This window comes from Cyprinus carpio, chromosome B2 (assembly GCF_018340385.1).
Source record: "Cyprinus carpio isolate SPL01 chromosome B2, ASM1834038v1, whole genome shotgun sequence".
In the NCBI taxonomy this organism is placed as follows: Eukaryota; Metazoa; Chordata; class Actinopteri; order Cypriniformes; family Cyprinidae; genus Cyprinus; species Cyprinus carpio.
The window spans coordinates 16,931,217-17,219,574 of NC_056598.1; the positions used below are offsets into that span (position 1 = coordinate 16,931,217).

Below are 288,358 nucleotides of genomic sequence, written 5' to 3' on the forward strand. Positions count from 1 at the left end.
TTGCAGGTCATCACATATTAATTGCTTAGCTGACTTGCTGCAAGTGAAGATTGGATTAGGAGTGACGTAGCCCTGCCTACAGCCCGAGACACTTGGCTAGACTCCATCATCTCCACCATCCTACAGCAGTTTGGAAAATAAATGGATCAGTGGATGGATGGCAAGCCTGTGGGATGGATCATTCCTAAAACAATTAACTTGAGCCCACCTTTCTCATTCCTCAAACTGAACTCTGGCTTTGCTAATGGCACTCTTGGGGATGAAGAAGAAGTTGACATGATTGTTATTCCATTTATAGGAAATTATAAAAAAAAAAAGAAAAAAAAAAGTAGAGGATATGCAGCATTTGCTAGCTATATGTCTTGAACAAAATACTATGGTCATGTCTTATTACCTTTTTTCTCCTCACAAGTGGTGTCACAATAAGCAGCTTGAGGAAGGAGACATGCAGTATATTCTAAGCAAATCCAGTGTACACTCTTCCGGTCTTACTCAGGGAAGTCAGGGTGGCCTATTTTGACCATGACACAGCTACGGCAGTTCATCCAGAGAGGAGATAATGAGGGCTCTATTTTATCTTGTCTATGACATTTATATTACTGTGGCTAATGGAGAAGAAACACAGGAAGGACTATAGTGACACCATCTACTCCCTGGTGAACTCTACTTGCCACTGTGCCCTTTCTTCTCTCACAGAGCTGAATACAAGCTGGATTTACTCAGCTATCTGTCTCCATGGCTAAGCTTTGTAAAAAAAAAAAAAAAAAAAAAAAAAATCAATAACCCATAAGCAGGTCTGTAGCCCATAGTCACTTACTTCCTTTCACCATCAGTGTGCCTCCTCCCTCTGCACACACACACACAATGTAAGTACAAAGATCAGTCAAGTGTGTATATGCGTGTATATATACCCTTTGGCTCCTAGCAAAGGCAAACTAAATTAAGAGGAAAACTCATTTCCTGATAACTTACTTAGACAATCAGGGACGGAGAACTGCCTGTTCTCTTTAAACAGAGGAGAGGGAATGAACTCAGAGTCATCATGGAAGACTGGTTCAGATTTAAAGACAGGAAATAAGATGTTCTGTAGTTAGGCATGTTTGCCTGAAATTAACAGGTTGTTGAATATATGCACAGGGTGGACAGAAGTCTCTCAGCCCTGAAGTAACCCCCAAATGATCCAGTAAATCTGTAATGTGCCTCAATGAACTTCATAATTGTGATGATGTCTTTGTGGCCATTTTGTGTTTTGCTTAACCCACACAGAGTCTAAACATCAGTAAACAAACTAGAACGCAATGTCTTGACACTTCAGAGCTCCTACTACAACAGAATATTCTTCTTCTGCACCTGCATACTAATTCATAAGAACACTGGTCTGTCAAGATTAAATTTGATTTTTTAAATAGTACTGACCGAAGAGTATATAACCAGTTATGTATAATATAATACAGTGTGGTCAGCTCCGACTCCTTTAATATGTGATGTACTCCAATCTTCAAACAAAAGGAATTGAATGGGTGATCTGAGTGATGTCAGTTCACAGTCTGACTTATGTTGCTGCCTGGAATTAAACCACATTGGTTCATTATGCCAGAGGAGAACTGGATGATGACTAAGCCTGGTTTCTCCCAAGTTCTTTTCTCCATTTCTGTCACAGATACAATTTGGGTTCCTTGCCACTGTCACCTTTTGGCCTGCTAAGTTAGGGGATACTTAATATTTGGCAATATTATCAACTTGTTTGCACAGACATTATTGGATGATGGCATCACTGAATCAATAATGAACTGACTTTAACTGAATTATGATATAATATAATATGATATAATATAATAACATTTTAGACACTTAAACATTTTATAATGGATTATAAATATATGATATTACAAGATATAAACTTACAATTTAGATATACTCAACATTTTAGAATATGATACTTTTTGCTCTGCATTGAAAATAGTTCAAAGCCACAGCAGAATATATTGCACCAAGCAACACACAGTAGTAAAGCCTTTTCAACAAATGGGTCGGGTGAGTGATTCAATGACTCATAAAAATGAATCATAAAAACTCTCGTTTAATTTCTGAATGAATCTGCTTCACCGATAAAGAATTTACTACCTGCTAATATCACAATGTAACCTATAAAATAAAATAAAATAAAATAAGCTTTTTACAGAAAGGCATGTGAATCTTAAGAGAAAAATACAGTGTGTTCAGTGTCTCTCAATGACCTCTTCCTATCCCACATGATATATGATAAAACCAGACACCAATTTTTGTTCTCATGTGACAGCGCTGACAGTGGAGTTGATAGGTAGTCTGTTCTGGCAGGACTGCTGAATGTGTGCTTTTCAATAAAATCAACTCCAGACGCTGTAGACAGGCTGACAAGTCAAACTGTCATAAGACAAGTATACACCTAAAGTCTAGGATCCTGTGTTCCTACATGTCTGTTATAGCTTTCATTCTTTAGACCTCAGGCCTGCTCTCATGTGAACCGAGGGTGGGCTGAAAATAAACACCTATTAAAGCCATTTTATTCCTCTTCTTCAGAGAACCATGACAGCATGAACTCTCTGGACCATGTGCTTGGGAGATATTTTTGGCACAGATTAGAGCACAGTAACCCATGACAGACACAAAAATATGCTGGAGGGGGCAGTGAGACATGGGCATCACTTAATTGTTATGACCACAACAACATACTTTAGTGCATCTGTGAGTCTGTCTACACATAGATGTTTTATGGCTATCACAGAGGAGAATGTGGATTGTCTTTCTTTTAATCTGAGAAACAAGACATTGTGTGGCTTCGGGCCATGTTGGTTGTGAAATGGCCATGATATGGTGTACTTGCATGTCCTATTACAAACTGGAAATGTTTGCTTTTGACCAAAATGCCCTTTTATAACAGGCAGTGTTTGACAAAAACAGCCAGATGAACTGCAGAACAACATCTCTAAATCCTCCTGTTGTAATTAGTTAGGGTATGTTGTAATACTTGTGAACTCTCTAAACAATCAAAAATACATACTTATATAGACAGACCCTTATATACTCCTATTAGTGCCATAGCAGAGCAGTGGTTATAATAATTGTATAGGTTTCATAAACATGCAATGCACTCAAATGCACAGAAGGTTAATGACTTTACAGAAGGCATATCTCACTGCACATGTAAACATGTGCATGTGAACAGACCTCACTTGAGCAGTCATCCCAATTAAATACGCTATCTCAAGCTATCTAACTCTAAACATACCATTCATGAATATGAATTGGTTCTGCACTTCCCATAAGAGCAGATAGTTCTTGTTAAAGATCCTCTCTTTCCTCACAGGCTTTGCAGCATGATCAGCAATCTCATCACTCTTCTCCATCCCTTGTTCTGGTTTAGTTTAGAGTCACTCCGGAGGGGAATGGGTGAGACTAATAGCCTTAGTAGGAGGAATGCTTTCTTTGCCTCAACATTAATTGTTTTGAGTAATTGACATTTTTTTCTCAGTAGGTGCAGATTCTTTTTGTTTTTTAAAGTGTTTAATGACCAGCACTGGACTGTAACCTTACTGAATAGTGTTACAGTCACTCAGTTACAGTAGCTTTAAAATAATTTTCCCCTCAGTTTTCGATTCATAGTAACATGGTCCAGATGGTGGCAGACTTCCATCAACATAAAATGAGTGAGAAAATCAATTATGAACCTTCTATCTTGGATGTGTGGAGAGATATTATAAAAGTTCAAGTTTAGAGGTGTAAAGCAGAGTCAGTGTCACATTACCTCCCATTATATTTCTGGGTAAGCATTAACAGCACTATTTTTAAGTGTGCTAAAATGAAATAGATTTTTTCTGTTTGGGTAAATATAGAGTACCCCACAGTGGGGATCTGTGCACCTTATTTGCAGAGTAGTGGTTTGACTGATCACACTGTTCATTGAAGGAATCAAAAATTCACATACAGAGATTTCTTTCATTTTTTTCATGTTTCATGTTCTATTTTGACGTACTGTAAACCTGAATTAAACTGCTTCTTGAATGAGAAAAAAACTGTAGGGCAGGATATAATTTGGTCTATTCTGAATTTATTGGATCATTGGTTCATTGTTATCTGCTCTTGCTGGAATCTCATGTGAGTGACAGGTTCAGAGGGGAGAGGTTATTGTCCCGCCCTCAGGCTAGTCACCACATCATCAGAGAAAAAATGTTGTTACAAGAGGGAGTTATTTTGATTAAAGGGGTCATATGATGTATTTGTTGTAATGAAATGGGTTTATGCGGTTCAAAAAAACATTATTTTCCACATACTGTACATTATTGTTTCTCCTCTATGCCCCGCCTTTCTGAAACACGTTGTTTTTTTACACATCTCATCAGTCTGAAAAGTGAGGTGTGCTCTGATTGGCCAGCTATCCAGTGCATTGTGATCATCCGAATGCCTCAAGCGTGTGACGGAAATGTTAGGCCCCTTGCCATACTGTGATGTATGTCCTGGTCAGAACACCGGTGCTATCAGACAAAAACAATAAAACCCACTACAAACGAGGCATTTGTTGCATCCAGTGGGAACATAATTACGGATTATAATGACTTATACTGTGTTTTACGTGCTGCGTTGCATCGCGCCATGTAAACATAAAACCATGTCTGCATATGTGATCGGAGAAACGACAAGCTCTACTCTACACCATAGACTGTATAAAAACATGGACGTAGTGTCCATGACATCACCCGTAGATTTCTGAAGAGCGTTTTTGAAGCTCAAAGTACAGTAGGCAGAGGCAGCCGTCGCAAGCTTGGCAGCGCATCACCGCACGACAATCCCCAATCATCGAAAATAGGCAAAAGGCGGGAGCTGGTTGTTGAAGCCACACCCACCTAGCTCGACGGTAGTGTCAGCAGCGGCAATCCACCTGTCACTCAAGTGTCCACACCCTTAATTATGCAGAAGGCTAAGGCTTAATATAATCTAAATGGATGAGTTATAAAAAAAAAATCACCCCCTCACAGTTTTCATGTAGGCCAAAATTAGCTATATAGACCAAAACAATTTTTTGTACCAGGCTGTAAACATGTTTTTTATTGCTGTAAAGTTGGGCATTTTAACATGGGGAGTCTATGGGATTGACTCCCTTTTGGAGCCAGCCTCTAGCGGCCAGTCGATAAATTGCAGTTTTAGTCCTTCCATGTCGGCTTCACGAGAGGGAGTGGGAGGTTGCCGCTTGCTCTACACCAGCGGTTCTCAATTCCAGTCCTCGCGCCCCACAGCTCTGCATATTTTGCACGTCTCTCTTTGTTAACACACCTGATTCAGATAATCAGCTCGTTAGAAGTGAGCTCAGTGCATGAACTGTGTTCCCATTGACATGGTCAACCTACACAATGTTAATTGCTCCCTACTCCCTGAGCAGGGGAAATCTTTTGAAGTTACCTCACTTCGGAACATTCATTCACGGATTTGTGCTGCGCAACATCTTCACACACGGACAAGTGTGGCATCATATACCTCTGTAAATAAATACAATTAAAATTCACGTCTCGCACACTTCAATGCACTTTGAATGGAACATATACATTTGCTTCGAACTGGAATCATGGCGGAATATCATGTTATGTCCACTTCACAGGGCACTTATGTTATGCAGAGCAGAGGGGCGCGAGGACTGGAATTGAGAACCGCTGCTCTACACTGCTTAAAACTGGCGTTTGAATCATCAAATCCTTTACATATGTAAACTACAGACTGTGAGTCAGAACAGCCAGCATTGTAGTCTTCTCTCCCAGGATCAGGAAACTGCCCTCCATAAAATGTGCTGCACACATCTGAATATTTGGGTTGAGCTGTTCTGGAACAGTGTACAACTTACACTGACTAAGTTGTAAGTTGGGATGTAGTTGTGTCCTATTTTGGAAGTCCAAACAAAGTTTTTTTGGCTTTCAAAACGAAACAGCGTCTTCACATCATGGCAGCAAGAATCAAAGGTTACGCCTTCTTTCTTTGCATGAACATTTGGGCGGCATTATGCAAATCTTCCCACATCATGACGTAGACATGTGGGGGCTTGTTTAAAAGAGCCATTTTAGGAGGGAGTGGACGAGTCTTAGCTTTTATAAAGAATTTCTCTTTGGGTTTGAGACTTTAGTTTTTGCAACTTTACAGATCTTCTTTATGCACCAAGAGCTTGTAACACTCCAAAGAGAAAGGAAAACTTGAAATCGCATCATATGACCCCTTTAAAGATTAAGAGAGCACATGAATTTAAAATATACAGTGGGCTATTTATATATGTATGTGTGTGTGTGAACATTTGGGGCGGCGTTATGTAAATCTTCTAGATAGATAGATAGATAGATAGATACTGTAGTTTACCTGGGCGCTGATTACTTCAGTGCAGTACAACATTCCTGCACTAGCTAAGGTGGGGAGGGAGGATACAAGAGCTCTTAGCCTATCACGACCATGCACATGGGAGTAAATCTCTCTCCTCTGTATCCCTTCTCTCTCTCTCTCTCTTTCTCACTGCCCGAGTGTGACTTAGCTGTGGCTCTGGTCTGCATGAACAGCAGTAGGAAGCCAACTGACACACAGTGATCATCTCTGCTGCCTCCCTGGTTTAATCTGCATGGCGACTTAACACAGAGATTACATCTGCAATAAGAGCACTGTGTTTGACCAGCAACTACACAAGTAGATTAGATGCCTGATGCTTGCCTGGTTCTGAATTATTAGGTGGATAATTTCTCCGAAGCGGGAGAAGTAATTAGACATCAGCATGCTGTGCATTTCTGCATAGCGAGAGAGTTTAACAACCTCAGCTCTTTCAGTGATTCAGTTCTTCAAGTGTTCAGTTGTGTCCTCACTGTGGTGCCGCAAGCTGAGCAGATGGATCTCTCCAAGGACTCCTCAACTGGTTTCACTCTCCAGTATTCGTCAGAGCAACAATGAATATTAGCAGAGAAGGATAGCAAATCAATTAGGTGGATGTCAGGTTATCTGCAAAGTTTGCACAGGTGAAGGTGTGTGCAGTTTCAGAAAGAAGGGAGAACTTTGGAAAAATCCCTTACCAGTGTGCTCCAGGAGAACTTGGAGAGATGTCCAAACCTTCACGTCTGGTCAAACCCTCCAAGCAGTCCCGAAAGGAACCTCCAGGGAATCGCTCACACATGCTGGTCGTCGGGGAAAGGTTGATGAGGGCTGGCAGTGAGGGCAACCTGGTGAGATCCAGACCACCCCAGAAGCCTTCTGACACCAATCCAGTGGGTTCCAATCCAGGTATTACCCTTCCTAAATTTGATTGGTGTTAGCATTATCTTGATTAGTTGATTAGATATTTGTGTCACACTACAAAATATTAGACATATAACCACACACACACATACAGATATGCTTACGGTTCTGCCATGAGTTTAGATCCGCCTGTCTGAGGAGCTTTTGTATGATATTCCTGACTGCAGCACATGAGTGCGCTTGTATAGTTTGGCTGATGCCTTCTCTATATGGGGGGATTAAGCCAGGGGTATGACCCTCACTGTTCACTCTGCTGATTAGCTACATTCCCTCCTCTTCATCAAATTATCTCACATCACTTGATCTCATTGGTGCTAATCAAACCAGCAACTCTCAGCTAGATTCACTAAGAGTTACACATGTTTTTAAACAGTAACTGAATAGGTAGCTAAACACATGGTTGTATTTATAATACTGATGTAAGCATAAAATGATTTGAAATCATTTATGAGACAGGAGATTCTATCAACCTATGCTCTTTCCGATTCATTTTTATGTATTTTTACACTAGTTGACTTTATATTCTCTGCAAAGTTCTATTTTAAGAAATTAACAATGGCATCTGTGTACTTGTGCATTGTGTAATAGTTACAAAAAGACTGGAAAAATGTTCAGAGAGAAGAGCAGTGATGGGAAGCTCCCTCAGTTGATGTCAGCAGTTGACTTATAAGTTTTGACAGCGCGGTTAGGCAAAAGTTTTGAAGAACTGTCACCGCTCTAATTAGGTCAGTTTAGAAACCACATGGTAGCTAATGGGTACAGGGACTGAGGCTTCTCGAATCAATTAATATTTTATCAGACACCTTCCACAAAAGACTTTCTTGTGGTTCATTACTGTAAACACACACATACATGCTGGTATTCCTATCATTATGGGGACATTCCATATATGTAATGGTTTTTATACTGTACAAACTGTATTTTCTATACCCTTACCCTACCCCTAAACTTTCCCCTCACACAAGATTTCAAAAAACATCAATCATTCTTTATGATTTATAAGCTTGTTTCCTCATGGAAACCAAAAACAAACAAACAAACAAAAAAAGCCCCCACAAACTCCAGATTTATTGGTACTATACTTGTGGTGACATTTGGTCCCCATAATGTAGTGAATACCAGGTACACACACACAAGTAAAAATAACACAAACACAAACTATTTCAAAACAAGGCTAGTTATCAGGTACTACATTCTTTGTAATACAAGATCCATAATGGTAACACAAACAGCAAACATGCAATTTAAAATCCAATTCCAATAGTACACTTAACTATAAATATGCAAACTCATTTTGCTCATTTTTGCAGAATATAACAAACTCAGTAAGTTACACAAACACAAAGCATGCTGGGTAATGGGTGGTGTTACATTACCATACAGAATCTTTTTTTTTTTAATTGCCCTTTGAAAATAGAAAATTTTATTATTTAAATGACCCACCTGAACACACATTACTATTATGTGTTTTATTTCCATGTAATCTATATCATTTAAAAGTTTGGGGTCAATAAGATTTTGAAGTAGTAATACAAATATTTTTTTCATCAAGGATGCATTAAATTCAAAGTTCCAGATTCTAAGTGACAGTGACAGTTTTACTTGATTACTAAAGAAAAATATTTTAAATTAATACTGTTCTTAAAAAATCAAATAATCCCTAAAATATGCTTCAGGGATTCCACAAAAAAAAAAAAAAAAAAAAAAAAAACAAGAAGCACAAGAGTATAGAGCTTATTTATGTTATCAGTCTCCAGTGACTTCCAAATGCCAAAATAGTTTTCTTTCACTTCAATGATTTTTACTCACACTGCTTGGAGAGGTACGAGATTGAAGGCACAGCCTTAGAACCACTGTCCCCTGCTGTCCCCTATTCCCTCCGTCAGGTCTATTAAAACAGAGATTTATCCTAGAGACAGCACCAATCCTGCCACGCTGCTGCAGATACAGTACATGACATTTCCACAGGCACAGAATCCAACACCGCATGGACTCTTAAAGTTCTTTCTATCCTCAGAGGCTCCAAATGGGCTGAAAGAGATTCCTCGGAAAAGCCTGCAGCCCCAATTGCCTCCATGAACTGACACCTAAATTTAAAGCCTCTTTTCTTGTGGATATGTGCAACGAACTGCAGTTCATGTTTATGAAAAATGTATTTTTTCCTATTCAGCTGAACTCCAAAATGTATTTTTAGCAAAAAGTGCACCTGAGATATCACACCTGTTTTTATGACAGCCTAAAGCTATGTAACTAGCAAAAAAAATAAAAAATAAAAAATGGTTGTCACATCAGTTTGACTGCAACAGTGCAACAGTCAGGTTTTGGAAATAAAAATTCCATTCATTTTCTCTGTCAAGGGATTGATTTTAAACAATAACTTATGAGACAGACCTACTGTGAGCTACAAAGTTGTTAATCTATGATATATGCTTATATATGCTTTTGTTACTTTTTTTATCTAAAAAACTTTGTTCAACAATAGAGTTACCCAAGATTACCCAAGAAAAATAAAATCTCCACCAATCGAAACAAGTAAATTACACCAAAACTCTTAGTGCCCTTAATGAGAACTCTTAATGTATTGTTTCTACATAATCTTTAAATCAAAAGTTTTATACTTCTCTCTCATTTTTAGTCAATACCATTAAAAAACCTTTGTCTTTTTGCCCAATTTTCAAATACTTTTTCAAAACATAATTTATTCATTCATTCATTCACTACCAACTTTTGTGACAGTTACATATTAGCGTAGCTTTTCCAGTAAGGAGGTTTTTTTTTTTTTTTTAAGTAGAGGTACTGTACAGCACAACCAGTTGTTACATAGTTTTTTTTTAAATAGGCAAATAATCAAACACAATTGCCAAAATGTTCCTCTCTCATTCTCTTTTATTCTAGCAGATTGGTTCGTTTTAAAACAGTCCTCTCAACAGTCTACTGTGTAGCATTAAGGATTCATTCTAGTGAAACAGTTCATTTGAATAGTTCATGTAAGTCTTCACAATGAGATGATTTACCAATTCATCCCCTACTATATTTTTTTCTTGCTTATGTAAATTAGGATGTTTTTGTTGTATTGTACATTTACCTTTTCAAATTTGATACCTTAACTGAGATTTGTTTAATTCAAAACCTGTAACTGTTTTAGTGCCAGCAGAAATACTGCTCTGATTAAACAATTACATCATTTGATAAATATATCCTTTTATATATAATAAAAATCACTGTTAAGTAACTTCAGTGTAGTTATCTTTTTTGTAGCTGCTTCAAATCATCATAAGCTTGCACTGTAGTTTAAACCTGTGCTCATGCTTTTTATATCACCAAATATGTAGTCTTTAAAATAGTGACTCTTTGATTTTGTGCTAGCTTAGGGAAAGGAATGAGAAATATGTTTCAAAAGCAAGTTACATTAATCATAATTAGGCTACAGTGGTGTAGCGGGTGAGGAAATGCTTTGCTAGGTTGGAGATAATTTGGGCCTCTCTTTGCTAAATAGTGTGATTACATTCGCCTACTCTGCAGCTGTATGGGAAAAATTGAAAGTTCTCAAAAAAGCGTTTGGAACAACAAATTGTTCTCTTTATGACAGAGTTAATGCTTATCGCACAATCAAACCCTAAGAAAAACAGGATGCTTTTTTTAAAGCAACACACTCCCATTAGGAAATGTCACTTTAGTGACTTTTAACCTACATGCAAAATGTGTATACGTTTTATCGTCAAAGCTTAACATTTCACTTAATCATCCTACTAAACTGCTTATTGTACACAGAAATTAAATATGTCTTCATCTTGCTAGTGAAATTAACTTTAATGCTCTGCAGTTATATAACCTCTCTGCATCTGCCACTAAAGCACTAATGTAATACAGGAATTAGCCAGATCTTCATGTGCCATTGTGTCAGCTTAATCAACAGGAAGCAATATGGTTTGACATCAGTGTGATCTCACACAGGAAGTGTGCCTGTCTTATCCCATTCCTCTCTGCTGCCCTGTCCAACCTCATTTTTGTCCCTGCCACAAGCTTAGCTCTATGGCATTCTCACAGCTTTGAACCAAACAGTTCAGAAAACATACAGTATGCAGAGCACAACAACCTAAAAAAAAAAAATCAATGTTGGAAATTATGGAGCTTATATTTTTTCCAAGATTCAATCCTATGTCCACATTAACATTCCTGTCATTCATCAGCACATTCTGCATGGAAGAACTGCAGAAAAGTGGTTAATACACTGACCAATGTGCAATTTTCTGATAATGATTTGGAGCTTAAAGCTGCTGTGAGCATGCGTTCAGTCTAATCTCCAATCAAGTCCAGTTTGTCTGGTTATGTAGTAGCTGAGCCCAGGAATATCAGTGCTCACTGTTGTCAGAACCACACTACTTCAAAACCTGAGCGGGCCAAGATCCACACTGCAGACTGCTTAGCTTGGCCTCTTCAGACAAAGTTATTAAAGATACACATTCCCCCCACACAATGAAAACTGTCTATAATGAGACTTAGAGGTGACTAGAGGGAGAAGACGCTATCCTTCTTCTCAGAGAATTGATTTCCTACTCATTATAATCAGGAAAGACAATTCATTACAGACCATTTGGCAGCTGGAGTTAGTCTGTTTAAAATAATAATTCTGTAGAGCTGTTGTCAAAGTTTATGTTCTATTTCAGTTGTTAGTCAAGCCACTGAATTATCACATTTTATTAGTATTTTATTTAAAGCCTGAGATGTGAGTAAAGCCAATCTGGGACTATCAGTCATTCACAATGTAACAGGTTGAAGTGTTGTAACTGGCAGCAGTGGTGGCAGAGAGCGTTTCCTGAGGTTATCTATTACCATATAGGTGGAGGTCATGTATTATTTGAAAATGGCATGGTTTGGTTTCTCTTTCTCCATAGTTTATGTTGTTTTTTGCTCTGCACACATATAGAGATTCGAAAGGAGATGCTTTCTCAAAGTATGTATTTTTTTTGGTTTACTGGCTAGCACCAGATAGCTGGTTTTACTATTTTTAGAGTATTTTCAGGTTCCAGTCATGCAAATTTAGCAAAAGTTACAGTGAAAGTACCTACAAACTTTAAATAGGTGACAGGGGACCCAGCATAAGGAGACATGACAAGCATACTAAATGCAAAATGAACATAGCAAACTCAAAACTAGCTTTTTCCTGGAAGGTTAAAACTTATGAAAATATTAGAAAAATATTATTTAAAAAAAAAATAGGCCTTAACACTTTAATTATGCCAAATAAACTACGGATACTGGACAGTAAGTTATGAAGTCTGAACAAAACTAAAACTGTTATTTATTTTTTATTTTTTTTGCAAATATAAGTTAATGAACTGAACATAATGAAATTATGTTCCTTTTAACAAATAACCTGTACAAGCAGCAAAAAAGTTGTTTTTTCCTCCAAGCAAAATAATTGGCAAGCCATGTATTCATGAATGAATGTAGATTAGTAGAAGTAAAAGGCTAAATGTATTATAATGTATTACAATGTATTTTGTACTTTAGTCTATACAATTTTTGTACATTACACAATTAGTACAATGTACACTTTTTTAGTCATTTATTTATTTATTTTATTTTATTTTTTGGAGGAGGAGACCCTATTTGATGTCTATGTCAAAAAAAAAATATTAAAAAAATTATATCTGATGCCATTTTAATCCAACTACAGGTTGGAATTGGAATATGATGAATTGGAGTTTTGGCAGTGATAAATTACTTACAGGTGCATAATGAGCCAAGAACAGACTAATGCACATAATTTGAACTCTTTATTACTACCGAGGCCTGTACACATTCTTCAAATATGTCATAGTACAGTTTATTATGTGCATTCTCATTTGAAGATTTTTTTTAATAGCTGTTATTGCACAGCACTGAACACAGAATACATCATCTTTATGCTTGACTGAAACTGTCCTTTTAGATAACTCTAACAGATGCTGTCAAATCACAGAAGCATCTTGTAGCTGTCATACAAGGACAACACTACATTTCCAAATGCTTCAACTGCTGCCAAACAAGCCAGATCTAACTGATCAAAAGCCACTGTCGTGAAAACGCTGCACTGTTTCTCTTTATCGGTGTTTGGGTTCTTCATGCCTTGTCCTTGTCTCGACTTCCAGTAATGTTTTGAGTGCTTTTTCATTTTCTCATATAATTCTCTATATCTTTGTAACCAACTGAATCATAGAAGTGAATTCTGTAAAAGTCCTTCTGTTTTAAAACAAGTCTTATATGATGAAGCTGAATCCATTGTAGCATAATATACTTTATCATGGGCATTTCAGCCAGGGATAAATTATGGATTTAGATTAGATTTGTCACTGGTTAATTAATAGACAGCCCAGAATGGCTGGTAACTTGGTATACTGCCTAGTCCAAATGCCACTAGCTATGATGTCATGTTTTTTACAACAGCAAAAAATAAAAGAGAGAGAGAGATTTGTGTCCCTTATTCCTGCTCTCTCTTACCCACCTCACCATGGCTCCCCATCTCTGTGCTTGTCTTTGCCCAGCCAGAAGCTCTAAATAGGAGTAAGCAGCAGAGAAGGGATCCTTCTCAGGACCATAATGAATTTCTCCTCCTCTCATCTGTGCTGTTTGTGATGTGCGCTTTACACACTCACTGAGAGTGTAGTGCACCATTGCAGCATGACAGTCCAGAGGACCCTGCTTCAGGGCACAAGTGAACTAGATCAATCAGCTTGGCTTTGTCAACCCACCGTTACAGCTGTGTCCCTCCATGCACTGTGCTGCTCTTAGGTGCCACATCCTTTTGGCAGCCTTTTTGTTTTAAATCAAAACACTGATGGAGACAGTTCCTCAAATACATCCTTTATGTCTTTTACAAATCAGTGCATACATAGTTTAAAATAATTATGATTGTGTTTTTTTGTTTGTTTTGTTTCGTTTTTTTTTACAAGAAGTCTCTTATGTTTACCAAGACTGCATTACAGTAAAAACAGCAATACTGTGAAATATTATTAGATGTTTTTATGTATTTTTATTGTAACTTATTCTTAATGGCAAAGCTGAATTTACAGCAATTATTACTCTCGTCTTCATTATCACTCTAGTCACATGATCCTTCAAAAATCATTTTAATATGCAGATTTGGTGCAAAAGAAACATCTCTTATTATTATCAGTTTTAAAAACAATTGTGCTGCACATTATTTTTGTGGAAACTGTGATAGACTACCATTTAAAAGGTTGGGGCATAAAAAGATTTTTAAAATTAAAAATAATACTTATTTCCAGCAATACTATGATAATACTTTTATCCATCAAAGACACATTAAAAACTGATCAAAGTTTAGAGTAAAGACATTTATAATGTTTCAAAAGGTTTCACATAAATCCTGTTCTTTTTAGTTTTCTGTTCAACATCCTGAAATCATTCTAACCATGATTATCATACCCATTATTAATAACTGGGCAACAAATCAGCATATTGAAATGATATCTGAAGGATCATGTGCCACTAAAGACTGGAGTAAAGGCTGCTGAAAATTCAAAAATTTTAAAATATATTCAAATAGAAAAAAGTGGTTGTAAAGTGTAAAAATAAAAAATACTTTTTCTTTTAAAAAATCTTACCGATCCCAATCTTTTAAACGATAATATACTTATATTGTTTATCTGTTACCTGCTTTCAAGTTGATTGCAATTTTTGTTTTAGACTTGTTCGATTTATAGAACTACTGTAAAACAACATGTACACACATGTACATTGACACTGAACAATGCTGAGTGATGCTGACTTGCAGTCAATTCTCCTCAAGTCCAAAAGAGTTTCAGAAGAGTGTCTTGTATCCTAGAGACCTGGTGTATTTATACCCTCATTATGGGTTAGCTTGGAAACAGAATACCATTAGTGAAGATCTTAGAGGTGTAAACTTGGCTGCGGCAGTGCTTAAGTGTCTCATTGGTTGAATAAAGCTGACCTGCTCAGGGACTTTTATCTGTGTTGTTGGTGTCTGTCTAATGGTGCTGAAAGAGGAATGACTAAAAATATGATGTCCTCTGGGCAGCCCTTCATATAAATGTCAGTTTTGCCCATTGGACTGTATAGTTGGTCTTTTGTTATCACTTTGTTCTCAGTCTTTCTTTTAAATGTTAAAAGTGGCTGGAGAGAGTGGATTTTGATGTGAGAGGAAAGTTACATGATATAAAAAAAGGCAAAATGCTGGACATTTCAAAACAAGTACACTCTCAGAATAAAGTTCACAAGCTGTCAGTGGGGCAGTACCTTTTAGGTACTATTAAAGGAACCAATATGGACCCTTTAGGTACAAACATGTTCCTTTGAAAAGGAGTGCTGTGAAAATGGTATGGTTCTCACCATCATTTGTTTTTATGGTCATCTTATGAGATGTAAAAGAAAATAATAATAATATATTTATTTAAAATAATAATTAAAATATTAATTTAGAAACACATTAAAAAATATTAAATTGTATAATGTAGACTGTATCATTGTTTTCAAAATTGATAATAATAAAAAATGTTTTTTTCAGCACCAAATCAGCATATTAGAATGATTTCTGAAGGATTATGTTGCACTGAAGACTGGAATAATGGCTGCTGAAAGTTCAGCTTTGCATCACAGAAATAAATTACAGTTTAAAATATTTCAACATAGAAAAAACAGATATTCTAAATTGTAATTATATTTTAAAATATTTTGTTTTTCCTGTTTTTACTGTATTTTCGATCAAATAAATGCAGATGAGACTTAAAACATTAAAACATCTTAACAACTCCAAACTTTTGAACAGTACTGTATAATAAAATAATGTTTTTATCTCATTGTATAGTATAGCCACTGTTGTTTTGGCTCAATGCCTTGATGATTCTTTTTTTCTCACTCTATCGGTGGATGAACAGGAAGAGAGGGTGGAGGAACCAGCGGAAATTAGTTATTAACTGCAACAAGCAAAATCTTTTCCAATTCCTGCAAACAATGGGCAGGTGTTGGAAACATTATATGAAAAACAATGAGGAGTGGAATTTTTAGCATCTTCTGAGAAACATCTTGCTCTCCCAGGATAGTGAGAGATGTAACAGAATCTGCCTACTAATCTAAGCTTTGTTAAAATGCTGATTGTTGTCTGTTCAGGGTCACAGGTAGGGTTTGTTGCTGAAAAACGAACCCCTTGCTGACAGAATGAGAGCTGTGCTTTGAAACGTGAAGGATAGCTCTTATTGGCTTTATTGTGTTCTTTGTCTTAAACCTCTGATGCCGCAACCTGTGTCCAAACACTCTGGAACCACAAACATAAACACTTCTTAACTAATTGTCTAGGCAGTAATCTCTCTGTCACCACTGTCCTATGCTTGCTGATAGTATACAAAGGTGAGGTTTCAGGAACAGGAGTGCCATTAGTCTTACAATAGACCCTCCTTTCTGCTGCATTTCCGATTCGCACACACTCTAACTTACATAAACTTCAGCTCAGTAGTGCAGAGAGTAGAGCAGTGGTTTGAGCAGTGGGAGAGACACTCATATATTTAATAGAGGGAGGCAGTGTGAGCCTCACACCGAACAGGATACACATGCAAACTGACTCGGAGAACATTTAGAGCTGGTGAGTTTTTTGTAGGACTGAATTACCCCTATAAATGTCGAATCATTTATGGGCACACATTTCATAAACAGTGCTTTGGGATGCTTATGTTTTATGTTTGTATTGCTGCTTTAGAACTCCTTGCAGATATTGAACTTCGTCATTGAGATTTATACTGCATGTTTTAACAACCAGAACCAGACTGTTGTGTGTGGTGATTTAAAGTGCTGCAATTATGTGGACTTGAGCATTTTTTGCAAAGCTATTTGTCACTGAACCAGTGTAAAGAGATATTTCAGATTTTGAGATATATAATTTTTACATGACTAGTATGTTGATGGTGAGTGTGTTAGACTTTTTTATTATATACAGCAATACCTGACTCTGTTGTACTGTTGTATTTAAGGTAAATCCTTACAGTAGCACCACAGTATGCGAGTATGATTCATATTCAGGTTATTAATGTACAGGAATTGGGCAGTTGTATCAGTCCGGCAGATTAATTAAATAGGATGATCGTGGAATGAAAAACTGGCTTCACAGTTTCATTTCATGGAGCCAAAAGTTTTGACGATATTTAATGTTGTGTGTGGAGCAACTATTCACACCTTAAAATTCAAGAAATGTTTTCTTGTTCCTTTTCTCAGGAAATGTTTTAGTCATGCTTTATTTTGGCAGACCACATGTGTGCTTGTATGATTTAATAAGAGGAACAGTGTTTCAGCTCCATCTGCTATGCTTTGAAAAGACTGACACTGGCATAATGAAAGTGTGAAATGTACAAAGGGGAGTGTTGCTCACCTCATTTGCAGTCAAGATGTTATTTTTGTTATATACTCTCAGACATGCAGGCCAAGTGATCATTTCTTGCATAACAAAGCAGTCACATCAATTTAATAAAAAGTTTAGTCCTCTAGTAGGAAATAAAATGTCTGATAGCTTTACGGTCCGTCAAAAAGCAACGGAACTACCATGTTCAAGGCCCAGAAAGGTAGTAAGGACGTCAATAAAGTAGTACTCTCATGACATGGAACAGAGGAAATTGCTTAGTTAAGTAGTTATTTTTGGTTTTTTTGCACGCAAAAAAAAGTATTCTCGTAGCTTTATAAAATTAAGGTTGAACCCCTGATGTCACGTGGACAATTTTAATGATGTCCTTACTACCATTCTGGACCTTGGACGTGGTAATTCCATTATGTAAAGGATCAGAAAGCTCTCGAATTTCATCAAAAGTATCTTAATTTGTGTTCCGAAGATGAACGAAGGTCTTACAGGCTTGGAACGACATAATGGTTCGTAATTAATGACAGAATTTTCATTTGTGGGTGAACTATCCCTTTAAGTTAAGAGAACACATAGTGTCAACACCCTTACAATTATAATAGTTCACACAAAAATAAAAATTTGCTGAAAATGTACTCTACCTTAGAACATCCAAGATTTGTATGAGTTTGTAGATTTGGAGAAATTTAGCACTGCATCACTTGCTCACCATTGGATCATCTGCAGTGAATGGGTGCCGTCAGAACAAGAGTCCAAACAGCTGATATAAACATCACAATAATCCAGTAAAGTAATGCACTTACTTCATTTGACCAATTAACATCTTATAAAGCAAAAAGCTGTGTGTTTGTAATAAACAAAATCATCAGTAATATGTTTTGAACTTCAAATTATTGTTTCCTAGCTAAAATATGAGACAGCTAGGCCTATCGATAATATTGCTTTCTCCTGAATCTTGTTTTTTGCTTTCATTTTTAGGTGTACTATTCCTTTAACTTAAGAGGTTTGTTCTATTCAACTGCAGTGTTTTTAACAGACTACTCAGCAAAGTATGCTTCTTTCCTCAGAATGTTTAAAGCTACACTATTTAACTTTTTGCCCTCTAGGGTTTGAAGCATAACACTGTAAGTTACGTGCATTTTGGTAATGTGAGTTGGGCTTTGGTTTTGCTCTTCTACGTGTATGAATCTGATGTTTTGAAGTGTACCAGTGTTTTTAATAGATAATCATATTATCAGAGCAAATGTCACATGTTGGAAGTCTCTCCGCTGCCCCTTTCAATATATATAAAGAAATCCAATGGTTATAACTGGATGTGGGCGTTGCACTCAAAAATAAGCAGACTAAATGACTGTTTGACTGTTTGAGGTCAAAAGCATTCATGGATGAATCGTTCACACTACGATCTATGACATGCATTTAGAAAACAGTTGCAGGTAATGTTCATGAACAGACAGGTAATGTTCATTTCATGCCGAGTCTAAAGTAAAAATCTCTTCAAATGAACCAGATGATATTTCAATATAAAAACAAAGTATAATGTTTTTATCAAAATAAAACAGGATGCCATTTCAAATGCTCTGCATAGTAGCAAGAAAATGAACCAGCAGTTACAGGTACATAAATAATGGTATCAGTAAAGAGTTGGCTATGCCAGAGTAACCCGCAGACAGTGTGAAATCAGTACTGAAATCAGGGTTCAGATATTTGTGATACATCAACAGAGATTTGAGTCCTAATGGAGTAGAATGCAGGGCTCTACTGTGGGCCAGCTAAATGGTCTATGAAATAGCACTGGTTGATGAGGCTTAATTGTTGTTGAGGTCTGCTGAAATGCTAATGGCAATGCATCAGCCCAAATCTTTTGAGCCGAGGCATTTGTGTGAGTGGGCGCTGGATGGGTTGCATTCCACTGCTTTGCTGACTTAGAGAGGATTTGTATTTGACGTGATTGTGCCAGCACTGAGTTAGAGAGCAGGGACGGCACATTCAATATTTTCAACAACAGGTGTGGGGTTTATACTGCGACTGTGGGTGGCTGAAAGCATCAAAATGTGGTTGTGAAATACAACTGAAGTCATTTGAATTAGCTGTTAATTATACAATGTTAGTATGTTAACTGTTAAGATGCAACAGTGTGGCATGTGTTTGTACAGGAAGCATTTAACAGCACATTTTTTTCTTTCTTCATTTTATTAAAATTACATATGTTATTATGAGGAACTATAACAGTTTAGATCAGGGGTATCTGTACTTGCATTGTACATGTTGAGGGATAGATAGAGAGAGAAAGAGAGACTGCAAACTGCATACTATAAAATGGCCTGTAATAAAATGTGTATAGTGTGCAATATTAATGCATTTACATACTTTATGATGTTTATACTGCAATGCCATTACAAATATTCATTACTGATGTAGAGTTTTATACTTGTGCATTGCATTTTAATTTTACTTAATACATTTTAATGTGGGAAAGACACTGAAACATAGTTGAGTATATTAAGTATTTTGGATTAATTTTCACTTTTTCTTACAAAAATGACTTTAGTATCAAACAATAATTCCTGGACCCTCTGTAATTCTGCTCATAATCAAACTCATCTACATCTTAGATGGCCTGAGGGTCATTTTTCAGCAAATTTTCATTTTTGGGTGAACAATCTTTTAGATTTCACAAGATCTTTAAAGATTTGCCACTGCAAAACATGTCTGTTTAAAGAAGGAAATTACTTGCACTACATGCTTTGGTATAGCCTAGCACCCTTAAAAAAAAGCTGCCCGGAGACATTCGGAGTTGTGTTTATGTGCCATTAACTTAATGCTATTGATCATGCACTCTTTCGGTTCAGATGGAAACCTGCTCTCTTCTCAATAAACAATGAAGTAATGAACACTGAAACCCATAGCATTTTATGCAGTGCATCACATGTGTAGACACTGCACTGGCCTGCTCACATTGCTTACACAGTATGTGATGTACTCTAATGAGCTCTCTCTCTCTCTTTGCACATGTCCATTTGTATTCTGTCATGCTCTAGGACCCTGGTTTAACTCAGCTGAAGTTCACATACCAGTATTTACACTCCTTCGACAATCTAATGCAAGCTTGACTCATGAATCATGCATGTTTGAGAACAAGACTGTGATTTGTTCTGAGCTTGGAGGGAACAAGATATACTTTTTAAAACATCAACTTCACCATCTCCTCAGCACAGCAGAAGTACTGGTAAAACGATGAGCTTGCTGGAACGGTCTGAAGTCATTCATGTTGAGTTGCTAAGTATTATCAGCTGAGGAGCATTTTCGCCTGTTGTCACTTATCCTGCTTAGAAAAACTGGGTTGGAATAAGGTTTACTCACAAGATTTAATAATTAAACTAATTGGTCTGTTTACAGCATAGACAATAACTATAACTAAAAAGTCCACACCATAATTATAATGATAACAACACAGAGGAAGAACATCTTTGGAATCTTTTTCAAAACTAAGGACATCAATAAAATAGTCCATGTGACATCAGGGGTTCAACTGTAATTTTACGAAGCTATGAGAATATTTTTTTTTCTGTGCATTTATTCAACAATTTCTACTTTAATATTAATTAACACAATTTGTGTATTCACAAATTTGTGGGTGGGTTGCAACTGTAGCTCTATAGCAAAGGGCAAAGTATAGTGTTGCAGCCATACATCATGGTGTTTTAGTTTTAGATGAGGAGAGTTGGCTTGGGTTTATTGTTAGTCTGTGTAAATTACAAGGGGGCAGGAAAAACAGTCAAGGACAAATAAATGGAAAAGGCTATGCAAGGGGAATCTGGGCTGGGTGATATTTCCTGCCTGTGTTGATTCTGGTGTCCTGCTAAGTGTAGTACCAAGTTAATGGAAGATTCGTATGCTCTCCACTTATAGAACAGCAATGAAAAAGGGGACTTTATTTATTTATTTATTTATTTTGAAGAGACTAGGGTAACTCAACTTTAATATTTATCTATATTTGAGTCCATTCCAGACACTACATTTCTAGGCTTAGATAAACATCCATTGGTCTTGGTATAGTCAATACTCTAATGATACGTTCCAATCCTTGATGGAAAGCAGAGGTGAACAGCCTGAAGTTGAGTTTTCTCCGTTTTTTTTTTTTTTTTTTTTTTTGGCTTGCTAAAAAGTTCAGTTTGAACAGTTTGGTTTAAATATGCTGTTGCTACCCTGAGACGCTGATACTCTTGGCTATTAAAGCACTGTACAGGTTTCTATGGACACTACCTACTTTAGACTCTGAGAGGGGCTCCCAAAATAATTGCAAGGTCATGGAATATGTTTTACAAAGGAGGTACAGTACATTCCTCTCAAAGTGTGAAGCTCAAAGACTGCCAAGAAAAACACTCACACAGACTCCTACCATATTAATAGATACTGTTTTTTTTGAGACTGTAGCTCGGCATATATATATATATATATATATATATATATATATATATATATATATATATATATATATATATATATATATATATATTTAACTTTTTCCATATTTCTTTTTCCAGGTTTGACCAATCATAACATCATTCTTAGTAAACACTAGATGGCACTGATACATTATATTAAAGACATTTGTAGTAAACCATTTAGTCATCCAACCTGATTCCAGGGATTAGCTTCACCATTTGAATGTTGTATTGTTGTTTGGAACTTGTGCTTTGTACTTTGTATAACTAAGGATCTGTTCGAACAAGCCCGGGAATCATTGTCAGCAAGTTAGTTGATGAGAATGATGGATGTGTTGGTTTTATTTCATTCACACAGCATCCCTTCAGTTACATAACACTTCAGAGCATTTATTGCTGGACTATAAACGAATGCCAAACACAGTTTAGGATTTGAAAGATAAAGCAATTTTCCCATAACAGGACAGAGAGGGAAGTATGCAAAGCTGCTTATCATGGTTAGCACAGGCACCAACACCTATAATGCAAGCGCTGTAGTGAAAACTGATTGAAAGCAAGTCATTAAAAAGTCCCACATTTTATGACTATTCAGTTTTACATAATACTTCAGGATTCTCAGCTGAAGACAACACACTGAATACTAATCGCAATACACTGCAGTCTAAACATTCAAGGTATGGCAGATGGCAGACACAAAATACTCTAAGCATGCCAGATATGTCAAATGCCATAATTAGGACATTCACAATGCCAGTTAGAAGTTGATTTGCAGTGAGGGAATGTTTTCCTGGTCACAATAAAAAAACAAACAAAAAAATCTTTCCCATCAGAATGGGAAGACAAATAATGGCCTTGCCTGGAAAATCATTGTCTCACTGTGGATCTCATGACTAAGCTTGTTCTGTAGATGTCCTTTCATCAAAGTTACACTCAATATTTGTTTACCAACTAACTAATATTAGATATGTATTATTAAATACTATTAAATAATAATAGATATATATTAATTTCCAAGTCTCTTATGCTCATCAAAGCTGCAATTATTTGATCATATAAACAGTAAAAACAGTAATATAGTAAAATTATTACTTTTATTTTAATATATTTAAAAAATGTAATATATTACTGGGATGACAAGGATAAATTTTCTGCAGCCATTTCTCCAGTTTACATTGTCACATGATCCTTCAGGAATCATTCTGATAAATTCTAATAGATCTAATAGATTTCAATTAGTCAGAATCAGAATTCTCTGATAAATAAAAAATGGGAAAAGCCAAAAGAAGAAAGAAATATTGCTTTTTTGTAACAATGTTAAATTCTTTAGATAAATTTAATGCAAATTGATTTTTTTATTTTATGCCATCACACTCTTGATCACAGTTTAAGTAGGTGAAACAACTACTACTGTAACGTTGTCCTTATTACATTAGATGATTCCATCAAGTTTTGGTTATTTCTCATATATGAGGGGGATTTCCTTTTTTTGTTATATAGCAGTTATGCATCTATAGATTTTGTGTGTCTACATAGCATGTGACAGCTACACCTAATTTTCAAGCACACAATTCTCATGAAAGAGGCAGAGGAATCAACATTACTTCATTTTGAGAGGAAAGCAAATACTCATGATGCCAGGCCCGCAAATCCCAAAAACCTCTTGAAATCATCCACGCTTATATCTTAGTGTGGATGATGAGACATTAGTCAAACACAGTTTGACGTCCTGTATGTAAAACTTCAGATTAAACGTCAGAGTGAGACTTTCAAATGTGTTTACAAATGGCTAATGTTGTATGGCTGTGCCTCAGCATATCCACACCATAATGCCTACGTTTTGGAGATACAGGTTTTTTATCCAGTCCCACATACATAAACAACATCTGTGAGTGGAGAGAGGATATCCTCTCCATAAAGTGACCTCACATGCTTGGAGAATGACAGACAATACCTGGATTTTCTCCAGTGGTCTGTTTTACTGAGGAGAGTTTTCCGAGGAAGTGAAAGGATATAGGGGAAGGTTTTTAATAATCCATACACTTGGAAATGGATAACATTAAAAGACCATTAAGGGGAGAGTTTTACTGTGGAATAAATTAGATGCAAACATAGAAAGTTACCCAGAGGGCTTTGCAAGACCACTGGAGATAATGTTGGCTCATCTTTTGTTCATCTGAAGTAATTAAAAGGCAATAAAAATATAATGTAGATGATAAATGGATGGATGGGTGAATGGATAGATGGATAGATACAAGATAAATGGTTCAACAGTTTTAACAGATTTAATCAACAGCTCACTGTGATACAACTGTCTATAACACAAAATGTCATTTATTCATTGTCACACACATCTTCTAGCACACATTTTTGTCAAATGTAATGCTTCAATATACAAAATGTTATGTTATGTTATGTTATGTTATGTTATGTTATGTTATATGTTGCTTATTTATTTGTTTATTTGTTTATGTACAGTCAATTTATTTATTATGTACAGAATTTTTTTAATTTATCAAAAGTCTAACTGAAGACATTTGTAATGTTACAAAATCAACACTGTTATTTTGAACTTTCATCAAAGAATCCTGCAAAAAGTATCACAATTTCCATATAAAAACTATTTTCAATTTACAATAATAAGAAATGATTCTTCAGCACCAAATCTCCACACTCAGGATCTTGGGCTTGACTGAGGCCTGGATTCGTCCAGAAGACTCAGCAACCCCAGCTGCTCTCTCTAACAATTTCTCTTTCTCTCACACACCCCGTCAGGTTGGCCGGGGTGGGGGCACTGGTGTGCTCATTTCTAACAACCGGAAATACTCAACCCGCTCTCCCCTATGCAATTATAACTCATTTGAATCTCATGTGATCACTGTAACAGCTCCTATAAAACTCCAGGTTGTGGTAATTTACCGCCCTCCTGGGCAAATTCCATCCACCTTCCTAGAAGAGCTGGATGGGCTGCTGTCCTCATTCCCGGAGGATGGCAGTCCACTTTTAGTCTTTGGCGACTTCAACATGCTACAGACTTCCACTCACTCCTTGCTTCATTCGATCTCAAACGACTTACCACTACAAGTACGCACAAATCAGGCAACCAACTTGACTTAATTTACACACGCAATTGTATTGCAGACAACATTCTGGTAAAACCCCTACATATCTCTGACCATATTTTCATTACATTTAAACTACATTTTGATACCTGTGTGCCACCAACCCCTATACCAGCTACTTTTAGACAAAACCTACGCTCCCTTTCCCCCAACCATCTTTCCTCTGTAGTATCCTCCTCTCTTCCCTCACCTACCCATTTCTCGTTTCTGGATGTGAATGCAGCAACTGACACTTTATGCTCTACTTTAACCTCTTGTCTAGATAATATTTGTCCTCTCTTCTCCAGGCCATCACAGGCTGCCCCTTCTAACCCCTGGTTTCGGGGCAGCAGAGAGAAAATGGTGCAAATCAAAAGATCCATCAGATCTGAGTATCTATCAGTCTTTGCTTTCATCTTTCTCTGCTGAAGTCCATGCCAAATCTTCATACTTCCACAACAAGATCAGCAGCGCCCCAGACACACGTAATCTCTTCAAAACATTCAATTCTCTCCTCTGTCCCCCTCCACCACTTCTATAACAGCCGATGATTTTGCCACATTCTTTACAGACAAAACCAGAACAATCAGTAGTCAATTCTCAGCCCAACACACACAAGACCTCAAACCAACCACATCCACTGCTAAAACTTCCCTCTCCTCATTCTGCCCCCTCACTGAGGCAGAAGTATCATAATGTCTCTTCTCTAGCCACCCTACAACCTGCCCCCTAGACCCAATCCCCTCACACTTTCTCCAAGCAATCTCCCCTACACTCTTACCAGCACTCACACACATTATCAACACATCTCTCCACACAGGCACCTTCCCCACGCCATTCAAGCGGGCTCGGGTAACCCCACTGCTCAAAAAACCTACATTAAACACTTCACTTACAGATAGCTACAGACCTGTCTCTCTCCTTCCATTCATAGCGAAAACCCTCGAAAGAGCTGTTTTTAACCAGGTATCATTGCTTTTCTCACAGAACAACAAACTGGACACTAACCAGTCAGGTTTTAGGAGTGGCCATTCAACTGAGACTGTGCTACTGTCAGTCACGGAAGCCCTGCGGATTGCAAAAGCTGATTCCAAATCATCAGTCTTATTCTGCTAGATCTATCTGCTGCTTTTGACACTGTGAATCATCAGATCCTCCTGTCTGCCCTCTCATCACTGGGCATCACATGGATTCCACTTCGCTGGTTTGAATCCTATTTCACTGGTAGGTCTTTCAAGGTGGCTTGGGGAGGGGAGGTATCCAAAGCACATCAACTCGTCACTGGGGTCCCACAGGGATAATTTCTTGGACCCCTCCTCTTCTCCACATACACGACATCACTTGGTCCCATCATACAGGCACATGGCTTCTCCTAGCATTGCTATGCTGATGACACACAGCTCTATCTCTCATTTCAACCAGATGATCCAACGGTAGCTGCACAGATCTCAGCTTGCCTGGCGGACATCTCGGCATGGATGAAAGAATATCACCTACAGCTCAACCTGGCAAAGTCTGAGCTTCTTGTCTTCCCTGCCACTCCAACTCTACAGTATGATTTCTCCATCCAGCTAGGTTCTTCTACAATTACCCCATCAACATCAGTCAGAAATCTTGGTGTAACCTTTGATGACCGGCTGACCTTCAAAGACCACATTGCAAAGACTGCCCGATCTTACAGGTTTGCATTGCACAACATTAGAAAGATCAGGCCTTTTCTAAAGGAGCATGCTGCACAACTTCTTGTCCAGGACCTTGTCATTTCTAGGCTGGACTACTGCAATGCTCTTCTGGCTGGACTTCCATCAAGCACAATCAAACCTCTACAAATGATTCAGAATGCAGCGGCATGACTGGTCTTCAACGAGCACAAAAGAGCCCATGTTACACCTCTCTTTATCTCCTTGCACTGGCTACCAGTTGCGGCTCGCATCAAGTTCAAGACATTGATGCTTGTATATAGAACAGCCACAGGCCTAGCACCCGCCTACTTCCACTCACTATTACGTATCTACATGCCCTCCAGAACTCTGATATTCACAAGTGAGTGACGCCTAGTGGTACCATCATAGAGAAGTTCAAAATTACTTTCCAGAACATTCTCGTTCACCATTCCTGGCTGGTGGAATGATCTTCCCACCCCTATCCGGAATGCGGAATCCCTGACAGTTTTCAAGCGACAGCTGAAAACTCATCTCTTTCGAAGCTATTTGACTTAATCATAAAAAAAATGAAAAAAATAAAAATTGTCTTTCTCTTTATTTATCCCTTATCTTTCTAGCTCTAGCGTACTTATTTGAACAATGTCTAAAACTTGGTATTACAAGTATTTCCTGTGTCTGTCTGCCTTTAAGAAGAATCGCTTTATGTATGCCCCAATTGGAAGTCGCTTTGGATGAAAGCGTCTGCAAAATGACTAAATGTAAATGTAAATGTACTGTATATTTTGTAAATTTCCTGCAGTAAATATATCAAAACGTAATTTTTCATTAGAAATATTCATTGCTAAAGACTTCATATGGACAAATTTAAAGGCGATTTTCTCAAATCTTCTCAAATCTTTTAGATTTTTTGGTGTCCTTAGATTCCAGATTTTCAGATAGTTGTATCTCAGCTAAATATTATCCTATCCTAACAATATTTATTAAGCTTATTTATTCATCTTTCAGGTTATGTATAAATCTAAATTTCAAAAAAATGACCCTTATGACTGTTTTTTGTGGTCACAAATAAAGCCTTTAATGATAACGTGTATAGTGTATATTTTTACATTTACAAAACCACTATTTATAATATTCATTGTATATCTTAGATCATGAGAAATTCTACATTAAAAAAAAAAAGGTATTATAAAATCTCAACCTTACATCAAAGATCATTTGCAAAACAGCTGCTAAGGATGTGCATAACAACACAAATGTCCTTCACGTTCCTCAGAATAACTGCAGTAGTATACTGTATCTATCTGTAAGTATGACAGCTCTCAGAGGAGTGTGAATGTTTGTTTGGTCCAACAAAACGCACCATTCATACATAATCACAACAGGAACACCCAGCCATCATCAGTTATCTACAACCACTCAGCAGCATTAACCGCGGCCTTCCTCTCAGGGCCGTCCAGATGCCTGATGTTGATCACACACACATCAAGCGTGTTTTTTTTTTTCTCAACTAGGTGGTAAAATGTAAGGAACATCTCTTTTCTAGTCAGAAATGAGAAGCATAATTTTTCTTCTAGACTAGTACAGATGTACGTTATCACTCAATCTCAACATACCTCATTCACAATGTGTGACACTTTCTGCACAAAAATGAGAAAAAAATGATTTATATTCTCTCATGCAATGGGCTATGTTTTATGGGGAATAAGTGCAAAGGCATGCAAACTGGAAACATTTTCATCTTCATCGGTCTGACCCTCTTCAGTCTTGTTGACAGTGTAATTTTTCTTTCACAATGTCTCTGTGAGGAAACAACTCTTTCGGTGTCCATTTTTTCATAAGTGAGCAATGGGCTGGAGATATGTCAGGTCAGGAAGGGCTTCAGCAGACTGTTACTAAATAAATTTTCACTAAAATGACACCTTAGCCGTTGGACAAAGACAAGGCCTGTAGATGGGCAAGTGCTGGTGGACGATGACCGTGATTTCAGCAAGTACAACATGTTCCTGGATCAACATCCTTGTTGATCCTGGAACAACATTCCAATTAACCAATCAGAATTGAGGGATAACTTTTCAGGAAATATCTGTTTTAGGCTTATAATCAGGGTTAGGTGCTTCTACACCCTTGTTAATCAGCTATCATTTCACACTGACGCGGGTAGACACTCGTGTCGTGTGTGTGCGGGATGCGAGAGAATAAAATGATTCACGGGAGTCCCACAAAATAGAAATATCTAAACAAAGTTTCTAAAACAAACAAATTGTGATTCATCTATCGCACAAAAGCAACATGAACTAATATAAAATATATATGATTAACAGGTGCAAGATTATGCAGAGTTTCTATTTAGGCTATAAAACGTTTTTGCAGAGTTGAGCAACGCAGTGCTGAAATTTGCGTGCTCATGAATCCTCTCATTATAACACAGGAATTGTAGACATTATGTAAGATTCACTATGCATATATTTATTGTGTTATAACAGAGATTTGTGAGATTGCGATGAACTGAGATGTCTTTTAGAGATTATAAATGCAGCACTCTCTGCTAGCTTTCTGCCATGCCAAACCATGCACGCAGCAGTCGCTTGCTTTAGTTAAAAATAACAGTGTTCTTTGAATGTTGATGCTTTAATAACAAATATTTATCGGGAGTGTGTATACTGGGATTTCATAAATTTTGTGGAGAAAAAAGTAACGTAACTAGTAATGTAACTAATTACTAATTACTTTTGAAATAAAGTAATCAGAACAGTAATTTGATTACATTTTCAGAGTAACTTGCCCAACACTGTATCTGAGTAATAATGCTAAAAGTACAGTAGCCTATATAAAACTATGACTCACTGCTTTGTAGAAATGTGATGACTCGTGATGCTGCGCAGTGGTTTGACTCCCCACTGGAGGGCCTCAATGCCATGCAGTCAGCCCGGGCTAATAATGAGCCATCACACTGAGTGGTCTGAGACCTCTTTTGGCAAGGTGCAAGCTGTTTGTGGGAAACAAATTACCTGTTTGTAGCTTTGCTCAAAAGTCATTGCCTTTACTGTGTTGCTTATCACACTAATTAATTGCAGGACTCAAGCCAAGTACAGCCACCCACTGAGTGTCCCTATCTAATCTGTATTCCTTTGTATATTTTTTATGCCTTTAATCAAAGAGCCAGCGAGAAGCAACCAGAGGCTGTGCTCCCATGAGGATGTGGACAGCCACAGCAGAAAACAAAGCAGTGCAGATGAGAGTGAGCAGTCAGACCCCTGGTCCCCTCGCACCGTGCCAAGGAGACACACAGTAGGAGGGCCACGCACTGCTGGGGACGTGATCGTCATGCAGTCCTACAACATGGACCACAAGAAAGAGGCCTTTCTTGAGCATTTGAAACAGAAGTATCCCCATCATGCTTCTGTCATTATGGGGCACCAGGAAAGACTCCGAGACCAGGTAAGCTCTGAAATATTCAAATCAGCTATTGGTAAAGCCTTTTTTTTCCCACTTAGACTAAATTGGGTTTTTAAATATAAAAGTCAAATCAAAATGGCAACATCAAAAACAGATGGAAGCATAGGCCTAGGCTATATGGTCAAATAAGATAACAGCACAAAAAAAAATCCATTGGTTTCTATGTAAATCATTAAATTGTGTTACCGTAGTCAATTAAATTCCATAACATGATATTTCAATAAGCCGTTGATCCAAACCTTGCAAAAAAAAAAAAAAAACTTTTACAGTTGGTTGAGCCCCACACGTTACCATTCATCTACATAACACACTGTTACTTTACTCTGATCTACACATGTATCAAGTGACTCTTGACAGATTAAGGAACATTGACATTTTTTATTGCTGGTATAGTTTCCGCTTGACATTTTCATTGTATCTTTGCCGGATGGATAAGTTTGAGTGGACTGTTGCAGGTTTATTTGAATGCCTGAATAAACAATTAAATTAATAAAAAGTTAGGTAAATGTGAATTGTTTAACGTAGTCTACACCTAAAATAAATAAATAAGGTAGGCTAAATTATAGCTAGGCTATGTCACCTAAACATAAGATGTGTAGACTACAGAATGAATACCATGCCTTCTCCAGATGACTGCGCTCCCGTACAGATAGGACATCCAGCTTCATACCATCAGTAAGTTGCCTTCAAAGGAAGCAGGTATACCGCAGAACATACAGCTGGAGTGTGGAACACGGAATCTAAATAAAGAGCGTTACCTGTAAGCGCTGTTGCCATTGGTCGATTACTGCCGACAGCAAATTGCCAGTTCTCCAAATTCTCCAAAACTAGATTAGAACTACATTTAAATGTAAGAATTACAGATAGGGTTATATGTATTTATTATTATTATTATTGTCATCAACTTTTAATAAATTCTGATTTGAGTTGAAATATTTTATTTTATTAGTATACAAGTAGACAATACTGCAGAAAACAGCTATGTTGGAAAGGTTCTCGAAAAACGTTCATTTACATTACCAGTAATCATTCGCGATTGACCAATCAGAATTATTCCAGAGAGTTGCGTAATATATTTTAATAGGCCTGTTTAACAATAAATATCCTCACCAATATTTTCAACACTTAATGTCGCTAACTTGATTTAAGTTTTAGTAAACAAGAAGGCGATGGAAAGGCACATTTCGCAACTTCCTGGCTTCAGTACATTTTTGTAATCCAACAAGTCTTTCAAGTAAATTCATATAGGTGGGTGTGTCTGTGCAGACGCTGATGTCACGGCTTTCAAAGATCACTTAACTGCAGAGTGCAGACAAACTTCTGCAGCGGTCTACATCAGACACACTACCGGTCTTGCTATTGACATTTACTATTTATTATCTGGAATATGTCCTTCTTAGTGTGAAGAATCAAGGTGGAGGTTTTGCATCAAGGTATTGTAAATTAAACTATGTCAGCAAGTCAGTCTGTGCAAACAGTAAGCTTGTATTAACTCGTTGAGTAAAGAAAATTATGTTTGTCTTACTTATATTGTATAGGTTTTTTAACTTATGAATCAGTGCATTGTCTTGAAATGGATGTGTAAACTGAAGGTGTAAACAGGGAAGTCATCATACTGGTTCTCTTTTGGATCAAAATACTTAAAGTTAAGCAAAACGATGTACCCAAAATAATTATGGTAGCCTAATATGTTTAAAAAAAAAAAAAAACATGTAGGCTACCATGGTAATATTATTGTATTTTAAAGAGCCTTGGAGTACCAGGTAAATACCATGGTAAAAAAGTACCATGTACCAGCATCTGATTCCATTGTATGTGAACTGCCAGAGTACTTTTTGTAAGTTTTTTTTTTTTTTTTTTTTTTTTTGTGTGTGTGTGTGTGTGTGTGTGTGTGTGTGTGTGTGTGTGAATCACTTGTTCACACAATAGCTGGTTTCTTTTAATGCAATGTATCAGTCTCTTGATTTTTTTTTTTCTCAGCATAGTTTTGGTATGTTTTTTTTCTGTGGCTGGGTACAGCCGTGAGTAATATCATATCATGCCCCTGGCACTGAATAAAACTGAAGCCCATCCAGCAGGAGGGAGTGTGTCTTTCATCCTCCTTTAACTCTTTCGTTCTTTCTTTCTTCAATATTCTCCAGACCCAGAGAGAATGAGGTATGATTTATCTGACCCTGCCAGTGCGTTCAAAGACCTGGCATTAGACCAGCTCAGATGAAGCATGGTCTGTGGCCATTCATCTGCCTGTGATTAGAGGAGAGTGCAGTGAACCGTGAGAGCTGCTCCCCTCAAGCCCACCCTTATGCTTTAAACTGCTGTTTTCAGGCCTCTCTCGATTTCCTGGCATTCTGCAGGTAACGCATTCTGACAATGCCTGAGTGTGAGCGTATGTTGGCACGGCTTGCTTATGCATGTGGAATAGGTGTAAGTTTGATACCTGGTCTGCAGGGTGCAGTTGGGACATCTGGATCTGGATAATCAGAGTAACACTTTCAACAAGTGTTAAGTACATCCGCTGTTGTTGACTACTATTTATTTTTTTTCAGGGTTATCCTTAAGCAATCTTAAGAATGTGGTCATATTTATTTTGTTTAATATTTATTTTTTTTAAGGGTTTTAATTAAATTTGTGTGTGTGTGTGGGTGTGTGTGTGTTGTGGGTGTGTGTGTGTGTGTGTGTGTGTGTGAACCCAATCATGTTTAACTTACAGTTGCATTATGCATGTCTTAAATAATCCCAGCTGCCAGTTTGATACATTTTTTTTTTCAAGTGAACATAAAAGCCTATTATTTGCTCTTGCCGCGTCTGTGCACACCGGAGTGATTGTTAGTCGACTCACAATGCAACACCTGTGCAAAGATAACATCAAACTCATATTCACCACCTTCAGTTCTCAGCCTGGACCTTCAGAATGAAAGATTTTTGGATATGCCTCCTAGTGAATTGCCAGAGCACTGTTTTCCGTCAGTCAACATAGTTTTTGAGGTTTCTGGTATTGCCTGAATAATGGGCAAGTTGAGCCACCTCCATAAAAGCCATAGAAAACAATTTGTGCATTCCCTAAGAATAAATTCAGTGTAGGGATATGAAGATGTGATGAGTCTGGTGTCAGTGCAGCTGTAACATAAGCAAAAAGTGAAGCTGAAGTTGACCTCTTGGATTCTTAAGGGACGTTCAAACAGAATGCGTTTTTGTATTCCACTGTGCTGCTTTTCCATTGTTTTTGTATGTAAAGATGCTCTAGATAGATGTCTTTGACCATTGGGTTTGTGTCTTGTGCCTTTTGTAATCTCGCTCATGACATAATGTTCTAAAAATGCATTGCCCAAGTTTTAATTACAATTCAGTTACATTTCCCAGAGTCTCACATTTCGCATTCCACAGCACTGCTTTTTCATTGTTTTTCTATAAAAACATGCATTGATGGATGTATTTGACCGTTGTGCTCACATTTTTTCCGATGTCTTGTGCATAATACAGTGTTCTAAAAACATGCCTCTCAAGTTAAAATGTCAACTTTTAAAAAAAAATATGTCTCTAGACTTTGAATGTTTCCCATTGTTTTTCTTTGAAAATGTTTTAGAAGTGTTTGACTGATTCACTCACATCTCGCATCTATTGCAATGTTTTGCACATTACACACAACTAAAAACGTGTTTCAATTAAAAATGAAAATTAAAAAAGTTAAATTGAAAGATCAACCTTTTAAAAATGTGTCTCTAGACCTTGTGCATTTTAAATGTCCACTCCCCTGCTTTTCACGTTTTCACATTCCGTTGCACTGCTTTTCTGTTGTTTTTCTATGAAAACATGCACTAAATGGACTTGTGTGACCGTTGCGATGTTGTGTCGCGCATAAAATGGTGTTCTGAGAACCTTCTTGTATTATCCTCGGTTCCATTGCTCTGTGTCTCACATTTTTAGACACAAAACCCTTTTCAATCCCTTTTTAAAACGTAAAGGTACAGTCAAAGTCCCTTTAAGACAAGTCATGTCACTCGGTGGCTATCTTTGAAATGCCTCTCGGGCATCCAACTGCAACTCCTATCTCTTTGAATGGGGAAACATCAAATTCTACAAAACTGTTCACTAGGTTTGAAATTATATTTCATATTTGAAATCACCAAATAAATCTGATCATAAATGTTGGTACTTTTGCTCAAATAGCATTATAAAAAGCTTATTATTCAGGCTAGATCAGCCAGTGCGCATGCGCAGTCCTGAGCGCACATCTTAGAGTGTTGACTGTTTCTATAGCAACCAGGACGCTTCTAACGGCAGCTGCAGTGAAGCGCTGACTTTAATGATTAGCGATTGGCTCCTTCATTCAGAAGGCGGGGCTTCCTGCGATTGAGTGGCCATATTGAGCATTGCATTTTCCCCATTCAAAACTATACAAGTGATATGTCTTGGGTATTCTATAGTCTTTGGTACAGTTTACATGGAACACATTTTGCATTCATACTTTTTCATTGTTTTCTATGTAAACATTTGCTAGACGGATGTCTTTGACCGTTGCATTTACATATTGCATCTTTTGCAACATCTCGCTCATGACTCACTCAGGTTCTTCAGGTATTTTTTTAAAAAGTAGTTCAATTTCTCTGTGAAAAGAACACATTCTGTGTGAATCACCCCTTAGGCTGAATCAGTTATGACCTTTCTCTTTAGTATAAACTTGCATACAGCATGTCATAGAGATTTTTTTTTACTGTCAGCAGAGATCCTCCCAAAGGTACAATCATATATTTTTAGATTTGCATAACATAAGACCTCAGATCGAAAGTCTCTGGGTTATACTTTGACTAGCGCAATGGAGCATTGTTCTGTCAAAACACATTTAGAGCTCAAACAAATCTGTGGGGATGCACAAAAACTTCATAAAATGTACAAAAGAATGGTTTGATTTAAATATAGTTCTGAAAAGGTGTTTACAGAAATGTTTCGAGATGCTTTCGGAAATGCTTGTGTCTAAGGTGTAATTGTTTGGCTCTGTCCTGACCTCATAATTGCATTGTCACCAAAACCACAGAGGAAAATGAAGCAGCGCAGTATAGAAGGATTAAGTTCCTTGGGGTCATGCAGGGTGGTAATCTGGCAGGTGTGCATGTCAGGGCAGGTCAGTGTGCATGCTGCCGTTACGAAGAGACGCAGTCTGACTCAGTATCTGTGGCCTTCTGCCTGTCGCTTCTTTCTGTTGCCGAGAAGAGAGAAATGATTTCCAGCCTCGGGATGAAAACCCATCCTCTGAGAACGTAATACATCAACTTTGTCTGCTGTCTGTATAGTCCCTAAAGGTGTTATTGTTAGGACAACCATGTAGATGCACTTTGGTTTTTGAATATAAATAGGCTACAAAGGATTATGTCTGTTCCAGAGGACAGTAATTGGTCTTTGTGCTTTTAGTTCTTTTGTGTCACTGGAGATAAATCACTCCATTTTCTTTTTTAATGTGAGCTAAATTATAGGACAGAGCTGTAATTAACTTGAAGACGTGTTGACGATTCTATGTCCACGTGTCGTGAAACAGAAAAGGAGTCAGATGACTACCTTCTTTTTATTTGGTAGTCACCCTTGTCATCAGTAGATCATTGTTTTTAGTTAATCTCTTTTAGGCACATAAATGGCAAGTGTGGGTGAATAATAAATGAAAGATTTTAATGACTTTTTTTTTTCTCGGGTATTGATTGTTTACTGAATAGAGTTGTGTCTGTCTATTTATTATCTCTCTACAATTCCTCGCTGACCTTTCTGTGGCCTTTTATTGAGCATTAAAGTTTATACGATGGTACCACAGCTGCTCACAGCTTGACATTCAGAATGCACAGTTAATAAATTTATAAATATTTTCTAAATGTTTTCCAGTTCAGATGCTACCCAACTGTGTTTTTAGTGCGTAAACTAAAACTAAAATCATTCATTGAAATAGAGCTGAAATAAAATAAAATATAAATAAAAAAAAAAACCTTTAAAAAATGAAACGAGAATGATAAATGTTGCCTTGGTGATGTTGAAGTCCAAGTACTAAGATTACTAAAACTGTAAATAAAAAAAGAAATATAAAAAATTAAAAAACTAATGAAAATAGCAAAAACACATAACAAAATTACTAAAGATAAAATTTAAATGTAAACTAAAAATATAAAAATTAAAGCTCATTCAAAATAATAAATACAATAAATAATACTAAACTAACTTAAGGTTAAATTATTCAGACAGAAATACTGTCTTTAGTGAAGTGCTTGATGTTAGATTCTGGTTCTGAGTGATCTGTTTAACCTCTTCTTTGATCATTTTGTGGTGTGTTGTAGATCAGGAGTTCTGGGCACACTGTAACCCCTCAGTCTGCTGTAGGGGAGTTGGGGGAGCATCTCTCTTTGGCGTCCCTTGAGTCTTTGGAGGCCATGTCGGAGGGAGAAGCCCCGTCCGCCTTCACCCGAGGCAGCCGCTCCCGAGCGAGCCTCCCCGTGGTCAAGTCAAATAACCAGACCAAGGACAGGTCATTAGGTAAAGTACTGAGTTTTTAACTTGTGGGTGTGGTTTTGATTTATTTGTCTTTCTCAAATCATTGTCAATCTATATTATGAAGTAATATTAATGAGGTTACAAATCAAGTTTGTCGATATTAAGTCAGGGTTGGTGTTAGTCAGATAATTAAGAGAATTTTGTTGCACATTTAAAGGTATGATCAATATATCCTTGTTGTCAACCAAATATTTGAATATTATAATTAAAATGTTCCTTAAAAACTTTACAGATTTCTTAGTTAAACAGTATGTTTTATAAATTCTAACACATTGTGAGAAAGTGCCAACCCTTGGGCATGTCAGACCAAAGGGCCAGCTGGTCTTTTGCAGTGATTTTTTTTTTCACAAAGCAAGAATTTCATGAGTAGTAGATACCAGTGTAGTACACAAATGATATATAAATGTATGCATACAACTGTTTCAAATAGACTTTTAGGATTTCACTTAAAGAAATTTAACTTTTTGGAAACATTCTTGAGGTGAATGTGCAAAAACTGTGCATTCTTTCACTTTAATTGGTAAATTTATTAATGCAGATATACTTTATTTTTTAATAAAACCTCTATATCTGTTCATATGTTTAAACACCTGGTTTATGTTACAGCTAGAGAGCAAATTTAACATTTTGCTTCAAATATCTCAAGTTATATGGCAAGAAAATGCTTACACCGCATTCTTCCCAGATCCCATTTGGGCTGTCTGAAGAGAATCATTAAAGGGATACTCCACCCCAAAATGAAAATTTTGTCATTAATCACTTACCCCCATGTCGTTCCAAACCCGTAAAAGCTTAGTTCGTCTTCGGAACACAATTTAAGATATTTTGGATGAAAACCGGGAGGCCTGTGACTGTCCCATAGACTGCCAAGTAAATAACAGTTTCAAGGTCCATAAAAGTTAAGAAAGTCATCGTCAGAATACTCCATCTGCCATCAGACATGCAATCTGGGTTATATTAAGCTACAGGAATACTTTTTGTAAGTGAAGAAAACAAAAATAATGACTTTATTCAACAATTCTTTTGTCAACATTCTCCTCTGTGTCTCTCCATATCACTGTATGCTGCGTATGCTCTTCTGTATTCACGCCACAAGGATGATACAGAAGAGCAGACAGTGATATGGAGAGACACAGAGGAGACTGTTGACAAAGGAATTGTTTTCTTTTTTGTTTACTTACTTTTTGTTTACTTACAAAAAGTGTTCCTGTAGCTTCATATAACCCAGAATGCACGTCTGATGGCAGATGGAGTATTCTGATGACGACTGTCATACCTTTTATGGACCTTGACACTGTTATTTACTTGGCAGTCTATAGGACAGTTTAATGACTGATTAATGACAAAATTTTCATTTTGGGGAGGAGTATCCCTTTAATGGAGGGTATGGGCCAGAATGCAGTTGTCACCATTTACCACTGGTACCCTTGTTAGCCTATATGCTCTACTGTATGCATTTAAGATATATTTATTAGGGTTGGGCCGATAGACAATGCCATCGTCCATCACCGATGGCTGACAGACATCACAATGTCAGCTTAACATTCTAATTCTACAAGATATAATCGAGATATACGTGATATACTTTTTCTCGCAATTATATCGTTGGGTAAGTAGGCCTATAGGCGGCTTTATATAAATTGCGGGCATCAGGGAGTCGCTATTGAAACAGTGTTCGATTGCGCACTCTCGTTTACTTTCACTTTTGAGAATTGCTATCACAAGGACTCTGTTCTATGGAGCGGCAGTACTTATCACACATCTGACAAGATTAGATGTTTGTCATTGGTGCTCAGGATCTGCAAATCATTTCCATCGTCCTATCAGACTATTCTCCTAACTTTTGTGTAAGTGGTAAGTGAACTTTAATGTACTGTAATGCAACAGGCTAGCAAGTGGCTAACCTTTTAGTGGCTCCGTTGAATGCTTCAGGCACACCCCTAACCCCGCCCCGCCTCGCCCTCCGATGTCATAGTCCATCACGATGTTTCACTGTAGACATCGCCCAACCCTAATATTTATACAGCTTTTAGTCATTCCATACTTAATTCACCTCCAAAGTACTGCAGAAATCTTATGTTTTACACATTGTGCTGGTATTAATCTCTTATATTTGCTTTATATTTAGGTGTCCTCTACCTGCAGTATGGAGAAGAGACCAAACAGATCCGAATGCCCAATGAGGTGACGGGTGCAGACACCATCAAGGCTCTGTTTGTCAGTGCCTTCCCTCAGCACCTCACTATGAAGACACTGGAGTCCCCCAGCGTGGCTATATACATCAAAGATGACATGAGGAATATGTACTATGAGTTGACTGATGTCAGGTGTGTGTCTCTTGTCACTGTCAGGCTTTTTTTTTGCATGAATTATATCATGAATTTAAAAAGTGTAACATAAAATGTACAAAATATTTGATGTTAAATATCGCATAAATGCCACAGCCTTTCCCGTTAACAGTGTGCTTGGATTTAAGTACAGAAAATTGCAGGCAGTGCTTGATTTTAAGTGCGTTCAAACTGTTGGGTGACTCCCTTTTCCACACCCTACTCTTCGTTGGCCTGCGGCTTCCTAACAAGTCAGCAGGAATAGAAAGAGAGCATGATCAATCTGTTTTTCTCTGTGTGTGTGTGTGTGTGTGTGTGTGTGTTATTCGGCACAGGATGGGCTTGGTTTTTTAACAAGCGTTATAGTTATGAGGAGCTTGTGTTGACACGCTTCTAACCTTTATGTCGCAGTGAGCTGCAGCTCATTGTAGTAACGCTCTGTTCAGCCTCATTGAACCTGAATTTTCAAGTGTTATTTACTCCACAACACTTTGGACTTCACATCAAGAAAAAATATATACACCAACATTCAAACGTTTGGGGTCAATATATAATTTATTATATTTTTATTTTTTGAAAGAAATTAACCATTTTATTTAGCAGGGATTGATTACATTCATCAGAAGTGACAGTGAATATTTAAATGCTCCAAAAATTGTATTTCACTTAAATGCTGTTCTTCTGAATTTACTATTCATCAAAAAAATCACAAAAATATTAAGCAGCAGAATATATATATATAAATATGTTTTCTTTGCAGGAACATCACATCACACTCTTGCCTGAAAGTGTATCACAAAGACCCAGCCCAGGCCTTCAATCACAACGCAAGAGCCAATAATGGAGAAATTAGGGTGAGTGACAAGAGTGTGACCACAGTACAACTGAACTGTCCCATTATTATAGCTCTTCGTGTTCAACTCAAAAATCGTTAACTGAAAAGGCTCTTCTGCTTTTCAACACTATTTGCAGCTGGTGTTGACAGCTGGCAGGACCCTGAAGGTTAAGGCTCTGCATCTGTTATTACAGCTCAGAATTTGAAGCAAATACTTGCCACACCCATTGATTTTGGCAGGGGCCCCACTGATTGCTCTGCCCACTGTTGCGCAATTATAATTGGCGATCACCTTTAGCAAAACAGGTCAGCTCTGCTGAGATCTTTACAGTATGTCAAAGGCACAATAGTATTCGGCACGCTGCATTAAAGTGATTTGTTTGTCATCAGGAATGTAGATAATGCAGAATTATAGCAGTGTCTCTGGAGACCAGTGAAGCTATAAATACATTTAAAAAAGCCAAACAATGCCTGTTCCTTATCTCATTATGCAACAAATGGAATTCGATTTTAATTGGAACCAAGCTCTAAGCATCTTGCTTTCTAATCAAACCCATCTGCTTTCCATGAATCCATGCATGTAAATGTATGATACTGACCTACAAACATACAATCGGATAATGTTATTCATGTTTAATATCATTTTAGCTACTAGATGCAGTTTTGAAAAGCATAAAAGTACATAAAAAAATTAAAAATATTAATTTCAGGCCAGAAATTTACTCATCGCATCTTGTCTCTAACAGGATGTATTACACATTTAGGGGCTGTTCTGCTGTGGTGTAATTTGCTTTATCTAATTATAAGCACTTCTGGAGAAGACTGCGCTGTCTCCAGCTATCTCATCCATATCTTGAGTTCAGCGGGCCATGGAGGATTGGGAAAAGGATAATTTTAAGCCAGAGCTGAAATTCCTGGGCCGGGTGTGGAGATGAACTGAGGTCAAGCTCTCAAGAGAGCACGGCAGCGGATGCGTCTGACCTTGTAGTTCTCAGCTCTAATGAGAGTGCAGAAGGGACCAGCTCCTGTCTGCACCACCACACCACACACATACACATAAGCCTAGCTAAACAGCAGGCTGCTTGCGTTGTGTTTAGCTAGGCTTATGTGTTCTTCATAACAACATCTATTGCGGAAAACAGTAGCTAGATAATACACAGCTATATCAATAGAACAGACCCACTTCAAACCCAGTGCAGTTACCTGGATTTTGGATTTTTTTGGGGAATATTTTCTTGAGCATAGTTTGTTCAGAAGAATGAGTCTAGACTAGGGATGTGCAAAATTGACTAATCAGCAGTTGGTCTGAACAACTAGTCCATTAGTAAGCCCTCTATGATTTGGGTGGCTCAGGGTTATGTCCACCTGACTCCAGTAAAGCGTTTTTTTTTAAATAGGAAAAATAATAACCGTATTGTTATTGCTACAGAAATTGTCATCAATTGAAATTAGCTGAAATAAAATATAAATATCTTTATAAACTTTGTAAATGTATAAACGTGAATGAAAATGAGAAATGTTGCCGACTGACTTAAAATGCATTAAGTACAAAAAATACTTTAAACTTACTACATCTGTTATAATTTAATTCTAAGTAGAAATATTAAAAACTAAAGAAATTTTGTATTTAATCTAAATTTTAAATGAAAGCTAAAAAGCTATTTCAAAATAATTTAACACTATAAATAGTATATAAATAATACTAAAGTAGATGGATAGATATTCTACAAAAAATGGTTAAATAACCATAACTTTCAACATGGAAATATTTTAAACAGTGCATTTTAAAAATTGTGATTTTTAAGGGGTGGAAAATTGCTGAAATCTTTAAAAAGTCATTAAAATTTCTGTAGCAAATATATTTAGCTCTACATCATTCAATCTCTTTGGGAGTTTAACCTCAAAAAGTGTGAAAACCCGAGGCATAATAACAGGAACATTGTTCACAGTAGGAGATTTGAGATTTAATAGAAATGCATTACATTTAATGAATTTGTTTTATAAGTGATGCATTGCTGGCTGGAGCAATAAAAGTTTAAAGGGGATGAATTTATAAACATATTTCACAGAGGGTTTTAGTATTATGACAGTTACAGTTTGCACATTAAAGCTAAAACAAAATCTGCAACATGTTGGATTTCCAAATTTAGTCCCTTTAAAGCACTGCCACTAAATATATTAAAACTAAAAAATATATAAACTAGTCAACCTAGACAAGTTGACCAACTCACTGACAGAAGGAAGTGCCTATACACATGTTCCATTTTCCTGTCTTTCACAGCTGGAATCGCCAACCTGCCATTCCCATTTTATCTCTACACAGTGTGTTTGCATGTGTTCATTTGAGTTCATGGGACAATAAGGTCTGTGCAAAAACACTGCGCTCTGCCCACGTGTTGTGGTATTGGGCAACCCTCTACCCTGCTAAACCAAATTTTAGATTAGTGGGATGATAGGAACCAGAAAAACAAATGGATGTGTAAAACAAGTCCTCTGAGAGCATGAGAAAGCAAACATGCACAGACACGTTTGTTGATGTGATGCGCTTATTTTGAAGGATTGCAAAAATGGACTCATTTTCTCTAATGTTTGAGCCTGATGATATATTGGCCTTTCATTTCAGCTGTTTATCAATGCTGTAAATCTCTTGAAAGTTGAAGCTTGTCCTTCATACACATACTTTATAGACCCATGTACAGTGGTGCTCCGTGAATTCACTTTCCAGGTGCTTTGCATCACTTCTGACATGTGGCAAACTAAAGGTCCTAGACTTTTGCGAACATGCATGCATGTTTGTAGTACATTTGGTTTCTTGTGGTCGCATGACAAATATTAAGCTAATTTTATGGAGGTCTTTATGTACCATTGAAAGAAGACACCTATTTTGAGCTTAGATAATACAATAATGAAACGATGGCTGCACCTGTTTAAACATGCCTGACACAATTTGGGTTGTTCTTTGTGAGGACTTTGTCTATTTCTAACAGCAAACTTCTTTAAAGAAATCTTTAAGAAGCAATGACAGACAGACTTAACTCTTAGGTATTTTATTGAAGCAGCTTGTATTGTCTTGTCATTCATTTGATACAGTTTTCAGGATATAACCATTCAGCCAAATCATCAACAAGATACATTAAGGACAATTATAATTTTCTTGGTTCGTCTTGTTAATGTGGTCTGAAACTAGAGGTTATAAGGAGGTTATAAGGACAGGTTTGGGGAATGTTGTTCATCTTTAGACCAATGCAGAGGGTGTTGGTGCTCTGAATGGTGGATAATTCACCTGCTCGCACGCTCTGTCTGTGGGCTTTATTACTGCACGCTTAAGCATGACCACTGTACAAAGACAGGTCTGGGCAGGGCTATTGTCTGTGCTTTTGCACTGGTTCTATCTTTTGTTCATATCTGTGCACTTGTCTAAACATAAATCATATCAACACAGTCATACAATACAATTTTTGTTTTTAGTTTCCTGCTTTGAAAATGTCTCTGTGAAGATTAATCATTTTCGTGACAAATATGTAATAAAAAGCTCCTTTTCATTAAATTCAAAGGTCCTTTCATTATTGACTTTCTTTGAGATTTGTTTACCAGCAGTTTTCAACTGGTGGATGGCGTTCTGAATAACATGGTCACGGACAGCCAGAGGAAACAACAAAACACTGCAATCTAAATAATAAAATGCAACTAACCATATAATCCTGCACAGTTATAGCAAAATATATAGCTTTTCAGCTTTTAAAAGGGAGGGAAAACTTTTTTCTATACATTTTGTTACAGGCATCAAAGGTGGTGGGAACAGTTAAACTTTACAGTATTTTGACACAAATGTATCTGTCACTTGGTTGAAACTGACTGATTCCAAAAACTGTGAGCAAAAAGCCATGAGCAATAGTATAAATCTAAGATAAAATAATTTGATAAATCAAAAGATTAAAAAATAATAATAAAAAAAAAGCTTTAAACTTTATTTTCAGTTTCAATTTTCAGCTAAATGAAAACTTTTTTTTGGTATTTGTAAAAAAAAAAAAAAAAAAAAAAAAACATTTTGGTGCATCACTATAAATATATTAAAAAGAAATTAAAAACAAATTAATAAATAATTGTGAAATTTATATTTATTTTAGTATTAAATAATAATACATTTTTTATTGTTTGATTTTAAGGACATTTTTATTGGTACTTTTTGGTTGCCACTTGTAGCAAAACCAGTTGATAACCATTATTTTACACTTTTTCTTTCTTACAAATGTTACATATTACTTAAAGCATTTATTTATAATGCATTATAAAACTAGTTTTAATGCATTAATTATGCATTAGGCCTATAACACTTATCAATTAATTGTCACACTATGCATTTTAAATTTGGTTATATATATTCATGACAAGATATAATGTACTGTATTACAACACACATTATGAATAATTATGATGCATTATACCCTTTAATAACCCTTTATAATGCATTATACACAAAGGCTTTAAGTAAAGTTTTACCACCTTTTTTTTAACCCAAATTCTCTCTGATATGCTTTTTCATTCTATCCCTAGATCACAAGAGAGAGGCTCTACAGTGGCAGACAGCAGCCGGGAGGCCAAAGCCCAGTGCACACTCTGCCTCACAGTCCCATACATTCAGTCCAGGGCTCTCTGTCTCCTCCTACACCTCGCTCCATGCCCTCATCTCCTTCTAGGATCCCTTTCGGCCACTCTGTTGCCATGCCTGGTGGTGCCACCTTACCCAGGGACCGTATGTCCAGCGCACCCCCAAGTCGGTCTATCACAACCTGCTCCAGTGCCATCCTGGAGCGACGGGACGTGAAACCGGATGAGGATCTGAGCAGCAAGAGCGTTCCTTTGTATTCAGAAGCGTACGCTTCACCTGAAGCCAGGCTCAGCGTCTCCTCATCACAAGGCAGCCATACTGGAGACGTCCCGGATGGGGCGGCGTACATCCAGCACCGCTCCTCCGTCAAGTCTGTCGGTGCGTACGCAGATGGCCAGGATCTACAGCACTCCCTCTACAGACAGAAATCTCGCAAGTACAGTGAGAGTCAACTCGCCTCCATGGGTTCCAAAACTCCGCCTGCTTCTCCTCACAGGGTCAATGAGGTCAGAATGATTGACATGCTCCCAGGCCAGAACTCCCACATGCCCTCACAAGGTGTGGCAGCGGAAAGAGCATCACCTGTGCGTAGATCTTTCCGCAAGGACAATAATGGGGCCGTGGAGGTGGCGACCAGGGTGAGAGCCAATGTGGCCTCCCCTGTTTTCACCGACCTTCAGCCCTTTCAAGGACACGTGGCAGCCGGAGATCCTCAGAGGTGAGACTTTTTAAATTCCCTGGAGCTTATTGTGTTGTGAGATAACACAAAATGTGTTTCAGACACATGGTGCTCATGTGTATATTCTATTATTTTCTATTATATTGAAACAAGGATACGGTGATAATACTTCCCTTTCCCTCCCTTATGATGTTGTTATTTGTTCAAATGATTAATCATGCATGAGTAATCAAGGGCTGATGGGGAAAATAACACAATAGTCATGTTGTGTAATTGAGAAAAAGACAATAGTTCCTTTGGGCAAAGCCCAAAATTTATAATATATATATATATATATATATATATATATATATATATATATATATATATATATATATATACATACTGCCATGCCTTGAATATCAAAGTTCATCACAGTTTTGCCCTCAGGAACAGAGAAAGGCAATATCATTAGCTGGTTCCCCCTTTAGCATTGTTTGATACTCCTTTGATCCACAGTTGAATAGTATGTGATCATTTATAGAATGTGATCTTTCTTTATTGAAGTGAGTCATGTGACCTTTGTTTTGCAGTGAAAAAATAAAGGCAATGGAGCAGCAGATAGCCAGTCTTACTGGACTCGTTCAACACGCTCTTATGAAAGGGCCAAATACAAGTGCCAAAGAGACTTCCAGGTGGATGTTCACAGAAACATATAATGTGATTCATAAATAGCATGAATCTAAATTGTATTAGTATAATGTGAAAATTAAAACTTTAAAATGAAGACTTACTGTTTTGTCTTTCTCTATAGTGAGAAACCAGTAAAGATGGAGTCTTCGGCACAGAATGGTGGTCAGCAAACGTTCAGTTATTGATTATAATGATGCTTCCTTTATCATTCCTTCTTGATCCCGTGAATCATGGATCTGAATTTAATCTAAATTTAACCATATTTGTGTTGTTACCAGGACAATAACTTCATAAATTGGTGTTTTTGTCCAGGCGTCTGTACTGTAACGTCAACTAAAGAGCCAGTTGTGCAGGCAGACAGTATTTCAGCACAGGTTCAGCCTCCTGTCAGAGACCCTGCTATATGCTCAATCCTCTCCACCTTCAGGAGAAACGTCTCTGACCTCAGACTGCAGCTCCATCAACTCAAACAGATGCAGGTACACGTGAAATTCAAACTGAAATGAGGTTCTGTCCAGGGCATCTGATCTTTTTAAATGCTTGTCCTACAGTATTAGAATGTCTTATAATATTATTAATGCCATCAATCAAAAAAGTATTTTGCAGTAGTTATGCAATAATTTAGTATTTCACATATTTCATTGCTAAATAATACACTACTATTCAAAAGTTTGGGGTCAGTAAGATTTAAAAAGAAGAAGAAAAGAAAAAGGATAAGCAATCCATTAAATTGATCAAAGTAAAGTCATTTTTATACTAAAAAGTTTCAAGTAAATACAGTTCTTTTGAATTTTCTATTCATCAAAAAATCCTGAAAAGAATAGTCGCTGTTTTCCCTGATAATACTTAACATTGCTAATAATAAAAAATGTTTCTTGAGCACCAAATCAGCATATTAGAATGATTTTTTAAGGATCATGTGATACTGAACACTGGAGTAAGACTCGAAATTCTCCTTTGTCATCACAGGAATAGATCACATTTTAAAATGTATCAAAATAGGAAACAGCTATTTTATATTTTAATTATACTTCACAGTATTACTCTTTACAGTATTTTTTAATCAAACAAATACAAAATTGGTGCACATAAGAGATTTTTTTACAAAAACATTAACTCTAACCCAAACATTTGAATGGTAGTATATACAGTAAACACACAAACAGATAATATAATTACAGTAATGTGATGTAGTGTCATAATAAACAGTTGGTCAGAAAACATATGTGCTGATAGAGCTTTCCCTGGAAATATACAGCTGCAAAACCAGGATGCCATGAGGCAGATGCTGCGACAGGCAGAGCAGGAGATCTCAGAGAGGTTTTCAGACGTTGTGCTGCACCCTGAGGACCCCGTTCATAGACAACGAGTCCAGGTGGAAGAAGAAAGACACAGATATCTGGGCATGGAGGAGAGGGTTCTCATACAGCTCGGGTAACACAATAGGACAGCATCATTTTTATGTGACTACTGATCCTGTTAAGACCTAGACATTAATTACCCATGAAGAATTCATTATGGGCTGGTCATCTGTAGAATGTGAGAGACAGCTGTAGACGAACAGAACAAATGCTGCGATCTAGAGGGGAAAATCAGCGCACTGATTAGCCGCTGCAAACAAGCCAGATTTGATGCTGATTAACTGCTCACGTCTAATCAAAGCTGAATTCTCGCTGATCCCCCGTACTAATTCATTATAATACCATGTCTCCAGTCAATGCTGAATGCACACTTTAATAAACAAAGATCAGTGTAGGTTTGTAATAGATGTGAACAGAGGGGGTTTTTATATCGTTAGTGCTATACTGAGTATTTTACTGAAGCCCATTTGCTGATGTACACCTTGATTAAGTAAACTAGTCATACCTTCATTGGGTGGAGATGTGCAGTGAATAATCCACCGTCCCAACCTGTCTCAGAAGAATAAGGCTTGTGAAAATTTCTACATGTTTCCTGTCACGATGAATGTGTGCTGTCCTGAAGGGGAAATCTAAGTCAGATTGCTTCAGAAATTAATCTGTGTTTAGTCATGAAACCAGTTTTGCTATTCAGTTGTTAACTAAAACTAAAGCGCTATAAAATATCACTAGAAAAAAAGCAAGAAAATTACTTAAGCTATTAAAAATGTATATGTTAACTGAAAAAAGGGACTGAAACATAATATTTAGCACCTAACTGAAATTAAAAATATGACTTAAACTGAAATAAAAATAGATGAAAGCTAAATAGAAATATTTCAATAATTATAATAATGACAGATGCACAACAAAATTATTAACACTTATTAAAATGAAAGCTAAAAATATAAAAATAAAAGCTAATTCAAAATATGAATAAATACTGTTTTAGTTAAAATTACACTGCATTAAATATGCAAAGCATTTTAATCCAGTGACCAACAGATATCAGGTCATAGAAATAATAACAACCAAGAAAAGTTGTTACTGCCTTGCGTTAGATTATGCTATGGTGAGAAAGATAACAAAAAGCAGGACTTGAGATTGTGCATGGGAAAACCCTTAAGACACCCCTCTGGTAAATTACACAAAACACAAAGCATTTCCCACAGGGATGATGTTAAACTATGATCTCAGAGCATGTGTACTGGCTTGCAGATTCCTGCTAAAGGCTGTTATGTGCAGGTATAACTCATGATGACCAGCTTCAACAGTTCACACTTTGTAACCATTGCAAGACGAATGAAGTCAGAAAATCTGAGAAAGATGTATGTTATGATGATCCTCTAAAAGTATTTGGCTGAGGGTAGACTTTTGTTGCCAAGTTTGCTTACACAGCCAAGCTTCTCTGTATGTGAACTCTCAGTCAACAAACAAAACTAATTCATGTTAAACAGGTTTCAGCAACTCACAGTCAAGACTTGCTTATTGCATAGCATTAAGTGTCGCTAAATGCTGGATTAAATACGATTGGAAAATATATAAACAGTGGCATCCAAATGTCTGAGACTACATTGGAAATATGGGAGGCTTTTTTTTTTCAGTTCAGGTTTTACATTGTAGAGTACATGCAGCTTGAGCTAAAAAAGCAAAGAAAAATACTTGTTATATAGCATTAAAGTGACAGTTGTGCTAATAAATGACAAATCCTTGTATCAATGTCACAGAGAGCTGGAAAACTATGTGGAGATGCTCAAGAAAGAATCCACCTGTGCCATGAGCAATCGACCAGTCACTCTGAAGGATGTGGAGGAAGGGGCGGTCAACTTACGCAAAGTAGGAGAATCTTTGGCCACACTCAAAGGTGATTGCATTTGTATTTGTCCTCCCTGTGGATTTATTAATTATTATACACTACCATTTAAAAGTTGAGGTTTAGGTTTTTTTATAAAGATACTTTTATTCAGCAAGGATGCCTTAAATTGATTAAAAGTGACACTAAAGACATCTATAATGTTTTAAAAAAAAATGTTTCAAATAAACTTTGATCTTTTTGAACTTCTTAATTATTAAAAAAGACGCATCACAGTTTCCACAAAGATGTTAAGCAGCACATCCTCTTCTAATCTTGATAATAAGAAGAACAAGAAGGTTTCTTGCGCACCATATCAGCATATTAGAATCATTTTTGAAGGATCATGTGACTGAAGACTGGCGTAATGACTATTTCACAATATTGACATTTCTTCTGTATTTTTGATACAGAAAAAAAAAAAACTCTTTCAAATGGCGGTGTAGATCTTTCTCTTGTATAATAATGAATGTCTTTTCAGGAGAGTTCCCAGCCCTGCAGATGAAAATGCGTTCCGTGTTGAGGGTGGAGGTGGAGGCGGTGCGCTTCCTGAAGGAGGAGCCTCACAAAATGGACAGCTTGCTGAAGAGAGTCAAAGCTCTGACTGACACTCTCAGTGGACTGAGAAGGTAAAACACATGTACCATTTGAAATATTAAATTCCTTTAGAGCTTTGGCAGGTTCATTGTTTAGGGTTTCTGTTTGTTGTAGATACACCACTGAAAGCCACAACCATACTTCTGACCCAGTCCAAGTGAAGGCGTTACCAGCTGATTCAGGTTCCTTTGTGGAAGAGTACAGATCTCCAAAACCTGTTTGTGAGTCCCCCACCCCACAACCAAGATCACCTGCCAAAGTCAGCTGCTCAGAGCCCGTGCCCTCTTCTCCAGTCACTGTGCACCGCATTCAGACGACTCCCATCAGCACACACCACCCCAGTCCCCCGCTCACACCCACCCATGGCAGGGACTCCCCCACTGTGGCGAAGGTCAGTCCCAGGAGCAGAGAAAACAGCCCTGCCCTGCAAAAGAGAGCAGCTCCGCGGGGCCAGGAAGCTGTGCCAGCAACGGCTGTCATCAGCACAGCTGGATCCTCCTCACCAGAGGAGATCTCTGTCAACACAAGCAGGCCCATGCCTGAAGAGGTGTGGTTCATCTGTGACTTTCACTTGTGATTGATTAAGATTCGTGGATTGGCATCAACACAAGAATGTCTTATTTCTGTAACTCTGTGTTTATGTGCACACTCTTAAAAATAAATGTTCTTAATTGGCATTGACGCTTCCATGAAGAACCTTTAACATCCAAAAACCTTTCCATTGCACAAAAGGTACTTTATTATGTAAAAAGGTTCTTTAGATTATTAAAATGTTTATTATAGACCTTTTTCCTGAGTAAATGAATTCTAGGTTCCGACTGGATGCTCTTCTGTTCTGGTCTCCATAGGAACCCATTCAAATAGTGCCCATCTGATTTTAATGTTGCTAAAGTCGGCAGCTTCGTGTCATCTACACACTCATTAAACTTTGAGGATTGAGGCAATGACAAATGACGGTCATTGTGACACTGAAAAGTAATGGCGCTATAGAGCCATGTGCTTTTTTAAAGCATTTTAATAGGTTTAACATTAGATGATCAGTTTGGAATATACACTAATTTGACTAGAAACACTGGAGACTGGAAATGCAAAGCATCCTTCTGGTTAAGAGTCAGGTGTGACTTCCGCGTTCAGGAAAAACATCTAAATTAAGTGAAAATGTTCATTTAAGAACTGTTTTCTGAAAGGTTCTTAAGGGAACCAAAAATGGTTATTCTGTGTGTTATTTCCAACAAACAGTAACTTCTGTCGGGTTCTCCACAGGTTTCAAAACAGGCAGCAGAGGAGGACAAGGTTGAAATGGAGAGGATCCTTCAGCAGACCCAGGCCAGCCTAATGAAGGCCATACCTGACCTGGAAGTGAGCAAACAGGTGGACAGCACCCCCTCCCAACCACCCAGCATCTTGCCAGATGAGGTGGACTTTCCACTTCCTGTGTCTCCACTCCCTGGTATGCCTGTCCACTGATATGAACCTGCATATTAACAATTCATTCAGATTGTAGGACATATATATGACATATAAGAGTGTACATAATAAAAAGCACATCTTAGAGATGTGTTCTTTGTATTCAAGTTGGTTTCATGTTTTTTGTTTTTTTGTTTTTTTTAAAACAAATCATGCTCAAGAAAAGTTTAAATGTAATGACTTTTGAAAGAATTTAATTAAATTTGAAACTTAAGCAAAAATCACTGTTTTGAATCCAAACTATGTCTTTTTTGTGGTTCGTGTTGTTTTTCTGCAAAAATATTAGCTCTATGGTTAAACATTTGAGAGCTAAAACAGCCATTAATATAATTAGGATAGTTTTTACTGTTGTTCTGTAAAATAAATGTATATTATTATTATTATTATTGTTTAGTCACATTGAATGGGTAATAAAAAAAAATGATTGTGGCCTGAGACAGGGTAAAAGAAACCCACTGGGATGGGGGGTCACATCTTTGTCAGGTTTTTTTTTTTTTTTTTTTTTTTTTACCCCTGATGAGTTTGCATCCCCGTAAATGTAAAAAAAATTATAAAAATATATACACGCGTTTTAAGTAAAAAAGTTTATTTTTTAAATTATTGTTTATTTTTAAATATTTTTAAGTTTTGGGGTCACACTGCATTACAACCTGAAATATTCTATGATATTTTTATTATAAGAAATTATTTAATATTTCAGAAGCCTTGACACAGTCATTAAAGGCTGCAGGGGTTCTTTCTATCATTTCTTGTTTTATGTTTTTTCTTCATGCTGGTTTGATCAGACGTTTTTTGTCTGACAGTTTTTTGTTTGTTTGTTTTTTATTACAGTACGCCTTGTTATTTTATTAATAAACCCAGATTAGCTGGTTCAGATCTAACCTCTGAAGGATTTATTATTGAGGCACTCTTTATCTAACTTCAAACAGAAGCCGCACCACAGGATGGACCCAAAGCAGATAAACCAGTCCAGACCAGTTTGGAGAGGCCACAGAAGCCCCACAGGGCCAGTGTTGACAGAGTACAGCCCAACCCTGAAACGGCCAGCAAATCGCCTCCCCCTCCCCCTCCACGCAGATTCTACCCTTCTGGAACTGGAGTCACCACTGGACGTTCAGGAGAGGTGATCTACACCACCCGGAAAGAGTCCACTAGCACACAGGTGCTTGAGTCATGCTTTTTCAGCTTCCTCTAATTAAGATCAAATACCATTATTCATCTGACTTAGGCCTTGCTGAGCTGCATTCCCAGACAACATGACAATTGTCATTATTATTATTTGATAACAACACATTGTACAGTGTACACCTACTACATGTAGAAATGTCATTGTGTTATATTTTGCCTGGGTGTGCCGTGCGCTTCATATTGTGTCCTTGTTTTTGTGAATAATAATGACGGGAATTCACGGTAGAGATTCCAGCTGCTTTTGTTGATTTGAAAGACATAATGGAGGGTGAGGGTGGGTCACACTCGGCTGGTTGTTTTGGCTATAGGAGGGTGAAGAGGAGGCCCCGAAGCCCAAACCCTTGCGTGTGCCCCCAGAGGTCAAGCCCAAGCCCCGCAGTCCTCCTCCTGTCAACACCTCCACCTTACAAGATGAAGAGGATGAAGGAGATAAGATCATGGCTGAGCTACAGGTAAGCAAACCACCATCGTCCTCACACAAAGACATAAATGCACACTTATTCTTTTACAAACACACAGGAAGTCTGAGACATGTCAGAGGTGTTAAGGGACAAATATTGACCCCATACAATCTTCAAACGGCCACATCAGTGTCAACATTTACACAAAAGTATCAAAATGAGGAGACTATGGCTCTCTTAGAAGTTTGACTTGTGCTGCCCTCTATTGTTGAGAATGGGTAAATCTGTGTCATCATGAATTTGATTTTATTTTTATTAGGTATAAAAGTAATAAATCAACAGCATAAAGTGGCCTCAGAAAGTGTTTGTAAACGTCACACTGAAAAATGTTCCTTTAAGAAACAATAAAAAAAAATAATCAAATAAAATGCTCTACAAAAATATAATTAGAGAGATAAAATCTATTATAATGTTTGAAATAAATTACTTAAAAAAAGACAAAGTAGTGTGAATAGGATTATGTATATACTGTGCGACAGAAGTATTGAATAGTGATTATATATGAATGAATGATTATACATTGACATGAAATTAATAAAACTGAATGAATATATGTACAGTATATGGGCTTATAGTGAAATAAAGTGTATGTATTATTGATATTATTATTATTATTCAAATTTATAGATTTTTTAATAAGATTACTTGATTAGATTTTTAAAAATTAAAAGTTAAGTTCTGAGAAAAGAAACAGCATTTTATTATATTTGCAGGTGCCACTTGTATCTAATGCATCTAATAAATGACATTTATATGTATTATTTTTAATTTATATATATATATATATATATATATATATATATATATATATATATATATATATATATATATATATTAGGGCTGTCAAATGATTAATCACGATTAATCACATCCAAAATAAAAGTTTTGTTTACATAATATATGTGTGTATACTGTGTATATTTATTATGTATATATAAATACACACACATGCATGTATATATTTAAGAAGAATATGTTATGTTTATATATTAAATATATTTATATATAATATAAAATATAAGAATATAAATATATAAATGTATATACATGTAAATATTTTCTAAATATATAATTTATGTGTGTGTATTTATATATACATAATAAATATACCCTGTACACATACATATATTATGTAAACAAAACTTTTATTTTGGATGTGATTAATCGTGATTAATCATTTGACAGCCCTAATATATATATATATATATATATATATATATATATATATACATATATGTGCTTTTAAGTGTGTAAATACAATAATCAATCAACAATAATAGTATATTCTGGGAACATTTCCTGTACCGTGTTCAGTTCTGTTTGACATCTCAAAATTGCACAACCACTGGACAGAAAGCTCACCCATACACAGCCACAGCACCTAATGGCCGTACCCTTACCCCTCTTCAGGTGTTTCAGAAGTGCACAAAAAAAGATTTACAGCCCAGATATATTGTTGATCTCACATCCCGTGAGCCCTCAGACATTGAGATGGAGCCAGGGCTTTCCCTGTCTTACCACACAAAGGTAACGGATGTGATGTGTGCTAACTCCTCATCGCAGTTTAACAGCAGTGCTCACATGAGCAGTCAAGTCCCATAACCTCCCGCTCTACTGACACTAATACGCAACACCCATACTGATGTACTGACATACTGATGCACGTCAATGCCTGACCGTAGCCCCTCATCAAGAGAGGGCGTAATACGTTTGAATGTGTCTAACACTGGTCTGTCACTCACACTCTCCTGCTGAATGCTAATAGATCCAGCTGTAGAAGATGGGGTGGGTCAGAGTGACTGGAGCGTTGGAAAGACCATTCAGCGCTCTGACTTCTGACCTTTTCCTTTTTTAGCATTCAGACTTCACTTTGAAAAAGGACCGGAATGTCCACCATAAGGAGATATAAAGATATAATATTACTGATTTTTAAACAGAGCTAAAATATGTATGCAGATCCTAAACATTACATATTTATTTATAATGTTTTATAAAAAAGAAATATTTGTAATATTAATATTTGTAAAAATTATATATATATATATATATATATATATATATATTATTATTATTTTTTTTTTTTTTTTTATATGTGTCTACAAACATATAAATGATATGTAATATTTTCATATCTGTGCATGTTTTAATGTGCAATGAATGTATATTGTTGTGATGTATATAATCTTTTTAGTCCTACAGGTCACCAGTGTCAGGGTTTTCAAAACTAGAATAATATTTCTATATTCTGGGTCATTGAGTGTCTATAAAAAGACTAGATACAAGTCACTTTCTCCATTAAAATATTTTACATGGAAAATGCTATGCATACAGTTTCAGTGCTCCCTCACTATAAATACATTATTTTGAAGCAATGCTTGACAACATACAGCAGTCCTCAGTAAACTAAGGATGAAAGCTAAACTAAACTCTAGATGGCGCCAATGATCTTAATGTTTCTCTCTGCATTGTACTGACTAGCTGGATATTAATTTGAGAATGTAAATAAAGGTCTCTGTGCTAACAAACTGTCCTAGCAGACCTCCTCTCACCTATCTGAAGAAGGAGCACTATCTGAAAGTAGGGAAGATAGTGCAACACCTGGTTCACCTGGGGTAAATATAATTAGTTTTATGTATGATTTAAGAGCATGTATGCACATTGTATTCACTTTGACTTTAATATGTTATTTGAAGTCCAAAGAATTCTTGATTTCTTTGTCAGGTCATGTATTATATCACTGGAACATCAAAAACATCAAGGCAGAGCACCTCTAGACCAGATGACCTAAAGGAACCCAAGGAAGCAACTTTTTCTCCTTCAAAGGTTGCACCTGAGAATGCTTCTGACATTTCCCAGCAGCAAAAATTGTTAAAATCAAATGATTTGTCTGTAATTTCACTTCAGCCAAGCCAATCAGTCAAGGAGGTCCAAAGCAAGCTAAATAATATTTATGAGGTGCCATCTGGCCCATTTACCCTTTTAAGGAACAGCACAGAAGCTGAAAAAGGGGCATCGCTCATTAATCCCAAAGAGCTCAAGGCTGAATCAGTGCTGAAGTCCCTAAAGCAGGTGGTTCCTACACCTTCTGAGAAAGTTTCACCTGTTGAGGGGAAGTTTGAGCAGCAGATACTGCATACATCCTCTGATGCACCTGTTCTGGACAAATCAATAAAGCATGGACATCGCACAACCACTGTTCAAGTTACACTTGTTAGCAAGTGTCCACAAAGTGCTGAACTTCAGGTTCACTCACCAGTCCATCAGCCCAACACCGATGCCTCATTTTCAACACAACCAATTAACCATGACAATGAGCACGATGTTACAAAGAGATCATCTGAAGATCAGGCCAAATACACTGAGGAGGCCAGTCTAAGTCCAGACCTCCCAGGAGACGAAGGTCCTCCTCCACCAAATAACATGGCCTTCAGGATCACTAAAACCAAGGTACAGGCTCTATCAACTGGAGAGTACCAACAGCTGGTAAACAGTAAAGGCACAGATGTCCAAACTGTTAAAGTGGGCTCAGAACCAACCCTGTCTGCCCCTGAGGACTCTGGATTTGACAAGAAGCCGGTTATCATCATTTTTGACGAGCCTATGGATATCTGTCAGGCCTACAAGCGACTGTCCACCATATTTGAGTGTGAAGAAGAGCTGGAGAGGGTGTTATCAGAGGAGAGGATAGATGAAGAGAATGAGGAGGAAGTGGAAGCCAACTCAAAGAGTCAGGTCGGTCAGATAACACCTACAGATAATCTAGATCAATGCAGAACTGAGAATAGGGTAAACAATCAGAGAAGTAGTAGCGTCCCACTGCCTCTACAACAGCAGAGTTCCTTTGAGAGTCCTGCTCTTTCTGTTGAGGAAGGAGACAAGACAGAATCTCCTAAAGATGCGAAAAAGAAATTCAAGTTTAAGTTCCCCAAGAAGCAGCTTGCAGCTATTGGCCAAGCTCTTCGTACGGGGACAAAAACTGGCAAAAAGACACTGCAGGTAGTTGTGTACGAGGATGATGAGGAAGCAGATGGAACCGTGACGGAGCTCAAAGAAGCTAAAAGGTTTGAGATCAAGTCCAAGGCAGACGCTGATTCTACCACCCCTAGGACTTTATGGCAGAACCAGACCACAACATCACAGAGCACCAAAGACAGAACTGAGGAACTCCGTAAGACTACTTATCAAACATTAGACAGCCTTGAGCAGACCATTAAGCACTTAGAAAGCACCATAAGTGATATTGGGCCTACATTGGTTTCGGAAGTCTCCTGCAAGGAGGAATCGAAAGCAAAGAGAATGGCCAGTGATGCAGAACCGGAGGGCAGTCCCACAAAAAAGCCAGCACCTCTGAAACCCAAACCCCACAAGTCATCTCTGCAAAAGAGATCTCGATCCTCCTCAAGCACGTCCACTTCCTCCAGTTCCTCCAGCAGTAAACAGGTCTTTCTCAACTCCTTTGCACCCTTCTGCTGGTGGCTTGGGTTTGCTTTAAAAGCCTGACTTTCTAAACACTGACTTGAATCAACTTTAAATGTGTTTCATAGGTGTCTTCGGGTGAACGCACTTGGGAACGCTCTGTTTTGGGGGCTCTGTGTGATTTCAGTGGACATGATTATGGACTTGAGTGTTTTTCTCTTTTAAACCACTGTCTACTTTCACTGTTAAGACTTTCAATGAGGTTAAATCCACGAACTGTTTCTCTCTCTAGTGCATGTACTGTGGTTGGGATATTGGTGGTACACTTGAGCATGCTGCCTATATCTTTCTCTTCCCAATCATGTCTACAATTGAGAAATCTTTAAAAGCTTTGTCCTCATTCTGTCGTGTACTTGTCAATGGCCTCAATCCATCGCTGATGTTGTTTCCTTATTGATCTTTTCAGAACTCTGGTGACTCGCCTGCTTCGAGTCGGATTTCCTCACCCAAGTCTCGCCAGCAGCCAGCAGAGAGTGTGGAAAAACCCGGAAAACCTCAAAAGCTCCAGGACTCCCAGAGGCAATTCCGGCAGGTAGTTTTACTGTAGGACAGTGTTAAGGCATGAAGACAGATGGAAATGTCTTTGAGTAGTTTTATTGAGGACACACAGGGATCCAATATGACGATCTCTCTTCCCCTGCAATTCATCAAAACCAGCTCCTTGTGCATGTTTATCATTTACACATAGACACTTTCAAGACATGCTTCTTTTTTTTTTTTTTTTTTACCAACCCTTGCGCTCCCTGGGAATCGAACCTGCGAACTTGCTGTTGTTAGCACTTTGCTCTACCAATTGAGCTATATGGGAAAACTGCATGGTTGTTGTTATCCAACAGTCAATCATAAGAGCAAACACTAGGAACTACTGTGTTGGTTGGGGAGTGCTGGTTTATATTTCCACTTCTTTGGATTATGAAGATATTTTGAAGAACCTGGTGCCCAAATTTCTGCTTTTATTCCTTCTTTTCTCTCTTTACTGCTTAATGTGTGAAATTAACTGTGAGAGAAAAGAAAAAAGTATGTCTTTTGTTACAAGAGTAATATTTTTGTTGGTGTTGTACTGTAGAATATTTTTATGGAATATATATTTTCATGTATATGTGTCATCATCCTACTTGACTTTCCATGTCTTCCGGCATCTTTGTTCGCAGGCTAACGGGAGTGCTATGAAAGCTGGTGGGAATAGTAAAGATGCTTTCCTTGCTTCTAAGATCCCAGCTTTTATACCTAGCTCATGGAAACATAGCTCAACCCGTGCTGCTCGTTCTAGGCTTACTAACCAAACCTCTTCCTCTTCTTCTAAGTCCTCTATCCCATGTCTCAGCCTGATCTGGCCTAGCTGTAGACCTCTCTCGTCCTCTCAGCAGCCTGAAGGTCAAAACCTAACCCTTCCTCCACAGACTCAAAATGGCAAGTCCTGCTCCTATTCCTACTCATCCTCCTCATCCTCTAGCTCATACTCTTCCTCCTCCTCTGTCTCTCTGAACTCTACTTCCTCTTCCTCGTCCCCTTCCTCTCCATCCCTCCTGTCTCCCACTGCCATGTGCCGGGGAGGTGGAGCTGTACACATGCCCAGCTTCAGCAGCCGCAAGTCTCTGAAGGCCAGCAGTGATCAAGCCGCTATCACACCAGCATCCTTTACCGGGAACATGGCATGAGCTGTCCATTTCTCTCTTTTGCTCATTCTGTTTGCACTCATTCTGGTGGTATATAAGGTGTAGCAGAAATACTGATTTAGTTATGCTGTGTATTTGGGGTGGTGTTTTGTCTTTGTGCACTTCCACTGAAATCCATAAGTGGTTCAGAATATAGAGCCGCATATTATGGATTTTGATTTGGTATATGTGAGGGATTAAACAGTGTTGGCTTTTTATTTTATAGAAGTGTGTTTGTTTACCTACATGAACTATATATAATATGCATTGCTATTTTAGTGAAAGGAAATTAGATGAATATATGATACTATAGAGTATTTTGTTTTTAAGTTAGCCGTATATTGTGGGATCCAAATGTCTGTGGTGATTTTTTTTTTTTAGGGTTTTTTACAAAAAAATTTTTTTTGAATTCTGCTATTCTTCTGTCATTAGAAGCAGATGACTGGGTCAACAAAGCATATTTGTAACTTTGTACACATTATCAGATGTTCATGCTTCTGTTGAAGCACAAGGTGCTCTGTGGATCATCTCATATCATGCTGGAGAACATGATTATCAGGTTTTACACAAACTTTAATCATAATTTTATGTAAAACATGGTGTATTAAATATTCAAAATGCAGTTTCACCAGATGTTTCAGACCTTTGGAGCCCACTCTGTCTATCAGAAATGGTTTAACAGGTTTGCAGTGGTTGATTTGACAGTACGAAAGGGATTTAACCAAATTTAATCTGAATTGTTGTTTTTTGCCTCCTAGTTTTAACAATATGCAGTTTGTAGTGTTTTGCGATAAAACCAAAGTTTTGTTTTTCATTTAAAAACAAAGGTGTATACAGTAGTGTGAGTGGATGATGCACAAGCATCGTAGTGGTTCTGTAGCCTAGTTTTGTGTTTCTTTATTCTTGTTCACCATCAAATAGCTCAAATGTCAAATGCCAAACAATATAGTGATTTACATGCTAAATTGCTAAATATTATTCTCAAAAAATATTGGCTATGAAAATTATGTTTTAAAATGCCAAATTTTACTCCTGTGCATGCTTTTCAGAATTTAACCATGGATACTGCAAGGGTAAATGCTGTAAATATTACCTCTGATTTTGTTATCCTGTATAAATTGTACAAAAAATTGTTTGGAAGAAAATGCTTGCCAGAGATGTTTATCAAATAAAGGGCTTCCAGTGTATTGTCATTTATTTTTTCGTGTTTTTATTTAAATGCTGTGCATATAAATGTGTTAAATATCTGCCAAATGCATATTTTAAACAAGGCTGTCTCTCTAGTAAACATAAATCAGTTTAACCTGTTTCAAGGCCTGATTAAACAATTTGAAAACTGATGACAGTTTCTATCACTTCAATATTCAACTGCAGAGGGCAGCACTGACTTGCAGGACTTTTCAGTGAAAAGAGACATGCTGTAATAATCTTAAGATCAATTGGAAGAACCTTTTAGTATTTATTAATTGTTGATTTCGTATTTGTTGGAATCTTGTTTTTGTTTTTTGGCAGAGGTAGAAAAATATTGACTCCATTAAAAAATACTGACCCATAAAAACCCAGCAGCTGACAATCGTTTTTTACCATTTGAAGTAATATGCCTTACTATAATACTTCGGCCCATTACTTCGGATGTGATGCTGCCAGAGTAGCCCATTACTGTTCCAGACCTTTAAGTAACAATTTAAGAAAGGCTATATTGAGATATCAGATAAACTGAAGTGGGGATCTTAAACAAAAGTCTTTAAAAATGGGTTTCAAAAGCCATTTTAGAACTGTGCCTATGCCCCTTAGCAGTCATTTCATTATATGAGACATGAAAGCAATTAATACCTGATTGATGTAAGAGTCATATCTATTATGTGGACAGCAAAACTCCTCTGAGACAAATGATTGGCACATCTATTAATTTGGACTTCTCCTCCGCACTTAGATATGCATTACTTTTAATGGCAAGTTCAATTCAGTCTTAAAGAATTAATTTAGAGTACCTGTTCAGACACATGGTGCAGTTGATCGTCAGCTTTAAACACTAGTTTTATTGTTGCCATTCACATACTAAGCACCATGAGATTCACTCAAGGGCATTTCTGATAAATAATACCAAAAACAATCGTATAAATTAATTTTCAGATTTTATCCGTTTTTCCAAATGTATAGGGTTAAACAATCCAACGTTTAATTAGAGATAAAAACACTGTCTGGACAAAGGAACGCCTGCTTTTTCCATTTCCAGGTCCTCCATAAATTTGTAATTAGCACGTGTTAATGAAAGATAATTAGTTCATATGCAAATTTTAGAATGACTGAATCCCTAAGCTTTGCACCATCTAATTAGCATGTAATTTGTATATTATAATACATTTACCATTAAGAAGTGAGGAGTCCAAATGCTACAATGCTATAGAGAGGAGGAGAACAAGAGTAATTAAAACGCAAGTCCTTTTAGCATTTAAGATTAATTATTGTGTCTCCTGATGTTTTATGGTACAAGAGCATCAACATCATAAATCTTTGAGGACATTAACAAACCGACAAGGAACTTGTGTAAGTTAATCAAAGATCTGGTCACTAATTTGCATTTTTAATTCATTGCAATTAACGGGGGTTTCAATTGAATAGGAAATTAAGAAGGCTGCGATAGCTATTCAAGCTACTGCTGTTTGCTTATACAATTTCTTTGTAATCCTATTTATTGTGCCTCTAAAATAGGAAAATCACTTTTATGCTTCTGCTAGAGCTTATTTACTGTAACATATCCAGATAACCCAAGATTAGAAACACATTTTGTCACAATAGAACCATGAACGATGAATGTGTTGAGTAACACACAACTACAGATTCAAGGTTTTTGTAGCTACATAGAAAACCACCTCAATGGATTCATGTTTTAAGCTATGTAGTGCAGTTATACAGTTGTAAGCATTCCCTGATGCAGTATGTTAGACTCTAAACAAAAAAGCATTGTGAAGACACTCTTAGCGTAGATGTAGCGATCAATATTTCCACACCAGAGTGGGTGATCTCAAGCTCTGGGCGAACCACCTATTGTTTCCCCTGTTGCATTTCTGGCACATGACCTTGGCTGGGTAAGTTTTAATTTATCCCATTTTAGAGGGCATTACTGCCAGCTCCACTCCACAACCCAGCTCAGGAGCCATGGGATCACCCCGGGCGAACTGTCTGACAGCACACAATTGCCTTCCACCGGTAAGTACTCTAACACTTCATTAGCATTTAATTAAATTTTGTCTACCAGGAATAATGCTTTTAAGAGAACAGAGTACCCTGTGTACTCCCAAAAGTATTGAAGAGACGACATGATTGGGAGTCATTGTGTAAATACGTTTTGCGGCCTGCCAAAAGTAGTTGTATGTTTGTTTTTTTAAAACCATTTTAGGTCAGCGCCAATAGCCTTGTGGTTAGTGCGACCCGAGTTCGAAACCCGCCTCGAGGTCCTTTGTGATCCCGCTCCCCTCTCTCCACTCCAATACTTTCCTGTCATCTCTCCACTGTACTCTCAAAATAAAAAGCACAAAAATCCCATAAATATAACTTAAAAAAAACAAAACCCATTTTAGTGCATAAAAGCTCTGTCATTTAGACAATCATTATTTCTTCTAGACCTGACATTTATAAATACTAGTCAATGTCTCCAGATCCAGAATCAAATCAGACCGATATACTGACAGATTCACTATTTAAAACACAATCAAATTCAGATTTTATTGCAAAACCATAAAAGGGGCAAACATTTATCACAGTAAAAACTTAGCTTTGCCTTCATTTAAAACAACCATTACAAATAACAGTAATTTATTTAGATTCACCGTTACTTCGTTTACAAAACTGGTAACAAATTATTTATTAAATCAAGTAATAAAATACAAACATTGAAATATAACATGACTGTACAATAAAATTTAATAAGTAACCTTTAGCGTTGATCCAGAACAGGGCACCAGCAGTCATATAATATTCATGTCCTTACAAGGACATCAAGTGAATTTATATGTGAGATAGTTAAGGAGCATAATAAACCATACATATATAAATCAATAAATACATTAAAATGTATTGCAAAAAAAAGCTTAAAATGTGTAACAACATGATGTCATATGAACTGAAGAGCTTAACAAAGAGTAATTACACAAAACAGTTATTGCTTCATTTCTCTCAGATGTTGATTCAGAAATCATTCAAAAGTGATTATTTCATGTGTCTGTTAAATATTGCATGCATTTTAAAAGGATATGATTCATAATCCAAGGTCTGAGTCAACACCCCCGTCAATATGAGCTCAGCAGTGTAAACATCTGAAATGAAGACATCATCAAAAAAAAAAAATCATTAGATTGTGCTTGACTGATGGCTGATTGAAATGTGTACACGTTAGATTTTCCTATTAAAGTGGTTTTATATCATACAGAGAGAAACGTCAATTTTGAGACGGGAACTGGGCCTGAAGGATATGCCCTCTTACCGATGTTCTTCAGGAAGTACTCTCGACACAGATGAGAGTCATTTTCACAGGTTATTAAAATGATCTCCGGTAAATTCTAAAACAAACATGAATGATACGAGTGTCAGATATTATTACACAGACAAACACCAACAGAACAAACTGAAATGCCACCCAGCTTGCGTTGTTATTGACCATCAGTTGTGCTGCTTACTATTTTTACAGGATTCTTTGATGAATAGAAAACTCAAAAAACAGCATTTATTTGAACTAGACATCTTTCTGCAATTATTAGTGGGTTTAACTGTCACTTCTGATCAATTTATTGTGTCCTTGCTGAAAAGTATTAATTTTTCAGAAGTCGAGTCTGACTCAGCATCCTCATCAATACAACAGCCCCACACGTCTCTATATTGGGGATCTGATTAGGGTACCTTGTTTTGCTTGTGCTCCATGATCTTGCGGTAGGAGGGCTGCTTGGACAGCACTTTCCCTCCGGCACTCTCCACTATAACTTTCATTGTGCTGAGGCTCGGACAGATTCCTGGAGTTATATAGAAATACTTCCCCTGTAAAAGAAGAAAGAGACAACTGAAGACACGCTTCCTTGTGATATCCAATTAGGCCACATGTCAGTGCAGAGATATATAGTTGTTTGGCATATGTTCTGCAGAGTAACATAAACAAGTCTGATTGAGTGGAAGTAGATGCACTAAAGTGGATGGACACTAAATATCCCAAAGCTCCTAACCTTGAAGAGCGGAGCCGCATGAGCTCTCTTCAGTGACTCCTCCAGACTGAAAGAGAACAGCACCTCTGCCTCTGCATCTCGCAGCATGTAGCTCTGCTCATCTACAAACACAAAGAGGAACAAATCAAATTAGCATTATGGATGGGCAACACAGCTGTATCTACTGATATAATCTTCTCAAAGGGATACTTAACCACATGTTATTTCAAACCTGCATGACTTTCTTATGCAGAAAATGTTGCAGAAAATGCTGAAAAACTACAGTTTTGGTGACCAATGACCAATGAAATGTATGGAGAAAATCTCAAAATGTCTTCTTGAAGTTCAATGTTCCACAGAAGAAAGTCATACAGGTTTGGAATGACATGGAAGTAAATGACACACTTTTATCTTTGGGTGAAATATAGCTTTAAATTACAGCCACTGGTGTGGTTGACCCATTACTCGAAGCAGATCATATCATGCCCTATTTTGCCCCAATTTTTGTAAATTAGTTGTAACATTCAAGAACAGAGTTTATGGAAAATACACTACAAGACTGATTTCAAACGTAGAAAGTTTGGGGGGGGAATTGTTTTTAAAATACATGGAGAAATTTTTTAAACCAATTTGCATAGAATGTAAACAAGACAGAATAATTACCACTTCCTCCTCTTACACTCTTTGGTGTTCTGGCAATTTCATTCTATGTTGTCAGCTGTTTTCTTGTTCTTTGGGACAGTGCTCAACCCTGACAAGTGGTCAGATTTCAAACCAGTTTGAAATATTCAAAATCATCCCAAACCTGTCTGAAAAATTTGAAACAAACCTAAAATATTTCAGGGTGACAGGTTGGTCTTCTTGTGACACATGTGAGCTTGGCATTGGTGTCAAAAAAATGGGCAGTACCAATGAAAATTTCCACACCAGCACATTCCTAATAGGTACAGAAATGACTTAACACCTAAGTCGGAGGTGGGTTGAGATTGCTTGTCCATTTCTATGGAAACTGCTTGTGAACTCAAGAACCAACTATATACAAATCCATTTTTCATTACGTAACATTAATATTTAATTTTTTAATCACAAAACATTCCTTGCTGGAATATGAAGCATGGCTCATTAGAGTGTCCATGAATCAGTAACAATCGATTGAAACAAATTAGACTCCACACTGACTCACCCACAAATTTCTGGCTTTTCCAGCTTTCCTCCAGCCATTCTGGAGTGACTATGTGCTTGACTACAGATACGGCAGTGAGGAACTTCACAGTTCTTGTCACTTTGTTAGCAACCAGATGAGTGCACTTCTGAGCGCTGTCAGCCACTTCCCCTCCAAGATCATACAATTTCTGCAGCCAAGGAGGAGAGAGAAAGAGAGATGATAAAAGGATGCAGGGAAGGGCGAGCAGAACACCATGAGGGTTACTTACTGAAGCGCATCTAAATGGAGCAATATATTTCTCAGTGCTCTCGTACAGTTCAGAGGAAATGAGCTCATGACCATTTTACAAACATGTTCGTTTTCAGAGCTTTCCAGCAGCCTTGAGAGCTGCCAGCCAGACACAATGCGACTAGAGACATTTTATTACTTCTTAAAACTAGGTCAGTGTCATTCATTTTTCGTTACTGCTTACAAAAAGAGTGCATGTGTTTAGTAACCTTTATGTACTGCTGTGCCTGCAGAGGTTCGAAGCCTGTGAAAAGCACATAAGGTGTGGACTCGGGTGAAAGCTTTTTAGTAGGTGTTGGCAACTCTTCTAACCTGCAAAAGAAGAGAGAGCGTTATTTGTCCAACATTCTGCTCCGGAAATTTTTTATGGTACTTAATAACACTTTTTTAATCCTCTATTTTTATCCTTTTTGTCCCCAAGCTAGCATATGTGCATGAAACAAATTTCATCCTCACCAGAGCATGCGCATACATGTTTCTCTAACTGCGCATGCCCTGTACACTCAGCTCACAAATGCACCTTTAATGTTTTATAATGCACTTTTTTTATGCTACTGTGTGCATATGGCAAGGTATGCTTGTATGTCCTCCAGGAGATTTGAGTTTTTCTGCCAGGCTTTGCTGAGAGTAAGAGCTTGTTCACGTAATAATAAGTCTCACAGACATTATAGAGACATACAACAGAAAATTCTGGGGAAAAACTGGATCTGGAAATGGTACAGTTTGGATTCTACCATACAGCTGTAACAATCTTTCACTGTTTGAACTCACTTGGGCCTTTTGTTGGGCGGCTGTGAGCCGACATCAGCCTGTTTCTGTTTCAGCTGCAGACGTAAGCTCTGTGTGAGGCGACAACAAAAAAGATGACTGTGAGTCTCAACACATACACCTCTGCCCAGACATGCTGTTACATGTGTATCCGATGAGGACTTTCACTGCGAGGCTCAAGGATCACAAACGAGAGCAAGCAATCAGAGTGTGTCCGTGTGAGAGCCCACTCACCGCCAACGCCTCTGGTGAGATCTTCACAGGGATACGCCAAGCACCTGACCACAAAAATGAGAGCATGTTATGTTATACCTCCTCAACAGCTTTGAAATCTGGCAGCAATAGCATCGCAAAAACTCCAAATTACATTGCTGTTTGGAATAAAGCTTACTCAGAAGGTTGTGCACAAGATGAGGGTTGGGAGCCAGCGGTTCAGGCAAATTGAACTGGGAGTATCTGCTGTGCTGGATTTGCCGCAGAGCTTCAAAGTGGCCCAGTAGGATGTCGCACAGCCATTGGGCGTTCACACAGGGGATCCTCCACTCCTTTGCCTTCTCGTATTTAAGCCCACTCGGTCTGATGTCATTGAAAGAGGGGGCATTGCATATATAAATAATAAGACTGAGCTTTCAGAAAGATATGAAACAATTAATGTGATTTGTCGTTTTTAATATATTTACTCAATTGTTACTGTAAAAACTTTAATAACTGCCTTATAAGAGAATTCAAAATTAAACTGCCTTGGGAGAGGCTGTGTTAAAAAAAAAAATAGTAAATGACATTAACCACTGAAAGGAAACAACAGTTTACTATACTTCTATAAAAAAATTCACAGTGAGAAAAAGACTCTAGATTTACTACAGAAAGAAACAGGGAAGGAAAAAAAAAAAGAAAGACAAAAGGAAAAAAATCTCCAGAAGTGAACCAGTTGAAAAACGGCAACAAATTGAGACTGCACTGGATCTTACTCTTTACAGATGAGTACAGTGTTGCTACGACAAAGATAGCCTGTGTATCGGGCTCCCGCTAGATAGGCCATGAGCTTCAAATCATCACGATCACTGTCCACGAATCCAGTCACAGAAATGATCTGGTACAACAAAAAGTAAACACAGTTTCAGATAATGACACTAAAGTTCATGTATACACTAAGGCTGTGCGATATGGGGAAAATATCAAATTGCAATTTTTTTTGACAGATATTGAGATTGCAATTTGATTTGCGATTTTAATTTTGCCAAGTATGACTGCAATATTGTCAATAATGTGCAGCACAGTATGAGTATCATTACCCTGCTGAAAAAAAAATCAGAAATTCTTAGTTTCCATTAAACCATTACAAAATTCCTTTTTGTTTTTGCCATTATTCCTATATGAACACTGTAAAAAATGGCCGTGATTTTAACGGTAAAAAACTGTGAAAATGCTACAGTATAAACCTGTTAAATGGTTAACGGTAATTTTCTGTAAAATTTACAGGGAAAAAACGTAAACTTACGTTCCCAGAATTCTCTGCGTTGCATTTCAAATTTTGTTTGAATTTGATGTTTTTTCTTTGAAATAACTGTTTCTTCTTATTTTTTTCTTAATTGTTATGTTTATTAGGGTTGTATGTTACATATATTGTTAAATTAATGTTTATTGAATATTTTAGATTAATGAGTCTCACCATGATGGTGTTTAGTGCTTGAGTGAATGACTGTGCACCTTCTATGTATGTTATTATTTAAAAGCTGCTTGTGATGAGCTTCGGTTCATCACATGACTTTCTCATCACCACCTGCATTTGTTGGTTATCAGTGTATTACAAAGGAACAAAACTTTCAGTACTTCAATAGGTCGGTACATTAACAATTTATCAGTTAATGAAATTACGGTATTTAACTAAATTTAAGGTAAAACCTAAAACGTTGGTACTGTATTTTTTTACGGTAGAATTCTGGCAACCACAGCTGCCGTTTTTTTACCGTAAATTTTATAGATCTTTTTTTTATAGTGAATTACTGTTGTTCTATTGGTTGCCATCTGCCATATTACATCCCACCAATAGAATCCATCAAATAGACACCATTATAGTTTACATTAAAACCAGTACAATTCCCATTATAACCCTGAAATCCAATACATTTTCAATTGTTTTGTGAGAGGTTCTATATATTTTTTGTTATTTATTTTTTTCAGCAGACAAGATTATAATTGTATAACTACTTTTACAGAATTAACTTAATTACTGAATTTCACTGGAAAGATTATTTTTTTTTATAAACAAAGAACTGTATTTCTTTAGACAATTATTAAAGTATTACATATGTTACATTTTAAGAACAAGTGGAAAATGTGCTGAATGTTTCATTTCATCCACGTGAAATTATCAAGCAGTTAGAGTGTATTTACATTCATTTTAAACGCGGAGCCAGCTAGTCGACACACGCGTGCGTCAAGCCTCATCCATACTGCCACATGCGCTCGTGGAGATTTACGGTGCAGGGCCACTCGCGAATATAACCGAAGGTTACGAAACAGGCTGCGTGAGTGCGGCAAGTGTGAACGGCTCGTCCATGACATGGGATTCACACCGCGTGGGGAAGAGAGGAGCGAGTATGAGAAGCATTCAGGGACACAGGCTGTGCGTGCGGTCTTCTGAATTGGGAATAGCGAACATGCAATAAGGGATGCTTTTGATATGCATTGTGACGCAGCTCTTGCAAATTACCTTTTTTGTTCGTTGTCTGTCGTTTCGAAGCTTACATAACGTTTTTCTTTAGTTTTAATTTGCCTTACTATTGATATTGGTCCTTTTTTTTTTTTTTTTTTTTATGGTGGGCGTTTATGCAGTTGGCTAGAGCAGTGCTGATTGGGGAGAACGGAGGTGCACTCACTCTATTGGTTAGTAAGGCTGCCGCTCAAGGCTGGCAGTCATGCATATGCTCTGGATCAGAGTTATATCACGTCCACATCACAGGCTTTCGCGATTAGCAAATCGCAACGTCTCAAATCGCGATTTCGATTCGATTTCGAGTAATTGCACAGCCCTAGTATACACTGCTCAAATGTATGATAAACTGAATAATAGCACATGATTGGGTATTGGCTCTAATTTTCAGATTGAATTTGACTCTGCTTCTTGATATTGAATCAATACAAACACAAAGTTCACACACTAAAAAGTGTGAACATATATGTCTTAGATGTAAGTTTTTAATATAATCATCAAGAATACTTGAGTATTATTCAAAATAATGTGATTATTTAAAATCAGGTAATTGTTTACCATTTAAAAAAAAAGAATAAAATATTATATATATTAAATATTAAGAGTTTTAATTTCAACAACGTCAATATTAATAATAATTTCTACTCATCCTATGACAAGCAGGTATAGATTAGTCTAATGAAAATTAGTTCTGTTCTAATGCCGACAATTTTTTTTTTTTTTTACCCAGCCCTAAATTAATATGATGTTGAACTACAGCCACTGAACAGAAAGGACTGGTTCTTACATGCTGCGAGCAGGGCTTGGCCCCTGGAGGAAAGATGAAAGGAAGATGAAGGGTCCTGTGAGGGGGAACCATCCTCTTCTTCTTTAGAACAGTGTTAAGCCAGTGAGCCGTCACACAACGTTTTCCCTCTCTCAGAGCCTGGCACAGGAAAAACAGTTTAATAACAGATCATTAGTAAATGTCACAACTAAGAGTAACCTTCAGACATAACATTCAGGACATTTTCCCACCAATTAAGCCACTATGCATTTGAACAGACAGTAAGGATAATGTATAATGTATGCTTCTTTTCAAACAAGCTTTTATGTTTACCTGGACATAGGTATTGCTGGCTTGACTCTCACAAAGTAAATGAGTGCAGCGGCTGAGAGTAGAGTCCACAGTTCCTCCATTTGCCTGAATGATCTGTGTGCAAAATAACAATGTCTTATTTGCATTCTGCCAGAAAAAAAAAAAAAAAAAAACTAACAGGATGTTTAAGTAAGCGGTGGATTTCAAACATATCCCTTTCTACTGATATTCTAAAATACTATTTCATAATTAGGGCTGCCCCCTAATAGTCGACTAATCGTTAGTCAACCAGAAATAAGCTTGTTTGACCAAAAGTTTATAAGTCACAGAGAAAAAAAAAAAAAAAACAGATCGCTAACAGCTGGTCTATGTGGTAATACAGTACATCGGGCAGGAAATCCAAACGATCGCCTATCATTCATTGACCTCAAATATGGCTTATCATCTGAAATATGTAGCCTAAGTATTAGTAACTTCGCATGGCCACTCAATCTAATGTTAACCTAGAGAAATGTGCGCTGTTCAAGTGTCTGTGCGGAGTGTGTAAGCTGAACAGATGTCAGGTATGTTTTTGATAATGTGTGTGTATGTGCTGTGGGGTAGTATGATACTCTGTAATTTTTGGTCATACAGATAAATGCAATACTTTAGAATCTGTAAAGACTCTACGTTTATTTGTGTGTGTATTTGTGAGAGCACAATACCGCGCTTTTGTAAAATACTGAAAGCGAACAGGATTGGCTTTCTGCCGTCTCGGTCTGTGAACTTCAATGCGAAACTCCGTGTATATCTTTGCCTTACAGACATTAAAAATATATCAACAGAGATTGAAATGTCTACTTTCAAATGAAATAATTCAAATGGAAAACAAATTCTCAGATTATGGAATCCGTGTGAAACATTGCGCATCACTACTGCAGAGATGACGAGTCATTTTTTTTTGTTTGTTTTTTTTTTTTTCATGAATTTTCCTGGTCTAAAATTAAAATGTTAAAATTAAGCTAGCTCAAATATCAAATAAATTTTTTTTTCAAGACAATGGGACTCCTGGTACTTACTAAGTTTAATTAAAAACCCATGTAAAATTATAAATATTTAGATTTTTAGTTGTTTAGCTTATTTTCATTCACGTTTTGTCTTATTTTATGTCATACTGGTTGAGAACCACTGCTCTAAGCTTCTGAATACTGGACGAAAATTTGGTCTTAAAGTACAAGTATGGAAAAAACAACATATTTTGGAGTGACAAATTCAGGATTGTCCGAGGTACGGTGGAGTCACTTACCCTTTTCCATGTGGCCAGTAACTGTTTATCAGCCATCTGTTCTGGATAGTCTGCAATTGCAAAGATACAGCCAACCAGGAATCCCTCTTCAGGGACTGAAAAAAAATGCATGATGTTAAATTCCCCTGGCATATTGTAAGTCAATCCATTCAGGAGAAATCACGGTTTCAGTTAGCTCAAATTTAAGACTCCGCATACATCTCAATAACAAAGATTATTTCTATTTCTATTATAACTATTTCTATTGTGCACGCCTGTGTTATCGCAAAGCAATAGCCACTGCACTTACTGTCTTGGCCAGGCTCATGCCCGAACAGCTGCGCAGACATCACTGCAGGTTGCAGCATGGTCTGGGTCTGATGCTGAGTAACCTGCTGGTTCTGATGTTGTAGAGACTGCTGGTTCTGCAGATGCTGCTGTTGCATTTGCTGCTGTTGTTGCAGCTGTTGCATGTGCTGCTGTTGGAGTTGCTGTTGTAAGAAATGTTGTTGCTGCTGCAAATGTTGTTGGTGCATCTGCTGCTGGTTTTGGTGCTGTTGTTGTTGTTGCTGCTGCTGTTGCTGCTGCTGCTGTTGTTGTTGTTGTTGTTGTAACTGCAACTGGAGCCTATGCTGCTGCTGTAACTGCTGCAACTGTTGTTGCAATGCATGTTGCTGCTGCAAGGGTGGTCTTGGGAGCTGCTGTGGTCGTATTTGTTGCTGTGGGAATGTGTGTTGTTGTTGTTGTTGTTGTTGTTGTTTTTTTTTTGCTGGTGTTGTTTTTTTTTTTTTTTTTTTTTTTTGTTGTTGTTGTTGTTGATGCTTCTGTTGATGCTTCTGTTTCTGTAAGAACTGATGCTGTTGTTGGGGTATTTGAGGGAAGCCTTGCTGTGGCGGCTGCTGTGGCGGCTGCTGCTGTGGTTGCTGCTGCTGCGGTTGCTGCTGCTGCTGATGGTGGTGCATCTGCATGACCTGTGGCAGCATCATAGGATGCTGTTGTGCCATCTGTTGCGGGTGCTGCTGTTGCGGTAGCTGATGTGACTGTTGCTGCTGTATTAACTGCTGCTGTGCTTCAGGCGGTAGTTGCTGCTGGGTCTTAACTGAATTAAACAGAAGCTGGTTGGGAACACCAGGCTGGCCTTGATTTCCCAGGTGCTCCACCACACCTTTAGAGGAGGCTGAAAGACTCTGGAGGATCTGAAATTAAAGAATTAAAAAAAAAAAAATTAGCTTTACAATATCAGGAATAAACTGCATCTTAAAATATATTAAAACAGAAAAAAGGTTACTTTAAACTGAAATAATATTTCACAACATTATAGTTTTTTTCCTGTATTTCTGAACAAATAAAATGAAACTTCAAAAAAGATTTTAATATTAAAAAGCCTGCTAAGATTTGAGTGCTGTTGAGCAGATTCTGAAACAGCACTGATTGGTCAATGCGTTCACGCGCTTAACAAATATGACTGTGATTGGCTACAGAAGCACACGGGAGTGTTTGAAAGCCGCGCTGCTTCCGTGTGAGTGCTCAGTGAAGAGCGTTAAGCGATTATTATTGTAGCGAATCAAAGTCATATCTGTTGAGCACGTGAACACAATGACCAATCAGCGACGTATAAGAATCTGCTCAACAGCGCTCAAATCTTAGCGTGAAAATTTCAGCACCAAACAGTATGGCGGTTGGTACTTTTGACAACACTACTACATTCAAAACCAAGCTTCTTACATGTGCCACATTGGAGGGTCGTGAAGCCTGTTGCGTGTCTGTGTTGTTAGTAATGTTCCTCAGAGTCCTAGCAGCTGGATTCCAACCACCCATGACATCTGATCTCTCCACCCCTATAGGCACACCTCCACCTGCGCCAACCAGCCGAGCATCTGGAGGCCCAAAGCCTCCAGGTACTGGTGGGACATTGGCACAGAGATTGATCAAACCAGTTTCTTTGCCAGGTTGTAGTCGACGCTTGGCAGGGCCAGGCTGTGGCACCTCAGCTGGGGTCCAGTTCAGGTTACGGTCCTCCTTCTCTGGGGACGAGTCATCAGAGTCATCAAACATTAACTCTGATTTGCGCTCATGTTTCGATGAGGGTGAACGACTACGCCTGCCTACTGGGGAAGCATCACGGGATGATGTAGGGCTTGACCGCCGGCTGTGAGGTGAGCGTCTGTCACTGTAGCTGCCTTCAGAACGTGAGCTCCTTTCATACTCGCTGCCTTCCTCTTCTGGTGCCTCATACACTGTAAGACGTGGGTGATACAGAGTCTCATCCTTCCTGTTCTTTTCTTTTACTGAGTCCAAAATCCATTCTGGAGTTACTATTTTAATGTTGCTATGCCGCAAAGCACATTCATACTTGGCCTGGAAAAGATAGAAAATCATTAGAAACAAATTACACTAATCAAAACTGAACACTAATCAAAAACTGCAATACTGCCCAGCGCGATTATCAAATCACAAAGGTTGCAATTTAATTAAATAAATTATATGAACTGTGGTTCACAGAAAAATGTTGTTCCAGATTAAATCATTTCTGCATCTGCAACAAGTTTGGGTTGCTTATAATGTGCATTTGGGAGCACAAAATTCACCAACCATCTTTCCAAACTTGTAAAGAGAAGCTCTTATAAACTGACTGTTGTCGACAAAAGAGAAGCTTTAAGGGCTTCATACTGTTTTCTGCCAAAATAAAAATAAAAGTTATACTGTAAAATAAATGTATTATTTTTTATTATATGTTCAATTTTATTTTACAGTGAAATATGAAAAAAGTAATATTACACATATTGTTTAATATTAATACTATTTTAATTTTACTATTATTATATAATCATATAGCTATAAAAACATTTTTGGCCAGACCTACAAACAAACCTGGAGTTTTTATTTGTATTAATAATAATAATATTAATAATAATTTAAATCACAAACCATTTTTATCTGAAAAATTGAAGCCTTACATTACAGCATGAGAGTGATAAAATATTGTGTTTGACATATTAATGCATGCTGAAAAATCCACAACATCACTGATCACTACAGTGGTTATATATTTTATATTGTTGAAGTACACAACGGTTTTCTCAATATTATGAGTTAAATCAGAAAGGTTTCTGCAAGCTCACTAGATAATACCAATGAAATTTGTTTGGTTACTAATGGCTCGTTTCCACTGAGCAGTATGGTACAGTACAGTACGATGTGTTATGGGTAACCCTGATCCAGCTTGCGTTTCTACTGCCAATAGTACCCTTCTTGATAGGCATGGTGTATGCCAGAAAGTAGCGATCAACAATAAAGCGCGACAATAAGCACAACTCTGCCTCTTTTTGTTAAATGTCAGTTTTTAATGAACAATATTAGCCATTATTAAAGTATAAGTAAAAGTATAAGAGGCTTTTATAAGAGTAAATAAAGACAAAAGCAAACAATTCAGTCAAACGTATGCTACAAAGTCAGCGCTGTACTGCGGTAAAGTTCAAAATAAATATATAAAGTTAAACGTAAATTTGTGCTCAGCCAAAACGATATGAACAAGAATAAATAATAGATTCATGAGACCATGAATGCCTATTAAATAAATTTTCCTGTTGCGATTAATTGCTAATGCTTTTATCATGGTATACGGTATTACCACAATATTGAAATTTAGTTTAAAAAAAGTGAACATAATACAGTATAACAAGTTAAATAACTTTTTTCTTATAACAAAAATAACACAACATTTAAATACAATAAAGCAATAAAGAAAAATATATAAAGTTAAAAGTTTTACACAGATTAAGGTGCAAAAGAACTATAAAGACCCATAGGTATCACTTTACAATAGGACCTCATTAGTTAACCTTAGTTAATGCATTAACATTCACAATGAGCAATAGCTACATTTGCTACAGAAGTTATTAATCTTTGTTAAAAAATATAAGTCTTAGTTTATGTAAGCTCATTAAATAACACGGTTGCAACATTCGATTTTAACAACGTGTTATTAAATATTGGAATACCTAAGATTAATGAATGTTCAGAAGAATTTTAAATTTGCAGTTTATGTTAACTAATGAATTAACTAATGTTAATTAATGGAGCCCTAATATAAAGTAGGACTGGACAATAATTCAATATCAATCTGTACTGCGATTTAATTTTTTTCAATAACGGTGATATGATTTTTAAACACATTTCCAATATTTCGATACATTACAGGTGTTTCCCATACATTGATTTATTTTTGACGTTTGACTTCAAACTGCTCTGATGTAAACAAGCACACATGAGAAGCACATGGGGGAACACGGCACTTTTACTCTCTGACAGCAGATGGCGCTAAACTGCAGAACCACCTTACCCTGGAAACCCCATAAATAAAGCAGCTGCCCTACTTTCTAAAACATATTGAAATAATTAAAAATAGCCATTCAGATTTGTGTATTCGCTATGGTTTTTATCACAGCGGCAAATACTTAAAAGGCTTGAAAATAAATAGCCTATTAAGTCTAAATATTTAAGTATTTGGCGCTGTGATGAAAACCATAGCGAATACACAAATCTGAATGGCTATTTTAAATTATTTCAATATGTTTTAGAAAGTAGGGCAGCTGCTTTATTTATGGGGTTTCCAGGGTAAGGTGGTTCTGCAGTTAAGCGCCATCTGCTGTCAGAGAGTAAAAGTGCCGTGTTCCCCCATGTGCTTCTCATGCGTGCTTGTTTACATCAGAGCAGCACGAGCATCTTTCAAGCAGCACACAGTGGTGTTGTGCATTTTGACCAGTTGATGGGAATAGTATTACAAATTCGGAATAATTTGTAATATATAATTATACACTGTATTTAGAAGTGTCCACCATAACAATATCGTGCATTTTCATTACTGTGATATATTGCATTACCAAATACCGGCACATGTCTAATCAACACTTTATCCCCTTGTATCGTGCAAAAGTGATGATTCTAGTCAACCAATCAACGTTCTGCAGTGAGTTTAGCTCCACCCTTTTGGTACCCTTTGCTTTACTAGGTACCCCAACAGAAGGGTACCAAAAAAGTGGTACGGTAATGTTCACTATTTTGGTACCATTCACAACTTCTGACAGTGGAAACGGAATTAATTGCATACCGTACCGAACAGTACCGCTCAGTTGAAATGAGCCATAAGAATAGCCTATAAAAGGCAGCCTTTGAAAACCTAGATGGTTGAGATGGTGGGTTATAAAACTGACCCTTTTTTGAATACAGCACTCAAACCTCAAAAACAGAACCAATAAAATAAAGCCAGCAATCTGATTCCATGCCTCAACTGATCCAATAGCAAACAACCCACAGACATAAACCAAGACTGAGTCTTCCAGATAGCAGCTGTTAAAGGCAATCTTAGTCGTAAACTTTAATTGAACACCTCCCCCACTTTACCTTGGTGAGAGAGTGAAGCATAAGACTTTGTATTGATGTAATATGCCTTATTGCGCACCATGCATTCAGTATTAGTAAAAACACAACAGCCTAACCTGACTGACATCTAACTACCATTAGTAAACATTGATTATATGCATTAAAACAGACATGCACTTACCCCCTTTGGTTCAGGCACAACCAGATGTGTGCACTTCTTGTTGAAATGGAGCTGACAGTCACCTCCATAGAATGTTACAAAAGCCCAAAGTGTGTTGAGATCCTCTGACAGCTATAAAAATGACAAGCCCATTAAATACTTAAATCAATCCTGCTGCCTGACAATGACAGATGATAATATGCAGATTTGAATGAATTGGCAGAATATGCAGGCACAACTTACATGTGGCAGACAAGCTGTAACACCAAAGAACACTTGTCCTGACTCTGGGGAAAATCCTGTAACTCTGATTGATTACCAGTCAAGATAAATAAACATCTAAACAGCATGCTATTCATCTTTAACTAGTCATCAGTTGCTAAATTGCATTAAGATGATGCATGACATGTCAGGTGCAAAATAGAAATCACAACTGCGGACTTTCAAACCCATTAATCATGGAAGGATACGGTAACAGGTCTCCACATTTGACAGACAGGATCACCCAGCTCGGCTGAAACAGAAAGCATTGTCAATGTTCAACATTGCAGCACATTTTCATTAGTAACAGTAAGTGATCACATCTAATACAAGCAGGAGATCAGTCTAAATTATTGCCAATTGTAAATGTCTTTAAAACCTTTCAATATTATATGTGTATAACCAGTGCAATATTATGTGTGTTTACCTTCACAACAGGCAAGTCAAAGACCTCTCTGGATTCCCCGACCTCTGGATTGTCCCCATCTTCTGCTATAATGTGCGTGGCGAGGGCATTGTAAGACACTTCTTTTCCTTTCCCAGCTTTCAGAAGTTGTACAACCTATCAGCAAATGTCAGGAATTGATCATTAGCATATCAGTCAAATACCAGACATTTATAAAATAAAACATTATCTGTTTGTGCTAGCTCTTAATTGATGTACCAGGAACTGTATACAAATCATGCAAGAATGTAATCTAGATATAAATGAAAACTGCACAAATCCCAATAAGACAACTAAGAGCAAAGATCCATAATGAAGCCAAAAGACACTATGATACACACAGAAAGGAGGGCTACATATGCTAACGTTATTTTATTTGTTCGACTTCCTATTTAAGATACAAGATAGCTACCATTGGCAAAAATTGTTTACACACACTTAAGGGGCAGGATCAATCACAAAGTCGCAAATAAATCGCTAAAACAACTCAAAGATGAGCCCAACGTGAGAAGTGTCGCATTGTTGTCACTGACAATGGCTAACATACTGAAGACAGTTCTTTCGCTAACAGCAGATAAAGGCACCAGACATACGAGAGCGGGCGACTTGAATAAATAAAGCTAATTGTATTTAAGAATAACATTAAATACAATTTGTCCATGGGTATCCTCTAGGTTTCCCCATGTTATTAGAGTTGCTGTGGATTAGCCTTCGTGCTAACACCAGTCAGTATCCTGTATTAGCCAAAAGGCTAAATGAATAGCCTATTGCTGTTAAATGTACCTTCTGATCAATGTCTCCCACCACATAGAACTTCACGTCCTTGAAAAGCTCTTCCGGTACTTTTAACTCGTCTTCCGACATTGTTTTGACTGGTTTAATTAATTTTACAGCAGAAAGTAAGCATTATGTTGCTGTCAGATTAGCGCACAATCGGCCTCATAGGAAAAGGGTACAGAAGCGCCAAAGAGGATTCGGCGGGCTCCGGACCCTTACATGTCTTTCGTGGGGGGAGATCAATACCTTTATGCAACTACGTCTGGTAAATACATAATATACAAGCATAACTTTATAAATTCTTTTATCAGAAATAATTATTTTGTTTTGTTTTGTATTTTTGGACTTGAATTATGCAGTTCTTTTAAACGAAATATACTGCTTATTTCATAACACCCCTATATTTGTGCAATATGTCACATTTGTGGGCGGCGTGTCATCTTTTACGCGCTTATTTACATAAATTAAAGCGCCAAATATGAAACGATTTTATCTGTGTGTTGACTGTTTCATCTGCATAACCACCAACACATTTCAAGTAAAAAGAAATGTAACTTTGGCTACACAGTTCTACATTTAAGTCTTTTTAATTTTAACTTGAAGTAATTCATATTTTAAGGTCATATACATCTGTTTAGTTAGTTAAGGCATCAAACACTTTTTTTAAAACGCTATTAACAAGATCAATATGATGTAACAGGGTTTACAGTGACATATAACCTAGTGAAACTTCAAGCAACTCAAGTTACATAAAATATGTTTACAAAAATGTAACAAAAACAATAAAACAATCTTTCATTTCAGTGCGCTGGCTGGCAGGGACAGGCCAGAAGACATCTTTATGCATAAAATAAGTATAAAAAATAGGGAATTTTGTTGGTTTTTAGAGAAAAATGACTTACATTCATATAAAGTGTAAATAAATAGGCTAACTGGGAACAGAGAAAGAGAAATACAGATCCTGTCTTTGCAAATGCTTTTTAATAATAATACAACCAACTAATGAGGTGTTCTGTGTTTGTGTGTGTGTGTGTGTGTGTGTGTGTGTGTGTGTGTGTGTGTGTGTGTGTTTGCTTATTCCCTTTCTCTTGTCTGTACATGTAGGCCTATGGCTGTTTGTGAGAGTTTGGTTTTTTTTTTTTCATTTGAAAACGTCTTAAAAAATATTTAAAAAATACTGTGAAGTTCGCCTCACATTTTGAAATGCTCGAAAATCCACATAATAAATAAGCCTACTAATACCGCTTTGTTCTAATGTCAACAGGTGAGGGTGAGCGAGGGTTATGTGGGTGCAGAGTAAATATCATGAAGCTTAGTTAGAAAATCATTTATTAGTGGTCCTCACTAATAGGCTATAGCTTCAGGTCTGTGCGTGTTTGTTTGCTTTTCGCATGCTGAAATAGCTGCCTCAGTGAATGTAATTTCTCCTGAAGGCTACAAAAACTGCAGAGAGCTACAATCAAAACTGGAAGAAACAATGTACACACAGCTACGCAACGTTTAACTGTACATGAGAGCACAGCTCAGTGCAGCTGTCTATCTGACTGAGATTTGATGGTAGTTCTTAACCTTGCATGCATGTGGTCTGCGCTGAAGCGGTGCGGACGCGGCCACTCCTCCGAGCACGAGATCCAGACTGACAGACAAGATATTGTTTTCTACCGAATGGGGTGATACTGCCTTCGGTGAAGCAAAACTCTTCTTCCCTAAAGGTAAGTGGGAAGGGGAGGAAAACAATAACCAGCTGTGGCAAGATGCCGTGAATATGTGCGCGTGTAAATCTCTCAGAGTAACGTTATGTGAATGATTCTGTATATTGAATGATGCTGTATTCGCGGAGATATAATAGCCTAGTTGAATTAATGTGAATGACACGTGAAAGTACTAGTCTTTCCAATTTATTAGTGGGCTAAGTTTACTTGTATTACCAAAATATTGCGAATCATAACTACAACTTTACTGACTTTATGCAACTTAGCTGTCACCCATAATTTTAAGAAAATCCTTTAAGATGCCTCCAATGTATATACGATATATACTGTATGTATATATAATAACTGCGTGAAATAATGTTACAAATGTTTCTATGAGTCGCGCGATGTGCAGAATTCAGATTTTTTGCATGCGCATGCACTTACATCTCTTCTAATTGCAGGGCAGCTTGACAAGTAACAGTGATGCTTAGCATATCAATGCACAATAAATTGCCTTCACAGAGCAGTTCAGTGCACAATGTCGGCTACCTTTTGATGTAGTTACTTTGGCCATATGTTGGATTTAAAGTGTACAGATGCACTCGTGTTGCAAATGAAAACATTTTGCAAATGAACTATACTTTTGAGAAATATCATTTAAATGTAGATTTGCAGAAAAAGCTGTTTTATGACAAACAGAGTGTTATGTTTTGCTTTCATGTTGAGATCACGTGACCAGCCTAATCATCCAATTTAGTTAATAATAATTACTAGTGTAATAACAAAAACAATATTTTTTTTTCTTTATGCTTTCAGTCAGTGCCCATGGCTGATGATATATGAAGAATGAACATAAAACTACATGTAAAGAAAACATCAAATATAACAATAACACATCAAAGTCTAGAGTAGGTTAATTAAGGAGAATAGGGACATTTTTCCCAGTCATCCTAATGGGAAAATGTGTCCCAATTTACCTGAAGCCACCTCTATGGATTAGCATGTGCACCAGACAGTTCAGACAGAATGAGTACAAGTGTAGATATAAAAGTCCAAACAAACAGTCTCTGTTGCCTGGAGTGATTAAACAAACTGTGACGGCCAGCAGCTTCCATGTCACAGATCAAGGAAAAATGCCTCCATTCAACACACCACAGGGAAGAGAACTCACGGCAGTCTGATCACAGTACAGAGCAGCAGCCAGACTGCCTATCAGTATGAACCTCCAACAATGCATAAAATTAATTGGCATTGAATCCAATATAGATGTATGTAGCATGAAACAAAAATAGCAAAACAAACATCATGCATCAACAGCAATAGGTGTCTTTAAGTCCAAAACCATACAGGCACAAATTCAAAACTCACTTTAAAAGTGAGAACTAATAAAGTGCTGTAGGTTACATATGCATACAACACAAGACATTTGGTGGTTTATAGAAACAGTTTGAAGGAGCCTTGTGTTACTGAGCAGGTCTGTAAGTGCACTGAAATGAACCCTTGTCACCTTATGTTTGAAGGAAGTGGCAGTGTGATTAGGATGAGCCCTCCACCGCAGCACTGTTTTAACTGTCATTAAAGTAATGATTCAAAGATGAGGGCATTAGCTATGTGAGAGCGGATCACACAGTCTGTTGAATGTCTCATATTTGATTAAAGGAAATTATGTGGTTTATGAAAATCCTAACTTCCCACACATGCATTTCATTTATAAAAGACTGTCTGAAAGAACAGTTTGACACTTGGAGCTGATGTTTGATTTAGACTGTAGACCAATAGAATAAAATATTGATTGATTTATTGTGTATTCAAGCTGGAGGTGTTATGAATATTTTAATGTTTTACATACAACATATTGGGCATATATCAACCACTACTTGTTTTTCCCCTGAAAACCTTATACCCTTAAGGCATGGGAAGACAAGAAGGGCTATTTTGGTCAACAATCTGTCCATATTTCACCTCTTCTGTTTGACATGTTTATTGTTCCTGCTTGTGGACTTCCCCAAGCCATAGATGAATGCTTAATCAGTTTGGCCAATTTTCACTCAGACATTGTTCGAAAGCGCAATTACGTTTTCAAGCAATTACATCTTGAACAGATTCCAGTGGCAGATTCATTATGCAGTCACAAAGCATGATGGAACTATAGTGTCATGAAGGAATACATGTTCTAAATATTGATGTAAGCACCTGTAGTAAAATATGGATTTAAGCTTTTCGCTCACATTAAATATGAATAAATTATCAAAGACTTCATTAGATTTCGCTCCCAGCAAGATGCACATCAAAATGCAAACACTTTGATCATTAAAACAGAGCAGTTGAAGTAAGGATCATTTAACAGTCCAGAATCCAATTTGTGAAGGAGAAGTGTTACAAGCAGTGCTATATTTTACATCTAATTATCAGCACAAATGGTTGCAGAAAATAGTATGTTTCTGAAGACGTCTTATAGGCTGCTAACCCTGGGCAGACCGGGGAAGAAATCAATTAGATCTTTCCTGATTGAGAAAAAAACTATTTCACAATTGTAACTCTCTGCCAGTGGGCTGTAACATTTTTACTAAGTTGAAATGTTACACAGGACTTTTCAGGAACGTTGACATGTTTCCAGCCTGAATCTACCTTTTAATGTCAGCCCTGCCACACCAGAGATGACGAATGGCATATTTTCTCTGGCATGTCATTTCAGCTAAAAATATGTTTTATTACACAATGTCTACTGACAAGAATCTGTGGTAAATGTCTTTTTCACTGTTTTTCTGGGTCATCTACATGTGGTAATTCCAGCAGACTGTACAGTGGTCAGATATTTTTTAATATTTGTGCCATCAGCTGTTGGCATCGCTGTATATGGGCAACTGAAACAGATGCTACTTTCATGTCTCTTGTATCGCACCTCGAGTGAATAAGTTTCACTTCACAAAAAGGCTATGTATAATGACTTTTATTTAATTTGCTAGTAGTCCACCTTTCTGTGATGAAAGGCAGTGGGCTCTGGTTCACTGCTCAGGAGCCGTTCACACAGAACACATTTTTGTATTGTTTTTACCAAGGCGTCTTGCATCTTTTGCAGCATCTCGAGCATGACACAACCTTATAAAAATGTTTAAGGGCATGTTTACACAACAAAGATTGCACTAATAATGGAAAAGTTTTCTTTGCATTTTTAAAAAGTTTCACGTACAAATGACAATGTTGATAAAATGATCCCACATGGATCCACAAAAAAATTAAATACATTGTATTATGCTTGCCAAGGCAATACTTGTAAAGAAACACTTACGCACATGTGCAGATATGAATTTGTTTAGACAGAACACATAATAAGCATGTGTATGACGTAACCGTTTTCACTCATTTGCATTTTCGCAGTTTCGTAGACAACACTTTGAAACCCATTTTCAAAAGTTAGCATATTCAGGCTCCCAAAACACATTCGTTGTGTAAATAAACAACCAAAATTTTCAATTCTTAGTTGAAAACAGTGTAATGTAAACACTCCCTAATTAAAAAAAAAGTTCATTAAAAAAGTTAATTTAAAGAAAATGACTCTAGACTAATTTTTAAATGTAAAACCACATTCTGTCACAAAAAAAAAAAAAATGCTGTCTCTGTGAATTTTAATGCTTGAGCACTGGGTTTTTAAAATGTGTGTCAAGTTCAGGTAAGAGAAGTTCTCTTTCCATTGCATTTTCAAAGCATTTTCCATTGTGTCTCGGGGTTTTAAAGTGTTTCATTGTAGCCTGGACATCACTTTTTTATTCAGCTGACAGCACAGAATATCTGTAGAAGCTAAATTTTTTTGTAAATGTCTTTTTTCTCATTTTTACAGCTGTTGCAGTCCAGTGAAGATCTTTCTTGTTATTGTGTAGGTGGTGTAAAACGGACAAAAGAGCACTCAATATCATGGCTGATGGCAGCCAGAACAGCTCCTTTAATCAGAGCTCAGAATATGGAAATGTCTACAGACCACAGACAGTGTTCAGTGTCTTGACGTTCACCCTGCTGGCCATGCTTATGGTGGCTACATTTTTCTGGAACATGCTCGTCCTAGTCACAATTCTCAGAGTCAGAACGTTCCACCGTGTGCCCCACAATCTGGTGGCCTCCATGGCTATATCTGATGTTATGGTGGCTGCTTTGGTGATGCCTCTCAGTCTAGTCCATGAGCTGAATGGTCGTCGATGGAAGTTGGGCCAAGTTCTCTGCCAAGTCTGGATTTCCTTTGACGTCCTGTGCTGTACAGCCAGCATTTGGAACGTGACCGCAATAGCCCTCGACCGTTACTGGTCCATAACTCGCCACCTGGAGTACACGCTGAAGACCCGAAAGAAGATCTCCAATGTGATGATAGGCTTGACCTGGCTGCTGTCTTCTGTTATTTCCCTCTCCCCTCTGTTTGGCTGGGGTGAGACGTATTCAGAGGAGGACATGGAGTGCCAGGTGAGCCAGGAGCCGTCTTACACCATCTTTTCCACATTCGGGGCCTTCTATCTGCCTCTTTGTGTTGTGCTGTTTGTCTACTGGAAGATATACAAAGCTGCTAAGTTCCGTATTGGATCAAAGAGGACCAACACCATCACTCCAGTTGCAGAGGCTGGAGAGGTACAGATGATATGTTGTGATATGCTTTCTTTTTAGCTACTTTTTAGGTTCTTTATCCCGCACACACCAGTGTACTGGCATTTTAATACTGTACGGTGCAGAGAATTTATTTCTCAAGATTGCTGAATGTAATCTATTGCTTCAGATCAGACTGTTCCTATTTTATCTGTCATTATTTTACAGAATGTTACTAGACAGCAGTTCAATAGTTGATTGAACTTGAATATCCCATTATGTTGCTCCATTACCTTGAACAGCGTGGTATAATCTCTGAGCATGTCACAACACTTTAGCGAATAGTATTCCTGACACCTCCCTTAGATAAGATCTACATTATTTTCCACTCTATTACCATCCTGTTCTACTTCAGTGGGTTTAAGAGGGATTGTCAAAGGTTTGACACAGAAACTTTAAGGGTTTAAAAGCTTACGATTAAATGCATTTTTATATTATGTTATCGTAAACCTAGAAAGAATGACTCGAAAAAACTGCATGCATGGGCAGGGTCAAAATCTTTGCATTGGATTCAGTAGCTTTTGCTATTCGTTTTTGTTTATTTTCATCTATATTATCAGTGTAATAAAATAATTTAAGAATTTCATTATATAAACACTACCATTTAAAAGTTCACTAAGATTTTTTTTCAGTATTATGTAAATTAATGCTTGTATTCAGTAAGGATACATTACATTCATCGAAATGACAGTAAAGATATTTCAAATTTTACACAAGATTTCTATTTTAAATAAATACTGCTCTTTTGAACTTTCTATACAACAAATAATCCTAGAAAAAAATACAATCATGTTGTCCGCAAACAGATACTATTAAGCAGTAACTATTTTAAACATAGATAATAATAATAAATATTTACGACAGAGCCAAATGGATCCTTAAAATTATTTTTGAGGAACCATGTGATAGTAATGATCACAAGAATAAATTTCATTTTAAAATATATTACAATAGAACATTTATTTTAAATTGTAATAATATTTCCCAATATTACTGTAGTTTTGATCAAATAAATGCAGCCTTGCTGAGAATAAGAGACTTCTTTCTAAAACACCTATACTTTTAAATGGTAAATGTACTGTACATTGCTGATGCTCACATGTTATTTATGAGGAATACATGTAATATTGCATAAATAAATTATTTTATTGAAAAAATCTGAATAAAATTACACACGGTAGGGATGTACATACAGGTGCATCTCAATAAATTAGAATGTCGTGGAAAAGTTAATTTATTTCAGTAATTCAACTCAGATTGTGAAACTTGTGTATTAAACAACTTCAATGCACACAGACTGAAGTAGTTTAAGTCTTTGGTTCTTTTAATTGTGATGATTTCGGCTTTCATTTAACAAAAACCCACCAATTGACTATCTCAGCAAATTAGAATATGGTGACATGCCAATCAGCTAATCAACTCAAAACACCTGCAAAGGTTTCCTGAGCCTTCAATGTGGTCTCTCAGTTTAGTTCACTAGGCTACACAATCATGGGGAAGACTGCTGATTTGACAGTTGTCCAGAAGACAATCATTGACACCCTTCACAAGGAGGGTAAGCCACAAACATTCATTGCCAAAGAAGCTGACTGTTCATAGAGTGCTGTATCCAAGCATGTTAACTGAAAGTTGAGTGGAAGGAAAAAGTGTGGAAGAAAAAGATGCACAACCAACCGAGAGAATCGCAACCTTATGAGGACTGTTAAGCAAAATCAATTCAAGAATTTGGGTGAACTTCACAAGGAATGGACTGAGGCTGGGGTCAAGGCATCAAGAGCCACCACACACAGACGTGTCAAGGAATTTGGCTACAGTTGTCGTATTACTCTTGTTAAGCCACTCCTGAACCACAGACAACGTCAGAGGTGTCTTACCTGGGGTGAGGAGAAGAAGAACTGGACTGTTGCCCAGTGGTCCAAAGTCCTCTTTTCAGATGAGAGCAAGTGTTGTATTTCATTTGGAAACCAAGGTCCTAGAGTCTGGAGGGAGGGTGGAGAAGCCCAAGTTTATATCATAGCCCAAGTTGCTTGAGGTCCAGTGTTAAGTTTCCACAGTCTGTGATGATTTGGAGTGCGATGTCATCTGCTGGTGTTGGTCCATTGTGTTTTTTGAAAACCAAAGTCACTGCACCCGTTTACCAAGAAATTTTGGAGCACTTCATCCTTCTTTCTGCTGACCAGCTTTTTGAAGATGCTGATTTTATTTTCCAGCAGGATTTGGCACCTGCCCACACTGTCAAAAGCACCAAAAGTTGGTTAAATGACCATGGTGTTGGTGTGCTTGACTGACCAGCAAACTCACCAGACCTAAGAATCTATGGGGTATTGTCAAGAGGAAAATGAGAAACAAGAGACCAGAAAATGCAGATGAGCTGAAGGCCACTGTCAAAGAAACCTGGGCTTCCATACCACCTCAGCAGTGCCACAAACTGATCACCTCCATGCCACGATGAATTGAGGCAATAATTAAAGCAAAAGGATCCCCTACCAAGTATTGAGTACATGTACAGTAAATGAACATACTTTCCAGAAGGCCAACAGTTCACTAAAAAAAAATTTTTATTGGTCTTATGAAGTATTCTAATTTGTTGAGATTGAGAATTGGTGGGTTTTTGTTAAATGTGAGCCAAAATCATCACAATTAAAATAACCAAAGACTTAAACTACTTCATTCTGTGTGCACTGAATTTATTTAATACACGAGTTTCACAATTTGAGTTGAATTACTGAAATAAATTAACTTTTCCACAATATTCTAATTTATTGAGATGCATCTGTATGTGTTCTAGGATTAAAACTAAATACCGTGGTATGTTTGAGCTTAATCTATGCTTCTGACTGATCCACTCACAGCAGTGATGCTCAGGACACATCTGTTCCCTCAGGTGAAAGAGGCCTCCAGACAACAGCCTCAGATGGTGTTCACGGTACGCCATGCCACAGTGACATTCCAGACCGACAGCGAGACGTGGCGAGAGCAGAAAGAGAAGCGTGCAGCTCTGATGGTGGGCATCCTCATCGGAGTGTTTGTCCTGTGCTGGATCCCTTTCTTCCTCACCGAGCTCATCACCCCGCTGTGCTCCTGCCACATCCCGCCAATATGGAAGAGTGTCTTCCTCTGGCTGGGCTACTCCAACTCTTTCTTCAACCCGCTCATTTACACAGCCTTCAACAAGAACTATAATAACGCTTTCAGAAATCTCTTCTCTCGACAGCGCTGAGAGATATCAGAAATCTTGGCCGTGCCACAAAAGCCAGTTTAAGCCACCCTTAACATTTGGGAAAGTGTGGTTATCTGAGTTCTTCAAAAAGCACAGATTCACAAAGAAATGGCGCTCAAGTATGGACGGAATGATGTCTGGGCTTTTACTGTCAGGCAAAGTGATTTGACCCAGTGTCAACAGTGAAGAACGCTCAGCCAAAATGTCAGTCTGTCCCCTGCATTAAATGAATATAGACCATGTCTGGCTTTTAGCAGTCAGTTTATGTGTTTATATAATATATAAATACATAACTTAAACTTGAATAAAACCATGTTATTAATTAATTAATTAACACAACTTCAGACTTGAGATTTGAGAATACCAATGTTTTTTTCTTCTTGGAAGGTTATATGGTATACTGTCTTATTTAGGAGAGAAAACATCCAAAAAGACCCAGAATTATGGACAGTAGTTGGTAATATTCCTTTGGTTAAGATGATTTAGGCTTTCTCCTATAGCTCTGTTTTAGAATTTGGATACATTTTCATTTACAAACACATAGTACATTTTGTGTAGGCTGCCTTTTTGCACATGGTAACCTTAATGTTGTTCAGTGTAGATCATTATTGTTCCTAATTACAATGCTCAGACTCAAACGAGTGGTACAGATGATTTGTGTTGTCATTGTTTATTACCCTGAAAGATACAGCTTCTTATAAAAAATAAAAAGTAATGTCTCTGTTTTGAGGAGAGTGAACATGGGATTGATGTATTACAGCTCCACTGCTGACTTATATGAACTGTCATTTTACATGGGTTAGTGAGAATTAGATTCTCATAGTGGTAGATTTTAAGGAACATGCTGATGACCAAGCCAGAACTTTTCCACCTGTGTAATTAAGACTTTGACTGAAGTCATCTCTGCTTCTGGAAATTGAAAATGATGGATTAACAGCACTATCATGTCAGTGAAAATTACACTGAGCTACTTGACATTTTAAAAGTGCCTAGTTTTTCATTCACTCCCATCTGTGTATGACGCTCCCACTTGTATATGAAGTGTTCGTCATTACGAGAGGAAATAGCAATATCAATAGAAGCAATCTTGATCAAAATACTGAAGAACAGATGAAGAGCTGTAGATATACTGCCTAATATTTAGGCCTTAAAGAAAATAATTCAGCTGTTGAAGGGATTTGTCTCTATTCAAGTCCAATACCATGCTCTTGTTCACTTTCAATGAAGATGCTTTAGACTTCAGGCTGATTCATATTAGGATGTCTCTGTGAATCAACCATACCTTATTTGATTTATCTGTTCATTCTATCGCGCTGCACTTAAACATGTTTTGAAAGCCATGAATACACAGACAAGAGACTGACAGACCAAAGGCTCAGTTGGCTGAAAATGGAGCTCTGTAGAGTGCTTTTAAGTGCACAACACACAGCAACAAAAAAAAGAGACATTTTCAGGGCTAATTGAAGTGAAGTGTCAGGTAAGAAATTTGTTGGTGGAGTGGAAACATGAATAATGGATGTGACACCTGCCTAAATAGCACCTTCCCCTTTAGTAGAGATGGAAAGGGATAGAAAGAGACTCACTGAGGAAATAAACAGATACATGATCCTTTTTTTCCTATTGCAGGTACTCTCACACATTATGTAATAAATTATGGTAATGATCAAACACAAGAGATCACAGGTGAACAAATTATTTTTAGTAGTTTTCAGTGTCTGGCTCAAATATTTGAATGCTTTCATTATTTTGTACCTGGGGGGAAAACTCAAGCAGATGAAAATGAAATGAGCTGTATGTAAGTAATACAAATCTATTTTTGAACTAATGGTGTGGGATAATATTTATTGGCGAATTCCTGTTGCTTTACCAAGGACAGATGCACCTAATCATTTGTCTTTTAGAAGAGTGACAGACCACCGCATTTTAATATCCTTTTCAGAGCTCTGTCGTGATTTCAGATCAGTGAGCTGGGACTCATGGAATTCAGAAATTAACTTTTCATAATGTTCATATTCTTCAGCCTTTAGAAATAAAGAGACAACACAAAGAGATGGAAGAAAATGCCTTTGTGGATGGTAACCAGGGAAACGGTATCTGCTTCAACAAATATAAAGCATATTTTATTGAATGATGAGAAAGCAACAAGGAATCAGATCCATTTGTTGAAATAGCACATCTGATATTCATTCACTGCAGTTTATGTGTCGGAAATAAAGGTTATTTAATGGGATCTATAACCTTTATTAAGTGAAAGTCAATAAATCCAGGTCTTGTACAGATTTTCTGTGTTTTGCATTGACTCTCTACATAATAAATTGACTGCAGTAAGTAAAAATATTGAAGCAGACCACAGCTGCGTGGTTTATTGCTTTAGAAAGCCATTCAATAAAACAGGTTAGTCATACATACACAGTTGATATTCTTTATTCTCACATGACAGAACACATTTACATGCAGAGGACAGGAAGGATACTTATAAATAAATTTAGAAGAAGAAAACAATTTTTTCTACAGTAAATAGTTGTTTAGGGATAATTTTAGAATTAACAGAATGATCTCATGAATCATTTTGTTTCTCAAGTCAAGTCTGCTTTATTGTCAATTCTTCCACATGTACAGTACATACATACAGAGAATTTAAATTGCGTTACTCTCAGACCCTTGGTGCATACAGATAACACTAACACGAGAAGTTTCTGACACAAAACTCATATTCTATGGTGCTCTGTGGGTTATGATTAATCTGGATCTGATTTGGATTCATAGTCTCAATAGTTACAGTTGCATCAGCTGTGTTTATTTGTTATAACATTTCTGCTCTTGAACAGCTTTTGAGTTATATTCTGATTTGGCAGGGATAGTGTATTAAATTGGCACGAGAAGATACAACTGATGCACAGGTAGATCCAAAATGAGAAATATTGCCAGATTTCCTCATTTTCTGAATTGCATATGAGATGGAAACTTTCAGAAAGAAACTATCACAAAATAAACAGTGTATAGATTATAAAGTGTGTTTCAAAACAGCATTCCGGTCAAGAGGAATCAGAAAACGTTTGCTCTCATTCTAACTGCAATGTCATTAAGTGTTATTTCCCTGCAGATATCAAGCAATTAATTTTTCAATTATTATCAAAGCATTCTTTTACAATAATTTTTGATATTATATAGCTTGATTAATGAGAAAGATTCTCTAGGTTTTAAATTTCATTCAAGAACAATGTAATTGATAAGTGTTTGACTCCCATCTATTGCTCAACTGTCATTTGATTGAATTTTTAACTACTCTACAGAACTTTAATAAGTTAATGCAATATAATTGTGTGACAATCACAAAATTGATTCCCAATGATGTACCCATATTATTACAAGCACAGATTGCCTACCCAGAACTTTGACTGGAACATGACCGTGAATGTGCAATTCAAAGACATATTCTTATATTCAATTATGTATTATTATTATAATTTTTATTTTATTTTTTTGCAAAGCATTCTTCACAACGTTGTTTAGCTGTTGTCTTATGCAAATCTGCCCCCTGGTGTACAAACATGGGAAATACATTGCCTGAGGATTAAAGATTCTCTGTTGGTCAAGAACAAACACAGCACAGCACAGCAAGCAGTCGATATGTACAGTTCAGTATACATTATTATATACAGTGAAGGCACGTATAGCTGACACTGCTAAAGCACAAAGCTGAAGACAGAAGGCAAGTACATATTAAGTAACACAACATAATACTACAACAAAGGACTTGAATTTGTGCATTATGCAGCATATTTTGTAACTAATTATGTACAATATTTAATATAGTGCAGCAATATTTAATACAGTTATTATAATTAGTGGTTTACAATAATTTATGTTTGTCTGAGTTTCAGTGACCAGAAAGACTAGTTGTCACATTTTTTACATAAATACAGTGACTAAATCTCTATAGGTTAATGTTTGAAAGTCAATTTATATGTAAGTTGTTACTGTAAATGTGTAAACTATGTTCTTATAATAACACATATTTTAGATGTTTGTTATATGTTGAATATTGTCTACGTTACATTATTGTCTAGGCTACACTATGTCATGCCATTGTGTAAATGTAATGTAAATCAGCCTCTATATGCTGTTGTGGATTAGTTCCCTTCCCATGTAGTTATTACCTGTTGTCTCCTTTTTGTCCTGGTGAGGGCAGACTAGACAGCAAAACAACAGACAGACAGACAGACAGACCCTCCATTATATCAAACAATATCAAAGACTTAAACGCATGCTATGTTGGAAGTACACTTACATAGGATATATTTACCATGAAATGGTATTAATATTAATATATACACTCAGGAAAGAAAAGTATAAAAGTTGTCACTGGGGTGTTACCCTTTCAAAATGTACTAATATGTATTCAGGTACTATTATGGACCTTTAATGTGTGCACCCTTTAGAGGTAAATTGAGTCAAATGGGGTAAATTTGAAAGGGTACCACATCAGAGACAGGTTTTGTAATTTTTTTCTAAGAGCGTAAAGGTATACTTTCTGTTTTTATCCCTCTGAATCCATATAAAGATCTCTCAGGGTATGAATGGTTATAGATCATATGGTCAAATACATCAACATTAAAAGACCTTGACAAACTCTGAAACGCGTCCAATCGGAAGCATAATTAGATCATTTAATTGACAGCTAGATTCAGTGCAGGGATGGGACCTTGTGACCTGAGAGAATTAGGCATTGGCATCCCTTTACCTGACTGTCTGACACAGCGTGACAGGCTGATTAAGACCAATTTTACCCATGTGGTCACATTTGCCACTCGCTTTTCAGGTGTAGCCATCACATCTGTGTACAAGCTTTGATTTCTGGACTATATGCCGCATGCTACAATTGGTGTGAAGGGTTTCATTAATTTATAGGCAAACATCCTGAGAAAGATTCAGAATCTTTCATTTTATATCATGAAACGGCCAGTTGATGTCATATTCGACTAAAACGGGATCCTTGGAAAATCTAATCTAGCTCCAGAGCCTCCATCAGCACAAATTAGTCATGATTAAAGGTTAACAGCTAACGAAGGACAGATCAAATCACTTGGCAACACAGCAGAATATAACACACTATGACATGATGAATTAATTCTGATTCGGATTACTCACAGAGAGGTGTTATGCTATACCTCTGCTCTGACAGCCAATAAGCATTCTGACATTTCAAGCAGAATGGTAGCCTATATGATGAATTCATTACTGCCAAAAGTCATTTGTTTTCATTTGTTCACACTTTCCATGACAGAGATGATCTGTTTTGGCTTAGTGCACCAAAAGATGTTAATTCAATATCTTCATTGATCAATGAAGACAGATTACAGAATTTGAAGCCACCTTGCTCTGTAGTTGATTTGGTAGCCTACCGAAATATGTAAATGTGTTTATATAGCCTTAGGGATAGTTCACCCAAAAATGAAAATTCTGTCATCATTTACTCACCCCTCATGTTGTTCCAAACTTGTATGAATATTTTGCAGAATGTTGGTAACCAAACAGTTGCTGGTAGCCATTGACTTCCATAATATTTTTTCCCCATACTATGTAAGTCAATGGCTACCATCAACTGTTTGGTTACCAACATTTTTCAAAATATCTTCTAGCGATAATATTGATTATCTTTCTTACCTTTTTATAATCTGAAGAACCTTATTTCACCACAAAGAACCGTTTGTGAAACAGAAAGGTTCTTCAGATATTAAAGGTTCTTTATGGAACCATGTAGACAAAAAAAGATTCTTCTATGGCATTGTTAAGCACCTATATTTTAAAGAGTAAAATATACATACATACATACATATATACAGTGTACACACACACACACACACATATATATATATTAGTGCTGTCAAACGATTAATCGCGATTAATCGCTTCCAAAATAAAAGTTTTTGTTTACATATTATATGTATGTGTGCTGTGTATATTTATTATAAACATATAAATACACACATATATACTAAATGTGTGTGTATTTATATATACACCATAAATATACACAGAACACACACATATATTATGCATAGACGATATTATGCAAACAAAAACTTTTATTTTGGATGAGATTAATCATGTTTAAGTTTTTGTGCATAAAAAGTGCCTTTAAACAAACACATGCCTGCTCTCACCCATATACTTACATACATACTACATAAACATATGAAAGCATGTGTTTTACACACACACACACACACACACACACACACACAAACACACATCCTTCACAGCATTTCACCTTGTCACATATCTTTACAGGCTTATTTTATAAAATTATATGATGATACCTCCTGCAATAAGCTATCAGTGTAATCAATACACATACATTGTCATTGCTCTCTCCCTTTAAGTTACTCTCTTTCTCACTCCCTCCTTTTCTCTATCTTGTTAAAGCACAGCAGAGTCGCTGGCATACATCCAGCTCTCTCAGTGTGCCCAGACTGCCGCTGGGATTAACGCAGTAACCTTCAAGGAAATGTATTCCGGTGTCATTGGCCGGACTCCGTGCCTCTGTTTGCAGACAGAATACAGAGGTGCCCATTCTAGGCTTCATGGGAACTCCCACCATCCTTTGCATCTGTGCCTTCACCCACCACCAACCAATTATGTGCGAAAACAAAAAACGGGGGGTAGAAAAGAGGCAGTGCACCCTCTGAGGAATGAGTCTCTTCATTTCAATATCAGAGCCAGAGGATGAGCATGTTGGCACATTGAGACCAGGAGGCCAGCATTCAGTATTCTGTCTTCAGTCTCTCCGCTGAAACATTATCTCAGTCAACCAGATCACTAAATGCTGATTTAAACTCTTCATATACTGCCATCAGCTTTATATTGAAAGTGTGACATGAGTGTCATGATAAAATTAAATGTTATTATTTTATTTTATTAATTTGGTGTCATTTATTAGTGATAGGATGAATCTCTCTCTCTCTCTCTCTCTCTCTCTCTCTCTCTCTCTCTCTTTCTTAAGACCTATATATCATTAACATTTTGGAATCTTTACAACATCTTGTATTACTTAATTACTTTGTTTTTGGCAACACCAACTGCTAAACAGAAGAGAGATTTATGATATTCTGACAACATTTAAATCAGAAAAGCATGCAGCAAAATTGGACTTGGAACAGAACCACCTTCATCCCTAAAGCATTTATGCATCAAATATTCATTTCTTGGCATTCATGAGATATTACTCTGAATAACTAGACACAAAGCAATAAACACAAGTGGTGTATCAGGGGATTTGACAGACAACAATTACATCAAATTGACTTTAATTAAAAACTGATGAAAATGTCATGTGATGCCTACAACCTCGGATTCAGATATATAAGTGCATGCTTGTGATTTACCAGAGATGTGAAAGCTATCTGACCTCAAAACAAAATATGAAAAATAAATATTTTAGAGTACTCATATTATAAATATTCAAATGCCAAAAGGGCCAAACATATTTTTTAACTTACTCTATTACTTACTATTCTTATTTATTTTAATTTGCAAATGCCATATACATTTTTGCCATATATACATATATTTGTATATTTTTTTCCAATGTTTTGCGCAACATTTACATCTGTGCATTTCATTGTGAAAACATCATGCTTGTCAATAAATTTGAATACATTTTATTCAATACTGTGGTGCTATGGAAATGACTTGTGTGTCTGAATGTCATTGCTGTGAAACACCATCGCCCGCATCCCTCCCATTTCCCCTGTCCCACCCCTCACAGGCCAGACACTGTTCTATCTATTTGCACACTGTCAGTCTCAAAAGCAAGTGGCCCTCTCCTCTCCTCTCCTCCTGGGCAAGTCCCTCCTGAGAGGCGGCCATTCCTGCCTGCTGGGATACTGACAGTTAACCTTTCGCTCAGAGATTTCTGGGAGCTCTGCCAGATTTTCCCACCCTGAATAGCTTTTTAAGAAAAGCTGCAAACTTAACAGATCACACATCCCGGGCAGTGCACTTCCTCTGCTATATTAGCTAACCTACAGAGATAATGAGCCTGTTAGCAACCTCTGCTGGAGTGAACCAAGCTGATGACCTCCCCATCCTCTTTTATTCTTATGTGCAGTGTATTGCTCTTCTTTAAAGTTCCAAATACCCCCACCAAGGCATTCCATAAGTTTGAGCTCATCATAGTTGGCATTAACTAGAAACTAGTTACATGAAACAATATTAAACTTGAGAAAAGGTATTGCACATTTTGTAATACTGAAAAAGTAACGCACCATACTTTCTCTGCTCCTGCTGTTCACCTCCTGCAGACAGCATCAGTACAATGGCATTAGTATGCCAATGGACACATGAATGGATATCCTGTCATACATGACATACATCATAAGACATCTCTGAACTTTTGATCCCCTCCAAGTCTTGATAGATCTATTGTGAAGCCATAGATTTAGGGAACAATGGTGTTTGACGCAGGGAATCTGGGGTACAGTACTGGTGTCTGTAGCCCAATCTGGTAATTAAGTGGGGTTAAAGCCAGGAGGGGCTCAGCGGGGGCGACGCCTGGTAGGGGTGCTTGAGTCACTGCAGGGTATATAGGAGATCACAGAAAGACAGAGACAGACACCCCACCAGGAGACCAGGCTGGCTTCTGACATGCCAGGAGTGCAGAGGTGTCACCATTCGTGTGTGCAGATTTGAGACTGTCTCTCTAATTCATGAGGCCAAATGAAAAGAGTTCCAGCACGAATAGAATAGAATAGAGTAGAATAGAAGTAGGTATAGGAGTAGGTATAAATAAATAAATAAATAAATAAATATCTGTGCACAATTCTAGATATTTGGTCTTACCATTGAAAATGTTAAAATATTGTTAAAAAACAGGATAATGAATCTATACTAATTACTAATTCTTGCAGAGCTGTCTTCCCTTTCTCACAATACAGCTGTGAGAAACTACATAGAATGAGCTTCAAAATAATTAATTCAAATAAATTAAAGAGATTACTATCCATAGCAATTATGAGCCATTAGGTCAGTTTAGCAATGTTGTTTCTCGAAATTCTCAGTTTGCCCTAATGATAACTAGCCAAGCATTATTATTATTTTTTAATACATTAATTATAATGAGTTGATCAGAGCCGTTTTCTCTTTCTTTTTAAGTGACACTTAAGTTTTAAGTTCACATTTGTCACCACACAAAGATCTTTAAAAAAAAATATGATGGCAAATTAGTGTCTTTCATTTTCTCTTTTTTTATTATTAATTGCTTTTCTGCACAGACACACATATATTAAAATTAATCTGATTAGATATGAAAATGTTCTCTTTTTCTTAAAAAAAAAATGAAAAAAATTTAAACATCACAAGGAAAAACTATACAGGGTCTTCAGGTTCAACAGATTTTGAAAATTAAATTAAGGGCTTGCTCCCCAAAGAAATTGAGATCATATCATTAGGACTATTATACTTTAATAATATGACATTAATTGAAAACCAAAGAGTGACCTGCTGGAACAGACTTTTTCTCAGCAGTGCCTTTAACTAAAATGCCCCTTGGGTTGATTTACAGTAGTACTTACATTGGGAGCTAATAAGTAGAGTTAAATGAAAAAACGGGGCAACGTTTTTAATTAGGCCAGTCATCCCTAAGAACAACATACTTCAAGTTGATGAGTGAGATTATCATACCCAGACTGCAAGGTATTATGCTGGTTTTGACCTACAAAAATGACTCCATGTAAGGTCAAGGTCAAGAATCATAATGTCCTGCTGAGTGTCAAAATTAGGATTATTTGGAAAAGAGTCACACAGAAAAGAAATCATTGTCAGAGAAGACCATCTGGAGCAACTTGTCCTAATTCGATACACAATTAAAATCAAAAGCTATTTAATCAATCTAAAACTATTTTAAACAGCATTTTGCTAATTATTATGCATGTAAGCTTTAATTAGTTCATATTAATTGAGGAGCTATGGAATATTTGTTCTTGTAAAAAAAAAATCATTTGCCACAATGCAGGATAATTTAAAAGTAATAAATGAAGGCAAAATAAATAACAAAAATTGTGGAAAAACATAGGCTATAGGATAAGAAACGGTTAAAAGAACTATACTTTCCTTAACACAAATTTTAAAGTCTTGACACTAATTTAAAAAAAAAAACAATTATGTAAAAACCAACATATATTTAACAATGCAAGAATTCTTTCTACACTAATAATTAGAACATTAGGCAACATTTTGGAGTTTTTTTTTTTTTTTTTTTTTCAGTAAAACATTTGCAGAGGGCTATTACCCAAATCCTCAATTGAGAGGGTTCTTAAAGAGCTTAAGGGCCTTGCGTCTCATAAGAGAGCAGTCTAAAGAGCGCGTTCAGCTCCGCTGAGCCTTTAATAAGTAAGATACATCCCTGTCCCTCAGTGCACCTCTTCTTAGCTCACATTTCAGTCATGCCTTGAGCGGGTGGCACTACCGAAAGTAGGGTGAAAAGGTCTCCTTTTCTTTGTACACAGCTGAATTTCAATGTCCTTCCAAAATTTATAAAACAAAGTAGTATAGCTAGGCCACCGATCTCATGCGAGAAAGACGAATTCGAATGTTTTTGTGCTATTATTTTCAACCGTCCACATTTAAATTTCAATTTCAGTTCGAATTTTCAAAACGTTCTAGTGTAACATTTTGTATTGACACAAAGACGCAACATTTGTCCAAGTTTGACATTTTTTGACACCATGTAAATCTAACAGGTGAAATTCACAGAAATAGGTCTGCCTTTATAATTCCACGACTATTACAAGCAGATCATTTACTTTAATTGCCTAATAGTGCTCTCAAATATGTACTTTTTTTCTGGACGGAAAACAAAAAAACAGAAACGAAGTCAGATTCAGAACGCAGCATACTTTGAGAGTTGGGGTTTTACAGATGAGAACATCGACCCATATGGTCGTGAACCACCAATGAACATGGCTACATCCCTAAATGCACAATGTCAGTTTAAAACAAAGGAAAATGAAACCGACGCACCGCTGATGCGTTTCCCTGCAGCTGGCAAATATCATGCTCAAGTCACTGAAGTTACGCTGTCTAATCACGCTAATTAGGTTGAAAACCAAACTTTAAATCCTTGCTTTTTTAAAGCTAACTTTCTATCAAAAGTTACAATTTATAAACGTTCAGTAAAATGGAAGAAATGTGGAGTAGCTACTGAAATAAATTTTTGGAAAAACGGAAGAGATGGTTTAGTCAATTTGAGTTAATAAATGTTTGACTAGAACAGAAAAGGGCTTTTCAGTCTGATGTCATATGTGAATATTTTTTATATACGAATTAAAAACATTCTGTGATGAAATTTTGAAATACATCTACACAAAGATAACCACACATCTATGTTCTGGTTCTTTAAGAGCCCAGAATTCAGTTTTCGGAAGAATGAATAACGTTGCTATAAATATAACATTATGCAAAACATTTTAAATCTCTAAAGAATCAAGACAATCAAGAGCTCAAAAACTTGAAAAATAATTCTTGATTTGAACCTGATTCATTGGTGAAGACAAAGCGCAGCAAAATAATAATAATATTAAAAAACGCGGAAAACTGAAAACCAAAACTTTACAAAGTTGACTTTTATGAATTCCCATGATAAAACAAACATAAGATCTGCGTAGCTGTCTTCTTTTGGATGAATAAATCAGTGATGTGGAACTTTTACGACAAGACCTGTCATCAACATTGTTTTACAGGGTTATTTATTTTACATCTGAGTGATAAGTTTAATTTCACTCGCAAGCTTAATATCCAATTTAAATGCATATATGGCAGGCCTATTACAAGTGACACCGTTTTGCATACACTTTAAACATTAGCTGTAATGAGGTTTGGGGATCTCGGAAAATTTGATAAAAGTTTTAATAAAGATTAATCGTGAAGGAGATGAAAATGTATTTTTTTTTACCTTGTAATTTTGGACAGGTAATCAAGATAGCGTTGGCTTCATATCTCTGAGGAATTATTTAAAGGAAGGACCAGAAGAAATTATTAAACTCACCCAGATAACAAATATCACAAATATCACAAGGAAAATAATTATTGGTTTGCCGTCGATTTTCGTTTTGCCTGTTTGCTGCATGCTGTAAGATTCCTTCCCAAGAGATGCCCATGTTTTAGTATTGTTATTATTAATTTATTAAAACTTCAACATCAAGAGACGTAACTGAGGATAAGGCCAGCACTGTCTTAACGCAGGACTGCAGCTAAATAGCACATTATCTGATTCATAATAATAATAATCCTAACGACATACAACTGTTATTCTGTCCTGAATTGTGTAAGTGCTTGTGCGTGTTTTCTCAGCCCTTCACTCGTGGCACAGGGGTCCTTTACACCACAGCAGACATGGTTTATCTGTCAAAGTTGAAGAAAAATTCAGACCAAAATGGCTGAATAGAGCTCCTCCAGCCATGCAGCAGTTTTTTTTTTTTTTTTACTACTGGGATTAATGGTGGTTTGTGATGTCACAGTGCAACATCCAATTAAAGGCTCGTCCCAAATGACATTCTAACACTGCCAAACCTTGCATGGCATTCATACACTCAGGTAAACTAGGTGAAATATTACTTTACTGCTGTTGTTTTACTTTTTATTGCATAAAAAGTCCAATTCACGATATAAAAATAATTATATAATCATTATATTACCCATATATTATATTATTTTGTTCGATATAATGATTACAGTGTGTGGGCTCAACATCATTACACGCCGAGCACAAGAGCTGCATATTAACCACCATCAAAAAGCAAACTTTCAACAAGAGTTGAACATTAAAATGTAATTAGCCTAATTAAGGATATAAAGTCACAAATAGCGAATATTCTACAGCATTTTGAATGTGGTGCTTTAAAAAAAAATGTTAATGTTGTTTTGTTAAAGTTAACAGCATTTGAATTATTACGTCAAATAGTTTTCTCAGTGGGATATATCTCTTCAATGACATCATGAATAGGCTAATGTAATCTACAGTTCAAGTACACTGAGCCCTAAGCCATGACCTATCCCTATTAAAATAGTTTCTCTTACTGTAATGGGCGTAAATACATTAATATTTTGCCAATTTAGTTTAAAAAAAAAATAAGAAAATGCATTTCACCCCTCTTCATAGGCTACGAGTCGCACAAGAGTTGTTTCAACTTTTTTTTTTTTTTTTTTTGCTTTAACAACTAACCAATTAAAAACATGAAAAAATGCATAGGAAAAACTTACGCACTTTTGAAGCTACTCAGTCGGTTTGTTCAGGTGGTCTCTATAGATGAAATCGAAATGTTTGTCAGAGGCTTCGTGTCATAGAATGGCACTGGTGTGATGTTGTATGAATGACATGACCATGTCATTTCCTCCCCATTGAGACTCGCTGAGTCTTTCACCGATATTATTAGCATCTGGGTCAGTCATTATTGTAGTCTATACAGAACAAAACGAATGAGGGGGTGAAGGAGACAGAGCATTTCCGCATTTCCTCTCCTTGTGAGCATTTCTGAATATTTGATCTGAAATACATTAATATAGATGTTCGAGCTGCAGAAGGAGTCTATAGCAAGATGCATATGTATCACGCTTGACAGTCAAGAGCAATGGCTTTTGAGATCAAATGAGTGTCAAGACGAATAGTGAAAATCCGAAAACATGTGTTACAATGGAGCTTCATGTAAATGTCACATATTTTTATGACTTTAAACTTGAGTAATAGAGAACGTAACAAAAACACAGCTTTTGACTGGCTGGAACTTTCTATTTTATGTGCTCACAAAGCGTTGACGCTATTGTGCAGCAGTCGGTTATGCCTGACCTCAGATTCACAATGACAAACTTTTACAAAACAATAACGAGAAAGGATTTCGGGGCGCTCAGTTTTACTCTTACGCTCTTTTCACGCTTCCCTTTCTCTATGTCTTGCTCTTTATTTCTCAAAAAAGCATGCACACGATTTTTTTTACAAAAGAAAAAAAAAATCAAAATCGAAAAGATTCTGAGGGGAAACAAAGGGCGATACTGGCACAGACAATGGTGAAGAGAAAAAAAAACATTTTAGTTTCAAAAACTATAAAATTATTTTGAGGACAGAACCGTACAAGGCTAGCCTATAGGCTATATATATATATATATATATATATATATTATATATATATATATATATATATATATATATACTATACCTATACTTCCATTGTTCCGGATGTCCATAGGCATTTTTTTCTTCTAAAGTGTAAATATTTTGGAAATAGGCTAATATGTATTTTTTAATGTATACTTACTTTTGCCAATCAGATTACAATTTATGGATGCTGTTGATTAGAGAGAGAGAGAGAGAAAGAGAGAGAGAGAGAGAGAGAGAGAGAAACCGAACTCATGGTAAAGAAGTTAATTTCATGTAGTGTTTACCTTTTATCTGACTTGTTACACATATAGGCAAATCCACAAGAAAAGGTGTGTTGCAACAAACACACATGAAAGAGATTAAAATTTATTTTCATATAAATTGCAAATGGTCCCACAATTTCAGCTAACCTGAAATTGTGGGACCATTTACAATATATATGAAAATAAATTGTAATCTCTTTCATGTGTGATAACCGTGAATTGAATTTCAGCTAACCTGAAATTGTGATCATAAAATGTCAAGAACTTTGTATATCTTTAAGGCATGTTGGGTCTTAAGGTCACTTGAGGAAGAAGGAAGGTTAGCATACATATGATATAAATATGATTATTAGGTAGAAATTTGTTTGATATAACTTTTCTTTGCTGGACAAAAAAAAGAAGCCTAAATCAAAACACCATACTGAGAACTCTGCGCAAAGAGATCGTTTTCGACATTACAGTGATGTAAAGTGAGATTTGGAGAACTGAATGAATAGCATCCGAAATAGTCTACACCTGTTGCACAGACAAGTCGCTTATATGTGAGGGAGCATAACAGCTGTCCCATCGCGCGAGGCTTAGAACTTTATTACCTTTACTTTATTACCACTTAAGATTGCATAATTTGCATATTATATATATATATATATATATATATATATATATATATATATATATATATATATATATATATATATATATATATGCAAATAATGTCATAGGACAGATTCAAAAGCCCCAACTTATAGCCTACAAAAACATTAAAACCTAAAGAATTGGAACTTCACAACATAATGTTGATAGGAATATGTATCACTGCTCCACAGTCTCAAACAGGAAATGGTCAGTAACCTTTATCCTCATCCTCTGAGTCCCTCAAGGTTTCCCCCCTATTTCTTCAGTTTGTTTTCAAAAGGGCAACAGGAAGCTGGGGGATCCCGTGTGACCCCAGCATTGTTCCAGGCCCGATATCACATCCATTGACTGGGTCACATCTGTGCTGATCTGAGCTCTATGATCTGTGAGCTGGCAAAAGCTCTTGCACGCATTCACAAATCCCTCTTTGCTTCTGCGCGAGACCTTTTGTAATGGAGAAAACAGAAATGACAAAAAGTTTCAGAAAACCCACAAACAAGCTGCATTCCAAATAAATAATGCTGACCAGTGCTAATACTACAAGAACTAGAAATTCTAGAATAGGCTTACTAGAACTAGAAATAGGCCTACTCTACAAGAACTAGAACATGTCTGTTCGACTTTTAATATAGGTCGTGAGCCATTATTATTTAGATTATAATGAAGACACATGTAACATATAATGATAAGGATTCAAAGTATTTTCATAAAAACACTTATTCTGAACTTGAGCAGTTGCATTTAAGCGCAAGCTTTTGTTTCCTGTTTTGTTAAATGGTTGATTATTAGCGGGCTGCATACCACCAAAAGGAAGCCAACGTGATTCAAGAGTGTTAATCCTCAAGGATTTCTCTAGGATAAAAACGCTGCATCAAATTACACCGAGCCGCAATATGACAGCTTTTAAAAGTTTTGTGTTTCTTTGTCGTTTCTTTGTTATGACTGGTTTGGGAATGTCAAATGTGGGCACACGGTCTTTTAGAAACATTTTAGGCTTACATTTTTACTTTACCATTACTTTATAATTAAGACTTTTACTTTGTAAGGAAAACTTAAATGTTATTATTATTATTTTTTCAGTTTTGCCCTGTCGTTATACAAAACAAAAATAACTTTAATGTCATGTTATAGACATTATATTAAACTCTCATTTACAAAATAGTAAACTGAGAAAAAAAAAACCTCACTCACTGTTTTTATTTTTGTCAACTTTTGAAAATATTTTGAAACAAGAATTATAGGTGGCATTGCACTGGCTTGTATTCAGGAACTGGAGAGATTAGCCTATAGGCGTTTGATTGCAGTAAGCTATAGTTATATCACTTATAACACTAATGCACATAACAATGTTATTATCACTAAATATTTTTTTTTCCAAACATGCCTTTATAGGTAGATCATAGCTTAATAGACTCTTTGTGTAGCCTACAGAATCTATGGTGCTAATTTTAACAAACCAATGCTATAGCCTATGAAAGAGCCCTTTATTTAAAGCAAATACATACTTTGCTAGCGCCATAACAGGTCTCTGCAATAGTTAAAATGTGTTTAAAAAGTTTATTATGATAGATATTAAATACTTGAGAATACTATAGACTAATTGCAGAGCCTTTTAGTAGGCTATAGCCATATAAGTGTCCAAGCATTACGAGCGCAATTATAAATAGTAGGTACAATGACCACATGTACACACAAATAAACAGAAATGAAATACTTGCACTTTGATAAAAAACTTAAAAAAAAGATGACCTCAAATAATGATCACCTTGTAAGCTACACTGAACATTCAGACGTGCCACCAGTAACAAGTTCAGCGATTTTAAACAAGTATTAGGCTTTTTTTGTCAATATTCCATTCAAAAACTGCGTAGGCCTACTGCATAGCTATATTTTCATAAATGTGTCTGTTACCACAAGAATGGTTGTGTCCTGTAACTGGCATATGTCTGTCTATTTTAAACAACGACTTTGGATATGCAGACAGATTTATCGAAACTTACGGTCATTAAATAAAACCGAAGATCCCTCAGTAAATTCGAAAATGAAAACGAAATCTTGACTTTATTATTCCACGATTTTCCAGGGACGAAAAAGTGAGCACAAGAGTGAGTTACGTTAGCTCTGCTAATACTCTATAGCCAAATCGGTATCATGGGCCATGCGTACCCTCTTAGTTAGCCCATCTAATTTGCACCAAGGCCAAAAACCTGTACTGAAACTTTCCAGTAAGCTCACTTCTAAAGTGGTCGTTTGTTTCATTTTGACGCTCCAGGACGCCATGTACGCTTCAAAGATCACTGGTGGTTTGCTTCGCTGGTTTCCTTTAAAGCGCCACAGCCACGTCATCGACTCCTATTTAAAACTACTGGAGTGAACTGCTTTTCTCACAATAAGTCTTTGGGAACTGTTATAACGATAGCCTACAATAAAGCGACTGATTTAACGAAATATTTCTGGAAACAAATAGGCTATATTCACATCACAACACAATAAGCCAGACCAACAGGGATACAGCATAGCCTTCTAACGTTTCAAATGATGGCGGTTTGTTTTAGCCTATATTTAGGCCTATAACGATCAACGCAATGCATGTAAAACATTAAAAACTGACATGGAAACGGATGGGAAAAGAAAACAGTTGTTTTGAGTGATGCTCCATAGAGAGTTGCCGTGCGTAATTAGTTAGTTCATTATCGTATGCAGGCCTACACTGGTGTAGACTTAAATTATTGATTTTACCGTAAAAAAAAAAGCACAGCAATGCTTACTGTGGAATAAGAAGGCTACGAAATTGGAAAGTGTGTGTGTGACCTACCACCGAATTACTTGTAAAAATGAACACACCCCTCCCCCAGTGCGATTTATAAATGATTTAGTTTTCCGAGTCTACTCAAAAAGACAGCGGTTCCACATACAGACAAATAACCAAATGTGTTTGTCAAATAATTTGTTGATCTTTTCAGTAGGCTAGTTAGTGATTTGAAAAGGCAAATTATTGGGATGCTGAAGACTTAAGCTAATAGAGTACTATCGCTTTAAGTATTGAAAATAAGGCGAGGTTGGGTGCTGTCATTTACTCGAGAGTCACTGGGTCATGTGATAAAATTTCGCTCCATTTATTGGTCAAAGGCACGTGTCTAGGATACCGGACTGCGACGTCACCCGGGGGACTCGTATTAAAAATAAGAACAAAAATCCGTAGTGAAAGTATTCTAGAGCCAGTTTGCGTTTCCTTATTTACTAGAGCAGGTCTACTGCTTTGATACTGCACAGATTAAATTTGCCTGTATGTTTTACAAAGTAGATATAAAGACAATTGCAAGGGGCACACTGTGGAATTAATTTCTAAAACTATGTTTTTTCTTTTTACGCGCACAAGGCGGTTTCGTCGTTTTTAACCGACAAAAGAATCAGGGAAAAAAGGATTTGTCCTTTTTTCCTGTTTGTTTCTCTTTGCAGAAACTAAGAAATAAGGAAAATATACCACAAAAACTGGAACACAAACATACGTGTGTGCGCGAGAGTGAAAGGGGTTAAAAAGAACATTTGGAGAGTTCCACTATGGAAGAAAATGATCGTAGCAACAGAGATGTGGAGCGCCAGGATTCGGGCGATGAGTCCAATAGGGCTATTCTGCCCCTGTTGCAGGCTCCTGGAAACCTACTCCCTCACAGAATCACCAACTTTTACATCGACAACATTTTGAGACCAGACTTTGGTCGCAGGAAAGAAGGAACCAGGCGCGACGAAATTAATATAGTTGAAAGAGAGAACCGCTGTCCATCGGCTCCCGGATCAGGGCAGGTAGGAGCTCCAGTGTCAGGGGAAGGAACCTCGAGCCCTCACCCAGTAAGCGCGTCTAAAAAAACTGATATTACTGCGGACGCACCTCTGAAAACCCGCGCAGAGACTGGAGATCAATGTCTAAGCTCAGATTCGGATTGCTCGCAAAGTAACGCTGCGCAGACGAACAAACCAATGCTTTGGCCGGCTTGGGTTTATTGCACAAGATATTCAGACAGACCTTCATCAGGTAAGAATTTATTTTCTCTTCGAAGTTCAATTTATGTACTCAAATATTACCTGTTATTAACGTGCACGTGTGTTTTGACTCGAATGTGAGCAAATAAAACACGAAACTACAGAAATGTGTCGATGGAAAGGGGCACGAAAACGAAGAACAAATGTTCTTCATGAATGTGAAACGACCCGCCAAGAGTCAGGGAGTTTTCTTTTATGGAGTCTGTCCTCTTAAATTAAAAGGAATAACTACGACGATTTCATTATTATTATTATTAGGCTATTATTATTCATTTAAATCTAATATTTACAAATATTTCAATATATAAAATAGTCTACTACTGCTGTATGATAGACTATGTGTAGAATTATTAATAATAGGCTACTTGTTATTGTTGTTTTATTATTGTTTTGACCATCATAATCAGAACTATTATTATTATCATTATTATTATATATTATTTTAGAGGCGTAGTAGCCTATTATGCCTAATAAGAAACCCCCCCCAAAAAACTATGTTTCGTTTACGGTGCAATGTGACCCTTCGTTTATGTCTGATTTGACATTTCTTAAGTTGTTGAAGAAAAAGAAGAACTGATAAAAATTGTACAATTTTATGAATGGTAATTATGGTACATTTTTGCCTTTATTTCCTAAAAAAGGAACGGGTAGTTTTGCGCCATTGTTACTTCGATGTCTTTGTTGATATTTAATTAGCATATTTTTGACAATGGAGTTGGACGCACCACAGAAGCTAAATGCTAAATCAGATCTCTTCAAAACTAGCTTCTGAAATAAATATGCTATTCCTGCATACGATAGAAAAAAAACCCCGGACAATTTTAGACAATATTTCAGCATTTCTAATGAACTAATTTCAAATGAAGTTCAAATTGCGCACAAAAAGGCCTTCCGAAAAAGTGCAACGCAAGTTTTTTTTTTTTTTTTGCACGACGAAACTTCTAAATAATATAACCTATTCTACAATAATCTTGCGAATACATCTTAAACACAATTCTAATATACACATATGTGAACATAATTTTACCAAAGTTTTTATACAATAAAGCACACACTACATTGTTAGCTAGCCTATAGGGATGAATATTTGGAAAGGTCACACTAACTTAAAAGATAGCCTATAACCCCCTTGATGTGAGTACGTTTATTGGTTCCTTAAATTGATTTTTCGATTAATCAACGTGAAAATATTAATAGTGTATTATAACAGCAGTCTACAATCGAAATCATACTCAGCTTAAGCTAAATAAAAGGTGTAAAAATAGGCTGCGAGCAAGGGCTCATCTCATAGGCTGCCGATCAATCTATTGTCAGCATTCAGACCACGCGGAACCTTTGGGTGCACTGGTGCAGGCTACCTAAGAATTAACTAAAAATAGAATATGCAGTGGGTACGTAGGCTATACTAGCATTGAACGACAGGTGCTACTCTTAGAGGAAGTTTACAAAAACGTTTTCTTATAAATGTAGTTCCTATGGTAACAGAAAGAGGGGAAAGCCTCTTTCACCCCTCCCTTTCTGGCAGTCACCCCCACCCCCACCACCACCACCACTACTACTACACCATGCATCCATAGTCAAGACTCCCTGCAACATTTGATCTGAAACAATCCTTGATCCGAGTTACTCTAAATGACACTGTTATTTACAAAGCATTATTATTGTATTATTTTTAATAGTGATATTAGCCCGTTAAGCAACTCTATTGAAAAAAGACTACTGATACAACATTAATAGGCTGTGTGCATTCACGGCACGTGCAAAATGTAATTTCTTTCGTTACTTTCTGAAATGCAGGACCAAGATCGCGCAAACCAAAGAAGAGCAATCCAAGCAAGGAAGACAAGCGTCCAAGAACAGCCTTCACAGCCGAGCAACTCCAGAGACTCAAGAACGAATTCCAGAATAACCGTTACCTGACGGAGCAGAGGAGACAAGCTCTGGCCCAGGAACTCGGCCTCAACGAGTCTCAAATCAAAATCTGGTTTCAGAACAAAAGAGCGAAGATTAAAAAAGCTACGGAGCAAAAACTCACTTGCATTGCACCTGATGGCACAGGGACTATACAATCACGCCACAGCAACAAAGGACGACAAATCAGACAGCGATTAACGTGAAGGACAGGACATCTGAAATGCAATAATTCTAAGCAAGGGCCAGTGTACAAAATACCAGCATTAAACGGATGAAAACTATATGTATGACATTTGATTCTGCAATATTGTGTGTATATATACACTTTACGTGTACAGTGGTGTAAAAACTTTTTCAATTAGTAGGCTATCACTGCTGTACACTTACTGAAACTTCAGATATAGCGCGCGAAGAAAAGGACGCTTCTTTATTTGAAAAAAAAAGGGGAGCGATTTGATTGACACTTGACGATGAGCCACAAGTGAACGTGTTAAATCCACGCTGAAGTCCAAAGATTTTTTCCTGCTGCATTCAGGCGACTGTGATTTAAAATAAATGGTAAAAATGTTTTATCTGATTTAGATGTTTGTTCGTTTTCATGCATAATTTTATTACTGGATGAATGTTTTACTTTATTGACTGGAGTTGTGTTACAGAGACATGGTATTTAAAAAAAGACAACATTACATATCATATCATGCTTACAATAATTCAGTATATTGTATTTAAAAGATCTATGGTCTAAAATACTATCCGCAAGGATGCTACCCATCCAATATCCTCACGTTTTCAGGAAATAGATCAGACATCTGAATGCATACGAGTCAGTAAACCTCAAAACTACAATTCTAATGCATACTTGACTTAAGTTGTTGTCTGTTGAATTTAGCTGGGAATGTACAATAAAAGTTCTCTCATCTTCTTTTTCCAAATGGATATCTGGTTTGTTTATTTTACAGAAGCATTTTCGTTTCATCCCCTATTTTTTTTCCTTCAGTATGAAATTACAATTGTTATTTAGCTGAAGAAGCAATTCTCTTAAAAGGTTATTTGAATATTAATTGATGTTTTAATAAAGTCTGAAATTGTCGTGTATTCTCCCCTTAAAAAAATACATATTGTGAAAAATGAGCATTACCACCACTGCCTCCAAAATATTGGCAAAACGTTTTGAAAATGAAAAAAAAAAGAGACTCAGATAATGATTAAGAAAAAAAGACCTGCCCACAAGTGTAATACATTAAGTAGAAAGACGAAAAAAAGAACTGAAACAAATCCATTGAAAGACAAATAATCGACAGTAGAGGCGTAAAAAGTAAACAGAAACGGTAAATATATATATATATATATATATATATATATATATATATATATATATATATATATATATATATATATATATATATATAGATGGTGAACTGTCCTTTTTATTGAATCAAATTCAGCTTATAAAAGTAGGCGGGTCACAGAGCACGAGGTTCTTTATCTAAAATTAAGGTAAAAAAAAAAAAAAACAATCTTGCTGGATGCAACAGTGATTACGCAGTCAAAATAGGTGGCCTTGATTCACATTCAGCTGGAAAGCACAAATAAAATTAACTTTGGCAAAACTTACTGTGTACATGGCGCAACATTTGAGAAAAATAAACCTCTTCGCAAAAAAAAAAAAAAAAAAAAAAAAAAGTTCATTAAATCTTACAGAAAAACATAAAATTAAAAATTCGTATTACGGTAGCAAAATTTGAATGCATAAAAACAGGGCCACACTGACAGATACTACTGCATGGGCTGCAGCAAAAACCAGTTTACAAAATTGGTGTATTTGGCAAAACTCAATCTATAATGATCAAAAATAATTTTTCTTTTATCATGGGACATGCTACACAACTGGTTTTGTCCCAAGGTTTATTTTGGCGTCTAACGTGATTTGGTTGCAACAACAACAAAAAAATGAATAGGCCTAAAAAAAAAAAAAAAAAAAAAAAAAAAAAAAACTAAACTATGCTGCAAAGCCAAATTTAGTCCAACTGTCAACACTTGGGGGAGTCCAAATGCTGCTAATGGCCTAGATGTAATTTCACTTGTAAAATTCCGAGCATTAAAAAAACCTTTAAAAACGGTGATATTTGTTTCAACTGTAGCCTACGTCTAATTTACACAAAAGTTATAACCAGAAATACGACTTATCACCTCTTAAATGTTAAATTTACCTAATTCGTCTAAAAAGTAAAAGTATGCAAATAGGCAGGCCTACTCTAAAATAAAATAAACGAGATAGGCTACTATCGACATTGAGCTAAACTTTGAAAATATGTTTAGTTGGCATTGTTGCACTCGTGACTCTTACCAGAAACTTTACACATGGGCTACTTCAGTGTTACCTGACGCCATGAAAACATTTCTAGAAAAGTCGTATTACTGAAAAGGTCCAACACAAAAGGCGAGATATCTCTGAGAACCATTCCCAGCATTGACCTGTTCCTCAATGCCAGAGAATCTCATCTGCATTTCTATTCTTGGCAGGCTTGTATGTGGAAGTAACGCCCAACGGTCACTGACTTGACGAGCCTCACTGGGAAGAAAAAGGCAGTTGCCGCTCAGACGCGCAGCGAGGCTCCTGAATGAAGTCTGTGGCCGGGAGACCCCGTTGAAGGTCAAAGCCTCCTGTCACAGCTGCAGGTGGCTCGTTTCACTTCGCCCACATTTCATCACCTCGGAATTCAGCACGGTTCTTAAAGGCATCTCATTAATTGGTTTCACTTCATACACTAACAGAACATTTCTGCAAGCGAAGTTGAGCTAAAACGGTCGGAGGAGATTCCTAGAAGTCACATCCAAAAATTCCCAAGAACTCTCGCTCTTGCTTTAACTATTTTGTTTAAGAAGTCATACCGCCAACTTCTGGCTGGTTGCTGGACAGACACAATATGAAGCTCTAAAAGCCTAACTTAAAAAGTTTGATGTCCATCCCAGTTCCCCATAACTCACACTAGGTTACCCCAGAGGTTCTGATCTGGATTTGAATTCTTCCATTTATTTTTTTTTATCATTGATGAACTGACAACACACACTGATACTTTCCTCTCCCTAAACAGGTCTTTCCAAAGTCTGAATGGCTGGGGTTCCTGAGGCCAGTCACTCTAGAAAAGAAAATACATATCAGAACGGTGTTGATCTCCCTTGTCTGCGTATCAGAGAAAGGCCTATCTTGTCCCCTTTCCAACGGAGTCATTTATCTATAGTTTTTGAATGCTTCCTAGTCAAACTTGAATATGCAATGAAGAGCTGGGGCTTTGTGGCGGAAATATAATTAAGGCAGTGAAAGATGTAGAGGGTGAAGAATGGGGATGACATCAGGCCAATTTCACACTTGGCACTCGGATGGCCAAGCCAAAGCCAGGCTCTTGCCACGCAACACAGATCAAAGCACACTGCCAGTTCAGAAAAAGCAAAAAAGGATTTAAGTATGCTAATCTCCAGGACAAATATATTTTAATCTTGTTAGAATACAAGTTAACGCCACAGCTCAGCGGTTGAACTTTATAGCGAATTTAAGGGTGAGATCAAATTTCACTTACATTTTTTCAATGTGTATAACTTCAGGTCCATTCTGAGCGACTTAGGTAATTGTACCGAACGGTTAATCATCCAGCTGACGTGATCAAGGAAAGAAAGCATTGCGTTCATTGAGGATATCTCCACTCTAGGGCAGACAAGTAGCTCTAGCTAGCATAAAATAGGAAATTGTTGTTTAGCTGTCCGGTTCCCTTTGTTTTGAGTCACAGCCCACTGCACCTTGGTAACACTTGATCTGTCATACTTAAGCTCAAAGCACAAACACAAAGCTGGGTAAACACAATAGAAATAAGCTACTTTGTAAAGTCACAATCAACTTTCTAAACAGCAATCGGTTTCGTGAGAAGGGATGGTTACATGCACAGAAAATTTCAGTTTGGTATGAAAAAAGGGTGACCTGAGAACTAAAGATCTTGCAAGAACAGAAAAGTTCATCTTTCAACAATTACATAACTTTGAACTTATGATGGTGTTCTTCAGGTAGATATAGCACTTTTGGGACCAAAATCCTTGCAAGGGCAGACATTTAATACTAAGGTTACTAGTCTACACTTATTCAAAAAATTATACAAATAAAGAATATGTTTGTTCTATAAATCATAGAGTTCTATAATTAAATAAACTTTTCAAATAACTTTTCTTTGGATTATGCATTAAACAGGCAAAACGCTAACGAAATTACTTCATAAATTGCAGAAAAGTGATTATTCCTTTACTCATTTACATCAACTGATCATCTGAAACACCCAGGCATTACATTTCCCAAAAGAATATTCCTGAATATATCCTTGTGATATGCAAGATTTTTCCCACTGCGCACAGAGAGCAGACTTGTTAAACAATGCAACAATATCAGAGAAAGCAGTGAGTATTGTCATTTTACCCCTCAGTGATTTGGCTGACACCCATATCCAGACCAGCTCACAGAGCTTAGCAATCATGGCGTCTCCTGCTCCTTTACTCTCCCAAAACAGGACCTGCCCCTGTGCTGCCGCCACTGCGGCGCATGCGTAGTTCTGCATGGAGGGAGCTGTGAGGGAAGGGTGCGAAAGGCATGCCATCATGCTTACCCAGCGGCCATGTTCAAAAGCTCGACTTGGACAGACATGGGACATCAGAACGAAACAAGCAGACTGTGCTGTGAAACGATTTGGGACTTTTTGCCATTGCATCTTACATGCCTGTTAACAGTTCCTCACACAAATTATTCTGAACAGGAAACAGTGCCAAGTATGAAAACAAATGACTCATTTAACCACTAAATTTGAAATATTTTATTTTCTTTTATCACGGGAAACCATTTCATAAATAACATTGGTAATACCATAGTTAATGCCATGAAACTAAATTGAGGTTAAAAAGGAAATAAACATGTAAATTAAATTGCAAGTCATCGGAATAAAATCAGGATCAGTGTATATATATGTATGAAAGTAACACAGGAAGAGCATGCCCACTAATCAACAGTGGAAGCTGTTGTAATACGCTTTATGTACGTCAAATTATTATCATCATCATAATTTTGAAGTTACTAAAAAAAAATTCTAAACAATAACCTACTTTAGGAAAATATTTAATGTCTTCATTTTTGGTCCAGGTTTTTGAGTGTTCTTCAGCAGACGCTCATCTGGAACTAAAGTTCGCTGTGCTGGAAAACGGAGCTCTTACAGTGACCTGGATATGTGAAGAAAACAATAAGGCATAGAATTACAGAAGCATTTGATACAAAAATTGAATGCAAAAAAGGCAAGGCTTTTAACCAAGGTTCTTGCTACATTCCTGAATGTTCAAAAATCTTTTCTGCCACACACACAAAAGTAGTAAAAAAAAAATTGACTGACAGTTTTGCTTTTGAATTTTGTTATCAGACACTTGTTTGTTAGACTTTTGAAACCCTATTTCAGAGTGACGACTTGTACAACTACTTGCATAAACAAGTCTCTCTAAGATTTAAACATGGCAGGCACATAATAAAAAAAAAAATCTTTAACAGCATATGTATTTAATGTACATTAAACTGAAATTTATACACATACTCTGTACACATTCTTTGGCTAGCAATAATGGTATTTCACTTACTTACATATTGTAATCGATGTCTAAATTTACTAGAACTCTAGCAAAATTAACACTATTCTGCTTAAAGTCTCCAAGTGTTTGCGGAATTTAATTTCATAAAACTAAACTGCAATGCAGTTTTACAGGTTACTGTAGAAGTTGTTGGAGGCATAATGTGAAAAGAAAAAGCTACATTTAGATCATACATCTCATAGGGTTAGAAGTATGATTTTAAAAAGCAGAAAGTAGAAGATAAAAATAATAAAACCATTGTTGACTTAAAAAAAAAATCATGTTAAAAGTAAAAAAACAAAACAAAACAAAAAAAAAAAAAATAAATGTAATTCTATGTTATTTTTTTTATTATTTGTATGAATGGAGGAATTAGTGAAATGCTTGAAAAATGTTTAAGAATGTTTAAGATCAAGACAATACTATGGTTCAGGTTTTAAGTGTAAACATGTTTAACACTCATATGTAAATACCTGATACTTCACTGCACAACGTCTTAGCCACATGATCTGCCTCACTGGAGAAGAGGGAGATGATATCATCTTCCAACTCTTCCACAATGCTTTCACACTGCAAAAGACATTTTAAAAATACAGTTATGAGCATTCTATGAAGAGTAAATAAGAAAGAAGCAGTGGCCAATCACATCAGTGAAAATACAGTAACGGGCAGCCATCTTTAGCACTATACAGTTGGCAAGTCTGCCATCTTGAATGGTTCACGAGGCAACTTACAGGCAAATGGCATTTAGTTATTTTACTGTGGTCTAAAAATACAGCCATCTTGTACAGAAAACATAAAAAAACACTCAGTCGAATATAAAAGCTTGCATAACATGCCCTAGACATTATCTTTGTATTTAACGGAAAAATGAACAGCAATCAAATAACTAATTAAATAATAATATTTTTATTAATAATAATAACAAAAATACATTTATAAAATAACAAACTAAATCTAAAATTACCATAGGGACATGTCACTTTAAGAAGTTTTGTCAGGTTTGATGATTGATGAAATATCGCAGTTTATGTAAATGTTTCAAAGGCCTTCAGAAATAAAACTTTGAAAAAATATATATATATTTTTTAAACGTATGATTTGTAGTTTGACACTAAACAACTGTCATATGATTTAAAAAAAACAAAAAAATAATTTGTGGAAATAAAAAAAAAGCTTCTGAAAAGATGTGGGAAACTCACTTTTTAATGTGTATATCGGCCTGTCAAAAAGACTAATATACACAATGACAAATATATCAAATTTATACTCACAGCAAACTTTAAGGCACTGGAACTCTCTGGTCCGTCAAACTTAAAATTTTTGAAATCGGGAAAATTCACGCCATCATTTCCTCTTGGAGCAAATCTCTTGTAGCTCTTTTCTTTGGTGTCCGGGTCCTCATAGAGAGCATAATCGCTCATGCTATTGCAAACTTCTTCCAGCAGTTCATTTAAGTAAGTCTCAGACCTAGCCAGAGGAACCTATCAGAAAAAGAATTCAGAATAAAATTACAGAAAAATTAGTTGACTAAGTTACCAAAAATGAACCTCCCCTTCTTAAAAAAAAAAAAAGGAGTAGGGCACTGAGGTCACTTAGATGACCTTTCCTTCCGTTCCCATCTAAACACATCCCCTGTGCCATGACGCTGACTTTTAACCTGCATCTCCAAAGTTGCAAAAGTAGATCCCCTTGCCTTGGCAACAGAACAAAAACACACTGTGGTGTCTAGACAGGTCAAGGTGCACCCTGCTCCCGCCCTTTTGGCCTCCCCGGAAGGAGAAAGGGGAAAAGGGGAAAGGGTGACGGGGGGCGGAGAGAGTGAAAAGGCTGGAGAGCGGGGGGTAAGCAGTGGGGAGGGGAGTTGTCAACAGCAGCCAAGTGCAGGCGTAAAACGTGGAGTCCCATCCTTTGGTTCTCTTGGGCAGCTCATCTCTTCCATCCTCCAATGATCAAAGCAGGAAGTCTTCCTTGTCAGGCCAGTCAAAGGGTGGCGGGGTTGGGGGCGAGGGGGTTATTGGAAAGAGGACAGGTTGCAGATGAGCTGGATTTTCTTGCGATGTAGATATATCCCTGACCCCATTGTCCCCTTTCAGACACAGTATGGACCCTTCCGGTCTTACTGATTACATTATGAGGGCGTCTCTACCCCCTCCACTCTTGTGAGGCTCGGTGACATAAAGAGGCTTCCGTGGCTCGCTGCCATCTGGTCACAAATAAGATAAAAGGTCCCATGGAAGGACAGCAACCTATCCACACATCCCCCATCCTTTTAATTAAAAAGCTGAATGCGGTTCGATGGACCGCAAGATAAGACAATATACTAACAACTACGAGCAAGAAAATCAGTGAACGAAGGAGCCGATCGGTGCAGGACGTTTGAACCCTATCGATATCGAACAATCTGGGTATAACGACATCCTCTGCATTAAAATTGAATTATCATATTTGAGATCTTCACCAATTACACTCCAAACTCATTTCAAAACTTTAGGAGACTTTGAGCTAACCACCGGAGAACAATGAGAGATTTCGTCATGCACAAAAGTCCAAAAGCAATAAAAATCTCGCCGCTGGATCTAATGGAGGATGGCTTGTGTGCCGCATCCTCTGCCGAGCACTTATCATGCAATCCTGAAAATGGTGGGGAATTAAATTCCTCCCCGTAACAGTCTGAAGGGTTTGAATAGAAGCTGTCAATAAAGAATTTCTGTAGGAATAAAGAGAGGGGGGCAAGGCGGCCCAAGCAGAGAAAAGGCTTCTCAGGGATGCCATCCTTCACTGAATTCCCATTGGAGAGCCAGGCATCATTGTAGTGTTGGGACACAGGGCATTCCATTTTGCTGCCTTAATTCCCTAAAAAATGGCTAAAAAGTCTAAACATGCAAAAAAAAAAAAAAAATAAATTTATAATAATAATAAATATTATATATAGATTAGATATAGGATCTGAACGAGAGTTGTTGAGTGATTATTTATACATAAATTGACCTTTCAGCAAAGCTGTTGAAGGTTATCTTTGGTGAATCTGCTAAAGACATGGGGCGCGTCGCAGGGGTTCACCTACAGCTTCTGGGCAAGTGAACCAAGCCAAGTATGAAAAGAGAAACAGGGAGGGATTTGGCGAGCTTTAATTAGCATTTATTTTTAAGTGAAGTCACTCTCAGGGAAGAGTGAGCGAGTTCTGCTACACTGCTCCTGCTTTGCTTCCTTATTATTGAAGAGAAATGGGATACTCAGGAACCACATAGATCGGGCTTCATTTCCCGGCACCACTATTATAGTGGTTATGTGCGATAAGTAAATATACTAAACATAATTCAGCACAGCACAAAACGGTTTCGCTCTTCACAGTGGCATTTGAGAGCCGTGGCTTTTTTTTACTCTTGTTACAAGCTACACAGTTTTGAAAAACTATTGCACTCATAGCTTTTTTTTTTCAATTTGCAATGAAAAATAAAAACTAGATATTGACCAAAATCTCATTACAGCTCCCTGAGCCGCAATTTAAAGCATAATATGCAATTAAAACCCAAAATCCTGACTTCACCTCAATGAGCTGATAAATGACAAATTAAGAAAAAAGACAGATGCATGAAACAAAAAATTAAGTACTTCATTAATCAACTGTTTCATCTGCAATGAAGCAAGACATAACAGATTTAACAGATTTCTTTCGCAATTCCTAACAATACCTGTAAGGTTTGTGTTTTTTCTTTTTTTTTTTTCTTTTCAATTTGGGAAGAGCATTACTCTTGTTGCATTGCAGGATGACAAACATTTTACCCACAGTTTAAACGGCCTAATAGGGGAGGGGAAAAGTCAGAACTGAACAAACACTTGTTATTAGGCAGCAGTTACAATCAAAAGGGGATTAACCCCTAATCAATAGTGTAGTCAGGCACCTAATGAGAGTCCCTGGATACCAGGGGTCAGGGCTTAGAGTTCATTGGGTCTGACCTTTACACATTGATACCACTGCTGAGAAGGAAACAGTAAAAATGGCTCCCTTTCCTCAAGTAAACAGAACAAGCTTATAAACACCAGGGAAAAATTTAAGCGCTATGTAACGCAACTAGCCTAATCACTAAATAAATACACAAATCTCAAGAAAAATAAAATCCTCAATTTACAATTGCATCTTAATAAAAATCCATTTAAATGTGTAACTTACAATTCAGCTCTTATCAGTTTATTGTAGAATAATTTCAGTCTGTTTAAATAATGTAACTAAAAGCTTATAATAAATATAGTGTTCATAAAGGCTGAAAAATTGGGGCACAAACAGGAATGATGCAAGTTCTATCTTCACTACAGATGAACTTTTTCACAACTTATCACTATCAAGGTTGTGCTCTTGAGCAAGACAAACTCCAAGTTGCCTGTCAGAATCATCCTGGATGAAGAGGAAATGACTTGAGAGGAAAATGTAAATGCACTGATAAGGATAAATGCGATAAATTGATTTTGGAGCACGTAACAGTGAATCATACCTTTTTGTCCATAAGACTTCCATCGGGTTTAAGTCTGAATCCACCAACATGAATCGTCTTTTTTGGATCAGTTTGACTGACTGAATAGTTCATCTCCTCTGCAATCGCCATGCAAGCTAGAAAAGAAAGAAGGGGGAAAAAAGTAATTAGGATCATTTAAAAATCTAATGGTCGTGAAAAAGGGAATTTTTTTTAAATTATATTTTGATGAACACACCTTGACATTACCAGCAGAAAGAGAAGCAAATGTGTGTATGTGTATGTGTATGTATATGTGTATAGACTTTTAGCGGTCTATCGTTGTACTGCAATAAATATGGCTAAATATAGACTTCCTATAAGATAATGGTGTATACCTACTTGTACAATTAGTGATCAGGCATAGATTTTTTTTAATCATGGCTTGTACTTAAATAATCTGAAATAGAATCAAATTTGTATCAACTTTTTTACCTGCATTGCTGCATGCACTTTTTAATGGAAAAGTGGCGATGGCAAAAAATGCACTAGATATGCTTCTGGTAAAATCTTGAGTTTACTGGTGCTTAGTCATGCTTGCTATATTACCATGGCAACTGCCAAACCTGGGCGGAGCTTAAAGTAGGATTTATGTGAACCAAGCTTTGCACCCTTTGACTCTCCAAAAAGGCTTGGTCCTAGCATTAGTTTCACCAAGTTTTATTATTTTGGTATACTAGTAATATTATTCCATAATAGAAACTAACAGGGCTTTTTTGAAAGAATCTTAGTCCTGCAAAGTGACCAGAATGGAATACACATTTAAATTGTACATTTACCATTCAAATTAACTTCGGAATCCTCTGAAAGTAAGATATGAAATCTATTCACATACCAGATATTAGAAATAGTTTCAGTGTTGGTTAAATGTTGGCCTTTTATAGCGATGATTCATATGAAAAACTAGTCTGTAAAATTAATAACCTAGAGACATGTTTGCTTATCTTAGTTCAGAATAACTTAATTTATGATAGAAAAGAGGAATTTAGTTTAGAAAACTGAATTAGACATTCATAATTGAAGGCAAGCAAAAAAAAAAAAAAAAAAAAAAAAAAAAAGTTTAATAACCTAATGTCCAGATGTAGAAATAACAGTTAAAAAAAAATCCATAAAGACCTGTACTGTATACTGTAGTCATCATTACTAAGATCTAAATATGCTTGGAAAAAAAAGTGAAATTTGCACAAACTTTATCAATGCAATATAGCACTTTAATATGATTATGCTTATGTTCAGTTTTATTGTTTTGAAGAACTGTAAGTAACCTGAAATACAAAATACAGAATAAATAATACTGCAAGGTTTGAAGTATATAAAACTCTAAAATGTTTGTTATTAAAACGTTATGGAAAAGACCATAGTACATTCTTTTCCAAATGACCAATCCAATTTAAAGCAACATGAAAATATTCACTTATTATTTAGAGCTCACTTCAAGTACTTTATATCAAACTGAAGCTGACACCGCTTAAAAGCACAAAACACATTTTAAAAACAAATATTTCCATAATGATATTAAGAGATAAAGGAAATCATTAGTACTTTTTCATTTTAAAATCTTACAATTTTTAACTCAGCAGGCTCAACTACAGTTCATCTCACATAGTTTTGTTATATATATATATATATATATATATATACACACACACATACACATACACACACTTTTTATACAATACTTTTTAAAGCACAGTTATTTACCATTGAACATGTGGTTGTTTGCCTCAGAAACTCTATTAAAATTCAATAAAAAAAAAAAAAAAATTCTAAAACAAAGGGAAGGATTTGCATTGTTTACAGGGCATTTTAGTCAGTGTAAAAATTGTACCTGAATGAAACAACACGTTGCACTAGAAGAAATATATATACAAAAAAAAAAAAATCCTACCTAGTAACCTTTAGTAAGGTCAAACAGTGAATGGATAAATTAAGTGAAAAAAAAAAAACTGCTCAATTGGAATCATGAGGTGCTGGTCAGAACAGAAATTCATCAAAAGTGACTGTTTACATACATCTTTATAATTCTTAATTCTGAATTATGCCCTTATGAAAAAATCCTTGAATATCTTTGTTCAACCAGTCACTTACTGTAGAAAATATCAACCATATAAACACTTGCTCAAACTACTTCATGATTCTGAATAAATTACCATTTAATTCATGCCCATGCTCCCCTTCATCTGCACTGATGTCACAAAATGTTTAAAATCATGTCGGTGGCAGTTTAAAAGAAAGTGAAAATCAAGAGATAAAAATTACATTTCTAGTAAAAAAATTAAACAACTAGAAACAGTTGATGTAATTACCAGCTCAATCATTACTTATTATAACATTAGAAATCATTTGTGTGCGTTTTAATTATTTAGAAACTCCACGTAACATCAACTTACCTGAACAGTACAATGCTTCATCCTTCTTTGACTCTGTTGTACTGGACAACATGAACACTGCCGCAAGAACAAGGCAAACCTGTTTAATCCATGGTGACATGCTGATCTCCTGAATGAGGAAAATGTTGTAAAGGTAATTGTTTGCATTATTGCATTATTCCATTTCATATATACACTCACAGAAATTTTTTTATGAATCACAAAAAGCTAATGGTAAGCAACATAAGAAAGCCCAGTCTGAGTGAACAAACTGTACAACTGTCTAAAAGATCTTACTTAAGCAAACTCTTAGCTATCATACAAATATATCCAAATTGGCACCCACAAGTTAGTCAACTGTTTGAGCATACTGGCTTTGCATATATTAAAAACAGTGTCTGATGTTCACACAGCCATGTATGGACAAAAATATAGGATAAATGAATAATGAATTATAAATATGGTACCATAATACATCAACAGTGTCTTAAAAATGACGAATCTTTGAAATGCCACAATTAAAATAAGTATTCATTTGGCATAACTTTTTAAACAAACAAGAAGCTTCTCTGACACAATAATGGGGTGCGCCAACATTTTTAAACTCTTATGAATGACAACAGAATAGTGTGTAATAGTGTGTAGTGTGTAAAGGGAATAAAGTAAGCTGCATCTTCCTTAAGTGAGATTTCAAAAATACCCAGTTGAAATAGTGACCAAGTTATAAAACACCTCAATGGGAGCATTTTAAAGACTTCAAAAGATTTCAAGTACTTATCAGGTGTATTTTATACATAATACGTTTTGCTGCTCTTCATTCAGTTAAACTTTTTGAAAACTTTAGGGACTAAGTTCTGAATGAACTAGCGCCCCCAATTGACCAACACCACTCTTTTTGTCCATCTACTGTCCTTTTAACACTAATGTTCTGATAAACAAAAAAAAAAAAAACTGACTCATCGCAATATATGCATGTTACTTAGTTAGGATAAATTTTACACTTTTACTCGTCTAAATACAAGCAGTCTATACGAGAAAGTGTCACCTAAAGTGCGCTCTGAATAACTTACTCCTCAGTAAAACTTGGTGCACCTGCTCCACCTGTTTCATGTGTTCAGGTAAATGAGCAACTAAAAGAAAAAAACTAAAAAAAAAAAAAAAAAAAAAAAAAAAAACTTACGTATTTAGGATTGGATAGGGTATAGTGGCCAACCTGTCGTTTTACGTTTATTAAACTAACACATTATAAACAGTCGAAGTGTTTACGGTCTTACCTGAGACGCTACGTGTGAACAAGAGGTGAGTGAGGCACAGTTAAAAGTTTTCGTTGCTACAAAAAATTACTAATGCGAAAGAGGGTTCCAGATAGCTTACACAAACACTCCAAACAATCCGTCTGAAAATGAATTACATATGCGCTTCCGATATAAAAAGCAACGACAACCTACGTGCAGGTCTGTTATGCTGCCACGACCAGCAACCTTGCTGGCCGCACTGAGAACTGACAGCCGCGACATCCAATAAAATCACAGAATTATGACTCTTATCCAATGAGCGCAAGGAATGACTAGACATTAAATACCCGGATTAGAATGTTCCCAGACACAACTCGACCAGATAATGGGAAACATTCCAGCCATGTGACAATCAATTGTACTCGCACTAATATGAATAATCATTCCATGAAAGAAAAATTTCCAATCAAATAATTTTAATTAATTAATAAAACATCCTTTATTTTTGTTTTCTGCAAACTATAACAGAACTACTCTCCGGCTAAACTAAAACGGGGGTTCATGGTTTAGCTGTATTTAAACATGTTTATAAACTAAAAATCAAATCTGAATAATCAAATACAATAAGGGTATGGAGCCAGCAGCAAATGCAGTCTAATTGAAATAAACATCGATATAATTGAAAACAGTGCTTAACTTTATAACAAAACAGATGTTTAACAAAATAATAGATTCTTTTTGAGCCATGACTTCAATTAATCGTTTGTAAAATAAATAAGTAAATCTATTTTTAAACCTTTACGCCTCTTATTTTGTGTTATAAAACTGCTACTGCTACGATATATAGTATATATATATATATATATATATATATATATATATATATATATATATATATATATATATATATATATATATGTGTTGTGTGTGTGTGTGTGTGTGTGTGTGTGTGTGTACTATATAATATACTATAAATAGTACATAAACATTTATATACTATATTTGCATTTAAAATTAAACATTTTCGAGCGTATTAAGGAATCGTGAAAACGAATCTCAGATATATGCAAATGTATTTTCAAAAGTTGTTTGGGTTTAATTTTTTATTACCCACAATCCCTTGCATAATTCACTTTTTCGTAACTTTTCACATTTGAAACGTTAGTGTACACCAGGTTAGGCTGTGTATCATGTGTATCTATAATGGAAAATATTCAAGGTGGGCAAATTGTTCTACGCTACATTATATTTCCGTGCAAGGTTTTTGCCGTATCTAGCAGTACGTCAGCACTCAGGTGGTTCATGTTGCTCCTAAGTCACGTGAGTGCTGAACGTTGCACTTCCTTGAAGTTAATTTTATGTTTTCTTCATTATTTGTTTGTTTATCTCGTTATTCAGCACATTGCAAACTTACTATGTGAAAAACCGGACAGTTTGGAGACACCAGTCCTAGCTATATCTAAGATAACGCCTAAAACCTGTATTTCTCCATGCTTGGCCGCACTTGGTCTAAGGTAATGGCTATATCCTGTATTTCTCCATAATTAATTAAATTTTCTGGAAATTTAATGGTATTTTAATGGTGTTTGTGTAAGTAAGCTGTACGTCAAAAAAGCAATTTTCATTGTGTACTGCGCACGCGCAACGAGAAATCTGTTGAGAATCGTGTAACACATGTAACATTAGCGTTTTATTGGTGCCAAAAATATTGCATGTTTCTTAAGCAACTGTGGCTTATTTCTTTGTGAAACAGACAGAATACTTTGTGTAGAAAGTCATTATTAGTATTGCGGCACTGCACTTGCTCTGGTACATATAAATTAACGAAGTAATAATAATTACAGCAACTCTTGGTGTGCACTAAATGCTCCAAACGCCTTAATTTTACCACACAGTATAATTCATACACAAACAAAACGTGTTTTATTCTCTTCTCAGTGAACAATGAGGTTTATGACAAGCCTGGCAGAGAGAGGTTTTTCAGAGAAGTATCAAGGTCAAGATATGATAAGGTAATGCTGCTCTGAACTTATTCTGGGTTAAACAGGGCTTCCCTTATAGACTTATGTTATATAAGCTGTATATAAGCTGAATAACGACCCAAAAATAAAGAATAAGACTATATTTCCATTAATTTTATTTGTCATACCTAATTATGAGGTACACAGTACTAGGTATATGGCCTTTATGAGGCTATATAAATAATGTCATTTTGGTTAATCATGCACACATTTGATCTCTATATATCGTTCACGTTGTTTAATTAGGCTTTTTAATTAAAGTTAATTTCTTTCTGTGAATATGAAAAAAAAGTATGTTTCTAAATGACCAGGTGGTCTTGGGCATACATGCTTTATGTTCTTTCTTTTATAAAGTGATTCAGAGGAAGGCGTTCTGGTGGATGACTGGCTGACATCCAAACAAGTGAGTATATCCAGAACACTGCATATGTATTTGAATAGATTTTCATCTGCTGTCTTGCACCTAGATCTCTGAATCTTGTCTTGAAGATCATGTGAAGTGATTGCATTCTCAGTGCACAGTATGATGTGCTGATAAACAGCAGTAAATATCTGTTAAGATGCCAGGTCTCAGGTGATGGTGTCACATTCTGCCTCAGGATTGTGACAGGTGGTTTCTTCACAGGGCCAGCTGTCCTATTTTTTTTTTTTTTTTGCAGTTAATGGTATATTATCTGCTAAATGTGTCCTACGGCACAAATGCAAGGTGTTCTGCAGATAAAAGGACCGTACTACTAGAAATAGCTTTAACTATGGCAGGTTTGAGGTCTCTTGAGGATTGACCAGATTTTACATTAGAGGAACTATAAAGTCTTCACTTTGCTTTAATAACTGAGAAAACTAGCTAAATTGTCCTAGCTCTAGCTCATCATTGGAAGCAGAAGATTTACCAGTGCATCGATATTTATTTTGTACTTTTTGGGAGCTGAATCTCTTCATCTTTTTGCTAGGCTTTACAAATATCCTTTAGATTATTTAAGAGCTGAGCATACTATTCAACAGATGTATGATTGATGTATTTAAAAATACCAGTAAGCATTCATTTCGGATTATTTGAATCAGGCAACTGCAGTCTGACAAAAAAGTATTATTTAATATTTATAGATGTAAAATATTACCCAAAAATTGACTGGTAAACCAATATAATGAAATAAACATTAGTGTGGAAGGTGAATTGGTTTCTCGTTCACATGAATCTGTGTTGAAGGACTATATCAACAAAGATCAATTCTCCAATGAATGACTCATTAAAGTGTTGGTTGAGAAGAGCTTAAATTGAGGGTGTATTTCTCAGGATCTATTGGACACATCAGATGAAGAGCTGAATGATGACCTTTTGTGTAGCGATGATGAGAACGAAACTATGAGGTAGGGTGAACTTTTCCTCTTTCTGTAGCAGCCTGGTTTATAGGTGAACTGTTAGATAAAGGTTGATTTTTGATGCCCCCCAGAGCCTTTGTTTCAAGTAAGCTCTGCTTAAAGCAAACATTGCCGAAGCACATTGCGTATAATGGGAATGTTGTTTCAAAATGCCCTTATCTTGCTCTTTTTCTGCCTGGCAAATATCCAAACAAGAATTACGTAGCTCTGCTTAGAGAATACTGATGTTCTGACATGGCCAATAATCTTTATACTAATTTAAATGGGTTGATATCAGTTGGTTCCTTGATTGTGGCTGTTTTGAGCGCAATTATATTTGCATTTGACAGGTTGTGTTTCTTTTCAGATGTCACAATGAAAGCATTCCTAAACCAAAACTGCAGGCGACTGCAAAGCCTTACCTTGTTTGTGGAACTCCACACCTTGCTGAAGACCAAGCCAGATGTCCTAAAGAAGAGGTGGAGGTTGACCCTGGTGAAGTTTTAGACATCGAAATCAATGCTCCTTCTGGAGATGAATTTCAAGTGAGTTACCCCTTTATCTCTTTAGATAGCATTGGTTTTGTCGTTTGATTTTTTTTTCTTTTCTTGGCTCCTTAAGCTTTCAGTGCTTTGGAATTGGCTCCCTTGAGGGAGGGAGTGACAGGGAGGTGAAATTAGATCTATTATCACTCTCTAGCAGTTTATTTGTCTGTGCCCTGACAAAGTTAGTGCTGACAGCTTGTTTGGTGGAAGGTAATGCCCCCCTGTTGTCTCCATGGCAGAACTGAGCTCTGACCTTGAGGCCCGCATCCCTGTGGAAAAGAACTCTTTGTGTTGTAGGAGAGACTCCCCGCCAATTATCAGCCTCAGATAATGCATAGGCTTCTATCAAAGCGTAAACCAAATCTGATAACGCCTGTGTAGGTGAAAAGATTATTGACCCTTTAGAAGATATCTGTGTGACTTAAATATGGAGGACATAACTGATGCTCCTCTCTTGTTTTCCTGTCCACCAGAGAAAGAGATTATCCCTAATAATGGTGTGATATGTGTTGTGAAGTCAATGTATCATTATTTCAAGGACGTCTGCTGAATAAAGGCTGGTCTTTCGTTTGTTAGATAGAGACATAGCCTTTTCATAAGTGATTGAGAGCAATACAAACTGGGGTCAAATAAGCTGTCACTGGATAAGCCAGACTGAATAATTCAATACTCAATGCTATTGAATATGTTAATGAGATAAAGGGACAGCTTTATCCAAAAGTCAGCTGATTAGATGTTTAGTTGATGGATCAATAAAGCCTGTTATGAAATGCTGCAATGTGTATTTAGCAGGAGGTTGCTGACTACAGTGACCATCAGCAGGCTGACATAAAGATGGATGTTAAGGGTTGTATTAAAGTGGTGTCCAGTTTACCCATGCCCGAGTCAAGAGAGGTATTGTATTGTCTTGGTATTTTGGAAGAGGAGGTGCATCTATTGTACATAGGCCTAGTGTAAAAAAAATACTGTATGTACTGTATACATTATGCATTAAAGTGCCCCTATTATGCCTTTTCCAATATTGCCTTTAATCCAGTGTGTAATGTAGCTGTATGTGACTGTAACAATCTCTAAAGTTGTAAAGCTGAAACGATAAATCCACGATAAATAAAGTTATTGTCTCCCAAAAAAAAAGAGTTGACTCTGTACAGCTGAAATGATTCGTTAGTAATTAGAATCCCACTTCCGTGATGGCTACATGTCACGGGGTAACACATTTGCATAATGCGCGCCTGTCTTCTACATTGGCCAGCCGCAAACAACTTGACTCCGTCCATAAACACGTCATTCTACTGACGACTGCTTCTCTAATCTCGGGGAGTTCAACGCGGGATTCACAAAACACTTGCTCTTGAAAGATAGATCAGTATCCTGTTTATTTGGACCAGCTGCTCCACTGAATCACAACATGTAAGTATGATAAATCATATGTATTTATATTTTATAGAGCATTCAAAATACAGAACTATTGAAATAGGCGTATCATTTTAGACACGTGCTGTATGCCGTAGACCAATCACAATGGACTAGGCCATCTGAGTAATCAGAGCAGAGCAGGCTCATGGAAAGGAGGAGTTTAGAGAGACTGAATCTTTGAAGTCAGATTATATTAGGAACTGTAAAAATGGCATAATATGGGTACTTTAATGGGATAGTTTTCTGAAAATTAATAGACAGCAAGGGTACTACTACGATCAAGGCACAGAAATGTAGTAAGGACATTGTTAAAATTGTCCATGCGACATCAGTGGTTCAACCGTAATTTTATGAAGCTACAAAAATAGTTTTTGTGTTCAAAGAAAACAAAATAACAACTTTGTTTCATAATTCTTCTCTTCTGTGTCACCCTGGCACCAAAATGGCCCTTTAAATTGATCCAAAGTCAAAGTAAAGACTTACAAAAGAGAGTTTCAAATAAATGCGGCCCTTTTAAATCTTTCTATTCATCAGAGAATCCTGAAAAAATTAGCAGCACAACTGTTTTTTTACATTGATAATTATAAATGTTTCTTTAAAATCAGCATATGAATGATTTCTGAAGGGTATGTGGCACTAAAGACTGGTAATTGCCGCTGAAAATTCAGCTTAGCATGAAAAAAAATATTAATAACTAATAATAATATTACTTTTCTGAACACTACATTTGAGATATGAATTCATATTGAGAATTGGAACTTAGTGTCCAAGATCTTATCTGCCAGCCTAACCATTCAATTTAAATAGATGCTCATAACTTTAATTGCAGTTAATTAGATCTTTCTGTCACCTTCGACCTACCTGTCTATTTAATGGCAAGAGTCTGTTAGTCTAGACTGTAAACACAATCATACACCTGCAGTATTGATGGTGTCTGCTGTTAGGTTTCTCTGTACTCAGAGTATTAGCCTCTCTTTGTGGCACTGAGTCACACTGTTTGTGTCAGAAGTAGAGACACATGAGGGACAGAGGTTTTTTTTTTTTTTTTTCTAGAAGGGGTGGCGTTTGTGGGGGCTGGGATTCCCATTGGCACTCTAGTCACTTCTCAGTTTTGATATGCAAGTTGACATTCATCTCTGGAGCCTATTCAGCAGTTTTTTTAAATGCTTGGTCATGTGCTACTGTAGCTTTACAGAGGACGCTTATCCATAGGAAAATCATTCTGTTTACTGATGATGTGTACATACAGACATACATACATATAAATGTTCAAGACTTAAATAGGATTTTTTTTTTCTTTTTTTTAAGTTAGAGTGCTTTGTTGGCCAAAACTGTACAAAACGCATAGTGTTCTCATTTGAGAAGTGATAAAAAGAAAATAGCCTACACTGCTTTCAAGTGTAGGAAACAGAAAATAAAACAGCTCTGAAACCGCAATTTTGCTCACACCATTCGACTCCTGATCAAGCGTACACCATGCATTATAAATTTCCAAGTATAAAAACCTAAGGAGCAGCCCTAGCAAAGCTCAATTGACATTTCAGTTTATGTTACAAATGTAATTTGCATTTTGTCAGAAGTTATGACCCTGTGCAGCACCCTATTTCCATTGAAAGGATGTGCTCCCTACCTACTGATTGGAGATGTCACCCGAAACCATTCTGTTACGCAGAGCAGTGAAATTGATTGTGACACATAGTGTGAAGGAAATAATTGCTGATTCATAGCCTGTTGAGAGGTAGACAGGTTAAAATGGAGGATTAGATATGATGCTTGATGTATAGATTTCACAACCGCCATCACTGACCATCAGTGCGACACTAAGTTTTTAGTGCTAGTTTTCTTCAGTTCTTGTGCAGTTTTGTCACAGTTTATTTTTTAAGCTGATCTGTTGAGCATTCTAGGGCACTTCAGGATGTATTATGTAATTTCCACTTTGTGTTTTGTGGTTGTTTGAGAATAGTGCAGTGTGGAACCAAAGGGAATTGAAGCAGGGCTGCTTTGGTAAACAGGGATCTTCTGCTTTGGAATGAAAGACCTTGCGGTTAATAGACAGACAAGGGTATGGGTGATTGATAGACACTCCATACTAACATAATCAACACCCCCCCATCCCCAGCAGACCAGCACTCTGTGGGAATTTATCCTGCCAACTATTAGCATGTATTAACTATCATGAACATGAAATTGTGGATTTTTATGAGGAACTGCATGAATGTGTGTCTGTATGAGCAGTATAGGTTTCAGGAAGATTTTTGTCATTTTGTCATGTGAGATCTGTGAGTTTGCTTTACGAAATGATTTCAATTATCAAGGGTTTTCGCTCCTCCTACTGGTGTTGATATTTGGATTATGCAAGATAACTTGGCAGTTTTCCATTTTGAGTCAATCATGGGAAATGAGCTTTGTGTTTTGCTTTGGATTTAGCATCTCTCTTGTGGTAAAAACATCTTTTGCATTGGGCGATTACTGTAAAGCCCAAAACCATATTTAATTAATGCAAAAGACAGCGGTTGTACATCCTGATAGCGCTGCCGTATCTTGTGAATGCATCCCTCTGATTGTTTAATTGATGATGAAGAGAAACCTCTCCCTCTTCTTCTTGACTCCATGACGAATGATGAATGAAGCGTTGCTGGTGTAGAGCTGGTCGAGAGCGAGTAGAGTGAGTGTAAATTATGCATAGCTTCGCATTAGCATTATGTCATCTGCAAGAAGCTGACTGGAGTTGCGGATGTCTTCATCCTCTGTAGTGTCTTGATGTTATAGCATCTTACAAGGTTGCCTTTTGAGACTGCCTTATGAATATTGCTATATTAACATCAAGCATGTTAAATGGACAGCTAAATGTTTATCTTTAAATGTAAAATGCATTCTAAATAATTTTTTTGCAGTCGTTTTTATTTTTCTTTGATTTATAAAATGTAATGGAAGGTTATGGAATTTAAAATATAATGAATGACAAAATAATATTAGATAAATCTATTTTCTGTTTATTTTATTGGTGTTTGTTCTTTGCGCAGTTCTCCTCTGAAACATTTGTATTTGACCATTAAAATGAGTCAAGTGGCTACTCACACCGGAGGAAATTGTTCAGTTTTAAGTGTTAGTGCCCTCTCTTTGTCTATCCCTTTCTTCACCTCTCTGTCTCTCTTCCCATGTTCCCCTCAGCCCCTGTCCCTTTCTATGCTGAAGTCACGCTAATCTGTGATCATGGCATTAATAGACACAGACAGGCGGAGGAGAGGTATCACAGCCCCTCCTTCCTCCCTCTGCAGCTCGAGTGGCAGCCCCATTGTCTGCTGGCGTCGTTGGAGTAAAGTGCCGAATTGCCCGGCTTTATTCAAATTATATCACATTTGATAAAGTCATCTCTCAACGTAGAACTTCATATAGTTCTGACCCTATTGTTACAGGTATACAGTATCATTAAATGTTGCTTTTAGACGATGTGATCAAACGTGGCCTTTTCGCTCTTGTCGCACCCCTCAGGCAAGTACTATCCACCCACAGACCAAACCCTCCAGAGTCCTGAGTCGCACCCTAGCTCTCTCTCCTTCTGAGCCCCCACAAACACTTCGAGCCAATCGGCACCTTCCCAGAACCAGAGGAGCCCTCTCTCTGCAAGGTCAGGCTCAGGCCTGCAACCACTTTCTGCCTGAGGGCTTCGCAAATTAACTTTCATTTCATCAAGCTGTTATTGCTGTGAATAGAATAATGAGTTGATAAATATTGCTGTGGGTTTAGATTTTTGTTTAGATGTTTCGTTTTAACATTTATAGAATTTTTCAAATTTATTTAGAATTTTTATTAATTCATTCATTTATTCAACCATTCATTCAATCATTCATTCAAATACGATGTATGCTGGAATTTTTATTGTTAGCGATAATAATAATAATTTGTTGTTTATAATGATTAATTTCCAGATACATCATTCCAAATATTCAAATAACTGTAGTAATAATAACATTCATAATATTTAAGAATTTACATTATATTATTATTGTTGTTAATAATACAATTTCCAGAATACAGTTTACATTAATATTATTTATTATTATTAATAATAATAATAAAAGGCAATGAATGCTGGTATTTTATTAATAATTCAAGATTCAAGATTTTTATTCGTCACATACACGGTTATATAGAGAATGTTTTTTGGTCAGTGAAATGTGAGTAGTTATTATTATTAAATAATAATAATAATAATAACTATAATAATTTTTAAGTAAATCATTTAAATTAGTAAATTGCTTTATTGTTGTTATTATTATAATAAATTAATAGTATTTTAATACTGTTGTTGTTAATAATAATAATAATAATAGAATTAAAAAAATACAAAATACATAATAAATTAGTTAAATGGTTTATTTTTATTGGAACAGTTCCATTTCCTGTCTTTAAAGGAAGTTAAGGTGTCTGTACAGAATTAAGTGTCAAATAGGTGTTATCCTTTCTATTGCAGTGCCCTTGATGTCTACACAAAGCCAGGCCTGGCCTGCTGTGGATCCCTTGAGCATCTAAGGGAGTAGCAGCTGCTCGCTCAGTATGTGTGTGTGTGTGTGTGTGTGTGCTCACAGACGCGGCTGTGTGTATGTTTTCTACTGCTATTAATCATGAGTGCCCTGGCTAAACACTGTTTGAGTTGAATCTGTAAACATAGATAGTAGTCCTTGTGCAACTGGAAAGGTTTGATATGGGCTTTAGGCACATGTTTATTTCATTTCAAGGGAGGAGGGGGACTTAATGCTCAATAGGATGTAAGGTCACGGGCTCGGTACATATGCCCCAGCATCCACATTTCTATTCAATCGAAGTCATATTCATTATAATACATCAAAATATCATTCCTAAATATCTTTACCTTAAATTAGTTCTGCTTTACACACTAGAGGTCTAGAAATTAGTATTTATCATTTAACCTGATGGCGTTTGTGAAGTTCAATCTTTTTTGTAGTAATCAATTAGCTCTCTACTTCCAACAAAAATTGGTTGTTGCCTCCTTTAAAATGCCTTCGTAAATCTATATGTGCACATTTGACATGATTACACGGGCAGATCATGGAGAAAAGAAGAAGAAAATTGTCAGTTTCTGGCCGCAAGGTCTGGCCGTTTGACCAAGTACACATCTCTGTTCTTCACAAAATGTTTTCCAAGCCGGTTATGTTCATGTGCTCTGGATGCCCATGATGTGATGTGTATTTTTCCGCTCTCAAATGTGAATCTCAATCGAGTGCAGCATTTCAGAGAGCAGCTCAGCCTAAGCCAGTCAGCAGTGTCGTCGAGCCAAGGCTTGGTATGATGCCGTTTAGAATGCAGGTGACAAAATGCCCCCCGGAAACTTCCATTTGCCAGTGGGCATCTGATTAATCACGATTATCATACCATTATCATACAATCACACACTAATCGTACATGCAGGGTCCCATCTGTGGTGTGTGTGTGTGGGTGCGTACGGAATATTTTCTGTGAAGAAAGGTGTTTAAATATTAATTCTGTCTATCATTTTAAACTTCATTTTACAACTGCATTGAGTATTCCATTGATTGAAATGGATGAATTGCCTCCAGTGAAAGATCTCATTAACTCCATTAATTGCGGTAGAGAATGGGTTGGCTGCTGTTTGTTTGCACTGGCTGAATGACAGCTCTGATAGTGAGTGAGGCAGATAAAGGCTCTTTGCTATGGATCAGTGGATTGCCCGCAAGTTTTTAATTCCGTGATGTCAGAAGTCGCTTAAATGGCTCTTTGTGAAAAGGAAAACATCAGACTGCTGTCTTGTTAAAAACGCATCACAAATAAACCCAGGTCATTTGACTGCTAGAGGTGCGTTTTAGAAAATGAAGCACTTTCTATTCAACTCTATTTTGATTTTGGTCATATTATAATATTTAGGTGATTAATAAGTTACCTATCCCGCACTGAATTATGTAGACAACTCAGAAATTAATTTTAAGTGAATAATTTTGCCCTCATTTGACCTTCTTCAGCGGTAGCCCTACAGCAGTTTTTAATTTCGAGTGCGCTGAATATAAACATCCCTCTTATGACTTTCTGATTTCACAATAGCATCGTTCCTCCAGGAAAGAGGCCCAGTGGCGTGACCGTCTTCGCCCCTCTGTCGGTGCAGTTTCAATGGCAGTTCTAACACTGAGAGTGGAAGACAACAGGCAGAGCATGATTCTAATGAAACATCCTCCCATTGTCCTCTAAATCATCTCCGTTATTGAATGCGGTGCAGTCCACACCTGGCTCCAACCCTGGAGAGCTTCAGTAGCCTCTATCTCTCCCTCTCCCTCCTGCTCCGTCTCTCTCTCTGTAAATGCAGGATTAGCCATTGAAAGAGCATTCTTGGTTATCAAATTCATACAAACGCCTTTTGCTTTTGTGTAGTGCTTTTAATTAAATCCTACTGGGGGGCTGGAACTGACCTTTTGAGTGGAGAACTGATTAAGTGCACAATGGCCAGTTATTTCTGAACCACAGTCTGTTGCATAGAGCCACTGATTAACTTTCTGTTTAGGATGACTTGGCTTGAATCTCATTCACACACAGGCCAAGGAGAGGAGAAAAAAAGGAGTAATCAGTTCTGGTTTAGAATGTAGATTAGGAGTGATAGCATCGGGTAATTAACAGGGGTAAGGGTGGCATTTCGTACGTGAAGTACAGTGAAAAAGGGCTTATTTGAGAACCGAGATGGATATTTAAGAGGATAAAGGTGAAATCGGGGTGGTTAGCTTTTCTTTGAAAGGATTAGTGGATTGTTATCGTGCGCCCCCCGAAAAGCTCAGTGCAATTATGGCAGATGTGCGTGATCATAATGGCCAGAGTGCCAGCAAAGTTTCCGCATTGAAACAGTTGAAATCTCTGCTAATATGTGAGAATAAGAAGACTATCATTGTATAATCATGTTTAAAATTAAATATAGCCTTTTATATAGCGTTTTTTTTAAATGCTTTCAAAAGAAGTCTCTTATGGTCACCAAGGCTGCATTTTATTTAATCAAAAATACAATAAATTATGTAAAGAAATATTGTAAAATACTATTCGATTTATATTTAAAATAACTGTTTTCCATTTTAGTATATATTAAAATGTAGTTTATTCCTGTGATGGCAAAGCTGAATTATCAGCAGGCATTATTCCAGTCTTCAATTATGAATTACCTTTGTAAATCATTCTAATATGCTGATTTGCTCCTCAAGAACCTTTTGACAACAGTTGTGCTGCTTAATATTTTTGTGCAAACCATGATTCATTTTTCAGGATTCTGTGATGAATAGAAAATTCAGAAGAACAGCGTTAATTTAAATGGAAATCTTTTGTAACATATTATAAAAGTCTTAAGAGCCACCTTTGATCAGTTAATGCATCCTTGCTGAATAAAATTATTCATTTAAAAAAGAATCTTACCGAACCAAACTTTTTTTGAACAGTAGTACATATATATTATTTAAAAATGAAAAAGAAATATTTTTTCATTTTTTTCTATTATATTTATTTGTATTTTTAAATATTATATTTAAAAAAGTAATTTTTATTTTATCTTTTAATTTTATGTTAATTTGTTTCAAAAGGTGATAAAATGTAAACTGCAGAATATTTTTTCTGTATTTTTTAAAGTAAATGGCAGAGGTTTATAGAAGATGATGTATTACTGTGGCATTATTTTTTTTTTACATTTTTACGTTGTTTATTTGAATGTCCTTGGTGTTCATTTATTATATAATTATATATATAATAGGGTGGATCTGAGTTGCGAGAGGGTCTGTCTCCTCAGCCCTCTGGGCGTCATCTCACACGCTCCTGCAGGGGACAGCCTGCCCCAGAGGAAACCGTCACTGGACCCTCCCGCAGTCCTGGTGAGACCACATATCCCCACTGCATACAGTGCTCCAGACGGTTGAGCAAACAACGCTGCAAACACATCCGGTCACAGAAGGTGTATGTTTAGATGCATACGCCCTTTTTTTTCTCACCAAACCATCTGTTACTATGCTGCTCTACAGTTAGAACCTTGTAACCTAAATACATACACTACTGTTCAAAATTTGGGGTTGGTAGTGCTTTTTTTTAAATACATTTATTTAGCAAGGACACATAAAAGATGACAAAATTCCATTTGTAAGATTTCTATTTCAAATAAGTGTTGTTCTTTTGAGCTTTTACATAAAAACTGCAGAACTGTCATCGTTGACAATAAAAAGAAATGTTTCTAAAATGATCATATGACACTGAAGACTGAAAATTCAGCTTTGCTATCACACATATAAATTACATGTCAAAATATATTAAAATTGAAAACAACTATTTTAAATTTTAGTATTTCACAATACATTTTTGATCAAATAAATGTATTCCTGGTGAGCATAAGAGACTTTCAATGTGAATTAGATACATAAATTTACAATGTTTTGATTTACACAGAAATGGCCATTTGCCTTTTTGACCTTTGCTCTGTCCTCAGCACTGTATGCAGTCAGACACCCTAGGTGCAAACAGAAGTAGAGATGTCACGTTAGAACAGCGGAAATATGGCAATATGGCACCCGCATGTTCACTTCCCCTCTTTTTTTGTCTTTGTTTCACCCCTCCTTCAAAGAGCCAGTGTTCCCAGGACAGCATATGTTTGATCAACAACACTCTGCTTCAGTCTTGGACACTAATCCGCTCCTAGCTGGACCTACTCCCATGGGCTCCATTCAGCCTCCGGGAAATGAGAGTGACCCCTGGAGGCCCAGTCTAGCTTTGCAGGGGCCCACGGATCTGTCAAAGCCTGGGACTCCCCACCGTGGGCAAAAGCCTCTCCAGAAACATCCATCAGCTCAGTCTGGCTGCTCCTTAACTGCTCCCTCTGGACCACAGGCACAGGTGATTTTCAAGGACGTAGCATAATGGCCATTCCTGTCCATGAGACCAATCTACAAATTGTGATTCGATTGGTTAATATGTGCCTTATGAAGGCTGTTAACATCTTCTGATGTTCAACGAATTTTACTTTCATAAATACTCTTCAGATCTCTTACCTTATCTTTAGGTTTAGTATACTTCCCCAAATTAAGTAACAAGTGCCTGTTTGCCCTGTTTATAAGTTTTTTATTTTATTATTTTTTATTTGTTGAGCCTGTAGCCAAGTGTTTCACATTGCTTTAACTTATTACACTGTTGCAGGTATGGGCAGCATTGGTTTAGATATGTTTTTTGACACAAATATAAAAACAAAATACCATGTAAATACATTAAATGTCTATTCTAAATACATCAATGCACTTCATTGTAGTAATCGCATGAATTATAGTAGGCCCGTTTGTTCTCATGGACAGATGGACCCACAGGCTACGCTGCCCTCTAGTGTTTAAAGGCAGTTTTGGGCAATTACTCTATTCCCACTTTGGTTTCAGTAGACTGAGCTGAATTATTTCACCATCAAGGTCATTAGATTGTGCTTTTGCTTTTTTATTTGTATATTTTATTGTATTATTTTTCTTTTTTATTTATATTTGCACATTTATACATGATTGAGTTGTGGAGGTGACCTTGTTTATGTGATATTTTCTTTTCCTAGCACAAATTGCTTTATTTATTAAGCACAGTGCCCTTTGACTTAGACTCTTCCTCTGCCTGTCAATCAAAGAAAACCACTGGCTGCCAACTCTTTACAGACCCCCTCCTGATTGCCCACATCACCAAACACAGAGCAAATCACAGTGCCAATCTGCCTTCACCACGAGTGGCAGGGAATTTCATTGGTTAAGCTGCAACCCCTATTAGTTTAGTTTTTATTTAGACGTATTGAGATTTTTAAAAGCTGACTGAACTATCAAGATTGGTAAATTGAGATTTAGAAAATTAGTACTATTTTTGATTTCTCTTGCAATTTACACTACTGTTCAAAAGTTTGGGGTCAGTAAGATTTTTTTTATTTGTTTTTGAAGTAATTTTTTATGATCACCAATTTGATTTAAAAAAAAAAAAAAATATATATATATATATATATATATATATATATATATATATATATATATATATATATATATATATATTTAATGATATATTATTATAATTTTTATTAAAATGTATAAACTTTTATTTGTAAATTAATTTAATTGTGTGATGGCAAACCTACATTTTTTTCAGCCATTACTCCAGTATTCAGTGTCACATGATCATTTGTGACACTGAAGACTGTATCTTTCTTGTATGATGACTTAGTGTTCTTATTATTATCAATGTTGTACTACTTAGTATCTTTGTGGAATCCATGAGATGTTATTCAGGATATTTTTTATAAATAGAAAGTTCAAAAGAACATCATTTATTTGAAATAGAAATCTTTCTAGATGTCTTTACTGCCACTTTTGATTAATTTAATGCATCTTAACCTCAAATTGGTGGAATGGTGGAATGAATTTTTTTGGGGTAAGATCCTCTTTCCATTTCTTCACTTAGTGTTTCACTACATGTAAAATAATGTAACTTTATATAACTTTCTTTAATCCAGCAAGCCTCAGTGGCCTCTTAGCATGGCTGATCTCTTATTACCAACTGCAGCACGTATCCATTTCTAATAACAGCCTCCATCCCACTCAGAAACCTGCTGTGCTGGTAAGAGCTGTTGCCAGGATGGTGCACAGTGCCAAGCCAATGGCTGTTGCCAGGGGGATGCCCATTGCTGCAAGGCAGCCAGCAAGTGCCAAGTCTAAGATATCTGCCAAAACTCCACCAGCGCCAGGGATGGTGGGAAGAAATGTGGGTCAGAAGGTCAAGGTGCAGCCCCAAACTCCTCCAGCTACTCAAAAACTTCCCGCAAAGCCGCTAAACATGACAAACAACAAAGAGGTCAGTGTGATGTCTGTGACAGTCACAACTTTATTAAATTAAAAACCTTTATGTTAGCTGTGTTGTACTGTTTAGCATCATTTCACAGTTTTTGTGTTAATACGTTTGAAGGCTTTGTAGTGGGTCTCTTTCAATTTCTCTGGACTTTGATATGAAAGTGTGTGGTAATAGAGCCTTTTGCCCCATGCTCAAGGTCAGGCAGTCTGTGTGAAAGCTGTTCATTAGACCAATTATTACCTTTAACAATGCAGTCAGGAGGAAATCAATAGCCACTGTCAGGGCTGTTTCAAAGCCTAGCTCTGAAAATCAATCAGTCCGGCTACTATCTGCATTCTCCTCCTTCAGTCATGTTCAGACAGCAGACATTTTCCAATATCAGCAAAGATTTTTGTATTAAAAAAAGCTTTTATTATATTTAGCAGAATGTCTGCGGCTTAAGCAATAACAGAACACAAGAACTTATAGTGATTTTCTTTTTAATGAAGTGTTCATTATAAAACAAATTACTCACTAATAAATGTCCAAGCTTGCTGTGATTATACCATTGAATTGTTTATTATCAGTTTTGTCATCCTCAGTGGGAAGAGGAGGCGTTCTACATGGAGAGGCTGCGGGAGCAGATGCGACTGAGGGAGCAGGTTATCAAACAGAAGGAACGGATGAGATCTAGATGGGCCGCAAACAAGAAGCATCTGCGGCAGGAGCGATTCCAAACTGATAGTTCCACCGGACACTGGAACAACAACCAAAATCAACAGACACAGCCGTGTGTCTTGGGTTCTTGCCCTTGGAAGGTTACGCACCAGCAGCCCTTCCATGATCCGCCTCACTGTCTTTTCCTGGAGCGCCATCCAGAAATCCAGCCCTTGCCTTCACAGCAGCACCAGTACCAGGTTGTAGTACCCCCACTTCAGCCACCATGGCAACAAGCTCCACTGACACAAGGGAATCCATCAGGCCATGCAGCAGAGCTCCAGCATTATCAGTCTCATCAGAGGGGCACAGACAGGGTGGTGTTACAAGGAATGGGGCAAGTCCCAGATCAGATGAACCAACAGTACAGTATAGATGAAGTCTGGCGAGGACACAAGAGCAAGTGTGAGCTGAGAACTTCTTACGGGCCTGTTCCCACCAAAATAAGAGTGGTCAAACACCTCAACCCAGTTGTAAGTACTGTTCTTTCCCAGGAATACCAACTATAATTTTTACTTGGGAATTAATTAGTCAAAATCTCTACCAACAAAAAACTAATTGCACATGGTGTGACATGATTTGAGATTTACAGATACTTGCTTTATTATTGGCGGTTACAAAACCGTTTATTTTGAAGTGTCCAATAACTGATGTGCAGAACCGATTTTTAAATATTGTTTTGTTTCTGCGCTAGTGACACAATAGTATCTAAATGGTAATACTTTACAATAAGGTTCATTAGTTAATATTACTTTACATTAGTTAACATGAACTAAGAATGAACAGTACTTCTACAAACAATAAACGACTGTATTTTTATTAACTAACTTTATCAAAGATTAAAGGTGCCACAGAATGCAGAAATCACTTTTATAAGGTGTCTGAACACAATTGTGTGGTCGCAGTGTGTTAAAACAACCAGCCTATAATGGTAAAAATCCACCCACTCATTGTTTTATAATCCAAATAAATCATAAACAGTCTCTCCACACTAGCAGTTCCAGATTTCTCACTACTGTGACGTCATAGTCGCAAAGTCCCGCCCATTTGTGACACTCTCTGCCCTATTAGCATATACACAGCCCTGAGTGAGAGGCAGCGGTCCGCCATTGCTGTTTTCTTGCTTTAGCTGCTGGAGGTACAATGTCAGTGCCAAAGAGCCATTAAAAGTGTCGTGTGTTGGGATGCACCAACGAACATAGGAGTCTCCATAGACCGCTGAGGATATGGTGGTTAAATTTCATTTTCGAAGGAAATGTCCTGGGAAAATAAATGGAAGAGTCCTATACGTTTGTGCTAACATTTTACACGGACTGCCTCACAAATGAGGGTCAGTTCAGCGCTGGAGTTGTGCAAAGATTGCTTCTGAAAGAGGGATCGATACCAACGCTTCGTTTGCAAACGTCCAGACTCCAGACAAAGTAAGCATCACACATCATATTTTGTTTTTCCAAATGAGCTTCTTGCCTCTCTGTAAGGCTAATGTTGCTAAAGCTACAATTGTTTCTGCCTGTTTTCGCTAATGCTGCCTTCACATGCTACCAGAATGATCGTGAATAGGAATGTGGTAGTTAAAAATTGCATTTGGAAGTAACGTGAGGTCAGTAACACGGTCACCACCAGTTAACACCGGTATGCTCCTGAGCATGAGCTCTTGAAGTTCCGCACTCGTCTGAAAAGGTAGGCGGGAGCACCAGCTCATTTTCATTTAAAGGGGACAAACACAAAAAACAGCGTGTTTTGACTCATACCCTAAAAGTGCCAATTTCAACAAGCTATAAAAAAAGATCTGTGGGGTATTTTGAGATTAAACTTCACATACATGCTCTGGGGACGTCAGAGTACAATTTAAAATATTGTATCAATGCATTCTATGGCACCTTTAATAAATAATGTAATGAATGTATTGTTCATTATTAGTTAATGTTAGTTAATACAACTAATGATAACAAATGACATCTTATTGTAGTGTCACCAACTAAATAAGCATTAAACTATAACAAATCTTCTAATAATAATAATTTATTATTACTGTTGTTATTATTATTATTATTCAAACATTCATAATGCACATTTTTGTAATACTATTATTATTGCTACTACTATTGTATTATTATTATTATTATAAAAAATGTATAAAGTAATAATTCATATTATTAATATAATTAATATAATTATTATTTAATAATTATTATTTAATTTATTGCTATGTGTCAAGGATTTCTATAATGTAAGCATAAATTTCTAATATTTAAAGTTAATTATTACAATTATTAATTTTTGCATACAACACTTTAAAATGCAAAAATTTACATTTGGGAGATATCTGGCATATTTTTATCTTGACAACATATTGCCTTTTGGTGCTGTTTTCACAATATAGATTGTATGTACAGTACATATAGTATTGCATATATAAGTGAGAGCAATATGTACATGATTAGATATCAAGGTAAAAGATTTCCTTTCTATGATTTCTCCTTTCAAAACAAGCCCATAATTCACCCCATATATGAATTCCATGTTCCCCATGCGACATCACACAATATTCTCCTTTCATCACAGTTTTTCCTATGTAGCCGCCCTTTCTCTCCCTTCTTTCCTCTTCATAACCCATCCTGAGATGAGAGGCACGTGAGCTTTGCAGGCCGATGAAGATAACAGGGTGTCAGTCTTAATAGAGGTTGTGGGGGGGGGGTGTCTTTGCAGAGAAATGTCTGCAGACAGCCAAATCGATGAGGTTGCATTTGACAGAGTGGTGTGGGCCTGCTGAAAGACAGATCAGCAAGATGCTACCCAGGGACATTGTTCCGCTGTCAGTCTCATCCACGCTGACAATGTTATCTCTCTCCCTCTCTCAAGTATCAAGTACCTTTCAGGTGTTCAGAATTGGATGTCACCCCCTGAAGACGTGCAATTAATCTTTGGTGTGTGTTTGGAGGCAAGAGTGTGTGTGTGTGTGGGTGGGTGCGTTCTCTTAATACCTGTAAATAGAGAGTTGCTAGTATGGCGGATTTGGATTGAAGAGCTTAGCCACAGATAAGGGAAATTAATTTTTCATCAGGAATAATAGCAGGCGTGCCAACAGGGAACACAAAGCAGGAGTGAGGGCGAGCGGGGAATTTGTCAAATGTTGTCACCCCGGGATAATACTGCTTAGTGTGTGATTGGTGTAATGGAGGGCTGTGATTTCTATGGAGGGGGATTAATCACTTAACACTGTGCTGAGAGCAGCGGAATACAGATAGCACTGTTTCACTGCATCAGATCGTGCTGCTTTGACTGGGATGTCCTTGGAACATGTTTATAGGATAATATGGTCTAAAGAAGCATTCACACATAATGCATCAAAACAGGTGTATCCAGAGCAGTAAACCAAATGGGATTTAAACCTCCATACACTGGAACTTCATACTTGGATAACTACTAAATGCCTTGACTTTGCGCAAAAGTGGTTTCATCGGTTAATTCATCCCACTCAAAGCAGTTAAATGATTGTAAAGTAAAGATTTTGACTAGAAAGTATGCATTTGTAATTGTATGGATTCACACTTGGTACAAACATTATGGCAACAAGTTTTTTCTTTGGTTCATAACTGATAATAATTAAAAATGTTTCCTCAGCACCAAAGTATTGATTACCACAAAAAAATTATTTCTGAAGGATCATGTAATACGGAAGACTGGAGTAATTGCTGCTGAAAATTCAGCTTTGCCAACACAGAAATAAATTATATTATTTAAAAAGCCCTTGCTATGTGTACTGCATTAAGCTAACTGAGACTTGTTATAGCACTTGTATATCTTTCCATTGCTCTATCCTTCCTGTTTTTAAATGTGTATGTTGTAAACAGCTCTTGGCACATTCTGTATCCGCTGCTCTCAGTAGGTGTTTGTTTGGCAGTGGTAGTAGTTTACTGTGGTCTAGCAAAAACTTAAATGTGTAACTTAAATTGAATCTTGAATTATTTGCATTTTTATTGTTTTTTTTGCTTTGTGTTAAATAATAAATAATTGCATTGTGTTGACAACTCTAATCCTAATACATACAACACAGACTGCCCCATAGACCATATGGGAAAAATCAATTATGTTCAGGTCTGTTCTCCTGCAGGAAATGCTGTGATGTTGTCTAACATCATAACATAGTCTGTGGGAGTGCCATTGTTGTACATCACTGTAGGCCAGTTGTTTTGACTGTAGGCCTGGGGATGCCCACTGCTTTCACAGCAGTGTAGTGGTCAGGTGTGACATTGAGTCCCAGCCAGCCGAGAGAGGCGCGGAACTTGAAGCAGAGAGAGTCACGGGGACTCCTGATTTGTTTATGCTCATTAAGCTCTGAGGTGGGAGGTGGGACACTCTCGGCAGGACAACAGGAAGGTAGATGCAGCATGAGAAGGTCAGGAAGGCACATGGAAGTGGACTGAAAATAGACTGAGAGCTCAAGTCCATCCTTAAACCTGCATGCCACCATTGGAGATGAAAAAGAACTTAAAATATTAATATTGAAGGCATGGTTAGCCCAAAAATTTACTCACCCTCAAGTCGCTCCAAACCTTAACACAAAAGCAGATATTTTTAACCAAACACTTGCTGGTAGCCATTGACTTCCGAAGTATTTTTTTCCATACTATAATAATGAATCAAGACTTAAGTTATAACTTTTCCTTTCCTTTTTTTAACATTCCTGTTTTTGTTGTTGTTGTTTTTTGCTACAGAGTGTGAGTTGTGATCTTACACCACAGATTAGCGAAGAGACTAACGCAGTGACTAAAACGAAGCCCAGAATTGTCACCTTCAGAATGCCTGATTCATCACCACCTTCATTTCTGCAACAGAGTCTCAAGTTAAACTGTCCCAAACAGGGAAAGGGATGTGGCCCAAACCAGCCCCAGGATGAGGTAATTGTGTCTCTTTCTTTATCATGTTGTGAATGTGGGCGAGTGCTCCACTATATTCTTTAATCCTTATAATTTATTGTCCATATTTCTGTTCAGTTTACCTATGGATCTTGTTAATCGCATATTCAGTGACATTTCATGGGCAAAAAAAAAATACATTTTCAATAGTGTAGTGTTTTATGAAGCCCTGAAGTCACTGTCAAACCAAGCAACTTTATGTTGGCCAATGCATCAAATTTTCGTGATCAACTTGGACATCTCTCTCATCACTCTCATGCAGATCTCCTGATCACATGGATTCTTATTGAAACTAAGCTACTGTGTTTTGCCCACGAAATTTTGCAGAGGAGTGGTAAATGTCACAGCACCTTCTGTCTGGATAGATGCCATATTTAATTTGATGGCTTGTGGGTTCATAGATTATACTTTTAACAAATGTTCAACTAACGAATCTTTAAAAAAAAAAAACTTTTTTGTTTTGAAAAAGTGTTCTAGGACCTTTATACAGCACATCTCATTATAAAGACTGTAAATCTATTCCTCCTAACTATGTTTTTATCAGCTTAGAATTCTACTCTGATTAAGGTCTATAAGATCCAATGACCAGACTGTATGTCCGTCCCTTACAGCCTTGTTTCCATTAGTGTAAAATTAAATATGGCGTCTACCCTCACAAAGGTCTGTTCTTTTGTTAGTCAATAGAGTCAAAAAACCTTGCGGCATCTCATCCGTATTGAAACATCAGCAGACGCCAGAAGGGCAAACTAAATTGGTCGTCTCGGTGTGCGCCTGGCGCTCGCTGCAGGTTGTTGTTCAGGGGCGAGGTAGAGTCGGAGAGGGCCAGATGGGCAGTGCCCACTTGGTGCCAGGCAAACAGACGAGCAGTAGAGCGGGAAGAGGGGGGAGAGAATGGGCAAGGCTGCAGACCTGGTGTCAGTTGAAGGGCTTTCTTCATCAACCGCTGGGGTCCATCTGAAAAACCTGCTGATGTCAGTAAGACCCATTCAGGTAGGTCAAATCCCCGCTCCCCTCCCAACTCCACCACTCACTGTCAGGCCCGTCTACTCACCCTGGAAAGCTGATACGATCAGTGCAATTTACTGTGAAACAGCTTAACCCCTTTGTGAAAGTTAGTGTGGTTAATGACACGCTGTCCTGGTGCAGACGTTTGAAATAAAACGAGCAGACAGTACCACAAGATTGGCACTGCATTCTTCTGCCTTTGGTGTTTGTCTCCTTGGAAACATCTTTGATTTTTCATTGTTTCAAGTATCTTCTAAAATGGTTCCGGTGATGTCATCAAAAGTACAGTATGGCTGCTGGATATAAATGCTCTTCCATCTGTATATCTTAGTTTATGTAATTTAGTAAAACTGAAGGTTCAGTTTCTTAACATTAGGCAGCAGTCAGGGCAGGTGCCATGTATAATTTTTGATAGAAATGAAAAAGAGGCTGTGAGGAATACAAGTACAGTGTGCTCAATGGATTTCTACAGTAGTTTAATAACATATTAGAGTTTTAGTAAGATGAAAAGAAAGAAGTTTCTAATGTTTAAGCAGCCGTAGAGTTATGATCCTTCAGAAATCATTCTAATTTGCTTACTTGCTGCTCAAGAAAATGTTCTTTTTGTGGTTAAAGAGCAGTTGTGAAACTGTGATACATTTTATATATATATATATATATATATATATATATATATATATATATATATATATATATATATATATATTATATATATATATATTTTTTTTTTTTTTTTTGCTCAGTTATTTTATCTTTGTAGTATTGATTAAAAAACTAAAATCTTACTGACCTCCACTTTTGATCCATAGTATACATTATGCAATATTAATATAATATTAAAATAAAAAGAAATTTAAAATATTACAAATATTAAATATATTTAAAAACTAAATTAAAAGTGCTGTTGATTAATAATTAATCCATGATAATTATTACATTTATCATACGAGAAAGCTAAATGCAACACAGCAACACAAAAACAGTAACAAAAGACATGAAATGAAAGAAAGGTACTTTGAGGAAGAGGTGAGAAATGTGGCCACAAGTGAGACTAACGTTAAATAGAGAGACACAGAAACACTATCTGAAAGAAACAATAATACATTTTTAGAAAGGAAGTTAATCATGTTTGACCTAAAAGTATGTGTCATCTTCTCTTCTAGTTTTCATTGCTGATGTCTACTTTATCTGTTTTGAGAGCATGCCACAGAGTGCATTTTTGGCATTGATATGTAATTACATGTAATGCACAAGCCTCTCGGATGGCTGAGCAGGAAGTAGGAAGCTCAGAGGATGAAGTATTCCCCCATAGTTCCCCATCCTGACTGCAGCCAATCACCTGCTGTTGCCTGGTCTGTTGATGTGCCTGTCTGCACAGTATGACTCTATCCCTGGTGTGCGCGGATCTAAAGGCTTGACGGGGTTGAGAGGCGTTCGGCTGTCATGTTGTGCATTACTGCACAGAGAGTGAGAGGTGATTGTTCACTCGCTGACACAGAGGCATCATAGCATTGCCTTGAGCAACGCTTGCACGGCAGTCAGCTGAATCATAGCTTTTTTATGTGTTTTGCTCAGTGTGTGTGAGTGGGTGGGTGTGTTTTCTTTCTTCCAGATTAAACAATTTAGCCCTTTTTCCACAGTGCATTATATTTGGTTAGCTGATATACTAAATGGCTAATGTAATAACAGTGTGATAACAAAATAATGAAATTAGTTTTGAAGAAAAGTAGAAATTACATTATCACTTATTATCATTGTGTAATTATTGCATAAGATGTTAATCCTATTATTACTAGGATTTGTGTTCTTAACACTCTTTTCACTTCTCTCATCATTTTGTAAGTGGAATAGGCTTGGTGAAATATGAAGGCATATCTTTGAAATCTGAATATGCACTTCCCAAGGCTGCGTAAGGTTATAATTTAATAAAGGTCCACTAGAGGGCAGCATTTGTCGACGTGTAGAGCTCTGGGTAAAGCTGAATACAGAAAGGTCAAGAGGGACATTTTGCTGCGCTGTAAGATTTATGGATGTGGATATTTGATGGATTAATTTAAAACAATTAATTAAGCCATTTTTTATGTCAGTTTTGAACCTGTTCATCAGCATTTGTTTTCCTTTTGAATTCTTATTGTAAAATCTTCTTTTAGAGATCAAATTACTCATAATTCAATTTGAAAGATATTTCTATCAAACTATATTAAAGAAAGTGATATACATTTGAAAAACATTCTCTCCAATCAAAAGGTAACATCTGATATGATTTAAATTAGCATGCATATAGAGTATGTGGTATAATTCACACACAAATTTGAATGAATAATGATTATTATATTTATTGTTTTTTAAGTCATTTTTTTTTACCAAAGGTACAGCAAAATATACACTACTGTTCAGAGGTTTGGGCTCACTTAAATGTTTTTAAAGGCTGTTTGATCAAAAATTCTGTACAAACAGTAATATTGTGAAATATTACAGTTTAAAATAACTTTTCTATTTTAATACATTTTATTATATATTAATAATATATTAATGAAAAATTTATTTTCAAATTTGTACCTGGGATGGCATGATCAAATCATTTTAATGTGCTGATTTGGTGCTCAAGTAATATTTCTTCATATTATCAAGACAGTTTGTGGAAATCATGTTATGTTTTTTTTTCAGGATTCTTTGATTAATAGAAATTAATATTTATTATTAAAAGCATTAGCATTTATTTGAAATAGAAATGTTTTGTAGCATTATAAATGTCTTTACTGTCACTTTTAATCAACTTTATGCATACTTGCTGAATAAAAGTATTAATTTCATTAAAAAAAAAACTTAATGACCCTAAACTTTTGAATGGTAGTCTGGCTTTGCATTCTTTCTCCTTTGTTTTGGGTTTTGGAGTAGCCTGTGTTTTAAGCATTCACTTGATTGAATTCACTGCTGATGATCACTGGGATTCATTTAGCAACATCCGTGGTGACAGGATGGGATCTTCACAAAAGTCATTTCCAAGTGTTTGCTAAACGTTAGGATCTATACCACCCACCGCGTCCTGCAGTAACCAAACAGCTACCTGGAATGTTAAAGCGAGTGGTTATTACATGCAACATTGCTTCTCAGTGGCCTCTAATGAGCTGGCGGTTTAATGATGTCACAAGCATTACAAAAACACGCTGACCCTGACAGGCAGCAGGCCCACTGTCACCCTATAAAAATGGACCGAGAACGCTACTGGAACGTGATAATGGGCGCCAGCCCGACATCATTACTTTTTAATGAGTGTCCCTCAGGGGTCATACCTTTGATCTGACCTTTATAACCTTCTTTTGACACAGGTGGCAGTCAGGGGAAACCAACCCAGCGCTTTCATGTAAGTAGACGCCATAGTTTCCCAGCATGTTCCTGTTTCGTTCATATTTGTTTGTGTTATTGGGTACCATATAGGCTACCATGATGCTTAAGCCCTCTTTTTTTCCTTTTTGTCTTGGCTGTTATAGACCCTTCAGTTCCGGCCTGAGAACAGAGTCTGTTACTGCTCAAACCCATGTCAACTTTATTGTAAGACTAAACCACTGAACATCTTGGAAATCAAGCCTTATCCAACAAAATGTTGAGTAGAAAATGTTCAATGTTCTCACAGGTTTGGCAGCGTTTTTGTTATGATGCAATATTTGCCTTTTTTGTGATTGTTGAAGACAGTGGTTTGGCATTTTGCTCCTTGGTTTCCATTAAATACCTACACTGCTTGCATGTTCCTGCGTGGCTGTTCATGTCATTTAGCAAGAAATCCTTGAATTTGTTTGTTATTTGATATATTGATACTTTTATACAGTTAATCTCACTATTATTCCCCATAAATGTTTTTCAATTTTAGTTAAGTTTTGTCTCTGTGGAATGTGCAGATAAATAAGACTTATAAAAACAAAGGTGGCATCATGATGATGAATTATAGCCTGTTGATAACTGCCAGTAATGTTTTAATAAGCATTAAAGGTATAGTTCACCCAAAAATGAAAATTCTCCCATTGTTCACTCACCTTCAAGTTGTTCCAAACCTACAAAAGAAGCTATTTTGAAGAATGTGGGAAACTGAACATTTGTTGCTATTGACTTCCATAGTAGGATGAAATACTATGCAAGTCAATGGGGACCATCAACTGTTCAGTTACCCATAATCATCATCTTCTTTTTATTTTTTGCTTTTATTTGGTTCATCTTCAGTCAGACAGAAAGTAACTAAAAGGTAAATATAGTAATATGAATAATATATAGTTACCCGTATTCTTCAAAAAAATCTTTTGTGTGTATTTGTTATAAAAGAAATTCGTACAGGCTTAGAACAACTTGAGTGAGTAAATTATGACAGAATTTTCATCTTTCTGACAAAAGTCTGCCTTTGCAAAATGTTATACTCATGCAGATGTCCAGCACCATCTAGTGGCCAATTTGTTTGATCCTTTTCAGTCAATTAATAAATTGGACTTGACAGTGCTTTGAAAAAGCTGTGAATTCTTGTTTAATCGCAATTCTTAAGTAATTTAAGAATTTAAAATTTTTAACCAATTTAGACAGTTATGTTTTCAAACACTGATGGAGATGTTGATTTAACTTCCCCAAAAAAGAAGAAAAAAGAAAAAAACTTCCATCTCAAATCACACAGACCACTGAAAGAATATGTGGTTCACTGCTTCTTAGATACAACAAGACCGCCTCGCCTATTGTGCTTGGTCTTTTGCTTGCAACAGACGTTTCATTCTGAAATATTTTCCAAGACGCTAACGTCTTGTGTTAGGGAATGTCAACATTTGCAGAGAGTGGCCCTGCTCTAATCCGGCAGACTGTGGGATAGAGAGAGGATTAGGGGCTAGTTTGTTTTCCTGGTCCCCTGGAATGTTCCTTTAGCAGTGCTTTTGTACCTGGGCCGGGCCCAAGGTCATCCCTCTGTCTCCACGCAGCTCCTTTTGTGTCTTCCAGCAAGTCTCAACCACACAGAGTCAACACCGCTCCCTCCTCAAAAGCAGAATGTGAGTGGAATTTCAATCCTTGTCGCAACACTCTCTAAATGTTACTTACTTTTCTCATTAAGCAATTTGAGTCCCCCTCCCCACCAGCGCCAATGTTGTGTTTGAGTAAAACGTTGAGGGAAAAAAGATCAGCATACCAGTGTATCTCCCAGCTTGTCTGCATCATTCATCACAGGTTTTGTGCCTGGTGTCTGATTGATGTCTGATGGATTAACTGACTCAGGTGGGCAGTGTTATTGAGCTAGTCACTGCTTCAACTTGTGCCAAAGTTGAGCTTCATTGCTTTCAATTATTTTAGAGCTTTACGTGAATGGGCCTTTCTACATCTCTACATAAGCCCTTGTAGAATGAGTTGAATGGCCTTTCAGTCGTCTCCATTCCCATCTACATCATGCCTCACATGTTATCAGTACTTTACCAATACTTGCAGTAAAAACTCTGGTGTTTCTTTCTTCACTAAGACCTTTTTGTGGCTATTTTCTACATGAATCATATTTCTTCCAAGACTGTTCAGGTCTTTCATGAGTACGTTTTGCTCATCTATACCAGGAGACTACAAAATTATTGATTTTTATATTCAGTGCTCCCCTAACATCTGTTAGGCCAACTGCCACGGGAATGCACTAACAATCATGTCAAAGGTTACATCGGAAAGAACATTTTAATTAACTTTAATATACTTGCGCAGGTTTCCGTTTTTTTTATTTTAGCTAATGGTATGCCATTTTAAAAGCAAGCTGCTTTTTATATAGCGATTAAGTCAATGTAAAGATCTAAGGCAACTATAATGATACTTCATGTTGACAGGATTAAAAAAAATATATATTTAAATACTAAGCATTTTAAACCTAAGGATAACCTTTCTCTGTTTTAATGGGATTTTAAGGGGGGAAAAAATCATATAATAAGGAATTCATAAGGAAACCTGGATCACACAGTGTGACAGAGCTGTAAAAAGCCAGTAGATGTCGCACGACATCAGATCAGCTGTGTGAGATACTCTTGCTGCATAAGCATAACAGACACATTAAAAGCATCATAGTATCATCAAGCATAAAAGGCATTTTGTTGTGATATCAAATTTCTGTTATTGTGTACCATAAAGCGTAAGCAGCGTATACAAGCGATTCAGTTAAATTAGATTAGCCTATAAATTAGTCCGAAAGTTAGTGAAAGGAGTAGACTTATTTAGGCCTACCACTTTCAAAAAATATGTAGCCTATGCTGCGCATTCCACGTGAATAACAAGATGTTACATTTAAATTTCCATTAAGGTCATCGAATGATTTGCACAATGCGTACCATGAATTTATTTTGAGTAGCCTATACTTTTGTCAAGAAATATACATTTAAACAAAAAGTGTTAGTGTAGTGAACACACAAACGTTGAAACAGTGACACTTGACATACTCGACATAATGACATGAACAGTTCGTTATACATAGCAACTGTTTAAATAAATTTAACTTTGCACTATTTCAAATAACGAAATATGATTCTGGAAATACTTTTAGATCCGTCAAAAATCTAATATACAAATCTGTGTATAAAAATATAATTTTTGAGCGCCATCCTATGCTTATCCAATAAAATAGATCAGTCGGTTGCACACTGTACAGCCCTGTAAATTCAATACTTTCTCTTATTTCGTATAATCTCACAAAAAAAAATGCGCAAAAACGGTCACATCATGCTTGAATCGGTGTACGTTTCCAGAGACAGATGATCCAATACAAATAAATTATTCAATGAACACTTTAAGGCTTTTCTTACAGAAAATAAAGATACGTTTGAGTCTGATGCCCAAATAGTGATACTATAGCTGCAGTTTCAACTTAAGTGTGAAATCCCGAGTGGATGGAAAGAGTCTCTGTCCAGCAGCCAAGAGCCGATGTGAAACAGCATGTTTGAGTACCAGTGGATGCCGTCCTCCTGAAAAGTGACGTTTGAATCACGAGCCGGGAAAAGCCACGTCATCAGCTTGTGACTTAACCTGACCGGTGCAAAAGCCCAGTGCGCCCACTTGTGACTCTCAATAACCGCGTAACACGAAGCCAGCACCCGATCCACTATTATGGTTCCGTGAGCGGTGACTGGCGCGTAAGAGCCCTCGTGCTCTTCAGTGTAAATCCTCTTCACTGTAACGCTCTTGAGGCTCTTGCCTGTTCCTTCCGACACTAAAACCGTATCTCCAGGCTTAACGTTGCTGGCAAATGTTGCTGTTGTCCCAGAACTAGCCGAGGCGTTTCCAACGAATACGAGGTGCGCCGCTGTGAGGGTGAGCTTTGTAAAAGGCTCTGACGTCTCGATGACGATGAATTGCCTTCTCGTTGTCGGATCGTGGTCCATGAACATAATGAAGTCGCTTAATAAGACATTTCCCTCTTCGTCCGCAGCTAAAACCCGGTCGCCCACTTTAAGATCTTTGATGTGTTTCCTCCTCCCGTCTGCGAGTGTCACCGTACCAGATCCAGGAAAGCATCCCCCTGATTTAGCAGCGACTGAATTTTCTGAGATAGAAGCGAAGATAGAAAACTTACAACTTATATTTATAAAGCACTCTGCAAAATCGATGCACTGACACAGGGTTTTTTGACATTGAAATGATCCAAACTCGTGTAGAGACTATAAAGAAGCAAGTGTTGAAACGCTTGTCTGGCAATTCTGGCTCCTGAATTAACACAAACTGATCAGACATTGGCATTTAAATTGAGCCTACAGTCTTTGCTTCTCCCTGATCCCTTTAGTTTTGTATAACTGTTTGCACATGAAGGTGCAGAGATACCCACCCTGCCAACTGGACTTTTGCGCACATAGCCTAATTAATTTGTCGCATTAAAGTCTTCTTGTAATGGTTTGGCATTAGATTTCAGTTACTATTTAAATTTTTTTAATGTGTTAACAGTTGTTTTCCGTTTCCACATCCACAAATTATTCCCTTGATAGCATATACTGAAAAAAAATGAAAAGATGCATGAGGCACCATTTGGAGTCTTGCCATAATAACTCTATAGAGACTGTCAAAACAAAAGGATTTGAGGCACTTGAAATATTAATTTTCTTGATGTGTGAGGTGATAAAGGGTGCCAAGAGGTTCTCCAATTAGGCAATTTGAAAACCATCAGTAGGCCAGTCTTTTCACAATGTAAGCTATTTTCTGATTTTTTGGATATGTTTTTCAAAGAATAGGCCTACACATTAACACGCAATAGAAACAAATATGTAAGCTATGCATCTAAATAGCCTATCGCATACGCTGTATGGTGAATGCATATCAGTTATAGTGATGTCATTGCGCTCACCTGCTTTGACAGAGCAGTGTATATGGGCTTTGGATTCATAATAGACCCAGTCGAATCCTGCCTCCACTGCAAGTCTAGATAGCATCCCATACTTGCTTTTATCCCTGTCTGAGGTAGTTATGTCCACCGCTCGTCCCTCGTAGTGCAAAGATTCTTCGAAATGGTGACCATCCTCATCCCAGCCTTCAGTGACCCGCAGTTTCACACCTGGCCACTGGTTCATGACGGATATCGCCAACGAATTTAACTTGTCCTTACACCGCTGCATGAGTGAAAAAGACAGGTTGTCAGTATTTACAACACAGACCTACCTTTTAAAGTGTGGAAGATTTACTGAATGTTCAGATAGGCTATAAAAAAAATCATGCGCAAAAGTTCTGTCTGTCCTTCTCTTCAAGTGATTTCTGTAACAAAATTTGGAGTATCTGCATTCCTATCAGCAAACGACTGTTGAAGTGACGTTTATATCGTTTCTGTGTTGTTGTTTTTTTCTTCACATTTGCTTTCATTATGCTGAATAAACCTCTGAATTGTCATCATAGATGTCATCATTTTAGAAACAGATTGATCCTTAACGCAGTACGGAGTCATTCATATACATCACTAAGCACATTGTCGGTCTGAGTTTGTGCGTAAAAGATGTGTGCGCTGGGCAAATCGTTTGTTGCTATAGGTCAAGAGCGCAGACTCTAGACCGACCGATCGATAACCGAGAGGAGTAAATAGAGCTGAAAATTCAAGTTCTTTCTCTCAGCCTGTGCGGCAGCAATCAATTTTACAGAGACGTTGCCGCCAATGATTCGCCTAACTGCTGATGTTGCTTTAATTAAATGTCAGTATCTTCTGTCACTGTGAACGTGCTATTATTTTACTGTACATGTGGAAGTTCCTTAATTTGTTGCTGGACATTGTCAGGGAAACGTGCACTGTAATTTGGCTTAAAATAATTCTCTTAAAGCATTGTCATCAGAGAAAGCAGTCGAGCAGCTGATTGGAATAAGCGCGCTCACCAGGGGAGCCGGTAATATCCAGTACTAGACGCGCAAAATCAGTGGCAAAGATCACTTGTGACCCACATTTTCCATTAAGCACACAATAAAAGCAGGTCATGAGATCTATTCATATAAAGAATCGCAGATGTGATCTTGAGGAAACGCATTAATTGATAGGGCGCACCAGAAAAAAAAAATAATAATAAATTATATATATATATATATTGCGCAATGCTTACGATGTGTGGAGGCGGGGTGTTTCGTGTACTTAATTGTTATTAACCGTCAAGAGTCTGTTTGAAAAAAAAAAAAAAAAAAAAAAACTTATGCTCAGCACATGCTTTCAACCACTAACACTTAATTATCCAACGGTGCCAATTTTGCACTAATGGCAAAGCAATAAAATCCGAATGAGCGCTGAATGGTCATTTTGATTAAAATTAAAATGGAATATTATGAATACTGAACAGTCAAAATACAAAAATATAGCTCACACGTCCCATGCAAAGTCTGTAAAGTATGCAAATGTTCATATTAAGAATATCACTATAGCTCAGCTGTTTGATTAAAAAAAAAAGTTAGGCTATACATGCACTGCAGTGCCAAACTATAACTCCAACAGTTATAGTTTTACCGCGCGCTGTCAGTGTCTCCAAAGTACCTGGTAACCTGTTTAAATGTCCTGTCACGAGTTTTTACAGACTAGTGCAATGTGAGATTTTGAGTTACATCAATACATTTATTTTCTAGTTATTAAAAAATGTTTTGTTCTGTTCTGGCGCGTTAAAGAACTCAGAAACCAATATACTGATAATGCAACATCACTATATATTTTATATTAATCTCCCAACAACCATAGGAAACGCAAAAACCTTTTACAGCAAACATGATCATCCATTATTTAAAAGAGTGTAAGTCTGGGCAATTACGCACGCATGGGTCCATACCTTGGTCATCAGTCTGTCAGCGTTTGTGTTTTCCTCGTCTTTAAAGATGATATCGGGATTATAATTCGGAATCAGCTCTTTAAATCGCTCTGAATTCCTTGTGATTTTGCCTTCGTATTTGCCGCTTGCCCCGAGCGTTTTCTCTGCAACGTTGGGAATGAATTGCTTGTAAGCCAAAGGGGTTAATTTCTTTGGGTGTCTTCGTTTTCCATAACCTCTACCGGGACCACAGGCTAATCCACAAGGCGTCAGAAGCAGGCTGATAAAACACAGAAAAGCAATTCGCTTAAGATGCAGCCTTACGTCCATGACGTTAAATGATCTCCTCGGATCTTTAAAGTTTAGTGTCTCACAGGGTCTTCTCGCGCGTACCGGATGGATGCTACCCAACGACCACTACCGAAGCAGGTGCAATAACGACCGCTCTCGATAGCCACTGACTGAGCACATTGGAGGCTGGCTGTCACAGCTAAGTGGGAGACGAAAGAGCGACTTAGTTTGACGGGAGGTAGGGTCAGACGCTTATGAGTAGAGGCAGTCTACCCATATGAATTACAGAGCAAATCTATGCCAGGGGGAGGGAGTCTATTGACTCGACGGAGTGCCGTCCAACTATGATGCCATCCAAGCAAAGACGGTCTGCATACCTCCTTCATTTCTGCAGAAATGACACAAACATATTCTCACGTTGCCGTGGTCAAGCGGAGTGGTTATGAAAATGATATTTTAGAATATGTGGTATATCAGAATTGCATTATTTCAAATCATTTTTTGGTTTTAGTGCGCCTTTTTTAAACAGATTATATAATTATTGAAGTTAATATGACAAATTAGGCATCCTTTTGTAACTGAAAAAAAAAAATCCTTTGATTTTGAAATGAAATATGAAATGACCCCTTGTATCCTTGTGCTGTCTATCCGTTGCTTCCATTCCTTTCCAATTACTTTTTATTAATTTTTTAAAGAAACTTATCTTCAAGACTGGTGTTGACCTCATGAAGCTGCTAACAGAGGCACAGGACCTGTTGGTCTATGTATCCTTTGTACCCATTCTTTTTCTGTTTGTCTTTGGTAGGGATTGATCAGGGCATCCAAAGTCCAGTCATACATTTCTGTCTTAGAGTTAGAGTTTAGATCTTGTGTGATGATGACATCTGAAAGATTAGGTTAAATTACAGACTCTTCCTATTTACTCTTTTGTCTTTATGCACTAAACAAAAAATTCTAATAGAATTGCTAATAGAAAATATTGTTATAAGGTAAAAGTTACCATCAAGATGATCGTAATTCATGTAATGTTCAATTGCTGAAAACGTTCCCACGTTTTAAGTTTGTTGATTGTATGCTCTGTTGTTTGTGCTGCCTTAAATATTTCAGCATCTTATCCGACTTTCAGATTTGATCTGATCTCTTTTGACCCTCATTGAGGGCATTTTGTTTTGTGGAGGGGGTTTGTTGGTAGGCGAAGTGAATGAGTAGTGCATCTCTGAATTTATAACACCTACCTGGTTTTGACTTTCAAGGGCTTCTGAAAATTGGCGTGTGAGTGACTAAAAACTCACCCTCTTGCCACTCTATGATTTGACCCATAGATGACTCAGTTACACTTGAAAACACAAAATCTGTCCCACTCTTCTTAGAATTAATTGGCTAAACTGTTTATTTATGAAGCTTTCAAGCACATATTTATACAACATTTTCAGTCTTCATTTTCTAAAACAAATCTATTTAGGTGATCTGAGTATATACACAAATAGTTTATAAGAGATGTGTGTTCATAAGGATCTGTTAACAGGATATGTAAGACTATGAGATCAGTTCTGCAACAGGTGACTTTCAAGTGTCCCATGATAAAATGAAATGGCCATTTAATCTCCTCAAACAGAAACCATAAGTAGTATCTTGAAAAAAGTTTAATAAACATACATTTTTTTATGTTTAGATGCTCAACTTATAATGAGATAAAAGAAAATCCATTTCTTTGATATCCAGTGCCTCACAACCGTACACATATATACTCTTCATTGTTCTCTTCTCGCAAAATATATAGTCCCGCAATCACTCTTAAAAGGATGAGGTGACCTTAACTCAACAAAAGCTCAATTTGTTAGATGAAACCAGTCGTCCTTTTGATTTAGATGGGATGATGATGGAAAAAAACAACCTTACATCATTTGTCTGTCCTGACAGCTTCAAAGTTAGGACTGAAATCTCAGCTCCCTTTGAAAAGACAAACTTTTGATTTGAAATATGTACAGACCGGTAGGCTAGTCCAATAAATCAGACAATATTTTGAAGTAAATATTGGATTCAATTAATTACATCTCTGCTTTATGTATATATATATATATATATATATATATATATATATACATATATATATATATATATATATATATATGTATATATATATATATATATATATATATATATATATATATATATATATATATATATATATATATATAATAGTAACAAAAATAGTACTTTACTGTTTTAATGTATATGCTATGCATCAGTGTTGTATATGTTATATATCAGTGTTGTATCAGTCTGTTGTTAACTGTATCTACAACCATTTCCTTCGTCACAATATACTCAGATTAAACAAGAGCAAGAATTAGCATAATAACTGTTGAAATTGTTTTCAACCCCTCTTTGAAAACCTTTGAAAATACAGGAATTCAAGGGGAAACTTTATCTATGCTTCACTTGTAGTTGTTTGCTGGTTTATGTGAATACTCAGTGCCTACCATCCATCTGGTCAGGTCTGAAAGGCATACTTGAACCATTCTTTTTAGTTCTTTAAAATACCTGTGGACAGATGGGTCACTGGACCAGTTAAGCTGTTTCAGATAGGTATGGTTTATTCTAGTCAAAAGCCAAAAGGCCATTCGCATCCACAGGAAATACCTGGCTTTGCTAATGGGAGGCCTCCTTTTTAAGTTTTGACGGACCCTTGTAAATGTTATGGTCTTCCAGTATCTGGTGGTGAGACTTGTAGGGGTTTCTGACAGTGGTTACAGGGACCCCTTGAATGTGCAGCGCAATGGAGTTCTAATAATCTGAGATTCTTATGCGCATTTCAGTAAGGTTGCGTGACTTGGACCTCTGCAGGAGATCTGTTGCTTTCTTTTTTTATTCCATAAGCTATAAACATTCAGTAAATTCACTTTCAATAAAGTTTTAAAAAGACTGATAATGTCATTTAATGTATAATTAAATGTAATCTTCAGCAAACCTCAAAAAAAATGAATGTCCATATTTCATACAGTACAATGAAAACACTACAAACTAAAATATATTATTTTAAAAAGTGAATTTAGGCACAATATTGTATATGAAATATAAATATATTTCATGTTGTGGTGCCTAAATTAACTTTTGAAATTTAGACAAAAATATATAGAAATTTTATAATGTTTTTGTATTGGAAGCATCATAATAGGTTGAAAATTATTAAAATATTCAGTAACAGTGTGCATAAATGTTTAAGATCTGTCATAGATAAAAAAATAAATTGTAATTTTATTATGAATATAAATGTATTTCAGACACATACAAATGTGTTGCTGCTATTATTTATTTTCTTTTATTTTTCTTTATTTTTTTTTGTCATGAGGTCAATGAAAATATTGGCAAGGTGTGTAAAAATCTGAATTTCTGACCTATAGCTAGCATACAAATCCCTTACTATTATCCCTGTGAGTATAACTATAGCTGTCTGAGATTAACTAATGAGTTCCTAATGAGAATGGCATTATGTTTGTAAAACGGAAGCATTGAAACTAAAGTTCTGTTGGTGAATCAGCATACATACAATATCAGTTCATTTGTTCACCTGGCACGCAGACTCACCGTTCTTCCTGCCAAAGCAGGTCTCACTATAATGAACACTCTGATGCCAATAAAGCCCTCTAATTCACTCATCTTTCTACCAGCATCGCTCTGGTGACTCAGTGACATAAAGTATGGACGGACAGAGATGCCCTGGAACTGCTGCATTATACTGCCATTTTCTTAGCCTAAATTAGATTTGCTTTGTTTTCTTTCTTAGCTTAATTTGTGTGATTTCATAAGAACACTAGAATAATAAAGACCAGTTTGAGATGCGTTTTGCACAAAACTAGCTCAAACTATGAGATCATCTTTTTTTGCATAATTAAATGTCCCTACTTAAAGAGCAAAAAAAAAGACATATTCAACACCTACTGTTTCTATCCTTTCATGGATTATTCAATGAAGAACACAATCAAATACTAATAAGATTGAGGTGCAATCTGAGAATTTCCTCTCCCACCCCTCAGGCCTGAGGTTCCTGGAGTTGAGGTTTGCACAGAAAAGCAGTTACCATATTCACATGTCTCAGTAATTGAGAACACTGCTTGGCAGCCCATAGTGGCCTCTTAGACAAATGTGTCCAATACTCCCTAATTAGTTGGTGAGACATCGGGCAATCTATACTTAGAATGTGAACTGAATGAAAACCTCGAGAAACAGTAGGCCTCTCAGCCGCAGATTTCATCGTTTCTCGCTTAACAATGAACAGAGGTTTTGTTCCACTGGATCTGCTGTCGCTCCCTTCCTGCAATAATTATCAGGACCTTTTAATAAATAAACTTGACCACAGTGTCCTTCACGTACTGCACACCACTTACTTTCAGACATTCCTTTACTATATGAAATGGAGACACGGAGGCCAGCTTGCTAGAATCGAAAAGTTTAATTGAATCAACCTTTGCTCTGTTGTTTCTTCGATTCAGTTTGGCAGTGATGCTCATTTGAAGTGATTTTTTGTCTTCTTTCACAGAACAGATAGGAGAGAAATGGCTGGGCAAGTAAATAAGGTGGCCGGTTTCTTTTATAGAAGAGTAGACTTTCCATTAGCTGCAATTTTTATCAATCAGTAACTCTGGTGTGGAGTGGATCAATGGTCTGTCGCTATGGCAACCGGCACAAAGTGATGGGTAATTCCACAAGGTGAGGGGAAGGATCCTGTGAGGTGGCAAAGACAGACAGGATCGATAATGAGTGTGAATGCTCAATCCTGCCAGCCCTCAGTCCTGCCTTTCTCTGGATAGCTGCTCCAAATTGTGTCAGCAGACAAAAAAAAAAAATGGAAAAGTTGATTAATTAATCCATGATATTTATTGTTTTAAATATAATTTGACAATGCATGTTCTTATATCTACCATATATGTAAGTCTCTAATGCTCACCAAGGTTGCACTATAACATTTTTCTTTTTAAACATGTTTTAAAATAAAAAAATTACATAATTGAAATCTGCAATGTTGGCATTGGTAAATCCTGTTTGTTAGCATTAGAAGGATGCATGTACATGTTTTGGGTTTTTACTTTTGGCATAGAGTTTGAGCCACAGATCTCCTGACTTCTCCAGATTGTTTTCAGTCTAGTTACAAGCAACAATGAAAGAAGATTACAACTGGTGGAGGAATGCTAGAAATTCTCCCGTGTGAGGTTAAACCAATGCGTTAAGCTGTTGCGGTGTGATGCTTTTTACCCCAATAGTGAATTTAGTACAGGTTTGCTTACTATTTGGTATACCAAAGTGCCATTTGGTTTGATTGAACATCACTTCATGCTTGTACTGTATATCACAAGCTTACAGTTTAGATATTCACCACATATACTGAATGTAAAGAAATCACAGATATCTTTAAATGTATGTTACAGTATGACTGATTCATCATTATTCATAGGATAATGTTAAATAAACCCATCCTTTCCTTTCCTTTTTAAACATGGAGATCTCATGGAGTCATCCACCACAATTCGAGCCATGTTGAGTCTTGCCTTCTATATTTACAGCAAAATACCTAAAATATCTTACTTATCCTATAACTAGTGATATTATGTTGTGTTGCACAATAGGGGACCTTCGAATCAAGAAGGTTGTGAGACTTACAAGGTTATGTAAGCTAGTAATATTTACACAGTGAGTCTGCCTAGAGATCACTTTTCCTTCATAATAATAATTCATGTGGTGGTGAGATACTCTCTTAAAAATAAAGGTGCTTCAAAAGGTTCTTCAAGTGATGCCATAGAAGAACCATTTTTGGTTCCACAAAGAACCATTCAGTCAAAGGTTCTTTGAAGAACCAGCTCTTTCTTACCCTTTTATAATCTGAAGAACCTTCCTTCACCACAAAGAACCTTTTGTGAAACAGAAAGGTTCTTCAGATGTTAAAGGTTCTTTATGGAACCATTTAGACAAAAAGGTTCTTCTATAGCATCATGAAGCACCTTTATTTTTAAAGAGTGTACTTACTGTTTTGCAATGTGCAGCCAACAAAAATAACACCACTGCAATTTTTTTAAATATAAAATTAATTTATGAGTTCAGAAAGAAAACATGAGGAAAAACTTAGTGTGCATGTTTAAAGACATGTCAGGGATGTGTGATGCCAAAATGCTACCGATAAACATCTTCACAGTGTGAAACATTTCCTTGATATATTGTATTGTGGTCTAGGTAATGTGCTGCAGCAGCAGATGCAATCAAAGTTAATAATATGGAAAAATCATATTAGAGCAAACAATGTAGTTCCTAAAGGGTGTCTAATGTTTAGACTGCAGTATATAATGTGTTACAGAGAGGTTGTCTTCAATGTTTAAGAGTTAATCTCAGGTCATTGATGGTTGCGGCTTTCCGAGACGTGACCTCAGGGCTACAAAACATGAATGTAGTAAACGATAAAGAATGCAGTTAAGAGCTTATGTTTTCTAAGCTACATAAATGAGCCTGCCCCCAAAATGATTTATAAATTAGTTGGAATCACGATCATGTCGCCTCTTCATCGTTTAAATGCATGTTTTTAAAGCAATGCCCAGGATAAAGCAATCTGAACAACATCATTTACTGCTGCAAATTGTATAAAGTCAACATAAGTTGGATAGATCCTCTTTAATGTTTTGTAATATTTGTATGATTTGTCTCAGCCTGTTAGAAAAGGGACTAGGCATGTCATTAAAACATGTTACAATGGAGAATTGTTAAAGGGAAATGCTTAGTTGGGATCACATTTTGCACAAAGCTACTTAAAATGGCCTCATTCACAGACGCAGTTATAATTGCAACATGCTCACGATGGCTTGGCTGACTAAAATCATTGTGTTTTGAGGCTAATTAGTGCTGCTTTAAACTTCACTATGACATTTTCAGCTAGACTTCATCATCTTGATTTGACTTGTTATTGAAAATATTGTATGCGGTATGTCATTTTGATCTTTGTGGTTTTGACCATGTGGAAATGGCTCATTGAGACCCAACGTTAAAATTCATGCTCTGACATCAGTGGGAATTTGAAGTCATTAAAATAACTTGTGAAAAGAAGCAATGCGAAGCCCATGAACTGCACGACTAACAAACGAGGATTTTAAGGGAAATGTGTTCAAGAATTAGTCCTAATTCTTGCTTACTGGTCACTAATAAGATTTGTTTCTATTTCTTAATCTTTTTGCCCAGCCACATTTCCATGGATCAGAGTGCAGGACAAAATGCTCTAAACTGGATGACCTCTCACCTCCACAGATGAATGGATTCTGAAGAACATCAGGTACACTAGTAGTCTCTAAGTCTGAATTAATTTGACCAAAAATACAGTAAAAAGAGTAATATTGTGAAGCATTTGTACAATTTTAAATCTATTTTAATACACTGAACAAAATTATAAACATAACACTTTTGTTTTTGCCCCCATTTTTCATGAGCTGAACTCAAAGATCTAAGACTTGTTCTATTTACACAAAAGGCCTATTTCTCTCAAATATTGTTCACAAATCTGTCTAAATCTGTGTTAGTGAGCACTTCTCCTTTGCCGAGATAATCCATCCACCTAACAGGTTTGGCATATCAAGATGCTGATTAGACAGCATGATTATTGCACAGCTGTGCCTTAGGCTGGCCACAATAAAAGGCCACTCTAAAATGTGCAGTTTTACAGTATTGGGGGGTCCAAAAACCAGTCAGTATCTGGTGTGACCACCATTTGCCTCATGCAGTGCAGCACATCTCCTTCACATACTGTAGAGCTGATCAGGTTGTTGATTGTGGGGTGTGGAAAGTTGGTCCACTCCTCTTCTGTGGCTGTGCGAAGTTGCTGGATATTGGCAGGAACTGGAACACGCTGTTGTATATGCCGATCTAGAGCATCCCAAACTTGCTCAATGGGTGACATGTCTGGTGAGTATGCTGGCCATGCAAGAACTAGGATGAATTGTGTAAAGATCCTTGTAACATGGGGCCGTGCATTATCATGCTGCATCATGAGGTGATGGTTGTGGATGAATGGCACAACAATGGGCCTCAGGGTCTCGTCACGGTATCTCTGTGCATTCAAAATGCCATCAATAAAATGCACCTGTGTTTGTTGTCCATAACATATGCCTGCCCATACCATAACCCCACCGCCACCATGGGCCACTCGATCTACAACGTTGACATCAGCAAACCGCTCACCCACACGACGGCATACACGCTGTCTGCCATCTGCCCTGTACAGTGAAAACCGGGATTCATCTGTGAAGAGAACACCTCTCCAAAGTGCCAGACGCCATCGAATGTGAGCATTTGTCCTCTCAAGTTGGTTACAATGACGAACTGCAGTCAGGTCAATACCCCAATGAGCATGCAGATGAGCTTCCCTGACACAGTTTCCGACAGTTTGTGCAGAAATTCTTTGGTTATGCAAACCGATTGTTGCAGCAGCTGTCCGGGTGGCTGGTCTCAGATGATCTTGGAGGTGAAGATGCAGGATGTGGAGGTCCTGGGCTGGTGTGGTAGAGAAAAGAACATTCAATTCACGGCAACAGCTCTGGTGGACATTCCTGCAGTCAGCATGCCAAATGCATGCTCCCTCAAAACTTGCAACATCTGTGGCATTGTGCTGTGTGATAAAACTGCATTTTAGAGTGGCCTTTTATTGTGGCCAGCCTAAGGCACACCTGTGCAATAATCATGCTGTCTAATCAGCATCTTGATATGCCACACCTGTGAGGTGGATGGATTATCTCAGCAGAGGAGAAGTGCTCACTAACACAGATTTAGACAGATTTGTGGACAGTATTTGAGAGAAATAGGCCTTTTGTGTCCATAGAAAAAGTCTTGAGTTCAGATCATGAAAAATGGGGGCTAAAACAAAAACGTTGCGTTTATAATTTTGTTCAGTGTATATTTTACATTTTTATATTTTCCTGTGATGAAAGAACTGAGTTTTCAGTATCATTACTCCAGGCTTCAGTGTCACATGAACATTCAGAAATCAGTCTAATATGCTGATTTGGTGCTTATATTTAAATATTACAGCTGTTTTCATTTCATACACTTTCTTTGACAACATCAGCATTGTTCTTCATGCCTGTGTTGATTATTTTAAGCAGTCAGTGGTCAAAATCATTAATAATTCTCTGTTGATAAGTAACTGAAAGCATATTATGTGCTCACAAGTACTCATATATAAAGAAGTTGCCATGTTGAGTTAGTTTGAGAGGACTGTAAACTGTAGTCTCAGACTCGAAGGCTGTGGTCAGTCGGTGCCAAACGACTGGCAACTTTGCCCAGTCCTTACCACTGTCTCTGGGCACCAGTGCTACAGAAGGCTGTAAAATATTAATCAAAACTGTCCGATCAATAACTTCTCAAAGGCTAATAAGTTCTGTCATATTTTTGTGATATGTGAAGCCCTCCATCATTTAGAGCGCGCCGAGATTTATCGAAAATCCATTGTGAGGACGAGAGCATGAGGTAATGCAGCACTTAGTAAATGAAATAAAACCAAAGTCTACTATTAAAATTTATGATTTGTATTTAATTCACAGAAGTCGCATCGCATCTGTTCATTTGAACTCTTTCAACCTAGTCTGCTTACCTCTGTACGGTCGCCGGCATCCATCTGATTTGAATTGTGCATGTTTTATACACTTGCGGTGTATTTCACTCTTGGTCCTGTCATCATGAAACAAAACTGTGAATGCAGTTATGTCATTTTCTATCCATTAGTGTCATATGCCGTATCATATGGAACAGAAATGGAGGCTTAACTTTGGCTCAGGACCTGGCCTCGCTGTCCATTATATTCTGATGCTAAGATCTTTTCAATATTACATCTCTTGGAATTTGGACCAGTTTGTTTTTAGCATTTTTGCTATTCTATTAGTCTATTATACTATTACTATCACTATTTATTATGCTATTTCACAAGAGAATGATACATCAGTATTGATTTTATTTTACGCTATTCTGTTATTAAGTAAAAGAAACAGTCATAGTGAACCTGATTAATATCGCTCAGACAGATGTAATATTTAACTTTTTATGGATCCTGATAATTACCCACAATACTCTGCTCCAGTCCCTCAGTCACTTGACTTGATCCATCACTCATTTGAAGTGTCTCATAACACTCGCTCATAGTTCATCTGCACCCATATTCAGGTGTCAGGCTTTTTTGGGTCACCTTGTGAATGAGAACCAATTTGGAACAGGAGAAGTAATAAAAAAAAAAATAACAGGCTATCAAGGATAGGAGCTTTATAGCAAGGGTGGTGTTACCTTCAAAAACAGTGTACACTCTTAAAAAAAAGGTTCCAAACGGGTGTTTTTGCAGTGATGCCATAGAAGAATCATTTTTGGTTTCCAAAGGAACCTTTCAGTGAACAGTTCCTAAAAGAACCATTTTGAAGAACATTTTAAAAATCTAAATAACCTTTTTCGACTGTAAAGAACCTTTCCTTCATTTGAAAGGTTCCATGGATGTTCAAGGTGCTTCCTAGAATCGTTCATGCCAATAAAGAACCTTTATTTTTAAGAGTATAAGCCAAAATATGCCACCATTCAAAAGTTTGGAGTCAAGATGTTTTTTTTTTTTATGTATGTATTTATGAACAAAATTAATACTTTTGTTTAGCAAGGATGAATCAACTTGAACACAGGTGACAGTAAAGACTTTGATAATGTTACAAAAAAAAATGTTTCAAATAAATGCTGTTCTTTTTGAGCTTTCTATTCATCAAAGAATCATATATTAGTCATAATCATATTTTCCACAAAAATATTGATATTGAGCACAACACTGAAATGTTTTTAGCAACAACTCAGCATATTAGAAGGATTTCCTAAGTATCATGTGACACTACTAAAAATCTGCTTTGCCATCACAGGAATAAATTGCATTTTAAATTATATTACATTACATTGCATTGCATTGCATTATATTATATTATATTATATTATATTATATTATATTATATTATATTATATTATATTATATTATATTAGATTAGATTAGATTAGATTAGATTAGATTAATTATATTATATTATATTATATTATATTATATTATATTATATTATATTATATTATATTATGTTATGTTATGTTATGTTATGTTATGTTATGTTATGTTATGTTATGTTATGTTATGTTATATTTTTACTGTATTTTTGATCAAATAATTTGATTGGTGAGCAGAATAAAACATTTAAACAAATCTTACTGCCCTCAAACTTTTAAACAATAGTGTAAACCTCTTAATTTAGTTAATAAACCTTTAAATTATATAATAACTATATGTATGCTTCTATATTTCCATCTACATAGTGTATCTTTGACTTGATTTTTATTTATTACAGTCTGGCAATGGTAATATGAACAGACAGAAAAAAGAATGTGAGGATTAGGTGTCTCTCTCTTAGATCTGCTGTCTGTCATCGCCAGGTTAACTTCTTTATGAACCAGTCTCCCCAGGCTGTTTTCAGAGCAGAGAGGGGAGCATGTATATTTAAGCTTGCGCCACTTTTTAAAGGAAACTTTTGCCATGTTAACAAGCTCATTTCCATTACTTTGCAGTTTTGGAATATCTAGCCAACAGAAAGATTTTTGCAAACAGCAGGTGTCACGCTGTCGTTAAAGCCGTTAAATGGCTAAATGCCTTTTGAGTTTTCAATGCATTCGGATTCCCACCACTGGGAATGCTAGCACTGAGCATGTCAGATTAATAAATATTTGACAATATGTTATTTTTTCTTAGTCATGCCAATAACTATTTATCATCAATGAAGCAGAAGAAACCAGGTCACAGGCAGTAGTAAAGATGATTTATGACAAAGTAACAGTCAGTCCTTTTTTAATGCTTCCTTGGCCTCACGCAAGACAAGAAAGCATTGATCTGGCTTTTACGACAAGTTAACCTCTCACAAATGAGTGTTAATAGATTTTGAAACAACTATTAATAGCAAATAAAACATTTTTGGCCACAGTATTTTATGCACAGAGCAAAAATCAATAGATCTTTAATGAAATTAAGCTTGTGCAACTATTAACAGCAGTTTTAGAGATGGATTATTGTGGTTAGGATTTGCTTACTGACTCAAAAGTGAAAAAGGTTGCAATCCTGTTTCGAAATGAATCTGGTATAAGAGAGAAAGAGGGGGCAAGAGAATAGTCGGTAGCAGATTGTTGCATCTGCTGTTGGCCTCTCTTGTCACTAAAATGCCAGGGCTCACGGTTGCTATGCCGCTGTATCAAAGTGGAGGATGGCGCATGGGAAGGATTGTGGGAATGTAAAGCTGCACAGCAAACAGAGGGTCACCCAGCCGGATTCAAACAAACTCGTCTAGCACTCCTATTCATTCAAAAGTTCAATCAGTCACCATGGATACCTTCTCTTCTAATGAGTTACAAATGTTTCAGTTGATGTTGATTGAATTGTTTTACCAGCCAAGGATGTTTATTGGAGTCACTGGGATTTCAACTGGCTGTGATGGATAAGCTTTTCCCATTGTTCTTGGGTTTTTAGCATTTGTAATATTAGAGAAGTTGCAGTGTAATTCATTTAAGTTCTTTCTTTCTTTCTTTTTCTTTCTTTCTTTCTTTCTTTCTTTCTTTCTTTTTTCTCTGTACAGAAAAGGCTTTGTTTAAAGTCTAATTACACTAAAAAATTAGAGTAGAAACTGTTTTCACTCAGAAATTGTAGTTCATTTCACAAAAAAAAAGGATTACAAAAATGAAGGCAAGTAAAGATTCTTGATCTAGAAAGATTAAAATAGTACTTCTTGTAAAACATACACCAGTAATCTTTATTTGCAACCTCAAAAATGTGACAGTGTATGCATTTTGTCATACTTTGCTTAGTCATAAATAAGTTGATCATATGTGTTGTACATGTGTGTCCAAATTTGACAAATACACTATTAAAAATAATAGTATGTTTTACAAGAAAATACTCTTTCAGTCTTTCGATTTCAAAATTTTATGCTTAATGTGTTACTTGCTATTTCTAGGTAATTATTTGTGAAATTAACAGCAACTTCTGAGTCAAAATAGTTTCCTAGCTTTTTCAGGTAAATCCTACACCAAATTGTTTTCAGTGTTTTGTTTTAAATATGTTTGTTTCTTGGCATGTGACCCCATTAAAGGTCTTCAGTTTGTGTTGACATCTGCGTTTTGGTTGCATCTTGGAAATATTGTCTGTAAAACCCCCCCAAACCTTTCTGTTATTGAACATTTAGTCAGATTTAGCCCTGTCAAAAACTGTTAAAAATGACTCTGCTCATTTAACCCAGAATTCCTTTCTTGGTGGCGTGTCTGTCACCAATTATATCTCTCTGTTTATCCTTTGACAAGTTAATTCACATGCATGTGGACCGACGGTGAAGGCTTGTGGATCTTTCCCATCACACTTAAAACACAGCCGACCACCCTCTCCTCTCTCAAGGAGGCTTTTCACAGAGGCTTTAGGAAACTGTTTAAGGTATTTGTCCTTTTTTCATCTATTCAACTGCAGCAGGCAAATCCTGGGAGGCAGAACCTGTTGATATCCCATAAGGGGCTTATATGACTCATCGTAGCCTAGATGCAACATGCTTGTTATTTGAACAGCTGCATCTCCATTCCACACTTTTATCAGGCCCATTGTGATCCTGCCATCCTGCGCTTTTCCTACTTGTTCGGAAAGCTCTTGACAAACCTACCAAAAATTGGTCATAGAACAGACGGCTAGACAGTTTTTTGGGTGGAGGCTCAGTACTGAGGTGATTGGGATTCTCATTGCGCTTCAGTTTTGGTGTTGGCTTCATTCAACATTATTCATCTTAAAATCACTTGCACTAAGCTATTATTCAAGGTAAATTATCTAATGTTTTTACATATGCATTTCAGATGTGTACATGTAAAAAAAATTAAAATTTTGAAAGACTGCAGCTTCCACAAAGAATAGCTTTTCTTCCCTCTTTTTTTTTCCACAGGGCAGTTTGATGGATGATGCGCACACACACACGTAACTCCTCACACCTCATCTGGCCGAATGCATTCCTCATGCAATTAGTCCTTCTGAAGTTGCTTATTAGTTGGATCTCTTCTTTGTGGATAAGTCCTTTCACTGAACTGTCACAGCTCCTGGACAAGCCTCTCCAATCCACAGCCATTTACAAATGAATGGGGCACCATGCAAACCAAACAGAGCACATCCTTTTCCTGCTCTTTCACATCTTTGGTGAAAAGGAGGGGGGAAAACTCAATTTGTATTTGCGCAGACCATAAACAAACATCGGTCAGATCAAATGAGGCATTCAAAGCCTGAAGAAAGGTCAGAGAGAAAGGGGAGGGAGAGATAGAGGAGGGATTGAAGGAGGTGCAGAATGGAACTCTCCCAGTGCCAATTCACAAGCTCAGGGCTTTTATGAGGGTGTCAGTTCCGTTGTTAGACTGACGATGTAGAGAAACAAGTCAATGTGAGGGCGGAGGATAGCATACCTTCCACAGGTACCTGCAATGTGACTGTAAACTAACCAACACCTTTAGAGACAGCCGAGGCCACAGCGAAATCACATTTCCCGCATGAAACCTAGAGCGCCAGTGGTACTGCAAAGCTTTTTATGACAAACAGAGAGTTTCTTCAAAGAGAACTCAATAAAAGCCCTGTCTGTCTGTCTGTCTGTCTACCTAGCTATCTGTCTGTCTGTCTGTCTATCTATCTATCTATCTATCTGTCTGTCTGTCTGTCTGTCTGTCTGTCTGTCTGTCTGACTGTCTGTCTGACTGTCTGTCTGTCTGTCTGTCTGTCTGTCTGTCTGTCTGTCTGTCTCTCCGTCTGTTTGTCTATTTATCTGTGTCTGTCTTTCTATCTATCTATCTATCTATCTATCTATCTGTCTGTCTGTCTGTCTGTCTGTCTGTCTGTCTGGCTCCGTCTGTTTGTCTATTTATCTATGTCTGTCTATCTATCTATCTATCTATCTATCTATCTATCTATCTATCTATCTATCTATCTATCTATCTATCTATCTATCTATCTATCTATCTGTCTGTCTGTCTGTCTGTCTCTCCGTCTGTTTGTCTATTTATCTGTGTCTGTCTTTCTATCTATCTATATATCTATCTATCTATCTATCTATCTGTCTGTCTGTCTGTCTGTCTGTCTGTCTGTCTGTCTGTCTCTCCGTCTGTTTGTCTATTTATCTGTGTCTGTCTATCTATCTATCTATCTATCTATCTATCTATCTATCTATCTATCTATCTTCTATCTGTCTGTCTGTCTGTCTGTCTGTCTGTCTGTCTGTCTGTCTGTCTGTCTGTCTGTTTGTCTCCGTCTGTTTGTCTATTTATCTATGTCTGTCTTTCTATCTATCTATCTATCTATCTATCTATCTATCTATCTATCTATCTATCTATCTATCTATCTATCTGTCTGTCTGTCTGTCTGTCTGTCTATCTGTCTGTCTGTCTGTCTGTCTCTCCGTCTGTTTGTCTATTTATCTGTGTCTGTCTTTCTATCTATCTATCTATCTATCTATCTATCTATCTATCTATCTATCTATCTATCTATCTATCTATCTATCTATCTGTCTGTCTGTCTGTCTGTCTGTCTGTCTGTCTGTCTGTCTGTTTGTCTCCGTCTGTTTGTCTATTTATCTATGTCTGTCTTTCTGTCTCTCTGTCTTTCTAACTATCTAGCCATCTATCATTCTATAGTTCTATTTATCTGTCTGTCTGTCTGTCTGTCTGTCTCTCCGTCTGTTTGTCTATTTATCTGTGTCTGTCTTTTCTATCTATCTATCTATCTATCTATCTATCTATCTATCTATCTATCTATCTATCTATCTATCTATCTATCTATCTATCTATCTATCTGTCTGTCTGTCTGTCTGCCTGCCTGCCTGCCTGCCTGCCTGCCTCCCTCCCTCCCTCCCTCCCTCCCTCCCTCTCTGTCTCTCTGTCTATCTGTCTGTCTGTCTGTCTGTCTCTCTGTCTCTCTGTCTATTTATCTATGTCTGTCTTTCTGTCTGTCTGTCTGTCTGCTTTCATTAAATGTAGTAAACTATCTATCTAATCTTAAATATATTTATCTATTTATCTTTGTTTTAATTAGTTACATTTAATTACATTTAAACAGGATCATTTTTGGCTTTAGATCAAAAGTGAATTCATAGCTGACTAAAAACTACTTTTCCCAAAACTCTCAGCAGTGGATGACATCACTCTGCGTGTTTGTCTAAGTGCTTCAGTTGAAGCAGTCCGTCCAGCAAGCCGATGGCTGTCACAGTCTCCTGCCAAATACACTCCATATTCACAATGCAGTTTAATTAATGACATCACTAAAAGGTTTGGTGCAATGAAGTTTGCATCTAGTTCAATTTCCTAAGTGCCTCTGTATCCCTTTCTAAGCAACAGCAACACAGAGTGAGACAGAGCCATCAATAATGCACCTCCAAAAGAGGAGGCCGGCTACAGCGAGCGGCACCAAACTCAGGAGACAGCATTGTCAAAATGAGAAGATACCTCACTTTGTACATGATCCAGGTGACTTTAGTCTTTGATGATTTAATAAGCACTGTACATTTGAACTGTCTAACAGGTAACAGGTTTATACACAGTTGAAACCAAGTAGAGATTTTCTATTAGTTTACATTGAAATCACTCCTTAGATCACTTGATTTTTGACTCCAAACAACTAATGGAAAACTGTGAGTTGTGTCTTGTAAGCTTTCTGGAAGGAACATGCTTGTAGTGACTTGTCAAGTGAAGATAAAAGGGGATTCCTGTGGAACACCACAAGATCTTGTGTATAGTTGATTAATCCATTTCATTCAGTCACAGCTGCAGCCTTTTCATGAATTCTATCTCATTCTGTGCACAAAGGTTATGTGTATTTTGATGTATGGTCGCCATGTAATTGACTGATAAAATACACATAAAGATATGGTTTGTGCACATAAACTGTTTTATTCTTGTCCTGCTCGGTGAAATGCTGTGTTGGGGCACAAAACAGGAATTAGTCATCAGCAGTTCATTTGTTTCAACCTGAAAAGTAAAGATGTGTTTTCATGAACATGTCAAAATGAATAAAACGGAATCCTATTCCTTCCGTTTCCTCTGTGAGATAAAAAGTGAACAGTATTCAGCCTCATTAGTCCTTCAAAGAGCAGAGCAGAGTTTAATCAGGACTCTCAAAGATGTGAGTCCCATATATGTGAATGTGACTGTACAATTAATTTAATGCATATATCCGAGGCTGTCTATTAATATCAGGACTTCTTTTATCTTTTCCTCCTGCAGCAGGTAAATGAGCACAAAATTATGAATAAGGACAAAGAAAAATATTCATAAAGCAAGTTCATATTGTTTAATACAACCATAATGTACAATTTGTATTGTCAACACTTCTAATTACAAGAAATAATTTTTCATTAGCATTTACATCACCATTTGAAAGTTTGGGGTCAGCAAGTTTTTTTTTTTTTTGGAAGAAGAGACATTAGTGTCATTCAGCAAGGTTACATTAAATTGTTCAAAAAATAAGAGTTAAGACATATGTAATGTTACAAAAGATTTAGATGGAAACACATGCTATTAAATTCAACATTAATAATAATAAGAAAGGTTTCTTGAGCACCTAATCAGAATATTAGAATGATTTCTAAAGGATCATGTGACACTGAAGACTGGTGGAATGGCTGCTGAAAATTCAGCTTTACTATCACAGGAATAAATTACATTTTAAGTTGTATTAAAATATAAGAAGTTATTTTAAATGGCAATAATATTTCACAATATTACTGTTTTTTATCAAATAAATGCAGCCTCAGAGTCAGTAAGGAACTCCTTAAAAACATAAAATAAAAATAAAAATATTTTTAAAAAACATACCAATCCCAAACTGACAATTGAAGACATCGATGCCACCCATTTAATTTGTTCAGGTTGCCACGTGTAATTGATTTTCTGGGGCATTAAGGCCATGTTTTCTACTAACAATATATGGTTCGCACTCTGAAAAACTAGACTAGTCTAGTTTTTCAGAGTGCGAACCATCTACAGTCTCTTCAACATTTTACTGGTTTTCACGCACCTGGACTTACAACTAGCCTTCATCTGAGCGCAACAATATTCCCTTGTCCACTAACAATATATATAAAGAAATATCCAGTAAGTGATGAAGCCACAGATGCATAACCCTTTCTTGTCATACTGTCTACCAGAATGTGCTGGAATAGGAGCCAGGCTTGGGTGTGCAGTGATTTATAACGTGTTTGTCTGCCAGACTGATGTCTGAGGTCTTGTGAAGCCCTCGAGTGGTGAGGTGAGGTAGTGCAGGTGTTAAGGTGCAAATGACTGTAAAGCCAGTGAAACTCACCTCTCACCTCTGCCATGCAATAAACACTTAAGATTAAATAGACTTCACTCCTTTAGAGCTAGTGAATCTATGTAAGATGATATTCCTCCAAATAATCTTTAAAATGTCAATAAATCACCCATCAAGCAACAAATTTGACTTATCACTCTTATCTCTTGATACACTCGAAGGCACTGAGCCTTGTTCACAGTGATGAGTCTTTTTTACAGGCCTCTCCATCCCTCTGATGAAGCACTTAGCCCACTTCTATTTATAGCAGCAAGAGCGGCATGATCGATTATTCAATCTGACTCAGATTCTGCCTTCTCATGAACTGTTATTCAATAACCATGGATAAAATTAGACATTACTATCCTGAAGGGACAAATGGCACAGAGCAAGAGTGGGAATGTATGGCTCTGATTCAACAGATCAAGTTTCCCTTGTCTCAATAGACTAAATTTGACAAACTTCTGCATCCTGCACAGCTGGACAGCAGTACCTGGATGTGTAGCTAACATGAAGCAGCACTTCCTCTGTTTCACCCCTCATTGCAGAAACAGCTACAAGAAAAAAAAAAAAAAAAAACAAGGCACAGACAGACATAAAAGAGACTGGAGTTAATAGTTACCTCTGCTGCACCAATGTCTAATCATGCACATTTATCAGTATAAAAATACAAATTCCCATTGCCAAAATAACAACTGCATAATCACCTAGCCAGTTTGTTTTCCTTTGAGCTTTCATGGCAATAAATTCTATTGGAACAACTGGGATTAACTTCTGACAGTATCATAATTGTATCACTCTGGCACCTCACACCCGGATTAATGCCAAGAGGAACTTCCAATTTATAATTTTTTTATTTGAAATGGGACAGCTACTCTCTATCTGCATATGGACTCTAACTGATGGGTCTGGCAGGGCACTTGCTGTTGAACTGCTAACAGGCTTAGCTTAATGAGAAGCAGATAAATGTCAGTGACAAGGCTTAAGACCAGCACCTGTTATTAGAGGTGCCCTTCATGCCACACACACAACAAATGTCATATTTGGAATCTGGCACTAATAATCTTCAACTCTATTAATGCTATGTTAATATACGCAAATCTGTCTGTGTATGTATTTTTATTTTCAAATATTTTATTTAATAATGTAATTATGTTTATTTCATTCTTGTTATCATCCTATTAGAGTTGTGATTTCTGACACTGAGTTCTAGCCGTTTGAAACGCTGCAGTGGACGGTCAGTAATTGAACTCTGTGCACCTGCGAAGCGTAATACAACAACGAGCCAGCAGAGGGGCCCAAGAAATCACAAGATAAGTACAAAAAACAAACAAAAAGTATACAGGTCCTTCTCAAAAAATTAGCATATTGTGAAAAAGTTCATTCTTTTCCATAATGTAATGATAAAAATTAAACTTTCATATATTTTAGATTTATTGCACACCAACTGAAATATTTCAGGTCTTTTATTGTTTTAATACTGATGATTTTGGCATACAGCTCATGAAAACCCAAAATCAATATCTCAAAAAATTAGCATATCATGAAAAGGTTCTCTAAACGAGCTATTAACCTAATCATCTGAATCAACTAATTAACTCTAAACACCTGCAAAAGATTCCTGAGGCTTTTAAAAACTCCCAGCCTGGTTCATTACTCAAAAACCGCAATCATGGGTAAGACTGCCGACCTGACTGCTGTCCAGAAGGCCATCATTGACACCCTCAAGCGAGAGGGTAAGACACAGAAAGAAATTTCTGAACGAATAGGCTGTTCCCAGAGTGCTATATCAAGGCACCTCAGTGGGAAGTCTGTGGGAAGGAAAAAAGTGTGGCAAAAAACGCTGCACAACGAGAAGAGGTGACCGGACCCGGAGGAAGATTGTGGAGAAGGACCGATTCCAGACCTTGGGGGACCTGCGGAAGCAGTGGACTGAGTCTGGAGTAGAAACATCCAGAGCCACCGTGCACAGGCGTGTGCTTTTGAACCAGAAACAGCGGCAGAAGCGCCTGACCTGGGCTACAGAGAAGCAGCACTGGACTGTTGCTCAGTGGTCCAAAGTACTTTCTTCGGATGAAAGCAAATTTTGCATGTCATTCGGAAATCAAGGTGCCAGAGTCTGGAGGAAGACTGGGGACAAGGAAATGCCAAAATGCCTGAAGTCCAGTGTCAAGTACCCACAGTCAGTGATGGTCTGGGGTGCCATGTCAGCTGCTGGTGTTGGTCCACTGTGTTTTATCAAGGGCCGGGTCAATGCAGCTAGCTATCAGGAGATTTTTATCAGGACATCTGCTGAAAAGCTTTATGGAGATGAAGATTTCGTTTTTCAGCATGACCTGGCACCTGCTCACAGTGCCAAAACCACTGGTAAATGGTTTACTGACCATGGTATTACTGTGCTCAATTGGCCTGCCAACTCTCCTGACCTGAACCCCAAAGAGAATCTGTGGGATATTGTGAAGAGAAAGTTGAGAGACGCAAGACCCAACACTCTGGATGAGCTTAAGGGCCGCTATCGAAGCATCCTGGGCCTCCATAACACCCTCAGCAGTGCCACAGTCTGATTGCCTCCATGCCACGCCGCATTGAAGCAGTCATTTCTGCAAAGGATTCCCGACCAAGTATTGAGTGCATAACTGAACATAATTATTTGAAGGTTGACTTTTTTGTATTTAAAAACACTTTTCTTTTATTGGTCGGATTAAATGTGCTAATTTTTTGAGATAGGAATTTTGGGTTTTCATGAGCTGTATGCCAAAATCATCAGTATTAAAACAATAAAAGACCTGAAATATTTCAGTTGGTGTGCAATGAATCTAAAATATATGAAAGTTTAATTTTTATCATTACATTATGGAAAATAATAAACTTTTTCACAATATGCAAATTTTTTGAGAAGGACCTGTATAGGAATAACGTGATTGAATTTGTAGTTTGTAGTAAATATGCATGTGATAACTCTCCACCATGTAATTATGTCGTTTGCGCGCGCGGTAACATTAGGATCAGTGAACGCTCAGAAAATAAACCCTGGCTTTTTTGTATAAATGGTTTTCGAACTTCATGTTATCGTGGTCTCTGGCTTTGTTGTATAAATTGTTTAAATCGCTGTTTTTATGACGTTTCAGACACTAATTCAAATGTATTGTAATGTATTTTCATAGTTTGTTAAACAATTCAATTTTCGAAGAAAGTTTTAACGTCACCTTCTCTTAAAAGGGGTTAGGGTTTGTTTTACTGTTATAACCTCAGGGACATAAACGTGTCCGCAGGAAAAGAAGCGCTCATTTGTGGCTTGAACAACTCTATATAAAACAGCGATTATAAAAGCCAACATTTTTCATACAGCAAACGAAAACGCACAGAGCCGACTATTTTACGACATCATAAAGCAGCTGTCAAACTTGCCCACTAAAATGATTTATTTCATCAGAGACTAGAGCCACAGGCGCCAATGCTTTGAAAACCTCAAACAGGACGTGACGTTAAATCTCACAAGAAAGAAAAAAAGATTCGCGTTATTTCCGGACGCTTCGTTGCTTGTCACATCAGCTCGATACAGCGTCCCACAGACAGAGGTTAGTGGACCGAAAACAGAGCAGCTGCCTCTGACAGTTAAAACACAAGGTAGGGTAAGCGTTAAATATGCTTCCAGCTTTACGCTAGAGCTTCGCTCTATGAGATAAATAATATTAAAACCCGCTCGCCAACTCATAGCATTGATGCTAGCTGGCTAGCTCATCTAAAAGATGCCAAGGTTGCCAGGTCGAAATATGAATAACAGCAAGTTATGTCGCTGTTCCGATGTTTTGGTCTGCTGAAAGTGTGGGTTAAAAAAGGGGGTAAGCTTTTTAATTCGTCCGGTATTAATAGGATTTATTGATAGCATTGTTGGTGGTTGGCTAGCTTGTTGACATAGAGAAGCTTTAAACGGATAGCTCGCGCAAATATGAACTATCATTGTCAATTTTCTCTCCCTCATGTTGTTACAAATTTGCATGATTTTCTTTCTTCTGCGAAACACAAAAAGAGATATTTGTCAGAATGATAGCCTCTATTTGTCTTTATTCACTTTGATTTCATCTTTTGTGTATTAAATGAAAGTGAATGATTACATTCTGCCTGACATTTTCTCTTTGTTCCACTGAAGAATGTAAGTCATACAGGTTTTGAACAACATAAGGATGAGTAAATCATCACAGAATGTTATTTCTTTTTTTGTAGGTGAATTTTGCCTCTGCTGCTTTTATCCAGTGTATTTTAGTGGCCATGTATTTGCATTGCACCAAAATGCATTGCTTATGTTCCTAAATGTACGTTTTGTCATATTGTTAATGGGGTAATGACAATGTGACATCTATAGCAGCTCTCTGTCTCTTAATTTGCACATGCATCCTTCTCTACTAACACTCAAAATATTATGTGTTATGTGAAAACAAACCCATCATGATATAAAGTTAGTGCCCCAAGGTGTTTGCCACACAATAATGAGAGCTGAGCTTGATTCTGGGTCACTGAGGAACAAAATAGAGGCATCACATGCTGCTTTCTTGGTCCTGAAATGAAAACAGCCTGTTAGTACCAGGCGCTGCAGTGAGGAAATGTGACTGGCCCACAGGGTGATTTCAGTTAGTCACATAATCACATCAAAACAGATCAAGTACTGCTTTATTATTTGCACAGTCTATTGCAGACAACTGGATTTTTTTTTTATTTTTTTTTTTTGGCAAATGTGTTCAAACACAAGTATTGAATAATGCTTTTGATGCATGTTACTAAGAGATGAAAAATGAAAGCAACAGGATACAAATCTATTGTTTACTGTAACAGGGAGTTGTTATTTATTTTCCTGATGTCACCATGTCATGTGTAAATGTAAATAGTAATTAGACGAGAGACCCTGGTTGTGATTCAGGAAACATCTGTTATTAGTTGCACAGTCAATCGTGGGCTGTTTTTTAGTCCGATCTGGACTTTCTCTTTATTTATTTCTTATATTACAAACGAGTAAAGTTTTTGAGATTTACATTTGTTGTGCAATTTGAGCATCTTGTAATTTGTTTATGCAATTTATTCATTGTTTGTTCCTCCTGAGTCTTTTATGGCACGTGTATAATAGTTAAGACCATATGGAGCTCACACTCAAGGAGGAAATAAAGTTTTGCAAATTGGTGCAGATGTTTTTTATGGATAATCAAGTAAACCTAACGTGCCCAAGTCCAGTAGATATTCATTTGAAATAGTAATAACAATATAAACTTTGTTCTTGCAAGATTTCACAGCAAGATTGTGTACAACAGATTTTTCAGCTAAGTTTTATTCTGTTGAAAAGATAGAGGCCTTTAAAAATCATGCATCAAATGATACAGTAGATTAGGATATAGTTGTAATACCTGCAGATATGTGCTAATTATAATTATTTTGTTGTTTCCCCCTGTTTGATTGCCAGCAGTTGAAGTCAGTGGCCATGGATGACGACTATTACGTGATTTTAGGGGTGCAGAGAAATGCATCTCCAGATGATATCAAAAAAGCGTAAGTTAATCTTTGGTTTCACTTAGTCCTCTCAATATTCCTAACAATGCATGCTCTTCTGCATTTTAATAGTAATTCAGATTTCCAAAATAGTAGCACTAATGATTTATTTTTTTAGTTGTGTTATGGTATTCTGCTTGTCTTTGCTCATTTATCACCTAGTCATGCTGTTTTTTCCTTGTAGTTACAGGAAACTAGCTCTCAAGTGGCATCCAGATAAGAATCCAGAGAACAAGGAAGGGGCAGAAAAGAAATTTAAGCAGCTTTCAGAAGCTTATGAAGTCCTTTCAGATGGTAAGTCCTAACATAAGGAATATTAGATCATATTAAATTATAAAGATAATAAAAATAAGTATGCTTTTCATTTAAAATGTTTACTAAAAATATCAGCATTTTTAATTGTCCATGAGGCCAGTGAAAATTTGTTGTATTGGACTGATTGGGCCTTCAAAAATATCCTTACTGTTGAGCCTTTCCAAAAAAAAGTTTTTGTTATCACCCCTACACTTTGTGCTAGTAGTAACAGTAAGGGTTTTTAAATGTGTTATATCAGTGGAGCTGTAGATTCAAATGTGGCACAGCTGATTAGACACACTCTCACTGCATGCTAAACAAAGCCTTATCAGTCTTGTACAGACTCTGCACTTTTGAGATGCTCCTTCATAAGGAGAGGTTGTGTTCAGCAGTTGTAGCCACCACTCTTTGTGATGGCCTTTTTTTTCAAATCCCCAAAAAATGATTAATGATTGATGGTACTGCACCCACTGTGTCTGGTGCCTTTAAGGTGTGATTCAGGGCTGGTGCATGAATAATATGATTACTAGATTTTTGACAGTTGCTGTGCAACAAATCTAAACTGAAAAAAAATATAAATGCAACACTTTTGTTTTTGCCCCCATTTTTCATGAGCTGAACTCAAAGATCTAAGATTTTTTTCTATGTACACAAAAGGCCTATTTCTCACAAATATTGTTCACAAATCTGTGTTAGTGAGCACTTCTCCTTTGCCGAGATAATCCATCCACCTCACAGGTTTGGCATATCAAGATGCTGATTAGACAGCATGATTATTGCACAGCTGTGCCTTAGGCTGGCCACAATAAAAGGCCACTCTAAAATGTGCAGTTTTACAGTATTGGGGGGTCTGAAAACCAGTCAGTATCTGGTATGACCACCATTTGCCTCATGCAGTGCAGCACATCTCCTTCGCACAGAGCTGATCAGGTTGTTGATTGTGGGCTGTGGAATGTTGGTCCACTCCTCTTCAATGGCTGTGCGAAGTTGCTCGATATTGGAACATGCTGTCATATACGCTGATCCAGAGCATCCCAAACATTCTCAATGGGTGACATGTCTGGTGAGTATGCTAGCCGTACAAGAACTAGGATGTTTTCAGCTTCATCATGAGGTGATGGTCGTGGATGAATGGCACAACAATGCGCCTCAGGGTCTCGTCATGGTATCTCTGTGCATTCAAAATGCCATCACCTGTGTTTGTTGTCCATAACATACGCCTGCCCATACCATAACCCACCGCCACCATGGGCCACTTGATCCACAACATTGACATCAGCAAACTGCTCACCCACACGACGCCATACACGCTGTCTGCCATCTGCCCAGTACAGTGAAAACCGGGATTCATCCATGAAGAGAACACCTTTCCAAACTGCCAGATGCCATCGAATGTGAGCATTTGCCCACTCAAATCTGTTACGATGACAAACTGCAGTCAGGTTGGGACCCAGATGAGGACGACTAGCATGCAGATGAGCTTCCCTGAGATGGTTTCTGACAGTTTGTGCAGAAATTCTTTGGTTTTGCAAACCAATTGTTGCAGCAGCTGTCCGGGTGGCTGGTCTCAGACGATCTTGGAGGTGAAGATGCTGAATGTGGAGGTCCTGGGCTGGTGTGGTTACACGTGGTCTGGGGTTGTGAGGCCGGTTGGATGAACTGCCAAATTCTCTGAAACACCTTTGGAGACGGCTTATGGTAGAGAAAAGAACATTCAATTCACAGCAACAGCTCTGGTGGACATTCCTGCAGTCAGCATGCCAAATGCACGCTCCCTCAAAACTCGCAACATCTGTGGCATTGTGCTGTGTGATAAAACTGCACATTTTAGAGTGGCCTTTTATTGTGACCAGCCTAAGGCACACCTGTGCAATAATCATGCTGTCTGATCAGCATCTTGATATGCCACACCTGTTAGGTGGATGGATTATCTCGGCAAAGGAGAAGTGCTCACTAACACAGATTTAGACAGATCTGTGAACAATATTTGAGAGAAATAGGCCTTTTGTGTACATAGAAAAAGGCTTAGATTTTGAGTACAGCTCATGAAAAATGGGGGCAAAAACAAAAGTGTTGCGCTTATAAATTTGTTCAGTGTATATGGTCTCTCACATTTTATGTTAGTTGCTTAACTATCGGTTTACTATTTTTCAGCAAACAAAAGGAACTTATATGATCGATATGGAAAACAAGGCTTAACTCCAGGTGGAGGTAAATTACATCCTACAGTACATTTTTATAATATGGTGTTTAACCCTAATTTGGAATAAATATATGTATATAAATAATGTCAATAAGTTGTGTTTGAACCGTTCTCTTTTTTATCATTTGGACAGGAGGAGGAAGGGGACACTTTAATAATGACCACTTTGGAGGATTCACATTCCGCAATCCAGAGGATGTCTTCAGGGAATTCTTTGGTGGACAGGATCCATTTGCAGACTTCTTTGGTGAGTTTGTATTTACCTCAGTGTTTTTTGCATGGCATTCATGGTATTCAGTGTTTAGACGTTATGTGCCAAAGAAACAAGCGCACAGACATTTTTTGAATTTTGTGTTTGAACTTCTGTTTTTGCAGAAGATTTGTATATTTCTGTAGCATCGCTTTTGCAGAGTACTTAGCTGGTGAATTGGATTTAATATTATTTTATAGTAGAGTTAACTATATTCATCATGAGCATTGTAATGTTTGAAGTGGATGTCATAACAAATGCACAGTACTGAAAAGGGGCAGAGCTACATAAGGTCTATAAATGCTACGTTCTTAGGTGGAGATCCATTTAATGATGACTTCTTTGGTGGCGGTCGGCAGCACCACCACCACCACCACCACCAGCGGGGCATGAGCAGGAGCCGGACAGGAGGGTCCTTCTTTGGGGGCTTTGGGGGATTCCCACCTTTTGGGGCAGGATTTTCATCTTTTGATGCAGGTGAGATATTACAAATATGTTTGTGCTTCTTGTCAATTGTAAAAGTGCAAGCACAAACTGCTCAATATAAAGACCAAATTCAGCCTAAAAAAATTCTGAAACTTGTACTACAATCCAAACATCAGGGTTTATGATGTCTTTTTATAGGTGTAAGGCCGTATATATTTAAATCAATGTGAATCAGGACAACTCAAGATTTATTTCTGATGCCATAGTATTTCTATCCTTTTTTATTTTATATATATATTTTTTTATTTTGTTAGGTTTTTCTCCCTTTGGGCATATGGGAGGAGGTGGATTAACTTCTTTCTCTTCAACTTCATTTGGTGGAGGGGGAGGTGGCGGAGGCATGGGCAGCTTCCGCTCTGTGTCAACCTCCACTAAATTCATCAATGGCAGGAAAATCACTACAAAAAGGTAGGTATCTTTGATCCATCTTATTTTTAATGTAAAAGTGGATGTGGCCATTTGTATGAGGCTACTATCATCTGCTTCCAATTATTTTTAGCTGTACAGAACAGCTCTTTATTCTACTTGACACTGCAAACGGCTATTTTTTTATCATATAATTTATTATTATTACATTAAGTATTTGATATTCTTCTCATTATCTACAGTGCACAGCATAAATGAGTACACCCCCTCTGAATAAATATAATAAAAGATGTACTTTCTTAATGATCACTAATATAATTCATGGAAAGATGGCAAAATTGAAACATATACTTAATAAAAACAACTAAATATTTCCCAATATTTTCTGTAAGATAAGTAAATTTGCCAATTTTGTTTAAATGAAGGATTGCAGAAACGAGTACACCCTAGATTTAATTCAGAAAATGTATAATATTCTAGTACTTAATATGTCCTCCAGAACTTAAAGTATACTGAGCCTCTGACCCTTCTTGGCACTGAGTGTACAAGTTAATGACACATTTTCACATCTGTCCCGTTTAACTCCTGGACGACCTCCTTAAATGCTCTGGTCTTTAATGGGGTGTTTTGTTCAGCTCGTCTCTACAGAATCCCCCACAGCTGCTCAAGAGCATTAAGATTGAGTGAAATACATGTCCACTGAAGGATTTTCATCTTGGGAGTATGAATATATTCATTGTCATGCTGAAAAAAATGGCCAATAATGCAGGGAATGAGGGGAGGGTAGCATCTTCTGTTTCAAGTTTTCACAGTAGTGTGTGAATTCATGCCAGCATTGATAAAGCACATCTCCCTCACACCTTCAGCACTCATTCATCCCTATATAAAAGCTTTACTACCACTGAACGTCACTGTGAGTACCAAGCACTTCTCACTGTACTCCTCCTCTAGCAACACCAGAACATTTTGGATGCTTTTGGATCCGAAATGATTGACTTGGTCTCTTGAGAGCAGAGTATGGATTCCCAGAAGTCTCTATTTTGTAAATATTGGCCTTGGAAGAGGTTAAATGAGTTTATTTTGCTTTGGCTACAGTAGGTAATTCTAGTGGTGACAACAACCATGCATGTCACTTCTGCAGGCTGTGTCATACTCTGTGAGATAAAGTGTCACTCTTTTCATTGCTTTTGCTGGCTCTGCATGTTATTTCTCCTGCTCTTTTTCTAGCAAAAATTCACTCATCACTAAATGAAAACTTAGTAAAGACCTGAGTATTTCCGGAGCCTTATCACAAGTCCATTGTTTTTGAATGTCGGTGCTACTTCTGCTATATTTTAAAACTTAAAACAATAATGACAAGCAGACTTATTTGAACATTATATCTCTTAAGAACCCTAACATGTCTTCTAAGTAAAGAACAAAATAAGCTGGCTAGGTTTGAGGTATAAAAGCAACGTCAAACCAACTAAAAAAGCAACACAGCCTCAAACAACATTTTAAATGATTCCCTCCTGTAATTCATAGATGTGCTGTTTATTTGTTTTGATAGAATCATTGAGAATGGACAGGAACGTGTAGAAGTGGAAGAAGATGGACAGTTAAAATCTCTAACCATAAATGGTAAGGAACAACTGCTGCGATTGGAACACAAATAAGATAATGGAGCCCTTTCAGCACAAACTTAAGCTCAAACAATGTTAGTACTGTCGTTCAGATGTCTGTACATTGCATTTTTTTGCTTGTTTAATGTGTTTTTTCCCTTTATCATTTTTAGACTGTTTCTGAACAATTTTTTTGTTTCTATATTTATAAATGGGGACTGTCAGTATTTTGTGCAGGATACGTGTCATTTTACTTGTATTTGGGACCATAATGTGAGATTAGTTTTTTCTTTCCGCGAGCACTTTGTGTTGCAGTGTCCTCATGAATGCACATTGCATTTTGAATAGTGCTTTGGGCTAAAAGGAGAAAGAGGATTGTGCATTGTGCATGACTTTACCAACTGTGTGGAGTGTGGAATTGGAGTACGTCATTTACTGTTCAAACTTTATGGCAAATTGTCTAATTCATTTGTTAAACATATTTGTAAATGCTGGTAGAGTGCTAGATTCATTGTACTGATATGCAATTTTTCTTATTTTTAATTAATGAAAATGTTTTGTTTTTTTTCCCTCTCATTGTTGCATGTAAGACAACAAATGTTGTTTATAGTTGTAATGTTATTACTAAATAACCTGATGAGTATCGGAGTTAATATTATAACTGATTTATGACCATTCAAGTAACTTTGTGTACTTTGTAAAATAATTTGAACCTAAATAAATGAGTTTCATCCTTTTTTGGGATGTGGCAGTTCTGCAGTCTATGTAGTTTTGCTTTAACTGAGAGTGATCTTTGATTTTCTTCCAAATCCAATCATTACAGGAGCGTGTTGCAGCTTGGTTGCTTAAACTAACAATGCTCTACTCTTTTATAACAGAATATGTTTAGTTTTTTTCTGCATCTTTTGGAGTTTAGAGTGAGTAATCTTTTTATCTCAATTTAGTTATGATAAATTGATCATTATTAATGTTTGAAGTGTATTCAAACTAGAAATATAATACAGACAGTTAATATGCCATTAACAAATATACATAGATATTAAAGTAATGTACATTCTGATATGGAATGTACGGATCAATTTCTAACATTTCTAAAATGCAACATTGTTTATTATTGAAAGATATTAGAAGTGTTCATGGAAGTGCAATTAAAAAAAGGTGTTGTAAAGCGAAGGATTTGACAACTGTGGGTGGGTTTTAGAAAATAAAAATGATTTCAATAAAAACAATTATTTAGACAATTTTGTTGCATTATGGATAGGTAACACTCTTGAATTCTCTGGTACGCAGCATAACATTTGTTAGCTGTTCCCTTTTAATGTCTTCGATCAATGCTTTCCAACTCTGCCAAATGAAGCTGGCTGCAGTGCTACCAGAATGCATGGCTAACAAAACTAACAAGCTTTGTGATTTTGTTTTATGCTCTCTAAATGCATCTCTATCTCTGGATGTCAGAGGTGTAGTATGCATCACGCAGAATTATCATCATCGAAACAGTTTTGGGAAACTGGCTGGTAATATAAAGTATCGTTAGAAAAAAACCCCATCTTTTTAAATTAAGAGCAGATATTAATACACTCAATAAAATTGTGCTCTGCCCCCTTCTAAACTAAACCACACCCCTCTCTCTAGGAAAAGCCCAGGAGATAGGCATGCTGGAGGGTCACAGACAGAGGAAGGAGCTCCCTGACTCCTCTTCCTCCTCCTCCTCCTCACATTCTGCAAGGCAGTCAGCTCAGAGAGAGGAGCAAAATAAAACTACAGGCAAAGGTCAGAAGCCCATTTCATATTTAGTTTGAGATTCCAGCAGCTCGAGCATGATCTTTGTGATACTTAAAAGTTATGTATCTCAACAGAGCAAACTGGAGTCAAGAGGAAGAGAATGACGGTGAAGGGAGAGACCAAAAAGGCCAAAGAGTCCTAAATTTGTCTCTGCATCTCAACTCATAGTACTGATAGTCTGACATACTGTAGCTGTGGATAGTCTGTGTTGAGGTTGGAAAAACTCGCTAGCAAAAAAAATAAAAAAATAAGTTTTTTATGCCGATACTAATCGATAACAAATAGTAAATCATCTGCTCTGAAGAAATTTGACTGATACATTTAAAAAGAAAATTAATAGTTTTAATGAAAATCTGTGCAAGCAAGCATTTCTCATTCGCATGATCCACACAGTTTATTAATGAATAAACAAAGCACAACCAACGTACATGGATTTTTCAGTAATAAAACCGGAATTGCCTTTGGTTGAATTTATTGTCAAACTTGATAACATTTAACTCTTTCGATGTAAACACAATGCTAGATGCTTGGTATTTGGTTCAGCATTGGTTGTTGTATAGAAGCTAAGAAACTAAGAAATACTAGCCACTTCGACAGTTTCTGAGTAAATACAACAACTCTGTTAAAACAATGGCTTGTTCATGTCATTTTCATGAAATTGCAGACTCCCTTCTTTCTGGCGGTCACTGCCCTGAGCAGTGGACCCCGTTTGCTCCTGGTGAGGGGCTTCTCTTTCAGCTCCTGAAAGACTTGGGGTCTGTCATGTTCTTCAGCCTCTGAGCTGATCTGCATCTTCTGCACTACGCACTTTAGCAGGTTGTGTTGCTTTTCCATGCTTTCTGACATCTCCTTCCGCCTGAGAAAGTTCACAGCACATGCACATGCTCATGCTATAGTCTTTAGTAAGGTAAGATGCCATGTTGAATTTAACACGGATAAAAACGAGGCTGTGAGGGAGAGACTTACAGTCTTGACAATGGCACACACAGTATAAAGGTCCTAGATCACGTTATTTTCTCAACTCACAACTTAATATTATTTCTGTCTACTGAAAGCTTTTTTCATGAGAACATTTAATCTGCTTCTCTCCCTCACAGCCTTAATTTGATTAAAAAATTAAATATGGTGCAACACTGCCTAAGGTCTATTGGATTTAATTCAGAACCTGATTAACTTAAATTTGGCTATACATGAAGGTTTTTTTTTTGTCAGATTGGTGTTACCTGTATTTCTGTTTGGTTAGCTCCCGTTCCAGTGGAGTTTCTAGGACTGAGACGGGTTCTGGACCTCTTCACCTAATTCCCACCAAAAAAAAACATTTTTTTTGTTCACAAGTACATCAAATCTGCTTTAACAACTAGTGCAAAGTGCACTGAAAGTTCTTTTTTTTTAACATTAAAAATATTCAGCCTTTTTAGAGAAACTGCTTTGTAGACCTCTTCACAAAGATCTAATTTCAGTTAGTTCATCATTTCTGAATTGCTTTGTGTTTGTCAAATATGTTTGAGTCTGCTGCTGTTATTTGAAAGCATTTGTCGTTTTACCATCTCCTGCCCTTTGAAACATGAACGTTATCTTATCTTATTGTGTTTGACTATCTGACCTTTCCACTGAAGCATCTGTTTGGGGATTCCTTGATGGTAACCTGGTCCACCCGCTTCATAAACCAATAGGGAAGCCGCTCCTCCAGAATAGTGTGAAGTTCAGCCTATGGAGAACATTAACAACAAACCATTGTTTTTAGGTATACTTATTCTTCTTAGAACACAGTTTTAGAGTGTTGGTGTTGAATTACCTGCAATGCAACCATGTAACCAGGTAACCATTCCAGCTTTAAGTATCACTTTATTGCGACAGAAATTGAGAAGAAATCTGCGAATCTCAGGTAACGTCGACTAAACTTGAGGTAAAATGTTACCGTAATGATTGAGTTCTTCTAACTTACGCACAGGTGAGTAACGTTAAATGTTAGATAAAGTTGGTTTAAATGTTAATTGTCATTATTCTGTATATAGTATGACGCTGCGAGATTTGTTCTGTTGTACGTTACAGTATTTACAAATGTTGTGTTGATGATCTTTGAGATTTTTAATCAAAAATATGTGTGCACGGGATCATAATTATCAACAAATATATATAAAGTTATTGGTTTGATTAATCAGTCTACATACCAGGCAGATTTCCTCACAGACCGCAACTGTTCATTCATTCCTTCGCTTGCTTAGGCTACTTATTTGGCTACAAGTAAGTTTGGAAATATAAAGTGCAGTAACGTTATGTACAAACCTGTTGAATCGTTTGCAAGATCTCTTTCCCAATTGCATATATATTCCTGCATCAGCATTACTATCCAAAAATATAGACTTTAGTCAATCCCTACCCCAAAACCTAACCCTACCCATAATTTATTCCTAAAATCAGTGGGAAATGATAGCTGATTAACAAGACTGTAGAAGCACCTAACCCCGATCATTAACCTAAAACAGACATTTCCTGAAAAGTTATATCTCAATTCTGATTGGTGATTGGAATGTTGTTCCAGGATCAACAAGGACGTTGATCTAGGAACATGTTGTACTTGGTGAAATCACGCTCACCAACGTTATAGAAAGAGAAGTTGGATCATAGTTTTTTTTTTCTTCTTCTTCTTGGTGTATACAGCATCACAACATAGCCAACTATATCTCATTTTTTGGATGAATTGCTTTAGTTTATTGTACCTTGTACAGGCACGTGCAGACCATGTTGACTGATGTGACATTTCTTGCAGTGACCATTGTGGGCTTCAGATTCACAATGAGATACGTCAGAGGAAACACCCCCAGCACATACACAGTCATACTGAGCAGATGTGCTTTGATTCCATAGGCAACCTTCTTTAGCTCAGGATGCTGAAACAACAAAAATCACAGATTCAGGTTTCAGCTGTATAACTCACCATTTCATCTCCAAATATTTCTTGCATACTGGATGTGTCAGCAAACTGACGTGATTAAATTTCACCATAGCCTGTGGCAGAGACACATTTTCTGAATGTTGCCATTCGCAGTTAACACAATAAGAATATATTTTTAGTGAAGTACTATCATTTAATGCACTGAGGGGTTTGTAGGTGTTGTCTTTTTTCAAGCCTGTCTTTTTAAGGTTTTGCAGTGGATGCTGAAGCCACCTGAAATTGTACTCAATCTGGAGAACATACAAAGTGTTAGTTGAAGAGGTTGTTACTTTAAGCATCTAATACAAAAGGAAACTTATGTAGTAACTGGTGTTCACATCTTCCTCTGATTCCTTTATGCAAGTGTCTAGAAGATGCTGGGAAAATATGCAGTGCCTCACTGGTAACAGTATTAAACCTTTAATTTAAGTGTCAGGCTTGGGCAACATAAAAACTCACTTTAAAGGACTCTGGAAGAAACTCAATCATGACAATGCAGAGTTTTGTTGAGTTTGGATTGTATGTTGTCATTGTCCTCTTCACATCTACATGTAACAAAGATGAGATATAAATGAAGAAACTAGGAAACACATTTTAAACATTTCTAGAAATTGGCTGACCTGTCGCTCTCAATTACAGTGTTGGTGGCCTCCTTCCTCCCATTATGTACAGCCTCATGCAAAAAAGAGGCATCATTCTTATTGAGGATGATCTTGGCCCCTCTGTATAACAACAGTCTTACTGCTGCCCCATGACCTTCCCTAGCAGCCAGATGCAAAGCTGTGTTCTAAAAGAGATAAATATGCAGTAATATCTAATCTTATATCAGTAGATATCAGTAATATCTAATCTAATGCTAATTTTATTGCTAAAGAAACACTTCTTATAATTATAAATGTTGACAACCATGCATAATTAGCTTATAAGCTTAGCCAATTTCTAGGTTTTTCTGTAAACATTTTACATTCTCATAATTTTTTAGGATTCTTTGACAAATAGAAAGTAAACGAAAACTAAAATATCATAAGATATTCTGAAGTTAAATTAAATGATGTGATTAAGGCTCATTCACTGCTTGCTAAAAATATAATTTGTGAAGAAAAAATATTACACTAGGAAAAAATAATGGCAAATTAAAGCTATGGTCTCAAGCGTTCAAGTTAGGGTTTAAGTAAATTAGGCAAACTACCCCATCTCCATCAGTTATGTTTAGAAGTTTGATGTTAGACGTCGGCAAAGTGTCCATGGTCTGTGTGTATCCTTCAGATGCAGCATGATGAAGGCACGACCATCCTCTATAGTTACTAAACATATAAAAATAAAGTATGCATGAAAATATAGCTTTGCGCTAGATACTATTACATTTCACATTGTTCAAAAGTCTTGGCTGTTGGCTGATTTAGATTTTACCCTGGACAAAAAGGGAAGGACTTGTACCTGTGAAACAGCGCCCCCTTGCGTAGGAGAAGCTCAACTACTTTAACGTGACCTCCACGAGAGGCCAGATGCAGTGGGGTCAGCCCTTTCTCATCCCCCTCATTCAGCAGTCTGGTGTCTGTCACCATCTCCAGAAGCCTGTGGCATGTGTTGATCCTCCCATATCTCACCAGAAACAGAAAATAATGCTTAAAACGTATATGTAATTGCAGCTTTCTTTCAGTTTGTTGAGAAGACTGGCAAATGCAAATGCTTTTTAGTGTTTTCTTATTTCCATTTCTGAATCTTCACAGTAACAGTCTTACTGTGCCGCAAAATGAAGTGCAGATTTCTTCTGTTTGGACTTCTGGTCCAGCGAGACTTCTAATCCCAGCATGTTTTCACAGACTCTGGTATTCTACAGGCATAATGGAGAGGAGTACAGCCCTCAACATCCTCATCATTGAGAAACTCTATTACACTCTCGTGCTCTCTCCTAACTCTTTTCAGTGGAACTACCAGGAGAGGGCAGCAGTGGCTTAAGTTTAGGTTCTTTAAGCAAGCTGTGAGAATCAGTAATTCAGTGAAAGATGGGAAGAGTCTCTTAAAGCCCTGTACGTTTTACCTGCAGTACCTCTTTGGGTAAGTTTTTCAGACCCCTTGTTTGCAAGATGGCCAGATGCAAAAAGTTGCATCCAGATTGGTCTTTTTTTCTTCAGATAAGCTCCTACAAAACATATTTATTAGTGTTTCCTCATCATTATTTAGAGTATTATAATAAATAAGACATTAAATGTAAGACAGTGGTTCTTAACCAGAGGGCCTTAGCAAATTTCCAAGGGGTCCTCAAGATGACCTAAAAGGTTTTGACCCATTATCTATCATCTAATTTGGTGTTTTCGTTCAAAAATGACAGGCCTTTTGGAAATTGGCGTAAATCTTTAATTTTGCTATATTATCACCAAATCATGGATTCAATCTTCTTGTTTTCTTTAACACAGGTTTTGTATTTCATTTTGGAACTGATGGGTCATAGGCCTCATTGATGAGCTTATGAAACTCATTATTATTATTATTTTAAATGAGAGATTTACAAGCAATTTTTTAAAGGCCAGCCATTTTTGACTACGATCACAAGTGTAACAAAGTGGGGCCAAAAAGATACAAAGATTTAGATTTTTTTGGAGAAGTTGTTATACCCTGTGTGAGCAAAGCTTTAGTCCAATTCAATAACATTAACTAGCATTTTCAGAAAAAAAGAAAAGAAAATATAGTCTCCAGGTCAAAAAACAAAACAAAAACAGGAACATAACATGAAGGTTAAAATAAGAAAAAAACACTGTTATAATATATAAAATAATGATAATAACAAAATAATAATAATTATTATTATTATAAATAATAATGAAATATTATTATTGATGTTCATTTATTAAGGTTACCATGGGAGAGGAGTAGACTGACAGTTCTCCATGCACCACAACTTGTTGCCAGAAGAAGTGGAGAATGGCCTTTGCAGTCAGTGTCCAGCAGTAATGTCCAGCTTTATGGTAATTGTCTGAATTTCATGTTTAATTTTACAAGCATAGTTTATTCACTTACAAACATCTGCACTTGCCATACCTGTGAGAAAAGGTACTCCGAGAGTTCAAAATGATCAAAAATGGCTGCTCTGCAAATGGAAAGTAAATAAGGAGAGATATCTCAGATATGTTGGTTTGTTTAGTCTCATTCAGTCAGGTTTAGTGTTTAAGTACTTGTGTCTGGTCGGCCCCATCAGTGATGTTGATAAGGTCACACACATTATGATAAGCTGAGAGCATGACTTTAACAACCTCAGTGGCACCTTGACTACATAAAAAGTGGAGAGCAGTGGATATATCACACTGTAAAGGGAAAATATGTTACTAAAGTACCAGATTAATCATTTTCTGTTGGTGTCCATTTTATGACAAAATCCTCCATTACCTGCTGCTGTTCAATTTTTGCTCCATATGCAATGCAGAGTTTAATGATGTCAAGATTTTCTCCACATACGGCCAGGTGGAGTGGACTACTGCAAGATTTATCCACATAGTTTATATGGGTGTCAATAGACAGACCAACTTCTTCCCCTGTGAAAAATGAGAAAAGGTTTTTAGGTTCAAAGCACTAATATAATGTGTCAGGCTCAGAATACACAGTTGGTTCGGTGATACTACAACATCTCACCTTTCAGAAGATTGACGTCCATGGATTTCTTAGCTCCAGCAAAAGCAGCGGCATGAATCGGAAAATGACCAAGCTTGTTCTGACGGCAGAACTTTGCACTATGTTTGTACTAAAGTAGAGACAATAATTAAATGGTTATAATCATCAAAAAGAAAGAATAATTCAAAACATCCAGTAAGACCAGAGCCTCATGGTTGTCCAAAGAAGCAGCTAAAATGATAGGGGTGTTTCCCAACTCTACTTCCAGGTTCATATGAGTTTGTTTATGTGAGACAAGTTGCTTTCTAAACCCAAAGGTGTAATAATGTCATCTACATTGTATATTGCTTCCAATGAGAAACACAGATATGGGCAATAATATAATACAGTATGAGGCTGAATTGTAATATTAATACTGTATGATGGTGTGAGCAGACTGACCCTCCTCTAACACAAAATTTTTACCCAGGCTGACCGCCACATGTAGCGGGGACAAATGGCTGTTGTTTAGGATGTTAGGATCTGCTCCCAGAGCCAAGAAGCACAGAGCAGCTTCCTGGCTGGTCCTTCTGCACAGCCCAATGAAGAAGTGTGTTCCCTTCCTCATCCCTGGCATTGAGCTCTGCTGTGTCAAAAATGAGATTTTTAGATTTGTTTCTTTACAGCAATATTTTACATTCATATTTTGTCATTAATTCAAACTAATAAATGTCTAAAGGTGTGCTTCTGTGTACCTTGTTGTCCAGTGAACTGCACTATTAGACTGATAATGCGAAAGTGTCCCATGGATGTGGCGTAGTGCATTGGGCTGGCACCGATGTTGTCACGTATGTCCAGATGCCTGATGTACTTCTCCAGAGCGACTACATTTCCTTGCTTAGTCCACTGAGTTTAAAATTCAGTCATGAGGAATGTTAGAGCACCTGCACAAGCTGTCATCTCACAGTACTCTCAGACGGGGGAAACTAAAGGCATGGCGCATGATTTTTACCTCTCTGAAAAGTTATCAAAGATTGTGTCCTGAATTTTATGTCCTATACCATTCAAAGATTTGGAGTTAGTTTTTGTTTTCTTTCTTTCTTTTGAGATATTAATACTTTTTTTAAAAGAAGGACACATTAAATTGAATAGGAATCCTTAAAAAATATGACTGTTTTCACAAAAATATTAAGCAGCACACCTGTTTTCAACATTGATAATAAGCAAAAAATAAGCATATTAAAATGATTTCTGATGGATCATCTGGCACTGAAGACTGCAGTAATGGCTGCTAAAAAATTCAGCTTTGCCATTAAAGAAAACATTACACTTGAAATATAAAAAAAAAATTATTTTAAATTTGTACTTGAATTTGAATGTACCAATGTACATTTCAAACATTTTTACTGTTTTTCCTGCATTTTTGATCAAATAAATGCAGCCTGGGGGAGATTTCAAAATCATGCTGACCCAAAACTTTTGAGCGGTATTGTATATGTATACTTTCTCAATAAATGAGTGAATTTTGATAAGCAGACCTCAAAAATATTTGCAGATATCTGGTTGCTTTCATCCCCATCATGCTGTCATATGACTGTTGTCTAGATTTTGACTCAGTTTTGGAGATACGTGTCATTTCTGTTGTTTTTTCAGTCATCCTGCAAGTAAACTATGAAAAACAATACACACACACACGTCTTATTGCCTTTCAAACACACAAGCTTCAAACAAAAGGGTCATTTTATGGAACAGATCAGAACATCCGGTATAAACAACACACAAACAAAATTAGTTGTTGTTGAAGAGGCTGTTGATGAGTTCCATTCTTACCCATTTGGAATCTCCTCTATATTAGCTTGTGTGTGGTTTTTTTGCTATCAGTGAGTGGGTTTTTATAGTGTGGTTAGATGCGTGCTGCTTATCAGATTACACTGTTTCACTAAGAGACAGAGAGAGAGCAATATAGCCTTTACTATTTTTCTGATGCTGCCAGTTGGTTCCTAATGAGGCTTATGGGTGCATTTAGAAAAGAGCAAAAATGCAAGTTTATTGATGCCGAGAATCAAATTCCACTAGCTATATAACATTATTAAGTTTTACGTATGAAATGATATAATTGTGATTCTGTATAATTCATGTTAATTATATTTTATTTACATCATCCATCTTTTTTTCAGGTAATTCAATAAATAAAGCATTACTTGTGAGATTTGTAAATATCAATCAAGGATTTAGGAGTTAAGAGGTTACATTTTACCATCAGAGTGGTCCATTTCAGGCCCAAGATCATTTTCTGTGAGTACTAAAGATGCATAAACCCCTGGCTATGTTCATGGGCTATTACTGCTCATGAAGATAATTATTTGTGAGCGGTACGACTCAAGCCTGGAAATACAACATTGTAGTGTCTCCATACAAAATATGACAAAAACTTGTTTCATACAAACCTTTTATAAACTAAGTAGCATATGGTTAGATCCATAATAGACTTACAGTCACTACAAACATGTAATTTGGAGCTGAATTACATGTTTATATTTTCATTTAAAAAAAATCAGTTACTAAGTATCAAATGCATATTTGTGTTTTTACAGGGTCCAAGCCTGTGGAAAGTATTAAGTATCAAGACCACCATCCTGACACATGGCCTCGGGTGTTGAAGATCTGAGGGACTCTCACACACGGGCAGATTTTGAGAATAACTGAGGAAGTGCCATCAGAAAACAGACCTCTCAATGGGATAAACCACTGCCAGATACTATAGCTGGTATGGCTGACTTTGGGAAATTGGTTTAAAATAGCAGGACCGGTGGAAAGCATGGGGCGCTAATCATGGCAGGACAAGAACAAGCACTCAGCTCTAAATCAATAGGGACGGTCCTCCTGAGACAATCCAGCACCTAATAGCAGGATGCATGATACAGACAGGAACTGGATGGACTTCTGTCACATCAGGATTTTACATGGAAGCATCAGAAATCCCAAATCACAATCATGTTGTGATTTTAAATTAATTGATCATAATTTTAATTTGAAATGAATTACATTAATTTGATGGTATTTTATGTATATATAGAGTACCATACCACTTTAATGTAATATACTACGTTTTGATATTTATATTTACATCACATTTTTCATGCAGACTCATCTTACAGTCTCTTTTTCTCTCTTCAGAGACCGGGTGGTATTGAATTACTTTCCATAATCTCTGATTTTATTTCAGAGCCTTAACGATGTGAGAGCTTTGGGTGAAACTTCACCACCTCATGGGGCTCTACTGTTACAAGTACAGTAGGTTTGTCTCTCTAGTTTGTCAGCATCAACACCCAAGACATTATGGTCCTTTGCAATATGCATCTTTTTTATTTCATTGTTGCATTACTGATGTACGGTTTGAAAGAGGGAGGGACTGCGACCTCAGACTGGTGACCATCTGCCTGAAGGTTTTGTTCCATTGGCATTAGTGGCACAATATAGAAAGCGTTAAACTGTTTCTGGTCTTTAATAGCTTTGTAGTTTGAGGCAAAAGAATGATTTTATATCTATCTATCTATCTATCTATCTATCTATCTATCTGTCTATCTGTCTGTCTGTCTGTCTGTCTATATATATATATATATATATGTCTATATATATATATATATATATTATATATATATATATATATATATATATATATATATATATTAAAAAAGTGAGCCAGTTAGACTTAAAAAAAAAACAAGTTAAATATATAATTTTTTTTTTTTTTCATTGTTTGGCTTGTTTTATTTTTATTTAAGAAGAAGGGACAAAAGACTGTAAAAGTATATTATTATATATTATAATATATTAAATCTAACCATAAAATGTAACAAAAAACACATACATGATAACAAAAATAATAAGAAAAAACATTTAAGTAAAATATAATTTTAATGATTAATTAATGATTTGCTATGCAGGGACTCCTGGAAATGTCTTTTTTATGTTTTTGTTTTTATTAAACTTATAAATAATGTTATCACAAGGTGGCTTTTAGAGTTTGTTCACTTATAAGGGCAATCTTAAAAATAATTTACTGTAGAAGTTCACAAATGTGAACTATACATTTTATAATTCATAAATGTTTACTTCCAAAAACCCTGTATTTAATTGCATTTTACAGCACAATGACATCCTATCTGATTGTAAACCACTTATGTATATAAATCTTTTATAGATCAATGTTAAAACATTTATAATAATAATAATATCATTTTTCATCATGCTAAGGTAACTGTAGTGTACCAATAACAGGTAAAGAAGTAAAAACTGTAGCCTTTATACAATATTTTTGTACACACTTTGAATTTTATTTTGACATGACACTTGAAATACTTTCTTCACTCTTAGAATGACCTCTCAAAACTTTGCACTTGACCTTCATTAGCTGTGAGTGTTTGGTTTGCAGGTCTAAAACCATATCCTCTGTATTTTTAATGAATTTGCTGCTATTAGGAGTTTCAATAGGTCCACAAGAAGGAGGGGGTAGAAGGAGACAGTCTCTCTGTTGACATGGGCACTGGTTTGAATCCCAAAGGAACAACTGTCCCACACAGTTAAAGTTACCCAAAAGAATGCTGACAGTAAGTAATGCGTACAAATGTATAGTGCAGGGAGGGTGAAGGGATGAGAAATTGCAGAGAGAAAGAACAAGGATCATATCCCCATCCAGTGGGGCAATTGAAATGCAGCACTTCCCCCCATGCTGTCTTATTATTACAACTAATGACCATAATAGAGGTCTTGTGTGTAACTCATTAAAAGTTCTGCAGAGAGGAGGTTGAATTTGCCAAGTTATTTGTTTTCGAAAGTTTTAGGTCAGTGTCAAAGTGCCTGCTTTTTTATGAATATTAAAATAGCATTGCCATAGATAGATAGGTCCCTAGTGATCTAAATCTTCTAATCTTTTCAATTAAGTGATCCCTGATTAGGTTCTATAGGACAATCTTAAATATCATCTTAAATGCCACTGATATCAGGTTCCTTGATATGCTCTATATTAAGCCTTTTCCAAATGTGGATCATCGTGTTCCATTGTGTCATGTCCCCACCTCGTTTGAACTTGCTATGACAGAGAGCTAGAGATCTGTGACTCTGACTCCTGTATGGGACGGAGGGATCTGATACTGCTGCTATCCTTGGTGATGTACAGCTCAATCCAATTAGGCTTCACCTCCGGACTGTGATGCAGCGCGCGCGGCGAACACTCCTGTTCAGTCGCTGCTCCGCTGAGCGCTGCGTTTGACTGTTTTTACCCGCGCCGCTTTCCACTTTCAACACACTATCATGGCTTCGTGGCGAGAATAATCAACAGTTTCGAGGTTTTGTCCAACTTCGTCTTTGTGCTTAATTCGCGCGAGGTGTTTGTGAGATTTGCTCCACACAGAATGAAGAGGAACCACTGCCCTTTCAGAATGGGTACCACTGACGCCTCACTTCCCTGAGCTGATGGAAGGGGAAATAAGAGGCTAATTGGCTTCTTTTTGGTTGTAGAGGTAAAGGAACAAGAGGTGAACAGCGGGAAGGTAAGATTTCGCTGCTTTCATTCGCTTTAAACGAAGTCGTTTAGATAGTTGTGATAAGATTGCACTGTTTTCTTTAGTCACAGTAAACTCCACAGACAGCCATCCCAGAACAGTTCTGCTGCTCTCAGCGTGTCCCAGCTATTTAGACTTCACTCTCACAAATAAAGGCTCTTGATAGAAAAAGGGGGCTTTGCTGCTTGATGTAATTTGTTTTACAAGAAGAGTTTTTTTGTTGTTGTTGTTTTACAGCAAAAGTGGTTCGTGATTATCTAATAAGAACCGCTGAAGAGCCTTCGTGTAGAAGAGTGTTTGATCAGCTGTTCTGAGACAGGTGCACTGGAAAGTACAGCCTCTACCTTCCTGATTTAAGGATTAGTCTGTTATGAACGTTCCTGAACAGCTTGACGTGCAAAGTTTGTAAGGGGAAGACTCAAATTTGTTTCTCAGTATTTAATGTGAGAATCCTTTTTTTTTTTAGCTGTGTAACAAACTTGTCTCTCATCAATACTTTTGTGTTTGTCTTGACCATTGATCTCGTGCACCGTAGTTGAGTTGATTTTTTTCCTCAGAAATTAGAGTTTATAGAGTGAGTTTGTAATATCAGGGCACACCGATTTAACGTTGTGGGGATAAAGCATAAAGCTGCGGATATATTATGGCAGGGTGTTAACGCCTTGCAAACTAGGGGACATTATTGTTTTGATACATCGCAGTGCTGCAGCATTATGAAATGTTGGCCTATATAGTTTCCTCTCTGGTTGGGAGTTTTAAATAGCCGGCTGTTACGAAGTCTTTTAAGAGCAGGAAATAGAAGCCCGCTAAATAGTCCTACCGGGATTTATCATCAAGACATTCTTAAATACTCAATCGCATTACCGTCTGTCCTCAGAGCCAAAAGTATAGCCTACTTGACATCCAAATGCTACACAAGAACATTTCAGTTGTCATTGTTGAATTTACATGTTCAAGATAATATTACAAAACAGATAGCATGTGCTAAGTTTCTTAGAAAAAAATTTTTTGATTTCAAATTTGCAAACAAATAAAATATATTGCACATTAACTGACTGACAATTTCATAGTAATGTCAAGTGAAAAAATAATATTAGGATATTTTTGAGATTTGCATTTATTTTTATCTATTATTGTTTTTTGTTGTTGTCATTGTCGTTTTTACAAATAGGCCTATCATTACAAATTTTTGAATATCGAGAAGTTTTCTTAATGTTACTCCAAAACATGCCTCCACATAAAAATGTCTGAATATGCTATTTAAAAATTAAAGTAAAATGTAAATATCTTTAGACCTTCACACACACAGTTTTTCTTGTCACATGACAACAAAATGGCCTCCTGCATCTAGTTATGCTACACATACTTTAAATTATTGGATAAAACATATTCAGATATTATAAGATTTTAAAACAAAGTTGTTCCAGGACTTACTTTTAGTCTTTAATGATCTCTGGACAGTTACACCACCTAGATATATTATAACACTTTTTATTCTAAGCTGAGAACATGTTTACACAATATTCTGCATGATTTCATTGACCCCATTACAGCAGAACTACTGAAGTCCAGGGCCCTTGTTAAGATTCCTCCTTTCATTATCCTCTACTTTCTAAAAACTGTGTGCTTTGGAGACTTGATTTAGCCTTGATTTAGTTTGTTGGTTCATTAATTTTTTGGAGCATAAAATAGGGTCATTATAGTGTTGGAGTTCTGAATGCATTGAATTCCATAAAATTATATTTTTATTGTATTAATGGGTTTATTTAGAACTCAGCTTTTATTATTTCTAATCATATACCTATGCATTCTTAAAAATATTATTGAAGTAATTTTTCTGTTACATGGTAAAAATGTCCTGAAATGTCTTTGATTTTCAGGTGCAACCATGGAGGGCCTTGTCTGAGGTGGATTCATCATAGTGCTCCTAATTGACATCTGAATTAGCATAACATCTGAGTAGTAGCAGTCATGACTGAGAGGGCAAACTTCGGAGCTCAGAGGGTCTCACGACCACAGGGCTCACTCCCGCCAGAACCTATCGACATTATCCGGACAAAAGCCAGATCCAGAAGAGTCCGGATCAATGTGGGTGGGCTTGTCCATGAGGTGCTATGGAGAACCCTGGACCGACTGCCACGAACCCGTCTGGGGAAACTCAGAGACTGCAATACCCATGAAACCTTAATGGAGATCTGCGATGACTACAGTCTAAATGATAATGAGTATTTCTTTGACAGGCACCCAGGTGCCTTTTCCTCCATTTTAAACTTTTATCGGACTGGCAAGCTACACATGATGGAAGAGATGTGCGCTCTGTCCTTTGGTCAGGAGCTTGACTACTGGGGCATCGATGAGATCTATCTGGAGTCGTGTTGCCAGGCACGGTACCATCAGAAGAAGGAGCAGATGAATGAAGAGCTGCGGAGAGAGGCTGAAACTCTCAGGGAGAAGGAAGGAGATCAAGTGGAAACGGGCTGCTGTCCAGACAAAAGGCAGAAGCTCTGGGATTTGCTGGAGAAACCGAGCTCTTCTGTAGCAGCCAAGGTAGGGCAAGCACATGGCCCACGCATACACAGTACAAAATATCAGATTGTATCCACACTAATTTATCTAATTATCAGCCAGACTAATTATTAATTTATGACATTTTCACTTAGGATGTTCCATATGAGGAATAAACTAGCACTTAAAAAAATACTGAAGAGAGTCAGCCCAAATATTCAGTTTGAAATGAATTATTAATTTGTCTTACAATGACTAGAGGCGAATTCAAGGGTAAAGTTTGGACGGCAAAATTCTGAGACTGATGCCAGCAGTGATATGATGAAATATGAAACCCAAAGGTGAATTTATAAATACCCACATCTCATATGCATTTCCCTGGCTGTCATGATTGACATATTAGCCCAGGCTTTTATGCCACAAAAGAAGAAGCATATTTTTTTGTGGTATATAGCTTCCTAGAGGGAAGATTTATGCTCCTGCATGTCAGTGTGAAAATATTTTGGCTGTATTTTGTTTTTGCTTTTTATTTTGCCAATGTGATGAGATGCTGCACGGATGACTGATATGCGCATGTGTTACTTAATTAAGAATGATTAAGAATGAGTCAATAAAACAAAACACTGTCATGGTCTGTTCAATTTAAAGATGGTGCTTTAAATATCTCTCATTGTGGATTTAAGTAAGTTTTGACTAATTATATTTTCTCACACATTAGTAGATTGTCCCGGTAGAAGGTTGTTGAGAATATTAAAATGCTTTTTCACAGCTGCTCAGGAGCTTTGTCTCCACTCACTGCCCAGTCCCAATACACAGATTGCCTACTTCCCAGAATACAGACAGGGGAAGCAGTCAGAAGAGCCATTAGTGAAATGCTTTAATGTACAGGACTTTTTTTTTCTTGCCCTTTGGCTCTCGATAAAAGAGACTTTCCAAGGGGTGAAAAAAGCTGACAAAAATGTTTGATAAAACTCACTAGAATCCTAAACAAAACTTCATTTTGTGCCATAATAATACATAATAGTAATAATGTTAGCATTTTAATTATGACTAACATCGTCATTAAGTTGATCATATGTAAAATGATTATAGATTATATTTGAACTTTTTATATTTTTTATGTTTAAATATATATTAAAATCACATTAGACTTTTATTCCATATATTTAATATTCAGCATTTGGAGCAGAACACTGAACTCAATGTGTAACCAAAAGTAAATGCTGATGCGATAGGTCTTAAAAAGAAGGTTGAAATAAAGGGAAAGTGACAAAAGTGAGGCGAGAAAAGACAGATGGTAATACTCATAAACATTCCCACTAGCCAGCTGAGTGAACTCTAAGCATCAAATTAAAATTTATCCACGTTTTCTTGGGCATATTTGTCAACAACTGTTACCTGACCAGAAAGGACAAGGTATATCATCATCTCACTCTGATTCATTGTGTTTGACAGATTTACATTGGCATTATGTGTGGTTACTGGTAGTGGGACTGGGCAGGTGGAGTAGCACATTCTCCTCTCAGAGAGGAAGATGAAGGTTGAGTCACTGCCACTATGATTTGTTGCCAGTCAATCGTTTGAGTGAGTCAGCACAAACACACAGCGTCCATTCAGCCTACACCTATCGGCTATAATGTCTGCTCTGACAGGCCAGAAGCAGCTTCATATTGACCGAAATCACCTTCAGCTTAGTCCAGTTTATCATATCACCACTGTTCACTGAAGGGAGGTTTGAGATGGGAAAAAAAAAAAAAACTGGCAGGATTGCAACAAGCCTATTTAGAAGGTACGGTATTGCGTGTGCTAACAATATATAGCAGTATATTAAATTACAAAGCAATTCTCTTCAGTAAACCCCACTTTACTGTAGCTCTGAATTTTTTGCATGCTTGGGTCTGGGTTTTAGCGAGGACAGAGCAAAAGCCTTAACATTGCAGGGGTCCAGTCGTAATTAATTGCATGTGAGCTGCAAGATTAATGGCAAATAGTTCCTAACCTTGACCTCCACATTCACTTCTGTGCGCTCAGTGGTTTGGTTATTGGACACTGCCTTTTGAGCAGGAAGTGACTGGTGAGGTATTTCCCAATGCTGGTTGATGCATATTGCAGCAGAATATTGCAAGTAATGTTTTACTTTGATGCATGATGTGGTACATTCCCATTATATATATATATATATATATATATATATATATATATATATATATATATATATATATATATATATATATATATATATATATATATATATATATATAATTTATAATTTTTTCCCACCCAACAGACAAAATATTTTTAAGTGTATAGTATAAAACATATATAAACATATTACATAGAAAATCTAGTCCAGCAGCACAGTTCAAGGAAATGTATTTTTAGTTTTAAAAATGTCAATATATGGTTTCAGATATCAAAATACATTACAAAATGCACTTTGAGAAGTAAGAAAATACATCCAGTTGAAATATATGTTTGGGGTAAATGCAATAAGTAATTCTTAAATATATTTTGGACAAACCTTTTTTTTTTTGAAGCAGAAAAATTGACAAAAATTAAGAAAATTGAGTAACTAAACCTAAAAACTAAATTTGTGTAATTAGTTTTTATTATATTACCAATAAATTGTAAAATATTTTAATATATAGATTTTTGCTTTACGGGTTGGGATGGACTACTTAGCCATTACATGCTTTGCGGAGCTCATTAAATTATTTAGTAAAATGACAATGTGTTTATCCTTTCAAGTACTAGCAAATAAGCTGTTAAGATTTCAATCAAGCTATAAAAGGGATCAGATAAAGTGATAAAGTGAAGATAAAGTGAACAGTGGCTAGTTTAGCGGTCAGCATATACCGCTCTCTGGGAGGCAATGGAGACTTAATCTCCTTTGGTGATTTACCTAGTCTGCTCCTACAAATAGACTGAGGGCCCTGGCTTGTCTGGCTTATGGCTACAGTGTGAAATGTGGTCACGTGTTTAGCCAGAGTAGTTAATCAATTAGTGAAGGCAGTTTTCCACCCTGCGGAAGTTATTAAGAGTGGCAGGGGACGTTGACTTTTTTGCACTTTTAAAAAATTCCAAGTCGAGCATTATGAATCACCTGGGTAGATGAACTTATTTCATCTAAATAAGCATTTTAAACAGCCATTTTCTTGTCGTAGATAATTTTGTTTTTTAGCATCTCTATGGTTTGATGTGCTGCCTGAGGAGTGAGGTATCTAGTGTATTTGGGTTTTTTCTTCTTGTTAAACTGTTCCATTTCCCATTGACTCTCTGCTTATCTCAGAGTACTTGTGTGGAGTACGTCCTCTCAAAAGGTCAGAGGACTCTAACCCTTTCCATCACATGACTAGGCCAAGCTCCTTTAAAGGTCTTGTCTGTCGCATCACCTTCATTTGTTTTGTAAACCTCCTGAGCCTTTAGTAAGCAATGCAAAGAGACATCATACAGTATAACATTGAATGAGAGTATTAGTACCTCAGGAAATGATGCTGGTTGAATGTTCCTCTCATTTTAGATGTTTTCATCATTTTCATTGGTAGTCAAGTTATTATTTTCTAGTCTTGGCTAAAAAGAAAGAAACAAACAAACAAAAACATATTTCCTTACTACTCAGAATCACAACTAAAAGGCATAAATATTTATTTGTTTTTCATATGAATTGCAATTTAAAAAATAAATCTCAAATATATTTATACTTACATTTTTTATAGCATTTTTATGAATCTGGAAAAGAACTATACTTGATATTGTGAGACACCTTATCAGATATCTTAATCTGTAAAGAGGTGTTCACTGCAGATTGTTTTGATGGGATCACTGTTCCTCTGAAATGTCTGTGGTGTGAATAATTTATGTTTATTTACAGTAATTGATCGTGACATGATACTCTGCTCTCAGCTCTGTGGACAAAGTGGAAATTCTCTGCACCATGCACATGGATGGGAAAGGGGGAGAAAGGGAAAAAGAAGGAAAAGCTCTTTGTCTGTGGAGGATCTGTTACTAAATAAAGAGACCTGGGTTCTGGCTGAGACTCTGGGTGCAAGGAGATACCTGGTGAATTCCCCTCTCTGTAGGGTGGCAATATGTGCCGTTCATACGGGACACGTCCTGGACAGAATTTTTATATTGCCTAAAACATCCAAAGTAGTTTGATCAATAACATGCAGGTATTGTATATAATCGACCAGTCGTAGCGTGTGAGAAGGTGAGATCTACAGAGAAAGATCAAAGCGATGCAAATATGCACACGTGTTTGTTCATTCGTTCGACTTGAAGTGTCGCTGCGCACCGATCATTAAATAATAACACCAAAGAACCGCGAGAGCGATTCGAAAGCATAAGGAGCCGTCTGCTCTGCTCTCTATAGCTCTCGTGAATGTCATACAACGATCAATCTGCACAGTGCAAACAGCCAAAACCTGGATATTTTAGGGAATATAGAAATCCTGGCAAGGACGCGTCCCATTAAAATGGCCTGTATGGTCACCCTACCTCTAAGCCATCAAAGCAAGAGCCATGGAGGTCAACAGACAAAGTAAATGTGAAGATGAGTAAAAGTTACATCCAGTGCTCTTTTAAGAGTCTGTTAGATCCTATTAACTATAGTGAGATTACATTAATCATTTTAAAACAATTCATCCTTTGTCCACTTCAGTAAAGGCATTTTTTCTAAATTTACTAATAGAGTGAGGATGGTAATCGATCTCCTTTTATGATTATTATAGACTAAGAACTATTTTCATGTGAATAATGTGCTTTAAAGAGACAGATGAATGTTTAATGTAGTATGTAACTCTATATACTTTCGATTTAATTTAATTATATTTCAAACATGAGTTAATGGTGTAAATTACATTTACAATTAAAACAGTTTTTCAAAACAATTGAACACTTCATCTTAAAATAACTATTAAAAAAAAAAAAAAAAATTAAACTAAATCTATATGTTCAAATATTTTGACAAAATCTAGAAAAAACATTTTTCCAGCTCAGTTATTAAATCCATGTGAGAGTTCAGATGAAGGTTAAAACTACGAAATGCAAAGCTGAGATATCCTCAAATGAGAATAGACATCTCTGAATTGAAAGTAATTGTCCCGTTATGTAATCCAGTGCTTTGAAAAGGAAGGGCTGAGCGTGTGACCCAAAGGGAGCAAAGTACTGTACATAGGCCCATTGTGGGCGTTGAACAGTGGAACAAGTCCTTTAGCCTTTCTGCCGAAGTTTCCATCCTTCAAAATGTCACACAATTATGTAGTTAAGCCTGAGAAACCTAAAGGGATTTATCTTTAATCGGAGTAATGAACAAACAAAATAGCTACAGTTCCACCTTTGATTCAACTCTGATGGATAAAAGCCTAAGTTATAGACATGATCTGATCCTCTAATTGAAGCTTTGTTGAGGGTTAAAGCCAATTACTAATGTAGCGTGACCTACAATCAATAACTACTGTGTCTATCAGTAGTGTGTCTAGCATTTTTAAGCATGTATATGCCCTTGTCATGTTCATATTCTAATAATCAAATGACTTGAAATTACTTTATTTTTATATGAATTTCATTACAGAAGTTTAATGCTTTCCTTATCCTTACTCCTTAAAGTCACTGCATACATGGAAATGTTCAAATGCAGATGCAATTATGTACAAAAAAGTTTGTGCTACATTATATTTCATAGTTTGAGTTTAAGCAGTTGGAAAACTTTAAAAAGGTGTCTCAACGACAGTTATTAACAAAGCTCCTTTTCCGATGTCAGAGGTGCACAAGAGTATGAATCTGCCAAACAGCCTCAGTTTAAGCCATGAAAGCATTGCCAACAAAATTATGTTTTTATGTGACAAAGCTGAAAGTTAGTAGACAAAATCATTTCCGTGAGGTTGATCAATACTCAGAATGTTAGAAGAATACTACATTTATATCAGAATAGTCAATGGGAATATTAAGACAATAAATCAAAACTAGTGTTATTTAAATGCTGGATGTTTAACTAATATTATCAGATGACAAATACAGTGATATTTCTGAAGAAATTCTATTTCTGTGAAATCTTGGTTATGAAGGACTGATGCTTTTAAGGGGAATGTATGCATGGAAGATTTCCTCCTGTCTCTTCATATTATAATCTATATTGACCTTTGGGTCAGTGATCAAGTAATTGGATTCTTTTTCATTGTTATGTGTCTCGGGACTCAGTTTAGGTCATTACTGTGTAATATATACAGATAAAAGATATCTTAAAAGTAATATATAGATAAATACACACACAGAGGATAATTATTATTATTTCTTTAGAATTATTATTATTTATTTTTTTAAATAATATAGATATTAAAGAAATCACTATACTAAAAAGCAGACCTCAGATCTCATGCTGTTGTGGTAATGATGCTCTTTCTTAGGCAATCTCTGTGCTATTCATACAGTGTGACAACAAAATACATGCTATTAGCTCCACCTACCCAACCCACAAGAGCTAAAACCCTGCCACGGGCAGGAACACTGCCAGTCTTGTAGGATAAGACTTAGAGTTTTATCCTCTGAGCTCAACCTTACCTTGAACCCAGTTGTAATTTCCGTTCTGTGAAATGATTTTTGGGGGACAAATGTCGGACAAATTCTCGTGGATCTAGTATGAGGGCAGATATCTTAGATAGTGTTAAAAATAGTCAGTGGCAGTTGGACAGACTGAATAGCAGGCTGTACACTGTGTTTAAGTAGAGGTTGCCTGCCTACCCCACTTGTGCGGCTGAATATTTTGCATGTGAGTAAGTGGTAGGCTGAGGGCTAGCCTGTAAATCACAAGCAGTCATCAGGGCCACATTATTGACTAATCACTATAATCACGACCCCCAACTTCCTTCCTCCCACCCCCGCGCATGCAAAGACACTGTCAAACACAGAGTAGTCATCTTACTATCTTGTAGCTCAGCTGATTTCATGCGTGTTGGAACCTCTATTCGTTTCACATGTTCACAGGCATTATAGAGGAGCTGGATAGTGTGTCTCTTACTCAGCAAAAGCTACTTGATAAATGGGGAAGTTAAGCTCCAAATTAACCTGTCCTATAAAAAACACACAATCAAACAGATCTCATGACACTCATTTATAAATAACCCTTAGTATCGATCAAGACATTCTTGGGTTTCCAGGCAGAGTTTCTTCTTCCTCTTATGGCTGTAATGATAACAATGTTCTCCAGAAATAATTTAACCTTCACTTCCTCTCAGGAAGAGAGGCGTCTTCTGGGACGCTTTGTTTTTGATGCTTTGAGGTTGACACTGCCTTCAGTGGAAACATCAAATAATGACGGAAAGTATCTTAATCCTAGTTTTTTTTTAATTTTATGTTTTCCTCCCTTTCGTCAGTAAGGTGTTTCTCAAGTAGTTCAACAGAGAGAAAACAGAAAGAAAAAAAAAACGGCCTATCAAGCAATAGATGCCAATATTGTTTGTGCAAATAACACACTTTACCCTACTCTGAGGGAAGAGCTGAAAGCTTGGCCTGTTGTAATTGTTTCTGAGAGAACACATTACTGAGTCATTCGAGCATCCAACCAAGGTTTGTAGATAAAAGAAGATGGATTTAACACTTTAACTCCTGAATCACAGGCCGTTTGCTGGATTAGTGGTTTGTACAGTAGAGCGAAGGAGCTGTCCATGGTGCTGCTCTGAAACATGAATCAGAATTCTTTCCAGAAAAAAAGCACTCATTCATATATTTATATATATATATATATATATATATATATATATATATATATATATTATATATATATATATATATATATATATATATATATATATATATATATATATATATATATTATATATAGTAGAAATACTGTATATTTCATGTTCTTGTTTTTGCATATGAACCTTCCACTTTTTGCAATACAGGTAAATCCACCTCATCCTGAAGATTAAAAGGCAAATCCTCATGTTCGGCTAGATTGCTTTCAGTTAACAGTATTTCCATAGAGATATTATTTGTGATTATTTTCAGATCCTTGGTTCAGTGCCAAGACAGTTAATCAGTGGGCAGTGTGTTTGAATGAGTAAAATCTGCCTTTTTCTTTTTTTTTTTTGGGGGGGGGGGGGGGGGGGGGGGGGGGGCAAAATCACCATAAAATTCAGATGTTCCAAGGACCAAAGCAGCTTAATGCCATACTCTAGTAGATACCTAAACCAGACTGACATTTCATTTCACCATGCCTTCACATCATGTACATTGTTAGTCTCTTGGAATTGTACGTATTCGATATGAGATACTGCAACTCCATGAAAGGGGATAAAATATCATGTAAAATTATACACTGAAGACAAATATGTATTGATTTATGTGTTTATTACATGGTTTAAATGCAATTCTTGATTCTAGTCTATAGCACCATCTATTGGTCAGATGAAATGCAGTATTTTTCCGCTCATCCGAGTAAATTAAATTGGCTCTTGAATCACTCCATATACATTCACTCTCTCATTTCATACAAATGCAGCTGTGTTGTAGTTAAATTGTAGAGAAAATTACTTAAGTATTAATGTTAGCGTAATATTGTTGCAGCTTTTATCTTGTTACCAATAGTTTTGTACATTATTTCATGTCCACATGCAGTGGAAAAAACAGAAACAATTTTCACTCAGAAATTGCTAGTAAATTTCAGAATTACAAAGATAGGGCAAATAACATATTGAATTAAACATTACATTTTGAAGTAGTATTTTCTTGTAAAATACACTTTTTACAGTGGATTTATTTATTTGTCAAGTAGTGATCATTTCATGTCTGGGTTTACTTTAAGATAATATTGGTTCCAATCGCCTTTGTACAATTTTGACAATGCTTCTGTTTATTTTAATAAATGACACAAAAACATTATAACAACATTAGCAGCCAGAAGAAAAAAAAAAAAAAAAAACAATTCAGTGGTTTTAAAACATTACAGAAAGATTCAAAAGGTTCCAAAAAGTTTATGGATAATATAAAAGTCATTCATAATGCGGTTTGCAAAGAGCCCACTTCTGATGTACACAAAAATTTTAGACTTATTTTTTAGATTTAAATTTTATTTTTACAATTTTTAATACTTTTCAGTACATTTCAAAATGTCATTCTGAAAATAGAAAAAGAACATACTAATGCTTCTGAATGCCACAGACTCAAAGAACATCGTTAACACATTTCTTCCTTTAAGAAACGCATTAAACAAATGTAAACAAAAGCCTTTGTGACATCAGCAAGGTAGTACCCTTTCTCTAAGACAGAATTAAATTAGGGTTAGGTGACTTGAAGACTGTCATGGTGCTTCCTGTGCTTCCCTATACACATAAGCCCTGGCCCAATGCCAGAAATCTCCCTGTGTTGAGATCACTGCCCATTTAATCACGTTTATACAGATCCACTGATGAGGACAGTTAACTAATCCTCCTGCCTTTCTCCTTCAGTACTTATCGCTCCTGTCTTTCCTGTTGAGAGCAAATACAGCCCTACTGCATGTGTCAGCAGAGGCATTAAACTGAGGCATGTATGACGTACCTTGATGTAAATGTTTTTCCCAGAACCTCAGTGAAACTGATTAATGAGCTGACCACAGCGACACATCAGGCTGGGAATTCATGTCCTTCAAACTTAAAGTCACCATAAAGTCAGAACACTGCTCTGATTTTAGTGCCATTCCATCAGCTGGTATAGGTCTGACACAGCTCATAATAGCAGGGTGACTGTGATGTTTTTAGAAAATGTAATAGTAGTAAACACCAGCTCTTTTTGATGATAGCAAGTATATATAAAAAAAAAAAGTGTATTAATTTTGACGGAAAAAGAATGTATAAATGTTATTTATTTGTTAATTGTAATACTGTTTATTTGGGTTATTGTAAGTTATTTATGAATGGTAAATATAATGTAAAAGTCAATACAATGCCATTTTACTGTAAAGTATTTTTTTCAGAAGTAGGAATTATCCAAAAAGCCAACTTTACTTTTTACAGTAAAACATCATTGTTAAAATGAAAGTCTGAATAGCTAATAAATTACAGGGAAATGCATTCCCAGAATTTCTGTATGTACCATCAAATTTATTTGGATTTTATTTAGAAAGTAAGCTTATTGTTATTTTTGTCTTTGACAATGTGCAATGAATGTTTTAAATTCTATTTTATATTTGTAGTCTATGTTTATGCCATTATTTTAGTGGAATGTTTTTTTTGTTGTTTTTTTTTTGTACTGTAGTAAAAATGTTTACATACAGTTAATTCAGAAGTATGTTCCTGTGGCTCAGTGGTAGAGCATTGTGTTAGCAGCCCAAAAGGTCATGGGTTCAATTCCCAGGGAACAAACATACTGGTAAAAAAAAATAATAATGTATATAGCCTGAATGCTGTAGAGTTACCTCAGTGACCCTCTCCCCAGGGATTAAAATCAGCTCTTTTTTTATTCTTATCTTCATGGATACGTCAACCTCTGACTGGACTCTTGGTCACAGCCAGGCGCTACTCAACCCTACCTGGCAGGGACGATCCCTGCGTCATGCGATGGCAATTACAGGCTCCCTGGGAGCTATTCAGAGTCCTTTCCTTATACTTCTACTGCATTACACAATGTCAAACACCTCTAGTGGCAAACATACGCATTCATTTGTGCCTTCCTGTTGACCCTGACATTTGTTTAGCCTGGCTCATCAGATGTTTAACGTGCTCTAACAACACTCAATACTTGGGTAATCAATGACAACAAAGCACTCTGTTTTACTATACAGATGACATTGATGTAGCAAGCAAAGTTACACTGTTTAGATGCTTTAGATTTGGCCTTTTTATAGGTTTTCCTTGCACTGCATCATTGAAGCCCTCACCAAGACTTGACAAAGCATCCATTGTAATGTAATGTTACTGCTGCAATCAGAACATCGTGACATTTTTCACTCTTGTTTAAGAACATATGGACCTTGCGAAGGTGTTCACATTGTCATCTGTGTGGGAGGACATTTCAGGATAATTGTAATAGGATTGAGTTTCTATCTATAGTAAGGATATAGAAAGGTTAGGAGCAGTTACTCAGTCTTCCCCCTCCCCCCACAAGGGAAGAATCAACCAGTAATCTCTTTAGTTTTCCTTAAACATTGTAACATTAACATTCTAGTATAGAATACTGGGCTGGCAAATTGTGTCACATTGCTTATTGTGTGAAACTAGTGAAAACATCCATTCCTTAATGCATTGATATTTTTAGGAGAGCTGAACAATTTGGATTGGGTGTAATATGACTTGATATTTGTCTGTGGTGGGATTAATTCTGGTGTAATATCATGAAGTTGATCAAATGTGCTGAATATTTAGAAGTGTGTTATGACATTCCTTTCATAATGGTATTTACGCCACCCACAATGACAGGACCGTGTCAAGGTCAGCTGTTTTATTCTCCACCCAGGATCATTATTAATCCCCTCTTAATGCAGTTCCAGTGAATGAGTAACAGTTTCTTGATTTGTTGCTCATTGTCTTTTGTAGAACGTTATAGTTTGTTACTTCTTTGAGTATGACAATATAATTTATAAGGGCATAATGGCAGTACAACAGTCTAAATGAGTTCCCTAAAACCCAAACTTGAAATATGTGAATTATAAACTTTAACAAAAAATGTGTATTGCATTAAAGCATGAAAACCATAGTGGCATCATGAAAACCATTTCATATCATTGAAGGATTTCTGAAGAGGCCTAAAATTGATGCAGCAATTTTAAGGCATATTAAGGCTCAATTTATAAACATCTCTTGATCAATGTCATTTTTTTAGTTTTTAAATAAGAAACTCAAGTAGTACCTTTTCCAAAAGTATGATTAATACATTTATTGACAGAGACATGTTGTCCCAAAATTTCAGCAGAAATAGGGTCAGACTTCACGCCTACCTGGAAAGCATTCAGACTGACATTGTCATTTCAAAAGTTTTGCATTGTTAATGCTTGGTTTTTGTGAGAATGTGATGTTTCCTCTACCTGTAATCCAGCAAACAGGGAAATTGATTTGATGAAATGCAATAGAATAGCCAGACAAGTAACTCAGTCTAATCAGGGTTATTTGATTACCTTGCAAGAAGATTTAGATAACCCCACGAGACAACCTCCATATTCTAACAAAGTAGCTGATCAATAAGTGCTTGTCAAAGCCATTTGTGAATTGATGTGCAGTAGGAGAAGGAGAGAACAGACGAAGCAGATCACATTATCCTAATAAGGATGAGGGCACAGTCTCTTTCACGCTCTCATTTTGTTTGCTCTTAGTCCCATTAGCCTCTGCTTTATTATTATTATTATATATTCCAAGAAATGTCACTATTTCTTTAAACTTTTGAATACCTGTAACACTATTTTTACAATTACAAAACTACCTTTAGGCTATTTTGATTTCGAATGAAGTGCCTACACTGACTTCATCTTAAAGGGTTACTCCACCCCAAAATGAAAATTTTGTCATTTATCACTTACTCTCATGTCGTTCCAAACCCGTAAAAGCTTCGTTCGTCTTTGGAACACAATTTAGGATATTTTGGATGAAAACCGGGAGGCTTGAGACTGTCCCATAGACTGCCAAGTAAATAACACTGTCAAGGTCCAGGAAAGTATGAAAAGCATCGTCAGAATAGTCCATCTGCCAGCAGTGGTTCAACTGTAACGTTATGAAAGCCTGCCAGTTTTTCATCCAAAATATCTTAAATTGTGTTCTGAAGACGAACTAAGCTTTTACGTCTTTGGAACAACATGGGGGTAAGTGAATAATGACAAAATTTTCATTTTGGGGTGGAGTATCCCTAGTAGCACTTTATATTTTGATATGTGGATTTACATATATTCTGAATGAGTATACAGTGGTCACAATTATAGTTGGACACTTCAGAGTTTGTGTATAGAGTTAACGATGTTACGTCACTAAATGCTTTCCTCTTTTTGTTTTGTTGCAGATTCTGGCCATAATATCAATTCTGTTCATCATCCTTTCAACCATTGCACTGTCACTGAACACCCTGCCTGAGTTACAAGTGATTGATGAATTTGGACAATCCAACGACAATCCCAACCTGGCCCACGTTGAAGCTGTTTGTATCGCCTGGTTCACTATGGAGTACCTTCTCCGCTTTTTGTCTTCTCCCAACAAGTGGAAGTTCTTCAAAGGGCCACTCAATGTCATTGATCTGCTGGCTATCCTTCCTTATTACGTCACAATATTCCTCACAGAATCGAACAAGAGTGTCCTCCAGTTCCAGAATGTGCGCAGGGTAGTTCAGATCTTCCGGATCATGAGAATCCTGAGAATCCTGAAACTCGCGAGACACTCGACTGGTCTCCAGTCTCTTGGGTTCACGCTGAGAAGAAGCTATAATGAACTCGGACTGCTGATATTGTTTTTAGCCATGGGCATCATGATCTTCTCCAGTCTGGTGTTCTTTGCTGAGAAAGATGAAGATGCTACGAAATTCACCAGTATTCCCGCTTCATTTTGGTGGGCAACAATTACTATGACAACTGTAGGTTATGGAGATATATATCCCCAAACCCTTCTGGGAAAAATAGTGGGGGGTCTCTGTTGCATCGCTGGGGTGTTAGTGATTGCTCTTCCCATTCCCATTATTGTGAACAACTTCTCTGAGTTCTACAAAGAACAGAAGCGACAAGAAAAGGCTATCAAACGAAGAGAAGCTCTTGAGAGGGCCAAGAGGAACGGGAGCATTGTGTCGATGAACTTGAAAGATGCCTTCGCTCGCAATATGGAACTATTGGATGTCGTGATAGAAAAGAATGAGGACAAGGGTGCAGACAATCATCTTTCACCCAGTCGCTGGAATTATCAGAAGAACCCAAACTCTGACTTGGGTTCCAAAGGCTACGATGCGAAATATCAAGAAATAGGTCAGCTGGCTTCTCCAGAACGATTATTCAAACCTACTTCAAGCCCTCAGCGTCTGAATGCGAAATCCCTCGAGCAAATGTACAACCAGATGACGGCTGCCTCATCCATGAGCAGCAGCGGACCTTCGGCTTCCAAAGCGAGCACTATTGTAAAAGAAGAAGAGATGGAGATGAAGGTAGTGCAGTGCGAACCACGGCACAAAGAGAGACCCATCACTGAGATAAGAAGCCTGTCCAGCGTTGACAGTTTCGCCAGCTGTGCCACAGACATCAGTGAGGTAGAGAAAAGTGCGCTACTGCCAAATTTCGCCGGAGCACAGACAAGGCATCCACGCGCTCCTCCACCGCTCGACCTCAGCCAGATCACCTCCCTGGAGAAACGGGCTCCTGAGAAATCAAAGCAGCACATGATCATCAAAGAGGGCCTCTACGAGTTTGTTCAATGCAAGTCAGACAGCAGCACCATGTCGCAGGGTGAAGAGAACCAAAGCTTTGATCCGAGCGGTGAAAACATGAGGAGCCCTCCACAAGGAAACCAAATCAAAGTCAAGGGACTCAAAGTGAACTTCACCGAATCTGCAGATGAGGGGACTTCCAACTTGCACTTAGTCGTGACGGATGACGCGGCCACACTGACACCAAAGCTACCGGTATCTGATCCATTTCTTCTGCCGGGTTCTCCTAGGCACAGTCCCAGATCCCCAGGGAAAGGCTTTGAAGGGGACGGAGCCACAAGCTCTCCAGGGTTCAGTCTGTCGTCTTGCGATAGCCAAAGAGGGAGAAACCACATCGATAGAGCCGCCGTTACTCCAACCTCCCCTAAAAGTGCACAAAACTGTGCTTCTGCCACGGTTGGTGCCATTGCAGCAGAAGACAACATTCAAAGTGGACAGAAGGTGGACAACCACCTCCTTTCACCTGATATTCTCAAGTCTTCAGGGGAGGGAGGTCGCTCACCACCGTGTGAAACTAGCATGTGATGCGATGGGTTGCATTGACATGTTCACGTTCACAGAACGAATGCATCAAAGTATGTGGACAAAAAGAGGCATACTGATGTAGTGAAGGGGGTTTTCTTTTGTCCTTCTTCGACACTATCGGACTGCATAGCCGCAGCGATTGACTTTATGATCCTGAGAGAGAAGGCCTGCTCTCAACATCAAGAGCTTAGTGATATTCATACAGATGGAGGACATTAAATAACAAATTATACTCTTATTATTCTATCATTATTTTATAACAGTACAACCCTCCATGTGAATGATTAGTTAGCTGAATCATATATATTTCAAATCATAGGCTGATTCAGACAACTGTGATAAGATAACACAAACCGTTCTTTGTAATTTACAGCCCACTGAGCAGATGTGCGTACACATTTTTTAAGACTAACCACTGTAACATTTTTGTTGGGTTTGTTAAATAGTTCTGAGCAAAGTGCTACCAGTGTAAATTGGCAGTCAACATTTAACTTAAAATAATATTTTTGACCAAAATATGCCTTCATTTGATATTATTCCTCAGTGGTCATATATGAAGCAACACAAAGTTTTCAGTTCTCTCTGCAAATGTGGATCAAATTATTTTTTTTTTCTTTTATCGTCCCTTTGAGGAAGTAATAGAAAAGGAAAAACGTACCAAAATATAACACGTCAGTACTAAATATTCTGATATCTATATGAGCATGTCTGTTTCAGTGAAACACAGGTTCAGGTGTTTCCATTTGCATCACTTTATAGTTGATCCATAGTCTACTTAGAAATCCATACATTCTTGAAATAAATAGTTTAGCATGGTTACTGCGGTGGCGAGAAACTATGGAAAGATCATTGTTGTTTTTTAAACTGCCTTCAATTCAGAATCAGCCGAGGGAAACCCATGGCGGCCACAGTAAATCAACTATGCCCTCTGCTGGATGAAGGAAACGGCACTTTATTTCTACGAGACGTCAGCTTGCCTGGATGGGAATATTGTACATCAAAGAATGTCATTTTAACGTTCCTCTCGAGGTGCAAAACACTTGCCCCGGAAACAAGAAGGTCATTGGATGTCAACAGATCAATGCAGAACCTTGAGTGTATGATTTGTATATTAACTGTACATCCATTTAGTGTAGAAACACAGGTACACAAGCTGTGATGTCAATCGTACTTAAGTGATTTTTAAAACTAGGCAGGAACACAAGCCCTGCTTTAAATATTCAAATCGGTGCCTTTTCATAAACAGTTATTTATGAGAAGGCGTTAAGATCTTTGGTTTGGTTCAGACAAGTATGTACAGAAAGTCCTAATTTTTATAGCGTAAAATATGCAAATATAATTGAGTTCTCAGGTTTTTTTTAATGTAATCTTGAAAGCCCTAATTTTTCTGTATGTGAAATTCATTGTTTGCTGTTATATCAACAGGTGATGGAACAGAACACTATACGTAACTAAAGCGCTGCATGATCATCTACTTGCACAAGCATTGAGCAGATTTATCTTTATTACAACTTGACTATTGTATGTACATTCCAATTTAATTTCTGCATATATTTTTTTTCATTAAGTTTGGATCCTAGTTGGTATGTCAATGTGATATTTATAGTTGTACATCTTTTCTTTGAAATAGCGACTGCATTGTTCCAGATACCTAGAACGACCATTAAACAAAATCAATGTTTGTACAGGACACTATGAGCACATTCTTTACAGTTAGAACATCAGTAGACCTCCAACCTCATCTTTACATGGTTTAAAGGTGAGATGCTTCATTAGATGTGAGGAGGGCACACAGATGTAGCATCTTTTCAATGCGGTTGACTCTTCAGAGACACATGCTTTACAGTATATCATATTAGCAGACTAAAGTGTCACACAATAAAGAGATGCCAAGAAATAAATTTCAAAACCAGTGTTTGTGTAAATTATTTTATTTTCTCACAGACCAACAGCAGAAATGTTCCAAAAACCTGTAAGAGACAAATCAAAAACATTTATATTAAAAGTTTGACTTGAAAAGGGCAGTTAGTCATAAGTACAAAGATTTTTCTCCCCCGAAATTTATTTAAATGGGACTAATTCCAAACAAGCCTTAAAAGCTTATTCAAACCTCTTTAAATTTGCACAATTTCAGAACTTCCCTACTATGTGGTTAACCAGTAAAATTATGAACATGACTACCATACGAGTAATGCCTAAAGACTGTTTTATAGTTGAATAAATACAATAAACAGCTTACATACAGCACATAGTACACAGTATGCAAATTAACAACGAACAAAGAACTACAACTCTACTACAATAATTTTACTAGATTAATTATAGCACAACAGATTACGTAATATCACTTTTACTACAATCTAATAATAACCTGAATCGCACACATATTTCCAATATGGTCTGCAAGAACAAACCGAATGCAAATGAAAGTAAATGTCAGACTTCTGAGATCAGATGCTCACCTAATGGTCTTAGTTCATCCTCCTGACGAGTCTGTTGATCTGGTCCTCCCTGTTTCCTGCATCACCACCCTCAACAAAGTGGGTGGTCTTCTTGTTCATGCCACCACGAGGGGAGGACAGTTTGAATGGCCAGAGGAAGTTGTTTGCACACTTGAAGTTCTTTCCAACAGTGTAGATCTCATGGATGAGATCCTCAACGCAGATGATTCCGCACCGACCTGGAGAGATACAAATCATTTTGATTAATAACATTACTACTACTATAATACCTAGTGTTCAATCAGGGAGTGCACTGGCTTGTCCTTACCAAGGGATTTCTCGATAAGGGAGTTGTCTGTCAGTGGAATGCGCTGCTTCCTGATCTTGCCATATCCACGCTTGTAGATGAGCTCACGCACAGATTTAAGGTTGGGGTACCTGAAAACAAAAGAAATATGGAATTTTAGCAAGCAGAGAAAGTACATGCAAGTGACAACACATCACATTTCACATTAGACATGCAGTTCATGGAGTCCCAAAAATGAAATGTCTTCCTCCCAAATGATTCTTCCATTGAACACAACAGTGGAAAAATTGAGGTAATGGACACCCTTCTCCATATAATTAAAGTAAATGGAGAATCACAAGTGACAAAGCACCAAATGCTGCACTTTATTAGAACACAAAATGCATTTACCCTATGATACCTTTGATGTGTCACTTTCAATCTGATGTTAATATAATAATCTGGTAATATATATATAGTGGGCATGGAAAGTATTCAGACCCCCTTAAATTTTTCACTCTTTGTTATATTGCAGCCATTTGCTAAAATCATTTAAGTTATTTTTTTTCCTCATTAATGTACACACAGCACCCCATATTGACAGAAAAACACAATTGTTGACATTTTAGCAGATTTATTAAAAAAGAAAAACACATGGTCACATGTCACATATAACATGGTCCTAAGTATTCATACCCTTTGTTGTGACACTCATATATTTAACTCAGGTACTGTCCATTTCTTCTGATCATCCTTGAGATGGTTCTACATCTTCATTTGAGTCCAGCTGTGTTTGATTATACTGATTGCACTTGATTAGGAAAGCCACACACCTGTCTATATAAGACCTTACAGCTCACAGTGCAGGTCAGAGCAAATGAGAATCATGAGGTCAAAGGAACTGCCTGAAGAGCTCAGAGACAGAATTGTGGCAAGGCACAGATCTGGCCAAGGTTACAAAAAAATTTCTGCTGCACTTAAGGTTCCTAAGAGCACAGTGGTCTCCATAATCCTTAAATGGAAGACGTTTGGGATGACCAGAACCCTTCCTAGAGCTGGCCGTCTAGCCAAACTGAGCTATCAGGGGAGAAGAGCCTTGGTGAGAGAGGTAAAGAAGAACCCAAAGATCACTGTGGCTGAGCTCCAGAGATGCAGTCGGGAGATGGGAGAAAATTGTATAAAGTCAACCATCACTGCAGCCCTCCACAGGGATATCCTGGACGAAACCCTTCTCCAGAGTGCTCAGGACCTCAGACTGGGCCGAAGGTTCACCTTCCAACAAGACAATGACCCTAAGCACACAGCTAAAATAATGGAGTGGCTTCACAACAACTCTGTGACTGTTCTTGAATGGCCCAGCCAGAGCCCTGACTTATACCCAATGGAGCGTCTCTGGAGAGACCTGAAAATGGCTGTCCACCAACGTTTACCATCCAACCTTTCAGAACTGGAAAGGATCCGCAAGGAGGAATGGCAGAGGATCCCCAAATCCAGGTGTGAAAAACTTGTTGCATCTTTCCCAAAAAGACTCATGTCTGTATTAGATCAAAAGGGTGCTTCTACTAAATACTGAGCAAAGGGTCTGAATACTTAGGACCATGTGATATTTCAGTTTTTCTTTTTTTAATAAATCTGCAAAAATGTCAACAATTGTGTTTTTCTGTCAACATGGGGTGCTGTGTGTACATTGAGGAAAAAAAATGAACAAATGATTTTAGCAAATGGCTGCAATATAACAAAGAGTGAAAAATTTAAGGGCAACTGAATACTCTCCGTACCCACTGTGTGTGTGTATATAAAGCAGCCAATATTTGAGCAAAGTTTACACTACACCCCTAAATTAAGGGCTAGCCAAGTTTATGCTTTTGAAAAGTAATGCTAACAAAGGCTGCATTTATTTGATCTTTGATTCATAATACAGTAAAACCGCACAAATTTATTTATAAAATACATGTTATTTAAAATTATTTTATTTCAGTGATGGCAAATTACTCAAGTCTTGAGTATCACATGACCCTTCAGAAATCAGTTTTATTACACTGATTTGGTGTTCAAGAAACATTTATCAATGTTGAAAACTGCACAACATTTGTGAAAACTGTCAATTTATACATTATCAACCTTAAACATATTTACGTACCCCCAGGCAATGTAGGGCTCTGCAATTCGGAGCATGTTGATGGAGGCCTTGTTCAGTTTCACAAAGACACCGTTGAAGATCTGGCGGAGACGGAGCAGCTGAAGCACCTTGCGGACTTTGGGGCTGACACCATTGATACTGAGGACAAACAAGGCACTTCATCAACAACTTTCAAAAGAGAGTTTTATTAAGATTAATACTTGGTGGTGGTTTCAGAGGATTTGGCTTATTTTCAAGAGGAATCACCACGGTCGATAAGACGGGGAAAAAAGAGCAACATCATTAACCACAATTGGTGACATTTGTCTGAAAAACAGCATCTGAAGATGGAAATGTACCCTCTGATCCTGACAACAAAAGCCAGTTTGGGCTCAGCTGGGACGTAGTAGTTGCCTGCCTTGCGAGCCATCCTGCTCATGCGGATTTCACGCCTGTACATCTGTCTATATTCCTTGTGGTAAGCTTCAGCTCTCTTGAAGATGAGCTTCCTGGTGACTTTGTGGGCCTATGGACGTGAAAAGCGATGCATGCTCAATTTTGGCAGTATGCTGATACCTTTCAACATTTTGACCTCTCTTTCGAAACGAGAAGTCAAGCTGGTAAAGTCTGAACCACTAACCTTCTTGTCGGCTGCTGCCTTCTTCTGACGGACAGCCTTGATGGCAGCAAACCGCTGTCGCCTCTTCAAGAGGCTTTCAGGGACTGTGGGAACCTTCTTCTTTCTGATGAGAAACCAGAAAGTTGCACATTTGTCATTTTCTTGGTATCCACATTAGGCCTGCAAACCAGGCTATGACAACTGTCACAAAAAAGCACACTATGTATAAACTAACTTACACAGCCCAGATATATATTATAAACCGTATATAACAATATCTTAATACTACTAGGCTACTTTTATTAACAAGACCAGAACTAGTGTGCAGCATAGTATAATGTCTTTGCCTGAAGTTATCAGTCAGCTAATGACAGTAAGTAAATGTTGGCTCGAACAAGAGTATTTCCCAACCTAATACCACATGTTGGTATTTACATACACAAATACTTAGTCGGACATGTTTTATTGTTATTATATCAGTTGCTTTTTGACACGTTGATGAGACGATTCAGCCCAAGACTACACGACATTCACATCAAATTTATTGATTCATCATTCCCTGCTGCTCCCAATTTTCCCATCATAATGCTTCAATATACACATATTGCTCACTTAGGCTCCTTACAATACCATATGAGCAATATTACAAGCGATGGAAAGGGATTTAAATAGCACGGTCTCTAACTTACGTTTCGCCCGCCATTATCCCCACAGTAAAAGAGGCTTCTACGCATGCGCGGTAGCGTCTTATAAGTGGGGTCCTTCATACTTCCGCTTATGTATTAGGTCTCCAGGTCTATTGCCTGCATTTTAAGAATAAAATAATAATAATTATTGTACTTTTACGAGACTTTCTGCTTGCGCTGAAATTGTATTTTTAGAATTCATTATGTTGAGATGTAGATAGGCTGGAAACTGTGCATTAGATATGACGCAGACGCTATGACTGCTTTGCATAGCAGGCGGACACAAACGCATGGAAAGTTATGAAGTCAAATGAGTTCGATCATATTTAAAGAGCTGCGAGACACAAAATACACTGTAATGGGTGGAATTCATCCGTCGTGAGGGGATCCAGATTTTATTCAAGCCTCGACAGGGTGTTTCTTTGAGCACATCTGCGGTTTGATTTCTTTCTCTGCTGTTGGGACTGAACGTCGTTGTAATTTGTTTAGTTTGGCGAGTGGAAACAGAGGCACGCGTACATTATGAATATTGTAACTGAAGTGTTCGTGGTCACTTTTAAAATAATATGGTCGTTCGTACTGGCCGGTGCTAAATGGTTTATTCCCACACGAGAAAAGAGTGTGGAGGGTCAAGTGTGTGTTATTACTGGCGCTGGAAGCGGTCTCGGGCGACTCTTTGCGCAGGAGTTTGCCCGGAGACGAGCGACCCTTGTGCTGTGGGACATCAACCGAGAGAGCAACGAGGAGACCGCGGAGACTGTGCGTCAAATCTACCGAGAAATCAAGCCCTCCGCTGGTGAGTTCAATAGTTAACAAACATTTCCCACTAGTTTTAGTCACAAGTGTATTATTATTATTATTATTATTATTATTATTATTATTATTATTATTACTTGTAATGTACAAGAAACTTATTATGTTGCAATACATTTGTTAAAGTACTTGTCTTTGTTAACCTTTGTTAATAAAATACATTCTGTTCATTGTTAGTTAGCTATACAACTTTTTATTTCAGTAATGTATCAATAAATGTTGAAATTAATCTTATGAAAGATTAATCGGTGCTTTAGAATAATTTTTTTTTTTCTTTGAACTAATGCAGTTAATAACAAACGAAACTTTGTTGGAAAGTGTTAAGTGTATACTTTCTTCTTTTTCCTTAACCCATTTAATCCCATTTTTTCCCCAGGAAAGTAAAGTAAACACGTGTGTACTCCCTAGTTAACCAAAGCAGAAAGTTAGTTTTATTAATGATAACTGATAGGAATTTACAGGTATTTCCTAATAGTAAGTTAACATTATTATTATTATTATTATTATTATTATTATTATTATTATTTTTTTTTTTTTATTTTTTTTTTTTTTTTTTTTTTTTTTTTTTTAAGAATTTAATGGTTTTATTTATAGTTGACAACTGTTAACTGCATCAACAACCCTTTCAGACCCTTCAAAATCAAAATGTAACTGGGATTAAACAGGATAAGACAGATTTAAACTGGTAAAAATGTGCAATACTCTTAAGTAATCCTTTTTCTTTTTACAGGGTCTTCAGATAGTGTTGAAGAGTTGCCTCCGTTCCAGCCGAAAGTTTACACGTATGTTTGCGACGTCAGTAAACGTGAGAGTGTGTATTCGACCGCAGAGAAGGTGCGCAAAGAGGTGGGCAACATCGACCTGTTGATCAATAATGCTGGAGTTGTGTCCGGACGTCATCTTCTCGAGTGCCCTGATGAGCTTATCGAGAGGACTTTGATGGTCAACTGCCATGCTCACTTCTGGGTCAGTATCTGGCTTAAACCGGCACCTTTAATGTCTTCTCTTTTCACATCTTGTGTTCATCTTCTGATTCCGTAAACGTTTATATTCACAGACTGCAAAGGCTTTCCTTCCCAAGATGCTTGAGCTGAATCACGGACACATTGTAACTGTAGCTAGCTCATTGGGTTTGTTCACCACTGCTGGTGTGGAGGTAAGAAATTCTCACTTTTTTCTTCTATCTAGTGCAGTGTACCACAGTATGTTACAAAGGCACCTTTCTCCTTTTTATTGTAGGACTACTGTGCAAGCAAGTTTGGAGCCATTGGCTTCCATGAGTCTTTGAGCCATGAATTGAAAGCAGCTGATAAGGATGGAATAAAGATGACGCTGGTCTGTCCTTTTTTAGTTGACACTGGCATGTTCAGTGGCTGCAAAATTAGGTTTGTGGTTTTAACTGCATATCCTTAATTTAATTCTGATGACATGTTCTAATTTTGATTAATTGTTCTCTTACAATCTTTTATTTCTTTTAAAAAAAGGAAAGAAATGGCACCATTGTTTCCACCGCTAAAGCCAGAGTACTGTGTCAAACAGGCCATGAGAGCCATACTAACAGACCAACCAATGATCTGCACGCCACGAGTCATGTACATGGTCACCTTCATGAAAACGTAAGTGAATGTCATAACTTGAATGTTCTTGTTTTATTTAATCTATTTATAATGGTCTTCAATCTCTCATATTTTGCAGTGTTTTGCCATTTGATGCCATTGTGTGCATGTACAGATTTATCGGAGCTGATAAATGCATGTACCCCTTTCTGGCTCAACGCAAGGAGTCCACGAACAACAATGAATCTAAGACTTGAATCTAACGGTTCTGACTGAGCAACGCTGCTAAATTGTTAGTTCCTCTGGAACGCTGAAAGCTGTACATTGAATTTTTTTTTCAGATTACATTTTAATGTCATCTTTGAGGCTGCAATAATTTCAAATGTAGAACACTATGTAGCAATTAGCTTTTATTATGAAATGCTGTGTTAAAGTAAGGTTGCTTAAGGCCTGACACCTATTTATGTATTCACATTTTATTTGTCCAGTGTTGTTGCTTTCCTCTCAACATTCCAAGACTTTGTCACTTTAGAGGCTTTATTCTCCTAATAACACTATGAAATGCACTGAAAGTATTGAAAGTGTTTCCCCTTTGTGGTTTGTGTTGATGATTTGGGATAACACCAATGATTAAAGCAAAAGATTAGCAGAAATTGCCACGTGCTTTTTGTTGAATAAACAGCCTTTAAACTAATCATGTACAGTTTCCTTTTTCCATAATGCTAAGTGATGGAAAAGGTGATTTGGAGTCATGGCAGCTTTCCAAATCTATGCTTAAAATCAATAATTTTCTCCACTTTTCTAAAGGTAGATCCAATTTCTTTATGCATTGAACTGCAAGAAACATTCTAAAACATTTAACAACTACTAAATGGCTATAACCTGTGATAATATACCATGTTAATAAATGATCTTTGAGGTCATTTGAAAGCACAAAGCCGAGGGGGCACCAATGAGCACATATACTGCCACTTCACTTTAGCAGGGTTGTGATAAAGGGTGGCACGGTCACCCTGAAATATGATTTCCCACTGGTTCCCCCAACATCATTGGGCTTGAGGGCTGTCAATCTGACGATGCCTGTATGCCACTGGATCAATGTACTGCCTGATTGTTGCATGCGAAGTTCGCATTAGGAGTGCTCAACAATGCCATTAGATCAATAGGTTCTGTCAGTGCTTTGGCAAGGTGAGGCTTTTTTTGCCATGCAATAAAGCTAAGTTCAAAGGCCAATTTAAAATACTGATACAGTAAAAAGTGCACAATCATTATATTCTTTAGGCAGTATTTGTGGCAGTGGATCATGCTTTTATATGAAGTTTGGGGTAATAAAGTGTTTTATAGGTTTAAAATAATAATACAATAACTGACACTTTAAATCAACGTTTCAAACAACAACAAAACAATTGAACAAAAAACCAATAAAGGCAAAAAGTAGCCACTGATAATATCTAAACATGAATCCAAATCCAAATGTCTTAAAAATTTATTTTTGTGTGATGACAATTTATAAGCCACTAGGGATTGTTACATAGGGCAATGCAGGCCTCTAGTGGCTACACAAGGGTATTACAGATAATAAATGAATATTTATCAGTCAATCTACAGATAATGTGTTCAGATTCTCTATGACAACCAATTTGAATGTGATAAGAAAATAAATATATATACATCTGCAAATATATGTGATAAGAAAAGAAATGTATATATATATCTGCATATATATATATATATATATATATATTATATATATATATATATATATATAGGGATAATCGCATATGGCGTCAAAATAGCCCTGATTATGTATATTATACATTTACTTTCAACTATATAAATTAATAGTCAGGTGTGGATATGAGATGTGTATAAAATACATGTGAAAATATTATGTAACTGAACAGGCATGAAAAGTTTTAACAATGATTGGGCTTGTTTTTAATTTTCAGGGCAGAAAATAAAGCAGAAAAAACATTGCTGAAATAAGAGAATTAAATGAATAAATGCTGATGTAAATGTATATCGGTTGATTACAATATTTGATTACAATGATGTTTATTCATTGCCCCTAATAGTCCTATCAGCTACACTTTAAAATGAATGTATTGCATGAACTGTATGAAGTAGAGGATGTGATTTTATGTAAAGCCTGATATGCAGTCTTTCCCTGCCCACTCACTTACGGAAATACCAGTGACTGTAGGAGAGAAATATCAGGCATATTTATCAGTGGAGTGATAAAATAAGGGAATCACATTCAAATGCCATAAAAAAGATTATAAATGCTTGTTCCTGGCCAGAGGGAAAAAGGGATTCCTCTCAATAGTCAAATCAGGAATGGGCTCCCAGTCGAGTTCAGCCTTTAGTCCATACCTTTGCAGTATATATGTTTAACAAGTGTTGAAATCATCAAAATGACAACTATGTATTCTTACTTCAGGCAGATTATTAAGAAAGCTGCCAGTGTTACTCATGGCACAGCCTTACAAAAAGCTGACAGTTCATACACTGACAGCTCAGAGAATAAAAGGCAACAAGTGACGCCTGTCTGTGGATTAGATAACTCCACTTTCAGCCTAAATACCAGCAAACAATAAAGAGCCCCTTGTTCAAACTCAAAAAAGTATGCAGCATATTCCTCATTAGAGATGACAGCATAAAAGAAAGAATGGTTGATGTGTAGCAGCCCATTGTATGGTGTTTGTGATGTGCTTTCACTGGAATCTGTAGTATCACTTATTAATTATCCACTGACAGTTATTTTGCTTCACCAAGAATTGCTTCGAGAAAGACTGTAGTTTACATTTGACAAGTTATATATCTGAACCTCTATCGATTATACATTATATAGCTCTTTATATACAGTGGGTTATTTTAAGAAACAACTTTCTTAGTTTCAGCTATGTTTTGTAATCATCAAATTACTAAACTTTAACGTTTCTGCTAATTTTTATATTTGCAGTATTTACAGATTGTTTTATCAAAAGGAAAAACTAAATTTCAGTTTATCTCAGAGTCATTGCATCACTGCCCTGTTATCTCAGTAATGTTGCTTTTGGAACTCAATTACAATGAGCCAAGAAAAGCCGGCAGCTTCGCTGCATGGGGCTCCCCCGAATCTAGACACTCTAACGTGTTTAGCCTTGGAAAATGAACACGCATGAGAGATTACTGATACACAGTCAATCCCATTCCCTTTACCAGGAAATGACACCCACTCCCACGCCATGCTCATTTGGATGATACCATTACATTGCCTTAACGGGGATGTCACAGACACATTTCAAAAGAAGATATCCCATGAGGAAGATCCTAATGCATTCATACTCCTGTGGATTTCCGTCTGACGGAGGAGAAAATTCCGACGATTGTGTTATTCATCAGTCAGAGGACTTTGCAATCACATCTGTACAAACATTCCAGACTACTTTTTTTTTATAATATGGCTCACTGCTATTAGTTCTGAATAGATGATTCACTGAGAAAACATACATCTAGACAGTTAAACATGCTGCAAAAATAGTAAGAATCATTCTTGATGACTGGTTTACCCCTGCTGATCACATTGTAACTACTGTTACAACTTCTTGTAGCTTTATTCTTAACAATTTAATAATAATTATAAAATAATACGAAAATAATTATCTGGAGTAATATTTAGTATTTTAAATTACTCAGGCTCTATTTTACTGGCCTTCATTTCTAATTCAAAGCATATAATACACAAAAATACATAGTAAAATGCGCTACAATTATACTATTACATTTAATGGCTTAACCTTAATACTGTTAACACATTAAATGTTCTGATACCATTTTTTACAAATAGTATTATTGTTCTAACAGAACTTGACCTAATATCAGGACTGACACTACCATTCAAGTGTTTTATTTATTTATAATTTCTTTTTTTTTTTTTTAGAAATTAATACTTTCATTCAGCAATGATCCATTAAATTGGTCAAAGGTGACTTCCATAGTTACTTTCTATTCATCAGAAAATTGTGGACATATCACGGTTATCCCAAAAATATTAATTAGTACAACTGTTCTCAACATTAATAATTAGAAATGTTGCCTGAACACCAAATCAGCATATTAGAATGATTTCTAAAGGATCATGTGACACTGAAGACTGGAATAATCGCTGGAATAAATGTATATATTTATAAAATAAAAGTATTTTTGATCAAACGAATGCAGCCTTCCATAAAAAAATTCCAAGCCTATAGACTTTTAAACAGTAGTGTACTAGTCTGCTGCTATGCCTGCAACAAACACTAATGTGAACGTCTCCGTTTACATTACTGTGCTTCCCTCTAGTGGACAGATCAGCATTCAATCACAAACTAGCATTAATCGTGCTGTGTGTAATTGACATAACTGACTTACATAAAACACACTGTGTTTGTATACCATCAGAGTCCCACAGTGTTGAGGAGAACTTCAGAACTCAAACAATATTTGAAGCCACACAATACACATTTATAAAGTAGTCTAATTGAAATACATGACAGCATTTCAAAATATATTACTTTAATAAGAATGTTTCTTTTAAATAAAGTTAAATAAAGTTTTAACAAAACAATGAAGACAAACTTTACTTTTTCTAATGCTAACGGCATGGAAAAGTCATCTTTTTAAAAGAACCTTTCCCAGCACAGTAATATAAATCATGAAATCAAACAGACAATTTTAATATTACTAGATAGAGCTTTACATAAAAGATAAAGTGATTATGCGTAAAGTTATCTCTCGTTTTAACTACACAAAATGGGGGTCTATATATAAAACCAGTGCTTGAATCCTAATCCATAAACCATTTGTGTAATTCCAAATACCCTTTAAGATCATATGATCAACACCCTGCATTAAATCTGTACATATCCGTAAATATGACATTTATCAGAATAGTCCTATACACCACACCCAGCTACAATATTCAACTTAAAATGGCTTATGTTTTAAAAGAAACTATGGTTTTAAACTATACAGCTAAAATATTACATAAAATACATGTGAAAAATGTGCCCTGTTTGAATTTCACAGTGCATAACCAAGCAAGGATAGACATCTGTCTCTAATCCATTACAGTAGCTGGTTTTCTGATTTGCACTGACTTTCATTTTATTCCAAACCCACACTGAAGTTATTATTGCACAACCGGTGCAAACCCTCAGAGGCTTATGAAAGAGAACAATACAACGTAAATCAAACATAAAAAAAAAGCTCCACATCTTGCTTTCATCAGAATATACTTGCCGGGTGGGTTACATTCCTGCAGTTTTTAAGCACTTTTTCCAGTCAGCAGAAGTGTACACTTAATCCATACATAAATCACCACTCCAGGGTCTGCTGGTTCAGTCTTAACCCAAAGACTGCATCATAAAGTACTTGATGTACTTGGAAAAGTCTGTTTATATATCAAAATAGTGAGGATACTAGCATGTATCATCTGAAAAACAAAACAAAAGACAAAAACATGATTTTAGCATGCAGAGAGAGCCAAGCAAACAAAGTGATTTGAACTTTGATCAGGCACTAAAATAACTCGCATCAAAAGACGTTTTATAGAAGATAACGGGATACACTCACCATGATACCACCACTTGGTTTTCTTTGGATTCTTATTACATGTCTTTACATAAAAAGAGTTATCTGGAGGACGTCGCTGAAAAGCAAACAGTTCATTAGACGTATAAATGACCGTAATAAATTAATTTCATTAACCTTCCCAAATCTGGTTAATTAAAAGGATCAATGTACCTTTTCTTTGCAGCTTGAAAGCATGCTAATAATGCTTAAACAAACAGATTGCACAGACAGCGCTGGTGACCAGTCCTCCGTTAAAATAGATAAACAGATGTGACCGTTGCTATAGACGTGCGGGTGGACGGGTATATTTTCTCCAGTGAACATTACCTAGAAACAATATATATTAGCAACAAGCATTCAGCTTTTTCACGTAGACAAAAAAAAAAAACAATTTGAAAAGATTCAGAGTTTACCTGAGGTGAATCGAAAGGATATCGACTACTGAATTTGAAGAGGAGCTGAAACTTCTCTCCTTCATAGAGAGTACCTGGAGCACCTTCCATATCTATTAACCACCTGGACAAACACAAAGTTGTGTATATGAGAATACACTCACTGATTCCATGCTTGTTAACCCATTCAGTACAGAAACTTAAAAAGTTTAAAGTTAGTCTAACCAGAAATGAAAATGTTTCTTCACTCACCCTCATGCCGTTCCAAACCCATGAGACTATCGTTCATCTTCAAAACACTATTGAAGCTATTGTAATGAAACCTGGGCAATTTCTGTCCATTCGGCCAAGTCTTTAATGATTTTAAAGGGTTATAAAAACATGTGACGCAAATATGTTTAAGCATTTGTTTACTACTTTTTAAGTGTTATATGTATGTGTCAATCAATATTTATATGTCAATTATAAATGCGTTCATGTCTCGTCAAAAGACTTGGATCAAACTGTTGATACTGATAACATTTACAATCTAGTAAAAGTTTTGGTTACATGGACAGAAATCTTTCAGATTTCATTAAAAAATCTGATTTTTGTTTCTCCATTTGTGATTCAAAGACGGATTAAAGTCTCATAAGTTTGCAATGACATAAGGGAGAGTAAATGAAACTTAAGTAGTACTTTAGTACTCAGAAGTGGAGGAAGAAGGGCGGAGTTCAAGATGATAACATTTTTGGAGAAGTCAACATACTTCATACTTCTGTCATTTTCACTGGAAGATCCAGTTGACATACTGATTAAACATGATGAGGTCAAAAAAAATAAATAAAAAAAAAATAAAAGTGAATTGTTCACAAATAAATCTATTACATTAATTTAGACAATACATGCATTTCCATGGCATGCCAACTTTAAGGAAAGGTTAAAGCCAGGTTGTCGAAATATGATCCAGCTTCAGCTCCTTGACTGCTCGATCTTGAAACTTCTCAGAACTTACTCAGTGATTGTGTTCTGCACACTTCTCTCATTGAGTGTCATTCCAGGAGGTGGATCACTCTGCAATGCCAACAATTCCTTTTGTAATCGCTTCTGAAAGGTGAAAATAACTTGATTTAAGGGATGCCTCAAAGTAAAAACAGGACAGCCCTCATTACATCAATCTTAACCACTAATTTATCATTTTAATACAAAGTGTATCATTTTAAACACTTCCACTAAATTAAATCCTATTGTCCGAAAAGTACTGAAAAACACAACTAGCAAACAGACTGCTAACAGCGAGCTAGTCAAACAAACGAGTTGCATTGCTATAGAAGCTAGCGATTAAACACCATTATTTACAGCTTCAGAAGAACGCTGTTACATAATTCCCGTTTCACATCTCTTTATAAGTACTGTCTTCTACCTCCAGCAAAGTGTTTGCTGGGTTGTCAGACTGACTGAACGTTAGCTTACAAAGTAAACAAATGTGCGTACAAATAAAAAAAACTGCTGACTGCCCTGGGTTCAGATTAGCACTGGCAATAACACTGCACGAAACCCAGTACGTGTCACAGCTATGTGTGAAAAATGATTTATACTGGTATCTGAAAATAGTTGCTTGTGTATGTAGAGAGATACTCACCTGCATAGACGCCATGATGGAAAGCCCCGGTAGAGAGGCGATTGGCCGAATGACGTCTGATCTGTTTTTTTCTTCTTCACGGAACCGCAATGCAACAACATTAACAGTTTACAACGTTTAGGGGGAGGTACTACAGGTGACCATCCTAACACCCACTTATACTAGCCGAAATACTCTAAAACGTAAGAAAATACAAAACAATTGTATTGTAACGTTATGTGTTAATTAACCAAATTAGGCATCATTTAAATAGGGAGACTGCGCTTGTTGCCACACTATTTTCTCCAGTAAATATTTCTTAGGGTTGTTTTATTTTATATGAGTCAATTTCCCTTTAGGTGGTTACCTTTAATCAATTCATTTTCTCCGTTAGAGCAGAAAAAAGTTCATTGATATTTTGCGACAACGTGCCCCGCTATATGGGATAAATAAACTGTCACAGGGCCCTGCGCCAAGTAACACAGCTAAATGTGAACAGTAGAAAGACGAAATATACAAAGTAGTGGTTAATAATAAATTATATATTTAAAACATTAAATGTTTTAATGTCATATTTTATAAATTTAAATGTCTTAATATATATATTAAAGACATTACATTTGGATATTTTCCTAAAATTTTATGATTCATCATTTATACCTGCAGGATATTGTTTTAATATCATAGTAAACCTAGCTAAAATTATCACTAGGTGTCATTAACTTTCAAAAAAGCAAAAAGATGCCAAGAAATATTCAATTTAAACTGTTAAAGGAGACTTCTTTTTAGGATTTTGTGCCTAATAAGTGAAGTCACTGTTTGGTTTAAAGTGATAGTTCACCCAAAATTTTACATTTTGTCATCATTTACTGCCTACCAAACCAAAAATTTGCTGGCCCCCACTGACTTGCAAAGTATGGAAAAACATTGAGAAAAAAAAGGAAAAAACATAAAATAAAATCAACACACACAAGTCTTTTTCGTTACCCACATTTTTCAAAATGTCTTCTTTTGTGTTCCATAAAAGAAATAAATTCATACAGATTTGGAACAACTTGTGAGTAAAGGATGACAGAATTTTCATTTTGGGTGAACTATCCCAGGGTTATGTGCACATATGTAATTAACAAAGCAGAAAGAAATGAACAAAATGTTTTCAAGAACAGCTGATTTTATTCATTAAACAACTGATGAATGACTTCTGCGGACAATTACAAGGCTTTTGTCTGATGAATCCACATGCAGAAAAAGTATAACAAATCTATTTCAACTGAATTATTAAATTGTTAACACAAACAGATACTTTATAAAATTACATATCTGTCAGGTTGACTTTAGTCATTAAAATATTTAATATGATAGCATCACTTCATGCATCTTTATTATGCAAAACATAAATTATCAAGTTAATACTGGGTCAAAGCTTAAAAATAATAAAAAGTGAAATCAAATAACTTAGATATCCACTAATTAAAAAAAAAAAAAAAAAAAAAAAAAAACAGGGGAAAATGACAGGTTATTATAACAAATGACGAATTCAGCACACCAGACCTCTGTTTGCAAACCTAAATGTATTAAAGCAATAAAATAAACCAATAATATTTTGCTTTTCATATTTATTCTGCATCCAGACGTGTATATGAGTGTTTCTTTTTTATGTTTAACAATCTAAGAAGTTTGCAGCCATCAGAAGCTCCAGCGCTATCTCTGGGGCAATAGGAAATTCTGGGATTTCTGTTGAACTATTAGTATAGCGGACTTTATATGTAAAGTACATGCACACTTTAGAAAGAACGTGAGATGGGATCTCTCGAAAGTTGACCTCATTTGTTTCATTCTCAGCAAACTGGCCTGAAAAACAGACAAAGCTATGTTAAATGGTTTATTAAGATAAACACAAAAAAAGAAAAATCACACACTTACAATATTTAAAACATCAAATTTAAAGAAATACAGAGAATGTGGAATAACTACTGTTGGGTAAAAGTCAGTAAGCATGCTACAGTAGAAGGAAAATAATAATAAAATACTAAATAAACAATGCAGCACTTATTACATAAAATCTAAGAAAATAGTGATAGATGTAATGTCAATTAACGTAATCCACTGTTATTAATTTCTTTTTTAACAAGTACTCACCAGGACCACTAAGCATAGCTTTGATTGTTCCAGACGTCAGAGCATGTTCTCTCTTCACGATAAACTCATGGCCATCAGAGGAGATCAGTTTCACATACATGGCATCTGGCCCTTCACAGCCACCATAGGTTTTTTCTTCTCCATCTAAAATGTATTAATTTGATCATATGCTCAAGCCACCATCATAATATCATTCGGAGGGGGGGGGGGTGACAGTATTTATATCCTTTAATCTAAGAAATGTATTTTAAAAGTACCACATGGTTTATTCTCCCAATAACACAAACTCTCTAGGTCCAGGATAAGTAATTTGCTTACAAAAACGTAAAATATCTTACCCATTTTTACCACCTTCCCTTGTCAGTCTCTGAAATATTAAAGAGAAAAACAGGTTTAAATTAACAGAAATTAACCCCACAAAAACAGAATGCAACGTTAGTAACAGCATATACAGATGTTCATGAAAATGCTTGCCAAGAACCAAATATCTATGTAATCTACTTCATATTGAAAATAACGGTTATTTATATTGACATTTGGCCTTAAAAATAAAACAGCTCCACTAGTCCTGTGAAAGTCTGGACCATGCATGCGCTACAATAAATCAAAGGCAGTGAGTTAACTTGTCAGTTAGCTCAAGCACATCGTACAAATCGTGTTTTCCCATAAATATTCCAGTAGACATCATTCGCACGAATCAAGATTAAATAGTCAGAATTAAATACACGATATAATGTCTCACCTCACTAAGATCGAGCTGGTCAGGGAATTTTTTTAGTTTTCTCTTCGATAAGCTTCTGGCAGCTGCTTCCTCTGTTGTCACTGCCGACAACAGGAAACATCGATGCACTTCCTTTATAGATATTACAAAATAAGAGTCGTCGCCAATATGTGTTAAAAATTAATAACACATAAGAATCGCGGTTTTTCGGTTGAAGTATCTTTCAGGTGTAATGTGTAAGATATATACTTCTTCACACCTGTGAGGTTTTTGAGTAGCCCATCTTTAGATGGACTGCTGTGTGCTCACAAACCAAATTGCTTCCGGTGTTTGGTGTCTTGCTGTTCCTGTCTGAGGAAGTGGGAAAAACTCCACATGAAAAAATGTATCAGCTTGGGATTTTGCGGGGGTTTCGGCGTCTGTCAAAAAACCAGCAGCAGATCATCAGAAACCTTCAAGTTGCTGTTCGTCCGACATTACACAACAATGGGAATATTTGCCAAACACAGGCTCTACTCTTAAGAAGGCAGGAAAATTTGCTGATTGAGAACCGAAGGTCATTTCTGAAAGTCCATGCAAAAAAGGTACCTAGTAGAAGACTACCAAATATGCAATCTGATATTACCCTTTCTGTACATTGTACAATTGTTTATGTAGTCTGTGTCCATACCGAGACGACTGACTGGCCAAAAAAATCAGGTTATTATTTATGTTGTCATCACTTGAATGAGCAGAGAATAGCTTAGTCCAAAAAGATCCGCAGGGTCCAAAAACATAAAATACGTTTAGTATTTTTGTTTTATTAATTTATTTTACCAGTTTTTATAAAATATAAAAAAAAAAAAAAAAGAAAATGAAATAGGCCCGTCCTGTATAAACACATTATAAAGAAAATGCAAAAACAAATAAAATATAAATGTAAGAAGAGTTAAATCCACATGTACATCCACATAATCTATTTAGGTGCCATTTTAAAAATCTTGCATAAGTGTTCAAAAAGCTTTAAATTTGCAGCTTTTAAAAATGTACTTTATGATTCAAAATACAAGTGCATTCATTTCATTACTTTTTTTTTTATATTTAAAATCTGAAAAAAAAAAAAATCAGCTACACTTTCAAAACAAGTGTTTTTTTTTTTTGTTTTTTTTTCCCAGAAGTGCTACTCTTAATAGATTTGAATGTTTGTAGGTCCTGCCATATTGTGCTGTTAGATGGTATAAACCCTTACCAGTCCAGCATGAAGATGGAGAATTGATCTACACAGGCAACCTGGGAAAAGCTGTCCTTGGTAAATTACCTGGCATATAAAACATAACAGCATTTATACTTGTAAAACACCTCTAAAATAATCTAATGGGTTAAATTTGCTCTTGTGTTGTAGGTGTGAAGTTTTTCTCCTACTCCAGCAGCATGTTTAGTCTCTGTGTGATGCCATATGTCCTCATGAAAACAGGCATTGGTGTGTAAAGCTTGTTGGTGCTGGTGGTGTTGTTTTGTGTTATTGTCTTTTTTTTCATTTTTTTTTCTTGTTTTCTTCTACTTTTGATCACCAAAGGCTATGTAGTACGACTGTACCACAACAAGGAGACAGACATGTACACGGCCATCACTTACAGCGTTCTTCTAGTGGAGAAACGGACTGTGTTTCATCAGAGCGATGTAGTTATCCCCGCTGTCAGTCGGATGTTCACCAGCTTTTATGCCAAGAAGCACTCGATGCTGGTTAACCCAATGCTTTTTCCTCTGCCCCACGACTACAACCATCTCATGGGTTACGACCGGCCCTTCTCTTTTGACACCGATGACTTGAACAAGCCAGATTAAAGTTATCTTGTCCAAGCTAAATCTGTCCAGTGTTAGTGGATGACCAAAATGTCTTGCCATCATCATGAACTACTGTAATGTATTAAATATTGGCAGGCTGGCATGTCATCCAGTATAGTTGTGATGCAACAAAAGTGTAAATAAATGAAAATTCATATTTACCATCTGATCTCCCTCTCTAAATTCCTTGCTTGTTTCGTTATTTTATTTTATGGTCTGACTTCTATTTTCTAGTAGTTCCTTATTCTCACATCCTGTGCTATTTATAGGGGAAAATCCAGTGACCTCTCTATCTACAGGGGAAGTTTCACAGTAATGCAGTGGATTACTCTGACACTTTATAATAACTTCGGACAAGTACTTATTAGTTATTTCAGACAGAGAGATATTTATCTGCTAGTTTTATTCACAAAAAAGAACAATTATGATGTTTTTGTATGCTTCAGTTTTTATTTTTTATATCGTAGGATTGCCTTGTATGCCCTCTGTCTTTTCAGAGAGAAGGTTATTATGCTCCTCAGAGCAAGTTAGCGCTTGGTACAGCTATGAAGGTGAGTTGAATAACATATTTGTTAATTTGCTGTTATACAACACTAATCGCTGAATTATTCAGTTTGATCTATTCAAAGCCTGTGTTAGTATTTGACATTTCAACTTAGAGACTCTGTGGTTCAAATCATTTTCAGCAAAAGAAAGATGTTTCCACAGATGTTTACATAGGGAAACAAGACTATTACTTATAACTAATTTTACAAATAATCAGTCATTTAGATTATCACAAAGGCTGTCTTCTTGGAATACAGAGGCCCTGAATGGAAATGGTGATGCAAAAAAATATGAGATAGGTGGGAAATTTATTTAATTGCTTTTGCATTCTCACAGAAGCATTGAAATGCAGTTTTTCCTCCCACCTTCGTATTTCCAGCATAAATGTTTTGAGAGCGAATGGCAAGTTTCTCAGGGAAATGCAAAAGGTTTGGGAGAGAATGTAATAACATTGAAATATTATTTCCTTCCCATCTCATTTTGCCCCATTACCATGTCCTTTAAGGATTTTACCTCTAAGCTACACATGTGTACTAAGTTCTGCACAGTGATTGTTAGAAGGCATTTTTACTCTTTCCATGATTCTCTTCGCTCTCTCTTTAATCAGGGCCATTGTATTACTTGTCAGTGACTGGTTCCCAATGCTTTCAAGAAGTGGCCTGGCATGTTGTTACTTATACAGTAATCCCAAGTAAGTTGATGGAATTTGAAAAGGCCTACTCCTGAATCATTAAATTAAGTAATACATATACATTATTAGGGTTCCCACTCTTTTTCAGTGAAGATTTTTCTAGGACATTTTTAATTTAATTTTGGTGAGAATAAAAGATGAGGATCACACCCTAAAGTAACATATTCCTCTCTCCAGAAGTCTTTAAATCGTACAGTATATGTCTATGATTTAACTATAAAAAAAGTTTTAAATTATACATTACAATAAATTAATATGTATTTTTATTTATATAAAAATAAATTAAAAGTTTATTATTAATGGTAATAGTGATATTATAGAAAATAATATATTCATATGTGTCATCCAAATATAATTGGACAAATATATGTTTTGCTTCATTTAAATAAAAAAGTCAAGTAAAAGTTACATTTTGTTTTATGAGTTTCCATGAGTTTTCCAGGACTGGAAAATATATCATCAGTTTTCCAGATTTTCCACGTGGGAAGTGCATACAATGCATATAGCCCGATCTATGCTTAATGCAACTTAATAATGTTATGAATAATGAATAATGTTTGAGCTTGCTATATTTAAAACTGTATAATGCAATTTTTTCTGTTTATATTGCCTTTCTAACTTTGCAACTTTTGTAATTCAGTGTTCACAGTTGCTCGAGCAGGATATCATGCTCGTGTTTACGTCAAAGGTCAGCTCCGGTTTGAGTACACACAGCCATATGTTCCATGTGAGGATGTCAAAATCTGTTACATCATCAAAGGAGGTACTACATGAATATGTTTATTGCACTCTGTCTTTTGTTGAAGTGATGTGGTTGTGGATATGATAGAGTGCTTCCTCGTTTCAGAAACACTGCATGACACCTGTCTATTTAATTTGAAAAGAAAAGGATTCTTGGGTCCTCAGGTGAGATTTCAAGACTAATGCTGTACCCATTTTCGTACCTGTAACTTTACTAGTATACAGTCATAATGTAATGGTCACGTTCTTGATTTCCAGTAAACAAACAAAAAAAATTAATATGTAAATGCAGTGTTGCTTTGGACACAAGCACATGACAAATGAAACTGTAGTTCTTTGGAAGCTATGGAACAAGTGCTGTTTTGTTTTCCTTTGCAGGGGGTATATGAGGTTTACTTGGATGTGAACATTGTTGATGATGCTGAAAGACATCTGACATTACGAGTTAACGTCACTGTGCAAGTAAAAAGTACTGGTAGCAGGAATGCAATTTTTCGACAGTTGGGAGGGCTGTAGGAAAAGAAAATCCCAGCAAACAGAAGAAAAACTTCCTGTTCAGAAGTTTAGGGTCATAGTGAGATTTTGTGTGTGTGGTATGGTAGAGAGGTTATATTTTCTATGCAATTTCTTTAATATTATCAAGTGATTGTCACAGTCTGGACTGTTGTGGAGAGTTATAATATGGTTTTATTTGTGAAAGTGTAAATAAATTACATTTAAATGCAAATATCCTCTGAATTTACTGTAAGATTTTATTTTGTGGCCAAACTTCTGTTTACCGGCACTTCTTTGTTCACATACTTCCAGGTTCTTAAAGGGGAAAAAACATGGTTCAATCCAAAAGAGAAGTTTTGCAATAATGCAATGCATTGTGTCCTGTTGTTATTAGTTTGTGATTTGTTCATATTCCAGCTTTCAGGTAGAAAAACCATTAAAAGACGGAGAAGTTTTGCCACTCTTTCATTAAACAAGAACAGCAATGATGCTTCTGTACCTTTCAGCTTTCCTTTGCTATATTGTGGCAGCGTCTTCTATGTCCTCGGCAGAGAAACGTTTGGTTTGTTCCTCAGAAAGTGTTAGCATTTGGTACAGCTACAATGGTAAGATCAGTTTGTTTTTTTTAGCACATTACATATTCAGTTTAATCAGCTACCTCGGAACCTCAGGTGCCAGCAACGGATAAGTGATTAAAAACTCAATGGATGTATAGATTTTGCACAGAACAGTTCTTTCTTAACCGAGACTCTTGCTAATTAAATTTACGTACTAGGCCTAATTACTGTTCATTTTTACAAATGATGATCATAAATCACATCTTGTGGGCTTTGAATCTCTTTTCATGATTCTGTTTGATGTCTTTGTTATGCATTTAAAAAAGCCAATGTTCTCTTCAATCAGGGCCGTTATATTACCTGTCAGTGTCCTTATCCCCCTGCTCTCTAGGAATGTCAGTGTACAATATAACTTGCACAGTAATTCCAAGTAAGTTTATGAAAGATGTATGCTCTATATTGATTATATTAGGCATATTATATAGCATATACTTCATGGACCTGCCCATAGGAATCAAGCTTCACTATTCACTACCTGTAGAATATTTATAATAATAATTACATCTAATAATAAAAAAATAATTATTTTAGAAGAATAATAATTATTATTATCATCAATATCATTTATTATTTCTATTAATTCAGTTTGTAATTATTGTTTATTTGACTTTTGTAATTCAGTGTTCACAGTCAGTCGTATGGGATTTCGTACTCTTATTTACTACAAAGATCAGCTGTGGTTGGATCAAGTGCAGCCGGATGTTCCTTGTGAAGATTTGAAAATATGTGACATCATCAAAGGAGGTAGTGCACATCAGACTGTTTTACGACATTAAAACAGTGGTTCAGCTGTGTATTAATGCATCTCACTGACACCACATTCATGTTTTAGAAACACTTCATGATACAGTTCCAATTTATGTGAGAAAATATTATGGACCGAAGGTGAGTGATCGACAGTAATGACTTGTATTTTCCATTATAAATTAATATTACTAACCTATAGCAAATCTGACAGGTAAAATATATAGAAAACTTCTGTCCCAACACTCTCTTCATATATAAGTTTTATAGTTAAGTTTTATTACTAACGCTTTCCCCATTTAAAAAATAAAAATGTGTTATATTTTGATGACTGAGTTGACACTAAAATCTGATTTTATTTTGTTTTAACTTCAAGGAAAATATCAGTATATGAATTTGTCATTTGTAGTGTATATATATATATATATATATATATACACACACACACAGTGGCTTGTGAAAGTTTGGGAACCCCTTGCAGAATCAGTGAAGATGTGAATAATTTTAACAAAATAAGAGAGATCGTACAAAATGCATGTTATTTTTTATTTAGTACTGTCCTGAGTAAGATATTTTACATAAAAGATGTTTACATATAGTCCACAAGACAACAAATAGCTGAAATGATTAAAATAACCCCATTCAAAAGTTTGGGAACCCTTGGTTCTTAATACTGTGTGTGGTTACCTGGATGATCCACGACTGTTGTTGTGTTTACCTTGTACCTTGTTTGTTACCTTCAGTTTTCCAGCATCTTTTGCATAGTTGAACCCTTTCCAGCAGTGATTGATGATTTTGAGATCCATCTTTTTACACTGAGGACAAGTGAGGGACTCAAGCACAACTATTAAAAAGGGTTCAAACAATCACTGATGCTCCTGAAGGAAACACGATGCATTAAGAGCCAAGGGATGAAAACTTTTGAACAAGATGAAGATGTCCAATTTTTTCTTATTTTGTTGAAATATCATAACTGTTATTTATTTATACACATACTGTTCAGAACAAACAAGGGACTCATGAACAACCATCACAAAATGTTTCCAAGCTTTCGCATTCCACTGTGTGTGTGTGTGTGTGTGTGTGTGTGTGTGTGTGTGTGTGTGTGTGTGTGTGTGTGTATGTGTACTGTATTTCACAGTAGTGTGAAAAAGTGTTGGTCCCCTTTCCTGATTTTTTTTTTTTTTTTTTTTTTGCATGTCACACTTTAATGTTTCAGATCATCAAACAAATTGAAATATTAGTCAAAGATAATACAAGTAAACACAACATGCAGTTTTTAAATGAAGTTTTTTATTATTAAGGGAAAACAAAATCTGAAACTACATGGCCCTGTGTTAAAACTGTGGTTTATCAAACCTGAGTTCAATTTCTTTAGCCAGACCCAGGCCTGATTACTGCCACACCTGCTCACAATCAAGAAATCTCTTAAATAGGACCTGCCTGACAAAGTGAGGTCGACCAAAAGATCCTCAAAAGCTAGACATCATGCCGAGAGCCAAAGAAATTCAGAAACAAATGAGAAAGAAAGTAATTGAGATCTGTCAGTCTGGAAAAGTTATAAAGCCATTTCTAGAGCTTTGGGACTCCAGCGAACCACAGCGAGAGCCATTATTCACAAATGGAGAAAACATGGAACAGTGGAGAACCTTCCCAGGAGTGGCCGGCCGACCAAAATTACCCCAAGAGCACAGTGACAACTCATCCAAGAGGTCACAAAAGACCCCACAACAACATCCAAAGAACTGCATGCCTCACTTGCCTCAGTTAAGGTCAGTGTTCATGACTCCACCATAAGAAAGAGACTGGGCAAAAATGGTCTGCATGGGAGAGTTCCAAAACAAAAAACCGCTGCTGAGCAAAAAGAACATAAAGGCTCGTCTCAGTTTTGCCAGAAAACATCTTAATGATCCCCAAGACTTTTGGGAAAATACTCTGTGGACTGACGAGACAAAAGTTGAACTTTTTGAAATGTGTGTGTCCCATTACGTCTGGTGTAAAAGTAACTCTGCATTTCAGAAAAACAACATCACACCAACAGTAAAATATGGTGGTGGTAATATGATGGTCTGGGGCTGTTTTGCTGCTTCAGGACCTGGAAGACTTGCTGTGATAAATGAAAACATGAATTCTGCTGTTTATGAAAAAAACCTGAAGGATAATGTCCTGCCATCTGTTCGTGACCTCAAGCTGAAGCGAACTTGGGTTCTGCGGCAGGACAAGGATCCAAAACACACCAGCAAGTCCACCTCTGAATGGCTGAAGAAAAACAAAAGGAAGACTTTGGAGTGGCATAGTCAAAGTCCTGACCTGAATCCTATTGAGATGCTGTGGCATGACCTTAAAAAGGTGGTTCATGCTCAAAAACCCTCCAGTGTGGCTGAATTACAACAGTTCTGCATAGATGAGTGGACCGAAATTCCTCCACAGCGCTGTAACAGATTCATTGCAAGTTATCGCAAACGCTTGATTGCAGTTGTTGCTGCTCAGGGTGGCCCAACCAGTTATTAGGTTTAGGGGGCAAACACTTTTTCACACAGGGCCATGTATTTTTGGATTTTGTTTTCCCTTAATAAAAACCTTCATTTAAAAACTGCATATTGTGTTCACTTGTTATCTTTTACTAATATTTAAATTTGTTTGATCCGAAACATTAAAGTGTGACAAACATGCAAAAAAATAAGAAATCAGGAAGGAGGCCAACAATTTTTCACAACACTGTGTGTGTGTGTGTGTGTGTGTGTGTGTGTGTATATATACACATACAGTGTCATGTATATAAACACATGTATACAGTGCAGTATTGCTTAGAGTACAAGAACAAGACAAATTAAAAAGAGATCCTTTGGAAGCTGTGAAAATTATTTATTTTTGCTTGCAGGGAGAATATCAGCTTTATGTGGATGTTAACATTGTGGATGATGCTGAAAGAATGCTGACCTTACATTTCAACATCACTATGCAAATTAAAAGTGCTGATCGCAAGAATACATTTTTTCAACATTTGGGAGGGCCATAGGACCCTATTCATAAAATCCCTATATATAAACTCCTATTCTTAATTTTTAAGACAGAAAAGGCAAGATACAGTACAAAAGGTTTTTTTTTTTTTTTTTTGGAAAGAAATGTTTAACAAGGTTGCATTAAGACATGTATAAATGTATAACGTACAGTATTTGCATTAAAACATGTATAATGTTTCTATTTCATGTAGCTCAACTGTTTTCAAAAGTGATAATGAGAAATGTTTCTTGAGCACCAAATCAGCATACTTTAATAATATTGATTTCTGAAGGATCATGTGACACTGGGGACCGGAGTGATGGCTGCTTAAAATTCAGCTTTGCCATCACAGGAATAAATTACATTTTAAAAAGTAATTTTAAAGGTGCCAGCATAAGTGATACCTGTTTAAAAACTCAGTGGATGTTTTTTAGTAGATAATTAGAAAAGTAAATAAATTAATAATTTTGCCCAGGGCAATTCTTTCTAAACGACTCTCTTGCTATTTCAATATACATACAAATTGCAGTCTATATGATTCCATTGTTATGCAATTAAAAAGTCAATGCTCTCTTTAGTCAGTGCCATTATATCTCCTGTCAGTGTCTGCATCCCCCTGCTCTTTAGAAATGACAGTGTACAATATAACATATACAGTAATTCCAAGTAAGTTTATGAAAGATGAATGCTCTATATTGATTACATTGTGCATATAATGTAGGTTAAGATGTGGACCCGCCATTAAGAGCTGAACTCTTCACAAATTATAATACAAAATAATTTAATATTAATTATATAGAATAAAAAAAATTATTATTCTATTTTTCAAATGATTATTTATTTGACTTTTGTCATTCAGTGTTCACAATCAGACGTATGGGATTTCATGCGCTTTTTTACTACAAAGATCAGCTGTGGTTGGATCACGTGCAGCCGGATGTTCCTTGTGATGATCTTAAAATATGTGACATCATCAAAGGAGGTACATATTAGACTGTTTTACTACATTAAAACAATGGTTCAGCTGTGTATTAATGCATCTCACCGAGACCACATTCATGTTTTAGAAACTCTTCATGATACAGTTCCAATTTATGTCAGAAAATATTACTCAGGTGAGCGATCAACAGTAATGACTTGTCTTTTCAAATAGAAATGACGTCTATGATCCTATAGCAAATCTGACACATAAAAATGTAAAAAAAAATCTATTTTAACCAGTCATAAGGGTCAATTTCTCGAAATTGAGATTTATACATCTGAAAACATCTGAAAGCTGAATAAATAAGCTTCGTTAGGATAGGACAATATTTGGCCAAGATACAACTATTTGAAAATTAAAAGTTGTCCAAATGAAGTTCTTAGCAATGCATATTGCTAATCAAAAATTACGTTTTGATTATATTTGGTATGTAAAATAAAACCTAATGACAAATAAACTCATTATTTGTCAAGGTGAGAAGTATGTGTGATGCCATACTTGCTCATGAAAACCGGCATTGGTGTGAAAAGCATGAAATTTCATTTAGTCATTTCAGTGAACTACTTTGTCTAAAATATTTACAGAAATTTTATGTCATTCAGTATGTTTGAAACATGTAAATAACATGTAAATAAAATAATTTACTGTACCCTCTTCATTACTGCTAGTTTTGTGATTCCATCACATGACAACTTCCTTTTTTTCAAAAGTTCCCTGTTCACAAAACCACTGGCACTTCCCCCCCCCAAAAAAACATGCAGCGGGTTTCAAACCAATAGTGTTTAACAACAATGCAGTGCATTGTCAAAATTAAGAACTGTTTTAGAGAACGGTTAGTTTGAAACTTGTACATAACTATTCAGAGACAGAGAGTGTGTGTTTGCCATTGGTGTTGTTCAAGAAGGATAACAGATATGGTGCTTTTGTGCCCTTCAGCTTGTTTCAGTATTTTTGCATTGTTTTGCATGTTGTCTGTGACTGCAGAGAGAACATTATTATGCTCCTCAGAAAGTATTGATATTTGGTACACTTTTGATGGTAAGTGGAATATCAAATACTTCTTATAAACACACTTCATACACACACATATATGTCTGGGGTCAGTAACATGATCCTTTAGAAATCATTTTAATATGCTGGATTTGATTTTTAAAAAAATTGTGGAAACTGATAATTTTTTTTGGGATCCTTTAATGAATAGAAAGTTCAAACGAACAGCGCTTATTAGGAATAAAAATATTTTGTAACTGTATACTGTAAATGCCTTTACTCTCACTTTTGATCAATTTAATGTGTCCTTTCTGAATGAAAGTATTAACTTATTTCAATCCTACTGACCTCAAAATTTTGAACAGTATAGTGTAAATACAGAAACTATTACTGGAAACCTAGATATTAGTAATCTACAAAATATGATACATGATAACATAAAAACAAATTTATTTCATTCTGAACAGCTATTACTCTCTCTTTAATCAGGCCCACTGTATTATCTGTCAATGGATGGCTCCCCCTGCAAACTAGGAGTGAATTTGTACTCTGTAACTTATAGAGTAATCCCAAGTAAGTTTGTGAAAAATTATATGTTGGTTATTTAATATAGTCTTATTAATGGAACAGTCTCTGTTTAATTGAACCATTTTAATTAAATTTATATAGCCTAACTACCTAATGTGGCATTTGCCTTGTTTTTCAGTGTTCACAATCACTCGTATTGGATATCATGGTATTGTTTACTACAAAGGTCAGCTGTGGTTGGATCATGTGCAGCCAGATATTCCTTGTGAAGACATCAAATTCTGTTACATCATGAAAGGAGGTACTACGTCTTGTAAAGTTGTTTACTGCATTAATGAGGTGATGCAGCTGGAATACCAATGAGGTTGTGTCCTTGTTTCAGAAACACTTCATGAGACTTTTCCGTTTTATGTGAAAAAGTTTTTCGGCCCTGAGGTGAGTAATCAACATAGTGCTTTATCCACTCCACTTTAAATTAATTGAATCCTTCCGAAATTACATGTATTAAAATATACAGTGTACTATAAATAATAATACATAATAAAGATAAGATTAAAAGCTATAATCTTATAGTAAAACAGATTTTGCTATTTTACTTTACAGGGAGAGTATCAGGTTTACCTGACCTTAAACATTGTTGATGACCTTGAAAACAAACTGGCAATACAATTCAACATCACTATAAATGTGAAAAATGATGGCAATAAGAAAAACAAATTCTTTCCACATCTGGGAGGGCTATAGTACAAGCTTTATTTATTTTCAAGTCAGATTATTTATTCTGTATTTTCGGTTCAGCTTTCTGACCAGATCAAGTGATCATCATTCTAGCAAATCCATCTCAAATGACTGATATTCACACTGTTTGTTTGTATAGTATTTCGGTACCAGGTAGTATATTTAAGAACATTTAGATTGCGCCAAATGATAAAGGCCGCCACTTCAGTCCACCCAGCAGCCTGTCAATTAGGAACTTGATTCTTCTTCCTGGATGCATGGTGCATTATCAGCTGCTGAGTATTGTCATTCATTCAGAACCGCCTCCTGTTTGAAGTTGGGACAGACTGAAATAGTTAAAGGAGGTTAAAATAACAGCCTTATCAACAGTGTCTGTCATTAGCCCGGGAGTAGCTCTCACTCATTTCTTGAAAATGTGTTTTGTGAGACATTACCTGACACTTGATCACAGAAACATGAGTAACCACATAAAGTATAACTGCAAATAGTAATAATTTGCAAATATATAAAAACAACCATGCCAATACAGTACTTTTAAAAATGTTATATACATATTATTTTAGCAAAAATACAGTAAAAACAGTAATATTGGGAAACTCTATTACAATTCAAAAACAGATTAAATATGAGTGTTTATGTAATATAACTTAAAATGTAGTTCATTTCTTTTAACAAAATTCATTGTATTTCTGAGTGCTGATTTGGATTCAGTATTTTTAAAGACATGGAAAGTTGAAAAAAAAGCATTTATTTGAAATGGAAATTCTCTGTAATGTTATAAAAGTCTACTGTCACTTTTGTTTTATTTAATTTCTTAAAAAATATATTTCTAAACTGTTTTAGATAGATAGATAGATAGATAGATAGATAGATAGATAGATAGATAGATAGATAGATAGATAGATAGATAGATTTCCTTTGTATTCATGAATTACATCCCTCTGTGCATTTCTTGTATGACAGAAAAACAGGTGAATCTCTGATGAGCACTACATAGCAGACACATGCTGTATTTGGCGGAGTGATATATACAGTATGTGTGGTGGAAAGACAGGGCTCACTACAGCTCTTGTCAAGAGGGTTGGGTGTGAGGTGGCATATTCACAGTGGGAGTGTGGGTGTTGCAGGCCTGACAAGAGAGAGCAGGTGTCTCAGGACGGGCTGACCTCGCAGCTTTGACCCTGGGGGCCTATCAATCTAGATCTAATGGCAGGGAGGGGGAAAGGAGGGGTAAGATTACAGGGTTAATTAGGGAACCTCCCTATCAAAAAAACTGAGGTAAAATTTTTTTCATTTTAAATGCATTAATGGACTTGATAAGACTAAATTAATTACTTAACAAATTAATTACTTAATAATGTAACATTTTTTGCAAAAAAAAAAAAAAGTGTTGAGGCATATATGAACAAAAGAATTTGATTCTAGTTAGAAGACCACTGTACTTGATTGTTGATTTTTTTTTTAAATATTAAAGGGGTGGTCCAGTGTTTTTTTCTAGGCTTGATAGTGTTTATGGGGTGCAGTCTAACATGTGTTAATGCTTTGTTTAAAAAAAAAAAAAAAGCATTATTTTTCACATAATTTACCTTTATTCCACAACGCTCTGTCCCTTCTCTGAGAAACCGGCCGATCATTTCTTTATTTTGTGAAGCCCCTCCCTCAGAAACAGGCAATGGACTCGCTTATCAGTTTGAGCCCGATTGAGAAGCAGAGGATATTATTGAAGAGGATCATGCAGAACATGTGCAAGCATGGCTTTTAATGGTAGTCCTATGTTTTTTGTTTGTTGTTGTCTCATACTTTTAGATACACTGTTCTTTGTAAATGCTACTGCTTATGTTAGCTTTTTATATGGGTTTATCCTGATTAAAGCTTTAATACAGAACGGCAACTGCATGCGCATCCATGTTTAACGCTTCTCATAGCTATGTGAAAATAAGTGTATAGTTGTAACAGTTCATTGCTGGAGCTGAGCTGAATGAGAGAGAGATAGAGAGAGAGAGAGAGATGCAGAGCAGGGGGTGTGAGGAGCAGCATTAAGAACCGCTGCTTTAGAGCATTGATTTTGAATCCATTAGAATCATTAGAAAACAGAATCACAATTCATATGTGAACAGATTTTTTGTGCACCTTTAGTTTTCTCTTCCTCTTCTTTAAAGCAGCAGCATGGCCTCGCCCCCTTTGCTGCCTTTTCCCGAGGGCGGGGTTTATCTGGGTTTGTGACGTCACAAACTCAGGAAGTACCTCGTTGTAGTCCCTACCAGCCGTTTTTGTAGGCATTAAACTGCCAGAATTTTAAAAGACGATATCTCCGTTTGCATTGAACTTTCAGCTTCGTAACTTTGCAGATATTGTTTATGCTCAAACAGCAACATTACACACTAACTAACGTTAAAAAAGTGAAATCGCAATGAACCACCCATTTAAAAATAAAAACAATTCAGATCCACTATGTTCACAATGGCTCTTTACCACAAACCTTTTCTTTAGAAGAAGTGATGACCTGTGAAATATGAGCCGGTGTATGTAGTTTGAGATGGTTGAGTTTTCTCACTGTCTCCCATTCACATGCCACAAATTCTGTGTAACCGATACTGTTTGACCTTGGCAATTCCCACGAAAATATTTTTCAAACTATACAGGATCTAAGTTGGTCTCAACCAATCGGGGCGAAAGATATTTTTCAGAAATTATGCAAACAATGACCCAACGCACCGAAGTTGGAGGAAATTCCATCAGTGCTGACTAAGCGATGTAGAGGTGACATAAAGTAAGCTACCTCGGAGTGATCTTCCCTACCGTTTGTGCGTCAGCAGAGGGTTACTGAGGTAAAATGTCACGTGAGAGTAGACGCTTAATGGCTGCGGCTGTATAGAAACTTGTGTGTTATGTCTGTTGGTTGAGCCTCTATTTCAGGCTCTTTCTATATTAACTGTAGTCCACCATGGGGTCCATGTTCACATACTAAAAGAGAACAACAAAGCAGCTGGTGGGTGACCTTCCACTCTCTCCATTGAGCTCAGAGGAGGAGAGAGACGACATAGGCTGGCACAACTCTCATGGTGCTCAAATACGACCCTCTCCCAGCCAACAGCAGCTGCTTTGCACTATTTTGGTCTTAGGATCACTGCAGCAATCCTCCAGACAAGGAACAATTTTCACACTTAAGGGGGAAGGACTGCTCTAAAATAAAACATACCTGTCAACCCTCTACAGACACCTTGGCAATTGAATCACCATTGGCAAGTAAATTTTTTAGTTTACTCGCCAGATAGGCCTATATAAATATGTATATTATATATGTTATATTTCATATTTATTTTACAAAATATATGTTTGTAAAATGGCACAGCTTTTTACATATCTTTTAAATATCTAAAAGTACACTCTTAACATCAGTCAGTCAAGCATTATAATATGATATTATGATAATCAAGTATAATTTAATGATAGAACTTTAGTAATTTGAATTAAAACTTGGTAACCATATATAAGTAAAGTGACGGCGAGTTGTGCGCCTTCACACTGAAGTTTACGGCACGCGAAATACAGGTGCGCTGCGCATCCATAGAGATGAACTGACAAATAGCACAGATCGCTTCTCGCTTGACGGAGAGAGAAACTCTGAAGCACTCAGTCAAAGTGTTCTGTGAGATAAAATATATGTGTGTTTAACTTATACTTAGCCTCCAATTCACACACTGGCGAGTAAAATATGAGAATTTATTATCCAGTGGCTAATATTAGACATTTCACTGTCGCCCAGAGTGAAGATTTAGCCACAGTAGAGGGTAAGCCTAGTGAGACGGCATGCAAGTAAAGGAAGCCCCCTGTCTGATCTCCTCTGTGTCTAATAATTTTCTGCATTAATGTGTGTAATCATTTCAAAACTCTTCTTTGTCTAATAATAGGTTATTAGACATGATTTAGACTGGGTGTTGGTCAGTGAAATGGGAAAAAACAATGCCAGGACATGCTTCAAGACTTTGAAAAGTTACCTTTTTAATTATAATTTATATCAATAATTTCCAAAAAATAATATATATCTATATATACGTTTCAGTATCATTAAGGTGTGTGGGACAGTTCATATCAAAACTTTCAGCAACATTTTTCCATTTGTTCAACCTTTAAAATGAAAACAATACATTCAAACCAATTTTAAAACGTTAAGATATTACAATGACAGATTCAAGCTTTTTAAATGTCATATTTAACCCTTTCGTGCTGTTGCAGGTCTTCATTACCCGTTTTTTGCTTTATCTTAGATTTAATGCGACTTTTTATGTTGAATTCGCAATTTATGATTCTTCAATTGTGAATTTTTGTATGGTCAATTTGAAGAGCTATGCTAGATCTTAAATCATAACAGCACAAAATAGTTAAATTGAATGCTGTTTTACAATAAAACATCTTAAATACTAGCTGTTTATTTTAGAAAAATACAGAAATTGTAACTTTTCTTGGTATAGAGATGAACTTTTTTGTAACTTTTCTTGGTAATGGAAACAAAATGACAAAAAAAAAATCTTTACTGGTTAAACAAATGCCAAATTTTAAGGGGGGATTTTAATTACATCTAATATGTATCAGGTCAGGATGGAATATAAACAGAAATAGAAAACAAAACAGAAAAAAACAGCCATTTACATAGCCAATGAGTGTAAATCAAAGATGTTTACCCTGCCACAAAAATAAAAAATAAAAAGAAATATTTCTTTAAAAGATATTATTTCTTTAAAAATAACTGTTCTATATCTGAAGATTACTCTCTCTTGTCAAATGACAAGCCATCATCCATTCTGATGCTCTTCTCTTCCCTCCTCCTTCCCTCTCACATACTCTCGCAGTCTGACAAAACCTCTGTAAAAACAGTCACCCTGTTACTGCTGAAATTCATGCTTCACACAACACATCCATAGCCGGCAAATACACACGCAGGATGTCTGAATCAATCAGCAAAAGATGCAGTGCTATAATTTTAGTCAAGGCCATTTAGTGTCCAACTGTTGACTAAATATATTCTGACTTTGTATATAAAATAGATCTATTTATATGTATACATTTGTCATTTAAATACTGGTGCGAATGCACCATGTGCACAATAATTGCAACCACATTCTCATGCACCACCAGACCAAAATAATGGAGAATAACAGCAGATTTCCACAAAAATTTCCTAATTAAGACAGCATTTCAAAAATAACATTTTCTGAGGTAAACTATAACACCATGACAAATTCTTTAAAGGCATCTCTACATTCGCATTTATAACCAGTGGGTCGACCTGAATGTATTCAACACAATTAAACAGGCATAATATTGAGGCAGGTACCGCTCTGCACGTCAAGTTAATGGATAGTGTGAGGGGTTGGGGGCTGGGGGGGTATTAAAGGTGCAAAATGTCACAATTAGTCATTTCTCAAAAAATAAAAGCCATGCGTTTAACCCTAGTACAATGTCAAACATACTGGCTATCTTTCAAAAGAAAACACACACACAATTTTACAATAATACCTTTATATATATATATATATATATATATATATATATATATATATATATATATTAATCAAACCACGCACTATTTTCTAAAAAAGATAAAATAAATAAAAGGCAATCTAAAAATAAATAAATTAATTGATTAGAATTTTTTTTTTCTCCATAGGTTCAAACTGTAACGTGCTGTTATTTTCAGGTTTGAGTTTACATTGGATATTTTCATCATCCTTAGCTACAGGTGCAGAAATAAAGAACACAACAGAGAGGAGGACAAACAAAAAAAAAGTCAAGACAAAATCGTTAAACCAGTACCATGCACAGGCATGTCACAGATGAATCTCCTAAAACAGGAGCAAGAGATGTTAGACAAGGCTGTAGAGATGGGTAATGGAATAAGACTGGCAAGTGACCCTTTCAAAATGTGCATGATGTTTCGAACCAAGCGGAAAGCGGACACTGGTACACAATCCTGCTGCCCAAACACACTGGCAACCCACTGCACATCTCTCCTTTAAAACGTCAGGTGGTAAAATAGTAAGGCAGCTGTTCGCTTCCGTCAACTGAAAGTGCATCTCCGAACATATCCAGTTAAGTCCCCCCATTCCACCCCTCCCCTTAGCAGCAGGGTGGACATGCACTTGACTGGGTATGGCTTGGATCAGCAGATTCTTTTTCTTTCCCAACGACTGCTTGCTTCAGTTTTCAGAGCCCAAGCGAGTCACAAATCATCGCCAGAGGAACTGGGTTGGCTCAGGCCGAATGGTCCGGGTTTCGTCTTTCTCCCATGATTTGCTCTAATTCCAGTCATCCAGTCCTTTGCCTGTGTCTGTGTCTGACTGGTGCCATTTTGTTTTAAAGGCCATTGATGCAAGTGCAGAGAATTAGGGGCCTATGCCGCTAGTTTTCATGAGCTCACTGAAGGGTCGAAACAGTTAGAGGGTAAGTAATTATGTTGAATAACATTCAGGCATAGCTGCAATTACATGGCAAGAGTAAGGTAGACTACATTAGTTGGTGACTGACATGGGGCAAAGATCAGGGCCTATGGCAATCGGCAAAATCCTCCATCTGAGTGCGAGAGTCTTACCTGAGTTTAATGTGCCGTCAAGTGAGGAAATGGACAAAAATAATTGCCAGTCCAATATTTATCAGCATCACTAGTATGACCAATATTGAGTTGGGACCCTGAAGAACCAGCGAAAGAGACAAAGCTGGAGGTTAGCAATTGAATGGCACCTGCTCTTATATAGCAAATGAAAATACTAGGCATGCAGCAATATTCAAATTTGAATTTTAATACCGAAAAGCTGATTACTATTTTCAAGTAATGGGCAATATTTAATTTATATGTTTAAATAAAAAATAAAAAATATACATTTTAAATAAGATACTTAAAACCATTTATATACTGTAAGCATGCATGATACAGTAAATTAATACCATACTGTTTATTTTCCATTATTAGAAATGCTCAAATTTATTAGTATCAGTCAATATTGGATATTTAAGTGTGCAGGATCATTTCAATTATTTCCGTTAAAGGTGCACTAAGCAATTTTTAAAAAACGTTTTTGACCACAGTGTCGGACCGAGTCCCAAAACACAATTGTGGCCAATCAGAAGTAAGGGGCATGTCTTGTAATGATGGAGAGAAAAGAGCACTCAATTTGAGTGCACAGACGGATATTAGCAGATCAACTACAGATAGAGAGAATTGGAAGATAAAAAAGAGGAAAATATTGGAGAAACAAAACATTAAAAAGAAGAGTTACGATCAGGCAAGAGGTAGGACCCAAATAAATATCAGAGCAGCTTTCCAGCGGTGGAGAGAACTCAAGGAGCGGGAAGGCCTAGAATTTGACGCCCAGGTTATGTTGTTTGTGAGTAACGTTGATTTTGCTTTGTTTCACACAACTTATCTGTGTTGGCTTTTGTTTGAATATGCTTGTGTGTCATCTTCGCTTGTTTCCGCGATTCGTCGTTATGCCAGGGTTGTGTGTGGGACGGAGATTTAAAAATAGGGGCATTGTTTTGGTGCTTTCAAATATCAATATCATTTGGCAAAAATCGCTTAGTGCACAATATGTTAATATTTAAAAACACTTATAATTTTAAACACTGTTAAACAAATATATACTTTAGAAATTTCATACTTAACATTACATTATCTTATATATATTACTTAACATAATGTTGTGATGCCTAAATTCATGTGTAGCACTTAAAATGATAGATTTTATTTTTAATTGAATTGAATTTTAAATAAATAATATAAAATTGTAATATTAAGAGAATATAGATGATTATGCATCTGTGAAAAAATGCATTTTTAATATATTGTGAAAAAAAACCTGGTCATATTACATAATATACTGATAGTGCTAAGCACAGCCAAAAATAGTAACTTTACTGATAAATGTCATGCATGTTGATGTTGCAGCTACTTACTGACTCCTCCTCAACAATGTCAGTAGTAATTCCATGCTGGCTTTCTTAGTTTCTGCTAGGCTCTTTGGCTTCAATGATTCCTGTTTCTTCAGTTTGGGTTCGGGTTTGCTCTCTTTGGCCATTACTGGTTTGGGGGTCGGTGCGCGGTACTGCTTTACAGCTGGGGGCATCCTGGTGTGAGCAGTTGCATGGTGTTCTTCATCCTCTGGATCATCAGGTAGCATCATCACCTCCGCCTTCACAAAGTATCCGTGATACTGGGAGTGCAGCTCACCATTCCCAGGGCTGGAGGCATTGGCGACCGGCGCCGGCGGCTTGGAGGGTTTGGCTACGGGTACTACTTCCTGTTTTACTTCCTGTTTGTCTGATATCCTGGAAGAAGCCTTGGTGACACCTGCTGCCAGGCTTTCTGCAGCAGGGGGCTTGTTTTCTTTGATGGCTTTTGGGGCACTTCTGTTAAAGAAGGGCTTTTTCTTGCTGAGAGGTGGGGAGGGAGGTGGCGTGGGCCCGGGGCTTTGGGAAGGGGTCTGGGTTGGGGTCGTGCCTTTGCGATAAAAGTGCGGACTTCCTGAAGGTGATTTCTCTTTCTTTTCTTCTGGTACTTCTTTAATCTCGATGGGCTCACTGGAAAACCTTTGCTTGATATAGTCAGGACCTAAAGGGTATAAAAAAGATAAGTCAGAATTTGTTTACTTTTTTTAAAATAAAGATTCATATTTTTAAATATTTTTACATTTTTATTACATTTTAGACTCTCTGATTCTTAAAAATAAAATCAAAAGTAAAAAGATCAATTGATTACTGCCAAACAACAATGCTTAATACCCAGAAACAAAACATCTTAAGAGTGCTGCTTGTGAATATCAAGCTCAGAATAAACTGCCAGCACAACAGATGCAATTTCACGTTTTCACAGTCTCAGTCTCTTAGTGTTTCTGCAGGGACGGACATTAAGAACTTTGCCACTTGCTTTATGATTGAAGTCTGAGCTTCCAGTCATTCTCCAGATTCTCCAGACCATGGATATGGCCAGAGTGGCCTCACAGCTGACACAGATGGGCTTTCTAGAACTTGCACTGGACTGTGCCCAGGCCTAGACTACAAATAAATCACACTGTTTATCAGCCTTTTTAAAAAGTTAAAGTGTGGAACAGCTCATCTTCAGAGCCGTGACACCAAGCACTCTCAAACAAAACTGTGAGTACATTTCAGAAAAAAAACTTTCAGTCCACATTGCTCCCTTGAGTAAGTTGTGTTGACTCTTTTTTTTTGAAGCAGAAAAAGGTATTTCGCTATTTCTAGGAGGACAAATGAGAATTTATGAGCCTGGTGATTTTTATAAAGTCTGTAGGATTGAGGATCTTTGACCTTGTATATTATAATGTGGCTTTTATATATACAAGTAGCAGCAGCCTAATTCTTCTCCCTCATGTGACGTCATGTCTCTCCTAATCTTTCTCTCTGAGTCTGATTGCTTAGGTCCGCCTCTGTGCACCTGTGTCTCATGGCATGAGTGATGATCAACTATATTAAGGACGCCTTTCTTAATTTCGGTTCATTCATTTTTGTTGCCTTTATATTTTGGAGTTGTTCCATGGTTTTGGTTTGTTTCTCATCTTGCATTAGTTCTTTTAGGAATGTTTTTTGTGTTACGTGTTTCCTTTGTGTTATGTTTAGTTTTGTTATCTAAATAAATGTTGTTGCATGACATCATGGATTCATGTGTCCTTCTTTATGTTGTGTTCCAGCTTCTAGCTAATTTAATTTAATGTAACAGATGAAATAAATAAACTTAATGTAAATCTATCTGCAGAGATAATACTTCAATTCTGAATAATTCCCAACTCCGCATGTAACAGATTAATTCTTAACAAATAAAATAACAAAGTGATATGCTACTCAAGCTGGTAGCCCTGTTAATAGAAAACATTTTATTTTGTTTAGAAAAGTGCATGTATTTCATAACTTAAAGATATAGGAAAAATAGTTATAATTCACAGACAGCTACCATAGCTGAAGGGATTCAGCAATCCACCCAGCAGCTTTAATCCCACTGTCAAATCCGGCTAGTGCACACTTAACTGACAATTGAGCTAATGTAACAGACAATTATTTATATATTATTTATTTATATTAATTATTTAGGAAGCAACAGGGATTCTGAGTATGACACAGTAATCCACAATATGTAAAATATATTTAGCTTCATAAGCAAGACGTCACTGGCCAGCAATGCAGACCTGCGATTGAGTTGGGGGTGGGGATTTAAGGATTCCACTTGGAGCATTAAGGAATTATCCCGAAACCATTTGGTAATGTATGGACAAATGCAAAAGGCATTTTTGGCTTTTACACGGCTTTATATGAGCAGAAAGAGGTTGAAGAAACTGTGGCCTCACTGAATTGAGGTTAATGTGATATTACAAATCATATATATATATATATATATATATACCATACAGTATAACATTCATCACCAACTTGTTTCATTTTGGTAATGCTAACGTATCAATTGTTTAGAATAAAAATTACAGTCTACAACACACATTTATAATTCTTGAGCCTGATGTTTTTTTAATAATTTGCAGGAATTAAAATCGGTTGGAGCTTGGCTCAGAGAAGCAGTAATCTATGCAAATGATATTCCTCCCCTTCACAACTCATTTGCAGCTGCATCTGCTCTCTTTGCCTTTGCTTGACAGGGAGGCAAAAAAGAGACACTTGACCCAGACACAAAGACAAGGACACAAAGGGAGTAATTAGGGAGGGGCGAAAGGGCGTAGAAAACGTGTGCATGTGTGTGCATGAGAGAAAGCGGATGTGCACGTGGGTGGTGGGATACCTGGTTGATAGAAGTTGGGGGACAGTTCTCTGGCCACTGCTCTGGCGATATCAGAGTCCTGGCTGGCAGACAGGGCCGCCTGGTCAGCTGCCTCTGCTTTGGCCCTGGCGTGTGCGGTTCTAGGTAAAGCAAAGAGACAGAGCTGGAGTCAGACAGCTTGGATGATAAGATATGTGAGGAGGGCACATCACTTTAACACTGCTCCTGGCACTATCAGTCACCGCCACTGCAGTGGCTGCAGGTCTACTGTGCCACTAACAACAAGCACACAAAGATGCATTCATTAACAGAAGCTAAGGAACAAATGCTGTGCTGTACTATGCTGTCTACTGTTTTCATTTTCCTATTCACAAAAAGCTAATAGTGCTAAAAACAGAGCAAAATGTTGGCATTTATCAGTTGTCCTCTGTCAATATTCAAACATCTAGAGCTCAGTGACATGGGTGATATAAAATAGATAAAACAAAAATATTTGATATACACTACCATTTCAAAGTCTGAGGTTTGTAATATATTAAAAAAAAAAAGAAATGATTGCCTTTATGCTGCAAGGATGCATTCAGTTGACCAAAAGTGTCAGTAAAGACAATGTGAAATGCTCCAAAATATTTCTTTCTCACATAAATGATGTTTTAGCGTTTATTAACTATTAAACTATTATTACTTTTTGATGATTGAACTTACTAATCAGGAACAATAAATAAATAAAATGGTTTCTTTCCACAAAAAATATCAAACAGCACAACTGTTTTGAACATTTGTTAATTGTAATAATAATGTTTTTAGGCAAGAGATGTTTCTTGAGGAATAAATCAGCATATTATAGTAATGGCTGCTGAAAATTCATCTTTGGCATCACAAAAATTAATTACATTTTAAAATGTAATCAATTTGTAAAAAATATTTCACAATATTACTGTTTTTACTATATTTTAGATCAAATAAATTCAGGCTTAGAAGAAACTTACTAACCCCAAACAGTAGTGTATCTTATTTTTTTTCCCCCATATATATAAGATTTATGCCAACTTCAAACCCACTGCAAATATATAAATATTAAATACATAAAAATATAAATATTTAATATACTCCATATTTAACCCATAAACTTTTAAATATAATTTAGTATTTTGTATCAGCCCAAAAAGGCTTTAAATAACCCATTGGATTAACACTTGTTAAGAGGATCTTCACATGAGTGAGTGAGGAAAGAGTACAGATGTATGTTACAGTATAAGGTATATAGGGCCTTCAGTATATTTATATACAGATATGCAATGCCATGAGCACTGGAAGGCCATCCAAACCTAATTTTAGCTTGTTTTACATTTAGCATTTAATACATTCTGAACAATTTTGTAGAGTTACTCACTCCTATCAGTAAAACTAGACTGTTCTTCTTTTAGGCAGTGGCCTACTTAAAATTCCCATCACATATGCAGAGTAAAATATGAAAATCAGTGCTTTCTCCTCATTCAATATGTGTTAAACATTTAACCAATATTTTTTTTTTTCCTCTTTGCACCAGACTATGCAGTCTGAATGAAGACATAAGTGTCAGCTGGCTGTCATGAAACATTCCAGACAAAGTATCTTTTAAAGTCCATCCACATTACAACGGTTATGCTAAGCTTGCTTTTAAGGGATCATAGTCTTTACCTGTGGGAAAGAGCTCTGTATTCATCACATTCTAAGGAGAGCTATGCGAATAAATTAAATTGAATTTAAAACTCTGGTTGAATGACTTAAACTAGCTAGCCTTCTCTTTTCCTTCTAAAAAACAAACCTCAAGTAATAAGATCTGCACTGTATATATATATATATATATATATATATATATATATATATATATATATATATATATATATATATATATATATACTTAGTACAGTATAATTGTGATATATAGCAACGGTCCTCTGCTTAGAATTGCAATAACGTTGATAAATGAAACCTTAAATAGGAGGAAGATATACTGTAAGCTTGATCTAGAGCATCATGTCATGGTGTGGTAGCACTAACACAAATATACTGAGTGTCTGGTGTTCATATAGAGCAAAACTAGCTCTGTGATAACAGGATTAATGATTTATTATGGTTCAGACCAAACCAGCCCAGCAGAGATCAGCTCCTGAGGAGATCCATCCACTTCAGGGGTTCTCAACCCTGGTCCTGGAGGGCCACTGTCCTGCAGAGTTTTGCTCCAACCTTGATCAAACTCACCTGCCTATAGCTTATAATAATCATGAGCAGCTTAATTAGCTTGTTCAGGTGTGTTTGATTAGGGTCGGAGCTAAAATTTGCAGGACAGTGGCTCTCGAGGACCAGGGTTGAGAAAGCCTGATCTAGTTCACTGGGCCTCTGGATTTCTGTAGCCAATGAAACGTTACAACTGGGTCTCAAGAGTTAGCTTTAACAACTTTGCTTTTACAGTTATGATACTGTTCAAAGGTTTAGGGTCAGTAAGATATTTTAAAAGAAATGAATTAATTTTATTTAGCAGGGACGCATTCGAGTGATCAAAACTGACAGTAAAGACTTATACTGCTGCTTCTGCTGCAAAAAAGTGGCAGTTTTGCCATTACGGTAATTTGCTCAGACTCAAATGGTAAAAGTGAGCTATCATTTCCATTTTCAATATATGAAATACTACTTAACTTATATTTTTCTTCCAGAATTTTTGTAACCTTTTCTCATTTAGGGCCATGAACATGTCTAAATAAGTTGTGTTCCAAATTTGAAGTTGATATTAAAAAATTGAGGCTCCTATGCAAGTTTGTTTAGGTGTTGTACCAAAACTAGCCAATGGGTGCCATTCAAACTCCATTGTTTTTTTTAATGCAATTTTTCTGTCACAAATGTATACATTTTTCTCTCATTATCACTTCTATCACCAAATATGGAATCTTGAGACTCAGTACTTTCCAGTGATATGTATTTTGTGAAGATTATAAAAAGTTTTGACTCTGAAAGACGGTAATACATTTTGTAAAATGACACCCCCCACTAAGGGGGAGGAGCCCACTTAAAGATTTTAAAGTAACATTTCCATGGTAACGCAATATCCATTTTCAAAATGCTTTCAAGTGATATATAATTTATGATGATTACTAAAACATGTTATAAGAAAAAATGAAATTAAAAAGAATTTTTGTGCCAAAGGTCAGAACTCCCTTATGATGTAGTATATGTTTTGAGGTGCACTCATAAATTAATCTATTACTGTTCCTTCATAATTTGTAACAAAAACAGTGATCAAATAACTTTTTAGGAGTCTTAGACCTTTCCAACGATATATAGTTTGTCATGATTAGATTAGGATTTAACTGTAATATAGTAGTATAGAATATAGTAATATAGAAGTAAACTCTACCAGCGGGACAGTAACAGTTAAGTGGTTAAAAAATGTGGTTAAACACATTTTTAAAAATCATACTTTTTAATATAAATTTTTTGCACTGTGTAACAAATACTGATATTAAAATCTTTCTGTTCATACCTGATTCCTTCTTGTTTTTAATAATGTGATATTTAGGAAATTGCATTGAAGGCAATTAGGGTCAATTTGACCCGCTCCATCAAAATCATACCCAGAAATCGAACATAATACAAGGGTTAAAATCAACTACAAGCATGGCTCCTCTAAACACACAAGGCATAATATTAACACAATATTAAGAGAGCATCTACATACTATCTGTCAGCGTTTGTCCCTAGGCGTTAATGGACCTAATGTAATATTCTTTGGAGTCTGAGCCAAAGAACATCTCCTAGGCGACAGATGGAGCACTTGCAGAAATTCTGAGGGTTTTAATTTGGCAGTGTCTCCTCACATTCGCCCACTCTATCACACACAAGAGCTCAGATAAAGATGTGAAGAGGAGCACATCCTCCCTGCTTGAGCACACAGGAACTTGTCTTGATTCTGATCTGTCCAGTTGGCCTGTACAAATGTATATTTCTGTATGTATTCTTACGCTGCTAGTTTATATAATGTTTTTTAGTGATATGTCGGACTACACTGATAACTATATAAACGTTCTAAGGCTGAAAATCATTAAAAATATTAAAGCATGATTAATCTCTCCTTTTTCCTTTTTTAAGTTAAAATTTCAGATTTCTCAACATGTCTTTCAGCAATTACTGAGAAATGCTTGCTGTGCTGTGGACTTTTGGGTGTGTTTCCCAAAAGCACTGTTAGCCAACTATGGACTATGGTTCCACTGAACTCTAATGATAACTACGGAATTCATTGTGATGGTAGTTGCTTATGGGAAATGCACCCCTGATCAGCTCAAAATACTCTAATTATTTTTAAGAAACCACAGAACAGAATGATATTGAATAAATGTGTTAACATTACTAAACTGCGTTCAACATAAATTACTGTTCAAAAGTTTGGGGGTAAGTAAGTCTTCTTTTGAATTTTCTACTCATCAAAGAATCCTGAAAAAAAGAATCCTGGTTTCCTCAAAAATATTAATCAGCACAACTGTTTTTAAAATTGATGATAATAATAAATGTTTCTTGAGTACTAAATCAGCGTATTAGAATGATTTCTAAAGGATCATGTGACTGAAGACTGGTGTAATGACTGCTGAAAATTCAGTTTTGGCATCACAGGAATATAATCCCATTTTCAAAAATATATAAATAAACATAAATATAATAATTCACTGTATTACTCTTTTTACTGTATTTGTCATAAAACAAATGCAGCCTTGGTGAGAAAATATTTAAAAAATTCTTATTGATCCCAAACTTTTGACTGGTGGTGTATTTAATTAATTGAATAAATTAATGTTAAAACATTGATTGAAAGCCCTAAAACACATAGGAATAATGCAGTAAATAGATGAACCCAAAATATATAATTTGGGGACTAATAAGTCAAATAAAAGTAAGTATGCCTATGGAAAGATGATAGCATCAAAGTATTGTGCAATCAACAAATCACTACATAACGCAGCGTATAAAGTAGATTACCATAGAAGAAACAATCCTCTACATAAACTGTTGTTGAGGACAAACAGAAGATTAAGAAAGATGGTTAATCTGTTCAGGTAATCCCATCCATTAAAGCCTTGACCAGATAAGCAGGACACATAAATCTCACAAATGAATTATGAAATCAACTTTTTACAAAAAATGAAACATGGTAACCATTGGTTTCCACCAAATTATCATAGTTTCTACAGTCTCCTCAAGAAAGTATTAAATAAAATGACAAAGAAATTCTTTTATAGAGATCCCTTTTATAATCTACAGTAATTGTAGCAACTCTAATATTTTGGAAGGAATTATGATTGCCATGGTAAAAAGAAAATCAGTGCTGACAGAATATATACGGGCACACATACATGCAGCTCTAAACCTGAGTGCTCTAACAGATGATAACAGGACACAGACTGGCTACTGTATCAGTGACGGCTCCAAGACTATATTCTTGTCAGCGATTGAGAAGCCAACTCCTGCCTTGCCTTATTTAGTCAGGCTCAGTGCTGGCACACAGTGCACACATGTGTGAGAGACCACAGGCCTGAGAACCCCCCCCCCCCCCTCTCTATCTCACTCTTTTTTCAAGACTCCTTCAAGGCAATCCAACGCCTTCTCAGACTCTCCACACATTCCCTGAACCCTCCCAGTGCTTATCACTTCTCTGCGTAACAATCTTCAAAGGCACTGAGAGATATTTAATTCATCCAGCAGCTCTGGGACATATTACTATTTCATTAGCTACATGGACTGTGCAAGCTCATTACAGCAGCTTTCATTAAAATTCATGCTCTTTCAGCTATCAGAAAGAAGCACATGGTAATGAATGAACAAGACAAGGACACGGTTTTTGTGCTAACAGAAAGAAGTAAATAACTGCATTAATAGAGCAAAGCAAAATGCTTCCTACTAAAAAGCCCTAAATACAAAAACCGTCACATGAAAAACACAAAAGAATCACTAAATAAACAGTTCAACCAAAAAAAAATAGTACTATGTCATTATTTACATTTGAGTTTTTTAGACTTTCTTTCTTTCATAGAACACAAAAAGACGCATAACAGTGTAAGGAGGTGTCTCCTGAAATTACACTGAATTAGGACTGGAATTTTAAGATTTAAAAATAATGTAAAAATGGTTCAGATGAAGCTTTAAAATAGCTTTGTTTGATGAACAGACCACAATTTAGGCCATTATTCACTGATAATCATCAGTGGGTTGTTAACCACTAAGATCAGATCAATGATTAAGTGATCTGAAATCGAGAACAAGATCAGTCCGATTCATTATCATCCAGATCTGCTTTCTGAACTGAACGAACTGATTAATTAAAAAGTTGATTCATTCTCAAATCTGATATCACTACTAAATTTAGGAAAGCTTGGGTGAACATAAAGATTTTCAGCATGCAAGTCATATAAACCATTTTTCTGAGTTTTTTGAGCAAGCCTCAATCCTCATTCACTCATATTGAAAATAGATGGCGGGATATTCTTTATTAATGTACACATTCAAAATGTTGTGTTCCACTGAAGTTTGGGACAACATGAGGATGAGTAAATGATGATAAAAAGTTTAATTTTAGGGTGAACTGTCCCTTTAAGCATAATATTGTCATCCTAACTACTCTCTAATGCAAGTTGATGAGAGGAAAAAAGGTCAAAAATGAACATCTAAATGTGTGTCTTAAATTGAAGGAAAATTAATACTAAACAAGTGAGAAACGTCTCCTACACCAGCACTAGCACTAGCATATAAGCTCACATGTCCTTACATGAATCAGCGGCACCACTCAGCTCACACATTATTGAGTCCCTGTTTAACACACTGTTTTACTGAATTACAAGAGTTAAGAAAATAAGTTTTAGTGGTTTTCAGGAGTGGGAAAACGTGTTGTTGTGTTTAGAAAACAATATCAGGCATTTCCTCCACCATTCCATGTGTGACTTAATCGATAATTATGTGTTATGTATAACACATATAAAAAGAACTGACAGTAATTCAATCCCAGAGGAATGAAACGGCTTTGCCTTTGAAAACGCATTAGCCGTTTGATTTACACATACCACCAAAGTTACATAAGTATCTCCTCTGAGCAAATTACATCTATGCTTAACTTCTCTTAGGAACGTATAGGCCTTTTAATTGTCATAATGGCCAGCAATACATAAAAATACCATGCCGTTTCTCCACTAAAAATGTTTAAATGATTATAAACATTACGACTGGGCACCCTGATTCCTCTGTGACTTCATTCAGCACATCCTGTTGGCCCTGCATTGATTACGTGATCAGTATGAGAGCTATGGCCGGGGGGCATGTGATGGCACTCATGCAAACAGACTTTTCAACGGGGCTCTTCTGCACAATAGCTGTTTGCCTGGTCACCTCCCTGCTGCGTTTCACGCATTCACATGAGGGCGAATGAGCAGCCTTCAACTCCTCTATAGCTTGGGATACAACATGCAGATGCTAGGTTGGTTAAAGGAATGTGAGCAATACTGTTGGTTAGATGAAGAAACTTGTAAGATAGAGAAAGAAAGAGAGTGAGATAAAATGTTGTTGTAATTATGCCCTTAAGATGCAATTGATTATGTGGTGTAGGATTGATCTAGAGGAAGTATTAACCTTGAGGTGGCAATTTCTACTTTTGTTCGGGCAATGGCAGACGCTCTTATGGCTCCTTCAACGGCACGGTCCACTTTCTGCTTCGTCTTGGTGTTCTTGAGGGGAATAAGCTGCTTCTTGATGCCACGCACCAAAACGTTATTTTTGTACTTTCCCTCTTCTTTCATCCCATCAGGGAATATCGTGCACCCGTAGCCGTGGCGTTTGTTGTTTATCCACTCGCCTTCGTATTTCATCCCATTGGAGCGCTCGCTGACACCGAAACCATTCCGCTTGTCATTCTTCCACTCGCCCATGTACGACTCGGTGGTTGTGGCATCAACGTTGTCCTCAGTCGGCATGTACTCATCAGCCACTTCTCCGTCGCCAAAACTAATGGTGGAGTTTGCGTCACTAGAGCTGATGCGGCTCATGGTGGCGTCGCTTCGTGCCGAACTGCGTTTGCTGGATATAGAAGAGCGGGAGTCTGACTTCCTCAGTTGCTTGAGGCTCCCGAACAGCGAACCCCGTCTGAAAAGGCCCTTTTTTTTGCCAGAGCCCACTTCGCTGTCGCTGTGGAAGTTCAGGACGAAGCCGCCGCGGGTGCCAGCAGGGCTGTCAGACAGGTGGTCGTGTAGAACGGAGCCGTTACTTTGCTCGCTGCGGAGGGAGGCCAGTGAGGTGCGCAGCGGGGAGCGGATGACAGTGGCCATGCCGTAAGGCACGCTCTGACGTACGCCATAGCCGTGTCGCATGCCGCCCATCCACTGGCCCTGGTACGTACCTGGCAAAGGGATTAGAGAGACTTTAGTCTAGATATTGCATAACACATAATACAGGGATTACAAACAAAAGAAAACACCAGAGGAACTGACATGTCTGGGCACTTTGCAATGTTTCGAATTTTTTTATTGAAGCATCACAATGTTTTCAAGCTAATTAGATTAAATGATGAATTCATTCAAATGATTATAACAAATAGAGTATTAAAAAAGGTATTAATAAATAAATTAATTTATTTATATTTTTTGCATTCCGTGAATACCGAAAACAGTATCATTAATCAAAGACCTTCTTAAAAATTACCCTTATATCTTTTATTCTCTGAATTCAAGAATAAAGACAGTTTGCTGGATGGAAGAATCCACTTAGTGATAAATCACTTCAAGGATAAGTTACCATCAGCAACCATGATTATAATCTTTCAAAACAGAATACTGTTCGAATGCTTTGGGTTGGTAGGATTTGACTTTGAATGATTTTTGAAAGTTTTTGAAAGAATTCTCTCATGCTTATCAAGGCTGCAATTTGAAATAGAAATCTTTTGTAACATTGTAAATGTCTTTACTGTCACTTTTATTAATTTCTTTCAAAATTAATAAATAATTAAAGAACTGACCCCAAACCTTTGAACAGTTTTGTCCTCACTATTCGATACCAATACAAGGCAATATAAAGTAGATATAGCCCTAGTGCCAACTTGGTCCCCATCTAGGTGAAAAGTTTTTTAATCTCACTTTCAGCAAATATCCAAAGTGCTAAAATGCATAAATAAAATAACATGCAGACTGTAACTAAATAAATTATTGTCAGGCTAAGTAATATACAGATGTAATCCAATCCACATTATGACGCTGAAGTGCAGAAGTGAACAGCTCTCCCTCCTATATCTCATATGCCAGCCTGTCAGACCTAACAGCTTCAACAGCAGAGCCAGCACTATTTTAAAACATGGAAGTAATCTGAGCCGTTGTGAAGTTTCTGACTCCAGCCAACCATAACTCTTATTTATTTACCTATTTATCCACTCATTCCTTATGATTCTGCATACTGTATACCATTGCCTCTACAGCAGTAATGCTGATAAACTAATATTCCAATTATAGGTAAAGAGGCAGAATGGAAGTGACTTATGATAAAGAGTGCAAAAAAGCCTCTGTCTCAGCAGTCCAGCTGAGCTATAACACTATTTTCAGGATTCTTTGCAGAAGATGAAAGCGAGTTATGAGTGAGCAGTAATGTCTCATAAATTTAACAGGAGGCCCAACTCTCTGATGCCACCACATTTCAAGAGAACTTCATGTTCCTTGCCAAATATTAATTTACCTTGGATTTAAATTTCTTCTTAAAAGACTTAATAATATATTACTATGCAATCTAAAATTATTTGAATAGTAATGCTGTTTAATCACTTAATCATGTAATTTAATTACATTTAATAAAAGATATATACTGGAGGCAACACAAGGCAATACATTTACACTTTGCCACAAATTAGTACTAAAATTATGCTTTTGGTGTCTCATAATTCATATGGCTCCTATGTTGATTACTTGATATAATTATTTTTATTTATTTTAATGCACCTTGTGGCCTTCTATTTTACCACGATACAAAAGTATGTTTAAGTACGTTTGTATATTAATATTATATTAATAAATTATGTATAAAGTATGCTTATAAACTGTAAAATATATAGGCACCAAAATGTCACTTTTAATATTTTTAACACAGTCACTGTATTTTAAAGTGATAGTTCACTCAAAAATGAAAATCTTGTCATCACTCACCCTCGGGTTGTTCCAAACCTTTGAGTTTCTTTGTTCTGTTGAACACAAAAGAAGATATTTTGAAGAAGGTTGATGGTAGCCATTGACTTGCATAGCATGGAAAAAATATTATGTAAGTCAATGGCTACCATCAAATAAATGTCTGCATTACACACATTTTCGAAAGATTTTTCAAAATATCTTGTGTTCAGCAGGAGAAAGACATTTATACAGGTTTGGTTTGACATGGGTGAGTAAATAATGACATGATTTCTCCCCATTTTACAATTTAACTTCCATCGAATGAAGTGACAGCACAGAATTTTCACATATAGCACAAATGCTGCTTGCAGAAGAAATAAGCTGAGACCAGAACTTGTCTGCTAGAAGAGCTTTGATTTGACATGTTGCAGATGTAACTATTATTAGCCCTGACCTCTGTGAGCAACTTCTGCTGACCAGTCCAGTTATATGCCATACATCAACTCAACTGCATGGACAAACTTCTTCATAAATCTTCAGACCATGATTTAGGGGCAAAATCTAGGTACTAGAAATAACCCAGGCGCTTGTTTGATCTTTCACAATATGACAGGAAAAAAAATATCCTTATTATATTCTACATAAGAGGCCTTAGTTTTATAATGATATATTACAAAACAGAGACCCGATTTCACTCGGCAGCAGCATCACAAACACGCAAGACTTTAAAGAACATTAAATAGGTCAAGTGATGTTTCGCTGAACTCACCCCCATCTCCGTACGTCTCGACCCCATATCCATCTTGCAGTCCATTACTCCATGTGCCTTCATACCTGGCAGGTGTATTGAGACTCTGGCGAACTCCATACCGACCCTTAAATCCGTGACTCCACTCCCCGCGGTACAGCCACCTCCCCTTGGACTCCACGCCGAGCCCGTGCCGTTTCCCCTGCGCCCAGTAGCCCTTGTATGTATTTCCACTGGGCCAGGTGTACAGCCCGACTACCTCAAACCCGTTGGACCAGGACCCGGAGTATTCGCCCTGGCCCTTGGGGCCGGTGCAGATGCCGTGTCCGTGGGCTTTTCCGTCCTCCCATCCACCGCAGAAAGTGCCGCCATCGTCGAAGTCGAACCGTCCGCCCGTCATTCAGATGAAGGGTTGAAATGAAAGTGTTTGCGTCTCTATGGCTGCTCGTATGTCGGATGCTCAACAACTACAATAATAAAAAGGGGGGGTGGGGGTGAATTTCAGACCGCGGGCGCAGTGCTGTGATGCGGTGGTGTCTGCTGGAGATCGCTGAGGGCGCGCATTGGTGCGAGTGTTGGCGGTGAGTGAGAGGGAGGATCGCGCACAGGCGCCGGAGCCGCAGGCGCTGTCACTGTCGCCGTTCCTGGCTTTTTTATGATCCTCTCCCCCCTGTTCGCTTCACAGGGAGGGAGAGAGAGAGAGGAGACAGGAGCCCAAAGCCGGGCTTGAGACACCCAGCTGATGACGTCAGTACTACAAGCCCGCCCTCGCCCAGTACCACATTTACATCGTTTTTAAGTTTTATGTGGGAGAACGATGCAAGTTTTTTATATACGTTATATTATAAATATATATAAATATATATTTGATCATTAGAAATAGACAGATTTGGATTCGCATGACAATATTTTCTAAATATCCTATTTTTAAACATTTTCTAAACATCTACATTAATTCCCTTTACAAAGCCTATTATGCAATCTATTTGCCTATTTGTTTTATTACTTTATATAGGCAGTGAACACTAGTATTTTCACCAGCTAAAAAATTGTTTTAAGTCTGTTATTTATATATTTTGCTGTAGTACGTCAGTAGGAAATATCCGTTCGATTCATTTTGCTTTTTTTTTTATTAATTGTGTTAGTTTTTTGTTTGCACAAGGAGTCTGACAACAGCCAGTGCTCCACACAGAGATCTGGGCCCGTATTCACAAAACATTTTTATTTTATCTTTAAGATTTGTGTTATATTGAATTGAAGTAAGTTTTTTTATATGAGTTTTTTCTTTTAACCTATTCTATTAGCTGTTGTGTTGAGTGATGATTTTAATTTTTAGAAACAGAGAGAAGTCTTAAACTAAGAGTAAAGGCGGTGTTGACCTCGATGCTATAGAAGATGTCAGCATGCTAACTATGCACACAGTGATTGGCTGATAGTCTCTGTCAGAGATTTATTCATGGAATTATTGTAGAGCACAATATTATGTTGCCATATTCAAATAAAGATTTTAAAATGCAGGATAGGGCTACAGGTAGGCCTATACGTGTCACTACTTAAACAAGTATATGTTCAGATTATTGTCAGCCTCTTACATGGATGGATAGATAGATAGATAGATAGATAGATAGATAATAAAGATTTTAAAATGAGAACAGACAGACACAGATAGATAGATAGATAGATAGATAGATAGATAGATAGACAGATAGATAGATAGATAGATAGATAGATAGATAGATAGATAGATAGATAGATAGAAAGAAACATTGTAAACAGAGCAGTTAAACATATCCTAGTAGCTTGTAGCAAAGCTCTGATAACACATTGTTGACAGCTATGTTGAGCAAATTTCATAATAAATTTTGTTGTGACAAAATGGGCTGCCAAAGGACCTTGAGATTTATGGATCTGGCATAGATTTTTATTGTTTCTAAATTCTCCCTCCAACAGTCAGACCAGTTTAGTTCACAATTAAGTCTATAATTACGCAGCTTACCTTGGCTGTAACTTGTGCCACATCATTGTAACTAGTAAAGAAAACAGTGGTAATGTTGTCACAACAAAATAGCCGACCACTCTCATGATCTGATGCACCACGTTTGTCCCGGCTGGATTTATTACAGCTTTAGTGGTGGTAATGATTGGCCTCTTTGTTCTTATAACTAAAAATAAATCCTGAAAATGTATCAGTTCTCGGCAGCATCAAAGTCATTTACAGGCTATACAGAACTGCCAAGACCCACGTGCACCATCTGAACACGTTTTAGCAGTATGTTGCCCTGCAGATTGCAGTTTCTGTATAGACTGAAAACTCAGATGATGTCAGACACTGGCTTGCTGAAAGATGAATGAACTTGTGCCATGCAAAAGGTGACAAAGAACGTCATCAGTCCTCAGAATAGAAACACTGATCCATGTGGACAGTATTTTACAACAATGCTAAAACAACGAATGCAGAAGTACATAGCCTACCGCTGGTAAGTTACTTAAGTAAAGCTAAGCAAAAAGACTTGGGTGATACTTGTCAGTTTTTATAATATATCATTATTTAAATCATTATTTTATAACCTATTTGTATGGTTAGAAAATAGTTATTTAAGTTTGAAAATACATATATTTATGGTAACATATCTTTAATTTTTTTAAGCAACTAGTTGCTTATTAGCATGCATATTACTTGCATAGTACTTACAAAACACATATTAATGACTTATTCTGCATTAGCATATTTTAGATCCCTTAACCCTACCCCATTGCCTAAAATTAACAACTACCTTACTAGCTATTCATAAGCAGCAAATTAGGAGTTTATTGAGGCAAAGTTGTAGTTAATAATTAATGACAACTGGTTCCCAAACTAGTGTGACCAAATATTTACTTTTGATTTAACATGAATCAGATTCTACCCAATAGAATGCTGTTGTATTTTCTGACGCCTCCTATTGCTAACATTTTGAATTATTATTAGTAACAGGTGTTGTGAATGAGTATGAAATAAATCTTACAAAATATGTGAGAAAAAATTAATGCCAATAGTGACCCCTGGTGTTTATCCATCATCTACTATGCTCTCAATCCACTGTCTGTAGTGTCCTTGTTCAAAAACTAAATTATTTAATCTAGAGTTCGGTGAGATTCAGACAAGATTCAGTGTGATATTCATAATATAGAATATATCTGAAAAAAATAATAATAATAATAATCAAGACAGCTATAATAGACTGTTAATATGTGAATCTACAATATTACATTTATTAATGTGAGTGACGTGAGAAGTGTTGCTTCAGTTATTTTATTGCTTGAAAAAAATGCTTTATGGCTCATATGAAAAGTAACAGCTTGCTTCAGGACATTTTTCCCTCGGGTCTGTTTATTGGTTTTGACCAGAAAATAAAAAATAAAATAACAGCAACAAAAATGCACTTGTACCACATAAACAAACAAATAAACGAAATAAAATTTGTAAAATACAAAAAATAAAAACCCTATTCAAAATAAACCCCACAAGAACCCAGCAAGACATTTTACTATAACACACCACAAGATGTCAGTGTGTGCTTGGTACATTTCCCATTGTGCATGGAATAGCTACACTTTAAATGTCTTCTTACAGTACATCTCTTTTATGAAGTATGAAAATCTATAAATACAGATTTCCTCTCTTATGCCTCATTTTGTACTCAGCCATTGGTTCTAAATACACATTCGGTTTATTGCATTTCCGAATGACTATTCCAATCATTGGAATAGGCCTCTAACTGGTTCCATTTGGGCAAACATGGTTATGATGTCAGTGTCCTTTTCCCTAAACAGCAGCTGTGTTTAAATAAACATACAGAGACAGAACCACTCCTAAAACAGAGCACAGATTCTTATACCTAAAGCTGATAGGTTAAGCAACAGAGAATAAATTATATTAAGAACAAGAAAAAAAAAATCATGTCTATTTTAGGAAAAGAACATTGCTTTATCCACTAGTCATATCTCTATTTTGTTCTAACTAACTGAAGTTTGTGTGTGTGTGTGTGTGTGTGTGTGTGTGTGTGTGTGTGGTTACAGCAGAACAGTTGAATGATTCCTTGCATCACAAACCAAACATAATTTATAATCAGTTGCAAAATGGCACTGGCTTACGATTGTTCGCATCAGGAGCAAATTCGGTTGCATCATGGTTATCCAATAGTTGGCAGCACTGTTATCCAATACAATATTTTTCTTATAGTCATGGCCACCTGACAAAATAAAGCACACCAGCTGGTCATTTAAGACCTGTTTTGTGCCTCTCTAGGCAGAAGTTCATGGTGGATCTCACAAAGGCTGGGCCCTCAGTATTTGTTTGGGGGCACTGCAGAGAGCTCAGGCCTTTTTTGTGGTTTAAACTTAATTGCAATTAAAAATTAATATTTTCTAAGCACTTAGATGGAACAAAGACAAAACCCGGGCTGCCAGTATTTCCCAGAGGGAATTGCTAAGCCAAACTATATTCCTATAGATAAAGCCATCAGTGCACTCTCTATCAAAACGAGCCTTTGTAGGAGACATGAATAACAAAGGGCATGTGTACCTTTGTGCCTAAATAAATATTTCTGCAGAAAATGTTTATTTTCCACTACATAATAGAGAGGTTAAGAAATATGAAATAGTCTTATCAAGACATACCAAGACAATTTTACATGCCGTGTTGCAGTGGATTTTCCCCAGCAACCCACCGAAGCTCATATGTAACCCCTCATCAAGGACAAGACGTCAAAAATCAGGTGCTCAAATATCTCAGAAAAACAGTGCAAGTGCTTCGCTTGTTTTCTTTCCCTGCAAAAACAATGTAATTGATACTGTACAGTTGGCATGGACTTCGTCATGTGTGAAAGTAAGATTTGCTGTGCGAGTGAGCAAGAACATATGTACTGTGTGAATATATACAGACAGAACAGGACATATAAAATATTCTCTTTTTCTCTGTAAAGTTGGTCTGTATCCATTTGGCCAGATTATTTATCATGTGCATAATGCAGCCATAATTATACACAACACAAAGACAGAATGAAATCTGGTTGGGAAGTGTAGTTGTAAATTGCACTGGATATGCTGCTCCTAATCGCACCCCTTGTATCAGCTTGAAAAACATGATTGCATTACATCATCTCTTTTTCAAAACTATGATTTCAACCAGTACAACATGAGCTCTTGCCATTATGTCAGCTGTTATTGTTAAAACAAGGCTTTTTTTATAAGCAAAGTTTGGCTGTTACTTACCCTCTTCCTTCACTGATAATGTGAGGCATGAGAACGAAATTTTATTGCTCATTTATTATATACATTTTAGTCACAGTTTCATTTTATAGGTTTTGCGTGTCATCATATTGTGTCATTCCTATAAACAGTTGTAGTGGTGGATGATGATATCGCCAAGTAATAATCTTCTGCATTAATAGTTTGAATATTTATAAATGCCGTCTGTTAGTTCTATTTTTGTAGCATAATTCTATATATGGTACTAAAAGTAGGTTTCTTTTCTGGCATACATGTGAATTGAGGAAGAAAAAAGATATTGGAATGCAGAAAGAATTGTTACACACGCACACACATACAGTTACTACACTCTCATTGCAATTCATACCTACAGTGCAACCCTTTGTTATGACACATTGAAAGGCTCTGGAGACAGATTCAGACATTTACATGTATGCATTTGGCTTTAATCCAAAGCGATTTACAATGCTTTTATTGTATGCATGTTTTCTACCAGAGCAATGCTAAAGACATCCTAATTTTGGTGAAAATATGGTGTTGTAATGAATGTAAGATTTAAATCAAGTGTCCATATGTTCCTCCTTCACTGAAAATGCGGGCCAATGCCACTTCCTATCTAAACCAGACAACTGACCAGCCCAGTGCACCATCACTTTAATCACTGCAAAAAATACAGCTCCTGTTCCATTCGGTCTAGACCACATTAAAATTCCCTTTGATGCAACATGACATTTTACAACATTCAACATTAGTTTGTGCGTTATTCCACACTGCACACTATAATTCACATTTATTTAAAGTGCTTTGGTTTCCACTGTGCAGTGCTCTGGCCAGAACAGCACCAAATACAGTTTGTGATCCAATTTCCCTTCGTTTTTAATATAAGGTTAGGGTGGGATTGTCCCAAAGGTCAATCCATGGTCATTCATTGCTTGACTGAGGCATTTGGTCCTGAATGTCTCTTTAATGTATATTAGTATATATATATATTTTTTTTATATTTTGTAATTTCATGATTTTTAGCATGTTTGCTGGGTTTTGATGTTCTTTTTGACATGCTGGTAATAGTCCGATTTTTATTTAATACAGACTGTGATTCAATTATTCAGTTTCTTCTGACATCATGGGATTTTAAAAACTTTATGAAGAATGTAATAGGTCTTCTTGTGTTAACCAGTGTTTTTGAATGAATGATTTTAGTAAATAATTAAATGTCTCAATCATAAATACAGCTACTGTACTTGCTCATTCTTATCATTTCAACAGGAATCTATGTGATCAGGAATTTACAATTTTACAAATATTCAGTATTTAAAAGAATGTAGCACAGATGCTGTTTCTCCGTTGGTCAATATATCTGTGTTAAACAAATTATACTTGGGGCCATTGAGTTTACAGGGAATGTCCTGTAAATAAATCTGATGTGTGAAATCCTTTTCCACACTGTTAGAACTCCATTATCTGTATCTTGCCAAAAAACACAAGATTGCCAAGCCACAAAATAACCATTTATTGCTATAAAAACCACACCATATATAAGATTTCTTCATTTGATTATAGATTCCCACACGTGGTTTTAATTATTTTTTGTAGCTTGTGTGAGATTCATCTATGGTGGGAAGTTATACTTCATCTTATAAATCATTTGCCATTAAAATCCTGATGAGAAAAACATTGCACTGCATCATGGTGGTCACAAAATGACAACTGATATTGAGGTCCACCACTGATATCAGCTTTAACCGTAAGAAAGTAAATCAAAGATTACATGTGGACTCAATATGAAACAGACAGTTAATCACAGCATTTGGCTGACCCAACTACACTGAACCATGACTCTTTTAAAGGAAATATATTAGTGTTAATGAATTTCGGCATACAGACTCCAGAGGATGTATTTTGGTGATCTCCCAACAGTGCTTCATGAGCTTTAACTCTAGTTATAGACATTAATGTGCTTCATTTGAAATAAAATTGTTGTTATTACAGTGCTCATAAATCCCTTGCATTAAAAAATAGCCAAAAAAGTGTATATTACATTACAATGATGATATGATCTTCCTATAAACAGTGTAGCACTTTAAGTGAGTGCATAAGAGGTTTGTTCTCTTTGTGTTCAAGAGTGACTCATGATAGTAAGCAAGGTCTTCAATCACTTTTTTTTCATATAGAAGCTGTAGTCCAGTTCTTTTATTGAGTACTGGGAGGGTTGTTGTGCTTGAAGTTTCCTTCAGGGGAGAATGGCTGTTTCCCCCTCTCTACTCTGACATAATCTTATACGTCAATAACATGAAAGCAAGGATTTAATTGTTACTAGAATTTGCCTTGTATCATAATTGTTGGGCTAGTTTCTCTGTCATCCTTGAGTCTAATCTGAGCCCAATTGTTAGCAAGTAAACAATGAGGCAAGAAATGATGTCAGAGATGTTTTGAAATTCTGCAACAGAAGACTATTCAGAGAATATGGAGATGTATTTGATTAAGCAAATATCAGATGCACAAGATTGCTTGCCATGGCCGACACACTCTTTGAGTGCATGTTGACAAATGTTTTTTTTTTTTTTTAGTTAAATGTTTTTCATTACAAGCTGTCAGGACTGTCATAGTTCATTTTTCCAAACCTTTTACATTACATGCATTGCAGTGACAGCTCCCCTGGACAGACAGTTCAGGTTTTGAGTGCAGGAACCCATTGCACTGTTACATATTGCATGAAATAATCTTGTGTTTTAGGCCAAAAATAGCATGTGTTGTACCATATTGATGTATTGGTTTTGATTGCAAATCCATTTAACAAATCATTAATGATTTACAGACTTGAAAATTTAATTACATTTTTTTTTAATTAATACATTTTAATGTGAAAGAGAATGTTCAGCTGAACTTTAGTTTAATAAGTCATGTTAAAGATGACCTAATATTGTATTTTTGCTAAACACAACAAAATTGGTTTGAGATCAAACAACAGTAAGTGGACTCCGACAATGTTTTGGCACATCATCTACAGACATGTTGCATTATTTTACAAATCATTTGTAACATTAATAAACGATCACCCTAACTTATGCAACAAAGCTCTCTAAAGAATAAATGTATTTTGGATGGTCTTTGATTTTTGTCAAGGAACACATCACCCTGTTGCAGTTATATTACAATGAGACATATTTCTTAACAAATGAACTGACTAATGCCCTAGATATGTGTGCGCCAAACTTCTGTTCTTATTACATTTATCCCACAAGTTATTCAATTAGTTGACAGATGTTTTTACAGAAGAAATATGTACTCCATTTTGTGATGCAAATGGATTTTTGATTGGGTCACAAAAGATCCCCTTTTCATCCACATTTATTTTCCAAACTGCTTGTAGGGTCATTAAATGAACACTACCATTCAAAGGTTTGGGGTCAGTAAGATTTTATTTGTTTACAGTATGTTTTTTTTTTTTAAGAAATAAATATTTTTATTCTGCAAGGATGAATTCAATTGATCAAAATTGACAGTCAATACATTTATAATGTTATAAAAGAATTGCATTTCAAATAAATGCTGTTCTTTTTAAATTTCTATCCATCAAAGAATCCTGAAAATGCATTACGGTTTACACAGAAATATCAAGCAGCACAACTGTTTTTAACACTGACAGTAAGCAATGTTTCTTGAGCACCAAATCAGCATATTAAAGTGATATCTGAAGGATCATGTGACGATGAAGACTGGAGTAATGGCTACTGAGATTTCAGCTTTGCCATCACAGGAATAAATTCCATTTTAAAATATATTCAAATTGAAGACATTGTAAAAGTATTTCACAATGTTACACTTTTTATGGTATATTTGAATAAATAAAATGCAAATAAATACAGTCTTAGTAAATACTTCTTTCAAAAACATTTGCTTATGATCCCAAACTTTTGAACTGTACGTTTGTAAACACTTTTCATTCACAATGTTCTATACTTAAAAAAAGAAAAGAAAAAAAAAGCCTACAACAAAAAGTGACCAGACAAAAAACTGTCACTTTATATGGACTGTTTAGTGATGGCAATGAATAAATACTGCCTGCTTCTGCATTTGATAAAAGGTGAATGAACACAATTTTCCTGTTTGAGATTTTCATGGCTCCCTAAATAATAATTTAATAGTATGTGTTTTGTCATTATTGTTTTCCAGACAAAAATGTTTCATTCTACATTTCAAGACTGAATGAATCGTGATGAATCATTTGACCAAAATGCATCTACACATGCATGCACACACCTGTATATATTAATCACGATCATTTGTTTCTTCTTTTTGTAATGTATTTTGACTGTAGTGTTTTTTTTTTTTTTTTTAAATAGAGTAGTTATGAATTTGTGAATGACCATACAGGACATTGAAAACAATGAAAATTAAATGAATAGGTCCAATGCATATGCACATAGCAAGAGTGGCTATGTGTAATTTTTGACTTTTAATTGCTGGAGAACTCAGAGAATACAAGTCATATAAGCAGGTTTGTGATAATAATGTTTTAAGGAATATAAACAGTAGTGTCCTCTGATTACAGGTTTGTCAGCTGGACGTTTCACTGGGACGGTATTACCTCCTAAACAGGGCACAGGGTAATAAAGTCGTTATTCTTTGACTATGAGCTTCCAGTTTGCAAGAACATCATTGGGTGGAGCACACAAATGCTCAACAAGGTTATGGATGGTCTGGCAGTAGACCTTTTTTTTTTCTTTCTCCTGCTTTTCAGTTATAGCTAAACAGTACTTGTCCACTAAACCTGAATATGCATTGTAAAATTATTAAATATTAATTAATAAGGTAATAATGAATTTAATCACCATAATACTATGCCAACATACATCAAATATGCAAAAAGCTTGCATTTTCATATCATTTTACTACTGGTGAAGCTCAGTCTCTGTCAAATGTATACCTAAAATCAAAAACAGCCCAAATGGTTCCTCCATTACATATCAAATACTGTGCACAGGTGAAAGGAAATTCATAAGATTCCAGATATTCATTCACCTTATTCCTCTGGTTTCTTGCATGCTGTTTTATCATTTCTTACCTTTTCTCTATACACTTTTTTTTGTATACACAGTATTCGTTTGTTGATACTGACACGTTATTGAAGTGCCTTTCTGCAAAACTGAAAAAGAAGTTTTGAAATAACATTATTTTGTCCATATTATTAAGTCTATAATTGAGGGTACTAAATAGAAACATTGTCCTGGGCCTTGTTAAGAGGGAGATCCAGTAAGGTCCTCTTAATGTATAATCCACTCATACTATTATTGGTTTATTTCAGGGGTGTCCAATCCTTCTCCTGAGGGACGAATGTCCTTCAGAGTTTAGCTCCAGCCAGCTCCAGCACACTTGCCTAGAAGTTTCTTGAAGACCTTGATTAGCTGGTTCAGGGGTATTTAATTTGGCTTGCAACAGGCTTGGATACCGCTAATTCATTTAGGGACAGTACAAAAAAAACTATGACTCCAGCCAAAAATTTGAAAAATGCATTGCACACAGAGAATACATCATATGCTAATTTGCATCTCAAGTCCCAAAGGCTTGTCTTTAAACATAATAATAACCATTATTACACTCTTAAAAATAAAGGTGCTTAAAAGGTTCTTCACAGCGATGCCATAGAAGAACCATTTTTGGCTCCACAAAGAACCATTCAGTCAAAGGTTTTTTAAAGAACCATCTCTTTGTTACCTTTTTATAATCTGAAGAACCTTCTTTCGCCACAAAGAACTTTTTGTGCAACAGAAAGGTTCTTTAGATGTTAAAGGTTCTTTATGGAACCATTTAGCCAAAAATTTTCTTCTTTGGCATCGTGAAGCACCTATAACACAAGGGGAAGTCGTGGCCTAGTGGTTAGAGTTTAACCCTTGAGCAAGGCACCGAACCCCCAACTGCTCCCTGAGCGCCGCAGCATAAATGGCTGCCCACTGCTCCGGGTGTGTGTTCACGGTGTGTGTTCACTGCTGTGTGTATGCACTTTGGATGGGTTAAATGCAGTGCGAGAAGAGACACTGAAAAATTTGCAAAGACATGATATAATGCCAGACATTTCCTTTATTTTACCCAAAAGCTAAACTTCTAACTTAGGGCTAATTACTGCTTGGACACAGTAAACATCTCCCTTCTGGACCGAAGAATGCATAAGCAATAACACTCAATTCCAAGAAAACCTGCAAATTCACAGTTCAGCGGAAGAAGGGAGGAGAGTTAAAGGGGGAGTGTGGTCATATGTGCGTCACGTTGCTCTCACTCAGCTTCCACCTGCCAAGGAAAACGATATGCCTCTGAAGGGCTTCTTAACTTGGCTTTACACACATGCTGGCAAATAGGCTCTTTGGATTTTAACACTGAACAAGTGTATCTGTATAATGAATAAGAAAAGAAAAAAACATATATAATACAAAAACCATATCTCACTGACTTTCCACACCTAAGCTGTTAACTACAATGAGAAATATGTCCATTAAAAGAACTTTTAATCTCCACAAAGAATGGCTATGCTTTATGCCTTTTTATAGAAGCTATATATATATATATATATATGTGTGTGTGTGTGTGTGTGTGTGTGTGTGTGTGTGTGTGTGTGTGTGTGTGTGTGTGTGTGTGTGTGTGTGTGTCTGTGTGTGTGTGTTATATCTTAGTTAAGTAGCAGTGTTCATAATGAAAAAAACAAACAAACACACAGGTTGATTAGGACATGAACTGGAGATAGACGTTCACTATACTATTAAACCAGTAGCCTATACAAAGTGTGTAAGATAGTGCGCTGGCCTCATGCTGGCTGGAAACGTGCCCTGTTCAGGTAACCGGCGGGTAGCAGAGCACCTTGCGTTTGCCTCCTGGATCACAGCAGCACAGTATAAAAGCCAGAGGCAGCAGTGGACAGGATGAGAGATCTCCATCAGGATAACTGAGACTCACCGAGCTGCTGCTTCACCGCACACTCAAACAGATACGAACACTTCAACGGTACGATGTTGATGCAGAAAACTTATACAAACCTTTATAAACTTTTTATGTCATTTTAAATATTTCAAATATAATATTTTTCGATCTTTGTCTTAATAATAGTTTTAAATGTTCATGAGTATTATTTATTTGCAGATAATCACTGATTATTTACCAAAAAGAAGAAAAAAAAAGAATGAAGAACATCAGCTTTTTTACCGACATGCTGCTTCTACTCATTGCCAGTGATGCGAGCGCTTGGATTATCAGAAATGCGACTGAAACGCTCACCGGAACTAATATCACTATCAATAAATCGGAAATGGGGACTGACGGATTAGCATCCGTGCCCAAGTCAAGGCGAAAACGGTACATTTCGCAAAGTGACATGATAGCTATTCTGGACTATCACAACAAGGTGCGAGCGAATGTTTTCCCACCTGCAGCCAACATGGAGTATATGGTAAGCAGCCAACTCATCCCTCTCATCTTTCCATCTTTCCAAAGAAACAATATGCAGCATTTTACCTCTCAAAAGCAAAACTATAAAAAGCTGATTAGATTGACTTGCGGTGCTGCATTTATATCATTCGACAGCTCCTCCTGCTGGATACAATAAAATGTTATAAAAGCCTATTATAATAGCCTCAAGCAGAAGGATAATTATGATGGGTTGATTAGAATGTTATAAAAGCCTATTATAATACCCTCAAGCCATTTAATCCCTATATATATATATATATATAGTGTATATATATATATATTTATTATTTTTTTTTTTTTTTTTTTTGATGACTCCCCTCATTCCCTGAGGTAACAACAACTATGTTGAAGGGGTTTTATATACAGCAGTCAACAGACGACCTTATAAAAATAATAAAATCCTTTTATTATTTTTGGATTTGCTTGAGCTAGAAAGAGCTACTGAACATAAATTGTGCAAAAGGATTTTGAAAAAAATACACCTTAGAAAGAGCTACTGAACATAAATAAAATGTGCAAAAGGGTATTGAATTTTTTTTTACAAAATGTAAATAAAATAAATTATAAAACATAACATAACCATAGAACAGTAGAACAGGGTGTCAGCCAGCGAGTCATCTGATTCTGACCGTGTTCTTTTAGTACTCAGAGTCTGAAGCCAGGAGAGCATATTAAGTGTTGTTCACTGTATTTGTATTTTTACCGAGCCGAGCCGAGTGTGCGCGTTTCACAACCATCTCTCCGGCCACGTTGAGTTGTTGACACTGACAAGCGGCAAAAGCGACGCATGCGCTTTTCACTTGTAAAACTCAAGGGTGTATGGGTAATGTAGTCTCTGCTCTAGGTGGGACGAATTAGGAAGCGTGCATTATGAATAGCGCAGGCAAAGGATTAAACCTCTATTAAACAAGCCAATGAGCGTACCGGTACGCCTAAAAGCCGTTCTGGGCGCACGGAAGGTGGCGGTACGCCAAACAACGATAAATTTACGTTTGAGTTTAAAGGGTATAAAAACTTGTTCATTTATTGTAAACAGAATTTTGCAATCACCCTGTCTTGATTTCATGTGGACAATTATAACAAATGAGTGTGTGTGTGCATAATTAAATGCCATCTTATTTGACACACATGGGTATGATTTCCTGTATAGTAAAAACTGTAAAATAATATTTAATTTTTACCCCACACAATTAACTGTTGTTGTATTGTTTTAGGTTTGGGATGAAGGCCTGGCCAGGTCAGCAGAAGCTTGGGCAGCCATGTGTATTTGGGAACATGGACCTCCTTACCTTCTTAGATATCTGGGTCAAAACCTCTCAGTCCGAACTGGCAAGTAAGTCTTGCAGGTGAACAATTTGCTATTGATAGAACTCTCAGATCTTTATTATTCTTAGAATAAAGAAGAACTGTGCTTATTTAATGGCTTGAAATGTCACTTTGGCAGCATTATCCAGTTACAAACAATGAAGAAGACTCAAGGCAATTGGCCAGACCAGAATTTCATGTTTTGGATGCTGTCCAGTGGATAATGTTTCTTGTTTTTTCTCTCTCGTTTTCTAAATTGCACCCAAATTGTTTCTGCTCCTGCCAGTTACCGCTCAATTCTTCAGTTGGTTAAACCTTGGTATGATGAGGTCAGAGATTATGTGTTTCCATACCCACATGACTGCAATCCTCGCTGTCCGATGCGCTGTTACGGACCCATGTGCACACATTACACACAGGTGAGTTTGGTTACAAGTCATAATTCAGATTAAGCAAACAGTAAAATGTCTGACGCTCTCTGAATGTTACAGATGGTGTGGGCATCATCAAACAGAGTTGGATGTGCCATCCAAACCTGTTACAACATGGTTGTGTGGGGCGCTGTGTGGAGGGAGGCAACTTACTTGGTCTGCAATTATTCTCCAAAGTTAGTCATGTTTTTATCTTTTAATGCAACTCTAGCCAGATAATACACCCAACAAGATCACAGAGAGTACCCTTCTCAGTCTGATAATGCCAGCACATGACTAAGGTGTTATGCATGCTCATCTTTGTGGTAAATTATTAAAACAGTCCTATTTTTCAGGGGCAACTGGATTGGTGAGGCGCCTTACAGAGTTGGTGTGCCATGCTCAGCCTGTCCTCCAAGCTACGGAGGTTCATGCAGCAACAACATGTGCTTTCCTGCCATCAACTCAAACTTCATGTACTGGTTTAAATAAGATGTCTGTCATATTTTTAAAGGAATAGTTCACACAAAATTGAGAAAAAAAAAAAAAAAACAGTCCATCCAAGATTTTGATGAGTTTGTTTATTTCTCAGAACAAATTTGGAGAAATTTAGAATTACATCACTTGCTTACCAATGTAGCGAATGGGTGCCGTCAAAATGAGAGTGCAAACAGCTGATAAAAACATCATGATAATCCACAAGGACTCCACATGACTCCACTGGATCAAAAGCATCTTGTGACATGTAATAAAGAAATTTATCATTAAGATTTTTAAAAAGACTTCTGGTTAAAATAGGAGTCCTCTATCCAAAATATTGCATTTTCCAGTGAAAAATCAGTATCTGAGTCTGTATCAGAAAAGAAATACGCACTGATCAAGCATCGTTTACAAGCAAAAATAGTCTAAAGCAGTTCTAAACAAATATGTCAGTGGATTTTGAATGAGAGGACAACAGGGGAATTACCTTTTCACTTAAGGAAACGTTATTATGGATTATGGGTATTTTTGTGCTAGAAACCACATTTTAAAGTTAAAAGCCTTAATAATGGATTTGTTTCTAACAAACATGCAGCTTTTCACTTTCCAAGATATTAACTGATGGACTTGAGACGTGCATTATTTGTGGATTATTGTGATGTTTATATCAGCTGTTTGTACTCTCATTCTGACGGCACCCATTCACTGCAGAGGATCCATTGGTGGGCAAGTGATATAATCTGTTCAGATGAAGAAACAAACTCATCTACATCTCGGATCTTTTAAATCTATATTGATTTTGTACAGCAGATATCTGCTTCTTTGTATGTGATACTGTCGATTCCAGAAATGGTGCTAATGTTAATACAATCTTAACACGACTGTTTTAGAATCAGCCATCATATTGATGCTCATGAATAGATTACTTATATTTTTCCTCTATTGGTGCGCAGAGCAAGTCTGTGCTGATCACTCTATACTTTTATACACATGTCTTTCTTTATTTACTAAAAATCTGTTTCATCAGGGTTTTTCCAAGGTACGTAGGCATAAAACATTCAAGCTATTTTTGGTAATGATTTTTTAAAAGCTGTCTGTGCATTTTCAGTACCAAAAACTACTCCAAGGTTTTTGTAATGATAATGTTTAATGTATTTTCAGCATTTTTATTTGGTCATGTAAAGTTTTCCTTTATTTTATGTTGTTGTGTGCATGATGCTTTTACTTATATTGGCAATCCATGATAAATGATCATGAAATGGTGCTCTTCTATGACAAGGATTGTTACTCTGAATTTGATTTGCTTTATATAATGTTTACTGAACAGTAACATTGCTATGGTTACGCTCATATGACCTCAGATTGTGACCTCTCCCCAATTCCACATCCTCATTTTATAGTTCTCTGGAAGAGAAAAGGTGCATCTAAGCTATTAAATGATTGTATAATCTCATATAAATTTGTATTAAACATTTTTTTTGTGCCAGAATATTGTAACGAACTGTTCTTTCAATTTGTGGCTCACTGAGATTATCTGTTTTTAACTGACATTAGTTCTTCATTCCCATCTTATAGTAGCGGTATTGTTGCCTTTTTTTATTTTAAATAAGTAGATCACATGATCTTAAATCTCTCTACACACAGGATAGCACATATTGCACTGAGATTATTTATTTCAGCCCAATATGCAGTTTTTGTGCTGAAAATATACTAATAAAGAAGTCTTTACTCTGTGTGAGTGTGTGTTTTGGGGTACAGTTTACATGAGGTTGACACTGCATTTAAAATATTGCTTTTGCAAATATACACTGACATTTCTTCGAATTCAAGAGATGTATTGAGTTCATTTGTAAACACATTTCTAAGATTTTCCTGGCATATGTTGCTCATTGTCTTTCAGAGGCTGCTGCACTTCATGACGTTTATTGATCGTGTAAATGTTTGTCTATGAAGCTAAATGGTTCCAGTATTCCTGGACAGTTTTGCAGCGTTGCATTGCTCATCCACTTTCCAGATTTTCTTTTGTATCATATATTTTTTGTTTTCCTCTTGTGTAGCTTTATATACGCCTTTCTGTTCTGTTTCTGATGAAAAATTCAGAGCTGTCCAAAGATCTGCAGACCTCAAATTTTGAGTCACATGAAAATATCCCTGATCACTGTGCAAGACTGATCTGGTGAAAAAATTCTCAGCATTTCTGTATGTTGATTAAGCTTAAATATGAGAAATAGTGAACCAATAGTATGTTTGCGCAGGGGCAAAAACAACACCCGCTTATTTTTGTTTAATTTTGCAGACATCAATATTAGTAATGGATGCAAGCAGAAAGAAACTGAAAGACTTTCCCCCTCACCACCACCAAATAACAAACATAACAACCCAGCTCCCTCAGCAAAATATAGGTCAGAACCACTGCATACATTAACTGCGCCTGCTGAAGGCCTTCCTGGCCAACAGATACATTGAAATGACCATTCTTTTTCAACTTCTTCAACAGATGTGCACATTGTAGAGAATACATCTAAAGGTAAGTTTTAACTCTTTCTCTATTAAGGTTACAGGATTAAAATTATGTGACTTTGTCAGAAATACCAGATTATTATCTGATAAATTAAGCTTCTCATAAAATTCAAGATGAATTAGTTATGTATAAATAAATCCATATAGTTGTTCATCTCAAATTTCATGTTTGCGGAGACTGGAGAGCATTCAGAGTTCATGGAGTTCAAAGTTTTTATCCATACTGTGAAGGCTTGAAAAAAAATTACTCAATGCTGCCATCTAGTGTCTGTCTGGTCTCTGACACATTATCTCAATATTGTACAGTCCATTGTTCTAGAAGATAGATAGATAGATAGATAGATAGATAGATAGATAGATAGATAGATAGATAGATAGATAGATAGATAGATAGATAGATTTAGGCTTTATGATAGACATAATGATTTTTACAAACTTTACAATACTATTCTATCCTGACAACCTAACCTTCACAGAAAACCTGGATTTTTACATTTTCAAATAAATAAATAAATAAATAAATAAATAAATAAAATAAATAATAAAAAAATAATAACAGTTAAAGAGTTACAGTAAAGATTTACTCATGGGGACCATAAATGCCCCCACAAGGTCAAAAATTTACCACACGCACACAAATAAAAATAGCATAAATCTTCGTTGACTTTGACTAGATATGCAGATCAGAAATAGGCTACTGCACCAGTATTTTGGGGTATATTTATATGCTCCTGTGCTGTGGGTGTGTCGATGTGCTTGTGGGCGTGGTTTAGAAGTTCACTATAAATGAGAAAAGCAGCCTCACAAATTGAAACATTTGAAAGTAACGTTACATTATTTTGCCGCGCAATGACTCATGATGACTCATCCATAAAGAAACCTCAAGCAGATCAAAACAGGTGGACACGTATTTTTCTAATACAAAAACAGCATCGATTAATTATTTCAGCAATTCAACACCGGAGATAAACGTCCACGCGCGGAACGGCAAAAGGTAAAATGCTGCTTAAAATGCTTTCATTATAAATATGAATGAAGCCTACTACAAGTGTTATAACGGCAAGTCTAGTAAAGATAATATTAATTTCTTTAAAGGTAGCATTATAGTTACGCGTATAACTAAATATGCTATAGACTTCAAATACTTGTGTGGTCAGTTTTAATTCAGGACACGAGCGTATGAAATATTGCATGTGTGTGGCAAAAGGCGTACACAAGTCTTTGACGAGTGTGTGAGAAACAATCAACGCAGTTGTAAAAATGCTGCAACTGCACTTTTCAGACAGGCTTTTCATGGCCATGCACACAAATCATCATGTTATATTACGTTATGGAAAATTCTGTATAAAAATGTATATGAGTATACATTTGTTTGCATTAAAATTACTTCAATCTGATAAAAAATGATTTTGATTTTACAGGCAGAGGAAAGATACCACTTTGGATTTTGTAATTGACAGCTGTGGAAACATGAAGTGTGGACATGAAGATTTATTTAGTGGGTTTGTGCTGCTTGTGACTGTCCAAACTGTGGTTTCCATGGTGATTCCCAATGCCACCCACTTAGAAGCCATCCTGGAAAAATACATGGATAAGGATGAGGCATGGTGGGAATCCAAGTCAAGGGGTAAAAGAGCAATTTCACAGAGCGATATGCAACTGATTCTTGACCTACATAATAAGCTGAGGGGTCAAGTGTACCCCGCTGCCTCAAACATGGAGTACATGGTAAGATCACATGATTCTACATCAGTCACACTTCTACTGAATCATGTTCCTAACTTATGATCAAACCATGAACATTTGACATTTTCTGCACAATGTCAGAAAATCGAGGGTCAGA

At 36.6% G+C, this 288,358-nt stretch overlaps 16 protein-coding genes, 2 long non-coding RNA genes, 1 other non-coding gene and 1 pseudogene across 36 annotated transcripts in view; 11 read left to right on the forward strand and 9 right to left on the reverse strand.

The window, feature by feature from the left end:
- Window positions 1-6,801: 6,801 nt before the first annotated feature.
- Window positions 6,802-7,554, reverse strand: LOC122136206. Its single transcript, XR_006154018.1, has 3 exons — window positions 7,395-7,554; window positions 7,068-7,287; window positions 6,802-6,921 (listed from the first exon to the last, which is right to left on the reverse strand). It is a non-coding gene; the product is annotated as an uncharacterized LOC122136206 (long non-coding RNA).
- si:ch211-207d6.2 (sickle tail protein homolog) lies at window positions 7,095-60,252 on the forward strand. 7 transcript variants are annotated; one of them, XM_042718361.1, is made up of 20 exons: window positions 7,095-7,275; window positions 30,021-30,301; window positions 36,631-36,826; window positions 38,973-39,171; window positions 39,932-40,025; window positions 44,561-45,333; window positions 45,867-45,968; window positions 46,088-46,128; window positions 46,279-46,445; window positions 47,225-47,400; window positions 49,091-49,227; window positions 49,697-49,844; window positions 49,927-50,359; window positions 51,076-51,262; window positions 52,209-52,441; window positions 52,776-52,919; window positions 54,339-54,455; window positions 55,466-55,540; window positions 55,650-57,368; window positions 57,811-60,252. In XM_042718361.1, exons 1-20 carry the CDS (start codon window positions 7,095-7,097, stop codon window positions 57,949-57,951), a joined length of 5,544 nt encoding a protein of 1,847 aa, XP_042574295.1. In that variant the 3' UTR covers window positions 57,952-60,252. The 7 variants fall into 7 exon arrangements, with proteins under 7 accessions (XP_042574295.1, XP_042574300.1, XP_042574296.1 ...); XM_042718366.1 differs by having other exon boundaries at window positions 55,650-55,751; XM_042718364.1 differs by lacking the exon at window positions 7,095-7,275 and adding an exon at window positions 16,743-16,891.
- Window positions 60,253-62,759: 2,507 nt separating this feature from the next.
- On the reverse strand, window positions 62,760-78,757 carry paxip1 (PAX interacting (with transcription-activation domain) protein 1). The gene is made up of 21 exons (XM_042718368.1): window positions 78,559-78,757; window positions 77,758-77,892; window positions 77,540-77,583; window positions 77,313-77,376; window positions 77,091-77,201; window positions 73,253-73,885; window positions 71,838-72,723; window positions 71,549-71,643; window positions 70,285-70,377; window positions 69,973-70,110; window positions 67,441-67,562; window positions 66,864-67,048; window positions 66,707-66,750; window positions 66,476-66,543; window positions 65,914-66,016; window positions 65,435-65,603; window positions 64,273-64,373; window positions 63,956-64,090; window positions 63,543-63,618; window positions 63,315-63,375; window positions 62,760-63,073 (listed from the first exon to the last, which is right to left on the reverse strand). The coding sequence occupies exons 1-21, from the start codon at window positions 78,637-78,639 to the stop codon at window positions 63,058-63,060; spliced, it is 3,360 nt and encodes a 1,119-aa protein (XP_042574302.1). The 5' UTR covers window positions 78,640-78,757; the 3' UTR covers window positions 62,760-63,057.
- Window positions 78,758-79,900: 1,143 nt separating this feature from the next.
- LOC109107228 (5-hydroxytryptamine receptor 5A-like) lies at window positions 79,901-88,856 on the forward strand. The gene is made up of 3 exons (XM_042718370.1): window positions 79,901-80,264; window positions 84,085-84,857; window positions 87,757-88,856. Exons 2-3 carry the CDS (start codon window positions 84,159-84,161, stop codon window positions 88,090-88,092), a joined length of 1,035 nt encoding a protein of 344 aa, XP_042574304.1. The 5' UTR covers window positions 79,901-80,264; window positions 84,085-84,158; the 3' UTR covers window positions 88,093-88,856.
- A 17,506-nt stretch (window positions 88,857-106,362) lies between these two features.
- en2b (engrailed homeobox 2b) lies at window positions 106,363-110,030 on the forward strand. The gene is given in 3 exon segments (XM_042718371.1): window positions 106,363-107,176; window positions 108,982-109,204; window positions 109,206-110,030. Coding segments are annotated over 3 exon segments (786 nt in total). The 5' UTR covers window positions 106,363-106,704; the 3' UTR covers window positions 109,297-110,030.
- Window positions 110,031-113,933: 3,903 nt separating this feature from the next.
- LOC109105894 (protein canopy-1) lies at window positions 113,934-123,224 on the reverse strand. Of its 2 annotated transcripts, XM_042718377.1 has the most exons (7): window positions 123,073-123,224; window positions 122,899-122,906; window positions 121,646-121,754; window positions 119,238-119,353; window positions 116,019-116,228; window positions 115,218-115,314; window positions 113,934-114,348 (listed from the first exon to the last, which is right to left on the reverse strand). In XM_042718377.1, exons 1-7 carry the CDS (start codon window positions 123,197-123,199, stop codon window positions 114,308-114,310), a joined length of 708 nt encoding a protein of 235 aa, XP_042574311.1. In that variant the 5' UTR covers window positions 123,200-123,224; the 3' UTR covers window positions 113,934-114,307. The 2 variants fall into 2 exon arrangements, with proteins under 2 accessions (XP_042574311.1, XP_042574312.1); XM_042718378.1 differs by lacking the exon at window positions 122,899-122,906 and having other exon boundaries at window positions 123,073-123,156.
- A 762-nt stretch (window positions 123,225-123,986) lies between these two features.
- Window positions 123,987-149,788, forward strand: LOC109105917. 4 transcript variants are annotated; one of them, XM_042718372.1, is made up of 12 exons: window positions 123,987-124,078; window positions 124,798-124,871; window positions 125,235-125,283; window positions 126,175-126,248; window positions 126,607-126,784; window positions 135,954-136,071; window positions 136,812-137,080; window positions 138,800-139,048; window positions 139,612-140,214; window positions 144,460-144,642; window positions 148,995-149,029; window positions 149,157-149,788. In XM_042718372.1, exons 2-12 carry the CDS (start codon window positions 124,804-124,806, stop codon window positions 149,233-149,235), a joined length of 1,905 nt encoding a protein of 634 aa, XP_042574306.1. In that variant the 5' UTR covers window positions 123,987-124,078; window positions 124,798-124,803; the 3' UTR covers window positions 149,236-149,788. The 4 variants fall into 4 exon arrangements, with proteins under 4 accessions (XP_042574306.1, XP_042574308.1, XP_042574309.1 ...); XM_042718374.1 differs by having other exon boundaries at window positions 139,627-140,214; window positions 149,157-149,778; XM_042718373.1 differs by lacking the exon at window positions 123,987-124,078 and adding an exon at window positions 124,504-124,668.
- A 1,711-nt stretch (window positions 149,789-151,499) lies between these two features.
- Window positions 151,500-156,541, reverse strand: shhb (sonic hedgehog signaling molecule b). The gene is made up of 3 exons (XM_019120512.2): window positions 155,925-156,541; window positions 153,986-154,247; window positions 151,500-153,193 (listed from the first exon to the last, which is right to left on the reverse strand). Exons 1-3 carry the CDS (start codon window positions 156,231-156,233, stop codon window positions 152,514-152,516), a joined length of 1,251 nt encoding a protein of 416 aa, XP_018976057.1. The 5' UTR covers window positions 156,234-156,541; the 3' UTR covers window positions 151,500-152,513.
- Window positions 156,542-177,960: 21,419 nt separating this feature from the next.
- dnajb6a (DnaJ heat shock protein family (Hsp40) member B6a) lies at window positions 177,961-187,414 on the forward strand. Of its 5 annotated transcripts, none has more exons than XM_042718382.1 (10): window positions 177,961-178,142; window positions 180,017-180,099; window positions 180,284-180,393; window positions 182,548-182,604; window positions 182,730-182,843; window positions 183,162-183,323; window positions 183,587-183,740; window positions 185,248-185,318; window positions 186,932-187,069; window positions 187,156-187,414. In XM_042718382.1, the coding sequence occupies exons 2-10, from the start codon at window positions 180,032-180,034 to the stop codon at window positions 187,221-187,223; spliced, it is 942 nt and encodes a 313-aa protein (XP_042574316.1). In that variant the 5' UTR covers window positions 177,961-178,142; window positions 180,017-180,031; the 3' UTR covers window positions 187,224-187,414. The 5 variants fall into 5 exon arrangements, with proteins under 5 accessions (XP_042574316.1, XP_042574314.1, XP_042574315.1 ...); XM_042718380.1 differs by having other exon boundaries at window positions 177,965-178,191; XM_042718381.1 differs by having other exon boundaries at window positions 177,966-178,142; window positions 180,014-180,099.
- Window positions 187,415-192,744: 5,330 nt separating this feature from the next.
- LOC122136207 lies at window positions 192,745-197,202 on the forward strand. Its single transcript, XR_006154019.1, has 3 exons — window positions 192,745-192,982; window positions 194,092-194,211; window positions 196,196-197,202. It is a non-coding gene; the product is annotated as an uncharacterized LOC122136207 (long non-coding RNA).
- Window positions 197,203-197,831: 629 nt separating this feature from the next.
- On the forward strand, window positions 197,832-218,334 carry LOC109107251 (potassium voltage-gated channel subfamily B member 2-like). Of its 2 annotated transcripts, XM_042718386.1 has the most exons (4): window positions 197,832-199,153; window positions 199,403-199,570; window positions 201,046-201,712; window positions 214,631-218,334. In XM_042718386.1, the coding sequence occupies exons 3-4, from the start codon at window positions 201,137-201,139 to the stop codon at window positions 216,554-216,556; spliced, it is 2,502 nt and encodes an 833-aa protein (XP_042574320.1). In that variant the 5' UTR covers window positions 197,832-199,153; window positions 199,403-199,570; window positions 201,046-201,136; the 3' UTR covers window positions 216,557-218,334. The 2 variants fall into 2 exon arrangements, with proteins under 2 accessions (XP_042574320.1, XP_042574319.1); XM_042718385.1 differs by lacking the exon at window positions 199,403-199,570 and having other exon boundaries at window positions 197,833-199,153.
- A 137-nt stretch (window positions 218,335-218,471) lies between these two features.
- Window positions 218,472-222,812, reverse strand: LOC109105946 (60S ribosomal protein L7-like). The gene is made up of 7 exons (XM_019119246.2): window positions 222,711-222,812; window positions 222,043-222,145; window positions 221,762-221,928; window positions 221,424-221,561; window positions 219,326-219,435; window positions 219,019-219,236; window positions 218,472-218,526 (listed from the first exon to the last, which is right to left on the reverse strand). Exons 1-6 carry the CDS (start codon window positions 222,722-222,724, stop codon window positions 219,028-219,030), a joined length of 741 nt encoding a protein of 246 aa, XP_018974791.1. The 5' UTR covers window positions 222,725-222,812; the 3' UTR covers window positions 218,472-218,526; window positions 219,019-219,027.
- On the reverse strand, window positions 221,627-221,716 carry LOC122136409. Its single transcript, XR_006154109.1, has one exon. It is a non-coding gene; the product is annotated as a small nucleolar SNORD12/SNORD106 (small nucleolar RNA).
- A 100-nt stretch (window positions 222,813-222,912) lies between the features above and the next one.
- rdh10b (retinol dehydrogenase 10b) lies at window positions 222,913-225,770 on the forward strand. Its single transcript, XM_042718387.1, has 6 exons — window positions 222,913-223,503; window positions 224,251-224,486; window positions 224,578-224,676; window positions 224,760-224,905; window positions 225,005-225,136; window positions 225,216-225,770. Exons 1-6 carry the CDS (start codon window positions 223,230-223,232, stop codon window positions 225,331-225,333), a joined length of 1,005 nt encoding a protein of 334 aa, XP_042574321.1. The 5' UTR covers window positions 222,913-223,229; the 3' UTR covers window positions 225,334-225,770.
- A 3,783-nt stretch (window positions 225,771-229,553) lies between these two features.
- Window positions 229,554-232,820, reverse strand: LOC109105955 (ubiquitin-conjugating enzyme E2 W). 2 transcript variants are annotated; one of them, XM_019119258.2, is made up of 6 exons: window positions 232,685-232,820; window positions 232,058-232,149; window positions 231,085-231,187; window positions 230,843-230,998; window positions 230,672-230,747; window positions 229,554-230,531 (listed from the first exon to the last, which is right to left on the reverse strand). In XM_019119258.2, the coding sequence occupies exons 1-6, from the start codon at window positions 232,697-232,699 to the stop codon at window positions 230,518-230,520; spliced, it is 456 nt and encodes a 151-aa protein (XP_018974803.1). In that variant the 5' UTR covers window positions 232,700-232,820; the 3' UTR covers window positions 229,554-230,517. The 2 variants fall into 2 exon arrangements, with proteins under 2 accessions (XP_018974803.1, XP_042574323.1); XM_042718389.1 differs by lacking the exon at window positions 232,685-232,820 and adding an exon at window positions 232,402-232,424.
- A 996-nt stretch (window positions 232,821-233,816) lies between these two features.
- Window positions 233,817-235,673, reverse strand: LOC109077631 (elongin-C). Its single transcript, XM_042718390.1, has 4 exons — window positions 235,545-235,673; window positions 235,141-235,169; window positions 234,803-234,946; window positions 233,817-234,514 (listed from the first exon to the last, which is right to left on the reverse strand). Exons 2-4 carry the CDS (start codon window positions 235,142-235,144, stop codon window positions 234,324-234,326), a joined length of 339 nt encoding a protein of 112 aa, XP_042574324.1. The 5' UTR covers window positions 235,145-235,169; window positions 235,545-235,673; the 3' UTR covers window positions 233,817-234,323.
- Window positions 235,674-235,741: 68 nt separating this feature from the next.
- On the forward strand, window positions 235,742-237,509 carry LOC109077630 (annotated as a pseudogene).
- Window positions 237,510-251,399: 13,890 nt separating this feature from the next.
- LOC109077635 (junctophilin-1-like) lies at window positions 251,400-269,802 on the reverse strand. 2 transcript variants are annotated; one of them, XM_042718392.1, is made up of 6 exons: window positions 269,117-269,802; window positions 265,838-266,600; window positions 258,215-258,333; window positions 255,373-256,027; window positions 254,012-254,109; window positions 251,400-252,285 (listed from the first exon to the last, which is right to left on the reverse strand). In XM_042718392.1, exons 1-5 carry the CDS (start codon window positions 269,493-269,495, stop codon window positions 254,082-254,084), a joined length of 1,944 nt encoding a protein of 647 aa, XP_042574326.1. In that variant the 5' UTR covers window positions 269,496-269,802; the 3' UTR covers window positions 251,400-252,285; window positions 254,012-254,081. The 2 variants fall into 2 exon arrangements, with proteins under 2 accessions (XP_042574326.1, XP_042574325.1); XM_042718391.1 differs by having other exon boundaries at window positions 251,400-253,839.
- An 11,314-nt stretch (window positions 269,803-281,116) lies between these two features.
- Window positions 281,117-284,616, forward strand: LOC109077629 (peptidase inhibitor 15-like). Its single transcript, XM_019093169.2, has 6 exons — window positions 281,117-281,338; window positions 281,474-281,780; window positions 283,015-283,133; window positions 283,392-283,524; window positions 283,597-283,712; window positions 283,872-284,616. The coding sequence occupies exons 2-6, from the start codon at window positions 281,514-281,516 to the stop codon at window positions 284,005-284,007; spliced, it is 771 nt and encodes a 256-aa protein (XP_018948714.1). The 5' UTR covers window positions 281,117-281,338; window positions 281,474-281,513; the 3' UTR covers window positions 284,008-284,616.
- A 2,668-nt stretch (window positions 284,617-287,284) lies between these two features.
- Window positions 287,285-288,358, forward strand: part of LOC109088237 (cysteine-rich secretory protein LCCL domain-containing 1-like) — a 9,091-nt gene continuing 8,017 nt past the window's right edge. Inside the window, exons 1-2 of the mRNA XM_019102414.2 lie at window positions 287,285-287,509; window positions 287,937-288,243. Of these exons, the coding sequence (XP_018957959.1) occupies window positions 287,986-288,243 (258 nt within the window). The 5' untranslated portion in view covers window positions 287,285-287,509; window positions 287,937-287,985. The remainder of the gene's footprint in view (window positions 287,510-287,936; window positions 288,244-288,358) is intronic.

Coding starts and splice junctions, on each gene's coding strand:
- si:ch211-207d6.2 (XM_042718361.1), top strand. CDS start 7,095: ATGTCCAAACCTTCACGTCTGGTCAAACCCTCCAAGCAGTCCCGAAAG. Junction 49,845..49,926: donor ACTCTCAGTGGACTGAGAAG/GTAAAACACATG, acceptor TGTTTGTTGTAG/ATACACCACTGAAAGCCACA. Junction 57,369..57,810: donor GTTCCTCCAGCAGTAAACAG/GTCTTTCTCAAC, acceptor TGATCTTTTCAG/AACTCTGGTGACTCGCCTGC.
- paxip1 (XM_042718368.1), bottom strand. CDS start 78,639: ATGTCGGAAGACGAGTTAAAAGTACCGGAAGAGCTTTTCAAGGACGTG. Junction 77,377..77,539: donor AAATGTGGAGACCTGTTACC/GTATCCTTCCAT, acceptor GTAATCAATCAG/AGTTACAGGATTTTCCCCAG. Junction 64,091..64,272: donor ATGCGGCTCCGCTCTTCAAG/GTTAGGAGCTTT, acceptor CTTCTTTTACAG/GGGAAGTATTTCTATATAAC.
- LOC109107228 (XM_042718370.1), top strand. CDS start 84,159: ATGGCTGATGGCAGCCAGAACAGCTCCTTTAATCAGAGCTCAGAATAT. Junction 84,858..87,756: donor CAGTTGCAGAGGCTGGAGAG/GTACAGATGATA, acceptor CTGTTCCCTCAG/GTGAAAGAGGCCTCCAGACA.
- LOC109105894 (XM_042718377.1), bottom strand. CDS start 123,199: ATGTCTAGTCATTCCTTGCGCTCATTGGATAAGAGTCATAATTCTGTG. Junction 119,354..121,645: donor TGAAGCATTGTACTGTTCAG/GTAAGTTGATGT, acceptor TTTCTTTTCTAG/CTTGCATGGCGATTGCAGAG. Junction 116,229..119,237: donor GAAGTCTTATGGACAAAAAG/GTATGATTCACT, acceptor TTTTTCTGATAG/GTTCCTCTGGCTAGGTCTGA.
- LOC109105917 (XM_042718372.1), top strand. CDS start 124,804: ATGAGGTTTATGACAAGCCTGGCAGAGAGAGGTTTTTCAGAGAAGTAT. Junction 126,785..135,953: donor CTTCTGGAGATGAATTTCAA/GTGAGTTACCCC, acceptor TATATATAATAG/GGTGGATCTGAGTTGCGAGA. Junction 140,215..144,459: donor TCAAACACCTCAACCCAGTT/GTAAGTACTGTT, acceptor TTTTTGCTACAG/AGTGTGAGTTGTGATCTTAC.
- shhb (XM_019120512.2), bottom strand. CDS start 156,233: ATGGACGTAAGGCTGCATCTTAAGCGAATTGCTTTTCTGTGTTTTATC. Junction 154,248..155,924: donor CTGACAGACTGATGACCAAG/GTATGGACCCAT, acceptor TCACTCATGCAG/CGGTGTAAGGACAAGTTAAA. Junction 153,194..153,985: donor ACACTGCTCTGTCAAAGCAG/GTGAGCGCAATG, acceptor CTTCTATCTCAG/AAAATTCAGTCGCTGCTAAA.
- dnajb6a (XM_042718382.1), top strand. CDS start 180,032: ATGGATGACGACTATTACGTGATTTTAGGGGTGCAGAGAAATGCATCT. Junction 180,394..182,547: donor TTATGAAGTCCTTTCAGATG/GTAAGTCCTAAC, acceptor ACTATTTTTCAG/CAAACAAAAGGAACTTATAT. Junction 185,319..186,931: donor AAAATCTCTAACCATAAATG/GTAAGGAACAAC, acceptor CCCTCTCTCTAG/GAAAAGCCCAGGAGATAGGC.
- LOC109107251 (XM_042718386.1), top strand. CDS start 201,137: ATGACTGAGAGGGCAAACTTCGGAGCTCAGAGGGTCTCACGACCACAG. Junction 201,713..214,630: donor GCTCTTCTGTAGCAGCCAAG/GTAGGGCAAGCA, acceptor GTTTTGTTGCAG/ATTCTGGCCATAATATCAAT.
- LOC109105946 (XM_019119246.2), bottom strand. Junction 221,562..221,761: donor TTTGTTGTCAGGATCAGAGG/GTACATTTCCAT, acceptor GTTTGTCCTCAG/TATCAATGGTGTCAGCCCCA. Junction 219,237..219,325: donor CCTTATCGAGAAATCCCTTG/GTAAGGACAAGC, acceptor GTATCTCTCCAG/GTCGGTGCGGAATCATCTGC.
- rdh10b (XM_042718387.1), top strand. CDS start 223,230: ATGAATATTGTAACTGAAGTGTTCGTGGTCACTTTTAAAATAATATGG. Junction 224,487..224,577: donor ACTGCCATGCTCACTTCTGG/GTCAGTATCTGG, acceptor TTATATTCACAG/ACTGCAAAGGCTTTCCTTCC. Junction 224,906..225,004: donor TTCAGTGGCTGCAAAATTAG/GTTTGTGGTTTT, acceptor TTTTAAAAAAAG/GAAAGAAATGGCACCATTGT.
- LOC109105955 (XM_019119258.2), bottom strand. Junction 231,188..232,057: donor GTGCAGAACACAATCACTGA/GTAAGTTCTGAG, acceptor GTGTTTGTCCAG/GTGGTTAATAGATATGGAAG. Junction 230,748..230,842: donor TTTCAAGCTGCAAAGAAAAG/GTACATTGATCC, acceptor TTTGCTTTTCAG/CGACGTCCTCCAGATAACTC.
- LOC109077631 (XM_042718390.1), bottom strand. Junction 234,515..234,802: donor AGCTATGCTTAGTGGTCCTG/GTGAGTACTTGT, acceptor TCTGTTTTTCAG/GCCAGTTTGCTGAGAATGAA.
- LOC109077635 (XM_042718392.1), bottom strand. CDS start 269,495: ATGACGGGCGGACGGTTCGACTTCGACGATGGCGGCACTTTCTGCGGT. Junction 266,601..269,116: donor CGAGACGTACGGAGATGGGG/GTGAGTTCAGCG, acceptor TCCCTTTGCCAG/GTACGTACCAGGGCCAGTGG. Junction 254,110..255,372: donor ACATTGTTGAGGAGGAGTCA/GTAAGTAGCTGC, acceptor CTGGTTCTTCAG/GGTCCCAACTCAATATTGGT.
- LOC109077629 (XM_019093169.2), top strand. CDS start 281,514: ATGAAGAACATCAGCTTTTTTACCGACATGCTGCTTCTACTCATTGCC. Junction 283,134..283,391: donor CTCTCAGTCCGAACTGGCAA/GTAAGTCTTGCA, acceptor TGCTCCTGCCAG/TTACCGCTCAATTCTTCAGT. Junction 283,713..283,871: donor GTCTGCAATTATTCTCCAAA/GTTAGTCATGTT, acceptor CCTATTTTTCAG/GGGCAACTGGATTGGTGAGG.